The following is a 244331-nucleotide window of genomic DNA, read 5'->3' as shown; positions in this document are numbered from 1 at the left end:
GCAAGCAGTAAAATAAAGCATAATATAGTAGATCATGGGGAAAGAGCCACTCTCCCTCCAGCTCAAAATAGCTCAATACAGAAATGGAGATAGGGTTCATCTCCTGCTGTTACCCATGCCCATTAAATACTACCTCAGTTTACAACTGTGAGAGGAAGGTCTTCTTTCTTGTCTTTCTAAACATTTACAAAACCAGAAACTGATACAACCAGACTTCACTGAGGCCAATGGTCCATAGACAACAAAGAGAAGGCATTGACTTGCATAGTTATGGGTTCCACCCGCTTCCTTTAATAAAGTTTTACCCACTTAAGACAGCAGGGCAAGTATGGTGACTCAGAAATACATAGATGTTATGCAACCCAATGAAACTACAGGGAATGTCTGTGATCTAAAAGAAATCACAAAAAGGAGAAACTCTCCTTGCCCAGTGGGTGCTGCTGCTTCAGTGGTTTAACTCTCCTGGGGAAGGGTGAGTGAGGAGACAATCAAACATCTCCTTTAAACCACACTGCAGAGTTAGTGAAACTCTTACTGCTTCAGAATCAATGATGAAGTAAAGTATTTTAGGGAAAGGTATCCTTGAAATCCAAGTAGTGGCTTGTGCCCTTCTGAAGGCCTAACAAATGCCTGTTACTCCCTGTGCCACAGAGCGGCTGTCTCTGTGTTCTTTCCCCCCCACCCTGTGCTGCTCTCTGAGGCAAAGCAGAGTGCCTGCAAAGTCCCTCAATCGTGTCATATCTGTCCTTTTTATTCATTGCAGGGTCTATTAATAGTCTGAAACAACTGCTTCCTAAAAATGGAGTTCTTAATGACACTGAGGCTGGGGCGAGCTATGTAAGGTATCCAGGGTTTGGTCTCCCAGCTTCTCCTGTCTGTCTTTTTGCCTTTGTCTTCAAAGAGGGGCTGTTAGTTTGCTGTGTCTTGCTCCCCAGTGATTTCTATTTATCTAGATGGATTCATAGGAAAGCTGGTACCCAGAGAGCTGGGTTTCTGCAGCCTCTTTCACTGGAATCCACTTTCCCTTCTACAGATAAAGAAGCAAGGACACACCAACATGAGGACAGTTTGCTGGATTCTGGCAGGTTTTTATGTGCTGACCTGCTGCAGGTCAGAAGGAGGACTGGACTTTCCTACCTATGATGGAAAAGATCGAGTGATTGACCTGAGTGAGAAGAACTACAAACAGACCTTGAAGAAATATGATATGTTTGGGGTGCTGCTTCATGAGTCCGTGACATCTGACAAAACTTCTCAGAGACGTTTTCAAATGACTGAGATGGTGCTGGAGGTAAGTGCAGCTGAAGATTGCTTGCACGTGTTTAGCCAGCTCTTTACAGGCATGTAACAGCTTGGGGGGACTAACTGGGCCTAGCTAGGGGTGGGAGACACAGACTTCCTTATGGGCATTTAAAAGAAATCTTGAATGCTGAAAGTTTCATGTATCATAAATCACTTCCTTTAAAGAAGAAACTAAGCCCTCAGTCTATGCCAGAGCCAGATTCCTTGCTCTCTACTGAAGAGATCTTTAGTGGCTTGTCGTTTAATTTTTTATTGCAAACACTTATTTCTGAGTCAAGAAAGAATGTAATTATCCCAGTGTTGCAATGGTTCCAGTACCAGGGAACTTAACACTGGCAAATGCTTGGTAGGCAATTCATGAACCAAGCCATCTGGAACCAGAAGGTCAGACTAGATGGCTCAGGATGCCCCTTCTGCCTTGCTCTGTTTCTATGTTTCTAAATACTGTAGCTGCCAGAGAAATCCTACAGATAAGTGCAAATCTATAAAGGACTAGTTATAATGGAGGGGGAAGGTTTTTTGAGGTATATGACTCCTTAAAAACCAGACTAAACTGGGAGGTTTGCACAACATGTTAAACTTCTTGGGAATTTTAACCATGTACTGTGGTTAAAATTCTTCTGTTCCTGACAGGCAATCAGCACAGCATAGGGGTGTGTCTGCCTCCTTTCCCCACTCCCCTCATCCTCCTGCAGTGTCCTGGGGGCACTGTAGGAGCACTGAAATGTCCCCAGAACCACAGTGAGCCATTTAGTAATGCTTGTCGTAGGTTGGCTAAACCGAAGCGTGGGAGCTGCATGGGGCTCTTTGGGTTTGATTTGCGGCTTGCAGCTTACTGCTCATGGGTGCCCATGGGTGCCCACGTGCCGCTCACTGCCCACAGCCGCTGCCCACGGGCAGGGCTGTCTTAATGCATGGGCCTGATGGGCACTTGCCCATGGGCCCCATACTAATCTGTGTATGTTAACCCTTGGAAAATTGGAAAACTTCCAGAATGAACAGTAGTTGTAGTTGTTGTAGGGGCCCCAGGGCACTGCTTTGCCCGGGGCCCATCATGCTGTTAAGACGGCTCTGCTCATGGGTGTCCACTTGCCACCTGCAGGTGCCTGCTTGTGGCTTTCAGATATCTGACCATATGTGGCTCTTCCATTGAGCAAGACTGGCCATTCTAGTCTATAGCCTGATTTTTTAAAAAAAGAGAATGAAAGCGGCCATTAAAGGCACCTATCCTGACCCTGTCTGGGGAATCTGGGAGGTGCTCCGCTAAGGATGTGCACTGGTGCCTTGTGTGGTGGCTTCCCATATCACCCACTCCTTTTTTCATAATGAAACTACTCCTTCCTTCCTTATGCACAGAGCTGACCTCTAGTTAGCTCCTTGCAATGGTCCAGGAGACCACACCTCAAGACGGGGTTTCGCCCTTCTTGCAGCACCTGGTTTCTCCAGGGCACAATTGGTTGACAGTGCCTCCTTGCTGCTAGCAGTGGAGGGGAGGGGACTCCAAAACTTGAGAAAACCCCCACAAGGGGCTCAGTGCTTTATAGCACAAGCCTTGCCTCTCCCCTCACCCCCCAACAGACAGACTGAGGTTAACCCTCAAGTACCATAACAGGTGGTTAGTGAATGGTAGATTCACTTAGGGTGAATTCCAAAATCAAGAGAACAGCTGGGCCTCCCTAGTCCCCCCAACCCCCCACAAGGGTTTATTCTTGGAAGGGGGGATTGAGAGGCTCTGCCCCCAAATGCTCTTCTTTACAGGTTCTTTGGGGGACTTGAACATCTGTGTTATTCACCCATAGAAAGCCTTGAGGAATCTGCTGCAAAGGGTGTTTTACACACAGTGCGCCTTTTAAAAAAGGTGAGTTATCACCAGGCTACACAGTTGCAGTTTGGCATGGACACTGTCCACACAGACAATCCCTCCTGCAGCTTCCCTCCATTAACACTCAGAAAAGTGAGTGCAGCCCCATGTGAGGCAGGGTGGTAGCTTGGGCTCCTTCTGTGTGATTTGGAATGTTTTGTGGAGAGAAATTATTTGACAGCTTTTCCCTGTTAGAAAGGTTATTCCCTATAGATGAGCTCTAAGAAGAGAGGAGGTGACTACAATTTCCTTTCCATCTCAGCCATCACAATGCCACCATTGCTCTCTCAGGGCTTCTTATCCCCCACTCCACCGTGGATGAGCTGGACATATTGCAAGCTGAAGCTAACTGCCACAGTGCAAAATAGTTGCAGCAGAACACACCAGGAGGCAGTAGTTCCTGCAGTGTCTCCCTTTGACCTTCAGATCCAGATACCCCCACGCACATTTTACAGCTAAAATTAAGGACTCAGCTGCTGTGAAGAAGGCAAACCCCATGCTAGGCACAATTAGGCATGGAATAGAAAATAGAATTGCCTACATTCTACTTCCCTTAAACAAATCTTTGGTGTGAACATATTTAAACTATTATGTTCAGTTCTGGTTGCCTTACCTGAAAATGAATATTATTGAGTTGGAAAAAGTACAGAGAAGGCAATCAAAATAATTAGGACTGAAGTTGCCCCACTTTGAGGATCAGCTTGAAAAAAAGTCGAGTAAGGGGACATGATGGAGACGCTATAGATGTCTTAAAATAATGCATGCTGTGAAGAAAGTAAAGGGGGAGACATTTTTCTCCTTCTCCTGTAAAACTCAAACCCAGAGCCACCCCATGAAGCTGATTGGTGGGAGGTTTAGGAGAGATAAAAGGTGGTACTTTTTCGACACAGCACATGATTAAACTGTGGAATATGCTGTCATGGGATGTGGTGATTTAAAGCCATCTGGATGGCTTTAAAAAGGTACTGGAGAGATTCATGATGGGGAGGGCTCTCTGGCTACTGGCTTTGGGCTGCCTCCTTTAGCAGGGGTGGCCTGCCTGCATATAGCATAAGCGGGTTTGCCACCATGCGTGCAGAATGCTGAACTAGATGGACCAGCTTGTCTTGTCTTGTGTTCTTATTCAGCGAGGATTGTGGGTCAGTGGGTGTTTTGTTCCTCAACATACCTCAGCAGCTGCAGTTTGCAAAGTGGCCTGAGTCTATGCACTTAAACACACGAGATTTAATAGTTAAGAGTTTGTAGGAGGAAACTGATTGCTGAAAAATGACAACTGCGTTGCCTAAATTCACAAAAGCTTAATAAGCTTCCCCAAGGACAAATACGGGGAACAGGGGTGCTTCCAGATGTGACTTTTATTGCTCTATCACTGTGCTTCAGTCTTGGAACTGTATGTAGGGTAGGGCCTGTGTCACTGCCATTCATTCATAAGCCTCATGTTTTGCCACCATTATTGTCTCTTTCTTACAACAGAAAGTTACTTGTTTGCACAGAAAATGTGTTAAGGATAAAAAAGCAAATAGCCAGTTCATGTTTCTTGACTGGTTATGCAAGGAGTATCCTGTCAAGGACTTATAAAAGACTGGCACATAGAATAAGGAGTAAAAGGGACAGTTGGAGCTCATGAACGTCTCACAAAATCCTTGTGGTGGGACTCACTCAATAGTTTACAGCCAGGCAAGATGCAAAGTGATGGACTAATGCCTAGAGGAAGTGGTGAGCTGGAAGAAGTCAGCTCCTGGAAAGAGGGGGCTCTGTGTGTGGGTGGCTCCCCGGTTTGGGATTTAGGAACACGCCAGCTACTGCACTTCCTGGACCTGGATAACTGGCCACTGTAATCCATGCTCTGATAACTTCCCAGTTCCAATTCTTTCTATGTGGAATTTCTTTTTGAAGGTGGCCTTCAAGGCTAAATCTCTGCACTCACTGCCAATGAGCTACGACACACAATTCAAGGCATTCGTACCAGTGTACAAAGCCCTAAATGACTCGGGACCCCGGACTGCCTTCCCTACTATCAACCATTCTGAGATCTACAATCCACCAAGGAGATTTCGTTTGTAGTCTCCTTCAGGAATGTGGCCCATAGGACTTACCTATGGAAATCTCTTAAGTAGCGATTTGGCTGTGTCCCACCTGTTGTCTTGTAGGTACTAATTAAAGGCCTATCTATTTGTGCAGCCATTGGCAAGTGTACTATTACTTTTGTGATTGAGTTGATGGTTGTAACATATCTTTCTATCTCTATAAATTTCATATTCATTTGTTCTTGTGCTATATTATGCTTTACACAGGTTGTTAGCTTCTCTGGACCCTTTATTAGGAGGGATACAAACGAAATAAAATAGTAAAATAAGATGTCTTTTGTATGATGACAAATGGGATGAAGAAATGCTCCCTCTCCATTCATTGCTTTTTGTCCACTATCAGGGAGGCAGACCTGACAGCCAGATCTCCCTGCAAGGGTCCCTGCCTTCTCTTGTTACCTTTCCAACAGAAAAGAGCTTTCTCACCTCATGCCCTAGGAATTTGGCTTGGAGGCATCTGGGACATACAATGGTGGTCTGATATGCACAATGACTGGCTCTCCGGATGCCTCACAAAAGGTTTCATTTAGCATGGATGGATCATATTATCTGAACTGGGTGTTCCTAATTTTAGTGACCTAAAGCCAAGAGGCATTTTCCAGTCCTGTGAACTTAGGGGAAGGCCATGTTGAACTTCAGGATTCTTCCTAGGGGCTTATTCCTAGCCACAGAACTTTATATGTTAAATAAACCAAATTTAGGAGTATTGTAATGACATGTGGTCAGGATAAACTTTATCCTAGGACTGCAGTCCTCTCCCCAGCTCTGTAAGAGTCAGTTCCATTTAACCTGGTGGGACTTTCTTGTAAGTGAACAAGCACAGAATTGCACTAAACATTCCATCCATATGGTATTGTGTGAAACTATGCCTCTGTTCTAAACAGATGGTGCAACTCTCTGCATCAGATATACAGAATTTACTATCAGTCATGCTTCACAACCCACCTCATTTCCAATAGACATCAGATTTGGTACGTCTACACTACAGACTGGTTTAACAGTTGGTTTCTTTATATTATGGGAGATGAAGACCTGTGAGGGAACAGAGGCCTCTAAAAAACCAGAGATGTGTTAGCTCTCCAAAACTCACTTTGGGTTAACTCAGAAATAATATGAGAGCTTCTGAAAAAGCAAACAAAACCCAAGGATATCCTTTGTAAATTTGCAAGCAAATTCAAGCACCCAGAACATTCATTTGCCCATTTCATGCTTACTTAATCTAATGATGTGGTTTCACTCTATTCATTCTATCAGATATGGGCTGGGAGAGAAACACTGCAAGTGCAAAGTGGGAGGAGGGGAGAACATCCACTGCGGGTGCATTGAAGGGAAGGACTTCCTGAACCCCTTAGTTTTGCTTGTGCAGTCTCTTAATTCTGCTTCTATGAAAAGTCATCCAACACAATCCACTGCAGGAGCAAACCTAACAGTAGGACCAAGCCCATCTCCTGCAGAGGACAGGCAGGGGCTTTCCTCTCGTTGTGATGTCCTTCCACCTTTTACTTTTTTTTCAGAAGTGTGCAACCTGTGGACTATGGGGCACATACAGCCGACACCATGTAAAAGAGTGATGGCACTGTAGGAGAAGTTGGCAATTCTTCTTCACCTTGGATTTCAGTGTCAGTTCCTCATCAATGCATGATGCCTGCTCCTCCATCCTTTATGAAAAACAGATGGTGTGGTCCCTGTCCAGATGGTTTACAGTGTCGCTTCAGAGAGCATCTCACTGTCCATCTCACTTAGAGATTAGACATAAGAGGAACCTCTGTAGGAAATGGGCACTGGGGGAAGTAGAGAAAAGGGTATACCCGGTGGAGGAGGCTTGTTACAAAAGGATTCCTCACAAGGTGAAAGCTAGTTATGAGCTGAGACTTGCAAAGAATATCAGGAGCAACAAAAGGGCTTCTATCAATATGTAAATAGCAAGAGGAAGGAAGACAGGCAGGGGGACCGTTTAATAAGGAGGAAGGGGATTTGGTGGCTGATGTGAGGGAACAGGCACAGATGCAAAATAATTATTTTGCTTCAGTGTTCTCCCCAAAGCAGAATGGGGGAGATCCATATGGAGGAGTGGATGAAGCTGGGGATTTAGGGCCACAGATTAGAGTCACCTATACCCCGCGAGGTCAAGGAGCTCCTCAGGCCACTGGACATTACAAAGGCACCAGGCCTTGATGGGTTACACCCAAGAGTACTTTGGGAGCTGGTGGGGGTACTGTCATGCCCATTGGCCACCATTTTTAAGGCTTTGTGGAGGACAGATGAGGTTTCAGAGGACTGGTGGGTAGTGTCAGTGGTCCCAATCTTTAAAAAGGGGAGTAGAGGGGACATGGGGAATTACAGGCCGGTTAACTTTAAATCTATTGTGGGAAAGACAATGGAAAGGCTCATAATAGGAAACACTCTGGAGCCCCCCTAGATGGGACGGTTGATTGGTGGTCACACAACATGGCTTCTGCAAAAAAAAAAAAAAGGTGCTTCCAGATGAACCTTGTGGAATTTGATGACAAGGTTCCAAGGTGGCTAGAAGGTGGGGACACAGTGGATGTGGTTTACCTGGATTTCAGCAAGACTTTTGACAAAGTGCTGCATGATATCCTGGTTGAGAAATTGAGGAGTTTTGGGATAGATCAATGCATTGTCCGATGGATTAGGGCATGGGCGATGGACCGAAAGTAGAGGTTAACCATTAGTGAGGAATCATTGGGATGACGGCCAGTGACATGGGGTCCCCCAGGGCACTCCTGGGACTGTTCCTGTTCAATCTCTTCATCAATGACCTGGAAGAGGGGGTGACCAGTCTTCTGATCAAATTCGCAGACGATACCAAAGTGGGGACACCAGCCACAACGGAGGAGCAAATGAGGCTTGGAAGTGGGCAGGGGACAACAGGATGGCATTTAATGTGGTAAATTAGTGCAAGGTACTTGTGCACCTTGCATTTGTGAATCACTTGGAACACAGGAATAGGTCTCCCAAGTACAGCATGGGGAACAAGTGGCGGTGGCCGCAACTGAGGAGCAGGTACTCTGGATCCAGAAGGATCTGGACAGACTATGGTACTGGACAGAGAACAATAGGATGGCGATCAATGTGGATAAGTGCAAGGTCATGCACTTGGGACATAGGAATGGGTGTCGTAAGTACAGGTTAGGAGACAAGTGTCTGGAGAGCAGCACTTGTGAAAGGATCTTGGGGTACTGGTTGACTGCAGGCTAAACATGAATCAGCAGTGTGACACGGCACTCAAGAGGGCGAATGCCACACTTGGATGCATAGCCAGAAGGTTGACTTCTAGATCAAGAGAGGAATTACTGGCACTCTGTACTGCTCTGGTGCACCCGCAGCTGGAGAATTGTGTTCACTTCTGGGCCCGTCATTACAAGAGGGATATAGCAAGGTTGGAATTGGTACAGCAAAGGGTAACAAGGATGGTGGGTGGTTTGCAGTGTAAGCCATATGAGGCAAGACTGAGGGAGTTAGGTTGTCTGAGCCGGGAGAAGACTCCGAGGGGATCTGTTGGTCACATATAGGTATGTGAGGGGGTATCACATGAACGTGGGTAGAGACATGTTTTCTCCTGTGGAGGAGGGCAGACGTATTCCAATGGAACAAAACTCAGGGAAGCAAGGTTCTGTTTGGATGCCAGGAAGTGCTTCCTGACAGTTAGGATCCTAGGGTATGGAATGGTCATCCACGGGAGGTGGTTGGAGCCCCACTGGTGAGAGTATTCAAGGATAGGCAGGACATACACATGGTAGGCATGTCATGAGTAGAGCCTGCTGGAGCCAGGGGTTGGACAAGATGGCCCGAAGGCTCCTTCTGACTCTTTCGGTTTCTATAATCCAACCATCACATTTGTCAATGATAGTGGTTACTGGAGTAGAGACAAATGTTTGATTATCAGGCCCCAATTTATACATAAAGATACTTCATAAAAGCAGGGTTGCCTCTTTAATTTCAGGGTTTTTCCAGGCTCCATTTGACTGAGGAAGACCTGCAGACTCACTAGGCACTCCATTAAAGTGGTAACTCTGGCTACATATTTGGAACTTCCTGCAGCCCTGTCTGAATTCGTTGCTGTTGTTGTTGTTGTTGTTTTTTAAAGTAGGAAAACTACTCTGATGTCATTGTTAAGAGAACCATACACAAATGTAGGGCTTAGTAGAATGAATGCCTTCAAATAACTGACAAGTCTCTTCACAATGCAGCATGGCTTAGGAAGATCAAGCACTCCATATAAAATTTTAAGAAAATGATCAAAGCAAGTCCAAGTATGCTCACATGTTAAACCATTACAATAAAGTTCACAATTCAGTAAAATAATACCTTTAGTTAAACCTTTCTGTAGGCTTTCAAGTTGCACAGAACTCTCAGGATGGATGTCAAATAATTTAAACATATCTATTGAAACAATTAAAAGTTTTAGCAAAAACGTGTACTAATCCTCCCTGGTTTTCATAGGCTATTTTAGTCTGCATTGTTGTAGACTTGATTTGAGTAGAGCTTTTCCAAACTAGACATGACATCAGGAGATCTCTGGTGTTGAGTGAAGATGAGTTTAATCCTCCTCCCCATGTTTACCCAGTGGAAATGACCTCCTGACTACCCTTTTCCACAAGGAGCTAATTCAGAATGAAGAATCCCTGGTGGAACCTTTTGAACATCTAACAGGCAAATAGAAGTAAGCCATGTCCTTCCTGTCAGCTTCAAGCTCATAAGTCCTTCATAAGGCAATGGACAAATGGTGGGGAAGGGGAGTATCATCTGTTTCGGCAAAGCTGGAGATTAATTTTAGAAAGCAAACTAAATAACAAGTCAATAGAAGCCAAATGAAGCGATATTCTTTTAGCTGAAGAGCTGAGTCTTAGGAAAATTCCCAGAGTACTGCTGTGAAGATGTGACAGCCAGGAAAAGTCTCATGTGTAAAGTATCATGCGCTTCATAAATAGCAAAAATAACCATAAGAATAAAGCAATATCATTTTTAAAAGAAACAAAGCACAGTAACATTCTTCAACTATATATGTTGGGTAGACAGGAGGCGGACACATGAAGGAACGGAACCTTAAACTGCTTCTCTCTTCTACTGGTAGAAAGGTGGCTTGGCTTTGAGAAGAAAAATAGTCAGGGTAGAAATGCCTAAGCAGCTTCCACCATGATTGTTTCTTTACTCAGACTGACAGCCCCCTGAAACTGCTGTCCATTTTTTTAAAGCACTGTGGGAGACTTTCATATGCCTCTCCCACAATACTTAGGTAGGCCTCCAGGTATACTAAAGGGAACTGTTATAGTTACAACATCTCATTCTTTTGTAACCTTTTACATTCAGTCACACACTGACCAGGCTAAGACCTGCTTTGATTCAAACAGGACTGTTGTATTAGATCACTTGATACCTCATCCTCTGCCTCCTGTTGCCCAAGAAGGAAATATTCAGAGGTAGCCATACAGGGTACTTCCAGGTGAAGCTTGTAATGTGCAATGCATGCATGGAATTTTGTGGGAGGTTCAGGTATTGTCATTTGCATTTGTAACTCTCCACAACTTTTCCCATGGCTACTTTCATCCTCTTAATTGCCATACAAAATCAATTAAGGAGGAAAAGGTGGAATAGCTGACCTGCAAGGTGTCCTCAATCTAGAGATGCCAATGATTGTCAGGAGCTTTGTGTGATATAATATGAAGTACCACAAGCTAGGGAGAATTTGCTGTGCCATGTCATACAGAATGGCCCAAATGCAACAGACCTCTGACTGTGCCAACTGATGTCAGCATAGACTATACTCCTTAACCCATGATTCTTGCATTTGCTGTCTGGTTCACAGACTCAGTTCCTTCCTTCCATGGACACACCCATATACTTTTCTACATGAGATTTCATGTGTGGGATTTTTCCATTTAGTGGAATACCAGAAAACTGAAAAGTTCTACCAATGTCTGTTGTTCTTATGTGCTGTCAAGGTGTCTCTAACTTATCGCAGCCCTGTAAATGAGTCACCCCCACCCTCCATATGTCCTGTCATGAGCAATGCTTAGCCCTTGTAAATGTAAGGCTGTGGCTTCCATTATGGAATCAATCCATCTCATAGTTGGTGGTCTTCTTCTTCTTCTGCCTTCAACTTTCCCTAGCATTATTGTCCTCTCCAGGGAATCTTGCCTTCAGGCTTCAAAGGAAGAATACAGGCAAATAGCACAGAATTTCAGGGGTGATGTCAGGAAGGCTAAAGCTAGGTATGAACTAAAGCTAAAAGCAACAAAAAAAGCCTTCTTCAGATATGTCCAAAGTAAAAGACAGAGGAAAGAAAGGGGAGTTCAATTACTCAATGTGGATGGCAAAATGATAAAGAAAAGGTGGAAGCTGACAAAGAAAAGGTAGAAGTGCTCAAAGTGCTACTTTGGCTCAGTCTTCTCCCAAAAGAAGTCCTGTGACCTTCCTGATGAAGGGGAAGTACAAGCTGAAGGAACAGGATGGCAGCTCATGCTCAAGGATTATCTAATTGGGTTGAATGAATTCAAATCACCAGGGCCAAACGAAGTTCATCCTGGAGTCACACAGGAGCTGGCAGGAGAACGCTCAGAATCACTGTCTATTATCTCTGGAAAATCATGGAGGACAGGGGAAGTGTCAGATGACTGGAGAAGGGCTAATGTTGTCCCGGTCATCAAGAAAGGAGCGGGGTGGTGAAGAACCGAGGATCTGCAGACTAGTCAGTCTGATGACAATTGCTGGGAAAATTCTGAAGCAGATTATAAAACAGTCAGTCTATAAGCACCTTGAAAACAATGTGGTGATTACTAGAAGCCAACAAGGGTTGCCTAATCTCCCTGATGGATTGTGAGAATACTGCGGACATAATCTACCTTGACTACAGCAAAGCATTTGGCAAAGTGCCCCATGATCTCCTGATCAGCAAACTAGCTAAGAGTGGGCTAGATAGAACAATGATCAGGTGACTCCACAGTTGGCTCCAGAATCAGACTCAAAGAATGATAATCTGTGGAACCTTCTCAAACTGGGGAGAGGTAACAAGTGGGGGACCACAGTGTTCTTCAGCAGTGTTATTAATGGCTTGAGAAAGTGCAGGGAATGATGCAAATGACACACTTACAAATGACACAAAACTATGTGGGGCAGGTAATACCCCAGAAGGCAGAAAACAGATTCAAAGTGGTTGGAGACCTAGGCTGAAAGCAAGAGAATGAAATTCAGTAGGGGCAAATGCCAAGTTCTGCAACTAGGAAAATGAAACTAAATGCATCCTTCCAGGATGGGGAATACTTGGCTCAACAACAACGCAAATGAGAAGGATCTTGCAATTGTTGTAGATCACAAGATGAATATGAGTCGGCGATGTGATGTGACTGCAAAAAGGGCAAATGCTACTTTAGGCTGTGTTAATAGAAGTATAACTTCCAAATCAATTGGAGCATTAGATCCCTTTTACTCAGGGAAGGCCTCATCTGGATTACTATGTCCAGTTCTGAGTGCCACAGTTTTAACAAGATGGAGAGAAGCTAGGAAGGGTTCAGAGGGGGGCAAAAAGGATGATCCAAAAACTGGAAACAAGGTCCTATGAGGAGATATTGAAAGAACTGGTCATGAGAAGAGGGGTGATATGAGAACACTCTTCAAGTATTTGAAAGGTTGTCACAAAGAAAGAGGACAAGGTTTCTTCTCAATCATCCCAGAGTGCAGGACACTGAATAATGGACTCAAGTTACAGCAAGCCAGGTTCTGGTTGAACTTCACAAAGAACTTCCTCACATTTAGACCAGTATTACAATGTAATTGATTACCTAGGGAGATTATGGGCTCTCCCATACTAGAGGCATTCAAGATGCAACTGGACAGCCATCTGATTGGAGTCCTGCACTGAGCAGAGGTTGAACCCGATGGCCCTCTGTTCCTTTTCAATGCTTCTTCTATGATTCTACATTAAGGATGACAGCTTTAGTTTCATCATCTTTGCTTCCAGGAAAAGTTCCACCTTGTTTGGATCTAGCACCTACTTATTTTCCTTTCTGTAGGCTATTTGGCAAAGCTCTTCTTCAGCACCATTCTTTTTCTCTCAGCTTTTTTCTTTGTTCAACTTTGTTCAATAGTATGTATGATCTTGGCCTTGTCTCCAATGAAATGGCCTTATAGTTGATTATGTTTTGTAGTTCCTTCGTTGCTGGCCTTTCAAGTGTCAGTCTTCTAATGTCTTGGCTGCATTCTTCCTCTGAAATTATGATTGAGCCAAGTTATGCAAAAATCTTTCACAGCTTCAGTATCTTGACATTAATGTTCTGTAATTTTCCATAGTCATGCTTTTTGATTTTTTAATGTTTGCCTGGAGTCCTGCTTTTGCATGTTCTTCTTTCACTTTCAGCAAGAATTGTTTCAGTTCATTACTGTTTTCTGCCAGTAATATGGTATCATCAGCATATCTTAAATTAGTGTTTTATCTTCTTTTAACCACTTAGTAAAACCAGAAGTCCTTCCTTAAAGGCTCTGTGGTTTAACCAAAAGTGTGTCTGCCTGCTTGTCCATCTCTCTCACTCACTGAAAAGCATACTCACTGTGCTGTAATTATAAATGGAACAGTGAGGGACTCCAGAACTCTTGCTCTTCCTGTCAGTTTTGTACTTGTAGTTGTCATTTGCTTTCCCGCACTGCCGGAGAAAATATCTTTTGCCCAGGAGGGAGAAAATCAGTTTGGGGAGCTCAATTTTGAGTTGATCTAAGACTGTGAGGAAAAACTTAAGCAGACTACTATCCAGCCTTTCCTCAGCACAAAGCAGGATTCTCTTTCAGTGGCTTTTAAACTACTGTTTTAAATCACACACACACACACACACACACACACACACACACACACACAGACTGTTTACATATTGGCTTGAACCTTGTTTTGTTAATTGCCTGCTAACAGAATATCAGAGACAAGTAGCCTTAGAAGTAAGTTGGGCAGGATGGGAGCAAGAAGGCTTGGGCATACATTAAACACTACAAAATGTTGTCTTCTGTTGTCACAATCTGCACATGCACAAAACTGAGGAAAGAGCTTGCCAACCAATGAAAGGCATGAATTGTAACTGGAAATTAAGTTCTGTCATTATTGTAACAGGTATGGAGGGGGCATTAATTTTGGCATTTAAAAAGCTGCTGTTCTACAAATGGAAAAATAAAACCACATGTTTAATTAAAGTGAATTAAGCATTTACAGAACTTTGAGTTGGCAAGGTTTTTATTTATTCATACACACATTGGGAGAGCTAAGGAGATGAACAGAACACCACTAACATTAGGAGGTCAATAAGGACAGTAAAAATACACATGACAGCAACAAGAAACGTCTGATTCCACCCAGATAAGTCTAGTGCCACCTAGTGACAAGCTAAATAATGACATTATCGTCGCAGCTCCCTTTTTGTTTACTTTAAAGAAACAACTACGACAACAGTATTACTGTTGAGACATCTGGTGGTTCAGTTGGCTGCTCTCTCAGCTCCAGATAGAACAATTTCCAAGTAACTCAATTGCATCAAATGATGATCTATGTCTGAGATAGCTCAAGAGAGAATTTCAGATACTATTTGTATACTCGGTGATCGTGCCCTTTCATGAACTGGAAGAAACCTTTTTCTGTTTCTGATATTCCACATTCAGTCCCAATGGAACAGTATCTAGGTGTTCCAATTTTCTTTGTACAGTAGCTAAGTTTATCATATTTCAGCACCAGATGGATATGAACTATTTTGGTTCTAAACTATAGAAGGGCTTGTAACTGCTTTTAGCATACTAATCTGAAGAAGCAGCTTTTTCCAGGTGAGGTCACTTTGGAATGAGAGTTTCCTCTAGGGCTGGAATTCTACTCGGCTATATTCAGTAGTTATCAGCAGTGTTGGCTTCAGAGAACAATATGTGGGTCATTCTTTGCGGTTCATATCGCTCTATTTGCTTCCCCATCTGTTGGACGATCCTGAGGTCAAATGGTAACATGAGAAGACCCTGAATGACTGGAACTGGACTGCATTGTAGGTCATCATGTATACCAAAGGAAGCAAAAGTGCTCTTAAAAGTACTCTTATTCAGTGCCTCTGTGGCACATAATGGCAGCTCAGGAGATTATCTCAGTATACGTAGAATAACGGTCTATGACAACCAAATAGTGCTGGCCTCTCAATTAACAGAGGTTAGTTGCAAGTTTCTCCTCAAGTGATATAATCAGTAAAAGTATGAAAGTTTAAGGTTCTTTCTATTGCTTATATAGATCTTTTTGGTAGTCATATGATAAGCCTTTTCGATTTATCTTAATCTCAGTACCAGTTCACCACCCATGGAAGTTCCCCCCGTAGAGCCTCCCTCCTGGTAAGAATGCCAGCCTCCTTCCCAGCAGTAGCCACATTAGTGTGCCCCCCTGGGCTGCCTGCTTGCCTGCAAAGAGGTGTGGGGATGGTGGGTGGTGCCACGATGCAGGTACTTTTTCCCACCTGCAGCCACACAAGCAGCTCTCAGCACCCCAGCACACTGCTGCGTGTAGATGTGTACATATATTATGACTGTGCAGTTGGAGAGTGGGAAGTGAATAGCCAAGTAGGGCACCTGCCTCCAGCAGCTGGACGCATGCAGGGTGGGGCAGGGTGCTGGAGGAGAGAGGGGTAGTATGTGGCACAGCAGTAGGTGGCAGAGCTTGTGCACCAGCAGAAGAGAGCACTAAATTTGGTGGCACCTGCCACACTTTCCTCCTTGACACAGCCACCCTTTCCCTGCATCCAAGTCCATGTGATGCCAAAGAGACAGAATCACAGAATCATTGTACAGTAGAGCTGGACAGGGCCTAAGGCTATTGGGCCCAACCCCTGCTCAGTGCAGGACACCAAGATAAACCACCCCAGTCAGATGACTGTCCAGTGGCATCCTGAATGCTTCTAGTGTGGGAGAGCCCACAGCCTCTCTAGGTCATTGGTTCCATTGTCAGTGAGGAGGTTCTTCCTGATATCCAGCCAGAAACTGGCTTGCTGTAACTTGAGCCCATTATTCAGTGTCCTGCTCTCTAAGATGGTTGAAAATTGATCCTGTCTTTGTGACACCCATTCAAGTAATTGTAGAGTGCTCTCATACCTCCACTCAGTCTTCTCTTCTCGAGGCTACCTCAAATCTTGTTGGAGGGTACCTCCAACCCTCAACATCGTTTCTGCCTTCCAAGGTATTAGCGATCCCTCCCAGTTTTGTGTTATCTGAGGATTTGATAATTATTTCCAGCACTTCCTCATCCAAATTATTAGAGAGCCAGTGTGGAATAGTGGTTAAGAGTGGTTAAACAGGGGCAGTGGCCACAACTGAGGAGCAGGTAGTCCAGATCCAGAAGAATAAATTTTATTTATTTATATTGCGATTTATTTTATTTATTTTATTTATTAAAACATTTTTATGCCACCCCATTTGCTGAAGCCTCGGGGCGGCTCACATCATTAAGTTAAAATAAATTATAAATAATAATAAATAAATAAATAAATAAATAAATAAAATAATATAAAAATAATATAAATTAAAATATAAATATAAAATTAAAATACAGCAGTACAGTATAAAATAAGCCGCCCTGGCCAGATAAAACCAATAATGTTAACAGTTAAAATGCTGTTTGAATAAAGGGCTCAAGGCAGCTTACATCTCCATCTCATTCCCTGTGAGGTAGGTTGGGCTGAGAGTCTGTGACTGGCCCAAAGTCACCCAGTTGGCTCCATGGCTGAGCGGGGACTAGAACCCAGATCTCCTGAGTCCCAGTCCCATGCTCTTAACCACTACGCCACACTGGCTCTAATAATCTTTTATTATCTTGAGGGTGGATACTTGCTATTCCAGCACTCCCACCTTCTCTTCTCTTCTCTTTCTTTATTTATAACATTTCTATGCCACCCCCATCGCAACAAAGCCTCAGGGCGGCTCACAAAACATGGCTACTAGCTTGCACTTGTTGCATATGTAGGCCATGTTGACTTCAGGCAGGAAAATAAACATTGCACAGATGTTGCATGTAACCACCACTGGAAGTCTTCTTGGTCTGCTCTTCTGCTACCTTTTGATTCTATCTTGTTGGGACTGTTGTAACAATCAGTGCTTTCTCCCATCTTTCCTAAAGGTTACTACCAGTAAATGAAAGTGTGTTACAAAAAAGAAAACAAAGGGTTGCGGGGGAAGAAAAAGAAGGAAAAACTGTTAAGGACCTGCCCCTTGAGCTCCCCTGCCAAACTCCACCACAAAACTCCCGCTTGCTCTCCCTGTTTTCTCACTCTAGTTGCTTACTCCCTGGGAGATTGGCTGCTAGTTTCCAAGAAACCCTAGACCAGCTGAGGCAACTTCCTCTAATCTACTCAGCATGGAGTCAGGAACTAGAATGAATCTCCCCACCCACACAGCTAAGGCTAGTAATCAGGCCAATCCTTTTAGGTGCAGCTTTCAGGAGCACATGGTCTCTTGAAAGAGACTGTTTGCTGGGCTAGTGCAGGCCCCTCACCCCTTTGCCTCTGCCTTTGCCTCTCCTGACATTACAGCCCTGTCACCAACTCCTGTTAGCTCTGTTTGCTCACTGCTCACTCACTCCCTGGGAGTTTGACTGCTTGTATCCCATAGTTCCTAGACCAGCTGAGGCAGCTTCCTCTGATCTGCTCAGCTGCTCAACCAGATGTTTTGCAACAGCAGTGTGGGCAGGGCTGGCTGGAGAGGGGGTGAGGAAGAGAGGCAGATTGAGCACTCACAGCAGGGCCTGGCATGGGGAAGGGCTGCCAGGGTGAGCTTCCTCCATGAATAATGGTGCTGGTGGGGGAGGTGGAAGGACTGCTAAGGGTGGCAGTTTGGGGAATGGGACAAACTCCTTTGTGGGTCTGGTACAAGAGGGAGTGGGCACAGGCACTGCCTGCCAATGCTGATACCCTCCCTGGTACTTTTCAGCAGGGGGGGATGTGGCCTATTGCCATTTCTTTGAGTCCTGTGCAGAGGGAAGTGTGGATATTATGTGCAGCAAAGGAAGGGTGAATAAGAGGTGTGGGTTAGGGACAGTGCGAAGAATCTTGTTCATCCATTCATGTGCATCACTAATTAGATGATGAGGCATTTGGCTACTTTAAGAGTCATAGGGACACCAGGTGGTGTTGCAGGTTAAACCGCTGAGCTGCTGAACTTGCCGATTGGAAAGCCAGCAGTTCGAATCTGCATGGTGGGGTTATCTCAATTTGCCTTGTCCCAGCTCCTCTCTATCCAGCAGTTCAAAAGTGCATAAAAGCGTGAGTAGTTAAATGGGTACCCACCTCGGTGTGGAGCTAGTGACCTCCATGGAAGTGTGAGGACTAGCCCTGTGTCAGACCTGCAGCGTTCAATCTGCAGCAGCAGTGGAGAGATGGGAGGATACTGACACCCCTGCAGCCCAGTGCTAGCTGCTGTGTGTGCAAAGCTGGCTCACCCCCCATGGTGCACCATGGATAGTACATGAGTGTGAACTGAAGAGCTAGCAATCTTAGGCAGCCAAACTACTCTGCATTAGCACTGTAGACTTTCTGGGTAATTGTACCAACAACATACTGAAGATAGAAGCTAGTAGATAAATGCGCACAGTATGAATTTAACCTCCTCCTTGAACTTGTAAGAAAGATTGGGACTGAACTAGCTGAGTAAGATATAGCTGAGACTGAAAAATACATCAAGATGGCCACAAAAATGTTCCGGTTTCCTGATGTAAATAGTAAAAATGAAAAAGGTCAACTTCTTTTACTATTTCTATCTCTTTCAGCATGAGTGGTGGCCATTCTCTACCAGATGTACAATGTCCTTAGCAAGAAGTTAGGGGATCTTCAGTGGGTTACTGAACCAACTAGAATGATTTTGGGCAGTGCAGATTTCTTCTGATCCTAATACTATAGTCATGGTAGAGCAATGCCATATTGGATCAGAGCAATGGTCCATCCAGTCCAACACTGCTCACGCAGTCCCCAACACTGCTCACACAGGGTTCCCCAAGCAGGATGGGTACAAAAGTTCCTTCTTGCCCCAGTCTTGTGCAACTCTGATAGATTCTGTGGCGCTATTTGTTTCCTAATGAACATTGCAACACAACCTAACACACAAAATGAACCTCTTCTTAATAATTTTAGAACAAAACAGCATAAGTAAGTATAATAATAGCAAAATACTACATCCCATGCGCCCAAGTCCCTGGCAAAAGCACCAATACAAATAAAACTGGCCAGAGAGATGCAAAGTTCAAATGTCCTTTTGAATCCAACTCAAACAAAAGAATCCAAATTGTCCTCTTCAACTAATTGGAACATAGAAGAGTCAGCTGCATGGCAGAATATTCAAACCCTGGAATAACATGACAGTTCAATTGTATACACATGAATTCATTACGTGGATTCATCCCCCAACACAAACATGTAGGAATTATACCTATACCAAGTTGGCAAGGGCCTTGGTGGCAAGCTCTTGCCTCTTCAGATTCCCTGCTCCTTTTGATTAGAATTTCTTGCAACGCTGCTCTTTCCTAGTCCCACCCCTTTGGGCTCTACCAATATTTCATGGGCGTTACACTTGCAGCAACTGGTGCACACAGGCATACTGACTCTGGTACCCAAAGTAGCAACTAGCTCTCTTCTCCATGAATTTGTCCAATCTCCTTTTAAACCCATCCACATTGGTGGCCATCACCAATTCCTGTGGCAACAGATCCCATAGCTCAACGGGACTCCATACACGATGTAGAGAGCTTCCTTTTATCTATGCTGAATCTCCCACCAATCAGTTTCATGAGATGACTCTGAGTTCTAGTATTATGGCAGGCGGAGAAAAATGTTTCCCTTACCACTTGGTCCACATCATCACATAATTTAAACAACTGAATCATGTCTTCCATTATTTGCTTTTTCCACCTAAGCTAAATGACCCCAGCTGCTGTAACTGTTCTTCACAGATTATTGCTGCACTTTTCCCAACTCAGTAATGTCCTTTTTTGGGTGATGGGATCAGAAATAAATACAGTGGCATCAACAATTTGTATAGAAGGAATATAATCTTAGCAATTTTATTTTCAATGGTGTTTGCTTTTTTTTCACAGCAGCTGCACACTAGGTCAATATTTTCATTGTTTTGTTGTTGTTGTTAGGTGCAAAGTCGTGCCTGACCCATCATGACCCCACGGACAACATTCCTCCAGGCTCTCCTGTCCTCCACCATCCCTCAGAGTCCACCCAAGCTCACACGCACTTCCCCAGTGACTCCATCTAGCCACCTCATCCTCTGCTGTCCCCTTATTTTGCCGTCAATTGTTCCCAGAATCAGGATCTTCTCCAATGGGTTGTTCCTTCTCATTGGGTGGCCAATGAATTTGAGTTTCATCTTCATATCTGGCCTTCTAAAGAGCAGTCAAGGTTGATTTCCTTTAAGATTGACTGGTCAGATCTTCTTGCAGTCCAAGGAACTCTCAGGAGTCTTCTCCAGAACCACAATTCAAAGGCCTCAATTCTTTGGTGTTCAGCCTTCCTTACGGTTCAACTTTCACAGCTATACATTGCAACTTGGAAAACCATAGCCTTGACTATATGCACTTTTGTTGGCAGGGTGATGTCTCTGCTTTTTAGTATGCTGTCTAGATTTGCCATAGCTTTCCTCCCAAGGAGCCTGCATCTTTTAATTTCTTGCCTGCAATCACCATCTGCAGTAATCTTGGAGCCCAAGAAAATAAAATCTGTCACTACCTCCATTTCTTCCCCATCTATTTGCCAGGAAGTGACCAGATGCCATGATCTTAGTTTTCTTAATGTTGAGTTTCAAGCCTACTTTTGTGCTCTCCCCTTTCACCCACATCAAGTGGCTCTTTAGTTCACTTTCTGCCATTAGAGTGGTATCATCTGCATATCTGAGGCTGTTGATATTTCTCCTGGCAATTCCAACTTGTGATTCATATAGCCCCAACTTTTGCATGAAGTGCTCTGCATATAAGTTAAATAAGCAGGGGGACAATATACAGCCTTGCCGTACTCCTTTCCCAACTTTGAACCACACAGTAGTTCCATGTCCAGTTCTCACTGTTCCTTCCTGACACGCATACAGGTTTCTCAGGAGACAAATCAGATGGTCTGGTACTCCCATCTCTTTAAGAACTTGCCACAATTTGTTGTGATCCACACAATCAATGGCTTTAGCATTGTCAAGGAAGCAGAAGTAGATGTTTTTCTGGAACTCTCTAGCTTTCTCCATGATCCAGTGTATGTTGGCAATTTGATCTCTGGTTCCTCTGCCTCTTCGAAATCCTGCCTGTACTTCTGGTAGTTCTCGGTCCACATACTGCTGGAGCCTAGCTTGTAGGATTTTGAGCATCACTTTGCTAGCATGTGAAATGAGTGCAATGGTGCAGTAGTTTGAACATTCTTTGGCATTGCCCTTCTTTGGGATCGGAATGTAAACTGACCTTTTCCAATCCTGTGGTCTCTGTTGAGTTTTCCAAATTTCCTGGCATATTGAGTGTAGCACTTTTACTGCATCGTCTTTTAGGATTTTGAATAGCTCAGCTGGAATACTGTCACCTGCACTAGCTTTGTTGTTGCTCAGACTTCCTAAGGCCCATTTGACTTCACATTCCAGGATGTCTGGCTCGAGGTCAGCAACCACCCCATCGTGGTTATCAGGGACATTAAGCTCTTTCTTGTATAGTTCTTCTGTGTAACCTTGCCACCTCTTCTTAATCTCTTCTGCCTCTGTTAGGTCCCTGCCATTTTGGTCCTTTATCATCTTTGCATGAAACGTTCCCTTCATATTCCAATTTTCTTGGAGAGATCTCTGGCCCTCTCTATTCTATTGTTTTCTTCTATTTCTTTACACTGTTCATTTAAGAAGGCATTCTTATCTCTTCTAGCTGTCCTCTGGAATTCTGCATTCAATTGGGTGTATCTTTCTCCCTTGCCTTTCACTTCGCTTCTTTCCTCAGCTATTTGTAAAGCTTCCTCAGACAGCCATTTTGCTTTCTTGCATTTCTTTTTCTTTGGAATGGTCTTAGTTGCTACATCTTGTACAATGTTGCAAACCTCCATCCATAGTTCTTCAGGCACTCTGTCTATCAGATCTAATTTCTTAAATCTGTTTGTCACCTCTACTGTATATTCATCAGGGATATGATTTAGGTCATACCTGAGTGACATAGTGCTTTTCCCTACTTTCTTCAATTTAAGACTAAATTTTGCAATGAGAAGCTCATGATCTGAGGCACAGTCAGCTCCTGGTCTTGTTTTTACTGACTGTATAGAGCTTCTCCATCTTTGGCTGCAGAGCACATAGTCAATCTGATTTATATGTTGACCATCTGGTGATGTCCATCTGTAGAGTCGTCTCTTGGGTTGTTGGAAAAGAGTGTTTGCTGTGATCATCGTATTCGCTTGAGAAAATTCTATCAGCCTGTGCCCTGCTTCATTTTGTACTCCAAGGCCAAACTTGTCTGTTATTCCAGTTATCTTTTGGCTTCCTACTTTAGCACTCCATCCCCCATGATGATAAGGACATAATTTTTTGGTGTTAATTCTAGAAGGTGTTGTAGGTCTTCATAGAGCTGGTCAACTTCAGCCTCTTCAGCATCAGTGGTTGGGGCATAGACTTGGACTACTGTTATGTTGAATGGTCTGCCTTGGATTCAAACTGAGATCATTCCGTTATTTTGGACATGGTATCCCAGTACTGCTTTTCCTACTCTTTTATTGACTATGAAGGCTACTCCATTTCTTCTGAGGGATTCTTGCCCACAGTAGTATGCCTGATGGTCATCTGAATTAAATTTACCCATTCCTGTTCATTTTAGTTCACTGATTCCTAATATGTCTATGTTCAGTCTTGTCATCTCATGCTTGACCACATCTAGCTGGCCTTGATTCATAGATCTTGCATGCCAGGTTCCTATGCAGCATAGATCTTTACAGCATTGGACTCTCCTTTCACCATCAGATACATCTGCAACTGAGTGTCCTTTCAGCTTTGACCCAGTCGCTTCATTCTTTCTGGCACTACTAGTACTAGCCCTCTGCTCTTCCCCAGTAGCACATTGGACACCTTCTGACCTGAGGGGCTCATCTTCAGGTGTCATATCCTTTTGCCTTTTGGTACTGTCCACAGGGTTTTGATGGCAAGGATACTGGAGTAGGTTGCCATTTCCTTCTCCAGTGGATCAGCTTTTGTCAGAGCTCTCTGCTATGACCTGTCCGTCTTGGATGGCCCTGCATGGCATTGCTCATAGCTTCATTGAGCTACGCAAGCCCCTTCACCACGACAAGGCAGCAATCCATGAAGGGCAACAAACATTACTTTACACTTACTTACATTGAACTACATTTGTCATTTTAATGTCCATTCTCCCAGCTTGAAAAAAATCCTTTGAAGCTGCTCACAATCCCATTTAGTTTTAGCCACCCTAAATAGTTTGGTGTCATTAAACTTGGCCACTTCACTGATCATTCCTAGTACCAGATCATTTATGAATAAGCTGAAAAACAGTGGTCCTAATACAGAACCATGTGGATAATGCTTAAGCCCAAACCTATGTGTGTTTAGACAGAACAAACTCCTACAATTCCCAGCACTGTCTTGATTTCTATTTCAGAAAACATCACAGGTTCTAGCCTTCTTCCTTCACACAAATTCTATTTTCTTTGTTCTGATCAAGACCATATGGTTTTATAGGCCACCCTGTTACCACCTCTGTGCACCTTTCAGTAATGATAAAATTCTCCTTTAAAGGAGCTCTCTGACCAAACACAGCCACCTGGTCCCTGCTTCTAACCTTTGAATAAAAGTTTGGACTCCTACCAATGAAGGGCATAGATGGAGTCAGAAGCAGACTCCCAGACAGAGTGCTTGCAGCTGGCATTTGTTATCTCCTTCAGCTCTTGGTGCTTTCCCAGCACACTTCAGTTCAGGCTATTTTTAGCAAAGATTTGGAGCACGCTGTACTTCTACAGGAGCTTTGCTATTGTGTGACATTTCAGTAATCCTGAAAAGAGCGATCCAGTGGGGTGAGAGGCACAAAACAAGGTGGACATTCAGAGAACTTTGTGCAGGTATAGCCTTCATTATCACTTAAGCAATGCTTTCTGCATTCTCCTTCTAAACTTTGTGTAAGCCTTCAATGAAAAGAAAGGAAAAGAAGTTGTGTATCTTTTTCCAGAGTCTCCATGTTCCTTCATCTTTTCTGTGAGTGGAAAACTGGGCTCAGATGTTTCTCATGGTATCACTACATCTACAATTAGGAGAGTAGTTAAGGAACTAGTAAAACCCAACATGCTTGGACAAACAACTAGCAAAAAAAACTTTTTGCCTTTAAATCATAGAAGCATAGAAACAAAGTGAGTTAGAAAGGGCCTCTTAGACCATTTAGACTGACCCTCAGCTCCAGCCAGCTCCACTCATGTAATCCCCAACATGTGGCTGCCCAATCTTTCCTTGAACATCCTCACTGACGGGGCCTCCCTTGGAAGCCCATTCCATACCCTAGGGTTCCTAACCTAAGTACTTCCTGGCATCCAACCTGAAGCCTGGTTCCTTGAGCTTTACTCCATTGGAACACATCTTGCCCTCCACTGCAAGGAAGAACAGGTCACAACCCTCCTCCACATGACATCCCTTCACATACCCATTGCTAGAAGACCCCCGCAGAGGCTCCTCTTCTCCAGGCTGAAAACACTCAGTTCCCTCAGCCTCCCCTCATATGTCATCCCTCCCAACTCAGCTTCTATTCTTGTGACCCTGCACTGAACTGATTCTAACCTAGCTCTGTCTCTTCTACAATGTGGAGCCCAGAACTGGATTCAGTACTCCAGCTGTGGACCCACCAGAGTTGTGTACAGTGCTATCAACACCTGCCTAGATCTGGAAGCCACACGTCTAGCTATACATTCAAGGATGGCATTTGCCTTCTTAACCACCCCATTACACTGTTGGTTCATGTTCAGCCTGCTGTTGAAAGTACCCTGAGATCCCATGCTGTTCTCTAGCCACTTGTTCCCCATGCTGTACCTGTGACACCTATTCCTGTGTCCCAAGTGCAACACCTTGCACTTATCCACATTGAATGCTATCCTGTTGTCCCCTTCCCACTTCCAAGCCTCACCTGCTTCTCAGTTGTGGCCACTGCCTCACTCTGTGAATTTAGTCAGCAGACTGAAAGTGTGGCTTGTTGCTCTCAGACAATTACCATACAGCAATTGAGTGTTGGACACAATGGGTTGGCATATCATTTGAATTGTATTGACTGTGTGACTTCACAAGTGTAGAAGTGGCATCAGTGGTTCCAATCTTCAAAAAGGGTAGCAGAGGGGATATGGGAAATACAGGCCAGTTAGCCTTATGTGCATTCTGGGAAAGATGATGGAGAGGCTCATAATAGGGAAGATCTAGAAACCTTAGATAGGGAAGGAGGTTGGCGGCCACACAACACAGCTTCTGCAAAAACAGGCCCTGCTAGATGAACCTTGTGGAATTTTATGACAAGGTTTCAAGGTGGCTTGATAGAGGGGATGCAGTGGATGTGGTTTATCTGGATCTCAGCTAGGTTTTTGACAAAGTGCTGCACAATATCCTGGTCAAGAAATTGTTACGATTTCGGAGAGATGGATGCACTTTCCAATGGATTAGGGCATGGTTGACAGCAAGGGCAAGCATTTAAAATCATCTAAAAAGGCAGCATTATTATTATTTTTATTATTATTATTATAACATTTCTATGCATCTGTCTACACATGCATATTTTCAGTTTTCATAACCTAATCTACTGATGCCATCAGAAGGTGCTACTGGTACAGTTTCTCCCCCTCTGCACTTCAGGCCCCCAGATCTACTCCAGAGTGTTGGGTGACCCTCTGGAACAGATTTTCAACAGATTTTTCTTCATCATTCCCTGTCCTGTAGCTAGATGCAATGTTAGATGACAAAAGTTCAAGGAAGACATCTGATGCAGCTGGGCAAGCCAGAACAGTATCTCTGATCTTAAAGGTAATAGAACCATTACGTATCTTCACACTGTTCTTAGATTGATCAGATTGACCTCTTTCCAAGAGGACCGTACTTTATTTGGAGAGATGGTACATCTGATTCCAGTAGAATGAGAAAGATTTGTAAGAACTAAACAGCAGGCACATATGTCACCCTAATGTTTTACACTACGGTGAGATGAATTGTATTTCTATTGTTATAATACTGCCTAAATCTTTATATTTACACATACAGCAATATATACACATTATGCAAATTGATGGCCCCTTTTGTCCTTTTTTTAGTGATGTATGTTTACTTTTGGAGCCCTTCATGAGTAATCTTAATCCTTCTGATCCAGTAGTGCTTCCTGTAAGATACTAGATGATTAGAGGGACTTACAACTCTGTATGGGTTTTTCTTCAGCTTGCTGCACAGGTCCTAGAAGACAAAGCCATTGGTTTTGGGTTAGTGGATTCCAAGAAAGATGCAAAACTTGCCAAAAAGCTAGGTAAGTGTGATCTGCTTAAAATCCCTAATGTGGCAACTGCTACTGTTGTATTAATGGTGGTTAAATCCAAATGACTATCCATAGAGCAATAAATGTTGGGCCATCAGCATTAATACTTCACTTGCAAGTGTCCTAATCAGACATGCTGTCCCAGAGTGTAGCTATCTGGCCTCAAGTGTGTCTGTTGCACAAGTTGTGACACAATAATCTGTTACACCAGCACCAACAAGCCTTGCCCTGACAATAATGATGTGGTTAAAATGGTACAAATCTAAAACTATTGTACTACTGCCATGTTGATGCAGCGGTCAAGAGGGTGAGCACCACCCTTGGATGCATAGCCAGAAGCATGGCTTCTAGATCAGGAGAGGTGTTGCTGCCACTGTATACTACTCTGGTGTGCCCGCAGCTGGAGTTTTGTGTTCAGTTCTGGGTTCCACATTACAGGAAGGATATGGCCAGGATGGAATCAGTGCAGCGTAGGGCCACAAGGATGGTGGCCAGATTCCAGGGTAGCCATATGAGGCGAGACTGAGAGAACTGGGTCTTGTCAGCCTGGAGAAGAGGAGACTTCGAGGGGTTCTCTTGGCAACATATAGGTATGTGAGAGGGTGTCACACAGAGGTGTGTAGAGACCCATTTTCCCCTATGGAGGATGGCAGGATGCATTCCAATGGAACACAACTCAGGGAATGAAGGTTCAATTTGGATGCCAGGAAGTACTTCCTGAAAGTTAGAACCCCTAGGGTATAGAATGGGCTTTCAGGGGAGGTGGTTGAAGCCCCATCAATGAGGGTGTTCAAGGATAGTCTGGACATACACGTGGTAGGCATGTCATGGGTGGAGCCAGCTGGAGGTTGAGGTCAGACAAGATGGCCCAGGAGGCTTCTTCTGACTTGCTCTGTTTCTATGTAATTATGTGCTAGTTTATAAGGTACTTTCTGAAGTTACATGATGAACCCCTGGGAAATGGAATGTTAGTTTGGACAAAGAATGACAAGTTCCTTAACCAAATTAAATGACAGAAGAATGCAAACCTGTCTGTCCTTTTATTTCATTGTCATCATTGTTGTTTTCCATTTAGTCTCAAGACTGGCACCACATCCTTATATACATCCAGTGTAGGTAGTTTAATACTCCTCATGGGAGCAGCTATGGAGTAAGCTGTGGCATATGAAAAGGTGAACTGAGGTATGCCATGCTTAGAAACACAGTTCCTTCAAGCAGTTTCATCTTTTACTGAAAGTCTGGTATTTCCTTTGATTCACAGAAAGGCACAATGCAAAGCTGGTATCCTAATGATTTGGTGATATACCTTCCCTTTATGAGATAAGATATATCACTATGGATTTCTCTATACAAGGCATTCAGTGTACACTTGTGTTTCCTCACTTTTAATAGTTTGTGTGTGTTTTATATAGATTCAATGAATTAGCAGAGTTGGAAGAAGCCAGTAAGGCCACCAGGTTGAACTTAACAGCTCATTGCAGGGCTCTAAGTAAAAGCATTCCTGACAGATGGCTGTCCAACTGCCTCTTGGATGCTTCCAGTGTGGGAGATGCTACAACCTCTCTACTAATTAGTTACATTGTCATACTGCATTAAGAGACAGGAAGATTGTGCTGATATTCAGCTGGAATCTGGCTTCCTGTAACTTGAATTCGGCTTTCTGTAACCATTATACTGTGCCCTGCACTCTGGGATGATCAGTAAGAGATTCTGGCCCTTTTCTGTCTGACAGCATTTCAAATACTTGAAGAGTATTTTCATATCTCCCCACTTCTCAAGGCTAACATGCCCAATTCTTTCGGTCTTTCCTCATAGAGCTTTGTGTCCAGTCCCCTGATCATCCTTGTTGCCCTCTCCTGAAACTTGTCCAGCTTGTCTGCATCTTTCTTAAACTGTGCTGCCCAGAACTGGACACAGTACTCCAGCTGATACCTAAGTAATGCTGGGTAGAGGGAAATTACTTTGTACTTTGTATGATTTGGAAGTGAAGCTTCTATTAATGCAACCCAAAATAGTATTTGCTTTTTTTGTAACCACATTACACTGTTGACTCATATTCAACTTGTGAGCTACAGCAATTCCAGGAACATTCCCATTTGTAGCATTGTTGAACAAGTGTCCTCCATCTTCAAACTATGCATTTCTTTTCCTTAGGTTCAGAACTTGGCACTTGCCCCTATTAAATTAAATTAGTCCAGCACTTCAACCTATCAACTTCTCTAATATGTGGGAGCTGATAAAAATGAAATTGAAGAGGGAAGTTAAGAGGATTATATCCTTCAAATTGCTTGCAGCTGACTTAAAACCACAATTATAAGGGGTTAATTAGTATTCATACCACAAGTTAGGAACAGTAGCACAAGGTCCAAGAAGTCACATAGCATATTTAACAAGTAGTCAAGAAAGTCATTAGAGAGAAGAAGACTTCCTTCAAGAATTCTTGTCCAAATCTAAAAAACAGAATGGAGTGCAAGGTTGATGCAAGTAGACAATAAGTGAAACAAATACTCATTTTGAGGAACATATTGCTAACAACTTCAAGGGTACAAATAAACTCACCCAATTTTTTTAAAACTATATGAAAATGCTGCAACTGAAAGAAGCATGGAGATTTCAAAGTGAGCCGCCCCGAGGCTTCCGCGAATGGGGCGGCATAGAAGTCCCCTAAATAAACAAATAAATAAATAAAGTCTAAAACCCAGGGACTACACCTTCTTTTCTGACAGATATCAGACATAGACATTTGTCTGTCATGGACATAGACAAGGATAGACATTTGTTAGATATCTAAAACTTCAATCTTGACTTTAAAGACTGTAAGGATTCAATCTAAGATATGGACTACCAGCCATTGGAAATTATCCGACCAGATGAGCAACAGGGAGCTAGAAGATGAAGACTGAATGAAAACATTTTACTACAAGATAAAGGAATGTGAAAGAGACTTAGAAGAGTTCTTTAGACTGAACAAAACGCGTACAACTGATGTTGTATTGGTATTTGAGGTCCTGTGACACCGCTGCAAGGCCCTTTTGGGTCTTGGGCCTAGAGGAGAGTGGGAGCAGCAGCAGCAAAGCCGAGCAGCTCGGAGAAGCTGGGGAGGGCATGTGCAAGTGACAAGGGCCCCAGAAAGGAGGTAAGGACTGGACTGCAGGTCAGGGGAGCCTAGCAGGCCTGGTGCATGTGGGAGAGGTGCAAGAGGGTGACATGAGCTGCTGGCTCACCATGAGGCCTATCTGAGGTCCTATACCACCAGTGGCATCCCTTAGCTGCACCCCGGGCTGCCCAGGGAATCTCTTCCCTTGAGTCATTTTTTAAAAAATGTTTGCTGTCTGCTGTGATACCTGTGACATAGAGTCATAGAATAATAGAGTTGGAAGGGGCCCTGAAGGCCATCGAGTCGAACCTCCTGCTGCTGCAGGACGCCACATTACATCATCCCACTCAGATGACTGTCCAGTTTCTTTTCGTTTGCCCTTCTCCCTCAAGAGAGGCAGGGACACACATACCCCAGGTGCAAGCTGCTGTCCTTCCTGGAGGAGGAAGTGAGGAGTCCAGACAAAAGGTTGAGGGAGGGGCTGAGGGAGAAACAGCTGGGAAGACATGGAGGCATGTCACCCACAGGAGGAATTGGCCAGCAAGGCATCCTCCATCTTTTAGCGCCAACCTGGAGCTGGGAAATAGGTTTTCTCCACTCGGGGGGGACTGACCTGTTCAGCCTGGGGCCAGATGCAACCAGGGGGATATTGATATTAGAGGTATTTTCAGTGGCATGGTGGTACCCCAAAAGATATACAGAAAATGGATAAGAAGTATAATGGAAAATCTTGTAAGTACAAAGAGATAGATGGAACATTTTATCATATGTGGTGGACATGTGACAGAATAAAAAAAAAAAATGGAAGCAGATACATGCTGAGATGCAGAAGATACTTAAAACTGACTTTGCAATGAATGCTAACATATTACTGAGTATTGTCCCAAAGACTATCCCAAAGATTATGTCAGAATTACACAAATATATGATAACTGTGGTAAGAATGATAATTGCCTCAATGTGGAAAGCTGAAGATTGCTTAGCTGTTGAAGACTGGGAAAACAAGCCAGCTGAGGATGCAGCAATGGAGAAGCTAACTAGTTATGGCAACAGAAGACTAGTTGAAGAATTTATTCGAAGATGGAAGATTTACTCGAGCAATTTAAATAATGGTTAAAGAAAATATGATTTATACCAACGTTTGTGACTTCACTCGCACAAAAGCAATGTTGAGATCTATAACTAACTGTATTGGCTAGATAAATATATGACAGAGAATGGAATTGGTGGGACAGGACAGTGGTTGACAGGGATCCTTGTTTATTGTAAATGTGCTTAAATGAGGGGTTGCTTGTTAAATCCTTAGAACAACGCTTGGCTTCTTTTTTCCATTCTTTTTTTTTATTATATACTCCCCCACCCTTTGTATTTCCTGAAAACAAATAAAAGATTTGCCAAAAGAAATCTTTAAATTGATCAGAAAATAGAAATGAGCTAGAGAAACAGTTGGACTATTGGATGATAATGGAACTAAATGAGCACTAAAGGAAGATAAGGGGCCTTCAGAGAAATTGAATGAATTCTTTTCATTAATCTTCACAGCTGAGGATAAAGAACAGAGTACACGAACTCATGTTTTCAGAAAGGGAGTGTGAGGAATTAAGGCAAACATTAGTTACAAAATATAAAATTCTCAATCTTAGTGACAAACTGAAAATTAATAAATCATCAGAACTACATGGTATTCATTCTGGAGTGCTGGAAGAGTGCAAATCTGAAATTGCTGACTTTCTTACAAAAATATGTGCTATGTTCCTAAGATGACTCTCTCTACCAAAGGACTGGAAAATGGCCAATGTAACACCAACTTGTATAAAAGGGAATGGGAGCAGGGAATCCATCTGTTCTGGGTCAATTGGTTGAAAACATTATTGAAGATCTACAGTAAGCATCTAGAGCAGTGATGGCGAACCTTTTAGAGACCCAGTGCCCAAACTGCAACCCAGAACCCACTTACTTATCACAAAGTGCCAACACTGCAATAAAACCTGAATACTGAGGTTTTAGTTTAGAAAAAAAAACAACTCATACATTAACATTTTTGTCTTAAAAGAAAAACACAATAAAAGAGAGAAGGAGCCATGTTCCTGTTCAGTGCCCCCAAGTTGGGGGACGCCAGGCTTGCTTGCACTCTCTCCCTCCTCTCCCCCAAACCATCCACCAGGAATGCCGCAGAAGCTTCGGCGGCGCTTGAAAGTTTACTGGAAGGGTGGAATGGGGTGGAGGGGAGAGAGAACTAAACTAAAAGTGAGGAGAGGCTATTGCTGATCCCTTCCACGCTTCCGTTGGGATCTTCCTCGAGGTGCCCCCACGGTGTGCCAAGCCTTGCGGGGTGGGGTGGGGAGGTGGGTCCCTGCTAAGCGCCCACTCCTCTCACTTCACAGCTGTTCCAGCCTTGGTTTGGCCTCCCTCCCGAAGAAGCGCCATATCGATCCCGGGCACCCTCTCTCTCCTCGCTCCAGCTGCTGCTGCTGCTCCGCCCCCTCGACCCCTTCACTCGCTCCCTTCGCCCAGCTTCCCCCCACCCCCTGCAGCCACCAGTGCGGGAGCCCGGCGTGGGAGCAGGCGTGCAGGCAGGTGGGCGCGGGACTGCCTGGCTGTGCCTGTGGCTACCGAGTTGGCAGATTCCCGCCACTACGCTAGCAGGGCGGTTTGGGTAGCAGCAGCACTCACATGCTGTGGGCTGGGAGGAGGAGGAGGAGGCAGGAGGAGGGCGCCGCCACCAGGGCTTGGCACGCCCGCTTGCTGCTCCCCCACTCCCTTCCTGGCACACCCACCATGGCTGTTGCGCCTGCCTCTGGCCACCTGTTCGATGCCGCCTCTTGTGGCGAGTCATGGCTAATGAGTGACATTGTTGCCTGGCGCCGTCACTCTTTCCGCATATGTGCATGGCTGCTGGGGCAATGCTGGGGCCACCTGGCTCACATGCCAACAGAGAGGGCTCTGTGTGCCCGCTGTGGCACGTGTGCCATAGGTTCACCATCACTGATCTAGAGAGACAAGTCAATATGGCTTCCACAAAGCTAAGTTCTATCTCATTAAAATATTAGAATTCTTTCAGAGTGTCAATAAGCACATGAAAAGGAACAATCCAGTACACATTTGTTTACTTGGGCTTCCAAAAGACTTTCCATAAAGTTCTTCATGAAAGACACCTGAGCAAAGGAAAAAAGGGGAAGTGCTATTAAAGATAAGTCACTGCTTGAAGAGTAGAAAACAGCGGCCATAAATGATGACTCCTCCCTCTGGCGGGGTGTAAGCAGTGCGATCTCACAGGGTTTTCTATAAGAACCAATGCTTTCCAGCCTATTCAGATGATCTAGAATTAAGAGTGAGCAACAAATTAACTGGGCAGCTGGTTTGCTATCCTGTGAATGGCATGCTGGACTACTTAGACTACTACTCTGATGCAGCCTGGCTTTCTTAAGTTCTTATGTTAAGATCACTTTGAATTTTATTTCTGCCTTCCAGGGATTAGCAATCCCATCCAATTTGTGCCATCTTCAAATGTGATAAACAATTCCTGCACATCCTTATCCAAATCATAAAATCATGGAATCATAAAATAGTAGAGTTGGAAGGGGCATATAAGGCCATCAAGTCCAACCCCCTTCTCAGTGCAGGACTCCAGTTAAAACATCCCTGACGGATGGCTGTCCAGTTGCATCTTGAACGCCTCTAGTGCGGAAGAGGCATTCAAGCCCTACGTCATTGATTCCATTTGTCCTGATGTACAGCTGGAACCTGACTACCTGTAACTTAAGCCCATTATTTTGTGTCCTGCACTCTGGGATGATTGAGAAGAGATCCTGTCATTCTTCTTTGTAACAGCCTTTCAAGCGTTTGAAAAGTGCTATCATGTTTAGCCCTTCAGTCTTCTCAAGGCTAAACATGCCCTGTTCTTTCAATCACTCCTCAAAAAGCTTTATTTCCAGTCCAGTGATGATATTTGTTGCCTCTTCTGGACCTTTACAAGTTTGTCTGTATCTTTCTTAAACTGTGGAGCCTAGAACTGGACACTGTACTCTAGATGATGCCTAACCAATGCCAAATAGAGGGGAAATTGATTTCTACAAGGGGTTTTCAAAAGGTTTCAGCACTTTTATATTTTATAAATATATTTTATATATTTTTTGCTGATAGCATTAAAAAGTTGGTGTGGCGCTGCGAAAAATGCATCAGAAAGGAAGGTGACTAAGTAGAAAAGTGATGTAATTTGTTTTTGAAATTCTTAATAAATAGAGTTTTTAAAAGTGCAGAAACTTTGAAGAACCCTTGTATTAATGCACCCATTTGCTTTTTTTGCAGCCACATAACATTATTGACTCATAGTCAACCTGGGATCGACAATAATTCTCTCTCATTTGCGGTATTATTGAGCCTAGTATTCCCCATCCTGTAACTGTGCATTTGGTTCCCTTTTTCCTAGGTGCAGACTTAGCATTTCTCCCTATTGAATTTTCATTATGTTGCCTTCAGGCCAGCACTCCAACCTATCAAGATCACTCTGAATCTTTTTTCCTCCAGGGAAACAGCTATCCCATCCAATTTTGTGTCATCTGCAAATCTGATCAGTATTCCTTACACCTCTTCATTCAAGCCATTAATAAAAATGTTGAAGAGCACTGGGTGCAGAACTGAGCCCTGCATTGCTCCACTCATTACCACTTTCCCGTCCGAGCAGGTGCCATCTTTGAGTCCGATTCTGTAGCCAACAGTGAATCCATCTGATAGTTGTTCCATCAAACCGTTTTAACTAGCTTTCTGATCAGAATATCATGGGGTGCTTTGTAAAAAGCCTTGCTGTAATCAAGATATATTATGTCAACAGCATCCCCACAGTCCACAAGGGAGGTCATCCGATCAAAATCATTCATAAAAATGTTGAAGAGTACTGGCCCCAGGACTGAACCCTCTAGTATCCCACTCAATCCCTCTTCCCAATTTAAGAAGGTGCCATTGATAAACACTCATAAGAGTTGTTTGCCATGGGACTGATCATTATTCTGAATTTATTAAAATTAGCTTTCCTAAAATTGGGGGTATGTGTTTGGCTTTTGCTCCTTAAAGAACAGAATTCAAATATGGCATGGGTCACTTTCGCCCAGAGTTCCCAGAACTGTCACTTTATTCAACTAAGTCATCCTTGTTGACCAGAGTCAAGTCAAGGATAGCCAATCCTCTAGCTCCTTCCTCTACCTTCTGTAGGAGGAAATTATCAGTAACACAAATCATGTACTTCTTTGAGGGACCACATTTGACAGAATTTGTATCATAACAGGGGAAACTGAAGTCCCCGGTTACTACTGTACTATGCCTCCTTGAAACATTGGCAATTGGCTTTTCAAGAATTTAATTCTTGTATTCTCCTTTACTGGGCTCTCAGTAGTCGGCTCCAGCTAACATGTTCCTTGTATTCCTTGCTCCATTTATTTTAATCAGATTCTCTTGATAGAACTACTAAGATCATCCTCCTGTATTTCTGTGAAGAGATATGTATAGTGTGACTCCACCTCCCTTTCTGTTCCTTCTGTTCTTCTTGAACAGGTTATTTCCCTCAATTGCTGAATTCCAGTCATGGGGAGTCATCCCACCACATTTCAGTTTCAGCTATCAAGTCATATATGCCTTCCTGTATTAAGATAGGTGCAACCCATCCCTTGCCAGCAGTCTGTCCTCCAGGGAGTGTAGATTGTCCTCCCAGAATCCAACTCTCGCATGTTGTTGCCACCTTCGTAGCCAGACATTCACCTAGAGTAGTTTTCTGCCTCCTCCTATCCTCGTCAAAGTACTATCTGCGCCCCAATGTTCTTGAGTTTACCTCCCAAAACTTCTAAGTTTGATGCAATTTCTTCAAGGTTCTGCTTGGTGGTATTGTTTGTTCTCAGACAGATGGAAAGGAAGAGGTACATGTCAGTGGGCTTTATGAGCATTAGCAACCCTCCAGTTAAATCACTAATCTGTCCTCCAGGGAGACAGCATGCCTGGCAGGTCCATGATATTCTCATGCTCCACTGCCTTTGCATTGCTTCCAAACTTTTTTTTAAGAGTGAGGAAAGTGTAGTGTTATCTGGAAATGAGAAGCTTAGGTGTTATCACAATTCCAGTATGCTGCAGCTCCACCTTGTGGTTAAGTGTTTGAACATATAAAAAGGCAGAGAAAGAAAAAATAAACCCTGAGAGAAATGGTGCTTGTGAAACAGTTGATCTTAGACCCACAAAGAATCTGGAATTAGAAACCTCAATTAAAAGGCAGGTTAAAAGTCCTATATACAGACACTCTGTATCCTGGACAGGAAGATTTTCTACATCACACTATATTCACATGTTATATAACATTATGCCTTCCTTCCAGGTTTGGATGAAGAAGGAAGCCTATATATTTTTAAAGAGGACCACATCATTGAGTTTGATGGGCAAATGGCAGCAGATGTTTTGGTTGAATTCCTCCTAGATGTAAGTGCAAATGGCCCAATAAATTCATTCCATTTCCCAATTATGGAAATAATCTATTATATTTGCATCTTCAATGGCATATTTCAGAAAAGAAAGAATGGCATGATATGTGATACGTGATATGAGACATGAATGGATGCACATTTGTCTAAAGGACTTATTAATTGCAATTATTAGTCAAAGATTAAAGTGCAATTGTTTAGTGAATTGTAAATAATTAATTCCATTGATTAAATTAATTGATGGGGGAATCAACTTGCATTACCTGATGTAACATGTGATGGCAATCACAATCACATGTTGGGGATTACATGAGCAGGGCCAGTTGGAGCCAGGAGTCAGACTAGATGGTCTGAGAGACCTCTTTTGACTTGCTTTGTTTCTATGCTTATATTCTTAAACAACACTCTCCTTTTTTCACCCAATACTGTGCTGATAGAATTGTCTTAATCATTAGCAATGATAATTGTTAACTTCTGCATTGTTTAAAGCTCCTTAACTACATCAACTACCCTCACTCAACACAGTAGATCTTACATATGAGTAATATGCAAAGGATTGGAAGCAAGGTTGCAAACCTGAATCCTGGAAAGCAACCACTGAACCCTGAGGGAGTTTGAAGTAAAATGTTTAGGATGTCTTGCAAACAGATTTGCTACTTCTACAATATTCCCCTAAACATGTGTGTGCATTTTGTTTCATATCAGGCAATAGCTATTCCATATGTGTTGCTAACAGATTGCTCTTTCTGATTAAATTCCTTTGTCATGACAGCTGATGGAGGATCCAGTGGAAATTATTAATAACAAACTGGAGCTACAGGCCTTTGACCACATGGAAGAGGAAATCAAACTGATTGGCTACTTCAAAGGAGAAGATTCGGAACGTATGCTCACTTAAATGGTTCTCAGGATTGGATGAAATCTAATCAATACACTATGGCAGGACAAATAGAGCTCTCTTACGCATTCTTGCATTTTTATTGGCTGAATATGTTCAACATGCTAATGTATGCATGTTTATCACTGCAATGTTAAAGCTGAGTCAAGTGTTTAAATTCAGTGGAGGTTTGTAAGGAGGAGGTTGGGGGTTGTACCTGTGATTCTAAGGTATGGCCACAGCATGTTTATCCAAATGTCTGAGCATGTGCCTACCCAAGGCAATGTATTCTGTTACAGTTTCTTTCCCTTCTTCTTTGAACCTGTAAGAATGTGATCTTATGTACATCCACATACCAATGATCATAGTCAAATTCTGATGGTCAAATTGCATGTGTATTGTGTGAATGGGTTCTTAAAAGTAAATAGCAGGGGCAGCCCTCTCCCTCAATCTCAGTTGGAATTGCAGTGGGGGCAAGGGATCGAAGCCACGCTACCTGATTTTTTTTGTCTATCTTCAATATGAAATATGAGCCAGAGAGAGAATGATATTATTTATTTTTATGTGTATTAAATACCTATGTTACCAAGGCCAGACATTAAATGGCTATGCTTAGAAACAGTTTCTGTACCCCAAATATATTTGAGGAACTTGCAATCTTCCCTTTCAAGCAAGGCATGTAGAGTCTGCTACTATGTGTGATGAACTGTTTTATATAGCAGGGATAAAGAAGCTTTCAGCAGCCCTTCCAGTTGGGCCTGTTTAAAAACTGCATTTCAAACAGACAAAATCTAAGGGCCAAATCTCATGCAAGTTTGAGGGCAGTCCATGCTGGCTAGAAAATTCTAGGAGTTGTGGGGCATTTCAAACAAAAAGAAAATGGTTTTGCTTTCTCCTTTCTCTCTCCCAGATTACAAAGCATTTGAGGATGCAGCTGAACACTTCCAGCCCTACATAAAGTTCTTTGCCACCTTTGACAAAGGGGTAAGCATCATCATATTGGTAGAAATGGGTTCGGACCAATGGGTAATGCTGGAGTAGCCCAGAGCACACAGTGTGGAACTCGGGTGGCTGTATACCTTACAAGCTATTAACAGGGCCAAACCCAGTTGTGCTGTTTTGGGTTCCAGGTGAAGACATTTCCCAGGAATTTTGGTCTTTCAGTTGTTGCTTTAAATCTGGTGCTATAGTTAAATCACTGAAGTTGTTAGACTTCATTTTGGTTTTTAGTGTTTTTTTTTTAAATTTCATAGACTCATAGAATAGTATAGTTGGAGGGGGCCATGAAGGCTATCAAGTCCACCCCCCTGCTGTTGCAGGACACCACATTACACCATCCCACTCAGATGGCTGCCCAGTTTCTTTATAAATGTCTCTAGTGTGGGAGAGCCCACCACCTCTCTAGGCAGCTGGTTCCACTGTTGTATTGCTCTGCCAGTGAGGAAGCCCTTCCTGATGTCCAGCGTGAATCTGGGTTGTCACAGCTTGACATGATTATTCCGTGTCCTACACTCCGACATCAGCAAGAAGAGATCTTGACCTTCCTCTTTGTGACAGCCTTTGAGGTACTTATAGAGGGGCATCATGTCGCCCCTCAGTCTTCTCTTCTCAAGGCTGAATATGCCCAGTTCTCTCAGTCTCTCCTCATAGGGCAGTGTTTCCAAACCCTGGACCATTTTCGTTGCCCTCTGCTGGACCCTTTCTAATTTACCTGCATCTTTATTAAATCTTGGTGCCCAGGAGTGGGCACAGTATTCCAGGTGGGGTCTGACTAGTGAGGAGTATAGAGGAACTACTACTTCTCTTGATTTGGAAGTAATCAAGAGAAGCATTTGCTACATGCTATATAAATTGGTTCAGAATAGAACTGCTAGGATGTTAATGGGAACTGGCCAGTTTTCACATATAATGCCGGTCCTCTACTGGTTACAATGGCTACCAATTGAAGTCCAAGCCCAATTTAAGGTGCTGGTTATGACCTATAAAACCCTTAAACAGCTTAGGTTCGGGATACCTGAAGGAGTGCCTTCTTCCCTATGTGCCCTCCTGCCCCTTGAGATCTGAGGCAAAGGTCCTGCTACAGGAGCCTTCCTTGAAGGAGATTAGGAGAGAGAGTACCCAAAGGAGGGTCTTCTCTGTGGTGGCACCCGGACTGATACGCTCCCCAGAAAGGTCTGCCTGGCACCAACATTATATTCTTTTCAGCATCAGGCAAAATCCTTTTTATTTTGCTGTTATTTTAATGTTTAATTGATTTTAACTGAGGTTTTAGCATATTAATGGTCAGATGCTATGGGGTTTGTTTTATTCTATTTTTTTATTGTAAGCCATCTCTTACAAGTTCTGTAGGGGACAGGATAGGAAAGCTTTTAATAATAAATAAATAAAACCATGCTATATAAATATATATACTAAATTATGTCATGTATTGTATAATTGCAGTTATTGTGAGTTGCCCACAGAGATTTGGCTATGGACAGTACAGATAAGTCATAAATAAATAAATGTGCTATTCAACTTAGCCTGATTTGCTAGTCCTGCCCCCTGTTCATTCTGTGACTTGAAGTAACCAAGCTTTTATCATCTTAAATGCCAGGTACCTGTTAACTGATAGGGCCCAGCAGTGCAGATATATCCTGGGGAGCTGTAGTTAGTTTTGACTCCTTTGTGGGCATTCCGCCAAACCCATAGATCAGACACATTGTTCCCATTCAAGTACTACATTATTTGCCAAGGCGTGGAATGAGCAAACAGCAAATTCCTTTGCCACTTGCATTGTTTTTGAATTGGGTTGAAAATGCAAAAGGGAGTGAGGGGAGAATTTTTCTTCTTTTATACTACTCTTAGGCAAACTATTTTTGTTTGCTGCAGTTTCCAGGTTCGTTCCCTGGCATCTCCAGATGAGCTTAGGAAAGAAAGGATCCTGCACAAAGTCCTGGAGAGCCATGGCTGCCAGCCAGCATTGGTGATACTGGGTTAGGCAAGCCAAGGGCTTGGCATAAGGTCACTTCTGATGCTTCTACATGTAACATTTTTACCACTGTTTCGTGTGAAGAGATCAATATTTGCTCTGAGTTTTCCAGTACTGGTTAATTCACATGACATAATCATTCTCTCATACAAGCCTGCCCCTGTTTTGTAATTCTTAGGCAATGGATTCCCCATCAATAGCTTTGAAAGCTTACAAAGCAAACCTGAAGCTTACTAGCCTAGCACTGTAAGCATGCTGTTTTCCTTTCCTTTCCCTAGACAAGTACAAGGAGTTCCTATACCAGGGTGGTCCAACATGCAGCCCCCCAAGGCCTTGTTCTGTGGCCCTCTTGCCACTTGGAGTCTCCCCATTCTCCCCAGTCTCTCCCCATTCTGGATCCCAGCAAGGGCACAGGCATGATTATGGCAAGCTCTCCCAAGGCCGCTGCCCCATCCTGCTCTCTTACTGAGGCTCAGGGTCAGGCTGGCCACCTTACGAAAGCTCGGTCCAGCATGCCCTGTGTCACTCTAGCTAACAAGCACAGAGGAGCTGGAGCAGCGGCTGAGAGCTGGGTGAGCCAAGGGCTGCTGCGACAGAGTCCCTGTGAGTGGTTGCGCCCCCTTCCCCTCACCTCCTCAAAAGGTGGCAGCAGGGGGTGGGGGAAGGAGTGCCCCCAGCTGGGCTGGTGCTCTGCAGGGGACAAACTTGGGGGCAGGGCCAGCGAGGGCCCCTAGCCCATGTGCTGCCCTTTGTTGTGCCAGTGCTTCTGGGGGATGCGCTATGCAGGGAAGCAGCCCCTCCGAGGAGCAGCTGGTAGGGGGTGCTCTGTTCTTGCCATGCCACCTCCTGCGCCAGCACTTCCCCTGCTGGGCCTGCTGCAGTTTCTCGCCACGCCTGTGCGCCTACCTGGGCCCACCAGCCACTGCTGCCTCAGGCAGCCACTGGACAGTGCTCACGTGGAGTGCTGGCCCTGCACCCAGTGATGCCACAAACAAGGAAATGCCATTGCTGTTATGGTGCTCTGGCGCTGGAACACTCTGCCAGCTCTAACACATGCATTCGAAGCCTGGTGCTCCTAGCTTTGTGCGTGTATGACTGTGCTGACGCGGCTGTCTTAACTGATCAGAGTCGCTATTTGTTTGTAATGTAAGTTCCTTTAGTTCTGCAGGGAAGGGTATAACTCTCCACAATAAATTGTGGGACCTACTCATAGCAAGGAAATAAAAATTAAGTGTTGGAAACTGTCACTCAGCCTGGCCAACTTTGTTAGTTTCCAAAGCAGAATTGCTAGAATGGGGGATCTGCTGCCTAAGCATGAGGGTCTGGTGAAAATGATTTATCTGCTGTTATTTATTTATTTATTTATTTTTCGATTTATATCCTGCCTTTTCCTACAAAGGGCTCAAGGCAGCTTACATCTCCTCCATCTTATCCCCACAACAACAACCCTGTGAGGTAGGTAGGTTGGGCTGAGAGTCTGTGACTGGCCCAAAGTCACCCAGTTGGCTCCGTGGCTGAGTGGGGACTAGAACCCAGGTTGTCTGAGTCCCAGTCCCATGCTCTTAACCACTACGCCACACTGGCTCATATGAAAATATGCAGTACTATAATGCCCCATTTTGGCACTTTAACTTTCAGTATATTTACATTTCAAATCTTTTCTTTCAAACATCAAAAGCACTCGGGGTGAGCCAGCAATATCTATGTTCATAATTTGATGTTTGTAGGTGGCAAAGAAATTGGGACTGAAGCTAAATGAAGTGGATTTCTATGAGCCCTTTATGGATGACCCAGTGCATGTCCCTGACAAACCATATTCAGAAGAAGAACTGGTTGAATTTGTGAATGAGCACCGAAGGTAAAGAAAATGGCATTCAGAAGCGTTCATCCTGCAATACAGAGAAGTTCCTCTGTATTTCAAGTGCCCATCCTCTCAAGCTGTTGCATTCTTTTTACTCCCTCCTGAGGCAATAAAGATCCATGATGTCTAGATGAACCAGTGGCTGAGTTCACATGACATGCTAAGCTGCTGGTGGGCAGAGGCTTAGCACATCTTCTGAACCCCCTGCTTCCTGGGGGCTTACGGTTTATAACATACCCCAACTAGCCATGGCTTGTGGTGGGGTTTACTCCCCTGTGGCTTACCTTGTTTGAGCCCACCCCAAGAGCACCTTGGCTGTTGCTGGCTCTGCTGACCTCAGCGGGAACATGAGTGGGGGAGGTCAGCAGCTTTGCTGCATTCTGTCCTCTCAGCCCAGTTTGGTGGGGTTACCAAAAAGCAGACAAGGCTGAGCAGATGGCTCCCACCCATCACTGCTGTCATTTCAGTAGTGGCAGCAGGCAGGACCCAGCCACTGAGTCCCAGGCCAAGCCACTGTATCCCACCTGCCCCTGCTGTGGCAATGACAGGCAAAAGCAAGCCGCTCTGCCTGCCTTCCTCTTGAAGAGCCACCCTTCCTCCCCTGCCTCAATCCAGTCTTTTCCACTGGGGAAGGGAGGGAATAGGGTGTGAAGTGCCCCCTCCTGTTGCACTGCTGGCTCCACTGGCAAGCTGCCTGGGACCGGCTTTGAAAGGCCAGAGCCGGGTGGCAAGTGCCTCCTCTTTGCCACAGGAGCCAGTGCAATCAGCTTGTCACTGTGCTGCCCCCGCCCCATGGGGGAAAGGGTGTGCTTTCCTCCCCAGTTGCCTGCCTGCCCGCCCTGCATGTCTCCTCCTACCACTTAGGACTTGGGGAAGGGCATCCAACACAGCTAGTATCACACCTGTTGAGGGCAGGGGACTGCAGGTGGCGGCAGCATATTCAGCTGGGCCTCTCGCTGGGGAGGTGCAGCAAGTTGTAATCCTAAAGAATAAAATATTTATCTATAAAACTGAGGTCTACTGGCTTTCTTTTCAGAGCCACGCTGCGCAAGTTGCGTCCGGATGATATGTTCGAGACCTGGGTAAGTGCAACAAATTCTAAGAGGAAGTATCATGGGGCAGTATTTGGTCTAGTTGCATAACGTAAAAGAGGATCTCAAACTCTTGTATAGGCACTTTCTATGCACATGAGCAAAACTCCTCCTCTGTCATTCCATAAGATTGTGTTCATAGCACTTTGTAAATGTTAAGGCTGAGTTTTTGCGGATACCTGGAGTTCTATAATGGGTTTGGTATAAAGTGCTCTACACAAATATACAGGTTGAGAAGAAATCAGTGAGAAGAGATAATTACTGCTACTGTGTTTCCCCCAAAATAAGACCTAACTGGAAAATAAGCCCTAGCATGATTTTTCAGGATGCTCATAATATAAGCACCACCCCAAAAATAGGCCCCAGTTAAGATCGTCAGCCAGATGGATGGAGAAACATGGTAGTACGTCTGTTGCAACTCACGATAGACATACTGAATTATAAAATAATAATGTTAATATATAATTAAATGTAAATTAGTATTATTGACATTAATACTTAAAAATAAATGATAATATACATTATAATTAAGTATTTGTAAATACCGAAGTGGGTGCCTTTGGACAAGAGGTAAACGCCTATGTAAACAGATGAACGTGAGATTTATTGCCAAATGACCAGAGTACAGGCACAACGCACAAATAATGTCAGTATGTCGTGTGTTGTAAAAGACGTACTTAATACATGGATACAAAATGCAAGATGGGTGCAAAAAGAAAGCTATTTCATCAAGTAAACTGAGCTGGGGGTCTCAGGCCCCCCAAAAACTTGTCCGTACTGGACAAGTGTGGGGAGAGGATCAGGGGCTGTTATCAGGGAAGATGGGAGGTAGGAGGAGGCTGGGAACTCCAAAGAAAGGAAGCTGTGGGAAGGAGTTGAGGTGCATGTACACCAATGCTAGGAGCAGGAAGAGCTTGACGCTCTCCTGGGAACAGGAGGGTATGACCTGGTGGGGATCACAGAAACTTGGTGGGATAAAAGGCAAGACTGGAATGTGAACATAGAGGGGTATCACCTGTTTAGAAAGTACAGGATGGGAAAGAGGGGTGGGGGCATAGTTTTATATGTCAGGGAAGGGATAGGAGGCAGTGAGATAGAATGCAGCACAGATGGGGATTCAGTAGAGGCAGTCTGGGTGAAACTTAAGGGTTTTGACAGGGAAAGGGACCTGACAGTGGGGGTATGTTATTGCCCTCCAGGTCAACTTGAGACCCTGGATGATGTCCTGACAGATCAGATTCTAAGGATATCTCGGGGGAGGGACACAGTAATTATGGGAGATTTCAGTCTCCCGGATATTAGTTGGGAGACTCACTCAGCGGTGACAGCCAGGTCACATCGCTTCCTAGAAGCTGTAGAGAGAGGGTTTTTCATACAGAGGGTCCAAGAGGCGACGAGGAGGGGGGGACATCCTTGACTTGGTCTTGACCAACAGGGAGGAGCTGATAGATGAGGTACAGATTAGGGAAGCTCTGGATGCGAATGATCACTCCATCCTTTGCTTTGAGAGCAAGGGAATGGGGACGTGTAGCAAGTCAAGCACTAGAAGCTTGGACTTCGAGGGGGCCAACTTTGGCCAACTGAAGGCCAGACTGGGGAAAGTCTCCTGGGATAGGTTACTGGAAGGCAAGCGAGTTGAGGACGGGTGAATGGCACTCAAAAAGGAGGTTTTAGAGGCGCAAGTCTTGACGATACCTCTAGTTAGTAAGGCGGGGAGGCAAAGGAGAGTGCCGCCATGGATGCGAAAGGAGGTGGTTAGAGGGATTAGATGCAAGAGGAACCTCTGTTGGAACTGGGGCAAATAGACAAAAGGGTATACCAGGAGGAGGAGGCCCGTTGCAGAAGAATTCTTTGCAAGGCTAAGGCTGATTACGAGCTGAGACTTGCAAAGAATATCAAGTGCAACAAAATGGCTTCTATCAGCATGTAAATAGCAAGAGGAAGGGGAGACAGGTAGTAGGACTGCTAAATAAGGAGTCAGTGCAGCATAGGGCCACAAGGTTGGTGGCCAGTTTGCAGGGGATGCTGTATGAGGCAAGACTGAGGGAACTGGGTCTCTTCAGCCTGGAGAAGAGGTGACTCAGAGGGGATATGTTGGCAACATACAGGTATGTGAGGGGGTGTCACACGGAGGTGGGTAGAGACGTGTTCTCCCCTGCAGAGGAAGGCAGGATGCACTCCAATAGAGCAAAGCTCAGGGGACCAAGGTTCAATTTAGATGCCAGGAAGCACTTCCTGACAGTTAGGACTCTGAGGGTATGGAATGGGCTTCCACAGGAGGTGGTTGAGGCCCCATCGGTGAGGATGTTCAAGGATAGGCTAGACATGCACATGGTGGGCATGTAGTGAGCGGAGCCGCCTGGAGCCGGGGGTCTGACTAGATGACCCAGGAGGCCCCTTCTGACTCGAAGAAGAAAAAAAAGTACAAGAAAAGAATCGTGGAGGACTCTTGGGGCAAGAATCATATGGCTTTCATAAGAAAAAATGTCATCACCTGAAAATAAGCCCTAATGTGTCTTTTGGAGCAAAAATTAATATAAGACCTGGTCTTATTTTCAAGGAAACATGGTAGGAAACTAGTGTTTCCAAGGCAGAATCAATGCTGATCCTATCATCCATATGCACATACATTTATACCATTTAGAGGATATTTGTCCCATTTTATAGCTGAGAAAAACTATAGTACAACAGTAAGTGATTAGCTCAAGATAAGTCAGTGAATCTATGGCACCTCTAAACAAAAATACCAGTCAAATAACAATAGGAATGTCCCTAAGCAAATTCAGAGTGCATTTCCCTTATCTCTGAGCAATTGTTGCCTCCCCACAACCAGCATGGATAAGATTAAAAGCAGAGATTATCTGCAGCTTTTGTTATCTGCCACACATGTTAAATCTTCGCCACACATGTTAAATCTTCGGCTCTAGAAATTAAGCAATAACCAGACCTGGCAGCAAGCAAACCTCAGTCAGAGGACATAATACCTTTACACAGTAATTCACTTCTCATTTCCACAACTGCCCCTGCCTTTTCTCACTGGAAGTCAGCCTAGCAGTCTGTTCCCAGTTGCAAGGCTGGAACAGAGGAGGACAGATACCTGTGAGCACATGCTGAGTGCCCTTCCCTTAGCACTAAGTAGCGGCAGTCCTCTGCCTACCGTACACATTTAGGCACAGGTACTTAACAGCACAGTGAAAGAAATGCTTGTCAGTGCATTTCATTTCACTGATTTCATTTATATACTGCCCAAAGTTCTCTGAGCAATTTTCAAAAGATAGAATCCAACTACAAAATAATAAAAACATAATGTAAAATCTTTAACATAAATGTTAAAAAAGGTTAAAAAATTAACAATGAAATCCCAGGACCTAATAAAACAACTGAAATTAAAAGTCCTATCTATGCCTGCAAATGCTTGGAAGTAGAGGAAAGTCCTCACCCAGTTCCAAAAATAAGGCACTGTTGATACCAGGTGGGCCTCAGTGGAAAAAGCTTTCTATGAACGGGAGGCTATCACCAAGAAGGCCTTCATCCTTTTTGATATGCTGTGATTGTCCCCTGGAGGAGAATTTTGTAGTTTAATCCTCAGCAGCAAAGTATTTCATGTAGGAAGTCCCATGTTCAATCCTTATGGTTTTAATTTAAAAAGCTCTTTAAATTAAGCTGGAAAATGCCTTTAAATAAACATTGTAGAGCTGTTGTAACTCAGAACAGATCGTATTGAAACCAGTGGAGTTTGGCTTAGTATAAAGTAGGTTGATATGTCTTGTACCACAAGAAAGGAGTGCGTGAGTGCATGCATCAGAGAGAGAAAGAAATGCACTATCTAACACTGAGTTGAATAGCAGGCTTTATTCCCTGGTCCATTTACAGAGGTACCCTGGAAAATCCTGGGAAAAATGAGACCAGATTTCTTTCACTGCATCAGAGAGAAGTCTTTGCCACTCCGTTAATGAGTTATCGACTTTGGTGTTGTATTTGTGTGAAGACAGCTGCAAACTGGTTCAGGAGAGATGATGCCTAATATATTGGAGCATTTTTGCTCTGATTTCAGTAGTAAATCTGCTCCAAACATCCCTCTCAAAATCCATTTCTCCTTGAGAAGCCAGGAAAAGCTTTGTTCTTGCAATCCTACCTCCCCATCAGTGATGTTTTCCCCTTATTCTTTTAGCTCTTTATTTTATGGGGGTTCTGTCACTTGTGGACTCAGAGGGGAACAAAATTAGCATTTAGATGGATTTTTCCTCTTGCATTAATACCAATTGAAATTGAAAGCTGGTATTGGTGGAAGACAAGGAACATGAGGGTTTTCCATGGTATAATTCCAAGATGACATTCATAGCAGGTGCACAATAAACAGCCTGAATGCCAACTAAGATGGCCTTTGCCAATATAATTTTCACCATGGCCGGCTATCCAAGCCCTTGTTACCACCTCTGTGGCTTTTAGGAGAAAAACCCATCCCAATATTTTTAAGTGCCAACTTCACTGAAGGTTCATTTCTTCCTATTAGTTTTTACAGACACACTTGTGTGAATCTCTTTGTCTCTTCCTCCTTCTTCTTCCTGTGTTTTTGCACTTTTAACTAAAAGCTATACTCCTCTATAAAATAACAGAGAACCTTTTGTGTTGGGTTTGGTTATTTTGTTTGTTGTGAAGGAGTCATCTTTCCTAACAAACTTGATGGGTGATCAAGACCTTGACAGACCAATGGAGAGTGTCCTCGATACCCTGGAATCTCTCTCTAGTCCTTGGAATGATGCAACCACCAGAATGTTATGGAAGGACAGGATCTGTCTTCATAGAGACCCCTCACACATGAATGAATACTTTAGGGAGAAATGGTAACATGTTAATCACTGCCTTCATGATGACATTTCCCTCATTCCATGCTGCTGACATCTGCATGTTTAATTAAATATACAAAGGGGTAACAAAGATTATCAAGGGACTAGAAACAAAGCCTAGAGAGATTGAAAGAACTGGGCATGTTTAGCCTTGGGAAGACTGAGGAGAGATATGATAGCACTCTTCAAAAAATTGAAAGGCAGTCCCACTGAGGAGAGCCCAGGATATCTTCTCAATTATCCCCTAATGCAGGACATGTAATGAAAGGCTTAGGTTGTAGAAATCCAGATTCTGGCTGGGCATGAAGAAGAACTTCATAAATTTTAGCAATGAAACTGATTACCTAGGGAGTTTGTGAGCTCCCCCATACTGGAGGCATTCAAAACGCCTCGTTAGGGCTGCTTTAACTGGAGTCCTGCATTGAGCAGCGGGTTGGACTCAATGGTCTTATAGGCCCCTTCCAATGCTACTGTTCTATGATTCTGTAAAGTACATTAAAATAAATTCTTGATTTACCATCAGTCTGTGATAATCACATAGTGTGATGCAGAAAACACAAAAATCATAAAATGATTTCTAATTATAGAACCTCCTCTGGGATGCACACCTTAACATGGTGAACAGATTGAGAGTGTCAGAGAAATTGAGAGCAATGCCACCAGGAGGCCAGGTTGTCTCAGTGGGCTGATCTCCAAGCAGGGTCACTCAGGGCAGAATTCCTTCAGGAGGAATGGTCACATTGGCAGAAGAGAATGAATATCTCTAATGGTGGTGGGGACAGAGAAACTCTGGAAGGACAACTTCTGGGCAACAGCAGTGGCTGAAAGGCTACTGGCAGAAGATCTTTTGCATATAACAGAAGAGAACTCTGGTTAGGCTTAGAAGAAAGCAATGGTAAACCACTTCTGTATCTTCTTGCTCTGAAAATCCTATGGTAAAACAATCCCAAATGAAAGAAGTAATAGTGCCAGAAGATGAGACAGCCCCCCCCCCCCGCCCCAAGGCTGGAAGGCACTCAACAAACTACAGAGGAAGAGCAAAGGACAAGTATGAATAGTGCTGTTACTAATGACACAACTAGATGGAAGTCAAATGGAAGTTTAGTGGTTGATAAGCACAGAGGTTAAAGGAAATTCTGATGCTGCACAACACATACAATTGGGACATGGAACATGGGAAGTATGAACCAAGGCAAACTGGAGACCATAAAGCAGGAAACGGAATGGTTAAATGTTGAAGTACTTGGTGTGAGCAAACTAAAGTGGACTAGAATGAGACATTTTCCGTCAAACACAAAATGTTTTACTCTGGAAATAAACTCAGAAGAAATGGAGTTGCTCTGATACTGAGACAAGCCATAACAGGCAGTAAGGGGCTATAACACAAAATCCTACTGAATGATTAATCAGAATTTGTGGAAAACCTATTGACACAACCATAATTCTATGTTCCAACAATAAATGCTGAAGAGAAAGAACTTCAATTTTTTTTATGCAGATGTTCAAGAGAAAATTGATAACACAAAACAAGAAAGGTGCTAATCTTAGGTGAGTGGAATGCAAAAGTAGGAAACGGGGTAAAATCAAATGTTATAGGGTAATTTGGCCTGGTATAAGAAACAAAGCAGGAGGACAACTCATAGAATTCTGTGAAGCCAATGATCTGCTTATAGCGAATACATACTTCAAGCAACCAGACAGATGACTATATACATGAACATCACCGATGGCCAGTACAGAAATCAAATGGACTATGTAACTAGAAACAGAAGATGGAAAAACTGTATTCTTGCTGCCAAAACAAGTTTGGGAGCACATTGCAGTAGTGACCATGAACACTTTATATCGAAAATCAGAGTAAAGTTGAAAAAGATCACTGTTAGCGTGGGCAGCTGATTAACTGACATGGGCACTAGGACCCAGACAACTAGGCTAGAGTCCAAAGTCTAATTCCAAACAAATCCAAATCTTATCCAACATCCAAGGTCAGTGCCAGGAGTAGAAGAGCAAGATATGCTGGTTCTTGGCCAACAGATGGAGCCCTGAAGCTGCCTTGGATCCTGACAGATCACCAACAGAAATATATGCCAAGATACAACTTCAATAACATCACTGAGGGATTTGAAGTCCACATAGAGAACATATCTTCATTATTCAACTTAATTGACTGTGAACCAGAAGAACTATGGACTGAAACCAGAAACATTAAGACAACTTTTGGAAGAATGCCAAAAAGACAATTCCTGTAGCAACAAGAAAGAAAAAGTCTATATGGATAACAGAAGAATCACTTGCAGTTGCAAAGGACAGGCAAGAAACAAAAGGTGATAAAAATAGGGTCAGATTCTTGAATGCAACTTTTCAACAACTATCATGTAGAGGCAGAAAGAATTATTACAATGCTCAGTGCAAAGAAATAGAGCAGCAAACTGGAAAAACAAAAGACCTCTTCTAGAAGATCCAAGAAATCAAAAGGAAATTCAAACCTACATTAGGAATTAGAAAAGACAGATAACTACCTGACCAGGAGAAAATAAAGAGAAGGTGAAAAGAATATACAGAAGAAGATTCTAATCAGCTTCCCATATCATAAGGAAAGCTGATTAGAATGAGAGGAAGGAGAGAAAATTGGTGGAAGACACATTAATAATTTAAGATATGCAGATGATACCATGCTACTGGCAGAAAGCAGCAAAGACTTGAAAAAAGGGCTGATAAACGTGAGAGAAGAAAGTAGGACTGCAACTGAATATTAAAGAAAAAATCATGACCACAAAAGCATTATAGAATTTTACTGAACAAAGAAGAATTAGAAACATAGAAACCGAGCAAGTCAGAAGGGGTCTCCCAGGCCATCTAGTCTGACCTCTGGCTCTATCCGGCTCTGCTCACAACATGTCTCCCATGTGCATGTCTAGCCTATCCTTGAACACCCTCACCAATGGGGCCTCAACCACCTCCCGTGGAAGCCCATTGCAAATCTAAAATGTGAAAGATTTTACATACCATAATTCAGTCATCAGTTCAAAGGGAGACTGCAGCCAAGGCATTTGAAGAAGACTGAGACTTCACAGCAATGAAAGAATTAGAAAAGATCAAGTGTAAGGATGTTTTACTGGAGGCCAAGGCCTAGATCATCCATACTATTATATTCCTAATCACAATGTCTGGGTAGGAAAGCTGGACACTGAAAAAGGCTGATAAGAAAACGGATGCGTTCAAAACATGGTGCTGGAGGAGACAAAGAAAGACAAACAAATGGACCATAAATCAAATCAAGCCTGAGCTTTCTCTATAAGCAAAAATGACAAAACTGAGACTGTCATACGTAGGATACATCATGAGAAGACAAGATTCACTGAAGAAGACATAATGCTAGAGAAAGTTGAAGACAGAGGAAGAAAAGGAATATGAAATGGAATGAGTCCATAAAAGAAGCCACAGCCTTGAACTTAGAAGAGCTTTGCAGGACATTTTGAGTCATGAGCAGGATGTTTTTGAGGGCTTTTATTCATGTGGTCACCATAAGTTGGAGATGACTCTTACGGAAATAGTAAGAGAAAGGGAAGAGAGGTGGTGGAGCCACTTAAAGCAAGGGAGGGGATCTGGTAGCTGATGTAAGGGAACAGGCACAGATATTAAATGATTGTTTTGCTACTGTATTCTCCCCAAAGCAGGTTGAGGAGACCTATCGTTGGGGGCAGGGGGGATGAGGTTGGGGTTAACGGGGCACATTTTGGAGTCACTCTCTTAGAAGACAAGGAGTTCCACAGCGCCCTGGACATTACAAAGGTGCCTGGTCCTGATGGGTTACAGGAATTGGCAGGGGTACTATTTCATCCATTGGCCTACATTTTGAGGCTTCGTGGAAATCAGTAGTACTGGAGGATTGGAGGGTAATGTCAGTGGTCCCAAAATTCAAAAAGCAATAACAGACAAGGGGAATTACAGGCCAGTTAGCCTAAAATCCAGTCTGGTAAAGACAATGAAAAAGCTCACAATAAGCATAGAAACAGAGCAGGTCAGAAGGGGTCTCCCGGGCCATCTAGTCTGACCCCTGGCTCCAGTCAGCTCCACTCATGACATGCAAGTATAAGGTCTTGCATTTGGGACACAGGAATAGATGCCATTGGTACAGGAGAGCAGCACTTGTGAAAGAAATCTCAGGGTACTTGATAGCAGGTTAAACATGAGCCAGCAGTGTGATGTGGTGGTTAAGAAGGTGAATGCCGCCCTTGGATGCATAGCCAGAAGAGTGGCTTCTAGATTGAGAGAGGTGTTGATACCCCTCTGCAAGAATCTGGTGCACCCACAACTGGTGTACTACATCCAGTTCTGGGCCCCACATTATAGGAGAGACACAGGTAGATTAGAATCGGTTCAGTGCAGGGTGACAAGAATGGTAGCTGGGTTGGGAGGGATGACATACGAGGAGAGATTGAAGGAACTGGGTCTTTTCAGCTTGGAGAAGAGGAGAGGGGATCCTTTAGTGACTTATAGGTATGTGAAGGGGAGTCATATGGTAGAGGGGTGTGACTTGTTCAGCCCTGCAGTGGAGGACAAGATGTGATCCAATGGGGAAAAGCTAAAGGAACTGGGTTTCAGGTTGGATGTCAGGAAGTACTTCCTGAGAGTTAGGATCCATAGGACATGGGTCCTCAAACTATGGCCTGTGGGCCGGATACGGCCTGCCATGGTCATTTACCTGACCCGCCTCAGAGCTTTTGGATTCGCTCAGAGAAAACAATCTCCAAACGAGTCCAAAAGCTCTGAGCTGGCGCAGGTGTCTGTTTCAGAGACTCGCAGAGAGTCAGCGCACGCACCAAATTGTAACAGCTCCCTTCAACTGCATGTGCGCCAGCTCTTCACCCTATTGCACGCATACATTGACTCTGAATACAGAGAGGGAATATGGAGTGGGAATATAGAAGAGAGAAGGGCAGTGGGAAGAGAGAGAGAGATGAAGACACTAAAAAAAGATAGAAGGTAAGAAAAATATAACTTTTAAAATCTATTTTTAACTATATGAGCCAGGGGTGGATGGGCTGAGGTGGAGCGGGGACGTGGCCTTCTCTGGGCAAGCCGTCACCACCATTGAGCGGCTGCCATGCTTCTTCCCCCACAGTGGGGAGAGGCAGGAGGTGCCCGGCTCAGGCAGCTGTGGCCCCGTCCCTCACCTCTCCTTGCCTCGGAAAGCAGCCATTACCTCCCTCCTCACAGCCCTCTCCCGGCCAGGGAAGCTGCCCGGCACTCACCTCTCTGGCCTTCTGCTCCCCCTCCCAGAGCTGAGTGAGTACCTCCTATGTCTTGGAAGTGGGGTGGCAGCAAGCAGCCAGGAAGGTCTTGACCAAGGCGAGCGCATCCTCATGGCTCCCCCTCGTGTTGTGCTCTCCCTTTGGGCGGGCGGCGCAGCTTCATCTTGGGCTTCTGCTGTAGCCTTAGCGAGCGGAGCAAACATGTTTAGATTATTTTTTAAATTTCAATTAATTTTTAAATTTATTTTAATTTCATTGTTTTAAATTTATTTTAATTTTATTTTTTAAAAATTTATTTTAATTTTATTTTTTTAAAAATTAATTTTATTTTTTTAATTTTATTTTAATTTTAATTTTTTAATGTGCAGTGTGCATAGGAATTCATTCATATTTTTTTCAAACTATAGTCCGTCCCCCACAATAGTCTGAGGGATAGTCAACTGACCTCCTGTTTAAAAAGTTTGATATGAAATGGGCTTCCAAAGAAGGTGGTGGAGGCCCCATCAGTAAGGGCATTCAAGGAAAGATTGGGCAACCACATACTGGGTACTACATGAGCAGAGCCAGGAGGAGCTAGGGGTCTGACTAGATGGCCCTTGTGACACACTATGCTTCTGTGTTTCCACATTTTCGTGTTTCTGTGACTTGATGGCACATAACAGCAATTACAGAACTAGCTGGTATCAACAAAGAGGACAGCACAATATCACACAGTTATACAGTAAAACCCCATATCCACTGTTCCAGTTGAAAAAATTAAATCGAAATTTCCAGGGCCAAAACCATTGGTGATATAATAGGGGGAGGCCAGCAGAGGACCAAACTAAGGGGGTGAGAAAGAGGGTGCAATTGACTTTCTGAGTGTGCTAAGGCAAGGAGTGGACCATGTTATGCATAGAAAATGGGGAATGAAGTAATCGTTTACTGGGCGGGAGATGATGGGATGCAGAATTAAGAGTTAAGGTTTGGGGGATAAGCTAGAGATATTTTTCTACTTTTGCAGGGGTCCTGCACTCCTAAGCCCCACAAAAGTGGAGGACAAAAATATAGTATTATCTACTATCCATAATAATTATCTATAATGTAAATACATATTCAAAGATACAACAAATTTACTGCTCTTAATAGAAAGGATACTAAAGTCAGTAGCATGGCTTCCACTCCAGAAAGTAGAGAATGCTTCACACACTGATTTCTAAATCAACCTTTTATGATGCTTTCCAAAGCAGTGCACATATTTAAGAAATACTTTACAAAACCACCAGAATGTAAATTAAATACATAAATGGCTTATGGTCAAAGCACTTATATACTCTGCTGTGAAAGAGTATGCCTTTTCACTTGGGGTTTTTTTAAGCCACAAAGAAAATATTGGGCTAGGGCTGATTCAACAGCTGTCCTGTGCCATAATTTCCAGTCTCTATGTTGCATTATTTAAAACATGTTTATATGTTTCTCCATCTTATAAATTTTTGGAGGCAGTACATGGCATAAAGCAAATTTAAAATGCAAGAAGGAACAAATAAAATTTTAATCAAAATTCAAATTTTATGAACTTCCGGGGGAATGGCCATTCGAATGGCAGCGGCTTGATGCCGCTTCCTATCTTATCTTGTTCAGAAGGCATTAAACTACATCCACAGAGGTATTTCTGTCTCTCTAATTGGCAAGTGAGCATAAGAATTTGTCTAATGCTCTGATAACAAGACAACAAAATAAAATAACTCCAATGAGGCCAGAGTCCGGTCCTCCCGCCACATGTACGTTCTCTTTTGTTTTTCTTCTGTTTTTTCCTTTTCTCGTTATTATTTTATTTATATTGTTTTTCTGCTTTTGCCAAGGGAATAATAACTTTAATTTGTTGCAGTTTGGATTTTTAAGGAATTTTTTGTTTGCAAATTTTAAAGGGACTCTGGAGCAGGCAGTTGGATGACAAACGACGTTTTACATGCAGGCTGTTTAAAGTTTCTGTTTCAGAACTAAGAACTGAGAAGCACAGATGGTGTAAACTGATCTTGGCATGAGAATACTAGCTGAGTGTATTTTTGGGTTTAATTTGAGGCTTTTTAATTGAAGAATAACTGCATCTTCCAGAGAGCTTGGACTTGAGGCTGAGTTTCTTTCTCGAGGCATTCCTGTCAGTATGCTTGGAAATGACGTTGAAACAGATATTTTATAATACCTTATTTGACTTGTAATAAGATCTTATTTTGAGAATTCTTCGATATTATTCAAGAAATTAACCACAGACATTGCCAACTGGTCATGGTTGAGATTTCAGTGTGTTGGAGGAGATGATTTCTCTTTTTCTCCGTTGCCACTTTCTGAGGAGGGGCTGCCTACGTGAGTCAGAGATTCTTTGTTGCTGTTGCTGCTTTGACTGATTCATGACTTGTTTTAAAAGGTACCTGTATCTCTCTAGGGCTCTGACTTGAGCTGGGAGGGGAGGTGCGATCCTTTAGATAGTTTCAACCCTGATCTCTATGCTTTATGGAGAGAATAAAGTCCTGAGTTGGAGTTCAGTGTCACTTACTGGACCTCGAGAGAAGGGAAGCCGGGGGCCCCCTTCTTTGAAAGCAAGGCTTGAACAATGTTTCTGTGTAACGGAAGAACTTACACAGTCACAGACTTATGTGAAGATTTGTGCGAATAAGTAGTTGCCAGAGTTCCTTTATATGGAAACCTTCTTTGAACATTGTTTCTTTCAACAAATTAATTTTAACTAATGTTTTAATAGAGACAGAATATTAATATAAAGTATGATATCCTAGAAGGCTGTTATTGACTTTATTTAATCCTGCTTTTGATGCGCGCGCGCGCTCTCTCTCTCTCTCTCTCTCTATATATATATATATATATATATATTCTATTCCATCCACCACAAAAGTCTTGGATTGGCTTATAATAAATAACTAGAATAAAACAAACCGCACAACATCCAACAGTTAATTTACTAAAACCCTAGTTAAAATCAATTAAACATTAAAATAGTGCGAAAATAAAAAGGGGTTTGCCTGATTCTGAAAAGAATATAACGTTGGCACCAGGCAAACCTCTCTGGGGAGCATATGCCATAGTCTGGGTGCCACCACAGAGAAGACCCTCCTCTGGGTACTCTCCCTCCTAATCTCCTTCAAGGAGGGCTCCTGGAGCAGGACCTCTACCTCAGCCCTCAAGGGGTGTGGGGGGGAATATAGGGAAGAAGGTGCTCCTTCAGGTATCCTGGACACAAGCCATTTAGGGTTTTATAGGTCATAACCAGCACCTTAAATTGGGTCCCAACTTTAACTGGTCGCCAGTGTAACTGGTAGAGGACTGGTGTTACATGTAAAAACCAGCAGGTCCCTGTTAACATCCTGGCAGTTCTATTCTGAACCAATTGAAGTAGCAGGACTGTCTTCAAGGGTAGCCCCATGTAGAGCACATTACAAGTAATCCAACCAGGAAGCTACCAGAGCATGGGTCACTGTTGTAAGGCAATGCTCATCCAGATAAGGACGCAGTTGATGGATGAGTTGAAGCTGAAGAAAAGCACTCCTCGCCACTGCTGCCACCTGGGACTCCAGGGACAGTCCTGGTTTGAGGAGCACTCCCAAACTGTGAACCCTATCCTTTAGGGGGAGTGCAACCCCATCCAGGACAGGGCTAAACTCACTTGCCTGGAAGGCTAAACCACCTACCAACAGGGCCTCTGTCTTGTCTGGATTAAGTCTCAATTTATTGGCCCTCATCCAGCCCATTACCTTGGCCAGGCACTGGTTAAGGACAGCCACTGCCTCACCTGGACTAGATGTAAAGAGAGGTAGAGCTGGGTGTCATCAGCATACTGATGACTCCTCAGCCCAAGCCTCCAGATGACCTATCCCAGCAGTTTCGTGTAGATGTTAAAAAGCATAGGGGATAAAATGGAACCCTGTGGAACTCCATGGCAAAGCTGCCATGGCACAGAGCTAAGGTCCCCCAGCACCTCCTTCTGGAATCGACCAGACACATAGGAGTGGAACCATCGCAAAGCAGTGTCTCCAACTCCCAACCTGCCCAGCCTATCCAGAAGGATACCATGGTTGATGGTACCAAAGCTGCTGAGAGTTCCAGGAGAACCAACAGGGACGCACTCCTCCTGTCCTGCTCCCTGCACGGGTCATCATACAGGGTGACCCAGGCAGTTTCAGTTCCATAGCCGGGTCTGAAGCCAAACTGAAATGGGTCAAGATGATCAATTTCCTCCAAGAGTGCCTGGAGTTGTCCTGCCACCACCCACTTGAGCACCTTGCCCAAAAACAGGATATTGGCCACCAGCCTATAGTTGGCGGCAATCTCTGAGTCCAAAGATGCCTTCTTCAGGACAGGCCTGATCACTGCCTCCTTCAAAGGGGTAGGAACCTGGCCCTCCCTCAGAGAGGTGTTGATGACCTCCTGGACCCAGGTACTTATCCTGTTTTTGGCTTTGATGAGCAGCCACAAGGTACAAGGGTCAAGAAGACAGGTGGTGCCTCGGACCAGTAAAAGCACCTTCTCCACATCCTCAAGCCACAACAATTGAAACTCATGCAATAAAGCTGAACCAGACAGTGCCCTAGATGCTCTCCGTTCTAGGACCATATCAACTGTAGAGTCCAGCTCATGGCGAATCTGAGTGATTTTATCTTTAAAGTGCTGGGCGAAGTCGTCACAGCGAGCTACGGATGGTGCAATAGGATCCTTTTTAGGGCCAGAATGTAATAGGCCATGCACCACCTGAAAAAGCTCAGCTGAATGGCACTGTGAGGATATAATGGAAGTGGAGAAGAATTCCTTCTTCGCTACCCTCACTGCCACAGCATAGGCTCGATAATGAGCTCTAAGTTGTGATCTGTCAGATTTGTCCTGGGATTTCCTCCAAGTTGTCTCCCAGCCTACTTCATCACCTGCAGCTCAGTCATATACCATGGTGTCGAGCAGGCTCTGCATGATGGGAAAGGATGCTTAGGAGTGATCATGTCGATTGCCCTGGTCATTTCCCTATTCCACAAATTAACCAGGGTATCAACAGGAGCACCACCTTTATCAACCAGAAAATTCCGCAGAGTCCTCAGGAAACCATCCAGATCCATAAGGCTCTGGGGGGTGGACCATTTTAATAAGGTCCACACCCTTACAAAGGGAGAAACTGGTCCCAAGTTCAAACCTCACAAGGAAGTGATCTGACCATGACAAAGGGTCAAATTCCTCATTTCCAGATCACCATCTTCCTGTCCTGTTGAGAAAACTAGGTCTAGAGTATGGCCTCTCTCATGCATTGGGTCAGTGACATGTTGAAACAGCCCCATGGCTGTCATGGAGGCCATGAAGTCCCGAGCCGCCCTGGTCAGAACAGTCTTGGCACGGAAATCAAAGTCCCCCAGGACCAACATCCTGGGGGTCCTCAACACCAGGTCCGAGACGATCTCCGTCAGCTCAGGCAGGGAGTCTGATGGGCAGAGTGGTGCATGCAAGGTACACCAACAGAATCCCTAATCTGTCTCAATCACCAAGGGCCAGGTGCAAACAATTCAGACCTGGTCTTGAAGGGACAGGAACCCCCAGAAGGGTCTTTCCTGCAAGAGCGCAACCGCGTTCTTGGCCATCTTCCCTCACCAGCACAATCGTGCCCATCTCCCCCCGCCCCCAAGCATGCCCACGGTCGTGCTGGGGGGAGGGGAGATGGCTGCACTTGTGCTCGGGGTGGGGGAGGAGATGGCCACGATCTTTGTTGTTCTTTATCACTTTGTTTCAAATTTTTCTGATTGAAAAAATAGTTACAGAATGGATTACTCTGATTTACATTGAACCTTATGGGGAAATTTGACTTGGCTCATGACCAATTCGGGTCACGACCAGAGTCCTGGAACGAATTAAGTTCGTGGGCCAAGGTACCAGTGTATTCAAGAGCTATCACAAGCCATTCGCAAATTGAAAAAAGATAAAGCACCTGGTCCTGATGGATTCACTGTTATATACTATAAATGATTAGAGGAAAAACTAATTCTGCTATTACAACAGGTAATGAATGAAATCAAAACAGTATTACTGACACCAACATGGCAAGAAGCTCATAGAGCACTGATACACAAAGAAGCCAATGATCCTATGTTGCCACACTCTTATCAACCTATTTCATTACTAAATGTTGATTGCAAACTTTTTTTTACTACAATAATGGCAGAAAGATTAAGAAAATGTATAGAAAAACAGATCCATACTGACCAAATTGGATTTGTTCCTAAAAAGATATATGAAAGTCAATATATGCTTTGTGATTGATGCAATTGAATGGGTTAAGAAGAAATGGAAAAAAATCTGCATTTATTTTTCTAAATGTGGAGAAAGCTTTTGGTAACTTTGCTTGGCCCTTTCTAATGAAAACCCTCCAACATTCAGATTGTAGCTCAAGCTTTTTGAATTGAATGTAGGAAATTTATACCAGACAGCATGCGAAGATTCTAATCAATGGTGTACTAACTGACAGCTTTCAAATGGAAAAGGAAACACGTCAAGGATGTCCTTTATCACCTCTTTTATTTAATCTTGTATTGGAAACCTTAGCAAAAAAGATAAGACAGGATCCTAAAATTAACGACTTTAAAACTGGTGGAGAATAATATAAAATAAAATGTTATGCAGATCATATAGTCGTGACTACTTTAGATCCACATCAATCTATAGAGCTTATAATGGCACAAGTTGAAAAATTTGGATTTCATTCAGGATATAAGATCAATAAGGAAAAAACAAAAATTATATTAAAATTCACAATAAAACAAGAAGAGGAACACATTAAAAAATCTCAGGATGTGAAATAACTTCAAACCCAGTTAAATATTTAGGGATAAACATCACAGGACATAATGGCGCACTTTTCCATGACAATTTTCAAACAACTTCCATGAAGATTCAAAAGGACTTAAAAAATTTGGATGCTAAACACCAATGATAGGCAAGTGAAGTTGGAACTGGCTGATCTTGAAGATGGAATACATAATATTTTATGGGTTAAAACATCAGTTCAGAAGGCTTTGATCTTAAATAACAGCCATGTGTTAAGAGATAGTCTAATAAAAATTTGGAATTCCATAAGGAAAAAAAATAGTTCTCCAATCTCGGTGATGTCTTCAGTTGAAGCATATGGAAAACACTCAGGGAGAAATAACAATCTTATAACTTATCAATATGTTATTTCCCAATCGGGACACATTAAATCTTGGCAAGAACTGAAAGATGAAGGGAAAAATATACAATGGCTTGTTTAGTATCAAATGATTTCAAGACTTAAAGGAGAAACATGACTAGAATAAGGCACATTAAAGGATCTGACAGATTTTGAAATGTTGATTACACAGCAGAATGATCACTTACTGGGAAGACTTTACAAATAGAACTGGTTGGAAAATCTGTTCATGTATAGAATAGTGATTCTTTTTTCTTTTTTGCAAATTCTCATAGAGCGTGGGAAAATATGAAGAGAGTTGGTTCTGGGGGCTGCAGTATATGGGGTGTATTTTTTGTAATTCCCTTGGCAACTTTATTTTGTTCATTTTAGTTTGTTCTGCTTATTTTAGTCTTTCTTTTGTTCTGTTTTTTCTCCTATGTAATTGTAATTAATAAAATTACAAATTACACTCCAGCATTTTGGAGTGTGTTGTCATCAATATGCTGATATCAAACAGCTCTATCTCTCTTTTTCATCTTCAGCAGCTGAGCCTGTGGATCTGTGAGTTGTGTAGGTATGTCTCTTTAAGAGACCTGTCTCTGCGAGAAGGGGTGGATATAGAAAACCAGGAAGTATGAAGTGTGTGCAGAAACAGAATGTTCTGTTTAACAGTTTTTGATTGTTTTGGGTTTGGAATAAAGTTTGATCCTGTTTCTGGAGTGGAAGCTTCTTGAGTAATACACAACAAATTGGTAACAAGGATGGCTTTTTAAATCTTTGAATCCACCTGGTTTTTGGTTTGGTTTTTTTTTTTTTTTTTTTGAAAGCCCAACTGAGCCTCCAATTGCTTTTACTTCTTGGATCTGGACATTTGAGAACTACCTGCTTGCAATTTGTGTCTCAGAGGTTTCTGAAATAAAGAAACTTGCATTGCTTATCTCATCCTTGTTACCAATTGTTTGATTGTTGATTTTGATTATTGTATCCGTTTTGCTAGTTGTAATGCACAACAATGTGTCAAACCAGTGCCTTGCCATGACAGTGGACTAGATGAGGGCTAACAAACTGAAGCTCAATCCAGACAAGACTGAGATGCTATTAGTGGGTGGTTCTTCCGACCAGGTCGAGGGAATTCAACCTGTTTTAGATGGGATTGCACTCCCCTTACAGGTTCCCAGCTCGTGGTGCTCCTTGAGCCAACTTTGTCAGTGGAAGCCCTCATTGTTACAGTGGCTCAAAGTGACTTCTACCTGCTTCAACAGGTGGCTCAGCTAATGGATGGAGATGCCTGCTATCAGTGATCTATGGTCTGGTAATCTCTAAACTAAAAAACTGCAATGCACTCTATGTGGGGCTTCCCTTGAAGACTGTTCAGAAGCTGCAGCTTGTGCAAAATCCAGCAGCCAGAGTAGTAACAGGGGCCAGGTGGTTTGATCATATAACACCAATTCTGGCCTGCCTTCAATGGCTTTCTGTATGCTTCTGAGACCAATTTAAGGTGCTGGCCCTACATAGCTTGAGACCACAATATGGAATGCTTCTTCTGACCTTCATCTACCAGGATGCTACGATCAAGTTCTGGGTCCTTTCTCTAACTGCCACCTCCAAGAGAGGCTTAGTTGGTGGCAACAGGAAGGGCCATGTGATGGTGGTCTCCTAGCTATGGAACAAGCTCCCCATTGAGGTCCCCCTTGTGTCAATTTTACTATCTTTTCAGTGCCAGGTAATAACTCCTCTACTGCAGGGCATTCAATCAAACTACTGGGGCTTGCTAATTGCTAAATAGGTTTTAAGATGTTTTCAAATTATTGTAATTTTTAAAATCTGTTTTAAATTTACTATTAAATTTTATTGTAAGCTTTTAATGTTTTAAGACGGTGCATTTTATATTGTATATTTAATGTGCTATTGTAAGGGGAAACGATGGCACAGCAGCTTAATGACACTGGAACTGTCAGCCAGAAATGGATGGCACTCCAGTGGTTTGAGCCCAGCTTCCACCAGATGGAGTGATCTTCTGTCATTCGCCCCTAGCTCCTAGCCAACCTAGCAGTTCAGAAGTATCTAATGTGCGTAGATAGAGAGGTACCACTTTGGTGGGAAGATAACAGCACTCCATGACATCATGCTGGCCACATGACTGCAGGATTGTCTTCAGACAGCACTGGTTCACAGCCTTAGAAATGGAGATGAGCACCACCCCCCATTAGCTGCTGGCTAAGAGGGACTCCTTTCTTTGCCTTTTTATTGTAAACTGTCTAGAGAGCCTTGACAGTATAGAAATAAAATAGCTTGAAATGCATTGCTAGACTGTTATCCCTGAATAATCTATGAACTCTTAGCCACTTGTGGCAAAGACCTTACCACCTCCTAAAAGAGATAGTAAGACCTTCATTTAAAAAGAAGGAAAAAACCCTTTCTGAAACCTACTTTATTGAATAATGTCCAGCAAGAATTTGATATGCCACTCTTTGACAAGTTGCTGGAGCATGCAGTAACTTCTCATCTCCATGGATTTCTGACAGGTGGATTATTTAGATGCATTCCAGTCTGGCTTCTGGTCTAATTATGGGACAGAGTCTGCTTTAGTTGCCTTGGTAGATGGTCTACACCAGGAAGAGTATGTCACTGGTGGCTCTGCTGGCCCTCTTAGTGGCTTTCAGCACCACTGAATGGTGTCTGTCTGAGATGGAACTGAGAAGCACTGTTGCCCAGTGGCTCTGGTCCTCCTTGAAGTGGCAATCTCAGAAACATAGTGCTGGGAATTATTGTTCAGTGCAGCAGCTCTTTGCCTGGGTTTTCTATTTTATCTCCCATGCCATTTAATTTATGCATGAAACTCCTGGGTAAAAGAGTGTCAGGAGTTTTGGATTCAGTGCCAGTATCATTTTCATCCAAACTGAAAGAAGCTAGTCTAGTCCTAAATCAATGCCAGATGTTAGCAATGAACTGGATGAGGCCAGAGAAGTTGAAGCTTAACCCAGACAAAACTGAGCAGATCGAGGAATGGGAATTCAACCTGTGCTGGCTGGGGGTCACACTTCCCCTGAAGACTCAGGTTCACAAGTTGGGTACGCCCTTGGACTCATCCTTGAACCTGGTTTCATCAGTGGCCAGGTGTGTGGTTGCCAGCCACATCCACTCCTAGAGTTGTTTGATTTGGCCACAGTCATGCATGCCCTGGCTAATTCTTGTTAGGACTATTCTAATGTGCCCTACGTGGAGCTGTCTTCAACTCAGAAGCCCCAGCTGGTCCAGAATGCTACAACCAGACTTTTGACTGCAGTATATGACTCTCTTGTTTTAACAGTTTCACTGGCTGCTAATCAGTTTCCAGGCAGAATGCAATATGCTGGTCATAAAGCCCATATGGCTGGGGACCAGGCTACTTGACAGACTGTCTTCTTCTATATGAGCCTGCCTAGGTCTGAGGATCTTCAGGACAGGTGCTTCTTTTGAGACTACTGCCTTCAGAGGCATCTTTGATGACAACATGGAAGAAAGCCGCCTGAGTGACTGCTCCAGGTTGGACCTCTCTGCTGAGGGAGGCTAGTTTGCTTCCTCTCTGGTGGGGCTTTGGTGTACAAGCTGTTCTGTTGGGCTGCATGCTGTTTTTAGTATGTTAATAATGTGGAATTTAATTGTATTTTAATTCATTTGTTTTAGTTTTCCTTCAACCAACTTTTATTTTTGATTGTAAGTCATTTTCCTTGGTTGAAAGATGGAGTACAAATCAAAGAAACATGCTCAAGGTTGAATCCAAGCAGGACAAAGTGTTGTTGATGGAACCCATCAGTACAAGATGTGGAAACACTGGGTTGGAGTAAGGCATTTGGACCCCTTCACAGTGCCCTGCCATTTATTTTCACATTCTTTACAAGCTGATTATCTTCATTTCTGGCTTCACATTGATTTTTAGCAGGGGTGAGCAACTTGTGACACCCCACATGTTTTGGCCTACCATTCCCATCACCTTACCTATCTTCCAGTATCCACAGCCCTCTCTTTCATATAATTGGACTCACCACTAACATTTTCTTGTCTGCAGGAGGATGACCTGGATGGAATTCACATTGTGGCATTTGCTGAAGAAGATGACCCTGGTAGGAGCCACATAGGCCCTTTCTGGGCCTCATAAAAGGAAATTACACAAGGGATTATTTCTTGTGCATATGCAGGGCTAGATTGGAGGAGCGAAACCCATCCTAAACATCATTTAGTATGTCTCTATGTAGTATGTATGCTATAGTCCTATGGGGATGTCCGTAATGGCTGAACTTAGAGGATTGCAAGCAGGCTATGGAGGGCAGGAGGAGTGTTGTGGTGAAGGTCATCTCCATGCTCCTGTTACTCTGCAGAGCACTTAGATGGCCAATTTTGACCATCTAAGTGTGATGCCTTGTAGTGCAACTGAGGGGAGACTGAAGCTCTAGCAGGATACCTCATATCTTGGTGGCACTGGTCTCCTCTACCACTCTCCCAAATGCCCCATAAAGCCCGTTCTGAGGTTACTGTTATGACTTTGGAGAATCAGCAAGCAGAATTCTTTCTTCATCAACTCCAAGAGGGGGATTTCTTCTGCTTGCTTTATTGGCTGAGGAGGATCCTGGCACAGAGGTTAGAGCAATTTTCCAATCTTGTAGCTGGAAAATAAAAAAATAAAAAATGACCCCTTCGATGTTGCCTAGCATCCACAGAACTGCATTGTTATGTCCTCATTGCTGAACCTTGTAATTATTTGCCTAGTGGAAGTGATCAGGTTTTGGAGGTCTTCATAGTGGCATGTAAAACATTGTTTTCCCCGAGATATGCTCCCACTATAATACTTCCTATACCTGGCCAGTAGTACTGTTGTCTCACCCTGGGAATAGAGCAGCGGCAGTAGTCATTTACACATAAGAAGTAGTATATTGCTGATGTTAATGTAGGAATAAGACTTTACCTCCTGCACTTCATGACCTATTGACCCTACAGTGTACCATTTTTCTCCTATATACCAGGCTTTAGTTGAGAAGTCTGCATTCATTCATTCATTCATTCATTTTTAAAGCACTGCATGGACTTTTGATTGCCTTTCTAAAAAGTATCTTTTTAAAGTTTCAAAAGCGCTGCAGAGAAATGGGGAAGGAGGGTCTGTGCTACTACAGGCACCAGCTAATTCACCTTGTGCACAGCTTGCTTCTGCTGCAAACTCAAAATAACTCATTTTCCTTGCACTGAAATCAAGGTGGGATTGAATTCAAGTGGCCCACTGGGCATGGGTCCCAAAGCTTCTGAGCTGTGCCTTGGATCTTTAGAGCTTCCCCAATTATCATAATCTGCCTTAATACAAGCCTGCTTCTTCTCTCTGAACCTCTCCTGCAGTTACTAGAATACCTTAGGACTCACTCCCTTAGTGGACTAAAAGGGACTACAGTATGAAGGTACCAGGCTTTTGAACTGCGAAAGAGACTGTCACCTTTGCTTCCACCGGCTGCTCATCAAAGCCAGGCACTAGAATTGCTTGGTTTTCTCAGTCTGTGGCTGTCTCAGCAGAAACTTGCTCAGCCAGTTGTAGGTGGGCAATTGCACTTGTGCCCTGGGCTATTGTAGAGAAGGCCTGGGAAAGAGGATGTGCAGGTGCATTGGCTGAAAGTGCCATAAGCTTTCCTTATTTGTTGCTTCCTCCAAGCTGGCCCAGGCACCTTACCCTGGGGGCAAACAGAAACTGAGTTGCTTGCAAAAAGGGTTTCAATTAGCAGCAATTTCTGAATTTGTGTCTAGGTACCAAACTTGCTCCAGCATGTTTGCAGTGATGTGCTCAAGTCCTTTACTCCAAGTCTCGAGTCAAGTCTCAAGTCTTTCAAGTCCAAGTCAAATCTCAAGTCATTGCAAGAAATTTTCTAGTAAAGTCTCAAGAGCCACTTTAACAGAAAAAAGGGAGGTGGTAGTGGGGTATGAGGGGTTGGGAGAGTTGTAAACCCACAGAGAGAAGAGTAGGGAGAAATCATCTGGCCACCTCTGCTTCTGCCCTTCCCAGAAACTGTTGACACCCCTGAGGCCCTACATGTGCCCTGAAACACACTAGCTTGGGTATGCTTGAGCTGATGCTGTGGAATGAAAACCATGAATAGCTCTAGGGAATTTCTGTCTCTACAAAAAGCTGTGAATATCTCTAGGAAACTCAGCCACTGATGTGTTGCCAAATGATTTGGGCAGTTCCCTAGAGAATTTCACTGCTTTTTGTTAGATATTCTTATAGGGTTTGTGGCAATCTATGCATTCATAAGCACGTAGTAACCCAGGTCCTTCCTGTATCGCAACCCCCCTCCCCTGTTCCCACCCCTTGTGCCTCCCTTGTGCCAAAAAGCAACTCAGTCATAAAAACAATAAATATCTCAAGTTGAGTCAAGTCACTCACTTTGGCTCTCGAGTTGCTGACACAACTTGAGCAGGACTTGGGAGTGAGTAACTCAACTTGAGTCCTGAGCACTGCTTGTTTGTGTATGTGTTTGAAGCTTCTTGGGTCTACAATGACCTTTCTAGAGTGCATCTGCTTTTAAAGTAATCCCTGTGGTCAGTTTCTGGCACAGGCATGGTTGTTCGATGTTTTGCATTAGGATAGAGAAAGGTGAGTAGAGTATAGGAGTGTTTTGTTCTCTTTTGTTCAAAAGCCCCAGTGCCTTGTGGCACCTTAAAAACTGAGAAATTTACTTGGCATAAGAAGCTTTCATGAACTGAGTCCACAGTTACTGTACAGAAAGTTATTTTGAAAGATTTTGCTTTTCTTGAAGGAAAATAGCACTTGCTGAAATAATGGTCTGTCCTGCATCTAATCCTCCTCCTAAGTACCACCCTTGTGCTGCCTAAGGTTTCCTTCTGAAATCAAACATGTTCTTTTCCTCTGTCCATGCATCTCTTTCTACAAACAGGGAGTCCTGGGATTTCTTTAAAGGGATACATACATTTTAGAGCCCAGGGCAACTGCCTCAGATAGTTAATTTGGGATATCACAAAAATAGCACATTCTTAAGAATTTACTTATTATATTTTCACTGCCAGGGAAAGGGAGAGGTCCCTGTCTCAGAGACCAAAACACCTAGTGTTTGGCAAGGCTTCGGCAAGGGGCGGCATAGAAATGTTTTAATAAATAAATAAATAGTGTGTGAGAATCTGTTTTAGGTGTGGGACACAGGTAGAGGAACAATTGGGGATTCAGAGAGATTTGTGGAAGGGGAACCTATTGAGGATTATATCAAATTCACTGTAATCCTGAACATGTTTGCTCAGAAATAAGTTCAGCGGGATTTACTCCTAGGTGAGTATATGTAGGATTGGTTTCTCCCTATGATAATACACTCAGAGCTGCATCCACTCTGAAGCTAGTTCCAGTATTTGGATTTAGAGAGAAACCTGGGGATTGATAATTCTGATAATTTAAACACACATACACAGAGATAGCCATGTCAATCCATAAAACCCAAAATCCACAGTTGGGCAACATCTTTATTAGGAATTTTGTTTTGTCTGGATACGTATAACCAACTATACATTTTGGTACTTTAAGTGTTCTATGATTGTGAAGTTGCACAATTATTAGGTTGTAGAAGCTTATTAAACATTTGCTGTACAGGTTGGGCTTCCAAGAAGACAGAAGCCAAGAACTGTAAAATATTGTTCTAGAATGCTAGAAACTACCCACATAAAATATTAAAACTAAATTGGCAGGACTTTCTTTGTTTCCTTACCTGGTCCATGGACCAGTTGGAACAAAGCAATATCCTAGGCCTCTGTCCTGTGCTGTTGTGCTTGTGGGTGTTGGGGGGAGAGTGAATTGGAGACATGTTCCACCATGTTTAATAGGCCTACTCCCTAGTGAACATGTAAGTTTGCAGCTAAGAGCCTATTATATTCTACTGTACGTACATCCCTTTACACTCCTTTGCCATGTTCAGTTTGCAATTAACTGGTAACTATTTAAGGTACTGTACCAATATTTGCTGATCCCATGCACCCCATCAAGATTTGGGCCGAAACACCAAGGAACAGTATGGGCTTGTGGAGTGTAAGTTTTGAGCAAGCACAGTTGGGACATGGCACAATTCTCTCAGAAAAGCAAGCAAGAGAGTCTTCTATAAAATTTAAATAATTTTATTATGCTCATATATGCATATGTAAATGATCATATGCAAAGTTCTGCAATTTTTTTGTACAATGCAGCCAAGTCCCAGCTCTTTTGATCTCCACTAGCACCTTAGCTCAACCCTTTGCACCAGCCTCAGGGAGTGCACTTCCAGAGTGGTTTCACTGACCAAGTCATATGCAACCACAATCTTGAAGAGAATTTTTGTTTGAAGGCGAAGAGAAGAAGGGATTGCCAGGCAACTTCCCATGCCTGGAACAACTGGGTAGCAATAGGAAGAGTTGGTGGCCAATCTGCTTTTGCTATGTAGAAGAAACAACTGAGAGTCAGAAAGGGGGAAAGAAGACTTTAAATATTACATGAGATGGAAAGGTTGCTTACATTTTAGATCGGTAATCTTAAATAACTCTTTCACAGATATGTCAGATTCAGCATGTCCAAAACAAACTTCCTAAACTCTCCTGCTGAACCTTATTACATCTCAACTTCTTTGGCCATCTTTAACCCATCATTCTCCTCCCATGGTGATCAAATGCCATTCCTTCTTATTTTCTCAGCATTTCCCAGATCCTCCCTTCTTCATCTATATTCTTAGGAATTGAAATGGAGTGAAATAGGTGGGAAACAATTTTTCTTCTTTTCAGGTGGACCTAGAACCATCCCTCTTCTCAATGGACACAGGGTTGTTGCTGCCACGTGCTGTCAAGTAATCTCCAACTTATGGTGACTCTGTGAATGTCCTGCCCTTAAAAGCCGTGCTCAGCTCTTGTAAACTCAAAGCTGTGACTTCCTCTATAGAAGAGATCTATCTCACACTTGGTTTTCCTTCTCTTCTTCTGTCTTCAACTCTCCTTACCATTATCGCCTTCTCCAGGGTGTCTTGCCTTCTCATGATGTACAATAGCTTCAGTTTTGTCATTTTTGCTTCTACGGAAATTTCTGGCTTGATTCAATCTAGGATTCACTTGCTCATCTTTCTGTCAGTTCAGGGTATTCACAATGTACTGTGCTCCAGTATCATGTTTTGAATGCATCAGTTCTCTTCCTGTCAGCTTTCACATCTATTCATAGTGATAAGGAATACAATGGTTTTGGTTTCCAATGAAACTTCCTTACACATTTCTAGTTCCTTCATTGCTACCCTTCCAAGTTGTAGTATTCTAATTTCTTGGCTGCAGCCTCCCTTTGAATTGATGCTTGAGCTACAATTTCTTCCACAATTTCATTTTTTCTTCATTGTTGACAGTGAACTTGTGTAATTCTTCTGTAGTCTTGACTTTTGTTTTCTTAATACTCAGCTGCAGTCCTGTACTTTCTTCTTTCCCTTTCAGCAGAAAGCCTTTCAATTCATTGCTGCCTTCTACCAGTAATATGTATTTACTGGATTTGAATTGTAAGCCATCCAGAGACCCACTGGGTATTGGATGGGGTAAAAATACCCAAATAAATAAATAAATGGTAGCATCTGCATTTCTTAATTTATTGATGTGTTTTCTGCCATTTTCACTCCTTCCTTTGATCCTAATCCATATTTTCTTATATGTTCTGCATACAGATTGAACAGATAGGGATCCAAAATGCATCCTTGTCTGATGCCTTTGTCTATAAGAGACCTTTCTCTTTCTCCATATTCTATTCTAACAGTAGCTTCTTGTCCATGATGCAGGTTACACCTGAGTACGATCAAGTGCTGTTTAGTACTTAGGCACACAATTTAGTCTGGCTTAATTTGAAATGAAGCTACTTCCTTTTTCTCTGTCCATCAAACACAGTGTATCCCATTGTGAAAGCTTTGCACAGATTTTGATAATTTCTTGACCAAACTGAGGCTATACAAAGTAAAGTTCCTGGGTACATTGGTCTGCCACAGTTGTTCTTCAGAAAAGCTTCCCCTTTGTACTACCCAGATGTATTTCATAAATAAAAGCTAGGAGCCCTTTAGAAGTTTTCTCCAAAATTAATTTATTTTCTGTAGCCCTTGGTTTCTCATAGGCAACCTGGGTAAAATTAACAAATTTGTTATCCGAACCAAACCAAGTATAGTTTGAACTAAATACCCTCTGTCCTTTCCATCATTAGCTTTTTCTGCATCAAGAAAAATAAAGGATGTTGATATTCCTCTTCTCTTACAACATTCCAGCAAAGAAAAGGTCATTTTTATATTATCATAGAATCATAGAGTTGGAAGGGGCCATGAAGGTCATAGGGTCCAACCCCCTGCTGTTGCAGGACACCATGTTACACCATCCCACTTGGATGCCTGTCCAGTTTCTTTTTGACTGTGAACAGTTATTTGTGAATAACTGTTTAGAGACAAAAGCCAGCTGGTCAGGTGGATTAATTTTGCTATAAAAATATTTATTAAAGAATTAAATATGGCTCTAAAATATTTATAATACTGATTTAATAATGGGTCTATATGATGAAGATTGTATCTTTTACATTTTCATTAATTAATACATTTCTTGCTCTGTTCCATTAATCTGGTATCACAGCTCTTTCTAAACATTAATCGAATAACATTTCCAAATTACTATCCAGTGAATATTTAAATTTTTTATACAGTTCCACTGGTGTGCCATCTACTCTGGGATTTTATTTGTTCTTTCATTCTTTGTTGAATTTTTAATTTCTGTATATTTTATCTTTGCCAATAATATCCCATTATCTGCAGTCACTCCTTTTGGAAGCATAACCTGAAGTTTTTGGTTGTTTTTTTTTTGGTATATATTTTTTCAAAGTATTGATTCTTCTTGGCAATTTGTGCAAAAAAAATTTCTTCAGTAAATATTATAGCTATTTGCTGTCTTTGCTTCTCTCTTCTCAAGTAATTAGCCAATAGCTTATCTGCCATACTTGATTTTTCAAAATATTTTGGTCTAGTAAATTGTAAAGCCCTTTCTGCTTCCCTTTATCTATTATATTTAACCTTCCCTTATATTTTTCGGTTTTTCTAATTACTTCAGCATATTCACATTCAAAGCCTCCATATGGCAATTCTCTACATCTTTTATCATATTGATCAATGAAGCTCTAGATCCATTTCTCTTCTTCTTTATAAAGGCTTCTATACTTGTGATCTCTCCTCTCAAATACACCTTGATGGTGCCCACAGCATTCAGATTTATTTTTACCTCTCCATTCAGGTTTACCTGGGGAAATTCACTTCTGCTGTTTACTCCACCTCATTTGTATCCAAACTGTAGATGATCTGAAATCCCAGTGACACATATTTCACATGCCATAATCTTTAACTGTTAGTCTTTCAGAGCAGTATAAGTGATCCTTGACGCTGAGGTATTGAAACAAAGATAAAACCATCTTCTTTGGGGTAGCTAAATATCTATATATCCTAATAATTTAAACACGTGTATACCTCAGATACAGCTCTTTCCTGGTGGTTTTTAATCATATTTTTTCCTGTCCAGAGGAAAATTTTCCACATAATTAAAATTTTCTTCAAAGCTAATTTTCCCCTCAGCAAACTCAAACTCTGTTAATGTTTGGGGGAAAAAATCATTCTGTTACTTCTTTGGTGTTTACATATTTATAATTGTTATCTTTGTCCCTCTATCATTTTATCATAACAAGCCTTGCTTCTTTATCAGATAATGACTCCTCTATGTCTATTGGTACTATATTTCCAATTAGTACTACTGCTCCCTTTGATTTAGTTAATGCTTATCTCAGACTCTTCCTAGGTTTATAGTACTAAAATAATGAACATGCTCAGTTTTAAGATGTGCTTCCTATAAACATATTCACTTTACATTCCTTTATTTGTTCTCTTATGTTTCTCTTGTTAACTGTATCATTTAATCCTTAACATTCCAACCCAAAATAATAAAGATTATTCACCTTTAATTTAGCATTTACCAACTACAGCCTTGTACTTTGAACGTAATTCATTTCAGGAGGCCGTTTGAACTCTGAATCTTTCAAAGTCCAAATCAATTTTCCCCATTAGAAATAATGGAAAGTGAATTAATCCATTCCCAGATCCTAAACAATACCCATTTTGATAAACAGCAAATACAGCCTCCTGAAATGAATTAAGTTTGAAGTTATATATGCGGTGTGATCAAAAAATACAGAGAATGTTTAAATTAAAAAATGATTGCAGTAAAAGACACATTGCCATTAATCCCCTTCAAAATACTCCCCCTCACTCCAAACACTCTTACCCCATTGTTCTGGCCACTTTCTGAAGCAATTCTGGAAGTCCTCTATCATGGGTGTCTTTAGTTGCGCTGCCATGGCTGCCTCCATGTCCACTAGAGTGGGAAGCAGAGGAGCTGCTCCTCAGTGCACTTTCTCTGTGCGGTGGGTGATTGGAGCAAACAGTGAGCAAGAGTGAAGGAGTAGGTATGCAGGCATGCAGGGGGAGTGCTAAGAGTGCCGCTCCACACTGTTTGTGAAGGCAGTGAGGACTCTAACGTTCGAACATTATCTCGACTCTAATGTTATCTGAACTCCAACATTGTCTCGAGTCTGTTATTCAAACTCTGGATCACTTGAAGTTAGGCACATTCAAACTATGAGACGCCACCACAATACTACTTTATAAATTCATTATACATCACTATCTTACTTAATCATCTATTATCTCTCAGGAAGTCACTTTTCTTCTGGAGGGGCAGGAGGTTTGAATCTATTCTATTTTTAGGGGTATTGAACCCCTTTTATTTTTAGGGGCTGTAAGTGGGTCAATAGAAATCATCTAATCACATGGCCTCTGAGTTTGTCCTCTCAAAATGTGTTCTGTGATCCTCGCATACTAACAAACAATTAAAAATGGGTCTATTCAGTTTCTAGAAATCTGTGATCTAATTCTCTCAATTTACTTTCGAGCTCATTTGTTGACTGTTTTATCTTATTAATTACTCTAGATTCTACAGCATGCAATACAGCAGCTAGGGTTTTTTTTAATCCAGTAAGATCTGCTGATTGTGTCCACCTTTCTTTGAACAACTGAGGACTTAAACAGTGTTTATTTCCATTTGTTTCATTTCAGATGGCTTTGAATTCCTGGAGGTTGTCAAGCAGGTTGCCAAAGACAACACTGACAATCCTGATTTGAGCATTGTATGGATTGACCCAGATGACTTTCCTCTGGTGAGCAGCTAGAAGATTATTGTAATTTCTTACTCCTAATTTCTCTAGTATGTTTCTGTATACAAAATTTCACCACTTGGGTTCCAAAACCTGAGGAAAGTTGGTGTCTCCTTTCCTTTCCTTGGTCCTCCTGAATCTGCTGTTTGTGACAGTGAAGACACTTGGGGGACATGTGAGAAAGAAGACTGGGCACACAATGGAGCAAAGTGAACTCACTCTGGAACCAAGGATCCTCAGCTCCTAATTCCAGGGAGACCGCCTTCTGAGCTCACTGCCAGCACCTCAACATAAATTTCCATTGCCTCTTTCACAAATTATGAAACTTTGGACAGTCTTCCACTAGATATCCTTTTGGTATATCCTTTGGTATAAGCAATTCTGACCTTCCTGTAGTCTAGTGCAGTTATGTCCATGAAACATTTGATAGGTGTAAAAACACTGCAGACCATTTCCTACCACCATGAGGAACAGTTGGATCCAGAACCCCAGGTGCCCCAGCATTTCTTCCTCCTGTTGAAACTAACCAGACTTAAAACCCTAAACATTTTAGCATCCCGTTTCACCCCACTCACTTAGGATGGCTCTGTAAGATACAAAGCAGCATCTGTTAAACAGTAATTCTCTAACACCAGAAAATACAAGCATTCCTGGGGTGTTGTGGTGTTTAGCTGGTAGGAAGGGATAGAGGCATTTCTTACTGATTTCCTGATGGAATTTTCTGGTACCACTTCTTATCTGTTCCAGAAGATCCCCTAACCTCCAGAACAGATTTTCAGAGGCACGGAGGTGGAAATAAGCAAACATTGGAATGGAATTACCAAACATTTCCAATGGAAATGTGGCACACCACTTTTTCAGTCTCCCTAAAAGGAACATTCCTTAAAAATGACCATCCACAAAGTCTTTACGTTTCTTTGCCACTTTGCTGCTAGAGTCCTAACCAACTTCTGCTTCTCTGAGAACAATGCTGGATGCACATTCTGTGATGAGCTTCATGTGCAACAGTGAAGAACCAGCACCTGCTTGCCTTTACCTAAGACCACCCAGACATCTGCCTATCAGCACCAAATCCAGGTGTACTTCCAGATGAAGAGCTCCTAGTACTGCCATTTAGAAGACACTGTGTAGCTATTTCATCCTAATGTATGTTCTCTGGTGCAAAGATGGAAGAAATGGTAGAAAAACACAGTAATGTTACTAACAGACAATGAACCTATAAAATCTTGTGAATAAAGCAGAACACATTACATGATAATGCCTCATCTGAAAGACCCTCTCTGGTCTTTTTCCAGCTCAAATCAGCCCCCCCAAGCTGCTTTTGCACCTAGGAAGAGTGGGTAAAATTCTTCATATCCTTGTGTATATAAATGAAAAAGCAGATTGGAGAGGGTGACCACAAGGTAGAAGAGAATTTCCCACTTCCTGCACTCAGACTCATATACTGTCCAAGCCAACTCAGGTCCAAGAAGGCAGCCTGATCCATGTTCAGTCCTTAAGTGGATTTACATTGCAGAATTTAAAAGGAGCTGACAGAAGGGAGCAGGCAGTCACACTGTCCACTTAGAGATGCTGTTGAATACGAGTTTCTAGCAGACAGCAGACTGTCCACATTGACTAAAGATTTGTTTTTTAGGACACTTCTTTGGGCACCCTGGATAGGTTTATAGACCTCCTACTCCTTTTGTTCCTGAGAATTTACAGTGAAAGAGGTTCTGGACCTGAACTGGCCCCATTTAAAAAGTTTGAGGACCCCTGGGATAGAGACACATGCACACCCCTCTGGACATGTTCATGCCTCATGCCAACCCACCTTGTGAAACAGAATACTACAGGGCTGGTCACTGCTTCATCTTCCAATCAGTGTCTGTTGTACGTCAAATGACCATAGTCCTTTTAATTCTTTTTTTAGTTAGATGTAGAAACATGGAGGTAGGGACAGATTTTATTTTCCTGGGCTCCAAGATCGCTGCAGACAGGGACTGCAGCCAAGAAATTAAAAGACGATTCCTCCTTAGGAGGAAAGCTATGGCAAATCTAGACAGCATACTAACAAGCAGAGACATCACCCTGCCGACAAAAGTTCGTATTGTTAAGGCTATGGTTTTCCCAGTTGTAATGTATGGCTGTGAAAGCTGGACCATAAGGAAGCACCGAAGAATTGAGGCCTTTGAATTGTGGTGCTGGAGAAGACTCCTGCAAGACCCTTGGACTGCAAGGAGATCAAACCTGTCAGTTTTAGAGGAGATCAACCCTGACTGCTCTTTAGAAGGCCAGATACTGAAGATGAAACTCAAATACTTTGTCCACCTAATGAGAAGGAACAACTCACTGGAGAAGAGCCTAATGCTGGGAACAATTGATGGCAGAAGAAGAAGGGGATGGCAGAGGATGAGGTGGCTAGATGGAGTCACTGAAGCAGTCGGCGTGAGCTTACGTGGACTCCGGGGGATGGTGGAGGACAGAAAAGCCTGGAGGAATGTTGTGCATGGGGTCGCGATGGGTCGGATGCGAATTCGCAACTAACAACAGCAAGAAACATAGAAATAGAGTGAATCAGGAGGAGGCTCCTGGTCCATCTTTTCCGACCCCCAGCTCCAGCCTCATCCGCTCATGACACGCCTACCATGTACATTTCCAGCCTATCCTTGAACACCCTCACTGATGGGGCTTCAACCACTCCCCATGGAAATCCATTCTATACCCTAGGGGTCCTAACTCTCAGGAAGTAGTTCCTGGCATCCAAATTGAACCTTGATTCCCTGAGCTTTGCTCCAGTGGAACATGTCCTGCCCTCCTCCACAGGGGAAATCAAATCTCTACCCACCTCTGCATGACACCCCCTCACGTACCTATATGTTGCCAACAGATCAGCTCAGAGCCTCTTTTCCCTGCTGAAAAGACTCAGCTCCTTCAGTCTCACCTCATAAAGCTTCCCCCCGAATCTGACCACAATCCCTGTGGCCCTACACTGCACCAATTCCAACCTGGCTATCTCCTTCCTGTAATGCGGAACCCAGAACTGAACACAATACTCCAGTTGTGGGCACACCAGTGTAGTATACAGTGGCAGCAATACATCTATCTAGAAGCCACACTTTTGGCTATGCAACCAAGGGTGGCATTTGCCCTCTTGACTGCCACGTCACACTGCTGACTCATGTTTAGCCTGCAGTCAACCAATACCCTGAGATCCCTTTCACACATGCTGCTCTCCAGACACTTGTCCCCTAACCTGTACTTATGACACCCATTCCTATGCCCCAAGTGCAAGACCTTGCACTTATCCACATTGAACGCCATCCTGTTGATCCCAGCCACTTCCACTTAGCGGGGAGTCATTGACAACAATCACCCATCACTGTCTCTTCCCAATTGCAATAGATACCCGTAGCTTAGCCCTCACCCCCCTGCAACAGCCCCATGGCTGCATCTGGTCCCAGGCTGGAGTTCTTGAACAGGTCGGTCCCCCAGACCATCATCAGCCCCAGCCTTCCCAAGCAGAGAAAACCTATTTCCAAGTTCCAGGTTGGCATCAGGAGACAAAGAAGACCATGCTGGCCTCCTCCTCCTGTGGGTGACATGCTTCCATGTCTCCCCAGCTGTTTTCTGCTTTACCCCTCCCTCATCCTTCTGCCTTAAGGGGGCTGCTCCCTCTTGGCCTGGAGAGCGCTCTCAGCCTCCAGGCTCCTCACTTTCTCCTCTAGGAAAGAGACCAGCTTGCACCTAGGAGAAGTGTAACCTGCTATTCTTGTGGGAGAAAGATAAACATGGCACAGGTGTCACAGTGGAGAGCAACACCTGCAGTTCCTGCCATGGCTGTCTCCTGGAGTGACACAGATCACCCCTCACAGGCCTTACCTTCTTCCCCTACCTTGTCTGTGCTTCACTAAGCTTACCTTACTTTCCTCACCTAGTTCCCCCAGACAGAATAGTACAGGAAAAACAGAACAAACAAATTAAAAAAACAACCACCATGACCTAAGAGAAGAGAGTCCCCTGGCAGCCCAGGCTGCACCTAAGGGACGACACCCTTGCTGCATCACCCGTTCACACCATGTCTGTTGGCACTGCCATTGGCTGCAGCCTAATAAGCCTCAGAAATAGCTGGTCCCGCCCCCTCTGCTTCCTCTTGGGCCTTGCTGGCCTCTCTAGCCCCACTTTCTTTTGTCTCCACTGCTTCTACCCCCCCCCCCATCCTCTGCTCAAGCGCCTATTTTGCTTTTTCCAGTTCCGTGGCCACTCTCTCCACACCCTCCTGGCCTCTGCTGCTCTGCCAAGATTTATATACATCTATATTTTTGTGCACAATATTCAGCATATAAACATACTTCCATTTTCTTTTGCTCCTACAGCTCATCACATACTGGGAAAAGACTTTCAAAATTGACCTGTTCAAGCCACAGATTGGTGTGGTCAATGTCACAGATGTGAGTATTACTCACCCAGTAGCCCTCGAATGTGAATGGCAGATTGACTTGTGGCTCACTCAGGGTCCAGAAACTGGCTTTGTTGTCACATCTTTGTAGCACCCACTGCATGATAAAGTGCTTCTTTCAGGCTCACTTGTGCTGTGTACAAAGGATGATAATTATCATTTCTGTAATGGGGCCATCAACTTCAATAGACAGTGTGATAATCACTTCAGGAACAAATCAGGGTGTGGGGGTGGGGAGCCTGTTATTCCTTAATTACAGATTCCTTTGGCTCATCAATGAAATGTTCTACAATTCAGATACAACAATCACAAAATATTAGATTAGATATTTGACTTGCATTATTGAGTCTAATGACTATATTTCATCTTCATTATAGCAAAATATAGATAAACCTGTCTTCAGTTTGAATAAACAAAGGGATATTTGATATATATGCAGTTCAACGTGGAGAACATTAGGATATAGTATTGGGCCACTGAATAAACAATCCTCACTTGTGAATTTCTCTGTAAAGTATTTTTGAAATTACCTAGAGTTTTGAACTCCCCTCTCCCTCACAAAAGCATGAGTACAGAACCTTCAATGCAGTGGCTGCTGTCAAGAGACAGTGAATGCAGGTGTGCTTGGGGCCCTGGGACTACAGTCAAAATAGAGTTACAGTTTACTCAGACGTACAGGAAGTACATGCAGCATATAGGCAGCCCCAGGAAGGCCTGCCCTGAAGAATTCTGCAGAAGATACTTTTATGACCAATTAGTCAGGTGGAAGAGTACAGGCGGGTGGGATCAGTTTGCAAGAGGCACGTGACATTGGAAACAAAGGGTTGAATGGAATAAGACAACGGAGAAAAGAGGAAGAGCTTGCAAGGCAGGCAGAGATTAGCATATATGTACAAAGTATACCTCGGGATCAGGACTGACACTTATTTGCACAGACAATTTGGAAGACAACAACAACACCAAGTCAGACCTGGCTCTATGACCCCTATGAACCCTAGCTACTTGATCTACCTTGCTTTTAGTAGCCTCCCCAAATGCCTAGACTAGCAGGTGGATGTTTTGGTGCAGGAAATTCTTTATGGGTCCAGTCTGAACTTCTCAGGTGTTTAGAATGATAGGGAATTCTCCTTATGCACATAGTCATTGGTCTTGCTCTGGCCCTGACTTGCACATTACAGAAACATAACCAGCTAATGCAGGGTTAAAAGAAACAACAAACTCATGGCCATGCACGTGAACCAAGCTGATAGAAACAGCCAATTTTGGTTCAGGCCAATTCTCGGGCTTTACCCAATGGGTTAACTATTCCACTTCTGCCCTGCGCCTTTTCTTTTCACTGCTGCCCTGCGCCTTTTTTAACCTGTGTGATATGGTTATTAGAATGTTGGACTGAGGACCTGGAAGATCATGAAGCTCACTAGGTGACTTTCAACCAACCCTGCCTCACAGGGCTGGTTTTCTTCATAAAAAAGTAAAATCCAGAAAAAGAATAGGGATAAGGGATCTTACATAAATATTACATATGATATCAAGATGACAACATTTCACAAAAAGTCAGAAACTGTTTTCTCTTCTGTACTCAGTTAAATGAATTAGTACTTAATTAAAACCTAAAGAGCAATTATTCTAATTTATCATTCCTAATGCTGACTTATTTTCCATTTCTTTACATTGCTTTTAAATAACAACAAAGGATTTGTATTAAAATTATAACTCACTGATATTTTTACAAACTATTAAATTATATATAATAAGCTTTCTATTTATCATTAAATTTGTCAGCTGGTCTTCTTTTTAAGTAACTGGTTAGGTTGGGCATTACTTCATATTCAGCTAGTTTATTTTTCTGATCTATCTTAGCTGGGTAGTCTTCTGCTTTCCATTTTGATGCAATTATAACTCTAGCTGCTGTTTACATGTACTTAAATACCTCTACCATATCCCTTGGCAAAGTTTCCAGAAAATATACTCAGTAGTATATTCTTAGTGTTCATAGGAAAGTTAATTTTCAAAATTTTCTGTAATTCTGCATGAATTTTTTCCAATTTTAAAAAACTTTTTACACATCCGTCATGTATGGTAAAAAGTTCCACTCACTTCATTACATTTCCAGCACTTTCTATTATAATTCTTACCATTTTCTCAATATCATTTGGTATAATATACCAATGAAAAAACATCTTGTACCAATTTTCTCTTAGTGCTTGACTAGCTATAAATTTTATATTTGTCCACAAAGATTCTCATTGACAGAAATACAGTATATTTCTTCCTCAACATTCTTCATCCTTCTTATCATACATCTTTTAGCCTGTTCAGTTTCAGTATCATATTGGAATAATTTCTTATTTCTTTATCCTAATAAGTAGTCTTTTTGCTGTGAAAGCAACTTTACAAATTCCATCAGGTCTCTTATAGTACCTTTTCTTGTTTGCTTTTTCCTGTTTCTGCCAAGCATGGCCTCTCCGAGAGATTCCTTTCATGGGTTGCCAGCAAATTTCTCCAGGAGAAGGTGGAGGAAGGTTACAAGAGTATCAGCCATCCTTGATATAATACCAACAGGGATGGCCTGGTGGGCAAAATAACATGGAAACTCTGGGAGAAAGTGACCAAGGGATACTTGAATTCTCAATTATAAAGGAGAAAAAGGGTAACTGGAGCCAAATATGCATCCAGGACCCCTTCAAGAAAGCCAACTTTAACAAACTCAGAAAAATAGTAAGCAAAGTGCCAAGGCAACACACGCTTAAGGGGAAAGGAGTCCGAGAGGGGTGGCAAATCTTGAAAAAGATTCTCCAAGCACAACTACGAACAATTCCATCAAGAAAAAAGTGTAGGAGACAGCAGAGGAAGCCCACATGGCTCCAAAAGGTTAAGTGACAGCCTGAAAGAAAAAAAAGAGCATGCACAGGAAATGGAAGCATGGCCAGGCCACAAAGGAAGAATATAAACAAAAATTTAAAAACTCTTCTAGATCTTTTCCATACTTCTTCAAAATACCTTCTTGTAATAAAAGTTTGTCATTTAACCTCCATCATCTTCTAACTTTCTTTTCTCACTTGATTACTTCTACTAGAAATTTTGGTTGAATTTTTACAGTCTCTAAATTTATGATTGAAGTTTTAGATATCCAACATGTATCAATTCTTGAATATGTCAGTTATCTATCTGAAAAGAAAGTAAAGTATCTACCTTTTGGGTTTTTAATCCTCCAAGCATCTTTCAGTTGTGACATTTCCATATAATTAAAAAATTTCTAGGAACTTTTTTAGACTTGAGTCAATAATTGCATTCATATTTCCAAAAATCAATATCTCTCCTTCCTGAAAATCCAGTAATGATTTTTAAAAATTATAAAATTTTTCTTTTGCATTATTTGGGTCATATATTGTTGCTAATTTACTTATCTTTCCATTCAAAAATCTTATCTTAGGGATAATACATCTTCCTTCTGAATCTTTTAGTTATTCAATAATATTTAGGCCTTGATTACTAATATAAATTGCAACTCCTTTCATTGTAGTATTTGCAGCAGCTTCATAAGCTTTGCCCAATTTCTTATTGTTTAAAATATAATCACATTTTTACATGGATTTATTGGATGCATATGATATCTTTTTGTTTTTTTTAACAAAAAGGAAAAGTTTAAACTATTAATATTTATTAATAAGATCTTCATTTTATCCTAATGTTGATGCCTGATCTGGTTTTCCTTCTTCTTTGTCTATTTTTTTCTCTATTCGTTGTTCAGATTCTTCAAATTTTTCTTCAGTTGTTAAGTCTTCTGCTCATTGTCTGGCTTGCTCTATTGTTGTGATGTTTCCTCTTCCCTTTAACTTCTTCCCTTTAAGCTTCTATAGCAAACAGGACTCTCCCATGATATCCTTTTTTTCTTTTGTAGAATTTGTCTTAAGAAATTAAAGTATTTTCTTTTTTTAGATTTGCTGGTAAATCTGGAAAAAATCTGAACTTCTTCCCATCTATTTTTAGTGGAGATTCTCTCTGTCTGTTCAATACAGTATCTCATGTTCTCTTGTTCAAAAATCTTACCAATACAGCATAAGGAAGTTTATTCTTAAATGCAAAGGTTGAGTTTACTCTGAGTATCTGTTCAATGTCTGAAAAAAGTCTTCAGATATTTAGATAATCTTGCAAATGTTTATGGAGATTGTCTTTCAGATTTTTCCTTTCAAAACCTTCAGAAATCCCTCTAAATCCCAGATTATTAGATCTGCTCTCCAGAAGTTCAATTCTTTGATTTGCCCTTTCAATCTCACAACATTGTACTTCTATATGTGATTTAGTTCTTGCTTGCTTGTTTGTTTTGTAATTCTTTGAATTTTCTTGTATCTCCTTTTTAATTTCTGATATTCTTAGTGATAATTCCTATCTTAAAGATGTATTTTCTCTCTTTATTCTTTCTTGGGTTTTTTCCTCTGATTGTAATATTTAATTTATAACTATTTGAACTTGATTTGTAACTGAATTTGCAGTATTAAAGTTTCTTGAATCTTATCAAGCAGATCTATGGTGTCTGAATCACCTTCTTCTTGAGTTCCGCTCTTCTCCATCTTTTCTTTTGGTTGCGCTGTTGCTATTCTGTGCTCTTTCTTATTTCTTCTGCTCTGCTCAAATATTTCATAAATTTTTTTCACTGGTTATTTCAAAAATCTTAAACCTTGCATAACAATTTAATTCCATAACCACAGAAAACATTACTTTTCTTATATTTTAATTACATATATAAAAAGAAAAAATAAAGAGGGAATATTAATACTTTTAAGGAGAAAAGGAGAAGAGAGAAAAAGAGAATTAAGAAAAAATGGAAAGTAAGATATCTGAATAAATAAGGAGAAAAAAACAAAAACAAAATTTAGTTTATTAGTTTGCTAGTGGTGTTAAATTTGTTAATCACATTCTATATTACTGTTAATTGCTATTATTTCATTGCTAGTATGTATTAATTTGTTAGGAAGAGCAGTCTTACAGAGTTTTTTCAAAGTCTCTATGCAATCCTCAGTGAGTCCATTAGCAACAAAGAAGAGATTCTTCTATTTTTCTCTTACTCCTTGAAAAATCTCAGAATTCTTACAGTCTTTTTCAAATCCAGCAGATGGCACCAATATTATATTTTACTGTTTTGAAGAAAAACCAGCTGTGTTAGAGACCCCCACCTCCCATCTTCACACACAAGAGGAAGGAAGGAAGAAGGAAGGAAGGAAAGAGAGAGAGAAAGAGAAAAGCTCAGATTTTTGTCTTTGCCTTGAAGAAGAAATTATCCAGGGGATCCAAGTTCCCTTATTTCTTTCTTGTTTTGATAATCTTAATGTTCTTAAAATAAGTTGTGTTCAAGCTGGTTTTTAAAAATGTGTATTTATGGTTTCTTGTCAATATTTTTGCTTGTCAATATTTTTGCTTCAAGGGGAAAGAAAATGAAGGGGAATTGCTGTTTTTCTCCCTTTTAATGAGTGGCTCCAACTTCAAAGTTAACATCATTTATATATTTGTAGTTTTAACTTCTTGAGCATAGCTTATAAGTGATTCCACAACTTGATTAAAGTCTGGATATGAAACAGCCAGCCGCTAACAAGCTTTCAGTTTTAGATGAAACTGTTTAGGTGAGTTTAGGTGAGTAAATAGAAAATTGTTTTTCAAAGTCTTACAGTGAGTTTATAAATAATAATTGCTTGGCTTGAGAAGGGAAGGGAAGAGAAAGAAGAAAAAAAGATTGTAAAGACAAATGGAGGTAGTTTTTAGACTGAAGTCCATCCTGTCTTGCTCTCTTGATGTTATCCAAGCTCTTCAGACCCTCTTCAAATGAGTCTGAGTAGTTCACCAGTCAATGTAGTCTCCAAAATGGAGAGGTGGAAGAGATAAATGTCTCTTCACACCAGCATTTTCACTCCAAAAATGTCCTGGTAAGATGAGATACTGCCGGCACTCCAAGAGTGGTGCCATCTTCTCCAGAAGTCCTTACACTTTTCCTTTGCCTTTTCAGTCTATGATCCTAATGATGTATTCCCTGTCTGAGATAATTATCTCTTCTTCTGGTCTTCCGGTCAATAGATTTGGATAAGACTGGATGATGTCTGGTTCAAATATTATTTGGCTAGCCTTGGTCAGGCAGTTTTAGAAATTACATTGTCTATACTTCACTTAGTTTTTTCATTCTGTAGGTGAGGTTATAGGGTCTCTTTCTTTTTGAAGCCAGTCTGTCTCTTGCTGGGTAGCAACTTGCCTGCTTTTTGAGTTCTTTACTTCTTGTTGCTAAAGCAAGATTTGATCTTGCACCCAGGAATTTATTCCAGTGGAAACCAGCTGTTTTTGCAGGGGAGAGTTTGCTGGCACATACACCCTGCCCCTATTTTCTGTGCATTCAGATGTTTCTTACAAAGTAACTCAGCTTCTTCTGGTTCTCCCACTACCTTTCAATGAGATGCGTGCACTCAGGTCTGTAGTCTTTGGCATTTGATTCTAGCATGAGAACTTGGTATGGACCTTTCTGAAGGGAACCCTTCCTCTGACTGTTTTTATGCACACTTAGTTTTTCTGTTGAAAGAGACGGCGCAGTTCATCTGGTTTTTAAGGGAGTGCAGCTTGAACCTGTGAATGTCAAGTCTGCGTCTAAATAGCTTTATTGTGGCTCAGCCTCTCACAGGTCACACACACTCCCTTTGTGTATGACATTTTCTTTCAGGCTGACAGTGTCTGGATGGACATCCAGGATGATGACGACCTCCCTACGCCTGAGGAATTGGAAGACTGGATAGAAGATGTTCTCTCTGGAAAAATAAATACTGAAGATGATGATGTTGATGAAGATGATGACGACGATAATGATGACGATGACTAGGTTACAGCTCTCTGAAATCTGGACATTAAAATCTGTTTTCTTCATGTTATGCTGTATGGTATCCTTCTCCTCCTATAGGGAAGTCTTTAGGACTTCCAAAAGCTACTTCAAAGGGTCCTTGATGACCAGTTACCTGGTTTCCTTTCCCCTGTACCCTGCTCCAAACTATCCCTGTTCTGGCTGCCAGAAGGTGTTATTTGGGTATAATGCATAATGAAATGAATAAAGTGGTGAATGCTTAGAATCTTTGCCAATCTTTCTCCTTAGGTTTATTTAACAAGAGACAAACAGGGAATTATCATAGCATCATTAAGGTCAGGGTGGGCAGATTTTAGGCTTACAGAATCAATTTTCCTTCTCCTGAACCGCCAAATATTTGCAGTTGCTTACATTTATTTCCTACATTTTTTTCCTCTTGTGATGAACCCAAGGTGACTTACATAACCGTCCTTCTCTATATATTCTTTTTACAATAGCCCTGTCAGATGACTTAGGTTGAGAGTTAGTGGCTCACCCAAAGTTGCCCAGTAAGTTTTATGACTTTGAATCACCCATGGCCAAGCCCAACTAGAAATTGGATCATCCATGGCTGAGCCCAACAATGACACCACCACAGCAACCTGGGAGAGTCTGGTGGCATATGCTTAGCATGTAAGAATTCCAAACCCATTGATCTGTTTTGACTCATTCAAAACAAAAGGCTACACCTGGAGTACTTCCTGATGAAGGGTTCCTGGCTGTAGTACTTCAAAGCTTTTGTGCAGTAACTGACTAGCTTCCCATGACATGACAAGCAACCATTGACTGTTTTCTGTGATGGTTTTCCTGTTGGCCAAAGCCATTCATGGTGATTCACCATTGGGACTTATTGACACTAAGAAACAGTCTTTTCTAAGGTTTCTGCATGACATGATGGGTTATTGTGTCACCTGAAACTGAGCAAGAGAACACATCAAAGGGTGAGCCCCAGGACAACTGACCCACTTAAGATGCATGGCTGTTGCTGCTCCTGCCAAGTAGCTACCCAAAGGGACAGCTGTGAAAGGCATCTCTCCCACCTTCTGCCCAGAACTCTGTAGGCTGGGGGGGGGGGGGCGTCACGCGGGGTGCTCTATGCTTGGATCACAGTGCCTGCCAGGGAGTAAACTACTCAGGCAGGAACTGGTCACTGGCTTGGCAGAGAAGTGCTGAAAATGGGGCACTGCAACTAAATCCCACCCCCGCATACACACACTTTTCTGGAAGTAAACAACTGAGGGCAGGCTTTAGACTAAGCTGGAATGCCCCAGGAGCATCCTCACCCATGGCCCTACTCGCTGCCTCTGCCTGAGTGGCTTTCTCCCCGGCAGGAGCTAGGAAGTGGGTGCACGCTTGTCTGGGATGTACCAAGAACAGAGCGCCCCTGACAATCTGCCCTCTCCCTGCCACACCCATCCTCCCACCTCCTTGCGAGAAAGCTGCTCTGGTGGCTGCCAGCTCGGAGAGCTGTGACTGGCTGAGCTGTGACTGGTGGGAATGCCTCCTTCTCAGGGTATCCCTTGTGAGCCGTCGCCTGCCTCACCACTCTTGCTTTGGATCAAGGTGCTCAGGGAGCTGTGTGGGGGATGGGGACAGGCATCCTGCAGGACAGCAACATAAAGTAGATGAGACACCCTCCCTCCTGCTGCAGAGGTCTCCCGAGGCAGAAGTGCAGGCTTAGCTGTCCTGACCTATTCATTGTGCTTCAGGGCACAAGTCCTGTTGCGATTCTTCGACAACTGTGGTGAACCAAGTCTGGCTTACGATCACGGCTGTCAAAGAGAGGAGCTTCATTCCACCCGCAGTGTCCCTGGATTGATACCTAGCAGAATGGGAGCAAAGATGGTGAGGGGATTGTCTGCCAGGCCCACTGTGGCTGCTTCTGTCTTTTCTGCATTAAAGGGACAAAAGGAAGAAATGATAGGATATGTGGGAGGGTTTCAGACCAAAGGTGCTGTCATAATATTGTGTGAATGAGGTAGGACAATGGTTGTCAACCCCAGCCAAACTGGAGCAGGGGCAATTTAGAGTGGACCATAGAGGAATGTGAATGCTTTACCTTCCCCCATCTTCTCTGCAGTTGAGCTTGCATCTCCTCACGTTCTTCTAGGATGGGTTATATCTGCTCTTCAAGCTTTTGCAGGATAATATGCTGGGACAACTCACGTAGTGATGTTCCTGAAGTTTGCAATTTCCTGATTCAGAATATTAATTTCCCTGGCAAAATTCTGCTTTTAAAGAACATGCTTCTAAAATATGGTTTTCGTGCTTGTCCTGCATAAGGTATAGAGAGCATAGTGAGTCAGGTGGTCAGTACTAAATACACAAATTGAGTAACTGCACAGATTGCTGTCCCTGAAGTGCTGCTGTGCATACCCACCCACCTACCCCACATTTGGGGTCACTATGAAGTAGGTCTCAGGGGACTGTGACTTCCTCCGTGAGGTCAGAAGCCCTGTGGGGGAGCTTAATGTGTGTCTGCTCCTGTGTGTAGGGACCCTCCACCTGAGGCTGAGCTTGTGTCAGCTGGGGTATGTGGCCAGCATAGGCATCTTGGTTGGAGGTGTGTGTGGGGTTGGTGCTAACTCATGTGCTCTAAGAACCCTTTTTGCACGCAAGGATGAATAGCGTGCTAACACAGAAAGCCTCTTTAAAGCTTTTGGGAGCAACTCCACCTGTTTTCTAAGATTCTGCTTTATCATCTGGCTTTTTCCCCTTCGTTACATGACATAGAGTGTCTTGTACTTACTTTTAAATGCATCCATTTCTTGTTTCAGAACTCCTAATGTTCTGTCTTCACCTATGTGGAGATAACATGAACAAATGTTTGAAGTAATGTGCTTATTAATGCACAGCAAAAATATGTTTCCTGGCAATGTACTCGCAGCAACAGAAAGACACGAAGCAATTGTCTGAACTGGGATGTAATATCACACTATGAAATGAGGGAAGGACATGATTCTGGATGTTGACCACAAGAGTGCCCATGGAAGTGCTCCAAGACTGGCTGGGATTTATCTTGGCCTGAAATGTTACATGTTCACCTAACCCAGGTGCATCTCCACCTGTGTCTTGATGCAGTGGTGTGATATAGCAGTACTGAGAATGCCTTTGACTTTCACAAGCATCACTTTAGCTTTGATGTGATTGAAACGGGATTGTGGCCATTGCGGGCCATGTGCTCCAGTGAGTTCCCTTCGATCCCAGCTGATCGGGATTTTTCTACTTTCATTGAATTCAGACATGTCAGCCAATGAACAAAATGTCAACCTAAACTAAGATTCAGGTGCTACTGGTAGGTGATATATTTGTTGAGGTAAATAAAATAGGAATTAAGTATCCCCTCAAGGGCTAGGTCCTCAGTTTTGGGGTGCGAGTGGGATTCAGCCTTAGCATGTGGTGCTTCCAGTTGTAAAATCTTCCTGGAGAAGCATAATCAAGTCTCTGTCACTAGCGAAAAGTACACTGACAACCTGCAACACAAAGAATTCAAAAGGTAAGGACAGGTGGCTGGAGCTAGTGGTGTCCTCCTGCTTGCAAAAGCTGGTTTGTGGTGAGCTGTTTGAGGCCAGAGAAACATTTGCACACCCACAAAAATCACTACAGCACCAAACAAGCTCTTTTGCGAGGTCTTGCTATTTTCCTTTCACACAGTTTGCTGTATTCAGCACCATGCTGTTTTTTCTGCAAAAGGTTCAGACAAATAGTACAAATACTATCAAAGTCCAAACATTATAGCTGCAAATTTCACTTTATTTCCAGTTAACTGTACAAATATGCAAAGTGTAAAAGGGTCCAATGTTTCAAAACACAGATATCAAACTTAAGAACCCAGCTTCATCCCAGACACTTGATTACTTGACACACAGGTCATCCAATGGTAAAGGCAAATAAAAACTCAATTTAATTTGTCAGTTCACAATTAGAATAGCAAAATCACACCATATATAGCATCATTGATATTAAAGTTACGAGTGCAGAGAAGCTGTCCCAATATGAGAGGGAAAAAAACTTGTGCAGAAAATGTTGTCATACAGAACAGTGCATATTGATGGGAGTGTTCAGTAGGAAATACTGCCCCTTCCCATGGAAAAGAATTCTGGATTAAATAATGTATAAACAGGCACTGAGCAAAGATAAAATACTTCACAGTTAGGCCTAAGTAAGTAACAAACCAGAACAGCAAGTCAGTTAAATGTGGTTTAGCGCTTTTCCAATTCATGCTGTAGTTGGGGAAAACTGATGGCCTAAGACCAAAATAACCAGCAAGGGTGAAGCAATCTGACCCCAGGACTAGCCTGCACCAACAGGAAGTCTCTTGGTCACACAGCAGCAGTTCATGAATTTGGGCACACTGTCAAGGTTAATGAGTAAGTTTGGGGTTAGTGATTCTATATTCTCCTCTGAGCATGAGATTATTCGCACATAACTATGGCTAGCGCTTGATGTAATTTGTGAAATTGTTAACCCCAATTGCACTTAACTTCATTTCTGTTAAAGGAAGGCCATGAATGGAAGATTTCTGGTTACAGTGCTCTGTGACAGGGAGGCATGAAACCCTCAAGCATCCTGGAAGACAGTGGGCCGCATGTGATCACATCCACAATGTGTACGTCATGATCACATGGATGGGCTGCTTGTAAGGACTGGCCCTCCCACAGAGTGCTGCACAAACACCCATGAAGTGCTATTGCTGTTACAGAAGGCTAAGCCTTACTGTGGGATTATAACTCAACCCAGGGACCACGGCCGGGCATGTCTGGCCCCACTCCCAAGTACCATCCACTATTCGCCCTGGCTGATGTCTTACACATCTCTTTCTTCCACAACACAAGCATGTGTTGAACCTGGAAGCCACAATTCACTACAGCAGGTGACACACGAGAGCAGGCAGTAAAATAGACACAAGTGTAGCCACACATTCATGTAGCAATTATATGTAGAGAACAAACCGTGCAAGAAACCAGTGCAGGTGCGAAGTAGCTTCTAGACTCGATGAAGAAAAATAAATGTGAACAGCATATCAAAGAAAACCCATTTTGTTCTCTGTCTCTTTATGTAAGCTGTACATTAATTTTGTATCCAGGCCAACATTCAACATATATTAACTCCAAATATGGCAAGAATCCAGAACCATATTAGTTTCCACCCAAAATGCAAAATTTTGTTTTGGGCTTGGTTTTTTTAAGATCAGGAAAGAGTTAATAATTTTCTCACACAAATTAAACTTTACATGGAATATTTCTTGCAATGGCCACATGACCATGAAAAGAAGCACATAGGTCTGTGAGCTCAAAGATGTGCACCCCCCCCAAGGCATCTCATCTCCACCACACGCTCTTTATACTTCCTTTCCCCATGCTATTCAGCTACATCCATGTAGGCCTGAAGACCCCAAAACGAAATACTATCAGCTGGTACAAACCGGACTTTTAAGTATTAAAAGCAGCATGTGCCTATTATTGACAATGGAATTCCTTGAACATGACTTTCGTTGCCAAGGCTCCAATCTCATTTGCTTTGCTTTTTGAAGAATATGGGGTGCCACTGATGAGTGAAACATCCATCCAGTCTTTTGGCAATGTGGATGATGCTACAGAAGTGAGCGGCTGGTACCTGCAGCAGGACCAGGTGATTTCAGAAAAGGACCCATCCACCCCAATCTCCACAGTATTGGTAAACCAGGAGAGATTTCTTCTTACTACTGTAGCATGGGAACTGCTTTCCAATGGTCAGGCCCTATGCTGCATCTACAGTGACTGCGCCTGGAAAGCTGGCCAGAGAAGCAGGCAACGTGGGGACCAGCTTCAGGGGGTCAACAAGAGAAGGAACTATGCCATCCAACAGTCCTCCCTGGTTCCTAGATATATGTGGATGGCATTGATTAAGGCATGGGATTCAATAACACGAATCCCACACTGGGTGGCTCAGCCCCATTTGGGGCAGGGAGTGGGTGGGCAGAATAGCTCGCTAAAGCAGCGTGGTTCAGAATGGACACTACAAAGCAGCAACACGGTAATCTCTCTTCCCTAACATCACTGAGTTACTCAGTTTTACTGCCGCTGTATTTCTGTTTGCATAGCATACTTGATGTCCTGAAAATACTTTAACGAGGCTTTGCAACACACCACTGAGATAAGAAGGATCAATGTACCCTTTGGTGTTACAAACAAAAGCAAGGGCATTAAGAAAATAACGCAGTGATTTGCTCACACTTGCACAGAAAATTCTGTGGTGGAAGGAGAAGTTGATGTGGGAGTCCCATTCCAACCATACTTTCAACTGCTGCATTCTCAAGGGAATGCAAAAGTAAACATACCAGTCAAACACAGAGAGAGGTTTATCCTCTCATTCAGGTTTAAGCTGCTAATGTATTAGCACAAGCAAGAATCTTTCAAGTAAGCACACACTGGAGGACATTCTTTCGATAAAATTAGTCATACCCTTTTAAATTGAAGGATGAAAACTGGAGCCAAACCTGCCAGTTCCAGAGCAATTACCATTGCCTCTGTTTGGTTGTTTTCTACATCACAGGCATTTAAAACACAATACATAATATGATGTATTTGTTGTTTCCTGAACAAATAACTCACAGATTTGGGGATGTATGGAAGAGAAGGAAGAAAAGGGTCTCTGGTGCGTGACATACTGTACAATGTGCATGATGTCCTGCAGCTACCAGGCTGCTCTTCCACAATATATTTTTTTCTGGATTTCTATGATAAGATTTCAAGGAGGTTAGATGGAGGGGATGCGGTGGATGTGGTTTACCTGGATTTTAGCAAGGTCTTTGGCAAAGTGCTGCATGATATCCTGGTTGAGAAACTGAGGAGTTTTGGGATCCGATGGATTAGGGCATGGTTGACAGACCAAAAGCAGAGGGTAACTATTAGTACGGAATCATCAGAATGGTGGCCGGTGATGAGTGGGGTCCCCTAGCGGTCTGTCTAGGGACTGATCCTGTTCAAACTTTTCATCAATGACCAGCAAGAAGGGGTGGCCAGTCTGCTGATCAGATTAGCAGACAATGCTAAAATTGGGGCTGTGGCCACAGCTGAGGAGCAGGTACTCCAGATCCAGAATCTAGACAGACTATGGAGTAGAGTAAAGTAGAGTAGAGTAGGAAGGGGCCATGAAGGCCATCAAGTCCAACCCCCTGCTATTGCAGGACACCACATTACACCATCCCACTTAAGACAGCTGTCCAGTTTCTTTTTGAACATCTCTAATGTGGGAGAGCCCACCACCTCTCTAGGCAACTGGTTCCACTGTCGTATTGCTCTGACAGTGAGGAAGCTCTTCCTGATGTCCAGCCGGAATCTGGGTTGTCGCAACTTGAATTGATTATGTCCTACACTCTGGCATCAGCAAGAAGAGATCTTGACCTTCCCCTTTGCGACAGCCTTTGAGGTACTTATAGAGGGATATCATGTTCCCCTCAATCATCTCTTCTCAAGGCTGAACATGCCCAGTTCTCTCAGTCTCTCCTCATGGGGCAGTGTCTCCAAACCCTGGATCATTTTTGTTGCCCTCTGCTGGACCCTTTCTAATTTACCTACATATTTCTTAAATCTTGATGCCCAGAACTGGACACAATATTCCAGGTGAGGTCTGACTAGTGAGGAATATAGGGGAACTACTACTTCTCATGATTTGGAAGTAATACTTCCAAATGCTAATATAGCATTTGCCCTTTTGGCAGCAGCATCGCATCGTTGGCTCATGCTTAGCCTATTGTCCACAATTACGCCAAGATCTTTTTCAGTTCTGTTGAGCCACGTATTCCCCATCTTGTATCAATGCATTTAGCTTCTTTTTCCTAGGTGGAGCACTTGGCACTTGTCCTTACTGAATCTCATTTTGTTGTTTTCAGCCCAGTGTTCGAGTTTATCAAGATTGCCCTGGATCTTCATTCTGCCTTCTAGGGTATATGCTATTCCACCCAGTTTTGTATCATCTGAAAATGTGACTATCTTTCCTTGTACTTCCTCATCTAAATCATTAATAAAGATGTTGAAGAGCGCTGGGCCCAGGACTGAACCATGTGGCAACCCCACTAGTTACCTCCATTCAATTTGAGAAAGTGCCATTGATGAACACTCTTTGTGTCCAATTTAGCAGCCAATTTTGGATCCACCTAATAGTTTTTCTATCTAGTTCAGTTTTTGTTCATTTGCTTATCAGGCTGTTGTGTGACACTATGTTGAAAGCTGTGCTAACGTCTAGGTAGATTATGTCCACAGTGTTCCCTTTGTCCATCTGAGAGGGTACCCAGTCAAAAAATGAGATTAAACTAGTCTGACAGGATTTATTTTTGATAAATCCATGCTGGCTTCCATTTATCACTGCATTTTCTTCAAGATGCTTGCAGATGGATTTTTTAGCAATTTGCTCCAGAATTTTTCGAGGGATTGATGTCACACTAACTGTTGTATAGTTCCTAGGTTCATCTTTTCCCCCCTTTTTGAAGATAGGGAATTGTGCAGAGGACAAATGGATGGCATTCAATGCAGATAAGTGCAGTCTTGCATGTGGGCCGTAGGAATGGGCATCATAAGTACAGGTTAGGGGACAAGTGGCTGGAGAGCAGCACTTGTGAAAAGGATTTTGGGGTGCTGGTCAACTGCAGCCTAACATGAGCCAGCAGTGTGATGTGCAGGTCAAGAGGTTGAACACCTCTCCTGGATGCATAGCCAGAAGTGTGGCTATAAGATGGAGAGAGGAATTACTGCCACTCTATACTATGCTGGTGCACCCGCAACTGGAGTATTGTGTTCAGTTCTGGGCTCTGCATTACAGGAAGCAGATAGCCAGGTTGGTACAGTGCAGGGCAACAAGGATGGAGGCCAAATTGTGAGGGAAGCCGTATGAAGCAAGACGGAGGGAACTGGGTCTTTTCAGCCTGAAGGAGACTCTGAGGGGAATCTGTTGGTGACCTATAGGTACATGAGGGGGTGTCATGCAGAGGTGAGTCAAGACCTGATTTCCCCTATGGAGAAGGGCAGGATGCGTTCCAATGGAGCAAAGGTCAGGAAACCAAGATTCAATTTGAATGCCAGGAAGTCCTTCCTGACAGTTAGGACACTGAGGATATGGAATGGGCTTCCATGGGAAGTGACTGAAGCCCCATCGGAGAGGTTGTTGAAAGATAAGCTGGACATGCATATGGTAGGCATGTCATGAGCGGAGCTGGCTGGAGCTGGGGGCCAGACTAGATGGCCCTGGAGGCCCCTTCTGACTTGCTCTGCTTCTATTTTTCCATGTCCTTTGCTCTGAATTTACACATCACAAGAGATGGCAGGCTTACCGAGCATCCACATCTAACTGGATGGTTACAGTCAAACATTGTTTAAAATATTTATTTTTTAGGAAGTGATGCAACTGAAATAGGATTCCCAAAGTAAGTTTGTGCCAAGAAAGGGTTATTCCATCCTACATTAAGCCACCAGGTATAATTCAGTTAAATTAAGAGAGAGAGAGAAAGAGAGAGAGAGAGAGAGAGAGAGAGAGAGAGAGAGAGAGAGGGAGAGAGAGAGAGAGATTATTGCTTTCAAACAAAAACCAAGCGAAATTGAGTAGCAGAATATTTGGCAGAAGAACATGGTGGGGAATAAAAATAAGTTAATTGTTTTAAGGAGCTTTTTTTTTCTTTCTTTTTTTTTTTTTTTGCACCCCATCCCAATGTTGCGTTGCTCTTTGAGCAGCTGGGCTCCTTCATATAATGCAGAAACATGGAATGGAAAGTACAACTGCAGCCAAAAGCTGATTAATCTTGAAAATGAAGGATTGTGTAACACTTGAAATTCAAAATTTGAATCCCAAACCACATTCTTTATGAACATGTGCTTCAAATTTAAGCAAGGACAAGTCACTTGCATCAATGTTTGAGTAAAGCTTTTACTGAGTGTGAGTCCATGTTTAAACATCATAAGGCACAATCCTATGCAAGTTTAGACTGAAAATTCCTTCAGCACCCAACATGTAGAACCTGTAGGCTCTTGTTCTGCCTAAAGCTTGCCGTTATTGTTTTTTGGAGTTTTACTTTAATCCATATTCCTTACTAGGACTACGCAGTAGAGAAATCCCCTTGTTGTGATAGAGAAAGCCCCTTTAAATTTAGACATGTCCCGAGAAACCCTCCAATTCCACAAAATTATATATGCTGGAAATACAAATCTTCCAGATTAAAAAAAAAAGCCACCTGTACAGAGTATTACTTGTGCAAAAACCTATGTATACCTACACTTTTAATCTACAGTAGAGTTGTACAGGTAAACAGAAAGATATTGGATGCTTGTTTTAAGAATGAATTGGCAATTTGTTAATGCTTGACTATGGTATTATTGACAAATTACTGGAAAAATAATTTGCTTTCAAGTTTGAAAGAAAAACTGAGCTAAATATGGCAGATGTCCTTTAATTAATAATGTATTATGTTTGAGGAGTCTGTGGGATAGGAAAATATATGCAGTGTGTGCATGAATGGGTTAAACCTGGCCTACCTTTGTTAACTATTGAAACAGGGTAAAAACTCAAGTTGTATGGCAGGGCTGTATCAGCTATGATTTAGCATGTCGACACATATGCCTGGTTTGACAAAAATGCTGGCAATGTTTGTTCAATGGACTATTCTTACTGTAACATCTCTGTAAAGTTTTATTTGATTTTATATTTCGTTTTCATGTCTAGCTTTCAAAGTAATCAAAACGTTCCTACCACCAAGAGCCACTGCAAGCAGAATCTGTGAATAGGTGAATGCAGGAAACAAGCAGAGGTCCACCGAAGTATTTGTTAAGGGACTAACATGGATCACATTATTTCTGAGGTGAACATTTTCCCCCAGTTCCTCAGAAAAAGTGAGATTGCCCTTCCCCACTTTTCTTGGGGAGACTGGATATGTCATCTTCCATATGTAGAAAACTTGCTGAAGGGAAAGCATGGTAGTTTCTCCAGGCTGTGGAGACCCTCAAAAACAACGGGCTCCTTTCTGTGTATGACGGAGGACAAGCAAAGATATCAGCTGCAAACACAAATAATAACCACCAGAACCAGCTAAAACTTGTGGAATCGTGGACCCAACAACACTCAGTAAGTTTGCTCTCAAAATACAACTAAATCTAGAAATGTCCAACCACTCCACAATTATATTTGTCAGACTCTGCTAACCACCACATTCTGCTCAACCATTCTATATTTGAGAGATAAAGAGGCAAAAAGTAAAAGACAAACCCTAGAAGGGTTAGAAAAATAAGTTTTACGCACACACAAGGAAAGAAAGGGGAGCTTAAACTAGGAGGACACATACATGGGTTATAAGATTCTGACAGGAAGAAAGCCCTTATACAGAAAATTGGTTATTATTCAAAACTGCTAAATTATAGAGAGTGCTGAAAGAAGTAACTTACTAGCCTATGGAAAGATGGAATTATGCAGAACCCCAGTATAAGATACTTATATTACCTTTAAGAATCAAAATGGCCTTCCAAATCCCCTGACAGGTACTGCCCAATAGGTTACCTGCAAACCCACTTTATTTTGGCTTCACTGAGTTATCTTAAACATGTTAAAAAGCATTAAAACATTTGCAGTGGTACAGTGTCTGAATTGAGAAACCACAATTAAGAGCACTATTCCACCTCCAGCAGCTGCTGCCCCATGGAGTTAGGAATGAATTTATGGCACTGAATGCTGGGAGGAGAGAAAGGACAGCAGACAAACAGCTCTCACACATGCACTGTCTGCTGTAGGTTTGGAATCTCAAGCTGTGGAATGAGTTCAAAAAAGTCCGGATAGTGCAGACCCTGATTTTGCGCAAAGCCTGAACGAGCTACACAGGTGACTGCCAAAAGCTAAGCAAAGCTAAGCAAAATGCATGCATGAAATACATTGTGTCAGGAAATACAGGTCTCTGTATGTATGTGTGTAAGATGGAGCAGCAGCTGATCTAAAAGCATACCACCACCAGAGCTCCCAGGCCTCTGCAGCGCGCATGAGCTTAGGGCTTCTATTCAGTCCTGATGAACATGCTAATCCAGTCCATCTTTCTAGACTCTAGAAATCTCCAACCTCTTTCTCCTGACTGATAAAGTGCAGATGGCGAATATATTTGTGGTCCATCACCTGTGCTTAATGATCTGAATAAAAGGGGGAAAAAACCAAATCCAAATACCTGATCACGTGAAATCAGAAATTATGCCCTTCTCACACCACCCCACACCCACACCTAGACTGATGTTTCAGACTGTAAGCGAAGGGCAAACTTATGAAATTTGGGGTCAATGAACTCCTCTGAGAGTTTGATGAAAGGAATTTTCTTCACATTAATGACGAGGCTGAAATCCAAGCACTTGAGGACAAACGTAGCACCATCCCTTAATTCTTTTGTTACAGCTTCTTCACTAACGAGTGTCCAGTGTTTGGAGAACCAACGATCCTTGTTGTACTGCAGGGTTGGACCTGGATTGAGATAGCGTTCCAGGAAAGCCTAGAGAAAAGCAGGCAGAGAATAGAGGGGTGAGATCTGGAGCCAGCCTGGAAACGTCTTAGCTTTCAAGTAAGGCTTGATTCAGTGAGTATAATCTGATGTATAGCCTGGCAGTTTCATTCCGTTCCTTTCCTCCTTTGTGCGGCTATTTGTCATAAATATGCAAGGGAGGAAGAAACTACAAAAGGATCCCCAGGCCCAGTGAGAAGAAGTGCAGCTGTGCAGAACCAGGGCTACAATCAGCAGTTCATCCCCCAGCTCCAGCATCTTTTCTGCAGAACCATATTTTCAGAAACAAGGGCAGTTGCCAAAACTCTGGAGGGAAAGCGAAGAACCTCAGTTCACAAACCTGAAAGAACAAGCTTCACTTTCTGGTGCTTGCTTGATACCACTTACATTTTAGTCAATGCAAACTCTGGAGTGGGGTAGAGAAACTCTGCCAGAATACTTGATGTCAAACTTGTTTAAGACACTCACGTGCCTATAAAGAGCAGAACTAGTTAATCCATTTGCTCGCATACTCAACATATTATGAAGGGCTCTGGCAGGTACTTAGCAATAGGATTACTGGGCTACAAGACAAGACAGAGAGTAAGAAAGGAAGGCTACTCCATTGTGTTAGCAAAGCTAAGAACCAGAAAGTGAACATTACAATTGGAAAACAGTGCTGCTTTCTGTAACTTTCTGTGTTATGCAGAAACACATGCCACTGCTACTTTTAATCTGAAACCTTTAATTAGACCAATTGCTGTGTGATGGGTGAACCTGGACACTTCAGGTTGTAAATTAGCCAACCCCAAGTTAAACTAACAACGAACTGGGTTGTCCGTGGCTTAACCATGCAAAGTCATTTGCACAGCATGAGGCAACCTATAATTGGACTGAGTGCGACCCGTTATGTGTGAACCAGATGCCATTGGTCATCTGCTTGCATGTAGGGCAGAAGTGGAAAGGTGGACATGACATGTATGTAAGGCCAACCCCCATGACCCTGGGCGGCTGGCTGCTGCATTAGTTTTGTATGCTCTGTGTTAAGGCCTGAACTTGCTTAGATTCCTTTTCAGATCTCTTCCCTCCAGTGTCCAACCTACAGTCTGACACGCATCACCCCTTCCTCCAATTTAGCCCTAACATGCAAGCAGGCCAGTAAAAGGAATCCACCTGCTTCTACTGGAGGCCGTGCTAAGTGTGCTAACTGCTTTGCGCTGTTCAGCTGTCTTTTGAGGTAGCATTGCCATTTTTTACTTACTGGACTCTGGCAAGAACGAATTATCTGCAGTGTTCTAAATGTACTTGTGGAACTCTCCCTTCCACTGCTTACAAGGAATGCTTCCTTAAAATGGAAAGCGGGAAGGTAGCTTCTAAAGGCAGCACACAGGGATGTTTTCTGGGAAGTGGGGGCACAGGAAGAGAGGAGAAGAAGAAGAGGGACAGCTCCATGAACAATCTAACATGCTCTGCTCTGGCTCTCTTCCCATGGCCACCAATTTTGGGGGAAAGCAAACACTGGCTCTGTATCCCTCTTTATTTAGCACACAAGTGGGATCTTGTGGTCACCCTAAAGTTTTGGCTTACAACTTCCAGCATCCTTCACCAATGACTATGGGAAATGTAGGTCAAAATATTTAGAGAGCTACAAATTAACTTCTCTTGCTCTAGCAGAACAGAAAAATCACTGCCTCATTTGGAAGTCCCTGGTAGAAAAGCATTCTTCAAGCAGCATTTTATTTGTTTATTATTTAAAACATTTGTATGCTGCCCAATTGTGCCAAACCTCTGGGCAGCTCAGAGTCAAATTTCTAGGAAGGCTAGATAACCCCTGGGCAACTGTTTAAATTTCATTTTCTCCTTCCCTTAGTATCCACCGCAAACACAAAGTCCTGCTGACCACTGGGGCATCCAGTAGGCCAACCAAAAGTAAGCCACCAATGCTCATAGCACTATGGCAAGAAGCACAGCCCTCATAGAATAGCAGAGTTGGAAGGGTCCATGAAGGTCATCTAGTCCAACCCCCTGCTGTTGCAGGATACCACATTACACCATCCCACTCAGATGGCTGTCCAGTTTCTCTCTGAATGTCTCCAGTGTGGGAGAGCCCACCACTTCTCTGGGCAGCTGGTTCCACTGTCCTATTGCCCTGACAGTGAGGAAGCTTTTCCTGATGTCCAGCCTGAATCTGGGTCGCAACTTGAATTGATGATCCCATCTCCTCCACTTTGGCATCAGGAAGAAGAGTTCTTGACCTTACTTTTTGTGACAGCCTTTGAGTACTTACAGAGGGATAGCATGTCCCCCCTCAGTCTTCTCCTCTCAAGGCTGAACATGCCCGGTCATGTTCAAGGCTCATGGTCCTTTATGGCTCTTTCTCTGTTCTCTTGAAAGTGACCCAAGAGAAAAGCCAGGGAAGTGGGTGAGTAGGAAGAGCAGGGAGTGTGGGGATGTAAGGAGGGAAGAAAGCTGCTCTCAGGTAGGTTGGGCAAGGGATGGACCCCTGTATAGGTTACTTTCAATATAATTTTCTGTTTTCACAAAGCCCACTGGCATGACTTGTACCCAAGTGACACTTGGGTTCACGGGGAGGACCCCAGGCTTTTGGATCTTGGCAGAGCAGCAGAGGCCGGGGGAATGTGAACAGAGTGATCAGGGAATTCATGAAGGCAGGAGGAGTGAAGAGGAAGGCAGGTGGGGCCAGAGAGGCCCAGGAGGAAGCAGAGGGGGAGGAGGCAGCAGTCTCAGAGGCTTATTAGGCTGCACTCAGCTGCTGGCGGTGCCAAGAGGCAACATGGCAAGGGTGTCGTCACTTCCCCGTGTCCCTTAGCTGTGGCCCAGGTTGACTGGGGACTCTCTTCCCCGGGTCATTGTTTTTCATTGTTGGTTATTTTTAACTGTTTGTCTGTTTTATTGTTTTGCCTGGGAAAACAAGATGGGGAAAGTCAGGTAAGGCTAGTGTAGGATCGACAAGGTGGGGGAAGCAGGGAGGCTCTGTGAGGGGTAGCTCACGTCAGGCCAGGAGACGGCCATGGCAGGAACTGCAGGTGTTGCTGTCAAATGCAGCACCTGTGCCATGTTTGTCCATCTCTCTCTGGGATACACTTGCGCTAGGTGCCAGCTGGTGTCCCTCCCAGAGCAGAAGGTGAACAGCCCAGAAGATGCCCTTGCCTTCCTCTGGGAGGTAAGAGAAGGTGAGCAATTCCTGGACATGGCTGAGAGAGCGCTCCAGGCTGACTGGGAGCAGCCCCCCTCTGGGCAGAGAGGGGAGGAAGGGGCTGAGAGGGAAACAGCTGGGGAGACATGGAGGCATGTCTCCCACAGAAGGAGGAGGCCGGTCTCCTCCATCTCCTGGTGCCAACCCGGACCTGGGAAACAAGTTTTCTCCACTTGGGGAGGCTGCAGCTGATGATGACCTGGGGGATGGACCTGTTTGAGAACTTCAGCCTGGGGCGCGATGCAGCCATGCGGCTGCTGCAGTAGTGCCGAGAGCCAAGGCACGGCCATCTGTCACCACTGGGAGGAGATGGTGGCGGGTGATCATCACTGGGGATTCTCTGCTAAGGCAGTAGTATGCTGCCCTGAGCTTGAGGCGAGGGAAGTCTGTTGCCTGCTGGGCGCACAGATCTGGCATGTGACAGAGTAAAGTGTCTTCTTCCCTCAGGGGGTCACCAGCCACTTCTGGTGATCCACGTGGGGATGAAAGACACGGCCAGGCAGGGGTGGGTGGGATTGCTAGGTATTTTGAGGCTCCGGGCAACAGATTGAAGGACCTAAAGGTCCAGGTGGACTTTTCCTCTCTCTCTTCCCTGTCCAGGGATTTGGGTCAATCAGGAAGAGGAGGATTGCAGAGACAAACAACTGGTTCAGGGAAGGAATGTTTCAGGTTCCTCAGTCACAGCATCTGGTTCCTTACCAGTGCACTTCTGATAAGGGATGGGGTGCACCTAGGAGGATGGGGAGAAGGTCCTTTGGAAATGCTCTAGTGAGCTCATCTGGAAAGCTTTAAACATTAGATGCATAGCCAGAAGCATGACTTCTAGATCAAGAGAGGTATTACTGCCACTTTATGCGACTCTGGTGTGCCTGCAGCTGGAGTATTGTGTTCTGTTCTGGGCTGCACATTACATGAAGAATATATCCAGGTTGAAACTGGTGCAGCACAGAGCCACAAGGATGGTGGCCAGACTGTGGAGGAAGCCGTATGAGGCGAGACTGAGGGAATTGGGTCTTTTCAGTTTGGAGAAGAGGAGCCTCTGAGGGGATCTGTTGGTGACATGTAGGTATGTGAGAGATTTCACACGGAGTTTGGCAGAGACCTGTTTTCCCCTGTGGTGGAAGGCAGGACACATTCCAATGGAGCAAAGCTTATGAACCAAGGTTCAGTTTGGATGCCAGGAAGTACTTCCTGACAGTTAGGACCCCGAGAGTATGGAATGGGCTTCCATGGGAGGTGGCTAAAGCCCCACTGGTAAGGGTATTCAAGCATAGGTTGGACTTGAACATGGTAGGTATTTGCAGCTGGAAGTGCAGCCGGCTGGAGTTGGGGGTCAGACTAGATGGTCCGGGAGGCTCCTTCTCACTTGCTCTGTTTCTATATTTCTGTTTTTTTAAGCCTTTTGCACCAAAGAAAGTAGTATTCTGCAACCCGTTGCATCTATTCTGTGTTGTGGTCAAAGTGAAGGGCTAGAAGCTGGGAAGGACACTGGAGGACCCTTTAACACCATTCCACCCTGGCTCCTGAGATCCACATACTCTGCTATCCAAAGTGACTGAGATGCAGTGGAGGGTGCTGTGAGTGCAGACCTATACCCCACTGTGGTCATGTGCATGGAATGACACGAAGATGCATGCCAGGAAGTACCTTTGGTGTCATGTTGTTGGCAATACAGAAGGCCAGGTGCTGCAAGATGCTCTCCATGGTATGATAGTGCTGTTGTCTTGTAGTCCTTAAGTATTTCTGCAGTACTCTTGCCATGGAGGGGAAGATGGCCTGAGCTGCCTCTCGAGGATCCATGACTTCCCCTGGGGCTTTCTGCTGCTCTTCGGCTTGTAGACACTTAACATGGGTGAAAGCTTCTTCAACTGCTACCACGAGCCTACACACCAAGGAACCAGAAGAGGCATCACAATAAAGCAAGCTGGGCATAATCACAACTTCAGTGTGTCCATGTATACTTTAGACAAGAAGCACCCACAACCACCAGAGTTGTACCAGGGTATTTTTTAAGGCAAGCAGCCAGTCATAGCTAAAAGTTGTGAACAACATATTCTGAATAGCAGATTTAATGTTCAATGTTCCTCATAACTATTACTTCTAGAAGCAAGGAACTGATTCACAGTGATGCTGGTGGGTAAAGCCGAGCAACATGCTTGATACAGTTGAGCAGACACTCTGCTCACGGGCCTGCACTGCTGCCTAGTCTGTGGTCAGCAAACCTCAAAGACAACGTGGCTGAAGAGAGGATGTGCCTGACTGCTGTTGCTCCAGTGGTGCTTTACAGCAGCATTCGGGTTAAGGGGGGAAAGGCAGGAGGTTCTTAAAGAAATCTACAAGATGCCCCCATCTCTTTACCAAAAGATTTAGCAAAACAGCTTCAGCAAAAATATGGCTAAAGCAGTAGCTATGAAAGCAGTTATGACAGAAATAAGATAATTAAACACCCTCTGCCTCTCCTGTAATTCAAGAATTGGGTTACAGTCCAATCATATGTAAAGGTAGGCATCGCTAAGCCCACTGATTTCAGTCAGCCCAAGTATACAGGATTATGTTGGAACGCCTAAGCAGACCCCTTCAAAGTAGGCAAGTTACAAGAGATTCCTGATATGCCTGCATCTGCTACTGCCCGAAGTCAGAAATGAAGAGTCAAACCATGTGGAAATCATGTTCCTCTGAGACAACAGACGTGAAGCAGCTTGTGATGGTACTGCATGAGAGAGGATAGGGCAGAGGCTGGGTATGGGAGTATTTCCTTCTACACCATCCCAACGGTAGCGCAAACAGAACACTGCAGATCTGGGGTGAGAATACCAAATCCATGATATGGCAACCCTGAAGCCTACTGTTGGCAGCAGCTGGTCTCTCTTGTGGTCTCCACTCTTCTACTGCACTCAGCTGGCTACATTTGCTCTCTTAATCCACCCAGAACAGGGGGTACCCACGCTGGATAATGGAAAGGCTCCATGAGCCCAAGGTGATAAAAGGGCTGCAGCCAGTGACCAAAGATGGGTGGGTGGAGGTTGACAGCCTAGGACCAACGTCACAGGTCCCTCCTGGCCCCATCTGGGTGCTGGTGGCCTTGGTGGGGGCATGGGAGGTTTTCACACCACCTAGGCTGCAGAGGTGGTCTGTGCCTCAGGGCAGAGGGGGCCTACAACTCGAATATTGTGTTCAGTTCTGGGCTCCATCATACAGGGAGGATATAGCCCGGTTGGAACTGTGGCCACCAGTGTAGGGCCACAAGGATGGTGGCCAGATTGTGGGGGAAGCCATATGAGGCAAGACTGAGGGAACTGAGTCTTTTTAGCCTGGAGAAAAGGAGAGTCCAGGGGGATGTGCTGGCGACATACAGGTATGTGAGTGGGTGTCATGTGGAGGTGGATAGAGACCTGTTTTCCCCTGGAGGGCAGGACACATTCCATTGGAGCAAAGCTCAGGGAACCCAGGTTCAATTTCGATGCCAGGAAGTACTTCCTGATGGTTAGGATCCCTAGGATATGGAATGGGCTTCCACGGGAGGTGGCTGAAGCCCCGTCAGTGAGGGTGTTCAAGGATAGGCTGGACATGCATGTCATAAGTGGAGCTGGGGGTCAGACTGGATGGCCCAGGAGGCCTGGCCTAACTCACTCTGTTTCTGTATCTCCAGAGGCCAATTGCCCTGGCCATGTTTCTTGCACTGCACTGAGCCTGGTGTTTGGCTGTGTGTATTTCCTGGTGGGCAAGATAGGTAGCCTCGGCGCTGATGTAATTTGCTAGGTCTTGCGATTCCCTCAGCAGGGACTCACATAGGGATGCAGCCCTGTCCCACAGCATCAGATGGCACCTGGCCACTAGCTTGTAAGCTCTGGGGATTTTGGCATCTTGCCCCCTTTTGTGGAGTGGTCACAGAGGGCCCTGCTGATGGTGCAGGCATGGAGGATGTTGTGGCCCCAGATGTGGACAGTTGAGAAGCATTACACCTGTGGAAGGCTTTGCTCCAGAGCTCAGCATATAGGCAGCCGGGCCTGTGCTTTCTGGACTGTTTAGGAAAAGCTTAGCAGCAGTGGCAGGCCTCCACCATGTGGCTCTCTCCCAAACCAAGGAGGCACATCAAGGCACTACCACACTGTTGGGGGGCAGTTTGCTGCTGCAGCTGGGGCAGTTCTATATAGGGCTTCGAGTGCCATCATAGAGAACGGGAATGCAAAACAAAGGGCAATAGGGAGAAGACTGCAATGAGGTGCAGGGCAGTTAGGCTAGTGGGCAAAAGAACAGTTTAGTGGAGAAAAATCATGAAGAGATATATAGGACAGATAGATTTTTTTTTAAGGAAGGGTAATGGACAAAAAGAGGAGTTGGATGAGAAAAGGGAATGAGAGTTTGACAAAGCAGAGAGGCCTGACACAGTAAAAAGATAAGTGAGGCACTACGAGTATCAGAGGAAGAACTTCCTGATGCACCATCATGGCAGTGGAAGAAACACTAAGGACCAGGAAGGAGCCCCTCTCTCGCACCAGGGTGTGCCCAGAGGAGAGGCTCCCACTGAGTACTAGTAAATTAGCTTTGGAGCCTTCCCTGTCAGGCTGCGTGCGTCTGCACAGAACCCATATATGTGATGCACTGAGACCACAAAGAAGAAGTGCCCCTTTGCCACCCTCACCGTTAGAGAATGAGCTCTAGCCTGTGTTGAGTCGAGCTCAGCACAAGCTTTCCTCCACCGGAGCTCCAGCCATCTCCCCTCTTGCTTCACTGCTCTCAATGCAGGTGTGCACCAAGGAGGTGATATAATCTGAGCCACAGGGATAAACCAGAACTGGCTTCAAAAAAAAAAGTTTAGCTACAGGCAGGGAGGAGGGACATGCTGGTGGGGGTGTATTTGACTTTGTCTCCCCAGAAGGAGGCCTGGCTGGCTGGGACTTGAATACATTGGGCAAACTGAAGGTATAAACAAATTGACTGACCCAGACAAAAGTTTGGCTGCAAAACAACCTGGTGGTGTTCTGGAGCAGGCAGGATATCAGCCTGAAAGGAGAACCTTCCCTTGTCGCCTAAGGCCAGGGGAGCTCAGGTGGGTGCTGTCAGCCAGCTGAGCTATTCACAGACAAGCCATACACTTTGCCACAGCTGAACTCCCTCTCTGAACCTGTGATGTTCTTCACTGTATTTGATGCAAGTCTCTCACACTTTCTTTTCCTATTTTATGGTACAGGAAATAGTCATTGCGGTGGGTGCATGTGTGTAAGTGCACAAAAGAGAATATTCCTGCTTCCATTTCAGAAAAAGTATGCCATCTCCTGTGGGTTACCTAAAGGAAGTTTTTACCTTGCACGACGTTTCCTGACCCTTCGCTCATGGTCTGCTTCTTCATAATACAGTTCATTGTGACTCGAGTCTCTGTGGTGAGCTGCAGCAGCAATCATGGCCCTGGACTGCCCAGTAGCATTAGTGTCTGGCCCTATAAGAAGTAGAAGAGGAGGACAGTGGGTTAAACAGGGTTAAAGACAAAGACTCAACCCATCAGTTAGTGCGATGTACTACTGCAACATTCCCTATAGCCCTAATTTCAAACAGGAACAAAGCCCTTTCCCACTGTGGTTGTGAAGTAATAGGACAGTTTTCCCTGATACATTTATTTTCATATTAGTAGAGGAAACATAAGTAAGGCAAGTAAAGTAGATATAGGGCCCATATATGCAAGCAAGCGAGTGAGCAAGCGTTAGAAAATAACTCTACAAAATTATAAATTACTACAGAAACGACTGAGAAATAGACAGAGGACACACTCACATGCACCCCCCCCCCATCCCCTGAAAGACATGACTTAAATAGACTTTTGGTTTGACCACAAGGGCAATAAGAAACAGGGAATGTAAAATCAGACAGGAAAAACAGGAGGGTGTGGATGGCAGTCAAAGTGCAGAGGAGTTCAAACTGGTGGAAACAAAGACAGAAAACATCAAGCAACATCAACATCAAGTAAGACAACTCTCAAAGCACTGCCACATGGAATAAAATAAAATTCTAAAAGCAGGACATAAATGTTCTAGCCAGAAATAGGACCTGTAAAGCAAGGTGGTCCCTTTGAGAAGAGCAGAGCATGTGAGATTGTGTTATGCCTGATCAGGCCACTGTCCCATCTGGCAGTTTACTGTTGTTTACTCCAGCTGAGACTTGAAACCCTCTGGGGAGATGCCAGAGAGTAATCTTGTGTAGGCAAAGCATGTGAGCTAAGGTCCTGCTCTAGAATGGGTTCCCGGTCATCCATGTTAAGCCCCTAGAGAGGAGGGGAACTTATATGCCTCCTAATTTATCCTGAAAGGTGTTTGTAAAATCAATCAATACTAAAATGCTTCTCCCACAGATGAAAATGGCAAGACATGGTATTTCTTTGACCCCAGGGACAGAATGCAAATCTACACAAATGCCTCAATTCCGCACTGTGGATCTAAACAGTTAAAGCACGGGTTCTAGAGCGGTGTGGCAGACCAATAAATTCTGAGACAGTAATACTACACAATAAAAGAAAAAAAGAAAAGAAAAGAAAAGCGATGTGCACCTTTTGTTCTAACTGTACACAAGATCCTTCCCCTTTATGGCTCCCAGGCTGCTTGCTTCAGTATTAGCTACTACTATGCATATGTCATTCAGGCAGACACCAAGCGGGTAAAGTTGGAGAGGGCAACACGACACCCTCCAGCCCTCCAGTTCCAGGGGTAGGAAACTGGTTCCAAATGCTCTGAAGTTACTCATTCCTGTGTAAAGGGAAAGGGACATGGGCCTGAGGAAACACTTTGGGGTGGCATTGGTTCAGCTCCCCTCTCCTGTGTACTCCCTTTGATGTTAGCCCTGACACACATCCAACTTTAAAGCAGATATGGACACCTGCATGGCTGTTCTCTTTGACTCTCATCCTAAAGAGAGACTTGAAGGAAAGGGGAGATGGAAGAGTTGACCTTGCAGTAGGAGCCTTCACATCTTTCTGTTTGAATGGCAGAAACTTTTTTTAAACTTGCTGTGCTTAAAGCAAGTAGTAAAAGCTTGGGGTGTTGAATGTATAAAAGTTTGGATGCACATTAGGACCATTCAAAAGGTAATATTTTCCATATACTCAGGAGACTCCCTATATATGTAGGACTTTGCATATTAAAAGTATTTTTACAAACCAAGCATTAAGGTCCTGCAAATTTCCATGTCCTGTGCAAAACTGGGGGTAAATTGGAAATTGATACATGCAGAAATGCAGAAAATCTTTAAAATTAAGTTTCCTAAGAGTCCCAAGGACACGTTTTTGAATATTGTTCCAGTGACCCTTTTAAAAGACATGTCAGAGTTATGTAAGTATTTGACAATGGCAGCAAGAATCACAATAGCTTCAAAAGGGAAATCACCGGAGCCTCCAACCACTGAAGAATGGAGAAACAGATTAGTAGAATATGCAGTGAGGGAAACCTAACTAATTATGTAATCCAAAGACCATTAGAGGAATTTAATGACAAATTGGGATTTTATTGTGCTTAGCATGACTAATGGAAGTTCAGAGAAGTTTGGAAGGGAAAAAGGAAAGCAGTAGAGTTTGAGCAGATTAGAAAATATGTTAATATATAGAATAATGATTTTTTTGCAAGCTCTCATAGAGTGTGGGAAGAGATGAAGAGAGTCAGTTTTGGGAGCTGCAGTACATAGGCTGTATTTGTTTATAATTCCCTTGGCAACTTTGCTTATTTTGTTCACTTTAGTCTGTTCTGTTTATATTAGTTTTTTTCCTATTCTACAACTTTCCTCTATGAATTTGTATATGTTAAGAAAATATTTTTTAAAAAATATGGGGGTAGAGATCTAAGACTGTTCTAGACTAACTCATCTCATTACTTGGAGATGGTAATCTTGGGTTCTCACTGAATATCAAAGACAGAAAACCCTATCTTTGGTGCTTCCTTTCATTTGAGGTGGGAGGGGGATATGTTGCTGCCTAATTAATCCTATGGTAAAAATCCTGGATTTCTCCCTGATTCCTATGCAAACTCTCATGCCCTTCCCAGAAAGAAAGAGCAAGGAGAGCAAGCCAAAAGGAACAGAGGTTGGCCTATTATACAAGTCTGTAGCTATGCTGAAAAATGAATGAAAAGGGGAAATGAAGAAGGGGAGTTTAAAATGCCAAACTCTCCCAAGCTTGCCTCAGACAACTATCACTCTCCTGGACTTAGAGCCCCATTGCCAAGGAGGAGAAAGAACACAACAAATCTCTCGCCATCCCTCCTCCTGCCCACTTCTCATTGCTGTCCTTGCTTCTGCCTGGCAGGAGAGTGGGGTGGGGGCGCTGGCTATGGTGGGCTGGCAGGAACAGGCGGGCAGCAAGAGGGAAGCAGTGATGGCATTCCCAGTTCATGTACTGAGCTGAGCCTGAGAAAAGGGCAAGTTTTTATGGACCTTCAAATGACTTCACCAAGTCCAAACTTAGAGATGTTGTGCAACATCTCTATAGGGAATCAACCTGACTACAGTAACAATTTACAGTATCTTGGACCCTGGCATTAGGGTTGTAGGATGCAGGAGAGATGATCCCTTGGGATTAACATGCCCCTCCAGACACACCACACTCCACCCTGTAGTAGGCTTCCCCACCACAGATGCAAACACACACACTTAAGGAACATCTTAGACATGTTAGGCAGAAAAAAGTCCAATAATGCCAAGTATTTTCCAGTCAATCATGAGAAAGTATAGGGCATTTTCCTGTCTAAACATGCCTGGGATGGCACTTTTAATAGAGCAATGAAATACTTGCGTAAACCTGAGCCACTTAGCACATTATGGTGAAACAGGGCAAGTTTCAGGAGACTGTAGGTGAAAAGGTGTCCTTTCTTGCCCTCTTTCTCAAGCTCTTCAACCACTCCCCCCACACGCCTACTAGGAGCCCCAAACAACACTGCCAAGTTTTTTTTCCAGAGTGGCTGAACAAAAGCACCTGCTTAGTAGCTAGGGATATTCTGCAATATTTTGTTGTGGGTGCAAAATTGTTTAGTTTTATCTTGGGCATGACAAAAGCCCTGGTGATTTTCAATAGTCATAGGTACTACGTAAGTCCATCAAGAAACCAGCAGGAAATGCTTCATTGTGTTCTCAACAAACTTGAGTATCCTCTCTGCCCCAGATCATAATAAGATTATCTCAGCATTTCTGAGAAAAGATTGTAAGATTGAGATATCCAACAAGTGCAGTTTAGCTGTCATGGAGCCACAGTAAAAGAGAGGTGTGTATGTGCAACTTTTGGGCACTGAAATCATAGAGTAGTAGAGTTGGAAGGAGCAATGAAGGCCATCGAGTCCAACCCCCCACCGTACAGGACACCACGTTACACCATCCCGCTCACATCCCAAATGCACTGATGGGGCATGGACTCTGCTCTCAGGGCAATTGAGGCATAGGAGCTTTTCTGGGTAGCAGTGCCACAGAGATTGCTAAACAGGGCCCTGAAGGAGGGATGCCGATGCTCTATGCCTCTAAGCCACAATTAATCTCCCAGCGTATGAAAAACAAGATGCTTAGAAGCTTCAGCTCTGGCTGCAGGTTCCTAACAGGAAATGTCCTCCAGGAAGGGAATGGAAGGATGCTCATTGAACTTTCCAACAGTCAGTGGTCAAGGCAGCGAAGGGGAATAATGAACTATAGCCGCTTCCAAACATTCCCAGCTATCTCAACCTACCATCAACACTGTAGACCTTCAGTCCTGCCATGTGCTTCGTTGAGCGTGTTTTGGAAGTCATTAACAACACTGGATTATAGACAGCAAAGTCCCTGTAGTAATTTTCCAAAATGATTAAAGCAGCACGCTGGATACTAGAAAGAGAAACAGGAAAAAAATCATTAAAAAAAAAAGTTGTACACAGATTATTTAGGAGAAGTTTTCCCAGTCTCCCTGTACTCTGACAGGGATATCTGACCCACAGACACCCACTGGCCATGACAGCACATGCACTGACAGCACAAAACAAGGAGGGGGTGTTCTGAGCCGCTTTTAACTTGTTTGTGCCTTAAGAGTCACTATTGGAGTTCTGCAATTTCTTTCCTCCAGACTGGTTTCACAAAATATTTAGCTACCTTCTGACAAAAAACCATTTTTTCTCCTACTGTGATTCTCACATTACTGACCTCTAAGCGATCAATTGAACAAGAGTCATTCCTCTCTTCAAGTACTCCAGCAACTTCCTACCCAGTTTGCACGCGTGCAACATCCATGCATGCATGGAAAGGAATATGCGGTTTCTTTTAAACCCTAAACATTGCTCTGCCTGGATTGGAGTGGGGGAAATTGGGCAGGCCTTGGTAGCTACAGCATGAAGACAAGTTTTTCCCATGCTTCTCAAACTGATTTGTCTCAAATTAAATTATGCCTTCCCCAAGGCTGGTATTTGATTGTAGGACAGCACATACAGGTACCATGTATCATCTTCTACAAAACTAGAAGAGGTAGGTAGGTGTGTGTGTGTGAGTTCGTATGTGTGAGGGAGGAAGGGAGGGAGGGAGGCTAGGAGGTCTGGTAAGAAAAGAGTTAATCCTTCCTGCACCCAGCATCTTAGCACCAACCTGATTTTAGAGGCAGTCTGCCTAATATCTGCTGTTAAGCTGTTTAAAATCTCTCTTACAGAGCCTGTTAGAGATTACTTGCCATTTTGTCCCATTTTCTAAGGCCTTTTAAACTTGTTTCTTTGCCCACTAAAAGATGAGAGAACTATCATGTGAGGAGGAGCAAGTTTTAATTACATGGATGGCTCCAACAAGAAAACCAGTAAGGTCACAGTAATTGGCAGAAGGAGCACTTAACTGCAACACCCCTGGGGCTACATTAGTAAATGTTTCTGCCCACATCAAGGAGGAGTCCCACCTGTTTTAACTCAGCTTTGCTGGCTACCTGCTATGCGCCATACAGCCCAGAGAACCATCCCGAACCCAGCATGAATGGGTGCACACACCCTGCTCTGCCTTGCCCGCACAGGCCATTGTTTATCTAAGCAAACATTAGCAAGTTGTAGTGAAGCACAGAAATCATGCGAGTAGGGAAAAAGGCATTCCCAAGGGCTTAACTCACAAATGGGATGGAGAGAAAACTAGACTCCAATATTTCTGCTAAATTATTTTGCAGATAACCGGACATGCTTTGGAATATATTATTAGTTCCACAGAACTAACCATCTAAACCCCTCTTTCTGTGTTGGAGCTGACTAACTGCTATAGCACAGATGACAATATTGGACTGAGATTCACATGACCACTTACTAAGCAAAAGTTTGAAAAAGTACCTCCAGTTTATATACTAGAGATGAAGTGTTTTTGTCCACTTAGCTTTAACATGGGTCAGAATAAGGCTAGCAACCTTTGCACATTTTTCAGTGCCATAAAAGCAAAAGTTCATTACCAAATACAGGAACGAATAAGAAAATAAATGTATAGGCATGTGGCAGTGTGACAAGTAGAAAATTTTTCCATTTTTCTGCTTTAGTCATCAAAATAACCTGGCCCACCTCTGGCTCTTGCTGTGTCTTCACAAGATTTTCTCCCTGCACTGCTAATGCTATCATGTTAGAAGCAAACTTTAATATGGACAAAGAAATGTTTATCATCTGAATAGGCTCATTCCCTTGGAGACAGACCCTGAGATAGGCTTCCCTGGTGGCCTACGGCAGGCATTGGCAGGCATTGGCTGGAGGTGTCCTTCTGCCGCAGTAGCAAGGAAGGAATGTTCCACTCTCAGCTGTTGCCAAGTACATACACGTCTGCAGCTTAGCAACAAAGGATGGACTGGAACAAAGATTCATGTGCATGAGCATCCAGGTGTGAAAGAAAGGACAAGCCATAGATCTCAGCAAATAGTTGGATTAAAGGGCCAAGCAGGTTGTGTGAAGAAGGGAGGCTGTTACCCAGAAGTTGTAGAGAATAAGTTTCAGGCTACAGAGAGTAGTGTAAAAGCAGCATTTCTTTGTTCTATTTAAGAAGTCAGGATAGTCTTGACCAGGGATGCTTCTAGGCAGAGGTGTTGTAGAGCCAACCATTAGAAACACTGCAAATATGGGTCCTTCTTTTCTTCCTGAACATATTTTTCATGGTGAGAAGAAACAGAAGACGCAAAGAGGAAACATGGGAGTGGGATGGGTAATACGGGTGGCTGTCTGGCCCCCATAGTATTCTGTGAATGTGAGAGGGAGATGCCACCATAAAAGCCTTGTCTGGGAACCCTCAAGTTCCACTGAAATCGAAGGAAACCACCTGAGGTCTTCCTAACGTCAGAGGCCTCCCTGCAAGTGCCACCTATCAGGAAGGCTAGATTGGTGGCTACAAGAAAGAGGGGCTTCTCAGTGGTGCTTCCTCCTGCATTTACTGAAGTCTGCCAGGCACCAACTCTCCTAACCTTTCAGTGCCAGCTTAAGCCTGCCCTCTGTTATAGAAAGCTTTTGATTAATTATTTTAAACCGTGCTTTTAAAGTAGACTTGTAATTGCACGTTGATATTACAACAACTTGCTTCTACCTTGTCTAGACTACTGTAGCACTGGCAGAGTTGTGCATCAGCATTCCCCTTCTCTTGATGAAACTCCTGCCTCCTCTGTAGTGAAATCAGTAGAAGGGTCATGTCAGAACATGATGGGTAGATAAGATGGCGGCGAGAGTCAATCTAAATGGCTTCAGGCACCTGGAGTACTGGAAAGCATTCCTTCCGACACCATGCCCTGAGCCAGTAGTTCTCCTCTGCAACCCCCCTTTCACTGGTTGGCCCAAATGTCCAGCCAGCAAGAGAGAGGAAAAGGCCACCTGGGCCTTTGGGTCCCTTTTTTGCCCAGAGCTTCAAAATCCCTCGCAATCCTGCCTTCCCCCTTGCCTGGCAGCTGGTGACCCCCTGAGGGAAGAAGACACTCTACTCTGTCTGTCATGTGCCAGCTGTGTGGGCCCAGCAGGCAACAAACCTCCCTTGCCTCAAGGACAAGGCGGCTCACTGCCGCCTCAGTGCCCCTTAGATGATGATCACCTCCCACTGTCTCTTCCTGGTGACAGGAGATGGCCAAGCCTTGGTCCTTGCCTCTCCTGCAGCAGCCCCCTGGCTGCATCTAGTCCCAGGCTGGAGATCCTAAATGGGTTGGTCCCCCAAGTCCTCCTCAGCCCCAGCCTCCTCAAGTGCAGAAAACCTATTTCCCAGTTCTAAGTTGGTGCTAGAAATTGGAGGAGGCGGTGCTGGCCTCCTCCACCTGTGGGTGACATGCCTCCATGTCTCCCCAGCTGTTTCTCCCTCAACCTTCTGGCCAGATGGGGGCTGCTCTCATGGCCCTCAGACTCCTCACCTCCTCCTCTAAGAGGGACACCAGCTTGCACTGGGGGCAAGTATATCCCTGCCTCTCCTGAGGGAGAAGGGCAAACATGTTATAGGTATCACAGACAGCAACACCTGTGATTCCTGCCAAAAAGAGGTAATGTAAGGAAAATTTGGGCTCATCCTTTGGCGGCCTTTAGTGATGACCTTTTTCAAAATGGCTTCGTACCTACCAGATCACCCCATCTAATGGTGCTTGGAATTCTTAAATAATTGCCAAAATTTGGAAATATAGGGTTTTCCTTTACAGGAGCTATACTGATTCTTCTTCAACAAGACTAGTTCTTCATATGTAGAAAGTCTGGGTTGAATCCAGGGACAGTAATACTTCACTCCACTAGGGCTACTCTAAGCATGTTTAAGCCTGGATCTAACCAAAAAAAGCCTTTCCATTCAGGGACAAACTCCTTCTGTGAATACAGGAACCTTGATGTTTCCTCCACAGGCCTGGCACACTAGTCCGATGGTTCTCACAATCTTCCAAAGCAGAAGGTCAAGCATGCTTGAAAAAAATAACCTCCCCTTCGTCCATTTACAGAAACCTTCACCAAAATGAACCCTCTCCTATGGAGGTATCTGTGGAGCCATCCGTCTTTTTAACAATGCGTTTTACTTACTTATCTGGAACAGAGGTTAAGCTAACTGACAAATAATTTCCTGGATTCTCTGTTTTAAAATGGGCATCATAATGGCTGCCTTCCACTCATGCTGATTATAAGGACAGGATGCCTGTTTTTGTTTGAGGCTCAGCAATTTACATTCAAATTCATTAAGAATTCTCAGGTGGTTGTCATCAGGGGTTTCCAACATACAAACAGCTACACACATTCTCCTCACCACCCCAAACACCCATGTACCTTTCCCATTATAGCTGTTTAATGAGAATGAACAGCAGGTGCAGCTTTCTGTACTATCTTAGGTAAGTTGTCCCCAAGCCTCAGTTACATGACCTGGAAATATTTCTGGGATTTCCCCTTGGTAACTGATTGTTCCAAAGAGGTTGTTCCTACCTCCTGTCAGCTTTGTCCAGAGGAAGTAAGCTTAAAAGCAGCTCTGTAATCTCTTTTTGTATTATGACCCAGCAGTCTAGTTCAAGTGAGACCATCAGCAAATCTTGCTCTCAAATGTTCCCTGGTGTCCATCAAATCTGACTGGTTGTAACTAAGTCCTAAGATCAGTGGGAGCAGGATGCGTTTAGAACAGGCCAAGCAGAGGGGGGATTGGCTCACTGATGGAACACATGGCTTGACTGCTGGGACCTTGCCGAGGATGCTGGACTAGGTGGGTCTTAGCAGGTACTTCTTGCATTCGTAAGAGCACTAACACTCTCTTAACTTTAAAAAATCTAGACTACTATGCACTCATGTTTAGACAATGGTGGTTCCACTTTAAAACGAAATGCAAACAACCAAAGTAAGCCGAACTCTGTGTTAAGAGTGTCCACATGCATAGCTGGTAACTGATCTCAAAAACCAACTGCAAAGCTGTTAAATGGTTCACAGTAAGAATGCATTTCTCTTTCCTTGGGGCTGATCAGTCAGCGATCAGAGAGCCAGTGTGGTGTAGTGGTTAAGGGCATGGGTCTGGAACGCCGATCTGGGTCCTAGTCTCCAGTTGACCATGGAGAGTCACAGACTCTCAGCCCACTCTACCTCACAGGGCTCTTATTGTGGGGATACGGTTGAGAGCAGGAGAAGGAAAATGATGTAAGCTGCTTTGAGTTTATTATGTAAAAAGCTGAATATAAATCTAATAAATAAACCATTCTAAATGGATGTCAAGGAAATAATTCAAAAGGGAAAGAGAGTAACAGAAATACAGTAGAGGGTTAAACGTAGGGAAGCAAATTGTTTGAAAAAGAGAGAGGAAGAAATTATTCCTGCCATAAGCAACATGGCAGGAGATATGGACACGGGAGAAAGAGACCAGAGGGGACAAAAGTACAGACTGCTGCTGGAAAAGGGTGCAAAACAGAAACAGGAAACAAGACATTGTCAGAATCAGAGTGCAACCTGATGCTCTTAGGCTGCAGGTTTCTCTAAACAAGGCCAATGTCTGCACAAGCACATGGCCACCTTTGTAACTCGCAAGATGATTTGGACTACAGCACCCATTGCTCTTGACCATTGGGCATGCTTGCTGGGAATACTGAGAGTTGTCGCCCCAAACATGTGAAGGGCAGTAGCTTCAGGAATTCTGGTGGGTGTGAGTTAGCAAGCTGAAAGTTACGCAGTCCTTTACTGCGCAGACATGATAAAGATGCACATAAAACACCCAGGAGGAGGAGAAAAATGTTGCAGCTTGCAATAATAACAACAACAACAGAAAAGTGTGGGAAAATTGTAGTTGTGGGAGACTCCCCGCTGTGAAGAATGGAAAAAAAAATAAGTATGGCATGATGACTCAGAGAACTACTACATATGCTGTCTCCCTGGAGCCAGGAGTAGTTACTATAACCAGTAGATCCACGCATTTCATACAGCCCACTGACACATACTTCCTCCTTCTCATAAGTACAGGTTAGGGGACCAGTGGCTGAAGAGCAGCACTTGTGAAAGGGATCTCAGGATGCTGGTCAACTGCAGGCTAAACATGAGCCAGCAGTGTAATATGGCGGTCAAGAGGGCAAACACCACTCTTGGATACATAGTCAGAAGCATGGCTTATAGATCAAGAGAGGTAGTACTGCCACTCTATATATCTCTGGTGCACCCACAGCAGGAATATTGTGTTCAATTGCGGGCCCCTCATTACAAGAGGGATACAGCCAGGTTAGAGTCAGTGCAGTGCAGGGCCACAAGGATGCTGGCCGAATTGCAGGGAAAGCCATATGAGGAGAGACTGAGGGAACTGGGTCTTTTCAGCCTGCAGAAGAGGGGACCTGTTAGCGACATATAGGTGCGTGAGGGGGTGTCACGCAGAGGTGGGTGGAGACATTTTTCCCCTACAGATGAGGATAGGGCATGTTCCAGTGCAGCAAAGCTGAGGGAAGCAAGGTTCTATTTGGATGCCAGGAAGTACTTCCTGACAGTTAGGACCCCAAGGGTATGGAATGGGCTTCCATGGAACATGGTTGAGGCTCCATCGGTGGGGGTGTTCAAGGACAGGCTGGACATGCACATGGTAGACATGTCATGAGCAGAGCCAGTTGGAACCAGGGGTCAGACTAGATGGCCTGGGAGACCCCTTCTGACTTGCTCTGTTTCTGGTTCTATGTTTCTAAATTTGATACGGTATTCACTCTCGACACTGGAGTGGGCCTACCTATCCAATGTTATGGCTTCCCATTTGATAGATGGTAAGGTGGCCTTCGAGCCATATCTACGTTGTTGTTGGGAAGTTGGTTCGAAGTAGAAATCAGTGGCGTTGCCTCTAAGTGTCTGTCTTCTTCTTTTTTAGATGCTGGAAGTGAAAGGTTTCTCAAGGACAAGACTGGGATGACTGTTGCTGACACAGAGGTTGATGGAATTGGCCCCAGTTTTGGTAGGAGGATGGTTCTTGAGGCCACTTATGTGCCCTCAATGGCTGTGAAGGTGTGAAGCTCATTTCCCTTGCCATCACCCTGGCTTTCAGTACATTGTCGAGCTTCTCATTAGTCCAGGCACTGAAGAGTCCCTCCCCATCAAAAGGAATCTCTTCAATGAGGGACCGTGCCTCCTGGGAACGGCTTGCCACATGGAATCACACAGGTCACCTAATTGCCACCACACCAATAAGTGCCCTGAAATAGCATCTGACGTGGTGACAAGCAATGCTAATTTGTTGCCTCAACTAGAACCCCCTAACCAGTTCTTGGTGCTGTTCTGGAAGGAACTCTGCTAGGGTGCCCATCTTTGCCCACAGGAAGTCTTGGAATCTCCTCAAGGTTGCCTCGCAATTTGAGATTCAGGGATCCAGTCCCATTGCCACATATTCCTTCTTTGCCATGGAGCCCAAATGGTGTTCCTCTCAATCTGCCAGAGTGGAATGCTCCTTCTGTATCCAATGTTGCACTGACTCTGTGATGGCAGAATTGGGCCTTGGGTGATGTGGCAGAACAGGATGTCCCTCTCCTGGACCCAGTATTGGCTCTCCAAATGCCAGGATGTTGGTTGCAGCTGGCATCTTCAATGGTTCCTTCATTGATTGGAGAAGGGTAGGAAGGAAGAGGATAGCCACCAGCACAGAGTCCTCTGTCCAGACAATGTCATATACTTATTTCACTGGCAGTTCAGTAAGTTGCTGTGTGTCCAATCCAAGCGACATCCCCATTCAGAGGACCTGTTTGAAGAACCTTCCCATGTCTTTAAAGGGGGATCTCAGACCTTGTGCCAAGATGATGTCTTTCGGTGACAATGAAACTGGGTCATCATAGATCGATGGCTGGTCAAAGTAAGATGCATACTTGGCCAGATCTGAACAAGGAAAGCATTCAGATGGCAACAATGGTTTAAGACGTGGAGAAAACTGGATTCTGGTAGGAGGTCAATGGACAGGAATCGGAGGCTGAGATGCAAGAAACGCTGGCCGCACCAAAACTAATGAAGCTGGTTGGGCTGATGGCAGCACTGAAAGAACTGGACCCCATGGTTCTGCTGGGTAGTAAGATGTACTCCATTGATAGTAGCACAGATCTATAGGTCTCCTGTCCCATGCACAGCCATGATGCAACAGTTCTGTTGGTGGCAGCCAGAAAAGCTCCCTGTCCCAGATCTCAACTGTTCTGTTGGTAGGTGGCTTAAGGAATGGGAAAGAACTGGGGAGTATATCCCATGCGAATGGCAAACTGCTGGGCTTGGTCTTGGTACAGCTGATTGTTGTTCCAAGAGTGAGAAATGGAGGAGTCATGGACGAGACAAGGGCAGTGAACTGGCTGGTGTATGGGGTGAGGAATCCCATATTTCAGCCTCAGCAGCTGGTTTGCTCCATGCCAGTGAGCATGATGGAGGGCCTGCCATAGGAGATGACACTGGGATTGTAGATGGAAGAAATGGCATGTGTTCCAGTCTTGGGGACATTGACAGTGAGTGGCATGAGGCCCACTTTGTGGGCTTTTCTTTGCCCTTTTTTGCCACCATTTTGTCCTTGGTTGGCATTTTGTGGCCATTTTTGGTCTTTTTCTTAGACTTATCTTCATCCAGTGGAATCCAAGATTTGGGAGGCAAGGATGGCCCAACTGGTAGGGCTCCAGCACCTGAAGTCACCTGAAATGTTGAAGGGCACACTGGCAGTGCTGCTGTGACCAACTGAATGGCCACGAGGGCCCAGCTCCACATTTTGGGTTTGAGCCAGCCCACCCTGATTTTGCAAACCTGCCAGGTGAACACGTGGCAGTGGGGATGGGATTCCACTTCTGGTCCTCCCTCAGGCGAAACAGGCATAACAAATGCCCACTCGTCACTGGCATTTGAGTGCCACAGTGCACGCTCTTCCAAAAAGTTGCTTTGAGAGCCATCAGGGGAAGAGGAAGAGGACAAAAAACTATAGCAGAATGGAAAAATTGGAGGAGAAAAGACAACAGAAGAATTTTTGGTTCATTTTTTGTGTGAAGAGTGAGGTAAAAGGGAGAAAAGGAGGTAGATAGTGTAAGGGCTGGGATGTGGTTGGCGGCTGAGACAGGCAGAGCACTGGGACCAGGGTGCTGATGAAAAGCGAGGTCTTGTCACTTAGTAGGGCTAGAGGCAAGTGGTGTCAACAGTCCAGGGTTAGGGTGAAGGCAGCAGGCAATCCAATATGGTATAGGAGAGGGGGAGAGAGAAAGAGAGAGAGAGCACAGTCCAGAAACAGTCCAGCGGTCTGATGCCAGGGAGACAGTCACGTAAGGGTGGTCCTGACATGAGTGGGCTGGAGCAGGGCAGGAACAACCTGAGCAAACGAGAATACACAGGAGCAGGGCAAGGGCAGACTAGGGTATACAGGATGAAACAGGAACAAGGCAAGAAAAGACTGCAACAAGGCAGGGACTAACCAGAGCAAGGCAGGAACAACTGGAGCAAGCTGGAGCAGAATGAGCAAGGCAGGAACAACTGGAGCAGGGCAGGAGCAAGGTTCAAGACGTGGAGATGTGGAAGGCAGAGCACAAGAAACTACTGGCATTGCTGTGGCAAAGAGCAACAGTGTCAGGAAGCCTTTTATGCTGGTCTCCAGGGCCTCCAGCTGCACTGCATAATTGCTCTTCAGTTGCTCCCTGCAAGAGCCTGCAAAGGTGTGAGGAGAAAAAGGATAAGAACAAGAGAACTCAAAATGGCGGTCGGAATAGAACGGGGAAAATAGTGGGAGCCCCACCCTTATATACCAAGGGGTTCCTGCTTAACTAGGAAAATCTTCTTGACAACAGGCCCCATGCAGGCACAAAGCCCATATGTGTAATGCACAGAGACCACGAAGAAAAATAGTTATAGGCTTCCATTACTGGCCACCCAGTCAAAAAGAGGACAAACTTGCCAGTTTCCAAGAACATTTAGTCATCATAGGGGACTTCAATTTTCTTGATATATGCTGGGAGAACATTTCTGCCAAGCATGCCTCCTCCCAGAAATTCCTAACATGTGTTGCTGACAACTACCTCCAGCAGAAGGTTGAGGTAGAAATGAGAAGAACAGCTATCCTCCATGGGAACCCTGGACGAATGTGAGATACTTGAATTCTCAATTATAAAGGAGTCAAAAGTGAACTGCAGCCAAACACGTACTCTGAACCTCAAGAAAGCCAAGTGTAACAAACTATAATGTTAGGCAAAGTGCCATGGCAACTCACTCCTAAGGGAAATGAAGTCCAAGAAAGGGGTAGGAAATCTTGAAAAAAGAAATTTTCCAAGCACAACAACAAAGTCCAACAGTAAAACAGTGTAAAAGATAACAGAGGAAGTCCACATGGCACCACAAAAAGTTAAGTGACAATATGAAAGAAAAAAAAAAGATAAGTGTACAGGAGATTGAAGTAGGGAAAGGCCAACAGTATCTGTCAGAATTGAACAGTATCTGTTTGAACAATAGCTGTCAGAATTTAACATCATTTTACTACAGGAGACATGGTGACTGGACATTTCCCTTTCTTTCTTCCTAGGATTTTGCTCATATAACATTCCTGCTACTAAATTAGGTTTGTATGGAAGAGCAAGTGATGTGCTATCAATTATAATTTCAGCTGACCTCAAAGGGCCCTTATAACAAAGGAACTGGTCAGAGAGTGATCATATCCAGGTAGTCCAGACAGATAGCAAATATTTTGGGCTAATTCTTTGCATCAATGTCTATCTTCCAACAGGATGGAGCCCAGATCTGTGGTTCACTGTCTGGTCCTCCCTGCAAATCCTTTTGGAGAGAGCTGAACAAACACTAACAAATGCAAATATCCTACTGCCTGGTGATTTCAACACCCGAATTGGCAAAGACATTAGCAGGTATCCGCCCTGGTCCTCCATGGACAATTTAGTAAATAAACAAGGGGTGTCCCTACTGAATATGAATTTTAAGTATACATTGTACAGTCTCCATGCGTCCAATTTTGACAGCTCTAATGGGCTTTATTTATTTAGAAAATTTCTATGCCGCCCCATTCACCGAAGCCTCGGGGCGGCTTTACACTTTTCTAAGCTCATCTGGAGCCAGTGTCATTGACTACATCTTGATCTCTTGCATTTCTTTCCCAGGTTAGCTTTTTTCCTATCCACAACAGAACAGAGAGTGACCATCTACCTTTGTTTTTTACTTTTTTGGCTTACAAGGCCTTCCCTTCTGCATGGTACCATAATCTCAATGGCATCACCCAGCTTAAATATCATCTTGGATGGTGCCCTAACCTCAGTGAGAAAATCACTGCCTTTTTAAATACTGCACAGATGCTGGATCAAAGGTATCTTGCATTACAACCAAATACCAACATATATCATATTTTTAGTTTAATTAATGGTGTGCTAAACTCCCAGCTTACTACCACCTGTCCCCCTAGAAGGAAAAATACAAGAACGGGATGGTATGATCAAGACTGTAGGAATAAAAGACAAGGCCTGAGAAAGTTACAGAGGAGAGTTAGAGAGGAAAGGACAGATTGCCTGATTCAGTTATTGATCCAATTTGGCAGGAACCTGCCACTTACCACCCAATTAGCTTATTAGATACGTCTTCTAAGCCTTATGCTAGACACCTTCTGAATAAACTAGAAGACCGGGTGGAGGAAACAAGACTTCTTCACCCAGAACAGGCAGGGTTAGGGTGAAGTAGAACACTGTGCTACTCTGAAGGCCCTCATTCAAAAATATATCAGTGTGCATTCAAAACAACGCTATATTGCTTTTATTGATCTTACCTCTGCCTTCAACTCTATTAAAAGGTAAGGTAAAGGTTTCCCCTTGACATTAAGTCCAGTCATACCTGACTCTAGGGGGCAGTGCTCATCTCCGTTTCCTAGCCAAGGGAGCCAGCGTTTGTCCACAGACAGTCTCCGTGGTCTTGTGGCCGGCATGACTAAACACTGAAGTGCGTGGAAAGCTGTTACCTGCCCACCGAAGTGGTACCTCTTCATCTACTTGCATTTGCATGCTTTCGAACTGCAAGGTAGGCAGGAGCTGGGACGGAGCCACGAAAACTCACCCCGTTGTGCAGATTCGAACTGGTGACCTTTCAATCAACCAGCCCAGCAGCACAGCAGTTCAAACCACTGCGCCGCCTGCAGTCCCTTCAACTCCATTGACAAGTGTCAATTATGGGAGAAATTAGCTAGGAAATGGATAATCACCTCCTAACTAATAATTGAACTACACGCTGATATTACAGCCAGAAAAAAAATGGGCCCACTAGGGTCCCTGTCAGTCCCAAACTCACTGGAGAAAGGTGTTAAGTAGGGCTGTTTACTTGCCTCCTTTTTAGTTAGCTTCTGTTTTTGTGTCTTCGTGGCCACTACAATGTCAATAAGTTTTTTCTTCCCCTCACTCAGTGGATGGAAAACCTCTTTGTCAATGCATGCTGATGATAAGGCCCTTATGTCTTATACTGAGATTGGATTTAGAAGATTACTGACTAGATTAGCTGCTTACTGTGAAGGGGAAAAACTAAAGATAAATTATACTAAAACAAAAACAGTCATTTTTGGCAAAAGTAATACCAATCTCAGATGGACAATCAATGCCCAACAAATAGAGCAATGTCCCTCTTTTAAGTATTTGGGTATCACTTTTTTTAAGTCCCTTTCAGAACACCTACCAACTGTTCTGATAACTGCCCAGCACACGGCAGGTGCTACCTTTGCATTCTTTTACTCAAAAGGAGGGCAATTGCTTGTGCGTGCACTTAAAAATTAAAACATTCCAAGGCAAATTGATAGCCCAGATGCTATATGGGACTGAGATTTAGGGGTGTGATGAGAAGGTCATTGCCCAATTGGAAGTTGCACTACTGGGGCATTCTAAGAAACTAGAAAGCCTTCAAGAATCCCATCTTGCCAAATTCCGCTTTCTCCATTATGTAGTCGGGAATCAATGGACCAAACTTCTGTGTCTCATTTTACAAATGTATTCCCTACCATCCTTGGGAGAACTCAGATTTTGGGATAGAGAAAATATTAGAAACTGGCTTTTTGAACAGGATGCTAACAAAGATGCCACTGTAGTTCAATCATTCAAATTTTCATTTTGGTATCATTGGTATAAAAAATATAGAAGCCTCTCCTAGTATTTGGTTAACATATTCAGTGCCCCATCTAACATAGCTTCTGTGGACAATAGCCTCTATGTCTCTTGAGGAGACATTTTGTAAGTTCCTTGTTGAACGTCTCTCTCTCCTTGTGGAGCATGTAATCCATTATGTCCTCCACTGCCCCCTTTACAGTGAGATAAGGGCCAAATCACTAAAGGTAGAAGCACTTAGAAGTTCTGACCTTGAAAAACTGATTTATCTTCTTGCTGATGTGTTTCCACCTGTTAGCAACCAAGTTGCCACTTGCGCTCTGCTGTCATTCAATCTTAGAAATTGGTAAATGCTTAGCTGTAGCATTGGTTCTATTTTGCTGTAATTCTTATATATTTTTCTTACTTCATTTCATAATTCCACTATTTCACTGGTTTATAATTATTATTCTATGGTATTTTTATGCTATGACCTGTAAGTTGTAAGTAAATACTTAAATAAACTTAAAGACCAAGTAAAAATTCTAGAGCAGATTATTAAAAAATCAGTCTGCAAGCATCTTGTAGCAAATGCAGTGATTAATAGAAGCCAGCATGGATTTGTCAAGAATAAATCCTGTCAGACTAATTTAAACTAATGAAGCCTCCCAAATGGACAGAGGGAACACTGTGGACATAAATCTACCTCAGCTTTAGCAAAGCGTTAGACACAGTGCCCCATCACATCCTGATAAGCAAACTAGCAAAAACTGGACTAGACAGAAAAACAATTAGGTGGATCCAAAATTGGCTGCCAAAGCAGACAAAAATGGTGCTCATCAATGGCAACATCACATCAATGGAGAAAGTTAACTAGAGGGGTGCTGCAGGGTTCAGCTCATACCAGAGTGTAGGACACAAAATAATCAGCTCAAGTTGTGACAACCCAGATTCAGACTAGATTTCAGGAAAAGTTTCCAAACTTCCAGAGCAATTCAGCAGTGGAGCCTGTTGCCTAGAGAGTTTGTGGGCTCTCCCACACTAGAGACATTCAAAAAGAAACCAGGCAGCCATCTGAGTGGGATGGTGTAAAGTAGTGTCCTGCAACAGCAGCAGGTTGGACCTGATGGCCTTCATGGCCCCCTCCAACTCTAGTATTCTATGATTCAACAACAGACCCGTCACATTCTCAGCTATCTTATGCACCTTACAACTAACATGTAATTAGGAAAAATGGAACATTGTCTCGTGACATTTCATGATCAAGCAGGCACCTGTCTCATTTGAGTTTACAGACCTGTAATTACTGCGCATCACTCTACCCTATCATTTTCTTGAGGAGTCTAGAATGGCATGACAGCACGGTGAGTGAAGGTGGAGTGAAGGTAAAAGTCTAGAGAGTTTGATGTTTTTCAAGCAAAGCTGATGAAGAGTTTTTAAATACATGCTCTCTAGAGGTCTGGCAAAGTACACCAGCTGTACATGGTAGTTATGCAGAGGCAAATTTGGGCTTGTTATGTACATGCAACGGGGACACGGAAGCAAATCTGGATTACACACATGCCTATTCTGCCTTTCTAGGTGCAGATGCAAAAAATGTAATATATGGAAATATTATCAAAGGCCATGCTATGGTTCACTGAATCCCCTAGCAGAGCCATCCTCAGCCTGGTGCCCTCCAGATGTTTTGGATTCTAACTTCTAGATTTCCTGATCACTGGCCATGCTGGCCAGGGATTATGGGAATTAAATGTTCCATCTGGAGGGTGAAGGGTTAGGGGCAGTTGCCTTATTGCAATATTCTGATGGAGATGTAAAGCACAGGAAAATCTACATTTGAAGTTGCTATAATAGCTTATCAATGACATAATGCCCTTTCTGGATGCATAGGGCTTTCCTAAGCTTCTGTCAAAGCTTGGGATTTGGGATTTGTTTTGTGAGAATTTCTCACTGAACTGGAATCATGGTGCACATAAGAAAACTGCAGCAAGTTTTGACTGGTATGTACAGAACTCAACCCTGATGGTGTTAAATACCAGGCCTTTGTATTTGAATGAACTTCCTTCCATCAGCCCACTTCTTTGAAAACCCCTAGAACAGCTCTCAGGTGAAAACAAGGGAGAGAAACATCACCATTACACCAAAAAAATTCTTGAAGACTGCCTTGGAAGGCTGCAATTCCAGAAGCGATTCTTCCACCACAGCACTTCTGGAAAACTGAGTATTATGAGGAGAACAATCTTTGTAACAAAAAAAAAAAGACACAAGGATAATAACTATCCAAACTGTTACACTATTTTTGCGCACCTTCAAGCATGAAAATATTTGAAGGTTTTGTAAGCGCCTTTCTCCAAACATTGCGCAACCCTGCTTCCTAAATTTCTCTAGGTACTTTAGGCCTCCAACCTACCTCAAGTGTCCCAAGCTGTAATAGCGTGATTCTCCATCTGTCGATCGAACCACTTTGACCGTGAACATAGGCTGTAGCTGTCTCAGTTCCAGCACCACAATAGCAAGATAATGAACAAAAAGCAGCACATCCACGAGTGACACAGCAAACTGTACAATCTCCTGGTAACTAAGGTCCTTAGACTCCAAAATACGAACACCATAAAAAAGCCAGTAGGAAAACACGAGCAGAAATACAAGGACCAGAATGAGGGTGCGGAGGACAAACATTCTTGGGAGATCAGCCTTGGGCTGGCGAAAAAAAAGAGCCCAGGTACCAATCAAGAGTATCAGGAGTTTGAAAGCCACAGAGATAAAGAGTCCTTCACAAGCTGTGCCACATGGCTCCAATTCATTTCTCCATAGGATCTGTGGGAGCAGAATAAAGGTGATAGGAGTAAGGAAAACAAGAAGTCCCAAAATGGCAGCCACTGTAAGGGCAAGGTAACGCTTGCAGTCTATGCCAACACTGTCTTCCAAGTCCTTGCTGATCCTGGAAATGTCCTCCAGGGACACACTATGTTCTGAAGTACCTGTTATGGCAGTTGTGGTCTCGCCCCAGTTGTCATCCTGAAAAGAAGAGATTACTCAGTCATACTAGTGCCTGACAGTTGGTGCAATTTCAGATGGCTCTAAATTCGTCATCTGAAAAATGCTCGATCAGTGTTTCCAATCCCCCAGTCTTTGCATGCAGACACTGGAAACCAAATGGCTGACAGGGACCAGTGCAGGCATAATATGGCGCATCACATTTAGTAGGATGCACTGGAGAAAAGGCAGCTGACATTCTTTGTTTTCCCAATTCTACAGCTGATCACCATCTTAGCACTTCACTGGGATTACAGGAAGCTGCATAGTTTCTCTCCATTACTCTTGATATTTGAGCACAATTATTTTGCAAAGAAAACAATTTACTTCACTAGGGTCAACATCAAGGACCATTATCCAACTTTCCACAGACATACTTCCTGCCTAAGATACAGATGCATATACTGCAAATGCATATACTACAAATACATATACTGCAGATGCCTGTATAGATGCTTCAGGATATAGGCAATAGTACAGGTAGTCTCCAGGTTACGAACATCCGGGTTACAAAAAATTCATACTTATAAACACACAGACTGACTAACTATATGAATATCTCTAGGGAATTATGTGATGCATTTGGCAATGTGTCATCAGTGCCTGTGTAGTTCCCTAGAGATATTCATGGCTTTTCCTTGGAGACAGAGAGTTGGTAGAGAATGCTGTATTGCGTTTAAGATGTTTTAGTGAATATGGGGGTGTTTCTGAAGTGTTTTATACGCACAGAAAGGTAAAATGCATGCATATCCTAAGACAAACATTTGGCTTACTCATGTGATCCAACTTACACACAAATTCAACTTAAGGACATTCTCAGGAACAAAACTCATCCATAACTCAGGGACTCCCTGTATTGGACTTTTTCAAAAACATGTCTATTGAAAACACTGTTCCACTGTGATCCTCACCTGTCACAGTTTTGTCCATTCACTTACCTGCAGAGATACTTTTTTATTTCTTTAGACCAGGGGTCCTCAAACATTTTCAACAGGGGGCCAGTTGACAGGTACCAGTGGTGGGCGCGGGCCACCAAGGTGGTGCCAGCAGGGGGGGCGCTGGCCGGTGTGGGGGGCGGGGTGCACGCACACGCAAGGCGGGGATGGGGGGGTGCGCGGGGTGAGGTGCCAGCTTGTTCGCAAGGAGATCGTTTTCTCTGAGTGAGTCCAAAATGACCTCCTTGTGAGCAAGCTGTGGGGCGGGCCGGTTAAATGGGCGTGGTGGGCCAGATCCGACCCATGGGCCTTAGTTTGAGGACCCATGCTTTAGACTCTACCTGGAATTTCCCCATCCAGGATAATTTAGTATCATCCAAAATCTAGCCACTTCTCTTTTCACCCCAGATTTTGGAATAAATGAAGAACATTAAATGCCACCAGTCATAATGAAGGATTTTGTGGGATCTTGCTATTTAAATCCCTCCATTGCAGAAATTATAAAGGTATTGCTTCTCACTTTTCCATCAGTTACAGATTTACAAGGGGTGCCTTGTATTCTTGCCTTATGGCCACTAAATTTAATCTGGAGCCTTTGATAAGGGACATCCACATCAGTCCTACCTATATGCTTGTTGACAATCACAAAGAATTGAGAATGAATGTGGAAGAAGTCATACTGGGATCTGGCAGGTTAAAAACAGAGTCAGTCAACTGATCAGTCAAATATTGGTTAAATAATGGCAAGATATTTTAAACACATTAATATTCTGAGATGAAATATAATGATGCATTTTCCCCAGTTAGCTGATTTTTGTACTAACTGGGGAAAAAAGCTGAAGAAGAGCTAGCATACGCATTTTTATGCTGTCCCTCATACATGATATGAATTCAGAACACCTGAATATGACGTATCCACTTAGTAAATTTGAGTTTCCTCTAATTTACCTGGAAAGAGAAATTTAATACATGAAGTCAGCTTATCTAGGTACTCAAGATCAAATCTAGTAGAAAAATTAAATGGGGTGGGCAGGGAAAAGAGAACAGAGTGGTTGGAAACACTTCCTGTGACAAAAGGAATGGAAGGGGGGTTGATGACTCTCCTGTGAAGAACAATAGTGTACTAATCAGACCAATGTCCGTAAGATGCTGTCCCTCAGGAGCATTGACTGGAGATAGGACGAAGTGGCTGCTGACACTCATTAAGTCCACCAATAGTTATTCCCTTCTGCTTATCGTTATTCCCTTCTGGACAATTCATAGCACATGCATGATTGAAGTGTCAGACTATGAAGTTCTTGGAAGGAAGTGACTTCGGGGCTCAAGTGGTGTTCTTATCCACCCTTCCATTCCACAAAAGAGGACCAGAAAAGGAAAGAAGAAAGTCAGGTTGCTTAACTGTAACTGTTGTTCTTTGAGCAGTCATCTGTACCTTCATACAAATGGGCTCTGTACCTGCATAGAGCCTGTCACTAGGAAGATTTAGTAGCTAAGAACATTTCCATGGGAACCTACCCCCCACCCCAGTGTCCATTATTATTATTAATTATTTCACCTCTATACCATCCCGCATCACTGCTCAGGGGGCCTCAGAACCAATCCTGATTCTATCAAAGTCAGTATAGTCTTACGAACAAAAGCATACTTAAAATACAACACTGAGAAGGGGCAGTGGGTGGGTTATGTGACCTTTGGTAGTCTGGAACTCTGCCTAAACACAGAAAAATCTCTTCTCTCTCCTTTCCAGTCTGTCCTCTGCATTGAGTCATGGCTTGTTTTTGGAATGGTTCACATATTTAATAAATAGTCTTTTGGCATGGTGGATTGATTCCATATAGAATTGGTAAAAAGCTAGTGCTGTCTGCATGTCCAGTGTGTGCAACGTCCTTTCAATCAGTGTTGATGGAGTTGAGAAGAAAGCTAGACAGTCGTATTATGTCTTGGTTCAAATGAAAGGCTGGGGAGGCCTTGGAGAAAAGTAGCGTCTCGCCCTAGGAATACCTTCTCCTTATGGAAAGTAAGATATGGATGGTCTATCCTTAGTACACACAACTCACTTGCTCCTCAGACCAAGGTTATGGTCACCAAAAAGGAGAGGAGGCAGAGATTGATGGTTGCGAGTGGCTGGAAGGGAAGTCTCATTAAGGCTTGCAACACTACAGATAGACTCCAACTGGGAATTAGTGATCAGATAGCAGGACTGAATGTAAAGTCCTTTCATAAACTGTTGTGAGAGGGGATGGGAGAAGACAAAGCAGCCATCAACTGGACCTCACAGAGAGGTCCTCACAATTGTGGAGAGAAAGACACTGACTGAAGTTGGCTTCAGACCTGTCAGATGTAACAAGAGGAGGTGAGAGATGCATCCATGGTCACTATTACTGTCAGTTCCAGTGGCATGAAGGGCAGTCCCTGCATCAGGTTGGACTTGTCCATCCACCAGGAAAGGCTTGTCCTTATGGATGGAGAAGGTGTGAGGACTTTCCTGGGAGAGCTGCAGTCAGAACGGTATGCCCTTGTAAGCCACAACTGGAGTGGTCTCATGTGTAGTCTTGCATACTGAACCACTGCCACAGTTGATGCCATATGGCCTAGTAATTGCCGGATCGCCTGGGCAGTAGATCTTGGTTTGGAGCACAGACAATGAGCTGATGTTGTCAGTGTTTCTACATGGTCTGGGGGCAGGTGGGCTCAAGCTGACAGAGAATCCAGGTGGGCTCTGATTTCCATGATTGACTGTGAAGGAAGAAGCATGGAATTCTCATCACTGAGAATTCCAGGAGATTGCATGTCTTTGAAATGGATCTTAAGAGTTTACTTTCAGAGGGAGCAACTAACAACTGTGCCCCTTGGAGTCTCAGATTGGTGCATACCACAGCCATACATTTAGTAAAGCCCCTCGGTGCAGGAGACAGACCAAATGGTAGTACTTTACATTCATAAGGGTAGGTTATCAATCTGAAAATGCAGAAAGTATGCATAGTCCAGATGGATGCTTATATGGGAATATGCATCCTTCAACTATATAGAAACAGAGCGAGTCAGAAAGGGTCTCCCGGGCCATCTAGTCTGACCCCCGGCTCCAGCCGGCTCCACTCACGACATGCCCACCATGTGCATGTCCAGCCTATCTTTGAACACCCTCACCGATGGGGCCTCAACAACTTCTCATGGAAGCCCATTCCACACCCTCGGGGTCCTAACTGTCAGGAAGTGCTTCCTGGCACCCAAATGGAACCTTGGTTCTCTGAGCTTTGCTCCATTGGAGCATGTCCTGCTTTCTTCTGCAGGGGAGAACAGGTCTCTACCAATCTCCGTGTGATACAAACCAGTCCCCTCTTTGCAGCAATGATAAGATGCCTTGCAGGGAGACCATTCAGAATTTTTTGGGCAGGATGAAATGCAGGTCCAGAATCAGACATTGACTGCCAACTTTTTTCAGAACGGTAAAGTACTTCAAATAAAAATCGTGCTGTATTTCAATTTGTTGACTGGGCAGATTGCCCCCTTTTACTAGTAAGATATGAACTTCCTCCACTAGGTCTGGAGAGGGGGGAGTTATCCAGACTTTTCCAAGAGCTGGCAAAGTCTCAAATTTGATTTTGTATCCATGTTGCACTATGGTTAGTACCCACCGATGGTGATGGTTTCCCAAATGGTAAGATGGTAATTTAGATGGTTACCAAATGGGAATGGTGCAGTGTGAGAGGGACAGATTCGCACTACCTGTCTATGTTGCCTTTTCTTGGCATCTAGCCTTCTTTTAGGATGTTGAAAATGGGTAGTGTTGCGACAGCATTGCTGGGTTGGTGAATGTTGTCCATATTGCTGGTGCCCAGGGAAGGAACTTGGTTACCTAGATCAGTACAGCTGATACTGTGATTGTGGGGCCCATGGCCACTTACGGGTTCTGGGCTGGTAGGTACCAAAACTCATTTGTCTAAGTTGTAACCCTGGCTTTCTGGAGTGTGTCCAAGCTCTCATCTGTCCTGGAATGGAAAAGGCCTTCTCCATCATAGGGTATGTTCTTGAGTCTCCTGGGGAAGGTTAGTTGCCCAAAGCCACACATATCTATGAACAGCTACCACAGCTGACAAGGGTCCTTGAATTGCAAAAGTTGGCAAGTCGACACGATTTACTGCTTTACAAGTTGGAGGGCTTTAGCAATGTATACTCTGGTGAGCTCTCATTGCTCCAAGAGGAATGAAACTAGGGCCTCTTCTGACAAAGGAAAATCTGGGGCCTTCCCATCATGTCTTCTTAATTTGAGATGCAGAGGCCCAGTCCCACGGCAGAGTATTTATGCCGAGCCATCACAGCAAGGCGGCGACCATCATGGTCAGTCAGTGCAGAATGTTCACATTGTTTTTTTCCCATGTTGACTCAATGATTACGGAATTTGGGTGCAGATGTGAAGAAGGTATTTCTCTCTCTTGTACCCTGTACATTTCTTCTAGTCATCCTAATGTTTGGTGCAGCTGGTTGGGAAGCTCCCAGGTTTCCTTCATGGCAGGTGGTAGAGCTGGAATGAATGGCATTGCTACATCCTCCATTTGATCATATGCCAGTGTGCTGCTGGTACCTATGTGGGCTGCCACGAGGGTGGTGCTTTCAGCTGTGCACGATGTCCAGATCTTAGTGGCAAGGTGAACTAGAGGAATTGACCTGGTACCTCCTTTTTTATGCAGCAGACAACTAAAGTATTGTTGGATTTAATTTGTACATGGCAGTTCAGGATTAGGTTTTGGAATGCTAGCAGGGCTTTCTTGTACTGTCCAGAGCTCTAAGAAGTATATGTGACATGATGCCCTGGAAAGGTCCCATCTGCCTTGGGCTGTTAAATAGCCACAGAAAGTGAGGCATCTGTTGGGATCACAGAAAATGTCAGGTCCTGTGGGGTAAATGGGATGCTGTTAGTGGTATTCCGGAGGTCAGTACACCATCTCAGGTTTCTCTGGATGCAAGAGGGTAGCTGTAGCCTGGTTCTGTGGGACTCAATCTTGATGTTGAAAGAACTAAGGAAACACAGCTGGAGGGGGTGCATGTGGAGGGACAGCAGCAATTGTGGAGGGACTGAGCTCAAGGTCCCTTTGTATTTTGGTGGCCATCTAGTCTGACCCCTGGCTCTAGCTAGCTCCGCTCACAACATGCCCACCATGTGCATGTCTAGCCTATCCTTGAACACCCTCACTGATGGGGCCTCAGCCACCTCCCATGGAAGCCCATTCCATACCCCTGTGGTCCTAACCGTCAGGAAATACTTCCTGGCATACAAACTGAACCTTGGTTCCCTGAGCTTCGCTCTGTTGGAGCGCGTCCTGCCCTCCTCTGCAGGGGAGGACTCTACCCACCTCCATGTGACACTCCCTCACGTACCTATTTGTCGCCAACAGATTCCCTCGGAGTCTCCTCTTCTCCAAGGTGGAAAGACCCAGTTCCCTCAGTCTCACCTCATATGACTTTTCCCGCAATCCAGCCACCATCCTTGTGGCCCTACACTGCACTGACTCTAACCTGGCTATACTCTTCCTGTACTGAGGGGCCCAGAACTGAACACAATACTCCAGTTGTGGGCACTAGATCTCACGATCTAGAAGACATGCTTCTGTCTATGCATTCTGGTTATGCATTCCCTTAATCACCACGTCACACTGCTGACTCATGTTTAGCCTGCAGTCAACCAGTACCCGGAGATCCCTTTCACAAGTGCTGCACTCCAGCCACTTGTCCCCTAACCTGTACTTATGACGCACGCGCTTATGCCCCTAGTGCAAGACCTTGCACTTATCCACATTGAATGCCATCCTGCTTTCTCCTGCCCATTTCCATAGTCTGCCCAGATCCTTCTGGATCTGGAGTACCTGCTCCTCAGTTGTGGCCACTGCCCTCATTTTAGTATCGTCCGTGAATTTGACCAGCAGATTGTTCACCCCTTCTTCCATGTCGTTGATGAAAAGTCATTGTTTATCCTTACCCTGAATTTTTTTAAAGTTTGCTGTTTTTGAAATCCAGGGTAGATGTTTGACTGTATTTAGTTTTAGCTTCTTTTATTATTGAGAATTCAAGTAAGGCACAGTCGCTTTTCCCCAGAGTTCCTGTAGCTGTTACTTTGTCCACTATGTCTTCCCTGGATGGCCTTCATGGCCCCTTCCAACTCTACTATTCTATCATAAGTAAAGCTCATTCCTACTTCTACTTTATGCTGGAGAAAGTTATCAGTGACACATGTTAGGAATCTCTTAGAGTGGGCATGTTTGGCAGAGTTTGCATCCCAGCAGATATCAGGGAAACTGAAGTCCCCCTTAATGACAACATCAAGCATCTTTGAAATACTAACAATTTAGGTTTGTTTTTTTCATCCTTATCCTCTCCTTGAATGGGTGGACAGTAACAGACTCCAACTACTATGCTCCTTTTATTCCTTTTTCTATTATAGTAATCCAGATATACTCAGTGGGATTACTGGTCACTTTTTCCTGTATCCTTTGCAGAGATATGTATCTTTAACGTAAAGGGCAACTCTGCCTCCTTTTCTGTTACTTCTATTCTTTTTGAACAAGTTATATCCTGCAATTTCTGAATTCCATTCATAGGAGTCATCCCACCAAGTTTCAGTTATATCTATCACATCATATTTGCCCTCATGTACAAAGAATTCCACTTCAGGTTGTTCGTTTCACATATTTTGGGCATTAGTGTATAGACTTCTAAGATCATATGAATTATTCCCTGGTGTCTTTGCTACATTATTGAGAGACTAGTGTAAGGCCCAATTAGAGTTCCTTTCACTGCTGCAGTACATAATCCTTTGTCAGTTGATGTTGCACCCACATGTACGTCTCCCTCCCCTGTAGAATTAAATTTTAAGTCCTCCTGAGAAACTTCTTCATGCTGTGGCCAAGTACATCCTTTCCTTTCTTTCTAAGGTACAATTTATCACTTGCCAGCAGTCAGTCTTCCAGAAATCTTAGTCCATGGTCCCACAATCCAAATTTCTCATGGCTGCACCACCATCATAGCCAGGAATTCTCATGGAGTATTTTCACATGAATTCTTTTCCTCCTGCCTTTTCCACTTCCATGAGTTGAAAGGATTCAGGAGAAAACTATCTGGGCCCCAATGTTCATTTTCTTCCCTAAGGTTTCAAAGCCTGACATAATTTCCTCAAAGCTCCTGTTGTTTCCACTTGAATGAGAAGGAAGAAATGTGTGTCAGTGGGTTGTGCAACAGTAGGTTGTATGAGCATTGGTACAAGATCCATCATCGATCTTTGCCTCAGAGAGAAAGTACACCTGACAGTTCCAATGGTCTTACTGACATACCTGTTTTTCCATTTTCAACAATAGGGAATCTCTGACAACTCTTCTCCTTTTGTTGCTGCAAACCTATATATTTTCTCCTTACCAGATTGACCTTTTGTCTTTTTTTCAGAGTTACTCATTGAGTCATGTAGTTCATCCATCTCTTCCTCAAGTAACTTAAAGTGGTCTGAGAATTCCACTGCTTCCACTAGCGCCAAGTATTTCCTAGTTCTTCTGCACCTGTCCCCTTTTTCCAGGGAGTTTCCTCATTTTCCATTCCCTCAAAGTTTTCTTTTTCTGCCTTAGCTCATTAATGCACTTCTTGCTTCTGTTCTACTCCTAGCTGTTGCAGTTCCACTGGACTAAAAACTCTTCATCTTCTTTTATTATCTTGAGAGTGCACACCTGCTGCTCCAGCACTCTCACCTTTTCTTCTAACAGGGCTATTAGCCTGCACTTCTTGCACAGGTAGGCCATGTTGCCCTCTGGCAAGGAAACAAGCATTGCACCGGCATTGCAGGTCATTGCATTCCACAAACACAGCTATCTGGCATATCTTTCATCCCACACACTTTAGTCATAGATGGAATGCATTTTTAGATTTAGAGGACTTTTGGAAGCCCTTCAAAATATGCGCCACATAAAAGGCACATTTTGCATACTGTTAAGTTTTCCAGTCCCTTTTAATTTGGGAAGTACTTTCTCTTTAAGACACATCAATATTAGTTTCATCTCACAGATGGCAAAGTGAAGCTGTAAAATCATTTCACAAGATGCCCACAGCAGAAGGCATATACAGACCATCTTTCAAAAGCAAGTTTTGCTCTTTGTGCATCAGTTACTGGATTTCAAGTCCAACACACTTGCTCCTTGCACTATTCTGCTATATATGCCTATATAATATATATGATTTCTTTCAGTGGGAGTGGCAAAGGAATCAAATAGCTACTAGATCTAACCATAAGATCAGCATCCATATCAATCTTAACAGGAGTTTATTGTACCAGGGCAGAAGAGAAGCACTGCAGGAAAATCAACTCTGAAAGCCAGTAAGGTAGTGTGGAGGAAACAAACTATGCTATTTTTGTATGTAGTCAAAAGACCTCAGCTGCTGTGAAAGCAAGAAGCAATCAGTGTACCTGAATGACATCCAAAAGGTACTTTTCATGTATCTACCATTTATAGCATGGCATCCTGTGTCAAGAATAACCTGAGTTATAACTCAGTGAAAAGTACTTGAGCACATCTCATTGTGCTGGGTCTGCATAATTGGCTGGAACAGACTCTTTTTCTGTCTAAATTTGCATAGGATTGTGCCTTAAACAGTGTGACAACTGTTGCTACAGAAGCATAAGATTGTAATTACAGCAGGAAGAATATCAAGAGTTAGGATGATGAACTTGTTGACACACTCAAAACAAAATTAGCATTTAAACCCCCCCCCCCCCGATTCTACAATAGTAAGCATGTAGCTGCCAAGCTACTCATTGCAAGGTCTTGTACCTGCAATCTGTGCTCTACCCACCTTCGTCAGTCCTTACCTGAGCATCCTCTGCCTGAGAAGTATCATTTCCCAACAGTAGCTCTGCTGGTGGTGCTTGAATGCTAACCGACTTCTCTGAGTGACCGCCATCTTTACTCCGAGATGATTTGTGCCTATCCCGGCTCCTTTTCCATAAAAAGGAAAAAACAGTTTCACAAGCTGATTGTTCTGCAGCAAATGTTAGCCCTAACAACCCGTCAGCTGGTGACAACTGTTTGTTCAGTTTAACCAGGGCTTTCAAAATGCAACACCATTTCAATATGATATTTATATTGATGTATTTATTGAATCTGTTGTAAACCGTCCAGAGATGCATAGTGATTGGACGGGTTAGAAATATCCCAAATAAAATAAATAAAAACATTCCAAGCAAGAGAGGACACAGCAACACAATTCCTCAGGCAGATGTTTAAAGGGGTTCCTGAGGAAGTATAACGGGACATGAGGTCTCAGTTCTGACGAACCTCCACAGAGAGAGATGACAGTTGAGACCCTACTTTATCCACTGTTCGCAACCTCACCGGTCACAGTCCATAACCTGCTGCCTTCAACAAGCACTGCTTAGGACATAATGTGGAGAAGCCTTCAAATATTCTGGAGTCTGGCTGACAAATCTGACTTCTTTTGTTGCATACACAAACCCACAGCAATGCAAGCAAAGCAGCAGCTGATTGCATGAAGAACCTGTTCAGGAGGGAGTTTTTTGGCATGTGTGGCTTTTCCTTTCTCCACAGCAATGGAATTCTTACACCTGCCCCCTTATGCTAACCAGCACTGTTTTCGTGATACCCTCCCAATGCAAGACTGGCTTGGTGCTTTGTGCTTCTAGCCAGACACTTACTGAGAATCACTGTTCAATTATGTAACTTTTGGCCTCCACAAATGGACCCCATTAGGAGCAGACAATCCTGGTAGTTACTTCAATATACAGGCTTTGAAAGCTTCTGAGCAACTCACAGATACAAGGTTTCAAGACCACAGTCCTTTGAAAAATGAATTGCCCCTTTTCTGTTCTGAAGAAAAATAATCCAGAGTTCTTGCCATCCCTAGAATGTGGGTGGGGTTAAAAGCAGAACTGGCTATTTGTTAAAAGCAGATGCTCACGATACAGTATTTCATTGGATTAAAAATCAGAAGACAGCTCTCTTATGCTCCAGAAGGCATATTTTTCCTTGATAAGCTCTCATAATAATGGCAAAAACATCCTTCTTGCAACGTCATACTGTTTTATTGATATTCTATTTTAGCATAACGTTTTATTCTTTTTATTGCTTACTGCTCTGGAATCAGCCAGGGCTAAAGGAAAGTACTGTGCCTTTTGGGGAGAGGTGAGGCTGTCAAATGTTCTATGGGCTGGGCCAGGAATCCCAACATATCATTACTTGCCCCCTTGGAATGTCAGTGTCCGCTTACTGGCAGAAGGCAGGGCCAATGCTGCAGCGAGTCTCCACTCTCTCAGAATGGTGGGTGCATCCAACATGGTACTTTAATTTTCCAAGGCCAATTTCTCAGCCTCTCTCACAGCACATTAGCATAGTCTGATACATGATTGGAAATGGCCAGTTAAGAATATTGAAAACTTTGCAGATGTTCTCAGATGGATGAAGTCCATTTTCAAATCAAATCAAACAAACATGAAAAATCACAGAAGCGGTATCTAAACAAATGTGCCCACAAAGCTTTCCACTCTTAGTGTCATTTCTTCAGTGCAGTTCGTCAGGTAAGTAACTGCAGTAGGGCAATCACAACATAAAGCTGACACCAGTGTCAGTCAAGACTGGCATTGTGAACAGTGAAATGTATTGTTGTTAGTTCTCTCAGTGGAAGGGAATCTTGTACTATCACCTGGTTCTCAGTACACCTGCTGGTATCTTTATGGAATACGTTCTTGGGGAGGGAAATGAAAAAGTGGGGGGGGGGCAATTTGTTTCCTAACTCAGGAAAGGTCTCCAAATTTCTACAGGAAATTAGTTTAAATTATGCTTATGCAACAGTGGGTGTAGTCATTCATTTACATGGCTCCAGTTGGGTGGAATGCATGCAAAGATTTATAAGCAAAGTAATACCTACATTCTTCATTTAGCCTGCACATTACTGGTGGCCACAAATGATGGCTTTCTTTGGAAATCTTACCTCAGTTGAACATGATAAATTGACTAGTTGAGCTACATATGAAAAGGAAAAGAGATGAAGAGAAAACAGAAGGTGAAGAACCAGTGAACAGGAGGGAATTTTAAAAATGCTCTGCTGTGTAAATTTACACATGTAGCCCATCTTTAAAACTGCTATTAAAGAGAGAGTCAGTGTGGTGTAGTGGTTAAGAGCATGGGACTGGGACTCAGACGATCTGGGTTCTAGTCCCCGCTCAGCCATGGAGCCAACTGGGTGACTTTGGGCCAGTCACAGACTCTCAGCCCAACCTACTTCATAGGGTTGTTGTTGTGGGGATAAGATGGAGGAGGAGATGTACACCACCTTGAGCCCTTTGTAGGAAAAAGGCAGGATATAAATCCAAAAAATAAAAAATAAAAATAACATAAAACAAGGCAGCTGAGAAAAGTAGTGAGAAGTACTTGTAAGGTAATCATTGAATTCAAACATCATACAAACCATGATGAGGAAGCTCAGCTACAATTTGCTTTGGTTTCTTGACTGGAAAACCATAGTTTGCCAAACAGAGGCCAGAAAAATCAAAGACTGTGGCCTGAAGTGGGTGTGCACTAGCTATAGTCTAGTATGATGTTTAAAAGACAGACCAAAGTTATTCAGAGGATGGAGACAAATGGAGTTGAGACGGCAGAAAGCAAAGGTGCAGAGTTCTAACCCATACATTTTCTGCTGTACATTTGGGAGCGCAAACATTCCTTTGGGCTCTAAACTGCAGTAGTCCTACTACTGCTTAGGATTTTGCCTGAACAAGATCATTGAAGCAGATTTGGGATAGTGGATTTCAACTTCAATAGTTAAGTCAGTCTTTGTATTCACAAGATCATCAAAATAATCTGAGTTCACTGAAACATGTCCAAACCACTGAAACTATGTGAGTAACAGCAGTTTCTTCTTAGCTTAGCCTGGTTGTTGCAGGTAGTAGTAATTGGCTAGCTAGAAAATGAGAGAGAAAGGAGTTCAGAATATTACAAAATGGCTACACCCAATTTTGCATAAGCATAAATTAAGCTACTTTCCTGTAGAATATCAAGAGACAACATCATGAGACATACGCAACTAGCCCTGAAGAAATCTCACTTTATCCCCTCTCCCAGAGAAAGTGTCTCTCTGACTGGGTTCACACAGCACAGCAACCTATCATGGATAATTAGCCATTGTGAGTTGTTGTTTTATCCAAAGCAAAACTCCACGGGGTGGCTTTTCAGGGAAGCAGGGAGGGCAATGAGCCATCCTGAAAACCCATGGCTTCTAAAGCTGTCTGACCCATGATGGCTTGTGTGTGATCCAAACCAAAGAGATTAGTTTCATGCAGGTTGTGTGGACTGGCTAGCTAGCTTCTTGGCAAGAGTAGCAACCCCCTCCACTTGCCTGTGCTATTGCCAGGGATATCCCCTGCATCCTTGCAGGAGTGATCGTTCACTACCTTAAAAAAAAACAAAACTCAGCTGTAGACATGTGTGTTAATATTTTTTTTAAAAAATAGGAGTGAGAAAGTGTGCAATTAGGGCCCTCAGATATATGTAGCTTTGCCTGGGTGATGTCCTTGTAAGTTTCAACTGACTAAGGGAACAAAGTATAGTTGGTGGTACAGATGGAAACTGAGAAGGTGAAATTACACATTTACACACAGGCACTGAGCTATCAAGAGACATTCACTGATAAAGGAGGAAAAGGTAGGCGCACCAAAAAGCAGGTTACAAGATCTCTCCCTTAGCAATGTAATTTTCTGGATTTCAGGTGTTGAACTGACAGTTCTCAGTGCCTTCCACATTTCAGACACTTCTCCAACAATTCCAGAAAGAGGAGATAATGCCAGCTACATACACTTTTTCCAGACTCCTTTTCAAAGCATGTACTGCTGTGATTACTGCAGATCCTTGACAATTTTTTAAAATTAAAAATCGTGCAAATCTGGCTGAATGAAACAATGTGAAATTGAACTATAAGAGGTAGGTGGGGGTTTTGTACTAACAGTGCTGGTGCTGCATTTTATCAGTTCTAATTTGAAAATTTATGCATTTTTTGACTGAGATTATACATACCTTTCAATGCTGGAAAGTAAATGAAGGGGAAAGCAAAGACATTTTGAAAAGGGCAACTTCTAGCTTAGAGCTGCAATTAAGAAATGTCCCTACCCTTGTCTCTGAGTTTTTCTGGAGTGACCTGAATAGTGGGAATATCCAGAATAGGTTGACTCTGTATCCATGGCAGAAGAAAAGGCAGGTAACAGCAGGGAGTGGCACACGCTTTGTGCTTCGCGAGTCACTACGTCCAGAGGAAAAGTTGGGGTATTCTTGTTAATCCACAAGTCCAAACATTCAAGAGCACGACAATTTTAGCCTTCACCTCTGAGGAAGCAGGAATAGTTCACTTGATCCTCAGCATAAACCTAAGAAAAGAAAAACCAATAATAAGAAGGTCTACTCAATGCAACTGTTGGTACATTCCCTTTGATAACTCATTTTCTGACTTTGTTGATAATACTCAGACACTCTGTATCCAAGGCACTCAGATGAAAACAGGTTCCTAATCCTTTTAATTGTTGTGTGCAAGAGAGAATTTTGAAAGGAGCACCTTGGCAGGGTGAGATGAGAGAAACTGCACCAACAAAAGTTTCCATGCATTTAAACCCTTATGTTTTTTCAGGGTGGGGGGTGGGGTTTGACACTGAATCTGAAAAGACAGAATGAAGTCACACCTAAATATGCTACCTCCTCATCAAAGTAGGCTTTGATGTTCAAACCCACACATTTTTATATTTGTATTTTGATTGGTTAAAATACTGTACTGGTGACTTTATCTTAAGTCAAATTTAGTTAGTGAATGAATGAATGCTGAAAAATGGTACTTAATATGAATGGGGCTTTTCAGAGTTCAGAAGGCGACTGAAGCAGCTCTGTAAGTAGTACAATGGCTCAGCTACAACTTAAGGAAGCAGCCAAATTATTGGAACTTAGAGTGGACACACTTGCCAAAATCCTACAAGATCAATACTAAAAAAACAAAAACAAAACCCACACATAAACAAAAACAGGTAGAACTTCATAGAATCATAGGATAGTAGCGCTGGAAGGGGCCAGAGGGCCATTAGATCCAACCCCCTGCTCAGTACAGGACTCTAACTTAGTGCGGAACCCTAACCATCCCTCTCATATGGTTGTGCAGTAGCTTTCTGAATGCCTCTAGTGTGGGAGAGCCCACAGCCTTCCTAGGTCATTGGTCTCATTGCCTAGCTGGAATCTGGTTTCTTGGAGCTTGAGCTCATTATTCGGTGTCCTGCACTCTGGAATGATTGAGAAGAGATCCAGGCCCTCCTCAATGTGACATCCTTTCAAGTATTTCTGTCTTCTCTTTCTTCTCAAGACTAAACATGGCCAGTTCTTTCACTCTCTCCTCACAGGGCTTTGTTTTCACTTCTGGGTCATCCTTGTTGCCTTCCTCTGAACCCTTCCCAGCTTCTCTGCATCTTTTTAAAACTGTGGTACCCAGAACTGGACACAGTACTCTAGGGGAACTAGTACTTCATGTGATTTGGAAGTGATACTTATATTAATACAGCCAAAAACAGCATTTGCCCTTTTTGCAGCCACATCACATTGCTGACTCATGTTCAGCTTGTGATCTACAACTATGCCAAGATCCTTCTCATTTGTTGAGCCAAGCATTCCCCATCTTGTAAAAATGTGTTCAGTTACTTTTTCCTAGGTGCAGAACTTGGCATTTGTCACTACTGAATTTCATTCTGTTGTTTTGAGTTAGCAGGGCGAATGCCACCCTTGGTTGCATAGCCAGAAGTGTGGCTTCTAGATCAAGAGAGGTATTACTGCCACTCTATATGACTGATGTGTCTGCAATTGGAATATTGTGTTCAGTTCTGGGCTCCACGTTGCAGGAAGGATATAGCCAGGTTGGAATCGGTACAGCGTAAGGGTCACAAGGTTGGTGGCCGGTTTGCAGAGGAAGCCGTATGAGGCGAGACTGAGGGAGCTGGGTCTTTTCAGCCTGGAAAAGAGAAGACTCCGAGGGGATCTGTTGCTGACATACAGGTATGTGAGGGGATGTCACACAGAGGTGGGTAGAGACCTGTTCTCCCCTGCAGAGGAGAGTAGGCGTGCTCCAATGGAGTGTAACTCAGGGAACCCAGGTTCAATTTGGATGCCAGGAAGTACTTCCTGACAGTTAGGACTATGAGGGCATGGAATGGGCTTCCACGGGAGGTGGCTGAGGCCCCATCATTTAGGGTGTTCAAGGATAGGCTTTATTTCTGTTATTTAAATATGCTGTGGACTGAATCTAGCATTCCTGGAAAACTGCCAAGTTTAAGAACTGTTCAGTGAGTGTTCATACCTGTAGAAGACTTACCTAACCCTGTTAAATATTAAAATGACTAATGATTAATTACAAGTGAATGCCAGTGTTTCATAAGAAGTTAGCTATTTTGGGGATTTTGCACAAGCATCAAAACTGTTGATGATTAAAGTGTATTTCATTGTTCTAAACAAGTTAGAATGCAATTGATCATTATTTGACTAGTTAACAGACCAAATCTTTTTGACTAGTTAAATGTCCAACCTACACTACTGATTATCATGAGGCAGTCGCAGAAGAAGACAGTACAGGACCAACTAAGAAAACAAAACTTAATGGAAAGACATGCAATAAACTACAATATCACATTCTGCAGTCAGCTGCCTACATATACTTCAAGGCACATTATACTGGTTTCACTATGAGACATGCAGACACACAGTTCAGCATTACATGCACGAGCTCCTATGAATGCTGGGCCAGCATTCTCCCTCCTCTTGTCTCTTTGTCTGGCATGTGCTGGAGATGAAGGTCAGAAACATCTAATTCCAGTTTTAAAATAACAAGAATTCCCCATTATTCAACTTGGGAAGCTTTTTAAACTCTAGTCAGGATCATAAACAACAGATTGGGCCTTACATGTTGGCACCGACTAGAGCTTAAATAGCCAGCGTTTCCCAAGTACAGGCTTAACAGTATGAACTTGGATTGATATCCTGGCTTGTTCTAAAGCGGGTAAACAATTTCCTGCATGGTACAAAACAGGAATCTGTGATTAGCTGGAAGCTTCCTGATTTACTTACTTTGCCCCAAAGGGAGGAGCAAGCATGTGGACAACAGGTTCATTCAAATCTCAACTAATTAAATGGAGATATGATCATCCCAACATGCCCATTTTCAGAGATAGCAAACATCATTTTGTTTCTAGTTCTAATGAATTGGAGGAAATGGGATTAGAAAAAGAAATGTTTTGTGTCATTCAATTGGTTAGGAAATGTTAGATGTTCATTAAAGCAACAAAAAATCTTATGCCACCTTAAAAGCTAACAGAAGTAGGCAGCAATTCTATGCAGTCTTTCATGAAACCAAGTACAGTAGAACCTTGGCTCACGAACTTAATCCGTTCCAGGGCTCTGGTCGTGACCCAAGTTGGTCATGAGCCAAGTCAAATTTCCCCATAAGGTTCAATGTAAGTAAGACTGATCCATTCTGTAACTATTTATATTTTTTAAATCAGAAAAAAGTGAACCAAAGTGACAAACAACAACATAGATCACGGCCATCTCCCCCCACCCCCCAGCAAGACTGCGATCGCATCAGTCATCCCTGCATGGGCGCCATTACGGGCTCACTCAGGGGGGAGAGGGTACGATTGTGGGCGCACTCATGCGGGAAAGACAGGCGCGATCTCGGTCATCCCCCCCACCCAAGCACAACCGCCACCCAATGTGGAGTTCGTGACCTGAGTCACAATTTTTTTGAATTTTTTGTTCGCAACCCAATTTGGTCGTGAACTGAGGCGTTCGTGAGCCAAGGTACCCCTGTACCACTGAATACACTGGAAGTTCTATGCAAACATGCACAGAACTGCACTATACTTGTATTATCAGCTTTCATGGCTGTACTCAGTATTTTATACAACTTAATCTAAAGTTGTTAAACCAGGATCTAACACAGTTAATATTGGATGCTTATGAATACCTTCTAAAAATTGTCCATGTTACCTTACTTGTTAATTCCCACTTCTCTTCTACATACAGAAGCTCCCTAACAAACCAGTAAGCATTGTACTATCACCAATTATTAACAATTGTGTAATTATTGTGTATTGACTGGTTGCACTGCAACTATTACCCTCTACTGAAAACCAGCAGCTTCACTCAGTTGTTCATCCTTGGAAAAGAACTTTCCTTATCCAGCAAAGCTTGTGCCACAATAAATCTGTGTTTGCTGTAACACATTGACATGCCTAGTCTTTGGGAGCTTGTTCTGTGCAAAACTTTTGAAAGTAGAGAATTGGCACTCACTCTCTCTCTCTCTTCTATCAGTACGCATGTAATCTTCTCCAATCATTCCTGCTACACATACAGCTTCCCAAGTCAGTGGTGGATGTGGCCAGAACCTGGGGGGAATGGGTTTTGGCAGCCTTCTCTCCTACATACAACCAGGCCAGCCGTCTCTTTACACATTTTCTCTATACACAAGCACCCTTCTCACCAACTCAGTGTGCAACTATGTGATGAGATCCCATCACACCATTTCCCTCTGCCACATTGCTAGTGTTAGGAACATTTAACTAATCAGCTAACCAGCTGGAAGCTTGCCTTGAGTTTGCCCAGATGTATTTTACAATATAACCAACACTGAACATCTGTTTAACCATGTCAGTAACCTCCAAGTTCATGTCTTGCTCAATACTTGGAACAGAAGGGGTCCATTATGGTGAATGAATCTGCAGAACACTTTGGACATAACTGTGTCTGCCCTGCAAAGAACACCTAGAAGGATTCAGCACATTACATCAAATGTCAGCAATTATATACAGGTAGTCCCCAAGTTATGAACATTTGAGTTATAAGCAACCCATACTTATGAATGAATTGCCATAAAGCCTATTCATTTTTTAAAAATACTACAGAAAATCATCATCACCGTAGAGAGAGGAAGCAAAATGGTGGACAGTCCCTCTGTGCTGTCCACTTATGCTGGGCCTGCATTTATTCTCCCGTAATTTCAATGTTTAAATGTTTTAACTATGTTTTATGCTCAGTTGTGGATTATTACTGGTTTATATGTATTTATTGGATGTTGATTTGTAAGCTGTCCAGAGACGTGCAACTTAATATGGACGGGGTAAAAATACCCAAATAAATAAATACCCAAATAAAAACAAAAAGATTCAGCATAGAACAACTTGTTTGACCAAAAGCCAACAGAACAGTTCAAAAGTATGGAATCTGTCTGGGTAGGGAGCACCTCATTAACTCAAAAACTATGATCATCCCAGATCCTCTTGCATTCTGCCAGCTGCCGGTTATTTGATTCTAGATGGAGAGAAACAGCCTGATCGGCTGCTCCAGCGAAAGCCCACCTTACTTACTTCCCTACTTATTTATTTAAAACATTTCTATGCCGCCCCCATCGCAACAAAGCCTCGGGGCGGCTCACAGAAAGCTGCTTTTCCCTAGCAGTTCTCTTTTCAACTCAACCTCTCCTGGCAGCTTTTAGCTTCGTGGAAGACAAACTCCTTGCCCATAAGGTCTCGGTTTCTCTAACATACAGTCTGCTGCGTGGCCCTCCGCACTACACGTCTCACCGCAGCTATGCAAAGGGAGGGGCAGAGCAAAGAGTCGTCCCCCCGCCCGCTTCCATCCTGTCTCTTGCTCGGGGATGCAAGCCCGCCAGCCTGCTTGCCTTCCTGCCAAGCACGCAACGTCGAAAGAAGCCGCGCAGCAACAGGGCCACCCGTGGCGAAAAGATGAACAGGTTCCGGAGCTCACGGGAAAGGGAGTACGGGCGCACGGCTGGCAGGACCGGGCGAGTCTGTCCTCTGTTGGAAAAAGGAGCGGGAGAAGCCGCACTCTCGGCAACAGGGGAGGGAGATTGCTCTGCGATCTCCAGACCCAAAGCAGCAACAAGGAAGGAAGAGGACAACTGACCTCTCGCTCGCCGCCGCTCCATTTCGCAAAGCACCGTCAAAGTGACGGAGCGAGCAATGCAAAACACTATCGAGCCCGCGTCCCTTCCACCACCCAACTCCGGGTTTCTCGGCGGCTCAACGGCGCTTTCCGCTTCCTGTGCCCAGGACGACGGTGGCGGCAGAGCACCGCCCCGCCCGCTGCCGAAACTAGCCCTGCCCTGCCCTGCTTTCATGTGTCGTGGTCCGGGCACCGCAAGAGCCGTGGCCGTTTGCTCGGTGGTGAGCGGCATGGCGCTCACGGGACTGCCTCCCGTGCGGGCGAGTGCAGTCATTCGCAAGTCAAAGAAGGCCCACTGCTTTCTGTCGTCTACATGACCGTGAATGGGCGGGGGGAGCCGAGAGACGAGGAAAAACTCGCAGCCAGAGCATGCATGGGTGTCTACTCAAAACAGGTCAGCGTCCCACCGTGCTTGAGTATCTCGCTCCTTTTCCGGACTTTTACACGCGTCTTGCTGCATCCGTTGCTTAAGGGCGCTGCCATCAGGCAACGAGATGCGAGTCCTCTGAGCTTTTATTCAACGTACTATCGCACACAGGCATATCTACATATCCTGCACTGCACCAAAAAAAAAAAAAAAAGAAGAAGTGGAACCGACAGTTTCCAGTGGAACAAAATACTTGGGCCTCAAGTAGGAGTCTTCTCGCTGTTTACAGACTCCAACCGAAGAAGTAGAGTAGGAAGAAAATAAAAAAGGATCCTCTAAGTTTATACATTGCCACGTTAAACTACAATCAATGCGAAAATTGTATATTTTGTCATACAACTCTAAAATCATGTCTCTGGCTTTCTGGCATTGCCACAACAGCCCTCACAGAGCTCCCCACTCCGCCAATCTTCTCTGCCCATTTCTTCCAAACAAATAATTAAACAAGTTCATACTGTTCTCTTTAAAAGACCTGTACACCAGATGAACAGCTTCAAACTACTTTTTTGATACCCCCAGAACTTAGATGAGCTGTGGACCCTCATTATTTTTATATTGCACAGCATCCAAAAACACTATCAAATCACACACAACGTCTGTGCCTGTAGAATGACCCATAACACTCACAGATCATAGTATTATCATGGTGCAACAAAGCACATCTAAGGTATCCCCCCCCCCCCCGAAAAGACTGCATCCACCTCCAAGGATTGAACGGTAATTTGTTTGGAGTCATCTTTTCTTCCTGCCACTGTGGTGCAAAAATATGGATTCTGCACACTTTTATGCTGTGTTTTCTCCAAATCAACATCAAATTACCCACTTTTGCCTGACCACCATAAAATTGCCAAATCCAGTGCTGTCGTTTGACAAAAACAAGATACTAAAATGAATGATGTGGTACCAATAAACTACAAGTAAACTTTTTACATTGCAGTCCACAGCCATGAATGTGATGATATCTGATGATGGTTGGAGTAGTAATGGATTCTATAGAAAAACCACAAAGATTTCCACCTCAGCCATGTTTCCCTGTTTCTCCACCTCATCCATGACAATGCCAAGAAGCTTCATATTTCTGATTTATAGAGCAATCTATGATGTTGGCAGTTGGGAGATCTATTTAAAAGTTCAGAGGATCCATGAAGATTTTAGCTTTACAATACAGTGGGCAACTTCCAGAGTTCTGGATACAAATTCCTGCCCCCTCTGCAACCTACTCAAACATGCACCTCTGGCCCTCATTTGTAGTTGAAATTTGACAGCAAAAGGAACCAAGTTTCCTCTTGGGTTATGCCACTGCCCTGCTGGATTACGTTGGCAAACCACAATTTATTTTCTTCTTAAAACAGGAAAACTTGGTCCCGTTATGGTGTTCCTTTTTAATTGGCAAGTTCAGTGGGTGGTGGGTTGCAGTTAGATTCATAAAAATGGCCAGGAGATCCCTGCATCCAGCCTTTATGTTTCTACCCCTTTTAGAGCCATGCTTCCATACCATGGAGATAACAAAAAAGCAGATGTTGCATGATGTGGTAGTGGTGGGTAACCACCTAAAAAGTAGGATGCCATATAAGGATTTGTGCCTCAGAGTCACATTTTTTGTTGCATGAAGTAGCGGGAGCTGGTGTGGTGTGGTGGTTAGATTGTTGGAATGGGAACCTGGGAGATGCAGATTTGGTTTCCATGCATGTGGAGAAACACTGACTTGTTGCAAGGTTTTCACCCTTCATAAAGTCAAAGAATACTAGAAATGGAAGGGGCCATCAAGTCCAAGCCCCTGCTCAGTCCCGGACTCTAAGTTAAAGCAGCCCTGACAGACGGTTGTCCAACTGTCTCTTGAATGCCTCTAGTATGGGAGAGCCCACAACCTCCCTATGTAATTGGTTCTAAATTTTTCCTGATGTCTAGCTGGAATCTGGCTTCCCATAACCTAAGCCCATTATTCTGTGTCCTGAACTGTGGAATGATCAAGAAGAGATCTTGGCCCACTTCTGTGTGACAGCCTTTTAAGTATTAGAAAAATGTTATCATATCTCCCCTCAGCATTCTCTTCTCAATGCTAAACAGGCCAAAATATTTTAATCTCTCCTCATAGGACTTCATTTCTAGTTGGTTCTAGTTGTTACCCTAGAACTTTTTCCAGTGTGTCTGCATCTTTCCTTCAGTTTGGGGCCCAGAACTGGACACATTATACAAGTTGGAGTCTAATTAGTTCCATGTTAAAAGGAACTAGTACCTCATGTGATTTAGAAGATATACAGCCTTAATGTAGCCTAAAATAGCATTAGCTTTTTTGCAGAAATGTTACATTGTTTGCTCATATTCAACTTCCAAGAGCCTTCTTACTTGCAGTATTATTAGGCCTAGTATTCTCACCTTGTAACTGTGCATTTGGTTACTTTTACCTAGGTGCAAAATTTGGCATCAGTCCCTACTGAATGTTGTTCGGTTGCTTTCAGCCCTTTGCTCCAACCTACTTAGAATGTTGTTTCTGTTTTCCAGGGTATTAGCCATCCCACCCAATTTTGTGTCATCTGCAAATTTGGTCAGACTTCCCTTTACCTCTTCATTCCAATTATGAATGTAACTGTTGAAGAACACTGGGTCCAGGACTGAACCTGTAGTACCCCACTTGTTAACTTTCCCAGTCTGAGAAAGTGCCATTGAGAAGTTGGATTTTGTAACCAACTGTGGATCCACCTGATAGTTGGTCTACCTAGCCTACTCTTAGTTTGTTTTCTGATCAGAATGTCATGGGCCACTTTGTCAAAAGCTTTAATAAAATTAAGATATATTAGGTCCACAACATTCCCACAGTCCACAAGGCAGGTTACTTGATGAAAAAATGAGATCAGATTACTCTGGTAAGACTTGTTCTTGATAAATCCATGCTGGCTTCTAGTAATCACTGCATTGTCTTCCAGCTGCTTACAGACTAACTGGTCTCTAGTTCTCAGGATCCTCCTTTTGGCCTTTTTTGAAGATAGGGTCAACATTATCCCTCCTCTAGTCATCTGATACTTCACCTGTCTTCCATGATTTCCCAAAGATAACGTTGGCCAGCACAGATTTCAGTGCCTCGAATGTTCAACCCATTCCTGGGTATATTTGACCCACTGATTCCAAACATGACACCAATTTCCCTATCAGCTCTAGTTTTTGAGATACAGCATAAATGCCATATACCACTCTTCACTCTGGTCACCCATCAAAAACCAGGATATTTTAACCTAGTATTTTATCTCCTAAAGAAACACATTAAAAACTAAAAGAAAAGTGAAATACACTATATCTACTTATTTCCAACCAAAAAAATAGGTTTATGATGCAAACATTCCAATTATGTGACACAGAAAAAGCTCCTTTTGTAAGATTTTTGTAAGATTTGTAAGTGGGATCTGCCAGGACAATCCCACATAAGGTTCCAAGAGTAATCTGCCATTGTGTGTGCATCCCATCTTCCTTGGTGTCTGCCTTCCATTGTTGTTATGTCTTGGTGAAATCTTTCACCTTGTTCTTCGCTTAAGTAACCAAGGTTCTCCGGAAAGTGATCTAAGTGACTGTGCAAATAATGGATTTTAACACTCATTTTGCAGCCAACCCTGTTGAAAGCGCATCTCCTCTACTATAATACAGTTAATAAATTACCCTTTAGAATCCAATGTTTCCAATGTAAAATTACAGTTGGAAGTACAAACATTCTCACTAAATCTGCTAACTTGTATGCAAAAACACAAACTAGGTAACAGAAGAACAAGTTGATCAGCAAGATCTTTTCAAAAAATGACTAAAAAATTACATAAATTTGACTGTATCTAAGAAACTAGAGCCAATGTAGTCTAGTCCATGAAATTTTCTGAATCAGTGCCCAAAATAACTCCAAGAATAGGTCTAAAAAGCAAGCCACCAAGAAAAAAGGTTGTTTTTTTGTGCTGTATAATCAACAATGGTTCTGGGAGTTATTATGCCAGTTTCTTTATTATGCTAGAATGCAGTTCATCAGATCCCAGACATCTGAACACATTCAAAGAAATTAGGTACTGCTTGACAATTTGTGTATTAATCTCAAGCTTCAGGTAACTGAAAATGGAGTTGCAAATATACCAAATTAGTGATTATTTTTCCCGGAAATCTCACAATCTGTTTTCAAATTCTTGTATCCAATTGAAGAGCAAGGCTGCATATTTTTCACTGGTCCCTGTACTGTGTTTAGTCACTGTGTCAAAATGTATAAAATTGTTTGCCTTAATTTGAGTTTGTCATAATTTCAGTTTCATTTGGAATGCTGTTATTGTTTGAAACATCGTATTGATAAGGGTTTTCACCTTGAAGACACCTGTTTAACTCATTTAAATGAGAGGGTAAATCCACTAAAAATGCTAAATCTGAAAGCCAGTTCTCATCGTCAAGTTCTGGCAGAAATTTTATTTTTGGTGCCATAAACTACTTGGTAACATGTTGCGAATCATAACATCTTTTCAACATTGGCCTCAACTTAGCCATCTTACTTCCAAAAAGTAAACAATGTCGCCATAGTCAGCATCAACACGTTTAAGGAATTCTGGGAATTGGTGATAATTTAATCCCAGACCCAAATTCACAGTCTTGATGAGAATTTGCATGACATTATCCATTTTTAAAGCTTTTGCACATAAATTTTCTTGATGTACTATGCAATGATACTTCATCAAATGTGAGTTTTGGGTTGCATCACCTTCTATTAATTTCACAAGTCCCTCTCTTTTACCTACCATTGGTGGGTCACCATCAGTAACTATACCAGATATGTTGACCATGGACAAAGAAAATTGTTTTAACATATATTTTACTGCTTCATATAAATCTCTTGATTTAGTTGTGCCTTTTAATGGCACCAAAGAAACCATTTGTTCAGTGACATTATATTCATCATCAATACCTTTAATAAAAATGGCAAGTTGTATTTGTAGCATCAGTGCTGTCATCCATTGCCAAAGCATAAAATTTAAAATTAGCAGTTTTACTCTCCAAACTTTGATAGATTTTCCAATTTCTTCAATTTGCCTGGCTCTAGTCTGGTAGGTTTCAAGTTGGCTTGAAACTCAACATCAGGAAAACTAAGATCATGGCAACTGGTCCTATCACTTCTTGGCAAATAGATAGGGAACAAATGGAGGTAGTGACATATTTTAATTTCCTGGACTCCAAGATCACCACAGATGGGGACTGCAGCCAAGAAATTAAAAGGTGCTTGCTCCTTGGGAGGAAAGCTATGGCAAATCTAGACAGCATACTAAAAAGCAGAGACATCACCCTGCCGACAAAAGTTTGTATAGTGAAGGCTATGGTTTTCCCAGATGCAGTGTATGGCTATAAATGCTGGACCCTAAGGAAGGCTGAGCACCGAAGAACTGAGGCCTTTGAATTGTGGTGCTGGAGAAGACTCCTGCGAGTCCCTTGGACTGCAAGGAGATCAAACCAGTCAGTCTTAGAGGAGATCAACCCTGACTGCTCTTTAGAAGGCCAGATCCTGAAGATGAAACACAAATACTTTGGCCACCTAATGAGAAGGAAGGACTCACTAGAGAAGACCCTAATGCTGAGAACAATGGACGGCAAAAGAAGGGGATGGCAGAGAATGAGGAGGCTAGATGGAGTCACTGAAGCAGTCGGTGTGAGCTTAAGTGGACTCCGGGGGATGGTGGAGGACAGGAAGGCCTGCAGGAATGTTGTCCATGGGGTCATAATGGGCCGGACATGAATTCACAACTAACAGCAAGTCTGGTAAGACACACTGCAAATTATATCTGCCACACTTTCCTTACATTGCTTAATAAACTCACCATCAGTAAATGATTTTGATTTTTTTGCTATTAAATATGCTACCACATAACTAGCTTTTACAATAAACTCTGTCTGAGTTACACCTTTTTGTTGTTGTTGTTGAGAAGACAGACTTTTTTACTTTTTTACTTCCAGTATTTTGTTCTTACAACACATTGATACGCATTGAATTTGGCAGCGAGTTTTTGCATATAATGCCTTTTCAAATTATAGTCTTTGAAAACTTGTACAAATTCCCTACAAATTAAGCAGAGTGCCTTACTGTTTGCCTCGACAAAACAGTAGTCACCTGTCCACATTTTACTGAACGATCTTTCTTCATCTGTATTTTTTCTGTTTTGGTGTTCTGTTTTCTTTTGAAACATTGTAGAAGCCTTACTGGGATTTAAAAATAAATAAAAAAGGGACTATAAGCAAGGTTCAGCCCTTCCACATCTCAGCTGCCAATGCAGGGAAAGGTGGGTTGCCGAGGTGAACAACTGGCTCGATATGGTGTCAGAAGGAACGCTTCGGGTGCTTCGTCCATGGCACCCGATTTCTTGCCAATGGACTTCTGGCAAGGGACAGGGTGCACCTCATAAGGATGGGGAGTAGGGCCCCTAGTGAGCTTTGTCTGGAAGGCTTTAAACTGAGCCGGGAAGGTGGGTTCAGGCCCCCCAGAAACTTGTCCTGATTGAGGGGAGAAGATCAGGGCTTGGGGACCAGGGTGTTAGAGGTACTTCAGGAGCTGAAAGGACTCCTACGAAGAGGTGGTGGTATCAGAGAAGATAGGAGGAAGGAGGAGGCTGGGGGATCTAGAGAAAGGAATCTGTAGGAAGGAGCTGAGGTGCATGTACACCAATGCTAAGAGCATGGGTAATAAGCAGGAAGTGCTTGAAGCTTTCCTGGAAATAGGAGGGTATGACCTGGTGAGGATCACGGAAACTTGGTGGGATGAAAGGCATGACTGGAATGTAAACATAGAGGGGTAGCACTGTTTTGAAAAGACAGGAAGAGAAAAAGGAGTTGGGTGTAGGGTAGTATGTCTGGGAAGGGATAGGATTCAGTGAGATAGAATGTGGCAAGGATGGGGATCTGGTAGAGGCAGTCTGGGTGAAACTTAGGGGTTTTGACAGGGAAAGAGACCTGACAGTGGGGGTATGTTATCACCCTCCAGGTCAACTTGAGACCCTGGATTATGTCCTGACAGATCAGGTTCTAAGGATTTCTCGGGGGAGGGACACAGTAATTATGGGGGATTTCAATCTCCCAGATATTAGTTGGGAGACTCACTCAGTGGTGACAGCCAGGTCATGTTGCTTCCTAGACGCTACTGAGGGAGGGTTTTTCATGCAGAGGATCCAAGAGGTGATGTGAGGGAGGGATATCTTTGACTAGGTCTTGACCAACCAGGAGGAGCTGATAGATGGGCTATAGATTAGAAGAGCTCTGGATGCGAATGATTATTCCATCCTTTGCTTTGAGATCATGGGAATGGGGACATGCAGCAGGTGGAGTACTAGAAGCTGGGACTTCAAGAGGGCCAACTTTGGCCAACTGAAGGCCACACTGGGGAAAGTCTCCTGGGATAGGTTACTGGAAGGCAAGGGAGTTGAGGAGGGGTGGATGGCACTCAAAAGGGAGGTTTTGGAGGCGCAAATCTTAACAATACCTCTAGTTAGTAAGGCATGGAGGCGAAGAAGAGTACCGCCATGGATACGAAAGGAGGTGGCAAGAGGGATTAGACGCAAGAGGAACCTCCATAGGAAATGGGTACTGGGGCTAATAGACAAAAGGGTATACCGGGAGAAGGAGGCCTGTTGCAGGATTCTTCGCAAGGCTAAGGCTGATTATGAGCTGAGACTTGCAAAGAATATCAAGAGTAACAAAAAGGGCTTCTATCAACATGAGAGTTCTGACTTTATGAGGGTTAGGTACACGCCTTTGTTTTGTCTGCTTCTGGTGTTTAAGTTTAGCAAACCGAACTGCCATCATGGCGGCTTGTTCCTCTGCCAAATTCCCCCTCCCCTGAGCGCTCTCTAACGCCTCTCTCATGAAAGCTAGGGCATCGGCTTGCTGCTGAACTTTCTCCAGAGTGGCTTCTAACTGTACCCACGAAGTGCAGAGTGCAGTGAGAAAGACCCATCCTAGCCCTCTCACTGCCATCTGCCCCCTTGCTTCTCCCCAACCCCCAATAACTGCAGGCATTTAAGCACAGCATCAGGGGTGGGACCTCCAAATCCTGCCATCATGGGCCCCCATTCAATGGGCAGGGCCGATTGATTCAAAACTTGAGCCACTGGCGCCTAGGCACTGGCACCGGACCAACCAGTGGCTCTGGCCAATATCTTGCTTGGCAGACTTTCTTTTCCACCACCACATCGCTTGTGGGTCCTGCCAGCTATGCCAAATATTTTGCCAAAGGCAAAGGGTTCTTTTTGGATCCAGAAGCAATGAGCACACAGGTGGGTTAAAGTCTAAAGATTTTATTCTAAAATAGGCACTATGATGCTCGCTTGGGCAGAGCCACAAGCCTTCTTTTCTATCCTAAATCTAAGAGTGCTACTTCCTGTAGAAAACTATGTCAAAACAGTTAGTTAGCCGCTTCTGCTGTTCCCAGCTCTCACAATGATAAGGATGGATCCAAGGTCAGCAATTAGCTTAGAAAAGCATTATTTCGCATTCCAGAGAGCCTCAACTGAGTTTTTAGTTGGGTGGGGTGGGGTGAGGGGCTGCCAAGGTAATAATAGAATGGGAAATATAGGATATAGGAATAGAAGGGCAATTGTGTCACACCACCCTACCTCATCGATATACAATAGTCTTCTGGTAATTTTTCTCTACAAGGGGACACAGTGGATGTGGTTTACCTGGATTTCAGCAAGGCCTTTGACAAAGTGCCTCATGGTATCCTGGTTGAGAAGTTGAGGAGTTTTGAGATAGACCAATGGACTGTCCGATGGATTAGGGCATGGTTGACTGACCGAAAGCAGAGGGTATCCATTAGTGGGGAATCATCAGGATGGCAGCCAGTGACAAGTGGGGTCCCCCAGGGCTCCGTCCTGGGCCCGGTCCTGTTCAATCTTTTCATCAACGACATGGAAGAAGGGGTGACCAGTCTGTTGATCAAATTCACTGACGAAACTAAAATGGGGGCAGTGGCCACAACTAAGGAGCAGGTACTCCAGATCTAAAAGGATCTGGAAAGACTATGGAAGTGGGCAGGAGACAACAGGATGGCGTTCAGTGTGGATAAGTGCAAAGTCTTGCACTTGGGGCATAGGAATGGGTGTCACAGGTAGCGGTTAGGGGACAAATGGCTGGAGAGCAGCACTTTTGAAAGGGATCTTGCGGTACTGGTTGTCTGCAGGCTAAACATGAGTCAGCAGTGTGACATGGTGGTCAAGAGGGCAAACACCACCCTTGGTTGCATAACTGGAAGCATGGCTTCTAGATCAAGAGAGGTATTACTACCATTCTCTATGACTCCGGTGCGCCCGCAACTGGAGTGTTGTGTTCAGTTCTGGGCCCCTCATTACAGGAAGGATATAGCCAGGTTGGAGTCAGCGCAGTGTAGGGCCACAAGGATGGTGGCCTGATTGCAGGGGAAGCAGTATGAGGTGAGACTGAGGGAACTGGGCCTTTTCAGCCTGGAGAAGAGGAGACTCCAAGGGGATCTGTTGGCGACATATGAGTATGTGAGGGGGTGTCACACAGAGGTGGGTAGAGACCTGTTCTCCCCTGCAGAGGATGCAGGATGCTTTCCAATGGAGGTCAGGATGCGCCCCAATGGAGCAAAGCTCAGGGAACCCAGGTTCAATTTGCATGCCAGGAAGTGCTCCCTGACAGGACCCCGAGGGTATGGAATGGGCTTCACAGGGAGGTGGTTGAGGCCCCATCGGTGAAGGTGTTCAAGGATAGGCTAGACATGCACATGGTAGGTATGTCATGAGCAGAGCAAGATAGAGCTGGGGGTCAGACTAGATAGCCCAGGAGGCCCCTTCTGACTCGCTCTATTTCTATGTGGCTATGGTGGGCACTCTGTCCTGAGAGAGGAAAGCTCTCACCAGTATCCATTTGAATCTGGCTTTGATGAAGATGAACAACTGGGTAGAAGAGATTTAGCTAAGTTGATATAGAGTCCGAGATGAGAGATGAGGGAGCAAATGCATTCTGTGGATTTTAGGAAGATCTCACAAGAATGGGCTACGATAAGCCAGTCGTCTAGGTAGGGGTATATATGAATACCATGAAGATGGAGATAAGCACAAAGAATTGCCATATGTTTGGTGAACACCTGTGGGGCTGTTGCTAACTGAAAGGGAAGAGCTGTAAATTGAAAAGTTTGGCCATTTATTTGGAAATGTAGGAAATGCCTGTAGGACTCCTCGATTGTGATATGAAAATAAGCATCTTTAAGGTGAATGGATGTGAACCACCCACCTTTGGAAGGGAGAGGGGGGATGGAATGTAGAGACACCATCCTGAAACACTTGGGTTGAATATGGTTAATAAAGAGAGCAGAGGTCATGATAGGACAATGGCAACCCTAGAATAAACCCAAGGTTTTTTTGGTGGTGTGAGTACAATAGTTCTATGACTGAAATAAAGCGGTCCTTGATTCAGTACAGAGGAGACTGTCAGGGTTCCAAGGAGAGCCCTTATCAGAGAGAGACTGAATGCCAGATCTGGTTTTAAACACTATCCATGCAACATTTATTCTATGATATAAAGAATACAAAAGTATAAGAATACAAGTTCAGCAGTCATCAGTAACAACATCAAGAGGCCTCATTCACACTCGCATTCATGCCACTCATACTCACAGCCAATAGACACTCTCCAGTAGTGATCTGTCAAGAACTGAGGCAGCTTCAGGGCTCCCTCTGCGGGCCAAGGGCCGGCGGAGCAGCTCTGGTAGTTGCAGGCTTCTGCCCTCAGTCCACTGCAGCTGCTGGGGCTCTCATGAGTCCCACCTGGGGGAAGAGCGATGTAAGAACCAGCCCTTCCCCTCAGAAGCTGCCTTGGCAACAAAGGTCTCCTGTTGTTAGCGAAGCCCTTCCTGGTCTGTTAGACCTGGAACTCCATGCCTGCGTCCTGCCTGCATTCCTGTGTCCTGCCTGCCCCTCTTCCCTCCCTGACTGGTCTGCCTTCCTCGGTTCTCCAACCCTTGGCTTGCTTTGGACTACGCTACCCATCTCTCTAGACTTGCCTAGTATATCGACCTCCGGCTTGACCTTGGACTGTGTACTGGACTTGCTCTTGCCATGCCCTGTCTGCCTGGGTCCCGGTGCCTTTACCCTGTTACTCAGCTGCCCTTGCCCTGGATGCTGAGATGATCCATCGGGACTGTGGGTGACCAGTTGCAGCGCTGTTCTGGCACACACGGGAGCTGGAAAGCCCGGGCATTTTATACCTTAAAGTTGACGCTATCAGCTTCATCCAACTGGATCGAGCAGTGAACTCCTCTGAGCAGAGCTGGCATGCAGAATGTGCTGGCCCTTATCTTGAACACACACACTTGTCACATTCCATTGTCTCTCTGGATGGTACAGGGCAGGCTTATCTTATCTGTTATGTTCCTTTCTCCAACCACTCCCAGCCTTTCAGTGTTGCTGAGAAAAATACTCAGTCTGGTCAGACCCTTAAAGCTTTTTGGTTCTCCATTTTCTTCTGGCCTTCAGGAAGCCATGCACATTGTTAATAGCTCCCTTATGAAATAAGGAAGAAATCACCTCTAGGAGGGGAGGTGATGGAGCAGTTCATTTCAGTGATGTGAAATGAGGGAGAGTACGAAACTTGATATGGTACCTGGGGGCAATGATGGATAGCACCCATGAATCCAAGGTGATGGCAGCCCAGGAGTGGAAAAAGAGCTGGAGGCGATGATTGAAGAAAAGGGAGGAAATGAGAGACAAAGGAGTCAGAGATGTCTCCTGGAATCATTTTGATGCCTCCGGGACATGCTAGGGGATCCTGGTGTCTAGGCTGCGTGGCAGTCCCATGTCTTGTAGTAGTGCTGGTAGGGCGCCTTGACTGGCATGTGGAGGAGGATCTGTGCCACTTACGGGAAGCATATGGCCTTTGGGGTGGTACCTGATTAAGCCCCATGCGGCATGCAGTATTCCTGGCTGTCGTGAGGGCGTCGTAACTCACCCGGGGGGGGGTGGATTAACTCACACTGCAGCTGGCAATAAAACTAAAGTCTTTTATTGCTACTTCCTACAAGATTTACGATACTACAGATAGGCTCTGCTGCAAAGAAATTAGGAAGGTAGGTACTCGGAGGAGGGCTTTCTCTGCGGTGGCACCCAATCTATGGAATGCGCTCCCCAGAGAGGTCCGCCTGGCGCCGTCGTTATTTGTTTTTCGGTGCCAGGCGAAGACCTTTTTATTTAAGCGTCATTTTAATTGTTAACAATATTTGCTTGTTTATCTGGCCAGGGCGACTTCTTTTATATTGTTAATTTTATATTGTTATTTTTGTATTTTATTGTATTTTATTTTGTGTTGTGAGCAGCCCTGAGGCTTCCGCAAGGGGCGGCATAGAAATGTTTTAATAAATAAATAAATAAATAAATAAATAAATAAATAAATAATAAATGGTCTAAACCAGTCAGTTACCCCTCTCTTTGTGATGCCTCCAGGGAGACCCCGTGGGATTAGCTTTTCCTCTCCCGTCTTTCCGCTCTTGCGGGGGACGAAGCTTTGTCTTGTCTTCTTTTGTTCCAATAGTCGGAAGCTACGTCTACGACTACCGTGGACTAAGGACAGTTCACCTTCTGTATCTTCTGGAGCCTGTCCAGGAGCCGCAGCATCAGAGTGTGGGGGGTTACCTGGCTCACGCTTCTCAGATTCAGAATGGGGAGAAGTCTCCCACTCAGAAGCCTCATGACTAGGCTGAGACAGGGCTGTTTGTACAGGGAGCAAAGGGTCAGTATGTGGGGGAGCTGTTTGTTCAGTAGTTCCCAAGACAGGCTGGGTGGGGGGGGGGGGCGTTTGGCTACTGGACTCCAAGCAGAAGTCACCCTGCTCTAATGTCTGGTTCTCATTTTGAACATTTGACTCTTTCTCGTGAGGTGACATCTCTGTCAAGACATCAGGCACGACACTGGCCTTCTGGACTGAGTCCATAAGATCATCTGTGGTCTCATGGAATAGTCCAGCACCAACAATTGGCATATCCTTGATTCTTGCCTTGCTTCGCCAGATAGTCCCAAAGGCTGAAGCCATGCGAAGGGGTGGAGACCTATCGCTCTGGCCATGTTACGCGTGTTGCCCTCTGCCTGGTGTCGAGCTGTGAGGATCTCCTGCCTGGCCAGGTGAGTAGCCTCCTTTTTAATTTTGTTTGCCAAATCCTGAGCAGCCTTAGTTAGCGAGGAGCATAGGGATGCAATCCTGTCCCAAAGCATGAGGTGATAGCCAGCCGTGGTGGCTTGGCAGTTAGCCATTTTTATGGAGAGAGCTACAGATGAGGAAAAGCGGCAACCGATAGTGTCAAGGCGCCTGCCCTCTTTGTCTGATGGAGTGGCATGTTCTCTTTTGGAGTGTGATTGAGCAGACTCGACAATAATGGAATTTGGTCTAGGGTGCTGAAATAGAAACTTGGGGTCCCTTTCCTGGACTTGATACATATTTTCAAGCTGGTGAGGTGGAAGAGCTACTGATGCTGGGGGATTTCCACTCGTGGTATATTGCGTCGAGTAGGGTTGATAACAGCGGGATGCTAACTGGGCCTGCTGACTCTGTGTAAACGGCTTCGAAGGCTGGGTCTAGGATTAAGTCCTAGACTATGCGTCCTACAGAGGACTTGATAGGGAAGAGTCTGGAGTCCTCCAGTACCCAAGAAAAATCAAGTGATGTTGCAGGGACACCGAGCAGCATGTCAGTGATGTTCTGGAGAGGACGCTATTGAGATTGAAGTATATTGTCCTCGCTCTGAGTGGTGTTCCTTTCTGTCCATACGTTGGCTGGGTAGAAAGGACGGGGTCGTCTATCCGAGATTCAAATTATCTGAGCAGGATCTCAAGCAGGTTTGTCCAATGGGATGCAAAGGCTAGGATCCGGGAGAGGGTTGTGCTCCGAACCTGAAGGGCTCCAATGCGACCCTTCTTGTCTAGAATCAACGGATTCCCAACGTTCCACGTAATAATCAGTGTTGAAATCCCCCTGATGTCTTAAGGGGGTTTGGTGTCTTTTATGAGAGGTCTCACCCAAAGGGGATCAAGAGCATTGTCTACTCCTTTGCTGCTCAGACTGGAGAAAAACACTCGGAACCAAAGGGGAGCAAGAGACACGTTCCTGTACCGAGGGACAATCTGATTTAGAAAGCTGAGCCAGGAAGTGTTCACCAATCTCTTCCTCTGACACCGACGTGCTTCTTAGCACTCCCCTTCTATTAAGGGTGAGTGATTTTGGTGGTTTTGCCTTTTCTGTCTTTTTCTGCTTTGTCACCTTAGGAATTTTTGCCGGCGGAGGAGCCAGCATTTCATTTACTGCTGGAGTTGGGGGGGGGGGCAAGGTGGATGGCTTTGCATCTTCCGTGTGTAAGGTGTGGCTCCAAAGCTCAGCTTTCAAATGATCAGCTCGGTGTTTTCTTGCCTGCTTCATAAAATCTTGGCAATGATAGCAAGAGTCGACAACATGAGATTCTCCCAAACAAAAAAGGCAAAGGGAATGGTCACCTGTAGGAGGGAGTTTGCTGCCACATGCAGTACAATTGTGAAACAGGGGCTTGGGTGCCATGTTTTCTCCTTGACGAGGTGCAATGAATAGGGCCTCAGAGGTATACCACTGCTCCCGTTGTCACAAAAAAATTTTAAAACCTCTTTGCTTGCTTGCTTGCTTGCTTGAAGCAGTAAAGGAAGAAACGAGGAGGAGAGAAACCTGACCAGATAGGAGTCATCTGAGACGAATAATCTGAGAGGTAAGCAGAACTTCCCGATGTGCTCACAATGATGGTCAAAGAATAACTGAGATATTGGCCGGAGCCCCGCCCTCACACTAGCTGCATAGTGGGCCGGGGTCCTGCCAAATACTAATTAATCAGCTTTGGAATCTTCCCAAAAACCCATTCCATGCATGTGTGAAGAGTCCATATGTGTGATGCAAGGAGACCACGAAGAATAACACTTATGTGCCTTTGCCTCCACTTTCCTACTCCATGGTTAAGCTAGAAGGTGTAAGTGATGAAGATGCTGCAACTGTGGTCTGTTGTTGGAGACGGAGACCCACCTTGAGGAAACTTGTTTGTACAATGCTCCTGGATGGCTGCTTCCTCCCCTCCCCACCTCAAAGTCTTTGGTAGGAGTTTCTATGCCTGAATTGCAGCACTCATTGGGTAGGAAGGTAGCTATGGAAAACCCAGGAGCTTTGAGCCAACTGGGAGGCTTCCTCTGTGGTGCAAAGGCTCCTTGCTGTCAGTTCCTGACAGTTCCCCCTTCAGACTGGCATCTGTCATTCACCTTTACAACCTCTGCTGGCTCCCTTGCTGAGGCAGAAAGAGAAGCAACCAGTCAGTGTGGCAGGGGTGAAACTGCACCTGTAACACTGGTGTCAATGACAGTGAGCACAGATTTCTGAGGACTGGCTAGGTGGGATTTGTTGTGTCCACCCTCAGAACGGGCTGGGGAGTCTGCCTTATGCTCGTCCATCTCCAGAGAAAGGAAGAAATTTGAAATGCTCCAGCTGTTGGCACCACCATGAATGTGGTGGTGGGTGGAGGCATGTCTATCTACCAGGAAGGCTGTTGAAGCCCATTGCACTCCTAGCAGAGGCAGTAGAAATTATAGCACTGCAGGGGAGTGTGCCAGCAAGCAAGGCACTGCATTCATTCCTAAGGCAGACAGCCTATTCTGTAAATGGACTGAGGATTGTATTGCCACTGAGAATAGGACTACCATAATCCAACAAATTTCTGAATCCTTTATGGCCAGTCTTTGTGTTCCTGTGACCACATGCTGGATTCTGCCCTGAAGATTATAATTTACCATCACGTGGATTTATTAGATTGCACAAAGAATCTAGTTTTCTTGATTGCTCTTCACACAATTTGACAGTGTGGTTTGCAGCATTTTAATTGGTCAATGGGAGCCAGTTAGAAAACATGCCCATCCCGCCAACCACAAATAGCCCTTTTGTTTTCAAGAGGTGCAACCTATTTCTGCAAATGATCAGCTAATTCAGTGGTTTTACTACAAATATTCATAATTTAGAGAAAGAATTGTTGTACTATTTAATTTACATAGGCACCCTTTGCCTCAAACAATTATCTGAAATGTGTACTTAAACAATTAAGGAATACTAAGTGAATAATTCTACAGACTCAAAGAATAATGCTGCTGCTTTGGTGTTGCATGGTTCTAGCTGTGCTCACAGCCAGCCGGTCTTGTCCAAGCCCAATGCTCAAGCCATGTGAGGAAGGCTTACATGCCATATCAAATTGTGGTTTGTTCTAAAAAAGTGAACGTATGGTTGAACGTTGGATAATCCTGATACAGCACAATTCATCCCCCTTATATAGAAATAGTCTGATCTATACAGTTGTGAGTGTTTTCTAAAAACAATTCAAGAGATCCACATGAATGCTAAGCAGCTGAACATACAGCAGGAAAATGGTTCATGCGCTGCAAGGAATTACTTCTGCACAACTGCTGAAGGTTGAAAGGCTGGTGTTGACGTTGTGGATGCTTGTGAAGAAGCAGATATTTTAGTTCTAGGAAAGTAATATCTAAAGAGAAAAGTTAAGGAGTTGTCAAAAATAACTACAATTAGCTGCTTTAAATCTGAAGTTAAAATACTCCTTCAGCATACAGTGTTCATCACGGAATCACTTACACGGGTTTAATCTGATCTACTTTATTACCATGAGTTTGTATTCATTGATCTCAATGGTACCTTTTGAGAAATATTAAGAATGGATAGTACTCCCCTACCCCAAAGCTGAGGGAAGAGAATGTCAGAGGAAGACAAAAATCAAGTGATGTGTCTGGGTGAGATGGGGAAGCAATCCCCTTCTCCACCGAGGCAGCCATCTTTTTTCTCCCCAAAGTAATCCTGGAAATAATACATCAGCACAGAAGCTTTCATGGCTCCAATTTGAAAGCACACAGCAGCCAGTTCAATTTAGTTTCATTACAATGTAAAAAAGGGAGAAGTGGAGAGAAGCCATTGTCACTTAATAATTTAATTTATTACTCTGCTGCCCACTCCCTCTTGAATACCTACCCCCCCCCAAATATCTACATTATCCCTTCATCAAGGACATTTTAACCTCATTTTCTTATCAAAATATAATAAAACAGAGCTGCCATGACTGTTGTGACATAGTCTTACAAAGGCCCTCCTCTCAGAACCTTGAAAAAAATCTCAGCACAGTTTGCCCCGAATGACAACTCCCCCCCTCCCTTAAGTAGATAGGGGTAGGGAGATAATTTGGATTTCCTGCATCAGCTAGAAAAATGTTTTCTGGGCATCTATGGAATCCATTGCTCTCAACTCTGAAGTTTTTTTTTTTTTTTTTTTTTGAACTCTTAAAATTCTTGGGGAAATGTTTTGATGAAGAAAACATAAAACTGATTATTCATGATTAATAGTTTGAAAAGCCCTAATTCACAAATTTTGAAAGGCCTTAATTCACTGTGTGGAATATACGCAGTGGATTTCCAGTCTCTGTATTTGGCTTTTACAGATATGGTACTCTGTTTTAAGTACAGGAAAATACACAAATACAAAATCATAAGGATACACAAATGTGGGGATTCCTCTTGTTGCCAAGTATTTCCGGATAAGACGCTCTGTTCCATACCAGTTAAAGCCTCTTGATGAATATCCAATGCGAGGTAAGTGGACGCTGGCTAAGGGAGAGAAAGAGCTGCAGTTCAGATGAAATATACAACAATGGAAAGGGAACGCTGTTCTGTGCTAAGAGCAGCTCAGACCTTTGCTTGTATCTTGTGAGAATAGTTCAGTAGGTAGACTCAGTACTACTGGGACCTTCAAACCAATTTAAGCCTGACCAGGAACTTAGGGCAGGTCTGTATTTCAAACCTCTTTATAGCTTCTGCCCAAGATTTACTGTCTATTCTGAGCTTTACAAATGCTTGTGAGATCTCCTACCTCCTCCTAAGAGTACAGTTCTTGCCGTTTCTTCATGAAAAGGCATGAAACTCCAACCAATTTAGTACAAAGCCTAGATTTGTGTACTATTTCACCCCACAAACAACTTGAGGATATTATCTGCAACCTTTTGATTTTCACTTTATTAATTAATTAATTAATTAAAACATTTTTATGCCGCCCCATTTGCCAAAGCCTCGGGGCGGCTTACAACAACTTTATGCTCTAGAGATGGTGAACTCAACACCAAGTGAACTGGCCCCCCATTTAAAAAGTTTGGGGACCCCTGGTTTAGAGCCTACCAAGCGTATGGAGAAAAGGCACGGGGGAACTGCTGAAAGTAGGGGAAGCTTCTGATGGGAAGAGATTATTTTATCCATCAGTGTTACAACTGTTGCTGACGAGGAACCTTCTCACAGGATTGTCCTGCAGTCGTAGGAATGCCAGAGCAGGAGTCCCCAGTGTTGTGCCTTCCGGATGTTGGACAAAAATGGAGAAGACTATTATATAGCTCACTTTGTGCATTGTACTAGGGGGAGGCTGTACTAGGGTGCAATATACTCTAGCTGGAATAGCTCAGCAAAGAGTTTCAGTCCAATCAGGAGTTTCCTCTGCAAACTGAGAAGCACCCTGTTTCTTCCATTTCAGCGTCTCTCATTTCAACAGGCAAACTTACCATCCCTTTTCTTGGCTGCCAAATAGATTTTCTTTAAACCCCTTTCCAAAGCAGGGAGCTTAATTTCAGACAATGTGTTGGAGCTGTCTCGGTGCTGTGCTACAACAAGGGCCAACTAGAAGAAATTATACATGTGAGTGAATCTGGCAATGTAAGACTAATTGCCTAGCTCAGTGAAACAGAACACACACACACACACACACCCCACCACCATACACACATTTTGTAAGTACCAAGGTGCCTCTGAATTCAGTTAGAAGAAATCCCAATACTGAGGCTTTTATTGTATTATCCTATCATCCCCTTGTCTAAATGTTGCTTAAAAACATAAATAGATCCTAAAATGGATCCTTTAAGAGTCTTGGGAGGACTTCCAGTTGGTGTTGTGGTGAGACGGCTGTGAAGAGCGGGGGTTCCCGTTATCACACTGGAATCTGTTCATCAGAGAGCCGTGGGAGGCTCATCCAAGCCCTGTCGGGGCAAAGATTAGATTGTCCAAGCATTCTTCTGGTTGGTGTGGGGTGGTGGCTCCGCATTTACTGGGAGAAATTCGGGCTTTTCTAAATCGAAAAACACAGGGGAGAGATCAGCTCCCTGCAAGCCATAGACGACTGGATAATAGCATAGAATAATAGCTAGAAGTTCATCAGACCTGCTGGGTGAGCATTTCTATTTTTTTTCTTCAATATTACCCGTGAAAGAGCTGCAGCAGTTACTAATTGGCATAAAGAAGAAAGGAAAGCCCCTTTGATGTTCCCCCCACGGAGTTTTAAGTGGCGATTGATCTGGGGGAGAGGAATTGAGGGTTTTTTTTGGAAAGTTTGTGGCTGGAGAGAAAGGCCTCCTTTGTTTAACCTCCCAAAGGGCGAAGAAGCAGAATAAATAATTACTGTGGAATAAGTGATAGAAGGACTAAGCTTAATTGCTGAACAGCCATTTTTTGGAGCCCTTCTTGTAAACAATTCTTGTGCCAGGAATAACAAAAGCTCGTTCCTTTTGTGACTCATTTAAAGACAAAATAGCTCTTTTCGCTTGTTATACTAGAGATGGAGAAGGTATCTAATTATTTGAGACAGATTATGTTTAGGTGGTTAACGCCAGAAGGAATATTTTTCACCTGGACTTTACAAGATACAAACTGGACTTGATTTTTAAGGCACAAGAGTTTTATGAAAAATTTAGATGTATGCTTGAAGAGGAAGAAGCGGGTGCCTCAAAAGAAGGAGGGAAAGGTGCCGAACCAATGGAACTAACAACATATCATTCTGAGGAAGGAGAAATAGTGAATACTGACTTACAACAAGAAGTACAGACACTGGAAATGGATACTGACTCACAACAAGACGTACAGATACTGAAAACAAAGGAAAAGAGAAGAGGTAGAGGTGTAAAGAAGAAATAAGAGAATTTTGTATTTTAAAGGGAATGATTTGCAAATGGGTTGGCACACTTATGTGTGGTATGAGAAGGTTAAGTCACATGGTTCTTTTTTAAGTCACTATATTAGAAAATCATTAATGTCGGTGTGGGAAAAGTTAAAGATAAAACTGTATAATAAATTACTAAGATGGCTTTCACCCATGGAAGCTTTTGTGTATCCAAATGCATTGAATTTTGAAGGGATTGTAAGATATGATGACATTTGGATAAAGATGGAGGACTGAAATTGAATTAAGAAACACAAGAACAGGGAGTTGATATCTCTTGGTGGCATAAGGTGCAGATACAATCGAGATATGCTAAGGATTGTAAAGCGTGGGGGTTTTATAAGGACTTAACAGTGTTTGACCAAGTGATGCTTAAATCAGATGAGAAAATGGTTAAAAGATTATATGACTTCTTTCTTGATAGGAAAATGGAAGATGAACAGGTTAAGGAAACTATGTTAACATGAGCACAAAATCTTAGATATAATATTGAATTAGAAAAGTGGTAAAAGCTGTGGGAGAGAAATATCAAGGTAACATTAGCAACTTCGTATAAAGAAAACTTGTATAAAATGTTTTATAGATGGTATCTGTCACCAAATAGATTAGCTAAGGTGTTTCCAAATATGTCAAATGGATGTTGGATATGTAAACATAAATTGGGTACTTTTTATTATATGTGGTGGGCTTGCGATAATGTGAAAATACATAAATGGCTCGAGGAAATGTTACAAAAATCCTTAGTTTTTAAACCTGAAGGTTTTTTTATTAGGCATTATACTGGAGGACATTAGTAAATAAGAAATATATTTGATTTTACATGTAATCACTGCTCAACACTGGAAAAGTGAAGAATTACCCACCGATGAACTGATTCTAAAAAAGATCCTGGATGGTGCAGAAATGGATAGATTGATTTTATCATAGAAGAAGAAGGAAGATACTGACTTCTATCAAACTTGGGAATCTTTTTATTATTGACTACAGAAACAGGACTTCACATAGATTTAAATATGTTTTTAAGTTATCATAAATGGAAAAAGAAGGGTGTGGGGGCTGACCCAGTGGGCTCGATGTTTTTGATGATGGATGTTGTTTCTAGTTTTCTTTTTGTTTTTTTAGGATTATAAATTCTCAAATAAAACTTATTTTTTTAAAAAAGCATCTTGCCAGAGCTTTTGGAGGTTCTGAGCTTCCAAAACAGCTTCCAAGAACATACCTTGGTAAATTTTAAATTCTGTAACTGTAGAAACATTTCTAGCATATTCTTTGTTTAGCTGCATATAATATCTGGCTTGTACCTACAAGGAATAAAATTGGGAATGACTCAAATGAAAGACGAGAAAACCAGCTTTTTGTATAGTTACCAAGTCCTGCCCTTTGTTTCTTGATTCTTTATCATCAATGGGGAATAAAAGAGTTCCTCCCAATGTCAGGTCTGCAGAAGGAAGGAGGGAGGGAGGGGGGAAAAGGAAACAGAGCAAGGGAAGAAACAAACTTTATTTGTTCTTTCACATTATATTTAGCATAAGAGATCTCTGTCAAATAGGGAACAGAGTCAGCAAAACAGCAGACAAAGGAAATAATAATAATGATGATAATAATATCAAGAATTTATTTATTTTTATTTTATTTATTTTTTTATTTATATCCTGCCTTTTCCTACAAAGGGCTCAAGGCAGCTTACATCATTCTCCTCCTCCATCTTATCCCCACAACAACAACCCTGTGAGGTAGGTTGGGCTGAGAGTCTATGACTGGCCCAAAGCCATCCAGTTGGCTCCATGGTCGAGTGGGGACTAGAACCCAGATTGTCTGAGTCCCAGTCCCACGCTCTTAACCACTACGCCACACTGGCTCCCAGAGCAGAGCGTGTGTTCCTTTCTCACCCCTGAACTTGGCCTAGGTTTTCCTGTCCTTGAAACAAGAATATAAAATAAAATATAAGAAAGGGAGAAATCCCCTAAAACTACGGAAGGTTTTGGCCATATCTGGCTTACCATTCATCTTTCCTGCCAACTCATATATTTTCTTTGGTTGGTCAGAACGATTCCTCAGAGCTGTGAATAAGCCTCCTTCTCCCCAATGGCCAGAGTCATCTAAAACAAAAGATTACGTGTAAGAGGTTTCTACTGAAAACTGAAGGGAAAAAGTCAACGAGTCAGGAGTTCAAACAGATGAGCTTCCAAGACTTGATAGGAAATCCATCATCAGAATCCTTGATGTTTCTTTTTCCTGAAGATTGGCACCGCAGATGCAAAGACATGGAGCTTCATAAAAATAGAGGAATTAGCATGACTTGCATTACAGACTTCTTGACTGGATTTTTTAGTGTGGAAGAACAGAGAGAGAATCAGATCCTAAAGGAAAGGAAACAATGTAATACAAAAGCTAACTTTCTCCAGCACAGTTTGGACACCTGGGTCTTATGTAACAAAAGGGCGTCTACAAACTAGTTCTATGCATTTCACGTGGACTATTCAAACGATTTCTGTTGCTCACTAATGTGCTTTGCAGCAGTCATCGTGCAGTAGGAGAGTATTCTGGTGGGAAAAAGGCAGGCTGAGTGCTGGATGAAGCTAATGAAACACGTACTAAAAACTTCCAGGACACTTGTCTTTATGAGAATTTATCTCATTGTGACAGTGTAAGACACACAAATTATAGGTTGGGAACCAGAGCTAGCATATGGCTTCATTTTTCACAGGTTTTCTTCCTGAAGGCAAATAGGAATCATGAGGCTTATGTTAGTCCCCTAATTCATTAAAAAACTGTATGGGAGGGGGATGCTATCTGTAGTAGTTATGAAGCATCCAAACAGTCAACGTTAGCTTGCATGCAAATTAATTCTGTCCCTTTTGGTGTTCCGTAGCTTTTGTAGAGCTATAATGGATCAGAATGATACAACTTCAAATAACGGGTCAGAATGGGCTTCCTGGGCCATCTAGTCTGAACCCTGGCTCCATCCAGCTCTGCTCATGTAATCACCAATATGTGATTTCCAATATTTTGTTAAACACCCTCACTGACAGGGTCACCCCACCTCCTGTGGAAGCCCATTCCATATCCTAGGGGTCCTGTCAGGAAGTACTTCCTGACATCCAACCTGAGACCCAGTTCCTTGAGCTTTGCCCCTCTGGATCACATCCTTCCCTCCACCACAGGGAAGAACAGGTAATGACCCTCTACCATGTGACACCCCTTTCCATACTTATGTATTACTATCAGATCGCCTCTGAGTCTCCTCCTCTCCAGGCTGAAAAGACCCAGCTCCCTCAATCTCATATGTCATCCCCTGCAATCCAGCTACCATCCTTGTTATCCTGTGCTGAACTGATTTTAACCGAGTGGAGCTCAGAACTAGATGCTCCAGTTGTGGGTGCACCAGAGTCTTATAAAGTGGCACTAACACCTCTCTCAATCTGCAAGCCACACTTCTGGCTATATATCCAAGGGTGTTGTTTGCCTTCTTAGCCACCATGTCACACAGCTGGCTCACATTTAACCTGCTATCGACAAATACCCCGAAATCCCTTTCACAAGGCTGCTCTCCAGCCACTTGTCCCCATGAATGGGGGTGAGTGGCAGGTCAAGTATTAGAAGCTGGGACTTTACAAGGGCCAACTTTGGTCCATTGAAGACCAGACTGGGGAAAGTCTCATGGGAGACGGTACTGGAAGGCAAGGGAGTTGAAGAGGGGTGATTGGTGCTAAAAAGGAAGGTCTTGGAGGTGCAAGCCTTGATGATACCCCTAGTTAGCAAGGTGGGGAGGCGAAGGAGAATGCCCCCATGGATGAGAAGTGGTTAAGAGGCACTAGGTGTAAGAGGAACCTCTGTAGAAAATGGATACTGGGGCAAGTAAACAAAAGGGTATACCAGGAGGAGGAGGCTCATTGCAGAAGGATTCTTCACAAGGCTAAGGCGGATTATGAGCTGAGACTTGCAAAGAATATCAGCAGCAACAAAAAGGGCTTCTATCAACATAGCAAATAGCAGGAGGAAGGGGAGACCGGCGGTGGGACCGCTTACTAAGGAGGAAGAGCTTTCGGTGACTGATGAAAGGGAACAGGAGCAGTTGCTAAATGAGTACTTTGCCTCTGTGTTTTGCCAGAGCGTGAATCTCAGGCAGTTAGCCTGCTGCCTGCGCATTTTCTTTTAGAAATGCTTGGCAGTGAGGGCTACTCTTGATGGTGTGCCCCTTGCTGAGGCAGAGGAGGCCCGAAAGTGGCTGTCCATGGCAGGCAGCAGAGTAGTGCACAACATGCAGCAGAGGAAAAGCTGGGCCAGCCATGTTCAGCGGTACAGCGAGCACACAGAGGAAAAGAGGAAGAGCGAAGGAGAGTGCAAAAGGCGGCAAGGCATCACAGGTAGTGGTAGAGAAAAACAGAAGGAAAGGGGTTTTGTTCTTTTTGTTTTAATAGGAAAGGGAGAACAAAACGTGTGAGCTGGTAAGTAGAAGGAGCAGTGGAACGTGTGATTCAACAAAGTGAATGTAGGAGCAGTCAAAAGGAACTGGGGGACTGGGCAGGAGCCTCCTTTTTCATCCAGACCCCCAGAAGGGGCAGGATGGGGCTCCCACTGAGCTCCCACTGACACTGAGCTATGGAAGTTTCTCCGATTCAGGCTTGTGCTGTAAAGCCCATATATGTGTGATGCACAAAGACCATGAAGAAGAATACATGCTTCATCTCAACTCATAAGCAAGAGAGGAATGCTACCTAAATGTGACTGCTCAGAAATCCATCTAATCAAGTGCACAAGAACAACACTTATTGTAGCAAAGTTTATTTCACCTACCTACACAATGCACAATGATTGCATCCTCTTCTCTTGCTGTAGGATGAGTAACATCACCCATAATGTACTTGATGGAGCTCACTTCTGGATCTGTATACTCCAAATCCATATCCAGCCTCTCTTCCTCCTCCTCCTCACTGCTCTCTTCTGACTCGAGACAGCAAGACCTGTAGTGATTCGCTTTCCACAAGGTCATCCTGAAAGAACCAATGCAAATATCAATTCAGCTTAAGCCTTCTGAATGAGAAACAATCTGTTGATGATATAAAGCCAGTAGAGCCCCCGACACAGCAGGGCTAGGTCTTCTGGAGGCAGTAGGTTTTACCAGACCATAAAGCAAGGGGAGGGCCAGGCTCCTGCTCATTCCATGACGCCGAGCTTTGGAAATTTAATCTGATCAAGGCCTCGCACTCTGCGGCAAGCCCATAGGAGTGATTGCACAGAAACCACAAAGAAGACCTGGGCATGTTCAGCCGTGAGAAGACTGGGGGGGGGGGGACATGATATCCTTCTGTCCCTCTATAAGTACCTCAAAGGCTGTCACAAAAAGGAAGGTCAAGATCTCTTCTTGCTGATGCCAGCGTGTAAGACACGGAATAATCGATTCAAGCTGTGACAACCCAGATTCAGGCTAGATATCAGGAAAAGCTTCCTCACTGTCAGAGCAATACAGCAGTGGAACCAGCTGCCCAGAGAGGTGGTGGGCTCTCCCACACTAGAGACATTCAAAAAGAAACCGGACAGCCATCTAAGTGGGATGGGGTAACTGCCAGAGCAGCGGTTTGGACTGGATGACCTTCATGGCCCTTTCCAACTGCTATTCTGTGATTCTAGGATTCTAACTAGCACCAACTTTCCAAGGTTTACAAAACAGTTTGAATCCCTACTGCCAGTTCAGATCTATAAATGGAGCAAACCAGCAAAAAGACAAACCCTAATTAAACTCGCTCATCCTCAAAGTAGCTTCCTCAGGTGGCACCCATCACTTCACCCCATGAATCTACATGGCAATACCCTACCCTCTTGCTGGATTAAAAAGGAAGCATGTTGGTGCACTAGAGCAGAGGCAAACAGAGATTAGATCATCCATTTCCTCATTAAGCTTCAGCAGCTTGCATTACTTTCAGCTCTTTTCCTTCGCTGTGAGAAAAGGTCTGGGGACTATACCATGGCAGGAAATGTGATGTGGAATAATGGCTTTAATCCCGTTTACAGCAACAGCAGAGAAGCAAAGGCGGGTGAACCCTCCCCCAACTTAGTGTGGAAGCAGTCTAAGTTCGGTAGAGATTTTGAAAGCCAGAGTACCAGATACAAATCCTTAATCCAAATGGGGCATTGCTGCAACAGCAGATAACGTTGAGAAAGGTACTGCTTATGAGATTCATGCAGAGATAGTTTTACCTTTTCTGATGCTCAGCTTCTGCTGCCTTCTTCCTCTTTTCCTCCTTGATCCTGGCCCTCTTTGCTGCTGCCTTCTGTAGCTTTTCTCGACGGGCCTCCACTTCTTCTGGGCAAAGTTTGCGTCTTTTTTTAATGGGTCCCATGTGAATGTCTGTGAGAAGAACCTGAAGGAGCAATGGAATTCATGGATTAAAGCTCACTTTTCCATCTCTAATTGGTGTTATGTCCTTCCATGATCAGTTTTCAGGAATCTGGTTATAAACAAGCAAAGCACCCAAGGTGTCAAAATATCACATTTTACCTATCCTTACATTTGCTTTATTTCGGAGAGCTCTTCCTTCTTGATGTATGTCTTCGAAGAGAGATTTCTGAAGACTCAGCAGCTGATCAAAGGTCTTCAAGTCTTCAGAGCTAGGTTCCTTGGAGTAGTCTTTGCCTTCATATACATACATGTGGCCTTAAAAAAACAACCATTTCAAAGTGAACCATGGACTTCATAGAACATTTTGCTTTAAGATCAAGTTTAGGCTTCTTTTAAAGAGCTGCCCTTTCATGCCTTTCCCTTTATTTAGCATGCTATGCCTTGTTAGGCAACCCAGCCATTTATTTTATTCCCCATGTATTGGTTTTAACAGTAAGCGAAAATCAATAGCAGGATGAAGGAACAAGTGATAAAATGAATGTAGTGCAAACAAAAATATTTTTATTCTCTCTGTTTAAGCTAACAACAGTTATATTTACAAAGGAAACTAACTGTAGCCGAATTGAGCACAGTTTGGTAGAAAGGTGGAATAAAATTTAACAAGTAAAGCTCAAACAAACTGGCAATTCTTGAAAAGGGGTCCATGGCAATATGACGTATTTCATCCACCAACAAAGAAGACAAAGTTTTCTAATACTTTGTCATTCAGAATCCAAAAGCACTTTATCCACCCTGATAAACAACAGCTTCCTTCCCTGTGTGAGCAGGCTTGTAAAGATGAGGCCATCTTCCATCCGACTGGATAAACCAAGCTGTCAGAGTTATGCAAATCCAGAGTAAGATTCCAATATCCAGAATACCAAGAACCGAGATTTCCTCCAAACCCTATTTTCTTCCATGACAAATACTAAATTCTGAGTTTCAAATCACATGCAACAGGGACAACCACCCATGTTTGTTAACTCCTGTCTAGGTAAATGAAGGATGTATGTCTAGTTGAACTTTCATTCCACTCTGTCACTTCAGGTGCTTTTTTCCCAACCCAAGTCTGATATGTGAAAAGACTTGGGTTGGGGAGAGGAGAGCTTTATGCATGGAAAACGGGGTGGTGTTTGGGGCAGGGGGAGGAAAATGATTCAGCTCTACATTTGTTGTAAAAAGTAGGCTCCTGTTTCTTCCTTTATAGGTGTCTAATTTGGCTCAGAGTCTCAGTAATACACACCATCCCAAATTCAGAAAAATAAATTTCAGAGATAGATATAAAACCAACTGCTGGATTAGGCTACAGATCCATCTAACCCAGCATCCTGTTTCCAATAGTGGGGGGGGGGTGTCAGATACCTCTGGAGAAATCACAAGCAGGGGATGAAAGTAGTAGCCCTCCCAGGTAGTTGGTTTACCATCATCACCCTTTGGTATTCAGAGATATACTGAGAAATATTTAGCTATTGTGATCAATTGTTGTAAGCCGCCCCAAGGCTTCGGCGAATGGGGCGGCATAAAAATGTTTTAATAAATAATAAATAAATAAATAGCCATGAATTATCCTAAGCCTGGTGTAAAGTAATGTACACCAGAAAGCACATCAGACTCATTCATTTGCTCAATCGTTTACTATATTTTTTATTTATTTTATATTGTTAATTTTAATTTCATATTGTTATTTTTGTATTTTATTGTATTTTATTGTGTTGTAAGCCACCCCGAGGCTTCAGCAAGGGGCGGCATAGAAATGTTTTAATAAAATAAATATTACTGGTGCCAAATAAGCTATTAAGCAGGGAAGCCAAGCTCTGGGGAAGAAGATGCTCATCAAGTCAATTGTCTGGAGTTTTGCAAAGAAAGCACTGCATGAGACACTGTGAGAAGCAGCAGGACCCTTCTTTGCAAGAAGGCTGATCACAAGAGGACTGAAAAAGCAGGAAGGGTGAACAAGTGAGTAGAATTAGAATTCAGAATTCCCAAAGTGAGATAAATTCTGTTCCTGTTTGTATGCGGTAGGGGGGAGGGGATATCTAAGTTTGTATCTATTCACGTACTTTCTACATTTTGCTCCTCACTTTCCTCTGTGAGAGGTAGCACAGGATCCATTAACCATCTTCCTTCTCTTGTCTCCCCAAGGATATTATCCAGTTCCACATCACAGATGCTGTTTCCATCTAATGACAGCAGTTTGTCCAAACCAAACTTCAGGATTTCATTCAGCTTTCAAAAATTGGAAAACAATAAGGTTATATGAGCTCACCCTCACCTTTCCCAGTGCTGCTACAGGAACACCCAACCAGGAAGTTCTCACTATGCATCTGCACTACATGTCTGTGAAACAACACATTCAGGATATAGCACTGTGTGACAGTAGTAAAACAGTCTTTGTAGCCAGACTGAAAGCAGCTGACAGTGTAAGAAGACAAATAAGCTCTGATAGCTTTTGCCTTGCTCCTTTACCTGGAACTGGATCTTCACTTCTACAACAGCAAGTCACTAGAGGAGGCCTGTTTCCCAAACATAGGGCTCTATTTCCTTATGAACTCAGTTAAACTTTTAAAAGCAGAAGGAATTCAGGTGGCCATAACACAGGGATCACACTTCCTATACATTTGTTTCCTTGGGGCTTGAGTTTTTCCTGTAAATATTTCACAGAAAAACTAAACTTTCATCTGTAACTTCAGAGTTCCTGTGCTGCTGTCTCAAATCCAAAGGAGTGTGAGCTAAGGTATATGGATTTGACCCATGAAAGACTCGTCACACAGAAGGGGTTGAACCTTTCTAGGAAGTCTTTAAAAACTTCTTTGCAGAAGCCACAGGTTCTGCCTCTTGCATTTATAGCCCACACTAGCTCTCTGCTGCTTCCACAGCTTTTTAATACAGATGGGCCTGGGTTTACACAGCAGTTTAGATTGCTGGGATACATTATTCTCTATTTTACCTGGATACCTGCTGCTTCCTGAGATTTCTGGGCTCCAAGAGAAAAATGTCCCCCTTCAATAACAGTGCTGGCTAGCTGGAGCTTCGATGCTGCTCGTCGATAGATTATTTCTTCTACAGTGTCTCTCCCAATCAGGCGAATAATTTTTACAGGCCTTTAAGAGGAGAATAAAAACTGTGTTTAACACAATGGCTTGCATTAGCTAAGACAAGACTAGTCTACATAATTCTTACTGAGAACCAAAAGCAAGGGCAACAAGGATTTTTATGTCCTTCAGGAACAGCAATAGCATCCCAAAAGCCTGCTATTCACACTAGTAAGGTCTCCTCATGTTCAGGGAAGATGCTCAAACTCCTGCACTTCTGGAGACTGCCATGATCAAAGACAGCATCCTCGCACTCTTTATACAGAGAAGTTTGTGATGAGCACATTAGTACATATCTGGAAATATGACTGCAACCTCTCAGGTCCGGCTCTTGCACAATCTCTGGGCTTGCAAGCCTCTTATCTAGATTGAAATGGGATGGGTACCTGGGACACTCCAGATGATGTTGAACACCAGCTCCCATCATCCCCAGCCAGTATGGCCAGGAATGATGAGAGTTACAGCATAACAACATTTGCAGGGCTGCAGGTTCTTCACCTGATCTGGAGTCCAACAGGATGCAAATCTGTAGCCACAAGCATCAGCTCAGTGCTGCCTTACCTTGCAGGATGCATCATGGTGCTCTTTCTGCCCAGCAGTAATAGGAACCACTGCCATATCTACAGTAACTTCAGTCTCTCCAAAGTACTAGCCTGAAGACCTGGGGCTGGAAGGAAGCTCCCAGAAGCTACTGCCTCCCTTCTACAGTCAATCTTGTTCTGACACCTTAACCTAGTGGGAGAGTTTCTGCCTTGCTCAGCCCAAGAATGCATGAGAGTAATACTTATTATACCTTGTTGGATTGTATAACAGCTTGTAACAGTTTGATTACATTTTATCCCACCTTTCTGCCATTCTTCTGTCATGTGAGTAAACAGTTCCACAGAAACCTCAAACACATACAAAACACACAAATATATGAAGGAAAAGCTGATCATATGTAAAAGCCAATCCAAAAGATTAAGAACATATGTTGGCTGTGAGTTACAGATTTTTCCTGTCTAAACACACATAGGATTCCTCCCTGGCACATTTAAAAACCATGAAGGCATAAAATAGTATGCAGTTAAGATTTCAACAGTTCAAATTTGACCAGTGCAGGTAGCTAGGTAAGTCGCTTGGTCAAAGCTTTCTGAGAATAAAATCTCTTTACTTGACAGAAACAGCTCCTGATGGTGTACAGGTATGCAATGTACTGAGTTATACAAAAATTTTGGAACTGTCAGATGAAGAATTCTGTAGTCATGCAAACACTTGCATGCCATAACATCAACTGAGGTCTTTCATTATCACCTCTGAACATAACCCTGGCAAAGCCAATTTAGTAACATAGAAACTGAGTGAGTCAGAAGAGGCCTCCCAGGCCATCTATTCTGACCTCCGGCTCCAGCTGGCTTCGCTCATGACATGCCTACCATTTTGAGTTGCGGGGACATACAAATCAAAGCAATTGAAGGGGAGAGCTTAATGATCAGCTTGCAATCTTTTATACATCAGACTTCAAGATCACGTGTGCCTTCCATTTTTCTTTGTTTTTCCCCCTCCCCTCCACTTTCCATATTGTCACACACTCCTACAACATACTGTTCCTTCATCCCTTGAGTGGTATAAAGTAAGGTTGCCTACTTCTAACTATTGTTTCTTAATCCAACTGGAGACCAAGATTTGCCCTCCCTAATCCCTACTGCTAAAGGAGGGCAGGTAAGGAAAAAACCACTGACACTGATGAGCAGGTGAGTTGTGTGAATACACAGCTGACCACTCAAAGAACGACAGTTATGGGTGAGCGATCTTACTTTCTTCGTGATCTCTGTGCAACATACATATGGGTGCCTAGCAAGCTTGCCAAAGAAAGGAAAGGGGAGGTGCCATCACCAAAGGATGCAGCATGACTGAAGGAGCAGTCTTGCCTCACTTTCACATCGATTAGGTAGTGGTGAACCTAAGTCTATGGTGTAGAGCAAGTAACGGCTGTGGACCAATCAGCTCACCTCTGGAATGGCCAGTGTATTTAATAAATAGTCTTTTAGTATGAGGGATCGATTCCATGCAGGACTAGCAGAATGCTAACACTCTCCACACAGGAGCATATGCCGTGCTCTTTCAATGTCCGTGGGTGGGGTTGGAAAGAAAGCTAGAAAGCTAGAATTTCTTGATTTAAGTGAAAGGCAGTAGAGACTTTTAGTAGAAAGTCCAATCGTAAGACCACTTTCTCCTTCTGGAATGAGAGGTAAGGAGAATTTATACGTAGCGCACACAACTTGCTCACTCTTTGGGCCAACATAACATAACATAACATAACATAACACCTTCTAGTGCTAGCACAGTGAAGCCACAGTGAGATCCCAGGGTACACAGGTATTGCACCACAACCTCTGCCAGGGCGCTGTCAGGTTTGGCTCTGCAGCCTGGTCCTGACACAAGCAATGGAGCAGGGGAGGTGAAAGGGTCAAGACAGAAGGTAGTCAAATCAGGCTGGTGGCCAGATGAGTCTTTAGCTAGACTTAACAATATGATCCTCAAATTAACAGACTAACTTGGGCTTGGTGAGTGCAAGCTGGTTTCTTATTTTTTATGATGCAGCAGTACTTCTCCTAATATTTAAAGAACAGCTATCTTCCTATAACATAAGCTCATTAGATCTAGTCCGGCCTTTGAGCACTAGAGAAGGGGGCTTTATTCTCTTCAGGTATTTGAAGGGATTCCTCAAACTCAGCTTTCTTTAGGCTAAGCATATACAATTCCTTCAGCCTTAATAGACTTGTTCTGCATATCCCTGACTATCTTTGTTGTCCTCCTCTAAATTTGTTCCAATAAGTCTAAATGGGCATTCCCTAATATGCTATCCTCCAGATGTTTTAGACTTCATCTTGCATCAAATACCTGCCAGCATGGCTGATAGTTAAGAATACTAGGATTTGTCCAATATATCTGGAAGGCATCAGGCTGGGGAAGGCTAGTGGATCCTTCTTCAACTGCAGCATCCATGAATGGACACAGTACTCCAGATGAAGTCTGGCCAGAGCATAGTAAATTAGATCTGGTACAGTGCATGACTTGGAAACCAGAGTTCTCTAAATAAAGCCTAAAATGACATTCATCCATTTTGCAGCCACAATGCACAGCTGCTTCAGTGCTGAGCTTGTGATAGCCTCAGTCCCAATCTACTGAAGTCAATATGAATTTTATTTCTGTCCATTGCTCCTAGTTGGGTGTCACTTACAGATTTGCTAGGTATTCCTCCTTGCCTTCATCTAAGTCTCTGGTAAGAATGTTGATGCATAGCAGGTCCTGCAGCACGCCACTGAAGACTCTGACTTTGGAAAAGTTTGACTTTTCATCTGCGAGGCATTCTGAACCACTTGGCACAGGTGGGAGCGCACCAGAGGCTGGCTTCTGGAAGCCCCGGTCTGAGATGCAGCTCAGTGCCTTCCAGGTTCTGGCAGCAGCTGCAGGGGCCACAACAGTTCCTGGGTACTAGCTCCAGGCCTGCTGTGTTCTGACCTACAGCAATTTTCACAGCCACCGGATCTTCTGATACCTTGGATTCCACCAGTGCCTGAGATTATTATTATCATTAGAACATTTCTATGCCGCCCCTTGCCGAAGCCTCGGGGTGGCTTACAACACAATAAAATACAATACAAAATAACAATATAAAATTAAAATTAATAATATAAAATAAATAAAAAATATAAACGATATAAAAGAAGTTATAAAAGAAAAGTTATAAAAGAAAAGAAAAGAAGTCACCCTGGCCAGATAAAAAAGTAGATGTTGTTAACAATTAAAATGACAATTAAAATGAGATGTCCCTAGTCCTGACTGTAGGTGTGTTGGGGAGGTCTGAAGCAAGATTTATGGAATACATTCATAAATATAAGGAGAGAAGAGAGAGCACACACATTTGTATATGTCTGTCCTTACTTCTTTTGCCCAATCCTGTGGGCTCTTGCTGCTGCTTGCAAGTCATTTTGTGGGTTAAAGTCACTGTCAACAAAAACTACGGTGTCTGCTGCAGTTAGATTTATCCCAACTCCACCTTGAAAATAAAGGAGTGTTCCATTAAAAGTTGGTATAACTTCAGTATCACTTAAAATAAAACACATGATTTATTTTAATTATAAAAGAATATCAAATTTGTTCATTTCATTAAATTAGATACTCAGAATTCTAAAGATTCACGGCAGGTAACAAATTAAATTATAGTTACAAATAATTTATTTTTAATTAATATTCATTAAAATAGAATATAATCTTAAAAGTTCCCCAACCCTTAAAACATCCCCATACATCTTTATACAGTGTAATAGTACTGAGAGCTATCCTGCACAGCATGAAAATCTTTTGCCTGGTAGGTGGTATTATATTATTTGATTATTTCAGAACAGACAGATCATTTTTGTCCTCCTTCATAACAATTCTTTAAGATAATGTCCAGGAGAATAGAACTGGATCTCTCTGATCCAAGCCCTATATTCTCTCTACTACTCTACAATGTCTCTCTCGGTATAAAATGGCATTTATATTGTATTTCATTTTGCTGGTTTTCTTGAGCTACATTCCCTGCCTTCAGCCCTAAAGATTGTTATTTAGAAACTGACTTCAATCAATTGGAAGGAAATAAGACATCCTTTGAAAATAAGATCTTAAAACAGGAGACAGAGTTGGCTCTGGCTCTGCCTTCTCTTCTGTTTAAGAAGACAATTTTTCTGTTTGAAAAGGATGGGGTCTCTCAGTGGTAGACAAAGAAGGAGAAGCTGAGAAGATTAACATTCGCCCACTAAGCCCATTGCCAGTTTTTAAGGTGACAGCAGCCAGAATATTCAACATAGTGTACCTCAGAGCTGCTATGAGTTAAATCACAGATGAACAGAATGCCGTTATCTTCATCTGCTTCATCTGTGGGCATTCACATCCTTTGCAAGCATCTCTCATCTTTCCTGATTTAAAATTCTCAAATTCGCATTCCAGTTTGTCTAAACTTGAGTTTATACAAACTTTCTCCATGATCTCCAAACTGCACTTGGTTCAAGTCTTTACCCATCATCTATGAACGCAGAACAGAACATTCATGACCTGTGAAGCAGCACCTCTCAGCTACATGGACTTTTTCATAACCTTTGCCTCACCTGCCCTGGTGCTCAGGAGGAAAGCGAAAATGGGCTGCTGATCAAACTTCTTAATGGCAAGGTGCCTTTCTTCACTTCGGATAGATCCATCCAGGCGCTCATAACTGTAGCCTTTTCAGTGAAAAATTAAAAAGAATTCAGAAGACTTCAGTTCTTGAAATGTTGTCACCTTCTGGATCTGTGAGTTCAGTTTCACCCATTGACCTGAAAGCCTGTACACCTTTCTGCATCTCTATTTCCTTCTCCTTGTCTCTTTGGTCTTCCTCTTTTATTCCCCTCTGTCTGGGACTCCTTGATGATTTCATATTTCTCATTCATTCATTCGTTGCATTTCTATCCCATCCAATAGAAAAGTCTCATTTTATTTTCATGGATGCTGCTTAACTTCAATAATGTGTGCATTATCAGCCAGATCAATAATGTGTGCATAAAACACCTTCAGCAAAAGCTAACAGTGAAGAGTGTTGCCTACCATTCTGGCACTGCTCTGCGCCAAGTAGTTCCTGCTACAGCTTGGCTTGTATCAGTAGCCAAGTCACACACTCCTTCTGAAAAGGAACTCAAACATCCTTTAGTCTAAATACACATAATTGGATCTGGCTTCACCTCAGTAGGTTCATTTACTTCTTTTTCTGTCATAGACAGAAGCCTCACAGAACAGAAAGAGGTTAAAATTGTTTTATATCTAGAAGGTGACAAATGAAAACTGTATCCTTCCCTGGTGCTTACGACTGTGTACCCAGGTATACATACAATGTAGTACTAGGAGCAGGTCACACTTAGAAATGTTAGGAATTTAACAAAGTAACTCAGATATTTTGTAATCGATCGCTGAAAGAAACCTAAAAATTGGAAACAAGCCTAATATCCCATGGCAAGACATCAAAAATGAGGTATCAACACATGATACAGTAGCTTCAAAACACGTTTAAATTGCAAGGTTGGCACTTGCTTTATGCCCAAAGATGAGGCAAGATCTGTGACTTGGTTCTATATCAAACTGTAGTTAGTGGCTCAAAGTCTTGACACACTTTTTCACATAACACTCCTCCCTTCAAATGAAAATATCACCAAGATCTCTTCTAACCTAACCTCCTGCACAGCATGCTATGACTTTTCTGTCCACAGATGATGAGGATGGTGACGGTTTGGTAGTAGAAAATGAGTCAATGCACCCCCTGCCATCTGAAATGGTGTTAACTGGAGAATGATGTGTTTATTCTATCACATCAATGAGAACTAAGTGTATGTTTAAATATGTATATCCTCCTTTCCTTCAAGGAGTTCAAAATTGGTTTACATGGTTCTGCATCCATGTCTGTTCTACGCTCACAACCATCCTGTGAAATAGCTTAGGCAGTGACTGGCTTAAGTAGCTTGAGGATGAATTTGAAGCTGAGTCTCCATCTGTCTAGTTATTACACCTGAGTGTCTTCTCAGTTAAATGGCTAAAGTAAGAGCTGAATGTCCTGTGTGCATTCCAATGTGAAAAAAGTAGCTAAAGCTTTTATTGAAAGTCCTAGAGAACACTGGTTGAATAGTAGTCAAGCTCCTTTCTTTAAGACCCATCTGTGCACAAATGGTCAGCTGAAGAACATTTTAGCTTTTTCCTGGATATGGAAAGCTCAAATACTGGAAGTTAAATAAGTGATTTTCCCTCATCTTTTAGTATACATATATAATTCTATCTCTGCCAGAGAGGGAGAGAATCGGGGAATTTAGGGAGTGCCTTTATAAAGTGTATGCCACTATCTTAGAAGACACTATGCGAGAGGAAACCAGCACTGTCCACTTCTCCTGTTTGTGATGCAACAAGGAGGTCTCTGCAGACAGGAATAAAATAGAATTGTGAACTAAAGGAAGATGAAATAACCATTCTACTTATGCTAGTATCTGCCATATAGTCCCCAACAATAAAACCAGCTACATAATTTACCTCTGTAATCCATATAGTCCTGTAGAATATCCAGCATTTGGGTCATTTGAGAAAACAACAGTACACGATGACCACTGGAATGAGAAAGGGAAAGAAGCCTCTGATTTCAACTCAGGTTTCTGTGTAATGCAACTGGGGAAGATTTGACTTAGTAAATAGGTACCGCTAAATTTAGCAAGTATCAGGGTGGGCTACTACTATGCAATTTAGTCTGAATCCAGTCTCATCACAAAGTAAACCAAACAGCAAATTGGAAGTAAAGACAAATGTCCCACCAGGCTCTGGACATGCAAAACCCAAATATTGGAAGTTAAGCAAATAAATAAGTAAATCAATGATTTTGCATACTGTTTCTACTAGGTAGAAAGTTAGAGGGTGTCTGTAGAAAGTGTATGCCCCCATCTTAGCAGACACTATGTGAATAGAGACCAGAGATGTTCCACTTGGCCTGTGTGAGATGCAGCAAGGAAACCTCTGGAAGGAGAAGCAAAATAGGATTACTTGGTACACATACCAAGGAACATGAAATGGCTACCATATTGTTTGTGCTAGTATCTGCCAGACAGCCTGGTCACATGAAAGTCTTTCATACAGCATTCTGTACAGTATTTGCATCCCAGGCTTCCTTTGATTTTTCTCATTTTACTGTTAACAGTTTATCAGTTAACACTTTAAGATTCCAAACTCTATTCAAAAGCTCAAAGTCAGCGAAGCAATTTATACTTAACCTGGACCAAAAAGCAAGCAATCTAGGACTGAATTTACTCTTAAGACTAGACCAAGAGCAGGGAGAAGAGGGGATGATGAATGTTCCCAGCTCCATTTTCCGCTAGTCTAAAACACTTCTACAGTTGCTTTGTTCCATGCAAGGGAAACCATATATATGATACAGATACATAACAATTGATCTCCTCCCACCAGGGTGAGTAGCAGTGGAAGTAAGGGGGGAATTAGATCAGGAAAACAATTTTCTGAGCAAGAGGTTAAGCACTACAATTCCAAACCGGTTCCTCCATGACAGCCTCTTTTAGAAAGTAGTTAGAAGGAGGGGGAGGGGATCTGAACAATGGCTCTGCAACTGGAATCCAGTTCAACATTCCTGGAACACTCCCTACCTCAGTTTCATCCACCAGAGCTCTTATGACCGTGATATTTCTCCACCCCACATCATTCTTCTCTTGCCTCCTTCACTCCCTGGACACTGGTGTTCACACTGCCTCTCCCTCTTCCTTTCCAGGTAGGCAGTGGCACCTTTCCTTTCCTCCCTCCCCCACTAACTTTTAGAAGAGTTCAGATACTCTGCAAGTTGTGGTACCCAGCAAGTTGATTTTCCCCGTATGCCTGCGGGCCCATGTGGACGGCTAGAGGACAGATGGAGAAGCTTCCTCCCCAGTGGATCTAGACTGTTCTAAAAAGGTGAAAGTAAGTAAGTAAGTAAGTAAGTAAGTAAGTAAGAAAGAAAGGAAGGAGGGAGGGAGGGAGGGAGGGAGGGAGGGGCAGCTGCTTGCTGGGGTGGGGAAAGAGTGAGCAGACTACTGGGTGATGGAGAGATTGTATCTGGGGGCCCTAAGCACTGCACAGCACCAGACCTCCACCCAGAGATGCAGCCCTGGCAGCCTCTATGAATATCACTACTCACCTATCCTGGCCCTTGGCACAAGTCTGGACTTGAGTGTGCAAGATTTGGAAAAAGCACCTACCTTTGAGATCAGCAAGATCAAGAAGTGCTTAATGGTTTGCTAGATATTGCCTGGCTTCTAAATTGCTTTAGGATATATGCCTCTCCCTCTCCCTGCCATGCTAGTTGTTTCCATAGGGCTGATGGTGCCAATTTGTTAAACATTAGTCACTGTTGTGAAAATGTCCAGAAAACTGAAGACATGTAGTAATGCATTAAGCAAGGGAAAACATAAAGTTCAGTAACATGAAACATACCCAACATAAAGGAAAGAGAGCAATTTATCCAACAAGCTCAGCTTCCCACTGGTTTCAATGAGATGATCCCCAATGACAAAAGGTTCTGGCTCAACACCTAGAAAAGAAGTTTTAGCAAGAAGTATCACTATTTATGATTATTACATTACATTTATATTCTCCCCTTTTAACTCTTATGAGGAACCCAAGGTAGCTAATAGGCTAACTATAAAGGATTGCATCTGAATATTTATTCTAAGACAAAACATATCACTGCACAGCTGCTCTCATGGACATTAAACTGTAGAAGGGGCTTGAAAATCTTTTTCTGATCTCACCCTCTGAACTGGCAGGATCTTTGATCATGGCAAAACTTAGGTTCTAGAACTTCACACAGGTAACTAAACTGCAGATACAGTCTGCACAGCAGCCTGTGCAATGTGCACAGCGATACAGCTTTTATTACTTTTAAACCATCTTTTGAGGATTTTTTTCACCTAAAAGCAGTTAACATCCTCCCCAAAACTAATATACACTAGATGACAGGCAGCTTCAAGACCGAACTAGAAGGAGCAGAATTTCCTGTAGCTTCAAGTTATCTCTTGAGATCTCAGTAAATAAAAAGTCTTGCCCAGCTTTCTCATGCCAGAAAAGAACTGGCCAGGAGAATCTTCCTGCCAAGGGCGTTCCAGTGGTGGGGAGCAGACTGCCACAGAGAAGGTTCGAGATCATTCTGCCTTGAACTGTGCCCCCTGAAAAGAGAACTGTAAACAAGGTCTCCTGACAATCTCAAAGTGCCTAGGATATCACAGGAGGCAGGGTTCTTTCCGAAATTATGGGCCCCAGCTCATGGAAGAGCTTTAAAGATTAATGCCATTACTTTGCACTGAGATGAGAAACAAACTATTGTCAGTACTGCTCCTTTAGAAAGGATGTTGTGCGTCTTTTGGCAAGCCCCTTCAATATTCTAGCGGATTCTTCAACAACTGCAGCTTCTAGCCATATTTTCTAGGTGGCCTTTCATTTAACACAGTACAGTACTGCAATGTAGAGATTGCAAATTATACATGGTGTTAGCTTCCCACAACTGCCACTTGCGAATCAAACTAGAGCACTGTGCCCAGCACTGAATGCTAAGATGCAGACATACTCCCTTCAGAGGCAACGTGATCCTACATAGGACCCTAATTCTAACCCCAGCCCCTGACCACTTCACCCATTTCTTCACTATAGGCAATGCTATGGTAATGGATTTAGTTTTCAGTTTATTAGCTTTTAACCATTCAATCACCACCTCAAAATTGCTGTTTGGGTATTCTAGGTAGATTTGGTAGATTTAGAAGAAAAGGAAATAAATAACTGTCATCAGTATGTTAGCTCACCATAAGCTTTCCCAAAGGCTTCTTTCAGATATTAAAAAGAATGGGTGGGGGAGGGAGAGAAAAGATGGAATCTTGCAGTACTCACAGGTCAATTCTTAATGGCTGGGTTCAGACAAAACAACCTACAATCAAAGGTTAAGTATGGGTTGTTGAAACAAAAGTTACTGAATTGTCTGAACCCAGCCACAAGAGCAACAATGGTTTGTTAACCACCGTTCACAACTCAACCACAAACCATTTTTTTTACCTCTAATTAAGCAGTGCACATATACTGGTCAGTATCCTATGCTGCTTGTGCATGATGTGAGCCCACTATGACTGTTGTTCCATGAGCAGCCAGATCTGGCAATTTCATTACACAAGCGCTGCCTGCTGGAACTGGCGGGGCTGACTGCTTGCAGGTAGTCCCTGCTGGATACCTTCCTAAATATTCTATAACTACAGGAAAGCCCTGATGTGAAGCAGCCCGACATGCCTCATTCTACAACAGCATCAGTAATTCATCATTTCTCATTCTTACCATTGAACAGATATGGATGAGCTACACATTTCCGGAGTTGAATTAACACATTCTGGAGCTTAACTTGCTTCCCTGTTTCATTTACAAATGCATCTGAAATGTAAAATATTACACACACAATAGAGTCAACAGGATTTAAAGAAAAATACAGTGCTGAAGTTTTCAGTAAAACCAGCAGTTTCAAAATTTTAGACCCCAGTTCAATATTCAAATTCTTCTGGCAGCTGGAGCAGAAAAGAAAGCTCTTGGTAATGGTAGAGAAGGAGCTTTGTCCCACTCATTACAGACTGCTCAGATAGATTTGTCTGATCCTGAGGCAGAGAAGCAATGAGGGGAGGAGGAGTTGACTAATTCAAGGTTGCCTTCTGAAGTTTCTCTCGACCTGAGAATTTGTGAGTGAGAATTTGTCTGGTTTGGAAAGAGCGGAAAGTTTTTCAGGGTGGGAGGGGGAGCAGAGGCAGGAAGAGCTCCTTGCCATGGTCAGATGGTAATGGGGAAAGTGAGCTGCCCAATTACATTTCTGCCATCAAGCTCCACAAGCAGCAAGAGTCAGAAGTTTTATTGAAAGAGAGGGATGGAAGGGAAGTTTCAGTTAGGATTCAACTTTTTACATGAGCAGATGCGTTTCCTGCCACTCTTGCATAAGCATTCTTTGAGTAAAGCTGTTCTGAAGACAGACAAGTTTCAATAAAGAACAACGCTTCTAAGGTTTTATTCTGAGTTTGGTTAAAAAGAGGGAAGTGACAACCCAACAACCCTGCTCACAAAAGTGAGGAAATAAAAACCCTGCAAGGCCACAACAGTGTTGCTATAAACAACCCCTGTTATGATGGCATGCAGTATTTTAGAGATACCAAAAACTTTTGAAAATAGGAAGGTTTGGAAACCTGCTTTTGGAGACTTGCCTGCCTGAGGCAAAGGCTCCATGTATCACATTCTATTCCACAGAATGCATGGGGATGAGTCAGAATTTGTGCTGCATAATAACAGCAAAAAGCTGAGAAATGTAGTTACAGAGGTCATAGAAGCTAAATGTAGTTTACTATCCAGAATGCTGATATTCAAGACCTCCAAGGAAGTAAGTTTACAATGTGATATCTGTTCTACATGCAGGACCAGCTCAACAGGTGGAAATGAAAACCCTCAACACATGGATGACAAGAGTGTCAGAAGGCAAGACAGACAGATCTGTTAGGCACTTGGGAACAAGGCCTGGGAAATCCATGGTGATGTTAAGGGACTGCAGTGGACCCAGAGTTCTGAATAGAATATTAAGGAGGTTATAGAGCAGTTTTTAAACTGACCTCTGGAGGAAAGCTGACAGGGATGTCACAAAACAGATGCTTCTTAAGCTCCTAAGGCATGCTTGTGAAAATGTTTCCAAATCATCCAAATGAGGTCTGATTACGACTTGGCAACGAGTGTACAGAAAGCCAGGACAACTGTTTAATGAGGCCAAGCAGTTGGGGTTAATGCATGCACTAAAAATATTTGGAAACACAAACACAAACCGGTGTTTTATATGCTACTGTTAAAAGATTCTCGAGTCAAACATGATGGTATTTAAAGAAGCAACAGCATGTGGTTATTTCTGGGTACAAACTGTGTAGAAGAGACTGGGAGAAGCATACTGGTGGTGATGTTTCCTATTTCAATGCTGACATGAAGTCTAACCAATCAGTGTACAAGAGGAGTAAACTGTTATGGCTTGAAAAGGAACAGAAAGCCTTTTGGCTGTGGGGCACTATAAACATGAAATAAATACATAAACTTAGCACTGGGGACTTCCTATCTGACCAAGACACTAATGGCGATTTTGTTGTGGAGGAAAATCAGGGAGGCAGCCAAAGGAGAGAATGTAATAATTGGTAACTAGTCTCATATCACCTGGGTAAATCATGTAATTCTTCGGCCAGGGTGACTTATTTTATAATGTTAATGTGTTTTATATTTTTAGTGTTTTTATATTTTAACTGATGTTTTGTAAGCTGCCCCAAGGCTTCGGCGAATGGGGCGGCACAGAAATTTTTAAATAAATAAATAAATAAAACAGTAGAGTTGGAAGGGGCCAAAGGACCATCAGTTCCAATCTCCTGTTCAGTGCAGGACTTCTTTTTTTGGATCTTGGCAGAGCAGCAGAGGCTGAGAGAGTGCAGAGAGTTGCCAGGGAACTGGCAAAGGCAAGGCAGGAGCCTGGGCAGAGGATTGGTGTGGGGGGGGGGCGGCGGCGGCGGCGGCGCAGGAACAGTAGATAGGATGAAAGGCAGGGATAGAGAGGCCAGAGAGGCCCAGGAAAAAGCAGAGGGGGCGGGGTCAGCAGCCTCTAAGGCTTAGACAGCTGCCCTCTGGCAGTGGCAACGGGTAACACAATAAGGGTGTTGTCTCTTGACTGTGGCCTGATTCTGAAGCTTTAGGGAGAAAAGTCAAGAACTTTGGGGCTCAGATAGTTTTCTCTTTAATGTTGTTGTTGCTGTTTAGTCATAAAGTTATGCCGAGCCCATCACGACCCTGTGGACAACATTCCTCCAGGCTCTCCTGTTCTTTTTCTTTAATGCTTCAATACTAGTTCTTGGAAGAGGAATACCCAGGGGAAAAAAATACTCAAAGTGAATCCCTGGCTACAAAGATGGTGGCAATGTGAGCGATATGAATTCTGGGACCATGTGCTACACTTCTTTTTGGATGTTGGCAGAGTAGCAGAGACTGGGAGAGTGTGCAGAGAGTGGCCAGGGAACTGGCGAAGGCAAGGCAGGAGCCTGGGCAGAGAAGCGGGAGCAGGAACAGTGGAGATAAAGGAAAAGGGGCTAGAGAGGCCCAGGAGGAAGCAAAGGGAGTGGGGCCAGCAGCCTCTGAGGATTATTAGGCTGCACTCAGCTGTTGGCAGGGCCCACAGCACCACATTAAGGACAACATGAGATGAGTGTCATCCCTGGTTTGCATCCCTTAGCTGTGGACAGGGCTGCCTGGGGAATCTCTTCCCCACGTCATTGTTCGTTTGTTTTTTTAATTGACTGTTTTGTTTTTCTTGTATTATTCTGTCTGGGAGAACTAGCTGAGAATAGTCAGGTAAGGGTAGTGTAAGGCAGACAAGGCAGGGGAAGAAGGTAGGGCCTGTGAGGGGTGGCCAATGCCAGGCCAGGGGACAGCCATGGCTGGAGCCACAGGTGTTGCTGTCAAATGCAGCACCTGTGCCATGTATGTCCATCTTCCTCATGAACAGCAGAGATACCTTTGCAGTAGGTGCAAGCTGGTGACCCTCCTACAGGAGAAGGTCAGGTGTCTGAAGGATGCCCTCACCTCCCTCCGGGTGATAAGGATGGGTGAGTGACACCTGGACATGGTTGAGAGCGCTCTCCAGACCAACCAGGAGCAGCCCCCACCTGGGGAGAAGGATGAGGGAGAAACAGTCAGGAACACATGGTGGCATGTCACTCACAGGAGGACACTGGCATGGCCTTCTCCATCTCCTGGCACTAACCTAGAGCTGGGAAACAGGTTTCCTCTGCTTTGGGAGGCTAGGGCTGAGAATGACCTGGGGGACCATTCAGTTTAGGAACTCCAGCCAGGGGCCAGAAGTGGCCAGGGGGCCACTGCAGCAGTGGCAAGGGGCAAGGCACAGCCATCTATCCCAAATAGGAAGAGGGGACTCCCTGCTAAGAGGAACTGAGGTGGTGGTATACCATCCTGACCCTGAGACAAGGGAGGTCTGCTGCCTGCACCATTTCAGTATATGATGCACAGACTGGAGTATCATCTTTCCTCAGGGGGTCACCAGCCACTGGTGATCCACATGGAGGTGAACGACACACCCACGGGACTTCGAGGCTCTGGGCAAGGGACTCAAGGACCTAAAGGTCCAGGTGGCCCTTTCCTCTCTCTTCCCTGTCCAGGGATTTGGGCCAATTGGGGAGAGGAGGGAAAGATGATGGAAAGGCTCATAATCGGGAAACAACTAGAAATCCTACATAGGGAAGGGAGGTTGGCAGCCATGCAGTGGGACTTCCGTACAAACAGACAAACCTTGTAGAATTCTATGACAAGGTTTCAGGGTGGCTAGATGGAGGGGAAACGGTGGATGAGGTTTAACTGGATTTCAGCAAGGCCTTTGACAAAGTGCTGCATGATATCCTGGTTGAAAAATTGAGGAATTTTGGGATAGACCAATGCACCGTCTGATGGATTAGGGCATGGTTGATTGATTGAAAGTAAAGGGTAACTACTAATGGGGAATTCATTGGGATGGTGACTGGTGATGAGTGGGGTCCCCCAGGGCTCTGTCCTGGAAGAGGAGGTGAACAGTTTGCTGTTCAAATTCGCAGACAATACAAACATGGTGGTGGTGGCCACAACTGAGGAACAGGTACTCAAGATCCAGAAGGATCTGGATGGATTATGGAAGTGGTTGGGGGACAACAGGATGGTGTTCAATGAGGATAAGTGCCTCATTGAACTCGGGGAATAGGAACGTGTGTCATAAGTACAGGTTAGGGAACAAGTGGCTTGAGAGCAGCACTTGTGAAAGGGATCTTGGGGTGCAGGTCGACTGCAGGCTAAACATGAGTCAGCAGTGTGACGCAGTGGTCAAGAGGGCAAATGCAACCCTTCGATGCATAGCCAGAAGTGTAGCTTCTAGATCGAGAGAGATATTGCTACCACTATATATGACTCTAGTTTACCCGCAACTGGAGTATTGTATTCAGTTCTGGGTTCCACATTACAGGAAGGGTATTGCCATGTTGGAATCGGTGCAGTGTAGGGTCACTAGGGTGTTGGCCAGATTGCAGGGAAAGCTGTATGAGGCAAAACTAAGGGAACTGGCTCTTTTCAGGCTGGAGAAGATGAGACTCTGAGGGGATCTGTTGGCAACATACAGGTATGTGAGGGGGTGTCACATGGAGGTGGGTAGAGACCTGTTCTCCCCTGTGGAGGAGGACAGGATACGTTCCAAGGGAGCAAAGCTGAGCGAACCAAGGTTTGATTTGAATGCCAGGAATTACTTCCTGACAGTTAGGACCCCGAGGGTATGGAATGGGCTTCCATGGGAGGTGGCTGAAGCCCCATCGGTGAGGGTGTTCAAGGATAGATTGAACATGCACATGGCAGGCGTTTCATGAGCCGAGCCGGCTAGAGCCCAGGAGGCCCCTTCTGACTTTCTCTGTTGCAAGTAAAGCAGCCTTCTCCAATGGCTGTCTAGTTGCATCTTGAATGCCTCCAGTGGGGGAGAGCCCACAACCTCCCTAGACCATTGGTTCCACTGTCATACTGCTCTAACAGTGAGGAAGAGTTCTTCCTGTTGTTCAGGCAGAACCTGGACTTCAGCCTGTTATTCCACGTCCTGAGCTTCCAAATTGTATGAAGGCAACCTTTCTAAATATGAGAAATGATTGTGCCCCATGGACACTGAACACCAGATTTCAGTTTTACTAGGATGGCCATCATTTTTATATAATTACTCAGCCCTGTTAACTGACATATACTAGTAATGAAAAAAGAGGATTTTAGAAGGAAAGATGCTTCCAGCCAAGCATAGAAAAATAGTGAGTCAGGAAGGACCTCCCAGACCATCTTGTCTGACCCCCAGGTCCAGCTGGCTCTGCTCATGTATTCTCCAACACATCATCTGACTGAATTTTCCATTTCTTGTTTAATTCCCCCCATTATCCCAGACACAACCATTTCTGAATCCATGTTTAAAAGAAAAACTGATTCTAGAATCTTTCACTGGTCTGTTTACCTAAGTCTTTCATCAAAATAGCCTTGTAAAATTTTCTTTGCAGTGCTGACATTCCGTGGTAGAGAACAACCTCCATTTTCTTTGGGAGTTCTGCTATGACTTCCTCCTTCACTCTCCTGAGCAAGAAAGGCTGTAACAGCTTATGCAGTTCTTTGGCTGAATAAGAGAAACAGAAATGCAGTGCAAAGTTTTACATACAAGCAGAGAGAAGACCCATTCTCTTAGATCTTCCAGAAGTGCACTGTGTTGTATTGCACTATCTACAGAGAGACTGCACCAGCAATATACGGAATGCTGTTTCCTGAAATGTCATACTCAAAATACAAGAGCGCGTGCATGAGCCAGTGGGAGCAACATTCTAAGGATCACAATCCCCCTTCTTGAAACTGTATAGCCATCATCTTACTGCCTTGTTTCAAAAGAGAATGGAACAATATAAATGGCTACCTGCGCTCTTCTCTAAATATTATCATAGAACTAGTTTTAATAGTAATCAGCATAGACTGTGGTCAGGTACTACAAAAGAGCTGTTCTCTGAATTTGGAATCACTTCTGTAGTGGTGCTTCTCCTTCATTTCTGATTGCAGTGGAAGGAGAAGGTGGGGGGTAAAACCTTTGTCTGCTGGCTGAAGCAAGGACCCCAAGGCCTCCCAGTACCAGCCTGACCCAATGCTGCGTCTGCAAAGAGCTGCGCCACCAGGAAGAAGCCTTCAGGCTTGCTCCACACCCTCTGCACATTATCTGCATGCTCACCTGCCCCCCTCTTCCCCAGTCTTCTCCAGGCTGAAAAGACCCAGTTCCCTCAGTCTTGCCTCATACGGTTTTCCCTGCACTCCAGCCACCATCCTTGTGGCCCTATGCTGCACTGACCCTAACCTGGCTATAATCCAAATAAGATGGAGGTTCTATTGGTGGGTGGCTCAGCTTTCCAAGTGAGTGATTTTTGCCCTGTTCTGGATGGGGTTGCACTCCCCCCACCCCAGGGAAAGGGTACATAGTTTGGGAGTGCTCCTTGACCCAGAGTTATCCTTGATGTTCCAGGTGACTGCTGTTGCAAGAAGCATTTTCCACCAGCTTTGGCTGGCCCATCAATTACATCCTTAAGTGGATGAGCAGAACCTAGCAACAGTGATCCATGCTCTGGTAACCTCCTGATAGGACTATTGTAATGCACTCTATTGTGGAGCTGCCCTTGTAGATTGTCAGGATACTTCAAGTTGGTCCAGAACAGAGCGACCAAGCTTTTGATGGAGACTAGTAGATATGCTCATATAACACCAGTCTTGTATCATCTGTGCTGGTTACCAATTGAAGTCCAGGTCCAATTTAAGGTGCTAACGATGACGTATAAAGCCCTCAATGGTTTAGGGCCTGGGTATCTGAAGAAGCATCTCCTTCTGTATACACCTGTCCATCTCCTAAGAGCTTTGTCTGAGGTCTTTCTTCAGGAGTCCTCTTTGAAGGCGATCAGAAGAGTGGCTATCCAGAGAAGGGCCTTTTCTGCAGTAGCACCCCAGTTCTGGAATCTGCTCCCCAGAGAGGTGCCAACACTATTCATTTCAGTGCTAATAAAACCCTTTTTATTTTCCCTATATTTTAAGGATTAATTGTGGTTTTCAATGTTGGTTTTATTAGATATTTATATTCTATTTTTTGTACTACCACCATATTATATTGTATCACCATCCTGAGACTTTTGCATAGGATGGGATAGAAATGTCCCAAATAAATAAATAATAAATAAATCTCCTAACTCAGGAGAGTTCAGTTAAACAGCCAAAAATGAGCTGAAACATCACTTTCAGAGAATGCTTCCTGTAGCAGACATGAAAGCATGGACATGAAAGCACGCAGGCCTTATGTCACCCGAACACACATTTTCAGGAACCCTAGCCAAAGAGAGATTCTCAGACGTATGTAAATAGGCAACCGTACCCAGTATGATTACTGTTGTGGTAGCAGTGCAGACCTGTAAGTGCTGTGTGGCTTATCTGAGAGGCACTTATTGACTAGCACCCATAATTTTACTAAGGGATCCAACCAACTATTCTTCCCACACAAATACACCAAACTTAGCCCCATGTTGCATTTTTTAAAATAATGCTTTAAAACAGAACTAAAGAGGTTTTGTGCTTCCCCACTGCAGATTGCAGTATCACAAGTTTTTGCACTGCTCATGGACTGATGAACCCCTAATTCCAGCCACTCATACCAAGTTAAAAACAAGAGAGACTGATCCCGTATAACATTATTGGAAAGGAAAAGAAAAGGAATATAGCCAGTATGGTTAGTGCTGGACTGGAACTCAGGAGACCTGGGTCCTAGTCCCCACTAGGCCATGAAGCTGCCTGGGTGACTTTAGGCTACTTACTGACTCTCAGCCTAACCCACACCACAGGGTTGGTTGCAATTATGAAAGTAAAGTGGAGAAGAGCCACTTTAACAGCCACTTTGGTTCTTGCAAGAGGAAGAAAGGCAGGATATAAATTCAATGGAATAATAAAAGATAATAATGATAACATGGCTATATAGACACAAAGACATGATTCCTTACATTACAGCAGACTAAAAGCTTTATGAACATCTAATGGAATGTTGTGCCTCACATAATTTTTTTACACAGCAGTTTAGAAACAGAAACAAAAAGACACCTTAGTCTCAACTGCCGGTATTTTGCATGAAATAAAAGAAATCCCAATGTTTTTACTTGCCTGTTTTGCTTTCCTTTTCAATTCCATGGTAATATTCAATAAATTCTTCTACTAGCTCGCTGGGAAATGTAACTGGTTCAATAAATGCAAGCATAGCATATAACTCTTGGAGGCTATTTTGAATGGGAGTACCTGTCAGCAGGAGGCGAAAATCTGTTGAAAACTGAAAGATCCAGAATAATATAGTTGAGACTTCACTGGAAGGCAGTTTTTTCATAGCCATTCATTATCTTCAGAACTGTTTTTACCAAGCTAGTGGGGATAAGACAGAGGGAGGGGAGCTGAGGGCAAGGGAAAGCATAGTTTGGTCACTCCTAAAAGTACCCTGCTTGCCCTTACAGCATGATCAGTGAAGACAACAAACAGGTTCATCCAAAGCTATGAAATCTCTTTCCCAGAAAAGTTGTAAAACTTAGTTCTGCCCAAAGGGACTGTTTACTAGTGTTAAAAAGGGCATTTAGTTTTAATTATGACTTATTTTGTCCCAGGTGTACATTTGCTAATTATTTTCTTTAAGCTGCTATTACGGTATATTGTTATCTGGTTTCACTCCAAAAGGCAAGACAATTGCTGAACACAAAACAAAACACTTACATGAGTAAAGGACCTGTGAAAGATAACCCATCTGAGTTCCAGACAGAAATTTAAAGACAAGAGCTGTATAATGAGAAAGAAGGAACGAACAAGAAATCAACCATTTACCTCCAGGAGTGTTTTATGAAGCAATGAATCCTGATTCTTCAGTCTGTGAGCTTCATCCACAACAAGGCAAGCCCAATGAAAACTGAAACAAAACAAAAAAGGAGAGATCACAGCTATCAAAACACAAGATTATTTACCCAGAGAGATTACATCTTAAGCACAAAGGTTTCCTTTCCTTGCTCCCAGGTGATGATGGCCACCACATGCCTCCCTCTTTTTTTGGGGTTGTGCTGCTGCTCTTTCTATGTCTCCCAGCAGTCAACAGCTGCTGCTAATCTTCACTCTCTTCTTTGCCCTCCCCACCACTAAATAATACAAATAGGTAAAACACAAAAGGTGAAATTGGGGAGGGGTGGGGACACTGGCCTGCTGATAGTTAGAATGAAAACAATGGTTTTCCCATCTCATGAAAACTTATGCAGTGAGATTGATTTGCTCAGTAATTCCACAATGTGAGCCCATCAGTTTTATATGCAGATTACATTGTTCTATGATTGTACGTTTCGACAGATGAGGCTTAGCAGAGCCAGAATAACCATAAATGTTTCTAAATGAGAATACAGTAAAACCTTGGATTGTGAGTAACTTGGTCTGCGAGTGTTTTGCAAGACGAGCAAAAAGTTTTTCTAAATTTTAACTTGATAAACGAGCAATGTCTTGCAGTACGAGTATTACGCGTGCTTTGCCTGCCGAGCGTCACGTCACAACTGAGCGCCGGTTCTTCTCTCACTGTGGGTGTGAGCACAGCATCGTCTCCACTCCCACAGAGTGCCTGCGAGCAAGCCCATCTCCCCCCTCAGCATGCCCACGATCGTGCCCGCCTCCCCTCCCAAGCGCGCCTGCTTCAAATTTTTGTGATTAAAAAAAAAAAGTTACAGAACAGATTAACCTTATTTACATTGAACCTTATGGGGAAATTTGCTTTGATATACAAGTGCTTTGGATTGCAAGCATGTTACCGGAATGAATTATGCTCGCAATCCATTGTATTTATTGGCAATATCTTAAACAATAGAAAGCACTGTCATTAGATGGGCAGTGAGGAAACTATCCAAAACACATAGCAATGCAATGTAATGCAATCCCTAATGCAATGAAATTACTCCATAGTAAGTGGTTTAAGAAACAAGTACAGTCCTACTGACAAGACATGCAATAATTTTTGTGTATGGTCATAATTTTCTCCTGCAAAATTGGATTTTGATTCTCTAGTTAGAACCCAAGAGGATTTATTTATTTATTTATGACATTTGCGTGCCATCCTTTGCAAAAGCCTCAGAATGGCTTACATGAATAAAATTCTACAGTAGATAACAATATATAAATAGGATAAAACATTTCACAATATACCCTCTTAATTAATAAAAGTAATAAAAATAAAATGCAACTGTATATACATTAGCAATATTAATAAAACAATATTAGTTGTTAAAATGGAGATTAAATAAAAAGGTCTTTACCTGGTGCCAAAAGGAATAGAGGGTTCCATAGTCTGGGTGCCACCACAGAGAAGGCCCTCCTCCGTGTGAATACCCTCCGTACCTCCCTCAAAGAGGGTTCCCGGAGCAAGGCCTCCCCTGCCGATCTTAAGGGGCATGAGGGGATATAGGGGAAGAGACATTCCCTCAGGTATCCAGGACCCAAGCCGTTTAGCACTTTATAGGTAAGTACCAGCACCTTGAATTGGGCCCGGACTTCAACTGGGAGCCAGTAAAGCTGGTAGAGGACTGGCGTTATATGAGAATACTGGCCAGACCCCGTCAGCAGCCTGGCAGCTCTATTATGCACTAATTGAAGTATCCAGACTGTTTTCAAGGGCAGCCCCCCATAGAGCATGTTACAATAATCCAACCAGGAAGTTACCAGGGCATGGGTCACTGTTGCTAGGCAGTGCTTGTCCAGGTAAAGACGCAGCTGTTGGACCAGCTGAAGCTGTAGGAAGGTGCTCCTCACCACCGCTGTCACCTGGGCCTCCAGGGACAGTTCTGGGTCAAGAAGCATTCCTAAGCTGTGGACCCTGTCCTTTACAAGGAGTGCAACCCGAACCACCTACCAAAAGGTCCTCCATCTTATCTGGATTGAGTCTCAGTTTGTTGGCCCTCATCCAGCCCATTACCTCAGTCAGGCACCAGTTAAGGACAGCCACTGCCTCACCTGGAATAGATGTAAATGAGAGGTAGCGCTGGGTGTCATCAGCATGCTGATGACTCTGCAGCCCAAACCTCCTGATGACCTCTCCCAGCGGTTTCATGTAGATGTTAAAGAGCATGGGGGACAAAACAGAGCCCTGCGGTACTCCATGGCAAAGCTGCCATGGCGCAGAGCTAAGGTCCCCCAGCACCACCTTCTGGAATAAACTGGTCAAACAGGAGTGGAACCACTGCCATGCAGTGCCTCCAACCCCCAAGCTGGCCAGCCTATCCAGAAGGATACCATGGTCGATCGTATTAAAAGCCGCTGAGAGATCCAGGAGAACCAACAAGGACACACTCCCCCGTCCCTCTTCCTGCACAGGTCATCATACGGGGCGATCAAGGCAGATACAATACCATAACTGGGTCTGAAACCAGACTGAAATGGGTCCAGATAATCCGTTTCATCCAAAATTGCTTGGATTTGCCCCGCCACCACCTGTTCCAACATCTTGCCCAAAAATGGAGTGTTGGCCACCGGTCTGTAATTGGCAGCCACCTCTGGGTTCAGGGACGCCTTCTTCAGGACAGGTCTTATGACTGCCTCCTTCAAAGGGGCAGGGACCCGGCCCTCCCTCAGTGAGGCGTTGATGACCTCCTTTACCCAAGTACCAATCCCATGGCTGGCTTTCGTAAGTAGAGTAACTGTCTATTCTAATTGTTTATCACTGTTTATCACTTGTCAAAAGTGATAAAGAAAAATTATGAACTAGAGAAAAAGTATAATGTAGAGCTACAACTTAATACCATAAAGGTTAATGGACAGTTTGTTGATTAAAGTAGCATACAAGTTTCCATATGCATTTTAGGAAGCATTTATTAGTATTCTATTGGAAAGAATACATCTTTATAAAGAATACATGTTTTAAATCATCACATGTAAATTGGATGATTTGGACTGGATGATTTTCAGGGTCCCTTCCAATTTGATGATGATTTCTATGAATGGGGTTTGGACAGGAGATAGTCTCAATAGTTTGGCATGGCAAGTCATCTCCTGTCAGGCAAATTAGATGTCATGCAAATTAAATCTTTATTTGATATACTCTACCTTTCTACCAAAAAATGTACTCAAGATGGCATAACACAATTTAGAATATGATAAAACACATTCAAATGCATTCAAAACAACAATTATAAAATAAAGCATCGCTCAACCCACAGACCCACTTACAGAACAAATCCCTTCTTGAATAAAACAGTCTTTGCTTAAAATTAGAAAGAAATCAAAGAGAAATCAAAGAACCCTGCCTCATATGGGAGGGAGTTCCATAGCTTGGTGACAGCCATAGAAAAGACCCTTTTGGGCAAGATGTTGGAACAGGTGGTGGCGGGGCAAATCCAAGCAATTTTGGATGAAACGGATTATCTGGACCCATTTCAGTCTGGTTTCAGACCCGGTTATGGTTTTGTATCTGCCTTGGTCGCCCCGTATGATGACCTGTGCAGGGAGAGGGACGGGGGAGTGTGTCCTTGTTGGTTCTCCTGGATCTCTCAGCGGCTTTCAATACCATCAGCCATGATATCCTTCTGGATAGGCTGGCCAGCTTGGGGGTTGGAGGCACTGCATGGTAGTGGTTCCACTCCTGTTTGACCAGTTTATTACAGAAGGTGGTGCTGGGGGACCTTAGCTCTGCACCTTGGCTGTATCCTGAGCACCTACATCTATTAGTTCTGATGGGCTTAGAGGTACAAAACTCTACAGAGATATGGCCTATTCCTTGAGAATGAGTCCAGTTAAAATCCTTACTTTTTCAGACTTTTGTGATAGGGCGGATAAAAAAGTATTTAATAAATAAATGCATAACAAATAAATATGCATACAACTGGGACATAAATCACTACAGTAAATCAATACTGTGATTGTACAAGATAGAAAGCAAGGAAAAATAAAGAGCCACATAGCTAGCACAATTTGCTTAGAAGCGGCAAATAATAAGAAAAACCACGTCATGATCATACAAATCTGGTTCCTGACTCCTAGCTGAGCCAATCAGAAGAGGATGCTCCAGCTGGTTCAGGAACCATTGGATACAAGCAACCAAGCTTCCAGAGACTGAGCGATCAGAATGAGCAAACAGGGAAGGCTAACAGGAGTTTGTTGATGGAGGTGTAGTGGAAGATGAGACAGAGGCATAGGCAAAGGGTTGAGATGCCTGGGATAGCTCAGCAACCATCTTTTCCAAGTAGACCATGTGCTGCTGAGAGCTGCAACTGAAGGGGTTTCTGGGACCATGAGCTACACTTCCTGAAAGATGGACCGGACTGCTGGCAAGGGATGGGTTGCACCTTACAAGGACTGGGAAGAATGTGTTTGGCCACAGCATAAAGTAGTTTATCAGGAAAGCTTTCAACTGAATCCTACAGGGGAGGGAAAGGTGCATCTGGATGTAATAACAGACAAAGGTTTATGTACTGCAACAGAGACAGCAGCTCTAACAGTGCCCAATAATAGTCTTCCAAAAATGCAGAAAGAAAGCTAGCATACAAAGCATGTGGTCTTCAGTGTCTATATATTAATGCCGGGGGTATGGGAAACAAACAGCATGAACTTGAACTCTTAATACAGGAGGGGGACTATGGCCTGATAGGTATAACTGAAACTTGGTGGGATGACTCCGAAGACTGGAATTCAAAATTGAAGGATATAGAAGAACAGAAGGAACACAAAGGGTAGTAGAGTTACAATGTCTGTTAAGGATACATATCTCAGCATCAGAGCTCAGTTCATTCCATGTTTTAGCCTTCCTGCAAAAATCAGGGAGGAGCTGATAGATGGGGTGCAGATTAGGGGAGCTCTGGATGCGAGTGATCACTCCATCCTTTGCTTTGAGATCAGGGGAATAGGGACGAGCAGCAGGTCAAGCACTAGAAGCTGGGACTTCAAGAGGGTGAACTTTGGTCAACTAAGGGACAGACTGGGGAAAGTCTCCTGGGAGAGGGTACTGGAAGGCAAGGGAGTTGAGGAGGGATGGATGACTCTCAAAAGGGAGGTCTTGGGGGCACAAGCCTTGGCAATACCCTCTAGATAGTAAAGCGAGGAGGCAAAGGAGAGTGCTAGCTTGGATGTGAAAGGAGGTGGTTAGAGGGATTAGACGCAGGAGGAACCCCCGTAGGAAATGGGTACTGGGGCAAATAGACAAAAGGGTATACCAGGAGGAGAAGGTCCGTTGCAGAAGGATTCTTCGCAAGGCTAAGGCTGATTATGAGCCAAGACTTGCAAAGAATATTGGGAGCAACAAAAAGGGCTTCTATCAGCAGGTAAATAGCAAGAGGAAGGGGAGACAGGCAGTGCGACCGCTTAATAAGGAGAAAGGGGGTTCAGCGACTGATGTGAGGGAACAGGCACAGATGCTAAATGACAATTTTGTGGGGGAGATCTACATGGGGGATCAGAGGAGGCCAGGGACTTAGAGGCACAGATTAGAGTCACCCCCTTAGAAGTCGAGGAGCTCCTCAGGGCCCTGGACATTACAAAGGTGCCGGGCACTGACAGGTTACACCTGAGAGTACTTTGGGAGTTGGTGGGGGTCCTCTTGCACCTGCTGGTCTCCATTTTTGACGACTTGTGGAGAATGGGTGAGGTTCCAGAGGACTGGAGGGTGGTGTCAGTGGTCCCAATTTTCAAAAGGGGTATTAGAGGGGACATGGGAAATTACAGGACAGTTAGCCATACTTCCATTGTAGGAAAGACAATGGAAAGGCTCATAATAGTGAGAGATCTAGTAACCCTAGATAGGGAAGGGAGGTTGGCGGCCACGCAACATGGTTTCCACAAAAACAGGTCCTGCCAAACAAACCTTGTGGAATTCTATGTCAAGGTTTCAGAGTGGCAAGATGGAGGGGATGCAGTGGATGTGGTTTACCTGGATTGCAGAAAGGCCTTTGACAAAGTGCCCCATGACATCTTGGTTGAGAAACTGAGGAATTTTGGGATAGACCAATACACTGTCTGATGGATTAGGGCAGGGGTGTCCAAACTTTTTGCAAGGAGGGCCAGATTTGGTGAGGTGAAAATGTGTGGGGGCCGACCATTCAGTCCGACATTCTTTGAACCATTAACATTAAATGCAAATGAACTATTTTATGAAAGACTAAACAAATAACTTAACTGCACTAATGTGAAGGGTGATACTGAGATCTCGACTGCATTATATAGGCCAGGTCTGGCTCAAAAACAGTGGTTTTGATGCGCAAGATGTCACACAGGTGAAAGTCACTTAGTCTCGTCCTCACGCGGTTCTTGTTAATGTTCATAACTGAGAATGTCTTCTCGCACAAGTATGTTGAACCAAACAAGCACAGCATATTCTTAGCAAATGTTCAAATCTCTTGGAACCTGTCTTTATCCAGCTGGCGGTAAAAGGTGACAAGAGGGAGCTGTTGGTGCCGACTGCGACACTCGGCATCACACTGCAGCTCAATGATCTCCTTTTCAATAGCTGCAAAATCCCGAAAGCGCTGTTGAAACTCCTCAGCCAGAGATGAGATGTCTGCTTCATACCTCCTTATTTGCGCACTCATATTGTTCTGTGGAAAACTGGTCATTATTTCCTGCAGCGATGGGAAATGTGCGGTATTGGGCTGCGTTTGTGACAGGTGCCTTTGGAAAAGTAGCAGCTTGGTCCCAAAGGCTTTGATATGTGAATACAGTTGGCTTACCAGTGGATTTTGCCCCTGAAGGCTTGTGTTCAGCATGTTCAGATGTCGTGTTATGTCAACTAAAAATCCAAAATCAGCCAGCCAAACAGGATCAGATAGCTCTGGCATCGGTTGTCCCTTTTTTGCCAAGAATTGTCCGATTTCCTCCCTAAGAGAGTAGAAGCGCTGTAGTGCAGACCCCCGACTGAGCCATCTTGCCTCGTTGTGATACACAACATCTCCGTATTCAGCCTGGATGTCGAGTAGAAACTGTTGAAACTGGCGGTGGCACAGGGCTTTGGAGCAAATATAATTAATAGCCTTCATCACCGGTATCATAACATGATCATATTTCAGATGTTTGGCACAGAGAACTTGTTGGTGAATAATACAGTGGAGTTTTATAGCTTTGCCTCCTTCTTCGCTGACTTTGTTACAGACTAGGGTTGATAATCCACTTCACTCGCCAGCCATGGCAGGTGCGCCATCCATAATAATCCCAGTGACTTTATTCCACGGTAATTTCATGTCATCTATGGCGGAACAAACAGAAACAAATAAATTTGTTCCTCTTGTTTGGTCCTTAAGGCTCTGGAGGTCAAGTAGCTCTTCACTCACGTTCATGTCATTGTCCACTCCTCTCAAAAAAATCAATAACTGAGCGGTGTCAGATGCATCCGTGCTTTCGTTGCAGGCTAACGGAAAAAAGTCAAACTCCACTCCTTTTGCCTCTAACTGTCTCTTATTATCAGATGAAACATCTTCAATTCTCCGTACCACAGTGTTACGAGCCAGGCAAACATTGGCAAACTCTTGCTTCTTCTCAGGACAAATTTTCTCCACCATTTTCACCATGCAGTCTTTAATAAATTCACCCTCAGTAAAAGGTTTGCAGTGCTTGGCAATCAGCGTTGCCACCTCGTAGCTCGCCTTTGTGGCATTTTCATTTGACTCACAGGCTGTTATGAAAAAGCGCTGCTGTGCCGTTAAAGCAGCTTCTAGTTCCTTCAGTTTTTTGCCACGTTTGTTCCCAGTTAGCTTGTTGTAGATAGCATGTTTTGTCTGGTAGTGCCTCTTGATATTGAATTCCATGAAAACAGCCACAGTCTCTTGGCAAATTAGGCAGACACAGTTGTTTCGTATTTCAGTGAAAAAATACTCCAATTTCCACTTGTCCTGGAAGCAGTGGCCCTCGCTGTCAACTTTCCTTTTTTTAGTTACAGTCACCATTTTAGAAATGGGCACACAAGCCTTGTGTCACAAGGGTCACGCGGCGAGAGTGCTGACTCAGGTCTACTGCCATCTTCTGGTGAAATATACCCACCAGCCTTGAAGGAGCAGGAGGCAGCAAGGGACAGCTGCGGGAACCGCTGTGCGGTGAAGGGAAAAACGCCGGCCGGCAGGGATAAGTGACAGGCTGAGCCGGTGGGGAGAAGAGGCTGCAGGCTGCTCGAAATTTGAAAATGGGCCGCAACTGGCCCCCGGGCTGGACTTTGGACATGCCTGAATTAGGGCATGGCTGACTGACCAAAAACAGAGTGTAACCATTAGTGGGGAATCATCAGGATGGAAGCCAGTGACAAGCGAGGTCCCCCAGGGCCCTCTCCTGGGACTGATCCTGTTCATTCTTTTCATCAATGACCTGAAAGAAGGGGTGACCAGTCTGCTGATAAAATTCGCTGATGATACTAAAACAGGGGCAGTGGCCACAACCGAAGAGCAGGTACTCCAGGTCCAGAAGGATCTGGACAGATTATGGAAGTGAGCAGGGGACTACAGGAGGGGGTTCAATGTGGATAAGTTTAATGTGCATGGTGTTTAATGCAGATAAATGCAAGGTCTTGCACTTGGAGCATAGGAATGGGTGCCACAGGTAGTGGTTAGGGGACAAGTAGCTGGAGAGCAGCACTTATTTATTATTATTTTATTTTATTTAGAAGGCTTCTATGCTTGTGAAAGGGATCTTGGGGTGCTGGTTGACTGCAGGCTAAACATGACCCAGCAGTGTGACATGGCAGTCAAGAGGGAGAACACCACCCTAGCATAGCCAGAAGCATGTCTTCTAGATCGAGAGAGGTATTACTACCACTCTATACAACTCTGGTGCACCCACAACTGGAGTATTGTGTTCAGTTTTGGGCTCCACATTACAGGAAGGATATAGCCAGGTTGGAGTCAGTCCAGCGTAATGCCACAAGGATGGTGGCTGGATTACAGGGAAATCCATATGAGGCGAGACTTAGGGAACTGGGTCTTTTCAGTCTGGAGAAGAGGAAACTCCGAGGGGATCTGTTGGCGACATATGGGTATGTCACATGGAGGTGGGTAGAGACCTGTTCTCCCCTGCAGAGAAGGGCAGGATGTGCTCCAGCAGAGCCAAGCTCAAGGAACCAAGGTTCAATTTAGATGCCAGGAAGTACTTCCTGACAGTTAGGACCTCGAGGGTATGGAATGGGCTTCCATGGGAGGAGGTTGAGGCCCCATCGGAGAGGGTGTTCAAGGATAGGCTAAACATGCACATGGTAGGCATGTCATGAGCTGAGCCAGGGGTCGGACTAGATGGCCCAGGAAACCCCTTCTGACTTGCTCAGTTTCTATAGCATAAATTAAATAGAGGAAACCAACTTAGCAACTCTAAACAAAACCAAGTGTAATTTCAGATTGCTGCTATTAAATATTGTCCTCTTCTGCCTGTGGGAGACATTGAAAGAACAAAAACATGCTCTTTATTTAATCCCTCTTGTAGTCACCTCTCCTATGATTGCTCCAGTGGCCCCAAAGATTGGCATCTTGGGTGAAACACTGAAAGCACAGCTGTGCTAGATATCCAAATTTTTCACATCATTCAAAGGTGGACTTGTGAGTAGGCCCCTCCAAAGTGCATGTCTGTTCAGGGAGGGGAAATTAAGTCTCAGAACATTAAAAGGATAAGCAATCTCACCAACCAATTAACACTTCAGCCTTCAAATTAAAAGTTTATGAAAAGATCCCTGTTCCATTCCAGAAGTGCTGATGGATTCAAATATGTACACCACTTAATTCTATCTGCCAGCAGTTAGCCAAAAGGAGAAAGCACACAGGGCCAAATTAAAAGCACACAGGCTTCAGCGAATGGGGCGGCATAGAAATTTGCTAAATAAATAAATGAATGAATGAATAAAAACATAACATGGGAAGTGCCAAAAGCTTGTGTTCTCACCGTTTCAGAAATGCTGCATCTCTTAGACATACCTGAAATCAAATGGAAGAAATGTGTTACTCATATACTTAATTATACTATAACAGTAGGGGCCCACATGTTGGTTGTAGCTAGAAAGGAGTGCTGTCTTGTATGGAACATTACTCTGGTTGAACAAACCATATTCGCAACCATTTTCACTAGACATATTTTAAACTATGATCTCTGGTTCCTAAGTATATTTTCTTTGAAAATGAAAATAAACACTGAATGAGAAGGCAGAGGGGATGTGTGTGAACTTGAGCTTTAGCATTATGTTCAGGCCTATGAACAAATCAAGGTGTAATGTCTTAAACTGGGACTTTGGCCTTTGTACCCATACTGCTCCCCCACCCTTTACATTTACAGGTGCAACATTATTCTATAATATACATTCACACTATTTACAATTAAGTAAATAGCAACATTCCCAAAAAGCAACATTCCCTTTCTTTTTAAAAGGAAGGCCTTTTACTAAGAATGGCAAAAGCAAGTTCTAAAAGAAATTATACTCTACTTTCCATAGGCTCAGAATTCACATCTTTTGATGTCATTCATAGGCTGGAAATCCACCACCCTGAACAGTAGTGCTTTGTGCTCACAGAGGTAGTACCTTGCTTTTCCACATGGCCTGTAGTTCTGCAAAGGTGATAAGCATACCTTTCCCCCACTCCAATCAGTCTCTTTTCTTGGGCTTTAATTTGGTAAATTCTAATATATTCAATTTAGCCCACTGGCCTCTGAAGACATTTCCCAACTATGATTAGAACTGTGTGAAAAGTAAGTCCCCCATGAAGCCTATGTCACACAGAATAAAAGAAAATATATTGAAAATGAAGCTGTTAATGTTAATGTTAAACCAGTAAAGCAGAACTATTTCAACTGTAATGTGAACCTTAATTGTTAGAGGTGTGTAAGCACCCACCTTCATATGTAGTGGAATGGTCCACTGGTGCAGAGGGTTTGGGTCCAGCCTTAACCAGCAAGGTCACACAACAAGATATAATCCTATCTGTAAAACTGGGACTACTATCCCTTTATATGGACTCACTTATATATTAGACATTGGTCAGGTTGAAATGGCACAAGCAATATTTTCTGTTTACCTTCTGTGGCCTGTTGTCTGAACCCAAAACCCCATCATCACGCTTTTTAGTGTGATGCGTTGACTGTCTTTTCTATGGTTTCTTGTTATTGCAATTGCTTGTTGAGTTATCCAAACTGGAAAACACAGCTTAGTGCAGTACCAAGGCCAGAACCATAGAGCCTTTTGGCAACAGCAGTCTGTTGCTACTCTTGCCAAGCAGCCAACCAGAGAGAGTCACTGATTGTGGCCATTTGGCGCAACTGTCGGAGGTGTCCCTGCACCTCCTGCCTCAAGATCCCAGCTGGTCAGTGCTGGGAGAAGAGCTGCACTGGTCAATTGTGTCACCTGCTGCTGTTGCTAGATAAGAATCCACTGAGCAGCTGTACCTGATTGAGAACTGCGGTGGATTCCCCTGCTGCTTCCCTTTATTTATTTTACTAGATTTATACCCTGCCTTTAAAAAAAAAAAAAACAACAACTCAAAGTGGCTGATATCATTCTCCTCTTCCCGCTTTGGATCTTATCTCCACAACAACAGCCCTGTGAGGTAGGTTGAGCTGAGAGTCTGTGACTGGCCCAAAGTCAATAAGATGGCTCCATGGCTGAGCAGGGACCAGAACCCAGATCACCTGAGTCCCAGCCCCATGCTCTTAACCATGGAACTCCCACACTCACTCACTGCCTTTTTTCACTCTGGCTTGCCAGAGAGGCATTCCCAACCAGGCACCCAGGACCCATACCACCTCCCTTTCAGTGGTATCGCCTTGCAGTCCAAGGGACTCACAGGAGTCTCCTCCAGCACAATTCAAAGGCCTCAATTCTTCGGCGCCCAGCCTTCCTTATGGCCCAAACTTTCACAGCCTACATTACAACTGGGAAATCCATAGCCTTGACTATACAAACTTTTGTCGGCAGGGTGAGATCTCTGCTTTTTAGTATGCTGTCTAGATTTACCATAGCTTTCCTGCCAAGGAGTAAGCACCTTTTAATTTCTTGGCTGCAGTCCCCGTCTGCAACTCTTGCTATTTACATGTTGGTAGGAGCCCTTTTTATTGCTCCTGGTATTCTTTGCAAGTCTCAGCTCATAATCAGCCTTAGCTTTGTGAAGAATCCTTCTGCAACGTGCCTCCTCCTTCCGGTATACCCTTTTGTCTACTTGTCCCATTGCCCATTTCCTACGGAGGGTCCTCTTGCATCTAACTTATGCACGATCCCTCTTACCACCTCTCTTTGTATCCATGGCAGTGCCCTTCTTGGCCTCCCCACCTTGCTAACTAGCGATATCGTCAAGGCTTACACCTCCAAGACCTCCCTTTCCAGTGCCATCCACCCCTCCTGAACTCTCTTGCCTTCCAGTACCCTCTCCCAGGAGACTTTACCTAGTCTGGCCTTCAATTGACCCTCATGAAGTTCCAGCTTCTAGTACTCGACCTGCTGCTCATCCCCATTCCCCTGATCATAAAGTACAGGATGGAGTGATCACTTGCATCCAGAGCTCCCCTAATCTGCACCCCATCTATCAGCTCCTCCCTGCTGGTCAAGACTAAATCAAGGATATCCCACCCACATTGCCTCCTGGATCCTCTGCCTGAAAAACCCTCCCTCTATAGCATCTAGGTAGTGACGTGACCAGGCTGTTGCCACCGAGTGAGTCTCCCAACTAATATCTGGGAGAATGAAATCTCCCATAATTATTGCATCCTTCCCTTGAGTTATCCTTCAAATCTGGTCTATCAGGGTATCATCCAGTGGCTCAAGTTGACTTGGAGGGCAATAGCATACCCCCACTATCAGGTCCCTGCCCCCATCCGTACCTTTGTCTATCTCACTGTATCTCATTCCTTCCCTGAGATATAACACTATGCCCCCTCCCTTCTTTTCCTTCCTGTTCTTTCTTAATAGGACATACTCCTCTGTGTTTACATTCCAATTGTGCTATTCATCCCACCATGTTTCTGTGATCTCAACCAGGTCATACCCTCCTATTCCTAGGAGACCCTCAAGCTCTTCCTGCTTGTTTCCCATGCTCCTAGCATTAGTATACATGCATCTCAGCACCTTCCCATGACCTACTATCTTCAGGTCCCCCGGCCTTCTCCTTCCTCCCTTCTTCCCTGGTAGTAGAACCCTCTTTGTAGAAGACCCACCAGTCCCTGCATTACTGCCAACACTGTGGCCCTGAAACTCTGATCCTCTCCCCTCACTTGTCCAATCAGGACAGGTTTTTGGGAGGCCTTAACCTACCCCTTTGGCTCAGTTTAAACCTCCCAAAGTTCACTAGAGCATTTCCAAAGGACCTTCTGCTCATCCTTGAGGTGCACGTGGCCCCTTGCCAGAAGTCCATCTTCAATGACCAGAAAGTAGGTAAGGAAACTGATTCACATATGGTATAAATTTGTCACTATACATCATTTTAAAAGTTCAGTTAAAAAACAAAGGAAAACCAAAATTGGCTGAAAAGTAGAACATGGACTCAACTCCACCCTTTCTACTGCATCCTTGCCAACATAACCTCCAGCTCTCCACACGTTAGAAGTGAAATTCTGCAACAGGAAGCCTTCTCTACTTGTTCTGGCTGTCGCATCATAGGAGCCCTGTATACCCAACTGGGTATGTTCAGCCTTGAGAAGACCGGGGGGGGGGGGGGAGGCACGTTCATCCAAAGCTGTCACAAACAGAAACATCAAGATTGATACCAGAGTGTAGGAGATGGAACAATCAACTCATTTTGCAACAACCCAGATTTAGACTAGATATCAGGAAAAGTTTTCTCACACTCAGAGCAATAGGACAGTGGAGCCAGCTGCCTAGAGAGGTGGTGGGCTCTCCCACACTAGAGACATTCAAGGTGAAACTGGGCAGTCATCTGAGTGGGATGGTGTAAATTGGTGACCTGCAACAGTAGGGGTTGAACCCTATGGCCTTTTTGGCCCCTTCCAGTGCTACAATTCTATGATTCTGTAATAATGAGCACTAGCTGCACACTTGAGGAACAAAGGCTTCCTGCTGAAATTTACTTTTCAGCATGTGGAGGGTGATGGTGACAGGCAATAAGGGCTTCACAGATGGGGCACAGCCAGTGGACTTTACCACATTCTCCCTATCATGCAACTCTAATTGTGTGGGCGTAGGGGACATACCTCTTGATGCGGGTGAAGGAGGAGAGTGCAAAAGTTGGCTTGAAACTCAACATTAAGAAAACTAAGATCATGGCATCTGGTCCTCTCACTTCCTGGCAAATAGATGGGGAACAAATGGAGGTAGTGACAGATTTTATTTTCCTGGGCTCCAAGATCACTGCAGATGGGGACTGCAAGAAATTAAAAGATGGTTGCTCCTTGGGAGGAAATCTATGGCAAATCTAGACAGCATACTAAAAAGCAGAGACATCACCCTGCCAACAAAACTGTGTATAGTCAAGGCTATGGTTTTCCCAGTTGCAATGTATGGCTGTGAAAGCTGGACTATAAGGAAGGTTGAGCGCCAAAGGATTGAGGCCTTTGAATTGTGGTGCTGGAGGAGACTCCTGCGGTCCAGGGGACTCGCAGGAGTCTCCTCCAGCACCACAATTCAAAGGCCTCAATCCTTTGAATTGTGGTGCTGGAGGAGACTCCTGCGAGTCCCCTGGACCGCAAGGCGATCAAACTGGTCAGTCCTAGAGGAGATCAACCCTGACTGCTCTTTAGAAGGCCAGATCCTGAAGATGAAACTCAAATACTTTGGCCACCTAATGAGAAGGAAGGACTCCCTGGAGAAGAGCCTAATGCTGGGAACAACAGATGGCAAAAGAAGAAGGGGATGGCAGAGGATGAGATGGCTAGATGGAGTCACTGAAGCAGTCGGCGTGAGCTTAAGTGGACTCCGGGGGATGGTGGAGGACAGGAAGGCCTGGAAGAATGTTGTCCATGGGGTCACGATGGGTCAGACACGACTTTGTGACTAACAACAACAACAACAAAGGGGACATATACAAACATCAGCATAAAACTGCAGACTGACATGTTTCTGTTTTTAGCTACTTTTAAGAGCTATCGAAAACCCACTCTGTACTCACAGGCATACACAAAGGCTAATGTGCCCTTATACTGAACTTAAGAGTTGTACAGATATGAAACCAAGGGAACAGTCCAATGCAGTCCACTTAGGTATGAACTCCAATGCCCATTATACCCTATGCTCACTACTATAGAAAATGTAAAGTACCTCATAATTTGTCAGCAAAATGTGGAAATCATGATTTGAGGTCAGGTCTTGTTGTAGCTCAGCCCGTTTTTCCTTGCCTCCTGAATACGTCATGAAAGAAAGGCTTGGAGAAAACCTGTTTTAATTTTTTTAAAAAATGACATTGAATAAGACATCAAACACAGGTGACCTGCCTTCACTTTAGAGCATGTTTAAAGATAATCTAAGTTATGTATCTTGCAAAGGTTACTGTGAAAGGCAATGAAGCCCAGCATTAATTTTGAGGGCAACCATGCTCTTTTCAAAAAAAATATCTTATCCCTGCCCTACAATCATCTTCCTATATAAATTTCACTTTCATTATGCATTCAGTCTGTACTTTCTTCCCAATTTCTGTGTTGTGTTGTCAAATATTTTGACTGTAGCAGGTTGTTCCAGACTCCCTTCTCAGATTTCTGAACATAGGTTAGAGCTCATTATTGAGCCTGCTCTGGGCTGGTAAAGGTGGGAAAGAGGCAGTATTTTTCTACCATCATTGCATCTTCTTAGTGTTGTCCAGTGGAACTTTTCTAGGTGGTACATGGCCTATTATATTCTGGGCCAAAGAAAGAAATTTTGGAGCTCTTGGTAGCTTGTTGTGATGAATTTGCAGAAAACTTGGAAGATAATGATGAATCTAAGCAATTTTATTAAACACCATAATTCCACTAGCAGATGCATCCAGAGCACCATCTGGTCCATTTTTATTGGATGAGCTTTAGCTATGGAGGCCCAAGGATGTAGACAAGGACCTTGGTCATGTCCAGCTCATAACTTGTGCACTTGGCTCTCACTCCTCATGGCTATTTACTACAAATAAGGAAGTGTTTTCTATCTGGGTCCAGGAGGCTGTGATTGGGCCACTCCTGAAAAATTCTAACCTGGACCCAGAGGATGTTAATAACTACAGGCCAGTGGCCAACATCCCCAACCCTGGCAAGGTTCTTGAGCAGGTGGTGGCTGAACAGCTTCAAGTACTATCGGATGAAATGGATTATCTAGTACATTTCAATCAGGCTTGAGGCTTGATTTTGGATTGGAAACTGCCTTGGTGGCTCTGTGGGATAACCTTTGCCAGGAGAAAGATGGTGCGGGGGCGAGGCTGGCCCTGTTGATTCTGTTGGACACTTCAGTGGCTTTTAATACCACTGACCATGGTGTCCTTCTGGACATCCTGGCTGGGTGAGCTAGGAGTAGGAGACACTGCATGGCAGCGGTTCCCCTTCTACTTGACTGGCCGATTCCAGAAGGCAGTGCTAGGGGACTGTTGTTCTGAACCATGGCAGTTATGCCATGAGGCACTGAAGGGTTCTATTTTATTCCCTATACTGCTGGGGGAGGTTATCTAGAGGTATGGGATGTGGTACCACCAATATGTAGATGCTACTCAGCTCTACCTCTCTTTTTATCAAACCCAGTAAGGCAGTTGCTGCTTTGAATCAGTGTCTGAACATTGCAATTAACTGAATGAGGGACAACAAACTGAGACTCAATCAGGTTATATGGAGGTGCTTTTAGTTATGGATGGAGGTGCTTTAGTGGGTGATTCATCTTCTTGTTGGTTGATATTCAACCTCTTCTGGGTGAGCACACACTCTCCTTAAAGGAAAAGGTTCAGAGTTTGGGGTGCTCCTGTACTCAAAATTCACTTGGGCACAACTGGACCTGGTGGCATGAGCACCTTTTAATGGCTTAAGCTGATATACCAACTATGACCTTATCTGGATAGAGACAGCCTAGCTACAGTTATCCATGTTCTGATAACTTCTCCTTTAGATCACTGCAATGCACTGTATGTAGGGCTGCATTTGAAAATAGTCTGGAAATCTCAACAGATCCAAAACAGGACAACTGGTTCATCAGAACATATTTTGCCAGTCCTTTTCCAGCTGCACTGGCTGCCAGTTGAAGCCCAGGCCCAATTCAAAGTGGTAGTACTAAAATTCAAAGCCCTAAACAGCTTGGGGCCAGCTGTTTGTATTCTTTTCAGGACCAAGTGAAGATCTTTATCTTCTCTCAGCATTTTAACAGTGTAACTTCATTTTTTTAACATTGCATTTTATTCTGTACTGCTGTTATATTTCTTATGTAGACTCAATTGCAACTGTGATTTTCTCAGTGGGGTGTGTGCTTTGATTTTTTTTTTTTTTTAGAAGTTTTGTTAACTGCCCAGAGAGCTTTGGTCATTGGGAGATATGAAAATGAAATTAATTCATTTCCACAGCAGAGCTCTGCTCTGGCAAATACATTGTCCACATCTATTGCTTGCAAACTGATGATCAAAAACAATGTTCTCTTTGCTACATTTCTGCTGCTGCAGATATACAGTGGAGAATAAACCAGGTGAGCAACTTTCCAGAACTTAGATGGCAATTTCCATCAGCCTTCATTACTGCCTATGCTGGCTAGGGGTGATAGAAGTCCAGCATCTGGAGGACCACAGGATGGCCACCCTTGACTTAATACTGTTTTTAAAAACCATAAGTTGGTCTCAGACATAATCATTCTTAGAGTATACCCATTAAATTCAATAAGACTTAAATTAATTGTGGTCCATTTCTCCCATTGATTTCAGAGAGTCTGCTCCAAGTATGATCAGGTCTGAATCAATCAATAATGTTTATCTTAAAATGCAACAGGATGAAAATATACCCTGGAAGCCATAGTCTCACTGAATAGAAACATCCATAACTATATGATTTTGGATTTTTAATGTTAGTATTCAAGCCTTCAGGTAATAATAGATAATCTTGGTTTTAAAACCAGCCCTTGAAAACAGCAGTATTTCTTGTTGCTTCACGAAATTTATGAATGCTTGCAGAGCTTACCTTTTCAGTTCTTCTTCCCAGTTGTTTAAGACAGACAGAGGGCAAAGGATCAAAAAAGGCCTTTTATTAAGCCTCCCACTTAAGAAAACAAGCAGAGAAATAGCCTGAAATACATGAGAAAATTTTGGATGCCATGAAATGCAATAGAATACCGTATCCCTCTCCCCACTACAGTGGTTAAACAGTACATTCTTACAGGAGAGAATGACACACCTGACAAGTCTTCCCAAGACCCATTTCATCACCCAGGATACAGCCATGCCAGGTTCCATAGCACTGTGTCAGCCAGTTTACACCTTCCATCTGATAGGGGCGTAGCTGAATCCCTACAAACAAACAGAAAGAAAACAAGATTGCATGAAGATTACAGGTTACTAAGTCTTCTGAAGCTGCTGAAAGTTCTATATAGCTCAGCTATCCTGTCTGTCTGTCTGTCTGGTTTTTAAATGCCATCCCAATACTAAAAGTCTCTACACAGCTTACAAAAAACAAAAAAGCAAAGCAACCATATACAACAAAAAAACACACAACACACTGCATCCAATAAATGATGATAAAAACAAGGATAACATCAATTAACTGTTAAAATATTGGGAAAATAAAAAGGTCTTCACCTGACACTGAAAAGAAGAAAGTGATAGCGCCAGGCGAAGCTCCCTGGGGAGCATGCTCCACAGTCAGGACACTACCGCCCTTTTCTGAGTAGCTACCCTCTTAATTTCCTTCAAAGAGGGGTCCTGGAGAAGGACCTCTACCTCAGATCTCAAGTGGAGGAAGGCAAATAGGGAAGAAGGCACTCTTTCAGGTATCTAGGACCCAAGCTGTTTAGGGCCGTAAAGGACATTACCAACACCTTAAATTGGGCCCGGACATCAACTGGCAGCCAGGATCAGATCACAACAAATTGTGGCAAGTTCTTAGAGAGATGGGAGTACCAGACCATCTTATTTGTCTCTTGAGGAACCTGTATGTGGGTCAAGAAGCAACAGTGAGAACTGGACATGGAACCACTGATTGGTTCAAAATTGAGAAAGAAGTTCAGCAAGGCTGAATACTGTCGCCCTGCCTATTTAACTTATATGCAGAGCACATCATGAGAAAGGTGGGGCTAGATGAATCACCAGTTAGAATTAAGATTGCTGGAAGAAATATCAACAGCCTCAGATATGCAGATGATACCATTCTAATGGCAGAAAATGAAGAGCCTCTTGATGAGGGTGAAGGAAGAGAGTGCAAAAGTTGGTTTGAAACTCAACATTAAGAAAACTAAGATCATGGCATCCAGTCCTCTCACTTCCTGGCAAATAGATGGGGGAGAAATGGAGGTAGTGACAGATTTTATTTTCCTGGGCTCCAAGATCACCTTGGAGCCCAGGCTACAGTGACTGGAGCCAAGAAATTAAAAGATGGTTGCTCCTTGGGAGAAAAGCTATGGCAAATCTAGACAGCATACTAAAAAGCAGAGACATCACTCTGCTGACAAAAGTGCATATAGTCAAGGCTATGGTTTTCCCAGTTGTAATGTATGGCTGTGAAAGCTGGACCATAACGAAGGCTGAGCGCTGAAGAATTGTGGCCTTTGAATTGTGGTGCTGGAGGAGACTCCTGAGAGTCCCTTGGATCGCAAGGTGATCAAACCAGTCAGTCCTAAAGGAGATCAACCCAGACTGCTCTTTAGAAGGCCAGATCCTGAAGGTGAAACTCAAATACTTTGGCCACCTAATGAGAAGGAAGGACTCACTGGAGAAGAGCCTAATGCTGGGAGCAATTGAAGGCAAAAAAAGAAAGGGGTGGCAGAGAATGAGGTGGCTAGATGGAGTCACTGAAGCAGTCGGCGTGAGCTTAGGCGTACTCCAGGGGATGGTGGAGGACAGGAAGGCCTAGAGGAATGTTCTCCATGGGGTCGCGATGGGTTGGACATGACTTCACGACTAACAACAACAAATAAACAATATAGGATTGACATGATATGGGAATATCTGCTGGTCCCTGTTAATAACCTGGCAGCTCTATTCTGGACCAATTGATGTATCCAGACCATCTTCAAGGGCAGTCCCACGTAGAGTGCATTGCAATAGACTAAACAGGAGGGCTGGGTCATTGTTCCAGGGCACTGCTCATCTAGGTAAGGACACAGCTGATTTACCAGCTGAAGCTGAAGGAAAGCGTTCCTCGGCCACTGCCTGCACGTGGTGCTCCAGTGACAGTTCTGCATTGAAGAGCACCCCCACGCTGCGTACCCTGTCCTTTAGGGGGAGTGCAACCCTGTCCAGAACAGGACAAAAATTACCCATCTGGAAGGCTGAACCACCTACCAATAGGACCTTCATCTTGTCTGGATTAGGCCTCAATTTATTGGCCCTCATCTAGCCCAATGCCCTGGCAAGACACCAATTTAGGACCAACACTGCTTCACCTGGATTAGATGTAAAAGAGAGGTAGAGCTGGGTGTCATTAGCGTACTGATGACTCTGCAGCCCAAACCTCCAGATGACCACTCCCAGCAGTTTCATATACAGTAAAACCTTGGATTGTGAGCATAATTCTTTCTGGAAACATGCTTGTACATATACAAAGCACTTGCATATCAAAGCGAATTTGCCCATAAAGTTCAGTGTAAATAAGGGTAATCCGTTTTCTAACTTTTTTTTTAATCACAAAAATTTGAAGCGAGTGCATTCGCAGGGGGGAGGTGGGTCTGATCGCGGACACGCTGGCGGGGGAGCCAGGCGCAATCGTGGGCGTGCTCGGGTGCGGGGAGACAATGCTGTACTCACACCCGCAGTGAGAGTGAGAAGAACCGGTGCTCAGTTGTGACGTGACGCTCGGCAGGCAAAGCACGTGTAATACTCGTACCGCAAGACATCGCTCGTTTATCAAGTTAAAATTTAGAAAAACTTTTTGCTCATCTTTCAAAACACTTGCAAAACACTTTTCCTTGGATTTGAACTGAGATCATTCTGTCATTTTGGAGATTGTATCCCAGTATTGGTTTTCCTACTCTTTTATTGACTATGAAGGCTACTCCATTTCTTCTGAGGGATTCTTGCCCACAGTAGTATACCTGATGGTCATCTGACTTAAATTCACCCATTCCGGTCCATTTTAGTTCACTGATTCCTAAGATGTCGATGCTCAGTCTTGTCATCTCATGTTTGATCACATCAAGCTTGCCTTGATTCATAGATCTTACATTCCAGGTTCCTATGGAGTATAGATCTTTGCAGCGTCGGACTCTCCTTTCACCACCAGTTACATCTGCAACTGAGTGTCCTTTCGGCATTGACCCAGTCGCTTCATTCTTTCTGTCACTACTAGTACTAGCTCTCTGCTCTTTCCCAGTAGCACATTGGACACCTTCCGACCTGAGGGGCTCATCTTCCGGCATCGTATCTTTTTGCCTTTTGGTACTGTCCATGGGATTTTCATGGCAAGGATACTGGAGTGGGTTGCCATTTCCTTCTCCAGCGGATCACGTTTTGTCAGAGCTCTCTGCTATGACCTGTCCATCTTGGGTGGCCCTGCACGGCATAGCTCATAGCTTCATTGAGCTACACAAGCCCCTTCGCCACAACAAGGAACCATAAAGCAATTGGGCCAGTGTCTTTTCCTTATAAAGTTTCAGAGCTGCAGGGACAAAAAACCACTCCTTGTGCTAGATGAAAATTTGCAATACTGTTTGCAGATCTTTCTCCTTTGTCTGCAGCATAATTGCTGTAATGGAACCTGGAGCCCAAGGTCTGCAGAACTACTCCCAGATATCTAAAGCTATTAGTTTGTTGAATAGAGTGGCCATTTATCGACCATGACCAAATCTTTGGCCTGCACCCAAAAGCAACCATCTTGGTTTTCTGATAGTGTGAAAATGAGTCCCTCAAAATTAACTATCAGGAGAGTTTCCCCAGAGCCCTCCTCAGTCCAACAGAAGGTAGCACTGTGTCATTGGCATGTAATAGGACTGATACCACCCTGTTAGCAAGTCTGGGAGGATAAAGTGCAGATGAGTTTAGCCAGCTGACTATATTATTTATATAAAAGATGAATAATGCAGGTCCTAACAAACACCCTTGCCTAACACCTCTGAAAGTTGGAATGGTTTAGCTAAGATGCCCTAGCCTGCTACATGTAACCCTAAGGAAGGTTTGCTCGTGTAAGATGGGGAATATGTAGCTCAAAAAAGAAAAAAACCTCAGAGTTATTGCAGACAATGGGCTAAATATGAGCCAACAATGCGATGTAGCTGCCAAAAGGGTAAATGCTATTTTGGGATGCAAGAACAGAAGTATTACTTCCAAATCACAAGAAGTAGTAGTTCCTCTATACTCCTCACTAGTCAGACATCATCTGGAAGACCGTGTCCAGCTCTTGGGACCACGATTTAAGAAAGATGCAGAAAAACTAGAAAGGGTTCAGAGGAGGGCAAGAAAAATGATCCAGGGTTTGGAAATGCTGCCCTATGAAAAGAGACTGAGGGAACTGGGCATTTTCAGCCTTGAGAAGAGAAGACTGAGGGGGGACGTGATATCCCTCTATAAGTACCTCAAAGGTGCTGCAAAGAGGAAAGTCAAGGTCTCTTCTTGCTGATATCAGAGTGTAGGACAAGTTTCCTCACTGTCAGAGCAATAGGGCAGTGGAAGCAGTTGCCTATAGAGGTGGTGGGCTCTCCCACACTAGAGACATTAAAAAAGAAACTGGACAGCCATCTGAGTTGGATGGGGTAAAGTGGTATCCTGCAACAGCAGGGGGTTGGATCTGATGGCCTTCTAACTCTAGAATTGAAAAAACAAACAACAACAACAAAAACAACTCTATGATTCAATGAAAAACAAGTCTTATTAGACCTAAAATAGCATATGGGTTGGATGAGGGTTGTTTAATTCTTGCATAATGCTTCCTCATTAAGTTTGCACAGCTCATGATTACTGCTCATCCTAGCTTGAACATTGAATGTGGCCACCATTTGTGGAAACGCAGTCACTTACTTCATTGGGATTGCGTTCCAATGCAACTTGTTCAAGACTGCAGTGCTATGAAGAGCTAAGTGCTAGAACGTTTTAGAACAGGGGTTGTCCTGCGCAGAGCACACAAAAGCCCAGTCTCTGCATCACCTAATTAGGAATTGTCGGTTTCAGTCCAGGAGTCAAGGCCGTATGGTTAGTGCCTGTCCAAAGGGCCAAGTCAAGTGGGGGTGTCCAAAAGAATATCCAACAAACAGGTCAGAAATCTAGATACCAGTTAACATCAACAAGGTCCAGGAACACAGATAATGCTGGTTGTTGTTTGCAACACAGAGCAGTTCTGCCTGAACTAATATATACTCCCCTTTCAGAGTGTTTGGATTTCTGTCCAAGCTGAAGCCATGTACTCTTTCTCTCTATGGGATGGATTCCCTCTCTCTCTGGCTCCTGCTCTTGGGGAACACAGGGGGTGCCCCTAAAGGTCCTGGCTCCTCTTCTTCCAATGGAGAGCAGTCATCTGCAGTCATGCCCTTGTATCTGATTGCGGCTGGGGCTCACTGCCTTGGCTTTCTTCCTCTGAGGAATCCTCCTCCAGCCAGGACATGACAAGAGTGTTTGAACAGCCACCAAACCTTAAATTTACCCCACAGACATTCTGTTTGCTGTGCCCTGTGGATTTTCTGCCCCTTCTTTCCCCAATCTAATGTTTCTTCTGCTACTTCCTTCCCAACCCCATGGAATTCTGCTTCCAATATCTTTAAAAATAATTAAAATTAATTTTCAATCTAAAATACAATGAGAAAACCCTACATTTCAAATAAAAAAATAAGTAAATATACAATTTAAATAATTCTTACAATACATTGCTCTACCACCACCATGCAGCAATTATTAGAAGGCAACATCTCTTTCTCCAGAACAAATTTTGCCAGACCAACCTATTTTCATTTTTTGACTAGGTAACCAGCCAGATGGACTGTGGAAATGCTGTGGGCGTAATCTATCTAGACTTTAGGGAAGTCTGACAAAGTGCCCCACAACATCCTGATTACCAAACTAGCAAAAAGCAGGCTATACAGCGCAACTATCAGGTGGATCCACAATTGGCTCTAAGAATGCTCCTCAATGGTACATTCTCAGACTGTGACAAGAGGAGCGCTGCAGGGTTCCATCTTGGGAACAGCACTTGTCAACATTTTTATTAATAATTTAGACGAGGAAGTACAAGGAAAGATAGTTAAATTTGCAGATGGAACAAAGCTGGGTGGAATAGTAAATATGCTGGAAGACAGAGAAAAGATACAGAGTGATCTCGATAGGTTAGAATGCTGGGCAGAGAATAACAGAATGAAATGCAAGAGGGACAAATGCCAAGACTTCCTCTTAGGAACAAGAAGCCAAATGCACCAGTATAAAATGGGGAACACTTGCATTAACACAAGCATCACTTCCAAAGCATGTAAAGTACTAGTTCCACTATATTCAGCTCTTGAACCCCATCAGACCCCACCTGGAGTACTGTGTCCAGTTCTGGGCACCTAGGTTTAAAAAAGATGCAGAAAAGCTAGAAAGGGTCCAGAGAAGGGCAACAAAAGATTCAGGGACTGGGGGCAAAGCCCTATGAGGAAAGATTCAAAGAACTGGGCATGTTCAACTTTGAGAAGAAAAGACTGAGGGGAGATATGATAGCACTCTACAAGTGCCCGGAAGGCTGTCACAAAAAGGAATAACAAGTTCTCTTCATATTTATTCCAGAGTGAAAGACAGAATAACAGACTTAAGTTAAAAGAAACCAGGTTTAGAGCAGACACTAGAAAGAATTTCCTCACTGTCAGAGCAGTATGGCAATGGAACCTATTACCTGGGAAAGTTGTGGGCTCTCCCCTGCTAGAAACATTCAAAAAGCATTTGGACATTCATATCAATGGGATGGTGTAATTTAGTGTCCGACAATATTAGGGGCCCTCTGGCCCCTTCCAACTCTATTATTCCATGATTCTATTTTTTAAAAACTTATTCAGGGATTTCAGGACATTTCCCCCTCTTCCAAAACTGTAGTGATTCTTTTGACAGCTCAATTCCTTTCCCCATTTTTAAGACATAATCAATACACCCCAGATATCATTAAACTTGTTTTTTTAATATATGCCTTTTTCTCACTTTAGTATCACATGTTAATTTTTCATTAATAGTTATATTCCAAACCTCTCTATATCCATCAGACATCTGGTAATCATTTACTTTCCCATTCTTACCTATAATTAATCTTGCTGCAGTTATTAAATGTGAAGGAGCCTGATTAGCTTAACTAATGGTATTTGCTTTTAGCTTAACTAACGCTATTTGTTTTTGTAAACAGCCGCTTGCATAGGAGCTTGGTTAGCCTAACAAACGCCATTTGTTTTTTGCTTGCTTTGGAGAGGAAAAAGGGAAGGCAAAAGAATGTTGATAAAGAGGCAGTGAGAGAGACCCCCCCCAAGCAAGGACTGGCACGCAGTGATCACGCTCCCCCTGTGAGGGGATTGGACGCAGATAAGCACCTGCACAGGCCAGGCATGCAGTGGACATGCAGACCCCGCAAGGGGATTGGGGGAAGGGTCAGGCAGACCCGAGAGGGGATTGGGTGAGGGAACGATGGGGGCGAGATTAAGTGGAAAAAGAGAGGAAAAGCAGGAATGTGTGTGTGTGTTTCTTCCTGCCTGCGTGTAGGGAGCGGACACCCGGTGGCTTTGCTCAGCTGAATAAAGAAAACTGAACGAATCTCCGCCTGACTGAACCTCATTGGCACTTGGTTTAGTGGGTCTGTAAGTCACCTGGCTAGCAGGGACATCAACAAAATGTGTTATTAATTTGTTATTATTCCAGCTCCATTTTAATCAAATATTGAAAGTAATGCAATTTCAGCACACATATCTATATTTAGACTTAATATTTTATAACACTTTTTAAAAACTCCTTTCCAAAATTTCATTGTATATTCACATTCCCTCCATATAGGGAAATATGTACCTACTTCATGACCTGATCTCCAACATCAGTTGGAATATTTGCTATCTATACAATTCAACTTCACTGGAGTTAGGTACTACTTCCATACAATTTTGTAGAAATTTTCCTTTATTCTTACTGACATACTTTTTAATATCCTCTTCATCCAACTATTTTCTCAATCTTCATTACTGATGTTCTTTCTCAAATTTGTTTCCCATGTTGCTTTAAGTGAAACATATTGATGCTGTTCTTCTAATAATATCTTATAAATTTTACTATTTCTTCTGCATATTCTCATTTTTCCTTTTCTATAATCATATCTTCAAATTTTGTATAATCTCTGCATCTACCTCTTTTCCTTATCTGTTCGCTAGTCTAACTTTCTTACTGACTCCCATTATACCAAGTTATTTTCTCCTTATCCAATATTGTTTTTGACCTCTCCATTTTTATTCATTTTCTCTAGCCAATCTTTTAATCTATTTGAATATTCCTTTATATTTTCCCTAAAATTTCCCTTAAATTTGACAGAAACCTTTCTAATTCCATCATTGGGCATAAAGGTGAGATTGATGGCATAATTTCTTCCTTATACTTTTTCCAGATTTGTAATGTATTTTAAGGAAAGTATTTCTACCTTTTTTCTAATATTTTTATTTTCATATTTAAAAATAAGATCTATCAAGGAATCCTAACTGGGAAGATTCTAATTCTAGCCATATTATATCATTAATCAATTGAGGCATATAGCAGATAAATTATATATTATAACCTGATAATATAATATCTGGTATATGCCTCAACTGATTAGTGATACAATATGACTTTCCATTAGTGATACTCAGTCTCTCTATCTTTTGTGCTCTATACCATTTTTTAAATTTATCCTTTTTAAAATTTATACCATCATTTTAAAAAATTTGTTTATATTTTTTGTCCCCATTACAACACTTAAAGATCATATCTTGCCATTCTTTTAAATCTCTGTTATCTTAAACAGTAACATCATAAATAAAAAAAATTAACCTCAGGCAATATTTTCATTTTGCATAGTGCTATTCTACCAAGCCAAGATAATCCAATCTTCCTGAAGTCAGTCATTTTCTCTTTTATTCCATTTTTCAACTTATCAAAATTATTCTTTTTTAAACTCTTTACCTTTTAAGTAGTATTGATGCTTAAATACTTAACTCTAGAGATCTTAACCTTGAATTTATTCCTCTTTTTTCTTTCTCTTCTTTATCACTGTTAAGTAACTTCATCTCTGATTTATCCCAGTTTATCCTTAAACCCTCCAATATTGATTGCTGACCAGTAGTGATCTCAATGGAGATCATAGCTAGTGAGAAAGGGTCTCTTAACAGAGGTAAACAATTTGGCTTGCAATACTGAATATATCACACTCCACTCTGATGAGCACAAGAAACACATTTCAAATGTGGGTGCAAGTAGGAAAGGAGACTAGACTGTTTCCACAAGTGTGCTATGCTTTGGAGGTCTTCAACTTAACTCCAGGCATGATCTCATTCTTTTCTCTTGCTCTGAAAATGGTTTAGGCCCCACACCTTTTAAGACTTCCCAAGTTCATTGGAAGTACGGTGCCAAAACCACAAACTGCAACTTTCTTTTCCAGCTAAAAGCTGAGGTGGAGGAATGGGCCTGTCAATTCAGCCTTTCATTTCCAAGTGCTTCATGACAGAGATGGGTGCAAAGGCTTGCTTTTGTGCTGTACTTCTGAGCAGACCAGTTTTAAGAACAATCCCCATTCACAGTTCCAAGTAGGAAAGGGGAAGGTGGAGGTTCTGGATTTGTGATATCTGGGAGGCACAGGATGAAATCAGATGAACAAACCTGCTCTTTGAAGAAAAGGGATCCTGGCAGCCACAAATTATTAGCTTGGTATCTATGCCAGCCAACATGCATGCAACTGATTAATGTTTAAAGTGTATACCAACACCATAATCCTACACATTAACTCAGAAGTAAATGCCATCCAGGAAAGTGGATCTAAGATTAGGCATGACTGTTATGCTTCCATGGAAGTCAGTCCCACTAAATCAGGGGTCTCAAACTCAACTTACCTGGGGGCCGCTGGAAGTAGAATCTGGGCGAGGCTGGGCCGCATCACCACCGCGGTCGTGGTGGGCCGCTCATCCTGCGGCCCGGGTGCAGCCGGCGCTTTGAAGGCCGCAGGGCCCCTCCCGTGCCCTGCGAGTTTGAGACCCCTGCCTTAGAAGCAAACTATATATTCTAAAGTTTTTGATCTCAAGACACTCAAACCACAATTTTCAGAATTCTTTAGGGGGACAGGCATATCACTTGTTCAATGGCATAAAACCCATTTTAATTAGTTCCATAAAGATACCCACATAACACATTCATTTATTAGTAATACTCATATAACATTTACTATAAAATATCAGTAAGCAGTATACATGACAAATCCTTAAAGTAACACTAATACTCAATAAGCTACAAAGAAACAAAGATAATTAAATATCCAAAATAATAAGAATGAAAAAAAACAAACAGAAAACAGTCAAATGAACCAGCATCACACTACTCAATTATAAGCAGAGTAAAGTTTGTGTATGCAGGTACATTTTCAGGATGCCTTTAAAACTCACCCCTCCTGAATCCTATGGGAGAGGATATTCCAGAAGATGCTACTAAGAAGGCTGACATTTGAGATTCCAGCTCAAACTTATTTTGAAGCTACTCTATTCCCATCAGCCTAATATAAAATCTGTGATTCCTTCTGCTTGGACTTGATGTACAGATCAATAGGTATATTATTCTTTGTTTAACCATGCAATCATTAACACATAGTTAGGCGTAAAAGAAACCTCTTTTCTAAAAATCAGCATGTGCATCCTTGAAATGTAGCTGACACTAGCCAGGTACCATTCCAGATACAGCTAGCTGACACTTGATAGATAAGTGCAGCTGGAACAAAGGGCAATTCACATTAACCCACCCCATCCTCCTCTTCCTTGGAATAACACTCCATTCTCCTCCCCTCCTGGGAAGCATCTTCTTTCTCTTTTGTATGCAGGCAGGAAAGATCATGCCATTGTAATTTTTTTTTTAAATTTCTTTAACCTATTAAAAAGTGTTATATGTAACTCTTTCATGATCAATGTATAAAAGAGCCAGCTGAGGACTGCTCAGGTGCACCATCTGGAATGATTCATTAGCAGCCAGTTATTCTTGAGAATAAATCTTTTAAAAGAAAACCTTCCCCGTAGGGTATTTTGGGCATACGCACATCAGGGCACGGAACGTTTGGTCAACAGACTCTGTGTAACCTTGCCAAGGCCTCAACCTGAAGAAAGCTCAAGTAGTATAGAAATTCAAACATTTTTTATGCATGCACGAATGTAACACTAGAGTAACACAAATTGTTCAGCTGAAACAGCATTCCTGTGATATTGCCGGGAAGTCAATTGTTGGCACCTAATCATCTGCTTAACTGTCCACTGTTAAGATAAATGTGGAATGTGGCCTACTTCCCATCCATGTATCAAAGGTATAAAAACATTTGAATTGCTAATGGCTGATGCTGGTCTCTCATGAAGGAGGAGCAGGCTGCTCTGTATTGTTGGGTGCATGCGTCAATAAAGAGCTTTCGTTTTTTTGAATCTTGCTGGTGGTTTGTAGCCTCTGGCGGTTAGCCAAACAAACCTTTAAGCCCGTAGGGGTTAAAGTCCCTGACAGCCCCATCCTCAGAGAATGGTTAGCATCATATGCCTTCTATTCAGCAAGCAAGTATTTGAACCGTTTAATACAGACCTCATGAGTGTTACCCCTTCACACAACTCCCGATCTAAAGCGCCCCATATACCTGTCAGCCCCCATTGGCTTAACTGCTCCTCTTCAACTGCTTCTCCCCTCCTGGATCCGCACTTGTCAAAAACTGACTGGAAGAAGCGAGACATCACCACCCCTTCCGTGCTTCCACGCCGAAACTCTCCGACCCCAGTTTATTTTTTCCAAACCACCTCCCGGAAGAGAAGCAGCAAGCTGGCTTGAGCCCATTCGCTGTTTGGAAGAAAGTTAATTTTCTGATTCGCTACTGGTGCCATAGGGGCGTCCTTTGTTTCTGTGACGCTGCGCGCCGGTCTCTCTGTCGAAGCACGCAGTTCGCGTTTCCTGGTCCCGCTACTTCAGCTGTGAAAGCGGGTGTCATATTGACACTTGAAAGGAGTATAACGGAACCTCGTGAGCGTAATTTTAGAGCCAAAGCGTTAAGGGTTGCACTAGCCCTGATAAATCCCACCTTGAGCTTCATTACCGGCTTTCAGGATCTCCGGGGCTTTAAGAGCAGCCCGAAACGTTCGGAAAAGACAGGGCGATTCCATTCAAAGACTCCCGTTTCACGAATGCCTGTAAAGTTTGACCTGTCAGCAGTTTAAGCCTAAAATCCCTATCATCCTTCGTCGTTGCCCATGTCGGTGAGAGTGGCAGGCCAAAGCATTTGGGAAGATGAGCTAGATGAGGGTTCTGCGCAATGAAAGTTCGACTTAGGGTAGACCCATTGAAATACATAAGCCAAATTAAACAAGCATGGGATACAACCCTATTCATCAGTCTAGAAACAGGCAAATGAAAACTGGATTTCGGTCCTGTGTATCTTTTTCTCGTAAATGGGTTCTCCTCGTGCCTAACAGGGTTTGCTTTCTAAGGTTTTACAAGTACAGCCTCTGTTTTGCCCTACCCGACTTATTCATATCCCTAACTGTCCTTCTCGCTGTCTTTTGTCTCTTCCAAGGTATTTGGCAGCAAGTGGTACCGACGTCCCGGAGCACTGGAGTTACTGCGATTGGCCGAACTCTCATACCCTACTAGAGGTTCAATATTCCCACCTGACTCGGGTATCTTTCTAGCCCATGGATGTTTGCTGTTGAAAGCCTAGCGGCGAAGGCAGAACAACCCGCCAATGACTCGATCTGAATAGGAAGTGGTTTCATATATCTTTCTGTTCGCACTGTTCCCCCGATGAAAATCGTCCTAACTGCTAATCCAGTTCTCCGGAATGAAGCGCCCTCCAGATTGTTTTGGAACTGCAACTCCCATAATTCCCAGTCAGTTTGGCCATAGGAAATTATAGAACGTGTAAACCGAACACATTGGTTGGGGAAAGCTGTTGTCATTCTTCGAAGGCACCACAGAAAGGATTTAGCCGCTAACTCACATGATCCCCTCTGCTGTTTGTTCCAGTCGTTGGGGTAGCCTGAGCGTGGTTCCCCTCTGCAAACGCCAGCCTGCGATTAGTTCGGAGCAAAGGCTGCAATCGTCAGCCAACGTATTCCGTGGTATTTTGCTTTCAGTGCAGATCTGCTACTCAAGTGTCTCGCAAGATAACGGGTTGTCCCAAATCTGTCACTCCGAGCAACAGAAGGCGTCCCTCCTTGAGGGCTGCTGCTGCCATTGGCGTCCGTTTGGACCCTTCCAGGCCAAGCTCCGCCTCCAAGAGAAGGTCAGCGAGCGGGAGAAGAGGGCTCTGGTCACTCTTTCCTGTTCTCTGCAGTCGCTTGCTTTCTTGAGCCATGGAGGATGGCGACTGGTGGCCCCCGCTGGCAGCATGGGGAGCCATGCTCTTGGTCCTCACTTATCTGGGCTTAGTGCGGCGCGTTACCGGGGCTTCGCGTACTGCTTTCTCCTGCAGGGAGCGTGGCCGGGCCGAGGAAGCTAGGAGGCTGCCTGCTGACGGGGTGAGTGAAGGTTCTCCTACCTAGACCTAGGGAGTAGCTAGTCTTTTAGTACATTTGGGATGCAGGTTCAAAGTACACGAATATGCATAACGCGGGCACCTGCCAATATATAATTATAAATATGAATTTATTTATTTATTTTTCGATGTATATTCTGCTTTTTTCCTACAAAGGGCTCAAGGCAGCTTGCATCTCCTCCTCCATCTTATCTCCACAACAACAACCCTGTGATGTAGGTTGGGCTGAGAGTCTGTGACTGGCCCAAAGTCACCCAGTTGGCTCCATGGCTGAGCAGGGACTAGAACCCAGATCGCCCGAGTCCCAGTCCCATGCTCTTAACCACTATGCCACACTGGCTCTCTAATAATTTAATAATAATTTAGTATTTATTAGTAGGATTTGTTTAAATTTCATAGAAGATATAGCCAGCCAATTCATTCTCCATTGAAATCAACTTCCCCACAGTTTTATTTGATAACAATGGAATTTTTTAAACCCTGCCATATGGGGGTAATTGAGGGTGGAGCAAGAAATGTGTGTAAATTTTATAGCTGGGACAGAAGTTATTAACTTCTTCCACCTTTTTATGGATAAGACATTTTGAAAGCCTTCATTCATAATGTCACCATGAGCCTTTGTATAGCCTGAAGTGCCTGATCCTGACTAATTTTGGAAGCTAAGCAGGGTTAGGCTTGATTGAAATCAGAAGGGTTGACTTTAAAAAGTTGTAAACAGTTGTAATAGCTTTGGCTCCAAGTGGTATAGAAATATAATAATTTTTAGAACTGTAAGGGAACTGTCTTTAAGTGTAGCAGTAATGCTCAAAAAAGAGCTGCAAAAAGAAGAGGGGTTTTCCTTTTTCCTTTTTTAAAATTTTGAATTTGAAACTTCAAAACAAACCCATTTAAAAAAAAAAACTAAAGTGTTACAGTTTTCTTACATGAATTTGAGTGAATCTCAATGAATGCTATCTGCCCCTATATATTACATGAATAGCAGCATAAGCCATTATCTTAGGGATAGATATGCATATATTTCAGCAAAAGCAATCCAGATTTTCCATTTATAGATTACATCTAAATAACACCTGTTCAAAAAACCAAAATTGTCAACTCCTCAATCCATTGTGTTGTCAAAGGTGATTTGACCATCCAGTGTTGTAATATTAGTCTTTTAGCTGTCAAAAGCATGTGGAGGATCCATTTGCACTAAGCTTGCATTAACTTCCAAAAGTACATAGTTAAGAAGAACATGTGTATCACAGAATCTATATCAACTATATTATACCACCAACAATTGGCTAATTTTGAGAAATCTTTCTTAAAAAGATTTTGTAGCATCCAGTATCCCTAAACTATCAGTTTTTGCTGAATTAAATATAATTCTCCATTACCTATTCTGAGATGCCAACAAAGTGACAAATTGGGCAAAGCAGAACACTGCAATTTATTATTCCATTCTGGTTTAGGAACCTGTGTATTTTTTCATTGGTAATAGATATTTATGAATGTGGACTACTAGACCTGTAAAAACAGCCAGGCCAAGCCTAGATTCTAGCAGATGTTTGTTGTATATATTGCTATTCAACCATAGCTGGGAAAACATATTTAGCGAGCAAAGCAGAGAATGGGACCTATAGTGCCTTGCAGCAGTATTCATTCTGCCACCCCAACTTTTCTACACTGTACTGTGTTTCAAGTGGGAATTGAAATGGATTTAATTGGTATTGTTACTGTTTGATTAAAAGAAGATACTAACACTGTGAAGGTTTGAAATATTATTTAAATAATTTTTATTTTCTTGACGTACACAGATGCACGAAGAAAAATGTAAACAGAGGAAACTACCCTGTTTCCCCGAAAATAAGACCTAAATGGAAAATAAGACCTAGCAGGATTTTTCAGGACGCTTGTAATATAAGCCCTATGCCAAAAATAAGCCCATTAAGATCATCAGCCAGACAGACACATTGCAACATCTATTGCAACACAATTCAGGGTTTGGAGAATTATGACAATGTTCCAGAAAAAAATGGCATGACTGTAATTGAATAAATGTAGACTTTTGTACATGAATAAATGTAGATTGTTGTACATGAAAAAATAAGACGTTACCTGAAAATAAGCCCTTGTGCGACTTTTGGAGCAAAAGACCTGGTCTTATTTTCGGGGAAATACAGTAATGTAAACTAAACTAGACAAGGTGAGCAAAGTTGCCAAGGGAATTTTAAACAAATACTGCCTAAACGTTCAACAGCTTCAATCCCTCTAAACTATCTTATCTTTCAACCCTCTGTGAGAGTTTAATAGAAAAAAATCCCATAAACCCATGCAACAACAAATCTAATCACTTCAAACTATACTGCTTTTCCTTCTCTTTTTCAAACTCCCCTCAGCTCCTATTAGTCATGCTGAGCATAATAACATTTCCATTTATAATCAAATTCTTCTAATGGTCTTCTAAACTTTGCCATCACAGCATATGCGGCTAATCTACCATATTTTTCGCTCTATAAGACGCACTTTTTTCCCCCTCAAAAGTAAGGGGAAATGTCTGTGCGTCTTATAGAGCGAATGTGTGTGTGCCCGACGCCCGGGACGCTGCCGGCCCACCTGCACCATGTGGCACCACCTGGCCAGCACGTGCTCGGTGCGTGCTGCTCCGCCCCTGTCCCTCTGGCGCAGGTGAGAGCTGTGCCGCTCAGGGGGAGCGGTGCGGAGGAGGAGGAGCCGTGGGCTTTAACCCGCCGGCCGCACGGAGAGACGGACTGCTCACCCCCACCTCCTGGGAAGACCTGCCGCTGCCGCCGCGCCACCCAGAAGACCACCGCCGACACGCTGCCGGCCCGGCTGCACCACACCTGGCCGGCACACACTCGGCGCGCCCTGCTCCACCCCGCCCCCCTCCTCCAGTGCAGGTGAGAGCTGTTAATCACAGGTTGGTGTGTGTTTTCAAATGGCAACCCGTCTTTTAATGAAGCCCATGGGGAAGTGATGGGGAATGTGCCTGTGATTATCAGGAAGCTTTCCATGGATCCCTCCTCTAAAAACTAGGTGCATCTTATGGTCAGGTGCGTCTTATAGAGCGAAAAATACGGTATTTCTCCAATAGTTGGGGGCTCTGATGATTTCCGTTTAAAAGCATGGTAGAATTAACCCTAAACGTTGTTTGGTTCTATCAGAATGCTTTTATTTTCTTATCTTAATTGTAATTTTATTAGTACTTTATTTTTTTAACTAATTGTAATTTTGTGTTTTATTTATTGACTGGTCAATGACCGAATAAGGAATTGATTGAGAATATACAGTGATGGCAAAGCTAACCAACTATGTAAACAGAAGACCGTAAGAAGAATTTAATGATAAATGGAATTTTTATTGTGCTTAGCATGATTAATGGAAGTTCAGGGGAGTTAGGAAAAGAAAAAGGAAAGCAGTATCTGTTGATGTATTTCTTCTCAGTAAACTCTCATAAAGCATGAGAAGTTAAAAAGAGAGTCACTTTGGGGGTTGCAATATAGGCTGTATCTATTTAAAATTCCATTGGCAATCTTGTCTATTCTGTTTATTTTGTTCATTTTAGCTTGTTCTGTTCATATTAGTTTTTTTCTATTTTCTATTTATTCCTATTAGTATATGTTAAGAAAATAAAATTAATTTTAAAAAACATCCAAGAAAATAAATGCAGCTTTCTTCTTCTTGACCCATCAGATAGCATTAATCACAAAACGTATGTCATCTTTCATATTCTTATTAGGGACAAATCCGGTTTGGTCTGTATGAATCTGCTTTTCCATACATTTTCTTAATCTCTCTGCCATCATTAAAAATTGATTATAAACTTTTTACTTCAATAACAAAATAGGTCGATAAGAGTGTGGTAGCACTGGATCATTGCTTTCTTTGTGTTTCAGTGTTAAATGAGCTACCCGCCATGTTGGTGGTAATGATCCCTCTTCATTAATTTCATTCATTACTTGTTGAAGTGGTAAATTAGTTTTTCCTCAAAACATTTATAGTACATTGCAATAAATCTGTCAGGACCGGGTACTTTGTCTTTTTCTACTTTATTAATAGCTTGTGAATAGCTCTTGAATAGTAATAGTAACATTCAATATTTGCCTCTGTTCTGGGGTGAATTTCTTAAGACCTGTTTCTTCCATATACTTCTCCATCTTATCTTCTGAGATTAGTGTTTTTTATATAGATTTGAAAAAAAAATGACAAATTGCTCATGAATTTCCTTTTCAACAAGGCTAAATATGCCTAATTTGCCTGTGACAAGCCTAAATATGCTTTGGTGTAACCCACTTCCTACAGAAATCACATACTGTTAAGCAGCTGAATAGCATCCACCTATGTGCAATTCCAGTGCCACATGATCTCAGATTAAAGGCATCTGTTTCTGGAAAGCCTTGGGGTTTGTTGGAGAGCATATTTACAGGAAACAAGCAGCTTCATGAAAACCAAGTTACTCTAGGATAAGCAACTCCAGGATAAATTTGAGCAGAAGTACCAATCGTAGTTGGTGTCATGAGTGGGTCTCTCTCTCTCCTGCCAACCTCTTTCCTTTTTGCTTCCAAGCAGATCAAGGCAAGTAGCTTCTAACTACAGTCTTTTATTGAGTTAAGCTGGTCAGCCAGGGTTGGCTTTGTGATACAAAGTTAGCGATAAAGGTTGTTAGCAAGAACCTTCCATCAATGTTAGCAAGAACTATCCATCAAGTTATTGATCCCTTTTCAGATAGCTGATTCTCAAGTGAATTTCCTTCCCCTAAATTGGCACAACTCTCAGGGAGGTTTACATTGCTTGTAGGTCAAACAGGGATACTAGACTTAATGCCAACCCCGAGGGAAGCTCAGGGGATGACAAACCCACCCCCAACCCCATCTTTGGAACAACTTTCCTGCAGGGGTCTGCCTGGTACGAATCTCGCCATCTTTTTGGCACCAGGTTAAGACAGTCCTTTATGCTATGGCCTTTAATGCTCTCCTTGGTCACCCTGTGGCCTGAGACAATTGGCCAGGCTATTCTTTTCCTTTTCAGGGCCATTTTTACTCTATGTTTTTAACTCTTTTAAACTCAATTTAATGTTTTGTATTTATGATATTTTTATTGTATGTTAATTGTTTTGTTTAATGCACTAGTGTAAATAATCCAGAGAACTTTGGCTATAAGGCAGTATAGAAATGAAATAAATAATAGTAAGTAATGAATGTTCTGTTGATGTTGAAAAAGAATGGTGATTTTCCTTCTCAAGATAGTGGCAGTGCAAGTAGGGGAGTAAAATGCTGTTCCACTGGTCTCTTTTGATAACAGATTTATTGTCATGGAAGTTAGCATCCCTGTATCAACAGACCTGTTCACAGGACTCTTCTTTTTTTTCCCCCCCTTGATCTCCAGTGGAACCCCAGACTCTCTGGTTTCCTGCTTCAGCTTTTTGTGCACTTGGCCAACAGTGTGAGTATCCTGCTGTTGTCATCTAACTTTTATACTTCTCAGTGCATCTTACGTTTTTCTTTAGCCCATGGTTATTAATGGCTTTAATGGTTTAAGAGCAGTGGTTATTGTGTAATTCTCTTGCAGGGCCTTTTATGTGTTTGACATTGTGATTTTTTCTTGTAATATTTTGGCTATTATATATTATTATCTATGTTATTATTCTATTATTATATTTTGTAACCCACCCAGAGAGCCGTTTTTGCTAAGGGACGAGATAGAAATCTAATAAGATCCTCCAGGGCCTTCCACTCTTACAAGGCATGTATTTCGAAGTAGACACTATTCATCAGGGACCTTGCAGTGGCCTTTGTATGTGCGTATATAAGGCAAGGGTCGTCAAACTTTTTCAACAGGGGGCCAGTTGAAAGGTGCCGGCACTGGGTGCGGGCCAGCGAGTCAGTGCTGGCGGCGGGTGAGGGGCCGGGGGTGGCACATCTGTGGGGCAGGGGGTGCACGCAAGGTGAGGTGGGGGCGGGGGCATGTGGCGAGGCAGCAGCTTGCTCGCTCGGAGATCGTTTTCTCCTCCTTCCCTGCATGAGCACACCCACGATTGTGCCCATCTTCCCTGCATGAGCGCGATCATGTCTGTCTCCCCTCCAGCACGATCGTGGACATTGTAGTTATGTCCCTTGAATATGGACATGCTCTTCCCCACCTCATCTTGGGCTTTTGCTGCCGCCCAAGTGAGCAGAACAAACATTTTTTAATGTTTTAATTATTTTTAAGTTTTAATTATTTTTTAAATTTATTTTAATGTTAATTAATTTTTAATGTGCAGTGTGCATAGGAATTCATTCATTTTTTTTTCAAAGTATAGCCTGGCCCCCCAACAGTCTGAAGGACAGTGAACTAGCCCCGTTTAAAAAGTTTGAGGACCCTTGGATTAAGGCATGGTTGACTGACCAAAAGCAGAGGGAAACCGTTAGTGGGGAATCATCAGGATGGCAGGCAGTGACAAGCGAGGTCCTCCAGGGCTCTGTTCTGGAACCGATCAACATCATGGAAAAGGGGTGACCAGTCTGTTGATCAGATTCTCAGATGATACTAAAATGGGGGCAGTGGCCACAACTGAGGAGTAGGTACTCCGGTTCCAGAAGGATCTGGGCAGACTATGGAAGTGGGCATGGAACAACAGGTTAGCGTTCAATGTGGATAAGTGCAAGGTCTTGCACTTGGGGCATAGGAATGGGTGCTATAAGTACAGGTGAGGGGACAAGTGGCGGGAGAGCAGCACTTGTGAAAGGGACCTCGGGGTACTGGTTGTCTGCAGGCTAAACATGAGTCAGCAGTGTGACATGGTGGTCAAGAGGGTGAACGCCACCCTAGGATGCATACCCAGAAGCATGGCTTTTAGATCGAGAGATGTTACTGCCACTCTATATGACTCTGGTATGCCCACAACTGGAGTATTGTGTTCAGTTCGGGGGCCCTCGTTACAGGAAGAATATAGCCAGGTTAGAGTCAGTGCAACATAGGGCCACAAGGTCTGTGGCCGGTTTGCAGGGGATGCCGTATGAGCCAAGACTGAGGGAACTGGGTCTTTTCAGTCTGGCGAAGAGGAGACTCAGAGGGGATCTATTAGCGACATACAGGTATGTGAGGGTGTGTCACACGGAGGTGGGTAGAGACCTCCCCTGCAGAGGAGGTCAGGATGTGCTCCAGTGGAGCGAAGTTGAGGGAACCAAGGTTCAATTTGGATGCCAGGAAGTACTTCCTGACAGTTAGGACCCCAAGGGTATGAAATGGGCTTCCACAGGAGTTGGTTGAGGCCCCATTGGTGAGGGTGCTCAAGGATAGGCTAGACATGCACATGGTAGGCATGTCTTGAGCGGAGCCGGCTGGACCTGGGAGGCCCCTTCTGACTCGCTTTGTTTCTATGTTTCTATGAAAACTGGGAATGGTAAAGTGTTTGGTGACTGACACTGTAAGTTGTACAAAAGTGGTGTGGGAGAACCTAATGGTATCCATGTGGTCCTGCAGTAGGTTGTGTGCATCATGGGCAAAACTTGCTTCTTAATGGCAATGAAATTGGACATGCTCTAAAAGATTTATAGATGAGTAAAACAAGTACTAAGTTAGGAACAAACTTGAACTGCACTCCAAGTTTGTATATAGTCACAGCTTCAAGCAAAAGCAGGTACAAGATTTTCTCCTGTTGTGGGGGAATTTTTTTCCTCCCCCGCCCGCACCTTCGCTCCTGTAATTAGTTGAGAGAGTCTTTCAAGCTCTGGAACCAGTGCTGTTCTCGCAAATCTTTCTAGGCCCCAGTAACTAATTAAATGCCCTGCAGCAGAGGACAGTCTTTACTTGGTGCCAAAAAAGGAACCACCCACCAACAGCATCTCAGTCTTGTCTGAACTGAGCTTCAGTTTATTTGCCGTTATCCAATCCATTGTCATGACCTGACAGTGGTTCAGCCCATCACAGCCTCACCTGCTGAATATGAAAAGGAGAGGCAGAGCTGTATGGATGACAATGCACTCTAAAACTGGATTCCCCCACTTGGTGGTTTCATGTAGATGTTAAATGGCACAGGGACAAGACTGACCCCCTGAAGAAGTCCATACTGGAGAATCCAAGGGACAGAAAGCATCCCCCAAGCACCACCTTCTGGAGTCTACTATCTCAGTAGGAGTGGAAGCACTGCAATGCGGTGCCTCTCGTACCGAACTCCCGACAGTTTCCCCAGAAGGGTACCATGGTTGATGGGAGATTTTTACATTTAAAAAACTGCTCTGAGAATAATATGATTTTATGACTAATGCAAAGTCTGGCGATTCAGCATTGTGCAAATCTGGCATGTAGTGAAAACCAGTAGTTATTTTGTTTTTTTGGAGAAAATGGTACATGTCTGAGCCTAAAATATGGTGAGCATGCTTTAGCAAATACCCCTCTAAAGCTGGATGTCCAAGGAAGAGTGAATAGGAGCTGTCTGTCTGTCTGTCTGTCTATATAAATTAGCTCTCAGCTACTTTAAAAGGTAGAACCCTCTCAAGATACTATACAAAAGAGTAAAACAAAGTAGATACAAGTGTAAAAAGAAATGTAGGGCTGCAGACCCATGATTACAAAATTTCTTTGTTTTTTTCTTTCTCTTTCCTAGGCTTTTGGACAACTTTTCTTAGTGCCACTTCTAATACGGTAAGTATTGTTTTAATGTCTGAAATGCACCTCAAGTCCGAAATATTTACACAGTTTTGCCAGAAGTAATGCCAACTTCATGATTTTGCACAGTTCACACATAAAGGTTGGCATGGAAGAGTTGTTCTTACCTTCACCCCACTCTTAGTTCCCCTCCATCACATTTTAATTAACAAAACTGAGAAGATATAATCCATGCTGTAAACATATATAGAATAAATATGTATAATACATGTATACATATGTATAAATGAATGTTACATTCATAGAAAAACACATCAAATATTCCCACAGAATTTCAGAAAGACACAATCAATGTCATAATATTTGAAAAGGGGAAACACACCGTATTATACAGTGCGGAATCCTGTGCAGAAAGTTTTAAAACAGAGGGGGCCACCCAGTAAGGCTGCCTATAACCCTCTGAACTTGATGATGACATCCTATGCATCGCAGGAGGAGTGCAGAGGTGAAGATGGCTTCCATGTTGTTCTCACCACGGAATACACTTAGAAGGCTGATTTACTTACTTACTTATTTATTTACACACACACACACACACACACACACACACACACACGTATTTGTAGGCTGCCTATCACTGCCGAGGCCTTCCTAGCTGGCTTACAATACATAAAACATACTAAATTAAACTCACCTATTCCTGTCCATTTGAATTTGCTGATTCCCAAGATGTCGATGATCAATGTTCGATGTTCTGTCTTGTCATTTCATGTTTGACCACATCCAGCTTACCTTGATTCATAGATGTTACATTCCAGGTTCCTATGCAGTATTGTTCTTTGAAGTATTGGACTTTCCTTTTACCACCAGATACATCCACAGCTGAGTGCCCTTTCTGCTTCAGCCCAGTCGCTTCACTCTTTCTGGCTCTACTCTTAGTGTGCTTCATTCTTGAAAACAGTTGCTCACAAATGTAGGTGCTTCCAAGAAGCGAAGACATGAATAAGGCATGCTTGTGAAACAAGGGATATTTGTCTCTGGGACAATACGACCTATAAAAGTCCATGATCAAATTTTTCTTTAAGTTGAATGTCAGATTGCAGCTCTATGCATTCCATTTGAAAATTGGCAGGCAACGTATTTATGTCAACTGAAAATGGAGTTGCAAATATACCGAAATAGTGCTTATTTTCCCAGAAATCTTGAAATCTGTTTTCAAATTCTTGTATCAAATCGGAAAGCAAGGCTGCATTTTTTCACTGTTCACAGGACTGTGTTTAGCCAACTTGTCAAAATGTATAAAATTGTTTGCAACATTGTAGGTTGAAAGATTATTGATAGTAGCTGCATTTCATTGGCCAAGTCACCATGAGCATATGTAATGTCTGATGGTGTAAATTTGACTGTCTGCACTTAGAAGGTAACACACTGGAAGCTGCAGATTGCCGCAAAACTGAAGCCTTGCATGTATACAAATAGTGGGAGCATAGATATGTCTATTTTACATGACATTGCAACATGACATTGTCATCTCAAAGTACACACTGGAAAACTGTGTGATCGAGTTACAAATAACCGTTAAACTCCATATTTTAAGTAAGTTTACAATTTTGTGTTGGGCCACATTCATAGCCCTTCTGGGCCGTGAGTGGCCCCCGGGCTGCAGATTGGATACCCCTGTTATAAATACTAAAGAGCTAACAGAAAACACAAGAAACGAAGCAGGTAAAAGACAACTTCATCTTGTTCTTTCACTTATTTAAAAAAATTCAAATAAGTGGCAGTTACTAATTGAAAGAGTGGCACATACTTTATCTTATCAGGGCTTATATCTACATATAGATATTTATCAAAAATCAACAAATCTCAGTATACCTTATGTGGAAATCTTTGTGTTGGCATCCTTCTGGGGTTCTGATCTGATTTTTGTCTTGTTGCCAGTTTTGCTGAATTCTGCAGAGCTGCGAACACTTCTGTTCTCTTCTCCACCTGGTTCAGTTGGAGATAATAGCTCTTCCTGATTATAATGAGCAGTCAGCCTGCATTCTTAAGGAATAGTTAACTCCTGTCTTTCATTCATAACAAGCACACACACTCTGCTCTCCTATGTACTTGAATGTGAGATGATTTAAAGTAGGTAGAGTGATAGGGCTACCCAAATAGTCCCGTCCTCCTCAGTTCCAGCCTTGCCATGTTGAATCATTTTAAGCCTGCATGCATTCAAATAAACATTGAAAAGGACAAAAAACATTTTTTGAGATAGCAACTTGGAGCAGTCATGCATCATAATATTTTGGGGTGGGGGCTGTACTTTGGTCAAAGAGTTTGAGAATTCACAGAAAACTTCCATATCTCAAAAATTAAGCCATGCACTCATACAAGGCTGTACTACGTTTTTTGTTTTTCATGAATTTGTCCCATTTATTTATTTATTGCAGACATAGTGCTTAGGGGCACAAAGGGTAGTATCTCTGAATTGAGGATTTAAAGTAGGCACTAGTACAAACATGGGTAGATGCTGCTTGCTCCAAAGCATGAATCAGAGCTGCTCCTCCTTCCCCCCTATATGTGAACCAATGTAGAAACGGAGAAGGGAGTGCGTGAGCCCAGTGTTTACACCTGCTCATTTCTATTGCATGGTGTGACCATTTGTCTGAAGGTGTCCTGGCTGTTGGAGGTGTGGGCTGGGGGGTGGGGGGAGGTAATTAATTAGCTACTTGTAACCCATGGGTTGAAAGACAACTCTCAAGCTTTAGTCCTCTCCTGATCTTTCCGTCAACTTTTTCTTTTTAATTTGGATTCTTGACAGCCCTAGATTTACTTGCATGTATATTGTTTTTCTCTGATAACATCTTTTCAGTTCTGCAAATATGTTTCAATAGGCAGCATTTATAAGACCCTCTTTGTAGCATATTAGTGAGAAAGATTGATGAGTAGTAGAAAGATCTCAGATGTAATTCCTTTGCAATGCTTTCTTCCCTTTTCAAGCTCATGTAGTGACATGCACCTTTTTGCAGGTTGAACAACTTTACTGTCTTGCGCTATCTTGATATTGCTGAAGATCCCACTTTTATGCCAGTAGTTGCTGAGGAAGAAAAAAGCGATAACTCGAAATCTGGAAATGTCTCAGAGTGTCTCCCAGAACTGTTGAAGATAAGGTAAATAGGTGGTATGATAAGGATGGAAAGAACTGGCTGTACCTGGGCCACTATGTGTGGAAAGCTGTATTTCAAGAGCAAATAGTTGGGGGAAGTTGGTTGTGGAAGGGGAGAATATCTGTCAGACTTTAGGAGAAAGTGCAACTGTTCTGGGAGTCCACTAAAGGATGCCCATATCCATAAAGGGAAGTCTGACAGGAACCCTTGCAACAGATCAGCCCGCAAGAGTACCTTCCATGTTTGTACCACCTCACTGCCCAATTAAGAAATGCAATACTTTGATTTGTCCAAGAGAATTCTGGATTAAAATCTGAAATTCCAAAGCCCAGTACAGCTTAACTTGGTCTCTTGATACAAGAATAATTCAACCTGTCATATGTTTACAATTCTCCAGATAAGAAACAGAAATGCCAGACCATTAGGAATTGATGATTGACTCGTTGATGTTCATTACTGATGTCAGGGACTTTAACCCCAGTGGCCAAGTTTGTTTGTCTGACTGTGGAACATGAAGTCAAACACCACCAAGGTTTAACAGAAAAAGCTCTTGGCTGGAGTGTGCACAAAGCCATCAAGGGCAGCCCACTCCTCCAAGAAAGATCAGCACTTCTACTAACAATTCAAATGTTTTTATACAGTTAAAAACAAACTCGGCCATTGGTGTAATGGAAGACCATCAGGGATTCCCACTCCCTTGGCCGCCTGGGTGAAATCCCACCCAGAATTTCCCTTGTCCCAGAGCCCTGGACCAGTTACTGAATTCAGCATATAACAAACCCAAACCTGGGGAACGAAACAAGTTTATTAAAAGGATAAAATATAGGGCTGGAGAGGCTAAAACACACAAGCTTAAAGGGATAAAACCAGGAGGGAGAGAGGGAGGGGGAAAGGGGAAGTTGGACAGCAGCAACAGTACAGTTTACAGCCAGCCAAGAAACTCCAATTCCCATGACCCTGTTGGCCCACTTGGACAGAAATGTATGTATTTATTTATTCAATTTACATTCTGCTATACTAGTCTGAGAACTCTCCAAGCAGATTACATAAAATAACAATATTAAAAACAACCTACAATAAAACAGAAACATGCAGTCGAGAACGGATATAAGTTAAAATATATTAAAGATAAAAACAATATAAATCAATTAATAAAACGTCTAGAGAAGAGGACTGTTTTTGCTTAGCCCCAAAAAGATTGTAATGATGGTGCCAGACAAACTTTTGGAAGATCATTCCATAAATGGGGCACAGCCACTGAGAAGGCCCAATTCTATTTGCCATCCTCTTTGGTACCTCCTTAGAGGATGGCTCTCTGAGAAGGACCTCCTTACCAGATCTTTGGGACCGGGCAGGTATATGTGGGAGCAGGCGGTCCTTCAGGTATCCTGGTCCCAAGCCGTTTAGGGCTTTATATGTTAGCATAAGCACCTTAAATTGGGCCTGGAGCTCAACCAGTAGACAGGGTAACTGAGATGATAGTGGGGTGGTCGGGGCAAGCAAATTTGCTTGTACCAGCAGTTGCACCACCCTATTTTGTACCAGTGGAAGTTTCTGGACCATCTTCAAGGGCAGCTCCATGTAAAGCATGTTGCAATAGTCAAGCCAAGAAGTTACCAGAGCATCTGTGGCTGTGGCTAGGCTCTCCCTGTCCCGGTAGGGTCACAGTAAATTAGGCACAGTTGAAAGAAGACCTGGGCAATACACAGTGACTCTGCCTTCTATCTGCACAGGATGTCACCGCATTCTTTGGCATGGGGAATCAGCAGCCGACAAAAACTTCCAAGAGAAGAACAAAGGCTGTTCTGTTCCCCAGGCTTTATTCCCCACTCCACCCCAGCCTAGGTCAGCTGACCTGTGGGGTGCCGGCCCATCTCCCAGTCCTTGGAGCCAGCTACTTGCTCCAGGTGTTGGTCATTAGCCAGTCATTGCTCTTATCTTCTGTGTCATTGAGGCACACACACTACATCACAAAGGAGGAAAATGATAGCAGGTTCCCAATTAGCATGTTAAACCTTCCTCTTCCCTCTGGAGCAGGAGTCTTCAAACTTTTTCAACAGGGGGCCAGCAGCGGTGGCAGCGGGCGCAGTGAGGCAGGCTTGGCCGCCCCCAGCCTGGCTGCCCCCAGGCTCACATAATTAAAAATAGATTTTAAAAGTTATATTTTTGTTACCTTCAATCCTTTCTTTATCTTCATCTTCATCTCTCTCTCTCTTCTGCCTGCCTCTCTTCTGTTTCTCGCTCCGTATTTCCACTCTGTATATGTGTGCAATGGTGCGGGGGAGAGCTGGTGCACGCGCAGTTGAGCTGTTGCAATTTGGGCATGCGCCAGCTCTCTCTCTGCTCAGTTTTAAAGAGTGCCTGCGCCGGCTCAGAGCGTTTGGACTCGCTCAGAGATTGTTTTCTCCAAGTGAAAACCTCACAGGCGGGCCGGATCCAGCCTGCGGACCATAGTTTGAGGACCCATGCTCTGGAGCCTCAGAAAGCCAGTTCATGTAACAGTTACTCATTTTGGGGTATCTCCATCTGTACATTGATCCTGCCATCTGTGCATTGTTAACTAAAGAAATAAGGCCACATTTCACTCTTAATAGTGGACAGTTAAGCAGACAGTTGGGTGCTAGCAATTGGCTTCTTAGTGCATGTCTATTAGTTTTCACATTAGTAGAGTATTACTGCAGCTAAGAATGCAGTTTCAGCTGAACAGTACTACACTAGTGTTTTATTCATACACATACAGATAGTGAATTATTGCTGATAAAGAGAGTTTACAACCTGAGAGGTGCTCTTTGGGTTGAGACCTTAACAAGGCTACAGAGAGTGCTCCCTTGTGTTGCCTATGCTGATGCTTGAGATAGCATCTGAGTACATAGCTGAGGCTAGGCTGAGCTTTGTTATTTTATGTCCCAGTGGGTCAGCAAATCTCAGAGGCTGGTTATTCTTGGTTGGCCGTAAACTTGCTGTTGCTGCTCTTCAAATTCCTCTTCCCCCATTTTATCCTTTTAGCTCTATTTTTAGTATCCCCCACCCCTATATTTTATCCTTTTAATAAAGCTATTTTCCCCCAAAGCTTGGGTTTGTCATGTGCTGAATCCAGGGTCTGATCCAGGGTTCTGGGACCAGGGAAACTCTGGGTGGGATTTTGGGAGTGGGGAATCTTGGTCAACCTACCGCTACCCTGATAAATATTTTAAATATTGTTTGTTTAAGTTCTGCTTGGTGAAGCTGGGGTTTATGAGGACTTGGGGGACCAACCTGTCAAGGATCTCCAGCCTGGGACCAGATGCGGACAGGGGGCTGCTGCAAGAGAGGCAAGGGCCAAGGCACAGCTGTCTGTGGCCACTAGGAAGCGATGGTGGCAGGTGATCATCATCAGGGACTCCCTGCTGTCACGATCCTGAGCTATGGTAGCCCACAGGTGACAAAAAATATAAAACGCCCAGGCAGTGTTCCCTCTAAGCTGCGCCGGGCCACTGGCTCTTTGAAGGCCGCAGGGCCCGTCCCCCATGCCCCGCCCGTCCCGGCGCACGGCTTAGAGGGAACATTGCGCCCAGGGTAACGACTCACGCAGGTGCGTGTGAGAAAAACACACGGGCCACACTATCACTAAACTTTGATATCAAGTGGGGGCCACAAAATGTCATCCCATGGGCTGCAATTGGCCCACGGGCCCCGAGTTTGGGACCCCTGCTATAGAGGGAGGGAAGGGTCTGGGAAGGGAAATATACTTGACTTGGTCCTGACCCAAAGGGAGGAGCTGATAGATGAGGTACAGATTAGGGGAGCTCTGGATGCGAATGATCACTCCATCCTTTGCTTTGAGATCAGGGGAACAGGTATGAGTGTCAGGTCAAGTATTAGAAGCTGGGACTTCACAAGGGCCAACTTTGGTCAAGTGAAGGCCTGACTAGGGAAAGTCTCCTGGGAGAGGGTAGTGGAAGGCAAGGGAGTTCAGGAAGGGTGGCTGGCACTCAAAAGGTAAGACATAGCGGTGCAAGCCTTGATGATACTACTAGTTAGTAGGGCCTCTCTGGTCTCTCTGTTTTAAGGATTGTATACTTAATTTTGGGGTAGTATGAGTTTCATTTTATTGTCATATCTTATTTTTCTTGTGTGATTATCTGTGTTCAAAATTGTTTTATGTTTGTTTATCTTAAGCTGCCTCAGTACTTTTATGGGATAGCATACAACGTCATAAATAAAAAAGAAATAATGCAAATGACAATACAAAATGCTTCTTGTGGGAGCAG

At 43.4% G+C, this 244331-nt stretch overlaps 4 protein-coding genes and 1 long non-coding RNA gene across 13 annotated transcripts in view; 3 read left to right on the top strand and 2 right to left on the bottom strand.

Moving 5' to 3' along the window:
• The first annotated feature begins 850 nt into the window (after window positions 1-850).
• CASQ2 (calsequestrin 2) lies at window positions 851-85149 on the top strand. Of its 3 annotated transcripts, XM_044452395.1 has the most exons (11): window positions 860-1291; window positions 26662-26746; window positions 36208-36308; window positions 37083-37194; window positions 38098-38171; window positions 41886-42016; window positions 43056-43101; window positions 64429-64483; window positions 73517-73617; window positions 77970-78044; window positions 84750-85149. In XM_044452395.1, the coding sequence occupies exons 1-11, from the start codon at window positions 1058-1060 to the stop codon at window positions 84903-84905; spliced, it is 1170 nt and encodes a 389-aa protein (XP_044308330.1). In that variant the 5' UTR covers window positions 860-1057; the 3' UTR covers window positions 84906-85149. The 3 variants fall into 3 exon arrangements, with proteins under 3 accessions (XP_044308332.1, XP_044308331.1, XP_044308330.1); XM_044452397.1 differs by lacking the exons at window positions 77970-78044; window positions 84750-85149 and adding an exon at window positions 74362-74879 and having other exon boundaries at window positions 851-1291; XM_044452396.1 differs by lacking the exon at window positions 77970-78044 and having other exon boundaries at window positions 854-1291.
• Window positions 85150-93765: 8616 nt separating this feature from the next.
• Window positions 93766-146947, bottom strand: VANGL1 (VANGL planar cell polarity protein 1). 5 transcript variants are annotated; one of them, XM_044452407.1, is made up of 8 exons: window positions 146928-146947; window positions 140650-140903; window positions 136344-136470; window positions 125941-126548; window positions 110298-110431; window positions 105917-106049; window positions 102260-102494; window positions 93766-97407 (listed from the first exon to the last, which is right to left on the bottom strand). In XM_044452407.1, exons 2-8 carry the CDS (start codon window positions 140718-140720, stop codon window positions 97147-97149), a joined length of 1569 nt encoding a protein of 522 aa, XP_044308342.1. In that variant the 5' UTR covers window positions 140721-140903; window positions 146928-146947; the 3' UTR covers window positions 93766-97146. The 5 variants fall into 5 exon arrangements, with proteins under 5 accessions (XP_044308342.1, XP_044308340.1, XP_044308341.1 ...); XM_044452405.1 differs by lacking the exon at window positions 146928-146947 and adding an exon at window positions 146482-146603; XM_044452406.1 differs by lacking the exon at window positions 146928-146947 and adding an exon at window positions 144850-145597.
• On the top strand, window positions 95921-121100 carry LOC123034772. Of its 2 annotated transcripts, XR_006416839.1 has the most exons (4): window positions 95921-96011; window positions 97314-97476; window positions 117350-117433; window positions 120995-121100. It is a non-coding gene; the product is annotated as an uncharacterized LOC123034772 (long non-coding RNA). The 2 variants fall into 2 exon arrangements; XR_006416838.1 differs by lacking the exon at window positions 120995-121100 and having other exon boundaries at window positions 117350-117479.
• Window positions 146948-162799: 15852 nt separating the features above from the next.
• CHD1L (chromodomain helicase DNA binding protein 1 like) lies at window positions 162800-226638 on the bottom strand. 2 transcript variants are annotated; one of them, XM_044452437.1, is made up of 23 exons: window positions 226451-226638; window positions 214871-214983; window positions 214658-214761; window positions 211812-211926; window positions 206504-206535; window positions 196472-196553; window positions 195770-195932; window positions 193059-193214; window positions 187325-187417; window positions 185444-185540; window positions 183509-183582; window positions 181573-181683; window positions 180368-180482; window positions 176296-176449; window positions 175409-175574; window positions 173473-173624; window positions 173168-173331; window positions 171767-171963; window positions 168970-169068; window positions 168337-168407; window positions 165543-165657; window positions 164496-164604; window positions 162800-163478 (listed from the first exon to the last, which is right to left on the bottom strand). In XM_044452437.1, the coding sequence occupies exons 1-23, from the start codon at window positions 226542-226544 to the stop codon at window positions 163385-163387; spliced, it is 2670 nt and encodes an 889-aa protein (XP_044308372.1). In that variant the 5' UTR covers window positions 226545-226638; the 3' UTR covers window positions 162800-163384. The 2 variants fall into 2 exon arrangements, with proteins under 2 accessions (XP_044308372.1, XP_044308373.1); XM_044452438.1 differs by having other exon boundaries at window positions 173479-173624; window positions 226451-226631.
• A 1357-nt stretch (window positions 226639-227995) lies between these two features.
• LOC123034767 (fatty acid amide hydrolase-like) overlaps window positions 227996-244331 on the top strand; it is a 36598-nt gene continuing 20262 nt past the window's right edge. Inside the window, exons 1-4 of the mRNA XM_044452386.1 lie at window positions 227996-228320; window positions 233723-233779; window positions 236925-236962; window positions 239944-240084. Coding sequence (XP_044308321.1) covers window positions 228156-228320; window positions 233723-233779; window positions 236925-236962; window positions 239944-240084 — 401 coding nt within the window. The 5' untranslated portion in view covers window positions 227996-228155. The remainder of the gene's footprint in view (window positions 228321-233722; window positions 233780-236924; window positions 236963-239943; window positions 240085-244331) is intronic.

This window comes from Varanus komodoensis, unplaced genomic scaffold (assembly GCF_004798865.1).
Source record: "Varanus komodoensis strain SLA01 unplaced genomic scaffold, ASM479886v1 scaffold72, whole genome shotgun sequence".
In the NCBI taxonomy this organism is placed as follows: Eukaryota; Metazoa; Chordata; class Lepidosauria; order Squamata; family Varanidae; genus Varanus; species Varanus komodoensis.
Note: the sequence above shows the minus strand (reverse complement) of the source record. Positions and strands in the feature narration are given on the sequence as shown.

What these genes read in the sequence shown, in the direction of transcription:
- CASQ2 (XM_044452395.1), top strand. Translation starts at nt 1,058, where the DNA reads ATGAGGACAGTTTGCTGGATTCTGGCAGGTTTTTATGTGCTGACCTGC. An exon ending in ATGATATGTTCGAGACCTGG is followed by an intron (nt 43,102 to 64,428) that starts GTAAGTGCAACA and finishes TCTTGTCTGCAG; the next exon opens with GAGGATGACCTGGATGGAAT. An exon ending in ACCCAGATGACTTTCCTCTG is followed by an intron (nt 73,618 to 77,969) that starts GTGAGCAGCTAG and finishes TTGCTCCTACAG; the next exon opens with CTCATCACATACTGGGAAAA.
- VANGL1 (XM_044452407.1), bottom strand. Translation starts at nt 140,720, where the DNA reads ATGGATACAGAGTCAACCTATTCTGGATATTCCCACTATTCAGGTCAC. An exon ending in GTCAGGAAACGTCGTGCAAG is followed by an intron (nt 102,495 to 105,916) that starts GTAAAAACTTCC and finishes CTTGGTGTGTAG; the next exon opens with GCTCGTGGTAGCAGTTGAAG. An exon ending in CCAACAACATGACACCAAAG is followed by an intron (nt 97,408 to 102,259) that starts GTACTTCCTGGC and finishes GCTTTTCTCTAG; the next exon opens with GCTTTCCTGGAACGCTATCT.
- CHD1L (XM_044452437.1), bottom strand. Translation starts at nt 226,544, where the DNA reads ATGTCTCGCTTCTTCCAGTCAGTTTTTGACAAGTGCGGATCCAGGAGG. An exon ending in GATGCAGCATTTCTGAAACG is followed by an intron (nt 196,554 to 206,503) that starts GTGAGAACACAA and finishes GTTTTGTTTCAG; the next exon opens with TTTTCATTGGGCTTGCCTTG. An exon ending in TATTTTGATGAAAGACTTAG is followed by an intron (nt 187,418 to 193,058) that starts GTAAACAGACCA and finishes TTTACATTTCAG; the next exon opens with ATGCATTTGTAAATGAAACA.